This window comes from Cupressus sempervirens, chromosome 5, assembly GCF_028749045.1.
Source record: "Cupressus sempervirens isolate cs-2001-9-10 chromosome 5, ASM2874904v1, whole genome shotgun sequence".
NCBI lineage: Eukaryota > Viridiplantae > Streptophyta > Pinopsida > Cupressales > Cupressaceae > Cupressus > Cupressus sempervirens.
In genome coordinates, this window is record NC_143122.1 from 7,361,701 (window position 1) to 7,650,058 (window position 288,358).

At 34.4% G+C, this 288,358-nt stretch overlaps 2 pseudogenes; one reads left to right on the forward strand and one right to left on the reverse strand.

Moving 5' to 3' along the window:
* Positions 1-476: 476 nt before the first annotated feature.
* LOC149554334 (wall-associated receptor kinase 17-like) lies at positions 477-226,087 on the reverse strand (annotated as a pseudogene).
* On the forward strand, positions 190,831-196,143 carry LOC149554335 (protein CTR9 homolog pseudogene; annotated as a pseudogene).
* Positions 226,088-288,358: the final 62,271 nt, after the last annotated feature.

Here is a 288,358-nt window from a genome sequence, read left to right on the forward strand (position 1 = left end):
CTACGATATTAGTCACAATTTGCTATTCGACCATGCCCATGTATGTAATAATTTGGAATATCTAAGTAGTTGACATTGAGCCCCATGTGAAACTCAACATACAACTAATATGTAAAATAAAGAGGTATCTAATCATTATTAGGATAATGAACATGTGCGGCTAAAAAATGAGAATAGATCATACTAGCAACAACATGATCTATGCAACGTGTCACTTGATAGCCCCTCACCTTGCCCTGGGTACCTTCATATCATGGAAACAAATCTTGTTTGATGACATCTTTGGGAACCACCCTCTTGATGTCATCAAAAGATGCATCTCCTGAAATCTCATCTTTAAGTTCCCTAGATATGGTAGCTAATACATCAGGAGTAAATGAATGATGTGCTATATATCTAGCAGTCAGATCCTATAAGCTCATACATATGGTCGCACATATGTCTCTATATGAACCATCATCAGAGAATAGTATAGACTACTCTAATCTAATAATCTCCTTCTCTGTAAATACAAATAATGCATCAATATCAATGCATGGAGGTTTCACAATAGGATTTGCACTAGGACCTCCAGCAAGAGCTACACCAGGAGCCATACCAGGATCTACTGTAGGAGCTGCACCAGAAGCCACACCAAGGCATGCAATAGGAGCCACACCATGAGCCCCACCGCAAACTGCACCACCAGCCCAACCACGAGTGCCACCACGAGCAACACCATGAACTACACCATGAGCCACACTAGTAGGAGTCACAACATCAGCCTCATCACCCTCAAGCTAATCTTGTGAAGTCATATCTGTAATGATTGAGCCAATATATATTGTAAATACACATATACATACATGTATTCTAGTACACAAATCTATATTTAAAAGATAGAAATTGTACATCATCTAATCTACACATCAATATATCATACATGAGAAAGAGAGCTCGTTAGGGTTACAGTTTGGCTTGGGGTTAGGGTTAGGGTTAAGAATTAGAATTATAGTTCTAGGGTTAACAATAGGGGTATACTTAAAGTTTGGTTTAGTTTAGGGTTAGGGTTACAATTATTTTATATAATTAGGGTTCAAGTTAGAGTTAGAGCTAGCTAAGGTTCAAGCTATCTAGTTAGAGTTAGAGAACTATAAAATTAAGATTAGGGTTTGAGTTAGGGTTAGGGATTAGAGATAGAGTTAGGGTTAGGGTTAGATTAGTGTTAGGTTTGGGTTAGATTAGGGTTAGAGTTAGGTTTTGAGCTTGAGTTTCAATTAGTTAGAGTTAGGGTTACGATTAGAGTTATGATTACAGATAGAGTTAGGACTAGGCTATAAGAGTATAGTTAAAGTCTGGGTTAGCAAATTAGGGTTATTATTATGTAATTAAAACTTTATAATTAGGGAACTAAAGAACTACCTAGGTTATTTATATGGTGAACTAGGGTTAGGGTTAGGGTTAGAATTAAAGGGTTATCTAGTTAGGGTTTGAGTTTGAGTCATAATTAGAGTTAGGGTTAGGGTTAGAATTAGAGTTAGCATTAGGGCTAGATTAGGGTTTGAGTTTGAGTTAGGGGTAGCTTAGGGTTTGAGTTAGGGTTAGATTAGGGTTTGAGCTAGGGTTTGAGTCAGGGTTTAAGTTAGAGTTAGAGTTAGGGTTTGACTTAGGGTTAGGGTTAAGAATTAGAATTAGAGTTATAGGGTTAACAATAGGGGTATAGTTAAAGTTTGAGTTAGCAAATTAGGGTTAATGTTTTATAGTCACAACTTTATAATTAGGGAACTACAGAACTACCTAGGTTATATATAGGGTGAACTAGGGTTAGGGTTGGGAGTGGAATTAGAGATAGGATTATGATTAGGGTTATGATTAGAGATAAAGTTAGTACTAGGGTTAGAATTAAAGGGTTATCTAGTTAGGGTTTGAGTTAGAGCTAGAATGAGTTAGGGTTAGGATTAGAATTAGGGTTAGGGTTAGGGTTAGATTAGGGTTTGAGTTTGAGTTAGGGTTAGATTAGGGTTTGAGTTTGAGTTAAGGTTAGAGTTAGGGTTATGGTTAGAGTTAGAGTTAGAGTTAGGGTTAGGGTTAGGATTAGGGTTAAGAATTAGAATTAGAGCTCTAGGGTTAACAATAAGCTTATAATTAAAGTTTGGGTTTGCAAATTAGGGTTATTGTTATGTAATTACAACTTTATAATTAGGGTTACAAAACTACCTAGGTTAAATTTATAGGGTGAACTAGGGTTAGGGTTAGGCGTGGAATTAGAGATAGGATTATGTGATTAGGGTTACAATTAGAGATAGAGTTAAGATTAGGGTTAGGGTTAGGATTAGAATTAAAGGGTTATCTTGTTAGGGTTTGAGATTGAGTTAGAATTATAGTTAGGGTTAGGGTTAGATTAGCATTTGAGTTTGAGTTAGGGTTAGATTAGGGTTTGAATTTGAGCTGGAGTTAAATAAGGGTTTGAGTTAGAGTTAGAGTTAGGGTTTGGCTTAGGGTTAGGGTCAAGATTAGAACAAAGGTTATATATATATGGTTAGGGTTAGGGTTAGATTTTTTAACTTATTATTATGTGTTTTCTAATGTTAAATACTATTTTTCTTTTCTAAATTTGTTTCCTAATCTTAAATTAATAATTTTCTAATATTTTGAAATAATATTTTTTTAATATTTTCTAATATTCTAGACTAGTGTTTTTAATATTTTCTAATGTTTTTCTAATATTTTCTAATGTTTTTTCTAATGCTTTTCTAATAACACTAATATTTTCTAAATTTGTTTTGTAGTATTATACTAATATTTTTCTAATATTAGTGATAAATGTTTTTAATTTTTTTTCAATATTTTTCTAATATTTTCTAATATTCTATAATAATTTTTAAAAATATTTTAAAATATTTTTCTAATAAGACTAATATTTTTCTTAAAAAAATTTGTAATATTATAGTAATATTTTTCTAATATTCTAGATTAAATTTTTTTTAATATTTCCTAATTTTTTTATAATATTCTAGACTATTATTTTTTTAGTATTTTGTACAATGTTTTCCTAATATTTTGTAATGATTTTATAATATTTAGTAATATTCTATAATAATATTTTTAAAATATTTTCTAATTTTATAGACTAATATTTTTTTAATAATTTCCAATTTTTTTCTTATGTTTTTCTAATAAGACTAATATTTTTCTAAATTTGTTTCATAATGTTATGCTAATATTTTCTAACATTCTAAATTAACAAATTTTTAATATTTTCTAATGTCTTTATAATATTCTAGACTATTGTTTTTAGAGTATTTTGTAGAATTTTTTCCTAATATTTTGTAATGATTTTTTAATATTTTGTAATATTCTATAATAAATTTTTTTTAATATTTTCTAATTTTCTAGACTAATGTTTTTTTAATATCTTCTAATTATTTTTCTTATATTTTTCTAATAAGACTAATATTTTTCTACTTTTGTTTCATAATATTATACTAATATTTTTCTAATATTCTAGATTAATGTTTTTTTAATATTTTCTAATGTTTTTCTAATATTCTAGACTATCATTTTTTTAATATTTTGTAATGTTTTTGTAATATTTTATAATACTTTTCTAATATTTATCTAATTTATCACTAATTTTTTTCTAAATTTGTTTCCTAATGTTAAATTAATATTTTTTTAATGTTCTAGACTAATTTTTTAAAATAATTTTTAGCATTTTTCTAGTATTTTCTAATGTATTTTTTAATAACAATAATATATAATTAACAAATACAAAAAAATTATAAACAAAAAATTAATATAATTAAAATTAACACTAATAAGCAAAAAAAATATTAAATTAACATGAAAATATTCTTTGAAAACATAAACAACATTCAAATAATCACATATAAACTTACACAAAATAGCACAATGACCAAAATATGGAGGAAAATGATGCAACTCACTCAACCTTCTGACACATTCACTCCAACATCTTAAACAAATTTACCACACCATAAAAACAAATAGTAAAAATGGAAAATAGGGGTTTTAAACCATAAATCACTGTAAAAATATGTTCACATGAACATATATTGTGATTATGTTTACTCAAACATAACCTATTTTACACATGTATGTTCACACGAACATATCATCTTATTATGTTCATGCAAACATTATAGATATGTTTGCACAAACATACATTTATAATGTAAATTGCATTTTTTTCAATGTTTGCCAAATTTCTTCGTGCCACAAAAGTGGCACCCACTATTGTGGGATCACCCAGGTGTCGGTACCTTAGTGAGATGGTCGATCCTTGCTAAGACACTTGATCACTAATTTTCTCTCCTCAAAAATATGTTCACAAGGGTATTTATTCTCTCCTGGATCATCCTCATATTTTTAATATTAACGTGTATGAATGAACATAACTAGGTTGGGGTTTGGATAGGGAGGTTTGATGAACCAATCAAAGGTTCATGCTCTTAGTCTTCTCGGAAGACTTCTAGGGTTTCTTCACCACATCACTTGTCACCTATATGACATTTATTGTCTACGGATCTGTTGTTCTCTAGCCAACCCAACTACCAAGAAAGATTCACCAATCAAGGAAAAACTTGATGTATTCTTGCTCCAATCACCATAGCCCTTAAACCTCCATAATGACTCTTAACATCCAAATCTTGTACATATCCTTGTAGAGGTGTGAAGGTATTCCCAAGCACTTCAAATCAACCAACTTGGGGTGTTAGGTTTCTCACTTGATTCAACTTCTCATTTGATTTCATCAATTCTTCACAAATATGCCTAAAAGTCTACTAGCCCCAATTAAGTCTCCTATTCCAAGAAAATAGGGGTTTTATCCTAATATTTCCAAAGAAACCCTATAAATGTTCTTAGGATTCTTGGATCATAAGCCAACCTCTCAATGATTTTTTGGTTCTTGGGATCACCACCTTCTATACAATACCCTAACTCAATGTAAGTGAATTTAAGGGCTTTTAGGCTCTAACTCGTTGCTCTACAAGTTGGAAAGTCTATGGCTGTCAAATGTCCTAGTAAGACCACACTTTCTTGACCATACCTTGGCAATAATACTATCTTCAATTTCCAAAAGGAATTATGGCCCTAGCTATCCACCTTTGCAAGTTATATTGTTTCCACTATGGTCTTCCCTAGTTGGACTCACCACAAGTTCACCTAGGGAAAGCCTCTAAAAATAGTGTCCCTTCATTTGACGGCCCAAGCTCTTGTACAATTAATATAGATGGAGTTTAGTCACTATTCCCTAGAGGTCATTTAGAATGGATGGTGGAAAAGTGAGTTAGAACCACATCTTTGTCAACTACCTAGATATAACCACCAATAGTGCAAAAACAAGAATATTTTTCAAAAGAAAGAAAATGTAAGCAAAATGCCTATCTAATCCCACAAAGAATTAATAAAACATCTAAACTACTCACACTATGTATTACAATATCAACTTCAATTATCTAACTATCCAGTATTATGAAAAGAACACAAAATATGCTAATAATCACCTCAATACTCTAATGTTTAGAACTTCTCTCTGTGCAATGGGTGTCCAACCTTGCATCTTCGTCAGGGCATGCCTTATGTAGGGTGTCTAGGTATTTATTTCCAGTTGGGTCACCTTTTCATCTATTTGTAATATTTTGACAATGTTGTCTAAGCAACTTTTCAAAGTTGCAAAGTTGCACAATGCAACTTTTACATCTTTTTGGTAAATTTTGCACAACTTAGCCAAATGAGTTCCAACACTCCCCAAATTTGACAAAAGGCCTTAAATATGGTAAAAATAATATCCTAAACCATCCTAGATGCTACTGATATCATGCTAACATCATCATCAACTTTGTACAAATTAGGGGCTTTTACATCTTTTTGATCCCTAAGTGCACTTACAAGTGTTCTAAGAATCTTCAATTCAAACCCTATTATACTCCTACCATGGTCCACATGACCTTATGAAAAACACTTACAAGATAACCTAAAGGCGCACACACAAAGAAAAAACTTGGAACATGAGGAGAAATCATAGACAAAACAATGCCTAGTTTCTTGTAGTTAGCTTCCTCTATCCATTTAGCTTCAAGTTCCAATTTCCCCTTCCATTGTATTAGATGCTACATATATAGCTCATTTCTAGTTGATTTCTTCACCCTAGATTCCAAGATTCTCTCTTCTTGTAGATAAACCTTGAAAGGAAAATCTTTAGCACTCGCATCCCCTAATATCTCCTAGCTAACTCACATCCCCTAATATCTCCTAGCTAGGCTAATTCACATATGTCAATGGTCCTTTTTATTTTATGAAGTCATCCACAATGAACACTAGTGACATACTTAACTCTTTTGGAAGCTCCACCTAATATGGATTATGCCCATATTTTGTTGATAGCTTGCATGGTCTTACTCTCTTCATTTTTAATTTAGTTGGCATTCCATTCTAGAACTTGAACTTATTTAGGTGGACCATAAAAACATCTCCCACTTCAAACTGTACATCTCTCTTTGACATATCCACTTTAGTCTTCAACTTGTGGATAGCCTATGTTATAGTCTTCTTCACCTGCTCTTGTATCTCCTTCATTTTCTATGAGAAGTCTTTTGCATGTCCACTTCTATACTCCATGGCTCCTAGATCTCTAAGTTCACACACTCCCCTTGGGTGCATCCCATAGACTATCTCAAAATTATTCCTTCATGTGGTCATATTCACATTTTCATTATCCCTTATGGGATGATCAAGTCCCATGTTTATCCATATTCCCCGTGTTAGGCATCTGAGGGGGTTATCTAACACTCTATTGATCACCTTAGTTTGACCATCTATTTGAGGATGGTAATCTGAACCAAAATAGAAATTAGTAACCAATCTTCTCCATAGAGTCTTCCAAAAATGATTCATAAACTTCACATCTCTGTTAGATACTATACTTAGGGGTAGCGCATGTATCCTTACAATCTCTTTGAAGAAGATATTACAAATATAACTAGCATCATGGGTGGTCTTGCAAGGGATAAAATGACTTATTTTACTATATCTATCTACCACCACACAGACACTATCCATCCATTTCTCGGTCTTAGGAAGACCTACCACAAAATCCATGATGATACACTCCCACGGTCTATTGGGAATAGGCAATGCTTGGTACAAACCTGCATTAATAGCTCCTCCTTTGGATTTCATACATACCACACATTGTTCTACATATCTCCTAACATCTTTTGGAAACTTTGGCCAATAATTAAACCTCTATACCAACTCTATTGTATTATTGATACCAAAATGGTCACTAAGACTCCCATTATGTTTCTCTTGAATGAGGTTATCTCTCATGGATCCTTGAGGAACACACAACTAGTTCCCTTTAAACAAAAGTCCACTTTGTAGTGTATATTCTGAGAATTAACTATGAAAATGGTTTTGGAAATCAGAATATACCTTATATGCCTTAGAGAAGTATTCATCATCTCTATAGATGTCTTTAAAACTCTCTATACTAATGCTTTGAAGTTGTATTTCTTGGACCATCAACATTCTCCTACTTAGTGCATTTGCCAATTTGTTCATCTATTGTTTCTTGTGCTTGATAGTAAATGTTTAAAAATTGCAAATATTTCATTCATTTAGGTTTCTATTACTCAACTTTTCTTCTGTGTTGATATACCTAAGTGCTTGGTTATCCGCAGACACCAAAAAATTCTTGGGTAGGAGATAATGTATCCACCTCCTAAGTGACTGCACTGGAGCATATAAATCCAAGTCATAAGTAGAGTAATTTTTCTTGGCTTCATTAAGCTTTACACTAAAGAAAGCTATAGGTCTACCTTCTTGTCTCAGTACTCCTCCTATTGTAATCTGACATGCATCACACTCTACTATGAACAATTTATCTTGAAACTAGGCAACAAGAGGATAGGTTGGGTAGCCACTTCTTGTTTCAATTTCTCAAAATATCTCCTTGCTTCAAGTGTCCATTTGAACTTGGTCTTTAATCCACCCTTGATGGTGTCTAATACTAGTGCATAAATACCACTAAAGTTCCTTACAAAATTTCTATAGAACTGAGCTAACCCATGGGAACACCTTACCTTTGTCCCTATTATTGGTGTTGGCCTATACAAGATAGCCTCCACCTTTCTTTAGTCCATCTATAATGAACCTTGGGATAATATATATCCCAGATACACAAGTTCTTGTTTGAGGAATTTACACTTTTCTAGATTGATAGAGAATTTATCTTCCTACAATCTTTTAAGCACAATCTCTAAGTGTTTCATATGTTCCTCCTTGGTTTTGCTAAAGATGAGTATATCATCTAAGTATACTACAAGAAACCTGCCAGTGTAATCCTTAAGGACTTCATTCATTAGCCTCATGGATGTGCTAGGGGCATTTTTAAGCCCAAATGGCATAACTCTCCACTCATATAACCCTTCAGTGGTCTTGAATTTTGTCTTCCATACATTATCTTCCATGATCCTAATCTGATGGTAGCCACTCTTTAGGTCCAACATGGTGAAATACCTAGATCATCTTATATAATCCATAAAATCCTCAACCTTAGGTATAGGAAACATGTATTTAATTGTAATCCTATTTATAGCCCTAGAATCAATACAAAGCCTCCACTTACCACCTTTTTTGGATGCCAATACCACTGGTACTACACAAGGGTTGATGCTCTTCTTGATCAAGCCTTGGTCTCACAACTCCTGCACTTTCCTAGACACTTCTCGGTTCTACTCTAGAGTGAGCTTGTAGGCTGCCTTGTTTAGTAAAGAAGACCCTAGAATATAGTCTATCTGATGAGTAATAGAACTTTTAGGAGGTAAATTTTCAGGTGTCCCATCACTGATTATGTCCTTGAACTTCCCAAGTAAGTCTTGTAATTCTTTATGTATTGGTACCTACATAGTCTTTTCTCCTTCTTTAGGTTGCACCATTATAGCATATCCTTCACCTCCTTGTTGAAGAGTATTAACAAAATTCTTGGCACTACTTAATAAGACACTAGGGTTCTTTAACTCTATTTCCTCTTCTTCTATTAATGGTTGTATTATGAAGGTCCTTCCATCCTTCTTGAAAGAAATGGTGTTCTCCTTCCCATCATAGATGGTTCCTCTATCATATTTCCATGGTCTTCCCAATAGGAAATAGAATGCATCCATAGGCATCACATCAGAAATCAACTTGTCCTTATATCATCCAATGGATAACTCTACCCATGTCTACTCATTCACTTGAACACTTTACCCCTTAGTCAACCATGTCACCATGTATGGATTAGTGTGGGGTATCTTCTCCAACTTAAGATTCTTTATTTCTTCCTTTGAGATTATGTTATCTGTGGAACCTGAATCCACAATAACCTTACATACCTTATCAAGTATTTTACATATTATCCTAAATAAGGCTCTTTTCCTCTTTGGCTTCTCTTTGACTAGTTGCCTTATTAGAACTCTTCTAAACATTAAGTTCTATCCAATATCTGATTCAATATGGCTAATATTTGGTGAATTGACCCTTGATGTGTCCTATTGGACATATGCTAATCTCTTCTCATTGTTTGAAGAATATGTCTTCTTAGGGAGCCTATAGATAGGGTGACTCATCTGTCCACACCTATAGAACTTCATGTTGGAAAATAATGAGTTTCTTCTACCTGCACATATTCCTCTATTAGAACCCCCTTGAGTTTCTCTACCTCTTCCATGGCCTCCTCTAAAAGTAGTTTCATTCCCATGCTCTCCAGGTTTAGACTCTCCTTGATTTCTTGATTCAGTCCCTCTACCTTGGTATCCACCTCTATAACCTCTTTGGTCTCTTCCTCTTCCTCTTCCCTTGTAAGTATGATCATGTTTCCTATTGCTATTGTGTTCAATATTGATAGGAAATTGATAGAATTGATGTACCATTTTTGGACTAAAAAGAATCACCTCTTCTATATACTCCATTTCAACCCATTTAGGTATCTAGCCACCTTAAGACTTTCATCTTCAACTACATTTGACCTCATGCAAATATTTTGGAATTCCTTAGTATAGGAATTCACATCAAGATCCCTCAATCTAAGACTTTATCTTTTCTAATGTAATTAGATTCCATAATCCTTTGGCACATATGCCTCTCTCATTTTGTGAACCATTTCCTTCCAACTGAAAATTGGTTTCTTACCTTCCTTGTCTCTCTCTTCTTGGATAAACTTCCACCATGTCAATATAGAGCCTCTCAGCCTTGACTTTCCTACCCTCACCTTCTGTGTCTCTATGATTCCATCACACTCAAAATGGTTTTTAATTCCTATTATCAATTCCATGACTAGATCTACCCCCATCTTCCTACTAGTGGTATTCCCTCCAGTGCCTTCCTACTCATGGCTTTCAATGCATTTAGGAATGGTTCCTCTCTAAGGATAGGATCAGGTATAGGTTCTTCATCCTTTATAGCCACATTTTTCTGTTAGCATGAATTATGATCGTATTCCTTTGGGGGAGCATCCTATTCATTGGAGAGCATGTGACAATATTGACATGTTGCACGCATGACTATGTTTGTCATTGGTGTTAGTATAGTAGTAATTCTTTGAAGACTGGTAGAGTAGCAAACATAGATCGTGGTCATATGGAAAATGTCTTCATGATCAAGTGATGGGAAGTTAAGGACATGTTTCACACTATATCCTAATGACAAGGTTAAGTTCATGTAACCTAAGTCGAAGATATAAAAAAGTTTTAAGTAATTTATAGAGAGCAGTACACAAATAAAGTACCTAAGAAGTAGTTTCTGATGATTACGACTTATCTCTTTACAAAGATATAATCAAGATACACAAAGTTACACAAAGGAAGAAGATAGTATGATGATGATGTATATAAGTGCACAAGCCCTAAATTTTAACGTGTGAAGAGTTACATAGACTTTGAGCCGATGATTCTATTGTAATTGTGAAATAATTAATTATCTTATTGTGATCCTATTATACTTAATTGGTAAAGCCTCAAATCCGACTCAAGGAATTGTTTTGAGGACTTGGTATAAAGGAAAGTATTTTACTTGATTGTATCAAGGGTGTGACATCTGAAACATTTAAGGAAGTGCAAAAAAGGGCAAATTATTTGGTAAATGCGAGTAAGAAATCAAAGGGATTATTGGATGTGAATTTTGTGATCTATTATCAAGATTAGAAGGAGCATAAGTTTGGTTGATATGATAGAAAATGATGGAGTAGTATAATTCAATTCTATTATTCCACAAGGAATAATACAAATATCATTTGGATAGTGGGTTCATTGGTCTTGCTCCTAAACTTGTTTAGACAGTGGGTTCAACTGTCTTCTACAACTCCTAACAAGTATTCAAAGTCTCCCAACAGGAACTTATATGTACTGAATATTTTTACAGACTCCTAACAAGGTATATCCTCTAACAAGGAATATTTATATTATAACATAATCTTGTAGGTACCATGTTGGAAATGTAGAGTAGGCTAGGTGACTAATAGGGGAGGAGTGAATCAGTAACCAATAAGACTTTTACTTTAATTAACCAATTAATCCTTTATAAACTTGTTACTCCACTTTTCATCCTGTACCCATTTTGGAAAGTGGAAAAGTTTTTGTGTTTTAGTTTGGTCTAGGTATGTCTTAGTCTAGTCTTTTCTCCTCAAGTGAAAAGTTTCTCCATCAGATTTCCCACCTTTTCCTTCTCCTGCATTATATAACCAAGTGGGTTTTCCTTGATGTCATGAGTTTATGGGTAGTCTAGAACCTGATTTGATGGAGATCCTTGTATTTCATAAAGATTTTCACAAAGTTATTTTTGAGGATGGACTTGTTCATGGCCTATCATGATTTACACATAAAAAAATGAAGATTGCAAACAATCAAAGATTGTCTTCTCCTTAGCAGGTTTTTGACTCGTTAAGGTGATTTTTTGCAGAGGTTAATAAATGTGGTTTGTGGATTAAAACAAGAAGAGAATGAGTTGTTCTCTGGATAAGCCTTACTTTCATCTTAGTATTCTAACTTGGACAGCATCCAAGATTCATCATCGTGATCAGAATCACCTTAAGCAAAAAACTCTAAAATGACTTCTCCTCGATGGGCTTCAAACCCATGAAGTCAATTTTTTGCTAAAGGCATTTACAAAGGGAAAACATAAAGAAGTGGGTCCTCTTTTGACACCCACAGTCCTTTGGTCATTTTTTAAAGTTAGAGAAAAGGCTAACCCAAAAGTTAGAAGGTGAATAAATCATCCACATCTTAGTATTCTAACTTGGACAACATCCAGGATTCATCATGGTGCTTAGAATAACCTTAAGCAAAAAACTCTAAAATGACTTCTCCTCAGCAAGCTTTGTTAGGATAAACCACGGACAAAAATAAAAACTACATGCAAATATAACCAATAACAGAAAATAATAGAACACACAGAAATGAACACAAGGCACCAAGATTTAACGTGGTTCACCCAATCCCTGGGCTACGTCCACCAAACAGCAAGTTCAATCTTATTACAATCCAGTGATTACAACCTGATTACAATCCGTAATCCCTTACAGCTCAATACCGCCGCAAGAACCAATTTCGTATCACCACACACAAAAAAAATACCCAACCGTAAGCCCTTTTTATACAAGTATTAAACCGCTTTAGGGTTATAACATGTCAGCCATATGTCGGCCATAATATGTCGGCTACCATGTCGGCTACCATGTCGGCTACTTCCAAAAAAAAAAAAATTCAGGGCAATGCCCCGAACCCCACTATTTATGAAGTATGTACAGTACTTTCCTGATCAGTCACCACAATCTAACAATCTCCCACTTGGGGACTGATCAGGCTCCACACTAAACAACAATCTCCCACTTGGAGACTGATCCTGTAGCAATAAAACTACCGCATGGGGCTCCCACTGGATCAAACCACCCTAGACGCTGTTGTTCTTTTATTCACATTTAGTCTAAAAGACCAACTGAAGCTGAAGAGGAGTTCAGCTTCTCCCTTGTGACAACCTTTGTCAACATATCTGCTGGATTTTCATTGGTATGTATCTTCTCCAGCTTTAACTGTCCATCCTCCAAAACTAACCGAATGAAATGGTACCACAACTGTATGTGTTTGGTCTTAGAATGCAGAGCTGAATTCTTAGCAAGATGAATGGCACTCTGACTATCTGTGAACAAATAATTATCCTTCTGAGGATGTCCCAATTCTTCCAAGAAGAACTGAAGCCATATCATCTCTTTGGCTGCCTCTGTAGCAGCAACATACTCTACCTCTGTAGTGGAGAGAGCATTAATCTTCTGTAGCCTAGAAACCCAGCTCACGGCTGCCCCACCAATAGTAAAGACATAACCTGTAGTACTCCGCCTGGTATCAATATCCCCAGCCAAATCTGAGTCAACATAGCCTTGTAAATCAGTAGTAGAGCCCCCAAAGTGTAAACACTTATTGCATGTTCCTCTCAAATATCTAAGAATCCACTTGACAGCATTCCAATGCTCAAAACCTGGATGACTCATATACCTGCTAACGACTCCCACTGCATGTGCAATATCTGGCCTAGTGCATACCATAGCATACATCAAACTTCCTACAGCTGAAGCATAGGGTACCTTGGACATCTTATCCTCCTCTTCCTGTGTCTTGGGACACATCTCCTTAGTCAATTTCAAATGACCAGGTAAAGGTGTGCTGACAGCTTTAGCATTCTCCATAGAGAAACGTTGCAACACCTTCTCAACATAATCAGCTTGAGATAGCGTCAATGTTCTGTTCTTCCTATCTCTGCAAATCTTCATACCAAGGATTTGTTTTGCTGCCCCCAAATCCTTCATAGCAAATGCATGTGCTAACTGGCATTTTAGCCCCTTAATATGATGCATGTTAGACCCAGTTATAAGCATATCATCAACATATAGACATAAAATAATGTAGCTATCATCATCCAACCTCTTAAAATAAACACAGTAATCTGAATGACACCTGTTATATCCATGCTCATGCATAAAACTATCAAATTTCAGATACCATTGCCGAGGTGCTTGCTTCAGGCCATATAAACTTTTCTTCAATTTGCACACTAATTTCTCCTTACCTTTGACCTCAAAACCCTGTGGCTGAGCCATATATATTTCTTCATCCAAATCACCATGAAGAAAAGCTGTTTTAACATCCATCTGCTCTAAATGCAAATCTTCAGTAGCCACAAGACTTAAAACAGTACGAATAGAAGTCATTTTAACAACAAGAGAAAATATCTCATCAAAATCAATTCCCTTTTTCTGTGAAAATCCTTTTACAACTAACCTAGCCTTAAATCTTTTCTTACCTCCTTCCTCTTCTTTCAACCTGTAAACCCATTTATTCTGTAAAGCCTTTTTACCTGCAGGAAACTTGCACAAATCCCATGTCTTATTTTTCAGCAAAGAGTCCATTTCATCTTTCATTGTAGACTCCCACTGAATCTTAGTATCCACCTGCACAGCTTCATCATAACTTTCAGGTTCACCAGCATCAGTAAGTAATATATAATACAAAGAGGGAGAAAACCTTTGTGGAGGTCTAATTTGCCTTGTTGACCGTCTAACATTCACTGGTGTGTGTGGTATTTTTTGTTGCAGGTGTTGCACATCATGAGGAATGGCTGGAACATCAACTTTTGGAGTATCATCCAGCACTACATAATCATCTTCTTTCTTCTCATGTTGCTGCAACAGATCTTTGTACAACACTTTTTCATTGAATATGACATCCCGGCTTCTTATAATTTTATGATTTTCAAAATCCCAAAGCCTATAGCCAAATTCATTAATGCCATATCCAACAAAGACACATTTCTTTGATTTAGCTTCTAGCTTGGTTCTATTTTCAGAGTCTATATGACTAAAGCTTCACAACCGAAGGTTTTGAGAAAAGAATAACTCACCTTCTTACCAGTCCATGCTTGCTCTGGAATACCACAACCCAAAGGAGTAGAGGGACCTCTATTAATCAAATATACTGCAGTATTGACAGCCTCCGTCCACATGTGTAAGGGCAACCCAGCATGCAACCTCATGCTCCTTGCACGCTCCATTATAGTCTTGTTCATGCGTTCAGCTACTCCATTTTCCTGTGGAGTCCTTGGAACAGTTTTTGTATACGAATACCATTAGTGGAGCAATAATATTCAAATTCATGACTGCAATACTCACCACCATTATCAGATCTGAGACATTTTAATTTCTTACCAGTCTCATTTTCAACCAAGCATTTCCATTTCTTAAAAGTTTGAAATACATCAGATTTCTGTCTAAGGAAATAAACCCATACTTTTCTAGTTGCATCATCAATAAATGTAACATAATAATGAGAGCCACCAAGGGAAGATACCTGAGCTGGTCCCCATACATCTGTATGCACAAGCTCTAATTTCTCCTTTTTGTTTTCCTTCCCAGTCTTTACAAAACTCACTCTCTTTTGTTTTCCATACACACAACTTTCACAGAAATCCATATTCACACATTTTAGACCTGGTAAAACTTTCCTTGAATGAAGTACTTTCATACCTTTCTCACTCATGTGCCCAAGTCTATTGTGCCACAACGCTGTATCAGAATCTACAGCAGCTATTTGTTCTCCCTGCTCAACTGCAGTAACTGTTCCTGAATATTCATTTTTCTCTGAAACAATCAAAGTAGAAGGAACAATATGACCTGTACAAAGATATAAGGTGCCTACTTTCACACCTTTTGCTACTACAAGAGAACCTTTTGAAACCTTCCAATTTTTATCATTAAAAGTAACTACACAACCTTCATCACCGAGTTGCCCTGCTGAAATTAAATTCCTACTCAGCTTTGGAACATGTCTTACCTCATGTAGTAGCCAATGATTCCCATTCTGCAACTTAATCTTAATTTTTCCCTTTCCAACAATTTGACAGGGTTCATTATCCCCCAAATAAACAAGCCCAAAATCCCCTTGGACATAATCAATGAAATAACCTCTATGAGGTGTAGCATGAAAAGAAGCACCAGAATCTAAAACCCATGAATCATCAACACTCTCTAAAGACAGAAGCAAAGCATCCTCTTTAGATTTGTTACTTACCACATTTGCCTCTTTGTCTCCATCTGATTTATCTCCTTCATTTTTCTTTCGAGTCCAGCAATCTTTCTTTTTGTGCCCTGGTTTCCCACAGTACCAGCAATTATTTGGTCCTCTTGATTGAGACCTCCTCCCCTTTGACTTTCCTCTTGATTTCCCATGATTTCCAGAGTTACTTCCTCTTTCAGTCATTCTGCCCCTGCTTTGTGCATTTAAAGCACTTCCTGATGTAGATCCACCTAAGGATTTTCTACGAGTTTCCTCACTTAAAACAACACCGATCACATCATCATATTTAAGGGTACTAGATCCAGGAACAGAATTACTCACCGCCATTACCAAGCCATTCCAGCTTTCAAGCAAAGAACACAAAATCAAGAGAGCCCTAATTTCTTCATCAAAATTGATACCCACAGAAGATAATTGACTAGTAATAGTATCAAACTCATTTAAATGATCTTCAACAGATCCACCTTCTGTCATTTTCATATTAAATAAACGCTTCATGAGAAATACCTTATTTGAAGCGGAGGGCTTTTCATACAGTGTCGCTAGGGTTTTCATCAAATCTTCTGTCGTCTTTGCTTTTCTAATATTAAATGCCACCGATGGTGCCAAGCATAATTGAATGCTCCCAAGTGCCTTTCTGTCCAAAAGATCCCATTCAGCCTCTGACATAGTTCCCTGATTCTTGGCTTTTCCTTCCAACGGCTTCCATAAATCCTTCTGATATAAGTAGTCTTCCATTGGCATCTTCCATAACTGGAAGTTCTGCCCATTAAACCTATCAACCCTCAGCTTACCATCATCTGCCATTGCTCCCACTCAACCGTGAGACTCCCACTTAACCGTGAGACTTTCCTGCAGAGGATAACTGAGAAACAACTAGGCTTTGATACCACTTGTTAGGATAAACCACGGACAAAAATAAAAACTACATGCAAATATAACCAATAACAGAAAATAATAGAACACACAGAAATGAACACAAGGCACCAAGATTTAACGTGGTTCACCCAATCCCTGGGCTACGTCCACCAAACAACAAGTCCGATCTTATTACAATCCAGTGATTACAACCTGATTACAATCCGTAATCCCTTACAGCTCAATACCGCGGAAATAACAAATTTCGTATCACCACACACAAAAAAAATACCCAACCCTAAGCCCTTTTTATACAAGTATTAAACCGCTTTAGGGTTATAACATGTCGGCCATATGTCGGCCATAATATGTCGGCTACCATGTCGGCTACTTCCAAAAAAAAAAATTTTGCCCCACTATTTATGAATTATGTACAGTACTTTCCTGATCAGTCACCACAATCTAACAAGCTTCAGGCCCATGAAGTCAATTTTTTGCTAAAGACATTTATAAAGGGAAAAAATAAAGAAGTGGGCCCTCTTTTGACACCCGCAATTCTTTGGTCATTTTTCAAACTCAAAGAAAAGGCTAACCCAAAAGTTAGAATGTAAATAAATCATCCACATCTTAGTATTCTAACTTGGAAAACATCTAGGATTCATCATGGTGCTCAAAATCACCTTAAGCGAAAAACTCTAAAATGACTTCTCGTCGGTAGGCTTCAAACCCATGAAGTCAATTTTTTGCTAAAGGCATTAATAAAGGGAAAAAATAAAGAAGTGGGCCCTCTTTTGACACCCACGGTCCTTTGGTCATTTTTCAAACTCAGAGAAAAGGCTAACCCAAAAGTTAGAAGGTAAATAAAGCTTGAGCGAAAAAATGAAGATCGCCTTCGCCTTGGCGGGTTTTTAACCCATGAGGGCAATTTTTTGCATTCACAAATAAATCAACTTTAAGTAGATTGGGTTCATAGATTGCACATAAGGCACCTTAAGATGATAATGGAAACAAGTCAATCATAGTTGGAAAAGTGTAATGAGTAGAATCTAGCTAGGCGGATATTTCCTTACAGAGTACTACATTCTTAATTCTCCAGAGCTAGGTGAAAAATGGGAAGGTAAGTATGTAATAAAGGAAAAGTTACCATTGGGCCAACGAAAATAGTGAAAAGACATGGAAAAGTCCATTAGAAATTCTTGCATTTACAAATCCAATGGATTTATCCTTTTGTTTCGTTTATGCAGTGCGAATCTTGAAGATTAATAGGTGGATTTGGATTTCTATATAGAGAGACACATAAAAAAATTTCAAATTACCACTTTTTCTTGAGCTATTATGCTATTGAATTGAAAAACATTTTCAAATCTCTTATACCTGTGAATTATATCCTTTGTAGTTCCTTTAATTTCAAGGTTTTGATTCACTTTAACCTCAGATAAAATGGCAACCAGATTTGTTGGGTTTGACACACTTAATGGGATCAAATCCACATTGCAGAGTTTCACAAATACCTTGCTTCATTTCTATGACATGTAAGATTTTGAAAGGAGGCTGAGGTCAGAGCCAATTCACCCCATAACCAAGAAGCTCTGAGGAAGTGGGCTACTAGAGGTAGCTGGATTTCTAGTGGTAGTTCAAGTTCCTAAGTTTATTGTTGAATGCATAAACCAATATAACCTAGATACCATACAAATTTTCCTGCCTAATCATACAATTTTAATCTCTATTGATAGGCAAACTATGGTAAATTGCCTATGAGTTCCAGAACAAGAAAAGTTCTTTGAGTTGATTGTAGGAGGGACAATGTTTGGGTTCACCTTAAAGAAAATGGTGTAGAGAAAAGAAATTATGAGGTCCTAGTTCCAAAAGTCACAAGGTGCTAAGAGTAAGGTTCCTAAGACTCTATTTGGCACTGATCTCAAACCCAAGATCGTAGATATTCTCGTTCTCTTGCACAAATTGAAAGGTCAAGTAGAAGCACTTAATTTTGTTGAATAGTATCTTTCTGGTACAAATTATCATTTTAGATACACATTATGTTGATTGGGCCTATGAGGTAAGTGAGCATCTATCTATAGCCCTTAGCGCTACAAAGTTTTACAACACCTTTTACATGTCTTCTTTCCTAACTTATATGTTAGCTTCTCTACAATTGTGGCCAAGCCTTCCCAAAATAGAGAATTTCCCTAATGATGTGAAAAGCTATGAATTCTATCCATGCTTACAATTGCAGAATAGCTATGCAAAATATGTCAAAGTTAATGATGCATTTACAATGAGAATTTGTATGGAACTCCAAGGATGCCTAGAGAGGATGTTCAGCCCAAAGGCAATGGAAGCCATCAGTAAGTTTGGTAGCTATTTTATCAAGTTCTCATCCTTTTCATATTTGCATCTTGTAGCTAGAGAGTCTAAAGTTGTCTAAGACTAAGATGAAGGCTCAGATAGAAGGATTAAATAAATTCATTAGATAGCTAGTCACTCCATTAGTAGCCATCTCTGGAGTATCAGTGACTGAAAATCCTATTGCTACTAAAGTTTAGGCCCTCATCTCTCAACTCCAAGAAGATAGACATTTTGGTTATATTAGTAAGGAATGGATTGAGAAGCTCAAATTAGAAGGAGTTTCTATTTTTGAGTATATTGGTAGTGTTATCTTAAGGTTGGAAACAAAACATGATAACATTATATCAAATAAAAATACTCTGGGTAGAGAAAGGGTGAAGTGTGATGATTGCATCTCCCTCCTAAAGATGATCATCCAAATGAAGGCCAAGGAAGTGGTTAAAGCAAATATCTTTCCAAAGGGAGATGAACCCCTATTCGAGTGGCTTCAAAGCTTGCAGTTTAAGAATGAGATGATCCAGTCTGCAAAGAAAGGGCTTAGAGAATTATAGGATAAAGTAGAGAAGACACAAGACAAAGTATTTGAACTTATGAGGGGATTACATACAAACTCTTAGACTAGAAACTAGGAAAAAGCACTTATTGGAATCAATGTCATGAAGGAGAACTTTTCTAGATTTCTCGATAGTTTGTTTGATGTCTCTTCCCATAGTCAAGATAGGGTTGTTGAACTACAAGCACTTAGCAGATGCATACACGTCGCCAAAGAAGAACTTCCAAATCAATTAAATGTTGTGAAGGAGTTGTCTAGAGAGCATTCTAAATGGCTCTTAAGTACACCATTATCCACATGCCTAGACATGACGAGATCATCCTTATCATAGCTTCCACCAAGGCCTACAGAGAAAAATCCAAAAATGGGAAGAACTCAAAGTGATTCACATTTTGTCTTTTCTTTTGTTTTCTTTTGTAATTATTGAAATGTGGCAAATTGGTGCCTTGCCATTTGTCAATCTTGATAAGATGAACCGATTGAACTTCCATTTTAATAGTCATAAATTATATATGTATAAGATTGAAAGATTAATGAAAGGTTTACAAATTTTTGGTGTGAAGTACTTTTTGTTGCAGAGACAATTTAATTGTATTTGATATCAATTATTTTTTGTTCTAGTTTCTATTAGTTTCAGTCTTATGTTTTCCCTTTTATTCAGTTGAAATGACAAAAGACCAGAGTTCCACTTCCCTATTTTAAAGCAACGAATGAATGTGATAGGTAGTGTCATTGTTCATTCAAAAAGAAATCCCTTCAGCATTTTTTGTTTATTAATCACAGTTCTAATTCAAATTTACTTAGTTCAATACTAGCTATTATTTGGTTAAGCTTTATGAATTCATAGGTTGTGTGGATTCATAAACTTGTTTTGATTTTTAGAAATTTTTATTTTCCTAACTTAGATTCTATTTAGGTCTAGCTTGATTTTACCTCTTCTGTTCTCAAGTTAAGAACATACCCTAAATTAGTTTAAAAGAAAAACATAATTCATCGCAAACCTATTTTAGGGAGTTGTACCAACTAATTCAGAGAAAATCCAATTCATTCATAAGTGGTTTTGCAACTGTTTGTAACTAGATATTCTTCCAAGTTTGGGCATTTTGGAGTTATAATTAAAAAGAACAAATCTGTTCACCAAAAAAAATTTGGTGACTCTACTAGGGAAATGAATATTCGCTTGACCAAAAAGCCTATGTCATGAGGAAAAATGGTACCACCTCATGAAAAAATTATTCTAGTGCTCCAACCTAACCTTGGTTTTCAAGATGATCAAGAAGACATAATTTCATCCTTTAATACATTTGTTTGGAGACATAAGAGGAATGTTGAACATTATAGGAATGCTAGTCAAATATTGGAAGAAGAAGAAAGAAGAGTTGAAGCTTTGGAAAGAGTTGTTCAAAGGAGGGACATCCAAAGAGTAGAAAGATAGTTGAGACAATCAGCTCAAATACAAAACTTACCACCCTAGAACAAACAAGGTTCCTCAGAAGTACCAAGGAATAGGATGGGCAAGAACCTATTTTTGATAAACCTACAAAGCTTGGTTTTTCCATCTTAGATGTTCCAAAGTAGAAAGGTGAAAAGAAAAGTCAAAGTAGACCACCTTCCCCTATTAGGAATCAAGACACTAGTACTTTGCATACTACCTGTCAGGTATTGGCCCTACATGAAATTACTCCTTCTCTAGTTGTTAATTTCCATCCATACACTGCTAGAAAAATCATGGCTACTCCATGGGGTGCAACAATAGGACCATTAGCACTAATGGCCTATCATCCCCTCCTAGTTGGTTCAAGGATGAATTTCCACAAATTCTTAGGAGATGGGAAGGTTACTACAAATGAACATATTAAAGCCTTCTTCACATCTACTCACATCTTAGGTGTTGGCACGAGGATGTTGTTGTAAGATTATTCGTGGAAACCTTGGTAAATAGTGTAGAAGACTGGTTCTATCATTTAGATGATGGCTCAATTACTAATAGGGATACAATGAGAATAGGATTTGAGATAAGGTTTAAAACTATGGAAGATGAACATGCCTTGTTAACATAGTTGACTTCAATTAAAAAGAGATCCACCATGAGTATGATAGATTTTGTTGCCAAGTTCAATAAGATCACTAGTAGAATTCCAATTGCTAATAGACCTACAGCTAATAATTTGAAAACCTTCTTTATAAGTATGATGCCCCTAGACATCAATTATGACTTTAGAAGAGCACATCCCACAGATTTAGCAGATGCACAAAAGAAGGAAATTGAATTTGAAGATGATTTGATTTTAGTAGGAACATGGAAGTGAGAGCTTCAAACTAAAGGAAGTTCTAATAATACCACATCATTTCATGGAATGATCCAGAAATTATCAAATGAATTGATAGCAGTAAAAAGATAATTACCCAGATTCAATAATTCCTATCAGTAGAATTATCAAAACTTGCCAAGAAGGAATAATGATGGAAAATATCTACAGCTTACAGGCTCACAACCTAGGTTACAGATTGAGGTAGCACCAAAGGAAGCAAATATGTGCATCTTTCATTTGACAATAGATCATGATAGTGGGAGCTATCCAGAAATAGCCCGTATGATGCAATTATTATCCACTAATGAGCTAAACATTGCGACCCCTAGCCTAGAATCAGATTCATACTCAAATGGTGACTCTGGAAGTTTATTTTTAGAATATTAGTCAAATTCTAAATCAAAAGGTGAATGCTATGTGACTATTGATGGGACTTCTTACACAGTGTTGAATCGAGGTCAAAGGCAAAAGAATCAATCCCCCACTCATGCTTACAAGAATGATCCTAGCAATTTAGCAAGTAATGTTTTTTTTTTTTATCAAGGAATATTCACCTCACAAATGGGTAAGGACAAAATGTCTTTTGATTTCATCCAATTCTGTGAAGAATCAAAGATTCAAATTTCTCCTATAGACTATTTGAAGTCTCATCACTCTGAATTAAAAAGATTAGTAGATAGATGTAAAGGGAATACCTTAGATTTGAATCATAATGTACCTATTGAAAAAGAGGATGAAACCTTGATAGCTAATCTATTTAGCCAAGAGGATTCTACTATTTAGCAACCGCTCTTGGTAGAAACCTGACCCATTTTATATTTCACTATATATCGATGGGTCCAAATTAAGAAATTGCATAATAGATTTGGGTGCATCAAATAATGTTATGCCATATTCCGTAGCTAAAGCCCTGGGTCTCAATATTACTAAAGTGCATGGGAGGTGTTATTCTATGGATGCCAAACAAGTCCCTTTGCTTGGGAAAATCAAAGATGCTCAAGTAGCCTTGGCCTCACATCCAGAGAAGAAACTCTTATTGACTATCCTAGTAGCAGATATTTCGGCGAGTTATGGACTTCTTTTAAGCAAGATTTTCTAGTGAGACTTAGGAGGAGAAATAATGTTGGATTGGTCCCAAGAAATTATACCTATCAAGAATATGAAATTTAAGTTAGAACTTAAAGAAAAGGAAAAATTCATGGTTCTAAAATCGGATGATCCTAAAGCCCAGATCCTCTATCAAGAGCTAGAATTTGGCAACTACATGTTATTTACTGAAGAGGTTCTAGATGAACAAAGAGACAAAGATCAAAGAAAAGGAATTCTGAATGGGGAAAAAGATGTAATAGGCATATGGACACTTGAATTTGATGGAAGTTGTGCCTCCTCAAGGTCTGGCATAGGTGTAGTGTTGATACCCCCTAAGGGAGAACCTGAGCCCTTGGCTTTCAAATTAGAATTCAAAAATACAAATAATACTACAGAATATGAGGCTTTGTTATTGCTCATAATATCAGCAAAAGAAAGAGGAGTAAAGATTTTGAGAGCTCGAGGTGATGCAAAACTCATTGAAAGGAAAATTAAAGGACAATATTCTATGAAAATTCACAATTTAAAGAATTATAGAAACAGAGTTTGGGATGAAATAAAAGGTCTAGATGCCTTTTCTATTGAAGCAGTGCCAAGAGAGATGAACACCAAAGCCGATTCTCTAGTAGTTTCCACTTCTTTGCTATTTTCACAACCAAAATTCAAGGATAAGAAATACCAGATTGAAATTGTGTATCGAGATTTTGTTCTAGACAATGTGGAATCCTAGCAAGTTTTTGAAGATGACAAGAATTTACAACTATTCCTAGAAAATGACAAATCTAGTTTTGCACACGAATCCAAAAATGATAATCATTAAAGTTTTGATGTCAAGAAGAATCAAAACAATAAGTTCAATTGCAAGGTAATATCATTCCCCCATAATTTGTAGCCTTAGGAAAAAATTTTAATAGACATGATGCCTACATAAAGTAGAAGAGTGCAGAAAAGGGACCTACCACCAGAGAGTATAAGGGGGTAAATATCAAAGACACCCATTATCCTAAAATGATCAACATTAGAAAACGTTATTTGCCTAAAGAAAAGGAAGTTGTGAAACAACTCTTCATGGAATATAGGTATGTTTTTTCTTGGATTTATGAAGACCTAACAAGCTATCGAGGTGGGGAGGTAAAACACCAAATTCCACACAAACATGATGCAATTCCTTTTTGGCAAAAAGAAATGAATGATAATCCTAAGGTTGTAGATGCCATTTTTTGAGAGGTAGATAAAATGTTGAAAGCAAGAATCATCTACCCCATCCATCATTCCACTTGGGTAGCTAACATAGTACCAGTCATAAAGAAGAATAGAGAAATAATGATCTGTGTCAATTTTTGCAATTTCAACCAGGCATCCCTAAAGGATAATTTTCTCTCCCCAATATGGATTAATTACTACAAATAGTGGCTAGATCAAAAATGATGTCTATGCGCAATGGATTTTCAGGTTACAATCAAGTAGAGGTGGAAGAAAAAGACCAACACAAGAAAACATTTACTGCCCCTTGGGGGACATTTGCATATCGAAGAATTCCCTTTGGGCTCATCAATACCGGTGCCACATTCCAGAGATGTATGAGCAAAACATTTACTGATCTAAAGGACTCAATTATAGTTATATATTTGGATGACCTCATCGTCTTTTCAAAAAAGAGCAGATCACCTAGAAGATTTAAGGAAAGTCTTATAAAGATGTTGAGAGTATGGAATCTCACTCAATCCAAAGAAATCAATTTTTTGTGTGACAGAGAGAAAACTCTTTGGTCATACAGTGTCTCAAGAGAGCATCAGAATTGACCCTGAACATGTAAAGGTCATTCAAAGGTTAAGCTTTCCCTCAAATAAAATAGGGGTTAAGTCATTCTTTGGGCAAGTTAATTTCCTTAGAAACCACTAAGCATATTGTGGATATGAGGAAGGGAAATTCAAACTTCAAATCGAATGAGGTGGGAAAGAAGGCCTTTTAGAATATAAAATAGCTATTGCTAATGCCCCAGTTTTGAGTCACCCAAATTATAAGAAAGATTTCTTCATTTACTATTATGTTTCTGAAGATACTTTATCAGCAATTCTTATGCAAGACAATGATGAAGGGGTACAAGCCCCAATAGCTTTCATGAGCATACACCTAAAAAATCACAAATTGAAATACTCACAGATTGAGAAGCATGCTTTTGTAGTAGTCAAAGCACTTTAAAAAATTTGGTTCTATATTTTGCATTTGCATTCTATTTTTTTGTTCTAGATGTAGTAGTGAAAAGTATGTTGACACAACAGGATGTAGGTTGTAATGCTAGAGGAGCATGGATAGCAAAGATACAAGAATATGATATAGAAATCAAGCCTACCAATATAGTTAGGGTAAATCTTTGTGTAAAACAATTGCGGAAAAAAAGATCATTGGAGAGTCAGAAGAATAAAGTGGAAAGTAGCTAGTATTAGCGGTAGGTCTTCATGATTCTTGGTTTGAAATATTTCTTACATGTTAACATATGGAGAATGTTCAGAGGGCCTAAATGAAAAAAAAAGAAGGGTTCTTAAATTGAAAGTAGCTAAGTATGTAATTTGGGATGGAAAATTGTGAAAAATGCAAGATGTTCGTAGGGTTTCCTCAATTAGCTTCTCTACCATTAAGGCTCGTCATCATTGAAGGATATTTTCAACAATGGGGTCTTGGTTTTATTGGTCCGATTAGTCCAACATCCAGTGCTGGTCATCAGTACATGATAACTAAAATTGAATATTTCACTAAGTGGGTGGAAGCCAAAGCAACCAAGAAAACTACTTCTGAAGTAGTATGTGAATTCATTAAGGAGAACATACTAGTCAAGTTTGGTGTTCCTATCAAATTAGTAATGGATAATGCAACCTACTTTTCTTCAATTAAGATTACTAATTTTTTCTTTGAGCATGAAACTACTATTAGCCACTCATCTAATTATTTCCCACAAGGAAATGGTCAAGCTGAGTCTAGTAGCAAGAATTTGGTAAATATTATTAAGAAGTTGGTCTCGAATAATCAAAATATTTGGCACAAGAAAATTCATGAGGCACCGTGGGAAGATAGGGTGACACCTAAAAGATCAATCGACATATCTCCATTTGAATTAGTGTATGGGGTTGAAGCTAATCTACCATTACTTTTAGAATTTACTGTGAACAAACTCAAAATTGTGATCGAAGATGATATCTACAAAGATGGTCTAGAGAAGATAATTTTGTATCTAAGAAAACTTGAAGAGGAAAAAAAAGAAATGGTGGATCACGTCACAAAAAATCATATGCGTGTGAAGGACCTAATTGATAAGAAGGCTAGACCACTAAAATTTATGGTAGGAGATAGTGTGTTACTCTGGGATAAGCGAAGTGCTACAAAAGGTATGCATAAGAAGTTTGACACCTTGTGAAAAGATCCATTCAGAATTCATCAAGAATTTGAAAATAATTCTTTCAAATTGTCTTATGAAGATGGTGAAGTACTACCCCTGACCTATAATGGTTAGAATCTGATGCTTTATCAAATTGCAAATTGAGAATAGGTAACCCTTATATTGTATAATACTTAGGATTAGTTTCTTTCTGTGTTTCCTAGTTACTTTCCTTTCCTTGCTTTTGTTTTCTTGTTATTTTCCTCATTTTTTTTTGTTGTGTTGACACCTTTTATCTTCTTTGTGAAACCAGAGATTTTGAGTTCCTTGCTTGGCTATGCTCTACCCAAGTCCCCAGTCAGAGCCATCTATTGCCCCACTTTTCATCATGTACCCATTTTGTAAAGTGGAAAAGATTTTGTATTTTAGTTTGGTCTGGGTATGTCTTATTTTAGTCTTTCCTCCTCAAGTGAAAAGTTTCTCCATCAAATTTCCCAGCTTTTCCTTCTCCTACATTGCATAACTAGGTGGGTTTTCGTTGATGTGGTGAGTTTGTGGGTAGTCTAGAACCTAGTTCGATGGAGACCCTTGTGTTTCATAAAGATTTTCACAAATTTATTTTTGAGGATGGACTTGTTTGCAGCCTATCATGATTTACACATTAAAAAAATGAAGATTGCAGAGAATCAAAGATTTCCTTCTCCTCAGTGGTTTTTTGACCCATAAAGTTGATTTTCCCCAGAGGTTAATAAATGTGGTTTGCAGATTAAAACAAGAAGAGAATGAGTTGTTCTAAGGATAAGCCTTACTTTCATCTCAATATTTTGCCGTCAACAACATCTGGGATTCAACATGGTGCTCAAAATCACCTTAAGTGGAAAAATCTAAAATGACTTCTCCTCAATGGGCTTCCAACCCATGAAGTCAATTTTCCACTAAAGGCATCTTTAAAGGGAAAAAATGAAGATGTGGGCCCTCTTTTGACCCCTGTAGTGCTTTGGTGGTTTTTCAAACTTAAAGAAAAGTCTAACCCAAAAGTAAGAAGATAAATAAAGCTTGAGCGGAAAACTGAAGATCACCTTCTCCTCGGTGAGTTTTCAACCCATGAGGGTGATTTTCTACATTCATAGATAAATCAACTTTTAAATAGATTGGGTTCACAAATTGCACATAAGGCACCTTAAGATGATAATGGAAACAAGTTAATCGTAGTTGGAAAAGAGTAATGAGAAAAATCTGGCTAGGCAGATATTTCCTTATAGAGTACTCTATTCTTAATTCTCTAGAGCTAGGTGAAAAATGAGAAGATAAGTATGCAATAAAGGAAAAGTTACCATTAGGCCAATGAAAATAGTGAGAACACATGGAAAAGTCCATTAGAAATTCTTGCATTTACTAATCCAATGAATTTATCCTTTATTTCATTCATGTGGCATGGATCTTGAAGATTAACAAGTGGATTAGGATTTCTATATAGAGAGAAACATAACCATTTTTCAAATTACTACTTTTTCTTGAATTGTTATGTTGTTGAATTGTACAATATTTTCAAATTGCTTCCTATAATTTCAAGGTTTTGATTCACTTCTACCTCAGAGAAAATGGCAACCAGATTTGTTGGGTTTGAGGGACTTAATGGGATCAAATCCACATTGTAGAGTTTCACACATACCTCGCTTCATTTCTATGACATGCAAGATTTTCAAAGGAGGTTGAGGCTAGAGCCAATGCACTGCATAAATGAGAAGCTTTGAGGAAGTGGGCTAGTGGAGGCAACTTGATTTCTAGTGGTGGTTCAAGGTCCTAAGTTGATTTTTGAATGCATAAACCACTACAACCTAGATACTAGACAAATTTTGTTCCCTGATCATAAAGTTTTAATCTCTATTGATAGGCAAACAATGGTAAATTGCCTCTGAGTTCTAGAATGGGAAGAGTTCTCTGAGTTGACAGTAAGAAGGGCAATTTTTAAGGTCTCCTTAAAGAAAATAATGTGGACAAAATAAATTATGAGGTCCTAGTTCCAAAAGCCTCGAGGTGCTAAGAGTACTGTTCCTAAGACTTTATTTGACACTGATGTCAAGCCCGAGATCATAGATATTTTGGTTCCCTTGCACAGATTGAAAGGCAAAGTAGAAGCACTTAATTTTGTTGAATAATATTTATTTCTAGTACAAATTATCTATTCAAATACACATTCTGTTGATTGGGCCTATGAGGTAAGTTAGCATCTATCTAGAGCCCTTAGCGCCACAAAGTTTTACAATAGATTTTACATGTCTTCTTTCCTGATTTATATGTTATCTTCTCTACAATTGTGGCTAGGCCTTCCTAGATTAGAGAACTTCCCTGATGATGTGAACAGCTATGAATTCTATCCATGCTTACAATTGTAGAATAGCTATGTAGAATATGTCAAAGTTAATGACACATTTACAATGAGAATTTGCAAGGAACTCCAAGGATGCCCAGAGAGGAGGTTTAGCCCAAAGGTAGTGGTGGCCACCAGTCATTTTCGTAGCTATTTTATCCAGTTCTCATCCTTTTCATATTTGCATCTTGCAACTTTCAATGGATTTCATTTGAAGTTGCCCAGGTATCCAAGTGATATGATCATGCTGATAGAGATCATGAGGAAGGCAATCCAAGTGAATGTGCTAAGTAAAAGCCTAAAGGAGAAAGGGTATGAATTCCCTATAAAGGTTGGGGCTTATAGTTGTGAGTCTCACTTTGATGCAAAAAATATGCTCAAAGCATTCGAGACTAAATATCAATTAGAAGCATATGAGGTCGTAAGACCTATGTTCGATTCAAATGGGTATGCAAGAGAGGTGTTGCAGATTGGGAGCATGATCAAACATGTTACTACTATCAATGATTATTGTGCAAACTATAGAGATGAGCTTGAAAATAGAGATTGTGCTTATGCTAGGATCATATTGGAGCAAATCAAAACATATGTTATCAAATTTGATGTAGAAGGCTTGGAGGATGATAGCCAAAATATGTATAGCAATACATATTTGACTAAGTTAAGGGGGATTCCTATCAGTTTCAAGCCATATGTAGATGTTGAGGAGAAGTTTGATATCATGATAGCTAGGATTATCAAGAAAATGGGGAAATGGGTTGAATGGACAACCAAAAGAAGCTGAAGTAAAGGTGCAGCCACTCGAGCTTCTCCAGTAGCTACAATGCCTACTTCATCTCAGAGTGCTACACTAGGCATAACCTTAGCTTCCACTCAAAGGCTAGCTCAACCTTTAGGTGGAGGTGATCAACCTCCAGATAAGAATGTCCCCATAGCCAAGACCTATCATGATGGTTGCCTCCCAGTCCTTGGAACCCAGACTAGTGTTAAGGAAAAGAAGATGGAGGAACCAAAGGATAGCATGGCCGCCTCAATTCCATCCCCCCATATCACACCAATTCCATCTCCTCATGTTTCTCCAACTCCTTCTCCCCATACTACTCTAGTTCCCTCTCCTCATCATAGTCATGTTCCACCAGCAAGTGCTACACTTTTGTAGCCAAGTGGCTCTTTAATACAAATAGTAGACTCAGGAGATGGAAAGAGTAGCATTAGTGAGTCTACTAAGTCAAAGTAGTACATAAAACTCCAGAAGTGGATAAAGGTCAGAGTTCATCTAAGCTCATCTCTCGAGATCCAAACAATCCTTTCTCTTTGGCTACAATGACAATCACCCCAACTAAGAGGAAGATGTTCAATATAGAATCACTCAAGATGGCCTCCAAGCTGATAGGTACTGACTCCTAGTTGGAGGAAACTCTAGAGAGAAAAAGGAAAAGATAAGATGAGAGAAATTTTGTTAAGGATATTATATTTCTTTCTATCCACTATGGGTCTACATTGACAAGAGTTAAGAAGTAGAAAAACTTTTCCATACTTGGGCAAGATCCAGAAATAGGTCACCTGAAAATGGAGATCACCAAGCCCAACAAAGGATGGCAGATTGAGGACATGAAAGATGAAGATTTTACTCTACACTCTATCGACCTTGGAGAAGCAAGGCATGACACCAAGGTTGGCTTATGGAAGTCAACCAATGAGGTGGTCAAGAGGCAGCTAGAAAGTCTAAAGTTGTCTAAGATTAAGATGAAGGTTGATATAGAAGAATTAAATAAATTCATTTGATAGCTAGTCACTCCATTAGTAGCCATCTCTAGAGTATCAGTGACTAAAAATCCTACTATTGTTGAAGTTCAGGCCCTCATCATTCAACTCCAAGAAGATAGACATTTTGGTTAGACTGGTAAGGAATGGATTGAGAAGCTCCAAAAAGAAGGAGTTGCTATTGTTGAGCAGATTGGTAATGTTTTCTTAAGGTTGGAAACAGAAAAAGATGACATTATATCAAAAACAAATACTCTAGCTCGAGAAAGGGTGAAGTGTGATGATTGCATCTCCCTCCTAAAGATGATGATCCAAATGAAGGCTAAGGAATTAGTTGAAGAAAAGATCTTGCCAAAGCAAGATGAACCCCTATTCAAGTGGCTTCAAAGCATGAAATTTAAGACTGAGATGATCTAGTCTATAGAGAAAGGGCTTAGAGAAATAGAGGATAGGGTAAAGAAGACACAAGAAAAAGGATTTGAACTTATGAGGGGATTACATAGAGACTCTCAGACTAGTGTCTAGGGAAAAAAACTTATTGGAATCAATGTCATGAATGAGAATTTTTCCAAATTTCTACATAGTTTTTCTGATGTATCTTCCCATAGTCAAGACATAGTTGCTAAACTACAGTCACTTAGCAGATGCATACACATGGCCAAAGAGGAACTTCCAAATCAATTAGATGTTGTGAAAGAGTTGGCTAGAGAGCATTGTAAATGGCTCTTAAGGTATACCAATATCCATGTGCCTAGACATGAAGAGCTCATCGTGATCATAGTTGCCACCAAGGCCTACAGAGAAAAAGAAAAAAAGGGGAAGAAGTCAAAGTGATTCGCATTCTATCTTTTCTTATGTTTTCTTTTGTAATTATTGAAATGTGTCAAATTGGTTCCTTATGATTTGTCAATCCTAAGAAGATGAACTGATTGAACTTCCATTGTAATGGTCATCTCAAAATTGTATATGTATGAGATTGAAAGATTAATGAAAGGCTAACAAATTTTTGGCTTGAAGTACTTTTTTTTGTAGAGACAATTAAATGGTATTTGATATCAATTATTTTTTATTCTAGTTTCTATTAGTTTCAGTCTTATGTTTTCTCTTTTATTGAGTTGAAATGAGGAAAGAATAGAGTTCCACTTCCCTATTTTGAAGCAATGAATGAATGTGCTAGGTAGTGTCATTGTTCATTCAATGAGAAATCCTTTCAACATTTTTAGTTTATTAATCATAGTTCAAATTCAAATGTACTTAGTTAGTACTAGCTACTATTCGGTTAAGATTTATGAATTCATAGGATGTGTGGATTCATAAAAAAACAATTGATATTCAAAAAAAATTATTTGCCTGAGTTAGATTCTATTTAGGTCTAGCTTGGTGTTACCTCTTATATTCTTAGGTTAAGAACATACCCTAAATTAGTTTAGGATAAAAACATAATTCATCGCAAACCTATTTTAGGGAGTTGTACCTACCAATTCAGAGAAAAGCCAATTCATTCATAAGTGGTTTTTCAACTATTTGTAACCAAATATTGTTCCAAATTTGGGCATTTGAGAGTTATAATTAAAAGGAACAAATCTATTTACCAAAAAAAACTTATCTGATCTAATTGCATGCATGAAAGACTAAAATTGCAATAAAACATTTGTAACACTTAACACAATACTTGGTAACCCAGAAACCTTCCAAATAGAAAGTAAAACTAGGGTGGGGATGATACCTACAAGCTTTAGTACTATAATATAAAGTTGGCCTGTTAAGGCTTACAATTGATCACTTTTGATGATCTGACATGTTAGGAGCAATAAGGATTGTTAGGTCTACCTTGCAAAATGATTTATATAATGCAATGAAGTATGTACTTAGTTAAGCGATTCTGCATAGGATTGTTAAGTCCACCTTGTTAGAGGATTTGATTGATGCACCTATTAGGATGAACGAGTAGTTGATCACTTCTCTGCAACTCATTTTGCTGATTGAGATTCCTTTGATGTATAATGATCACCTTAATATGATGGATGAGACTCTTCTTTTCCTTATACTTCTTGTAGCCTTTTGTCTTCTAATTCGCATTCATACTTATGGTTTGTACTTATTACTTTCTCATATGGATATGAAAAGATATATTACATTTATACCAATCCAAATAATTACAATCTAGAGTCGGCTACAATACTATATTAAACAATCTTCACCTAGTCAGCTCAGTGATGACAATCGAGTTCTAAAGACCACTTAGGTGATATACTAATAGTCGGTAACATAGTGACCATGGAAAACTCTGTCACTCAGTTGAAACTGGTGCTCAGTTCACATTGATCACTGGGGATTAGGTGTGGAACTTAGTTAACACTGATGACTCAGAAAACATTGTAGATCTTGGTTGACATTGCAATAATTCAGTCACTATTGCAGCTTGGTCAACACTACTTTCTACTCATCTTAGTTAACATTACTTTTTGCTTGGTTTAAACTGTCTATAAGGTTAACTTTGTGGTGCTCAACAACAATGCAACCAACCAAATGACTAAATTTTTTGGCATTAATTGAAAACTAGTCTAGCCATGAGGTCAACAATCTGTCCCTTTGGCATTAGTGACAAAAACACTTATCATACCAAAAAAATTTGAATGCTTAAAATGATGAGTCTAAACTCCCTCTATCAATGTACCTGTGTCTATAGCTTGGTTTTGACTAATGTGTTGATACTCGGCTTACACTAACTTTATTTTTTATTTTTCAAAAATAAAATTGTAGCTTTGTTGTACATAAATTTCTTCTTCTTTATACAAAAGTCTCCTCATATGTTGTATAACTATGTTCCCCCTTTTGACTTCTCACAAGATGTATTATATTTCCTCCCCTTTTTGACACAAATGCCAAAAATGTATATTTACAAGGTAACACCAAAATGTGAGAGGAAATCACTATGTACCTTCGAAATTAGGGACATAGTTTGTCCCAATTTTCTTGCAAAAATTTAGAAGTATGCAAAGCTATCTAAACTTTAGCTGATAACTCCATCATGTGGTCGACAATTGAGAAGTTTTTATCATGGATTAATGTATTTGCATGAACAATATGTTTCTACATTACATCCATGTTTGGAATTATCATAATTTGAATATTTGATAGTGTAGCTCTGATGAACTTTCTTCTTCTCTCAATAACTCTTCCTGCAAGTCAGTTAGATACCTAATCTTGACAAAATGTTTTGAGCCAGTACTAGGATCAAGTGACAATTGGTTTGCACTTTCTTTCATATTAGTATCAATTTTTGACAGCTTTTCCTTGGTAAAATTTGTGGTATCACTTAATTTTACAAACAAGGAAAAAACACTATTAACAATGCTTTCAAATGAAATAAGAATAGTGGATAGTTCCACTTGATCTATGGAAATTTTCTATGCCACATTTTCCAAAACCTTTTTATCAAGTTTTCTCCCTGTCGTCTGTAGTACCTTCTCTTGACCATTTGTATCTTCATTGAACTTGTGGACTACATTAACAACTTGGTCCAAAATATATTTATTTTCATCAATTTCAATACTAAGTGCATCAAGAAATATACCTTTGATGTCTTCCACCACTTGATTTCTTTTCTTCTTCTCTACTTTCAGCTTCTGTTTTTTGGCTCTTTTCTTCCAAAATTCTCCAAGCATGTCCATTTGATCAGGCATGAGATTGGAAAGGTCCCAATATGGAATTACTACCATCTAGATCAATCTTATCATTAGATATTTCTATCTCTTTTCCCTTATCCTTTGGAATAGGTGAAGGAATGGTTTCCTTAGCTTGACTCATATCTTTAGTGCTCAATTGAGGCTTTACTTCAACTATCATTGCACTTTTTGTGGAGTCACTTGCAATAATAAAAACATGATTGATTGGAGAAACATCAACAGCTCTAGGAGTACTTACAGTGCCTTGTTGTAACTCGATCTGACTTGATGTTGTGATGAGTAGAGCTTGTTGCTCACTAAATGGAGTAGTAATAATAGTGCCCATCTCTATACTCAGTAAGACAACTCCAATAGCCAATTGAGTGCTCGATTGAACTATGTTTAACCCAATAGTCTGAGACTCAGTTGCAATCTTCTCTAAGCTTTGATGTCACTAAGGTTTTTCTTAGAGAGTTAGGGAGGGAGGCCATTACCTCTACTGCAATCTTTTCTAGATTAGAATCTTCAATGTTTCTAATTAAATGTAGATCCTCACTGTCTATTTGATTTTCCTTGTCCTCTTCATTCTCATTCACATCTTCTACTTGCACTACTTCCTCGTTGGCTTTTATAGAATTCAAGCCATGAATGTTTTTCCATGTATTTGTATTGGATTGCACAATAGATTCAATATCATTTGACATAATTAAGAATGTGTTAAACTTAGGGTTTAATTATTGTTCATTTTTTTTAATGCCTCCTTCACTTCTTTGTCTAATAGGTTTGGCAGTAGCTTCCTCGAGGTTTGATCATGTATATCCTTTGTAGTCATTTATGCATTATCCCAACAATGTGAAATTGCCTTAAGTAGAATATCAAGGACTTGTCCTTTTAATTTACTCAAAGAGTATTTCCATTTTTCCATCTTTTCTACTAAGGTTTCTTCTCCACCTTATTTCTTTTTTCATACTTAAGAAACTTAGAATCTTCCATACCTCCACCTTATTTGAGTCAATTTAGTCTTTCTTCAAAGATATATGTTTCTCTTCTTCCTCATCTTCTTCTTCATCTTCAATTCTTGGCTTCTTCCTTAACTTGCTATGTTTTGTGGTCGTAAAGGCAGGTGAGGACCTTGTAGCTTTCCTTGTTATTGATTTCCCCTTTTTCTTCGATGGTTCTTCTTAAGTTTCTTCTTCTTCTTCTTCATGTTCCTCTTCTTCTTCTTCCTCTTTAATTTCATCACCCTTACCTTCTATGAGAAGAAGAGGGGAACCAAATTCCTTCTTAATCTTTTCTACCTTCTTCCTTCCTCTCTTCAAAATTACAGGAATCTTGATTTCAAGTGAAATCCTAGTTTTAGCTTCTTCATAGATTCTAAAATAAGTTTATTTTGGGTCCATAGGCTCTTTGACAAGAGCCTCCATGATGTCCTTAGTATCATCAATATTTACCTCATAGGCAAGAAGTCTTACCCATGCAGCTCTAGGTATGTTTTCTTGAATATATACCTTATCATAGTCAATACGGAAACATATATATGTCACATCTATAGTCCTCTATTAGTTTCTTAGGAATTTTGATTCTACTTTGCATCCTTTCCTTGAAATTTTCAAAATATGCATCCAAAAATCTACATACGACTTCAGAAGCTCTTGCTATGAATCCATTTGACATGGATCTCTAGATTAGGCTTGCCAATCTTCAACACCAGAAGTAAGTTGCAAAAAACTATGCTACTAGAGGAGCTCAGATCAAGACCCATCTCCATTGGTTACAGGTTGGTGATTAGGCTTCTAAGGATTTTTTAATGTTGTGTGGGCTTGTCATTATGTAGCTGGAATCAAGTGCATTCACGAAGACCATTAGGTCTTTACTGGTCTGCAAAATATTCTTCAAGCTTTTGCACACCATTATGAGAAAGTTTTCACAGCTCAAGGGCCTTCTGTTGTGCATCACCAAGATCTTCAAGAATGCCTTACAGTTACTCCCAATTAGTTTGCTCCTAAGCAATATGCCTTTTGTGAGAAAAAATTAACACTTGTAGACTTCAAGGAAGATGTTATTTACATGGTTGCTGACAAGGCCCCTAGTTATGATGGGTTCCTTTGTGAATTCTACAAAATCCTATGGGATAATATTGGTCTTGAATTGCTTCAGGCTTACTGTAAAGCTTAAAATTATAATTCCCTAGGTAGCATTATCAATAAGGGCAATATTAAATTCATACCTAAAGCTAGTGATCCAGAGAAAAGTTTCAATTGGTGACCCATCACCTTGTTGAATGTCTCCTACATGATCATTGTCAAAGCCCTCTCTCTCAAAATTTGGCATTTGCTTCCTTAGATTGTTCGGCCTAAACAAACTAGTTTCATCAAATCCCACTATATTTTGGACAACATAATTTTTGTTTGGGAAGGCATGGAATGGGCTAGGCAATCTAAACAACATGCCCTATTTGTCAAAATTGACTTTGCCAAAGCCTATGAATGGATTGAGTGGCCCTTCATTTTAACTATATTGCAAGCTCTAGGGTTTGGGCCAGTTTTTCTTTAGTCTGTACAAATGCTTTTTGGGGGTTCCTCTACTTGCATCACCATTAATAGGAGGCAATTTGAAGATTTTGGGCTTTCCAAGTCTATCTATCAAGGTTTTCCTCTTGCGCCTTCGCTCTATGTGCTAGCAACTGAAGGCTTTAGTTATCTTCTTGCCAACTCCATTTCTTAGGGTATGGTTCATGGTATTTCTCTTATGGAGTCCTCTAGGCAGCTTGTGAATGGCTATTTTTTCTAAAGAATCCTTCCTTCCTTACAATCCTTCTTGACAAGCCCTTAGTGGCTTCAGTAATATTGGTGGAAATGGGTCCAACATGGGGAAATCTTTAAATTCTTAGGCATTCTTTTCACCTTTCAAGCCTCTCCTATGGAGTTGAGGAATGTTATCCTTGCTAGGATTGAGAAGAAGCTGGAATATTAGATCACTAAACCACTTTCCCTTGTAGGAAAGTTTCAAATTTGTTCTAAAGTGCTTGTTACCACCCATGTGTACTATTCTTCCTACTGGGCTCTTTCTAATGCTTCTTATCTTAAGCTAGAGTGTTTCCTTTGTCACTTCCTCTGGGCCACTGATGCTATCCATCATGGCTTTCATAGAGTTTCCTGGGATTATTGTCATTTTCCAAAAGCCCTAGGAGGGCTTGGGTTGCTCTCCACTCAAAAATATGGGATTTCTCTTTCTGCCAAGTGGGTCATTCTATCTCTTAATGGAGATGAGGCATTGAAATTTTTATTAAGACACTAGATTTCTTTAGGCCTCCTAGTTAACAAACTGCCTAAAAGGGGATTGGTTTTTAGACCCTTCTTGTGACTCCTAAACCTATTCAAATTTAGGGAACTTTTTTTGTAAAGAGTATTTGAAAAGCCTAGGAAGCCCTCAAACCATGGCTTCACTGGGCTAGAAATGGGTTCAGAGATGAGCTCTCAATGAACCAGCAAAACCTTTGGTGGTTTCCTTTGTTTTCCACTCAAGGTGTTCCTTTAGATAAGATTTAGGGAGCCAATGCTTTGTGTTTATTCTTTAGGGGTATTAAAACTCTCAAGGACTTATTTTCTAGAGTTACTATGAGCCTTTGCTCTTGGAAGGATCTACAGGTTCAGTTCAAGATCATCTATGCAGATCGGTAGATATTTGATCTTCAACTTTCTACAATGCCTCCCAATCTATTACACGAGCTTGATATTTACTCATCTTGCCCATGCTGGAAGGATTGGAAGTCATAGCCTACCACTCTTATGGCTAACTACAAGCCCAAGCTGGGGTATCGGTGGCTGCTACCCCATCTTCGAATGGTCGATACCCTCAATCAGCATTGGCATTTGCATTTTTCTCGTAAGACTTGGAGTCTTAGATTTATTACTTTCTAGAATGTCATTACAGAGCCAAAGATTTCTCACTTTTCCTAGTGCCTCCTCTTCTAGGGCTTGCCTTTGGGCCCTCAGTTCTGACATTTGGGAGTGCCAGATCTTGGATGCCCCTTTTGTGGCTAGCCCAAAAGCTTCTTGCATATTTTTTGGTTTTGCAGGCAAGCCCAAAGATATTGACTCTAGATTAAAGAAATTTTCAAGCCTTTCCATCTAGAGGAGTTCATCTACGATATGATGGTGCTGGGAGATCCACCTAGACTTCCTTTTAGATATGCCTAGATTTTGCATGCTTTCAAGATGGAAATTTTGTTTACTATTTGGAAGAACCAAATGTTTTTTTATTCTTTCACAACTTTCTTGATATCCATGTTGCTATGTACTCTAAAGCACATATTTGTAGTAATTTTATGATGCAGATTCAAGTACAGACTAAAAAAGCCATGTAGGAGGTATCTCAACTGTAGGATCTACTTTTGGTGACCACACTCCTCCTCATGGTCGTAGATGAGGTCAAAGAAAATTTACATGTGGCTTACACACTCCTTGGTCATAGCCACAGCATTGCTCTCCCAGTGGTGGCTTTGATGGTCATCGTCAATCAGCCTCACCTCCATAGAGGTTGGGCTCAAGCTAGTCCCTTGTGGCTCCCCTTGTTGCCCCTACTGTAGGTTGGTCATCTATGCAACGTGATCCCAAGTGGACATTCCTTAGGCTTGACTTAGCTATCTCCCTATCCAAGCCTATGGAAGATAAAGATGATGATGCCTGAGCCAACCACTAATCCCAAGGACTTATCGGGTTCTAATGATAAAGATCCTCCTTAGGATGGCACTTCTCTTACTGCCTAAGGCTTTATGCTTCTCTTTAAATAGTTCTTTTATGAATAGTTATTGATCTGGTTTGAACTCACAGGGTGATCTTGTATCCCCCAACCCCTTTTTTGTGAATATGTATCATTAAATTATAAATTAATTGAAAATTCTATTCATCAAAAAAAAAAAATTGTCTACTATTTCAGCTACGTACTCATTAATTTGATGTAGAATGGGTCTGTCCTTCTTCTATACTACATTACCCATGGAAGGAAAAATATTTTGAACATAAAAGAATAAGCAAACTAAAAGTGACCCAAACTTACATGGATTTATCTTTGATGCCTAAACACTTTAATATTTTTTCTCAACTGGTTTAGTTGCAACTTAGCAAGTTCAAAAGAAAGATTGTTCCTTACTACCTTGAAAGCCAAGTCCACAGCTTCACATGAAACATTGTTTGGTCGGCTGGAACTATATATCTTATCTACAAACACATGAATAGTAAACTCAATTTCCATCTCATTAACACCATTTAGTTTCATTCCTCTTCCATCCCTTTCGGCAAGCATCTTCTTTTCCAGTTCAACTCAACCTAGGGTTTTGGTTGTCTTGGGTCTATCAAGCATGGGAAATTGAGTAACCCTATGAATCATTTTCTTCATAATCTAGATGGGGTTGAGCCAGAATTGCATGTTGTGAACACACCTCAGAATGAACCTAATCCATTTTATTTGAAAATTCTATGGCATATGCAAAATATGGGTTAAGCCCTTCACTTCTAGGTGTCTTTGTTTGGATTTAAGGTTTCCATCCACACACAATGCCTCATATTCTTGATTTAGTTCTAGTGTTTCCAATTCTTAAATTGAACTATGATAAAAAGATCTGATGCCATAAATTAATAGTACGTTTAGTGGAATTTGAGAGTGCACACCGATAGGGTCCAATTCCTCTGCAATTGCAGAACAAAGTTTGAACTCTTACAAGATAGAGTTATCATTGAACCAAAATATCAACACGTTAATGCCTAATACAACTACTAAACTTATAGAACACATGAGGTAGTTAAGCCATTTCATGAATCCTAAAGGGGAAGGCTCCGACAATTAGTCCAACAACAATTCCCCCCTCAGTGTTACCTGAGGAGATTTTAACCTGTAACCAATCTCTGATACCACTTGTTAGAGGATGGACCTTGTTAGGAGTCTTACAATATTTAGTATATAGGAGTCCATATTAGGAGACTTTGAATCCCTTTTAGGTGTTGTAGAAAGTAGAAGGACCCACTATCCAAACAACTTCTGGGGCAAGACCATTGAACTCACTGTCCAACTAATCTTTCAACTATTCCTTGTAGAATAACTATCTATACTATACTTTAACTTCTTTTCTTTTTCCTGTCAGCTAGACCAATCATTGTCAGACCTTGTAGAATAGGTCATGACCCTCAAATCCAAATATCAAACTTTGGATCTCACAATAAAACATCGGTAATGAAGTTTTCTTCACCTTTTCTCTACTCTACTTATCTTCACATTCTTCTCTTTGTTCTTCTTACAACCATTTATCCATTCCATACATGATAAATGAAAATATTCTTCCTTTATTCCAAATCCATAAAACAATTTCCTGAGTCAGCTCTTACATCTTCTCAATTAATTATTATAGGACCTCATTGAGAAAATGTTACACTTAGCGATAATATTAATCTTTTGCCTTGTAACTTGAATAAATTTACGTACATGTAACATTATGATGAGAGAGTTTAGCTATGTAATCTCCAAAACATCTTCTTCACATCTTTAACTTTAGCTTCTCAGAATAATAACTCTGCTAAGAGATATAACAAGTTTACTAGAACATGCTTCTATAAACTCTATCTTAGAACAGTCTTCACTAAACTCGTATAACTTATTCCAGACTTAATATAGTATGCTTTCAATATTATCTTCATATACTAGACACTTGGTATTATCTCCCTTTAACCTTTCTTAGTGAAAATGCTCAACTATTTGTTTGTACCAACTTGATCTTTACCGCTATTCTTCTATCAGATAACATAGAAAATTGCTATGTTGACATTAATGAAAAACATAATCATGAATGTAACATATCATCGTGATAATGATCTAAACATGTTTCTACAATACTCCCTCATAGAAGTATCATCAACCTTCATGCTTCCAATAATCTCCCCCTTTGGCATTAATGGAAACATAGATCAAAAACATCTAATTTCAAAAATACCAACTATAAAAGAGTGTTAACCTTTCTTTTCAAATCCTCTCCATTAATCATTCTCCCCCATTGATATACCTCAATGTGCTCTATGTCACCTGTAATATCTCCCTTCAATGTACTCTATATCAAACTATTTTTCCTGGTGTATGTTCTCCCACATTTACATCAATGTCAAAGGTTTCAACAACCATCAATCTCTGCAACAACTATCTCTGACTTGCTTAAGTGTCCAAAGACACTATTAAAAATAACATTCAACAAGAGTCCTAGATGACTTTGTCCATCACAAATACTGCTCCATACAGGAAGCATCAACATCTTGTCTAGACAAATAATAGTTCTCTATTACATTGGACTAATTGCCACCCTTCCCCTTTGGCATCTGTGACATGGCTTAACCATTGTTCTTCTATCAAATACCATAGAAAAATGCTATGTTGATATCAAAGACAAACATAGTCATGAATGTAAAATATCATCATGATAATGATCTAAACATGTTTATACAATACTCTCTCATAGAAGTATCATTAGCATTCATGCTTCCAACATGATCTTTGAGGATTCACAAACAATGCTCCTTACTAAAATCTTGGATCCCTTATGAATCTTGCTGATAGATGAGGATGCCATAATGCTCAGTGATGGAAGGATAATTCTTAACAAATTTTCTCTAAATTGCTCGAGGGTTCAAGGTTGCTCTACTCTGTTCCCTCTAAAATTCACTATGAAAAGAAAAAACTTGCAATTCTTCATTCTAATCAAAATTTGTCTTTAAGTCACCATAAATGCATTGTATGATGGACAGCTTGGTGATAGCCTATTTAACTCAAGGGCCATGAAATGCTTGGCTAAGTCTTCAACTTGACAAATATGAGATGCTTAGCTAATACCTTCAATTTTCAATTTGGTAAGAACAAGTTCGGTTAGGTCTCTAAAATTGATTAGGTCATGCACCCCAAATTTTGGGCCATTATGTCTAAGTTACTCAGCTCAAACTATCATTCAACTTGGTGATTTCAATACATCTAAAATGCTAATTTGGATCTTCTTGCTTGCTTGACTGGAACTGATATAAGATGTTTCCTTAAAATCATAGTGGTGCAGGAGCACCTAACCCTCCATTCTCCATAAAATCTATCATTTTAACTCTTTATGAGTTATACTCAGAGTAATTTGTGCCTAAGAGACATTTTTAATAAGGTATTAACAATTATTCAATAAAATGGGCCTAATTGTAAGACCCAGTCCCCATTTGGTACTTTACAAACCATGGGTTTTGACTATGGTCAAAGGAAATTTATTAAACCTAGCATAGGTTAGGAGTGTATTTAGATTTATAATCATGTTATAGGCCCCTAGGACACAAGGAAAAGGTCCTAGATAGGCCAAATTGCGGAATTTTCAAAAATTGCCTAAAGTTTCTAAATGCAACAAAAGTTGCTTGACAACTTTTGCAAAAAGTTGTCAACATTTGTTAAAACACTCCCCAATGGTCACAACATTTGAATATTGGTTGGGATGGTTGGGGAAGGACTTCAAATATCCCTTTTAGGTGAGTGGAATTTAGAGAATATAATTTTAACTTTTAAATCAAATAAAGATCCCATTTTTCCTCGTAAAATGCTACAATTTCATAGTGTACAGATAGGTACAGATTGGAATATATGAATAATAATTTTTTTTGGAATCCTAGACATCATATTTGATCAATTCAATTTATTTGAGGGTTTTAAGTTCTTTTTAACTCAAGATATTCAAAGTTCTTCATCAAGTGCACCAAAACCCTCCATTTGGTGACTAGTTTTAGAAATGAGGCCCTAACTTGCATTCCCACAGTGGAAATTTAAAACCACTTGGTAAAATGAAAGTTAGGAAGTTTTATCATAAGATTCTTGAAGGATGGGAAATGGAAGTTAAGGATTCTATTTTTGCTGGCAAGCCCTAGGCCAAACATCTCTATGTGTTTGGTGCAGGACAACATGTATTAGAGTGTTGTAGGCACTTGGGGGATGGATGAAGCCAATATAATGGTGGATAATGAATCCTGGTAGTTCCATAATTTTTCGTAATTGATATTTTTGTCTAGTCCAACACCTACTTAGCATTTCCTTCACAAACCCTAACAAGTAGGCTTAATAAAGGGATTTGTTGCATTTTTTGTTAGGGAGTCATCTAACTAGTCTGGAGTCTGAAAGTTTTGAATCCTACACTTCTTCAAAAAGGCTATCCATATATGTAATTTTTTTTCTAGTTAATTTGGAGGAATTTCAAACTAAGTCCTAATTAGCTTGTTGATAGGGCTAAAAGGGGCTCTTAGGCCTAAAAGACAATATAGCTATTTGTGATCCTTGGGAACAAAATGGGCTAACCAAACTCACCAATTTGAGATTGATAATCATTAAGGAACCTTTCCACTCCCCCATAAATTCATAGGTTCCATATCCAAGCATCAACCTATATTGTGAAGATTTTGTGCTTAGAAGTCTAGTTGTGCAACTTTGGTGCCTAGGCTATGTTTTGGAGTAAAGTTGTGTCAAACATGTACAACCCTCTCTTGACTCTATTATGGAGTGATTGTAAGTGTTATAAAGCCACACCACATCAATTTTTCTATTTAAGGGAGAGCTTTGCATCAAGTGGTATCAAAGCGACCATAGATCCCTTAGGGAAAGGAATTTGACAACACCATGAAAGGAGAAGATGAAGGAGGCTTATTTTCAAGGATGACCAATGTAGAGATTGTTAAATACTTGAGAGATCAGAGATTAAGGCAAGATTAACAAAGAGATAGAGAGATGCAGTTTATGAGGCAAGAAATGGACAAGCTTAAAGAGGAACTTCATAACAAGAGTAGTGAAAACCAAATAAGGAAGTGATGAAGAACCCCTTGAGAAAGAGGAAAAAGAATATCATGCTGACTAGAGGCTACTTATGCCAGTTAAGCCGCTCAGGTAGGGACTTCCTTTTAGTCCAAAATAATCTATCTTTTACAGAGTTACCACTGGATATTAAAGCTAAACTTACACTTAAAATTTCTTGGGAGAAGATATAGAGTCTCCATTAGTTTTGTACAACATTGAATAGTTGAGGTACTCAAGGGTCATTGAGAGAGAGATCATGAATAATTTCCACATGGTGGCCCCATTCATTGGTGAAATTGTAATAAGTACCACTCATCTATTGAATGTGTCACAAAACTCAAGCAGACTCTTTTGTGGTGTAACACCAATTTTAACTTTTAATCTTCCATGGCAACTGCGTATAAGTGTCACGACCCATCTTGTGACTTTCATTGCTTTTGCCTATGTGGAAATTATGTGGTAACGTTGTCAATTTTGAGCTGGTCAAATCTTGATTTAACTAGGATTAAATAATGATTAAGTTGACTATTATTTATTGATGTGTTTATTTGTTTGGTTAAATGGATAAATAATGCATCAGAAGTTTTTGGTTACATCCCTTTAATGATAAAAATGATTATGTTATCAATTTGTTTATAATAGATGATGATGTATTGTAGATATTGAGGCATGTGATCTATTATTATGAAATTAGGATGATTTCGATGGCGATTAGCTCAATCTTGCTGTAAGTGTTTGAGTGGATGTAAAATTCATCGTGATGAGAGTGTGGTTGAGGTAGAGAGAGCTAGCCTCTTGGAAGGGGATGGGTAGATCATCCAAAATAACCTACACACACATACTAGTTAAACATGATCTAATTAAATGCAACTTGTTACTTCATTCCATTTTCTATCCTTATGATAAATGAATAAGGAGTATCACTAGATTATAAATGTGAGTATAGAAAGGAAATCATTTTTTTTTAAATAAATGGATGACAATATTGTTTATTTAATGTATGGATGTACTCAATTAATTTTTGTTTTAATATATATTTCTTGTGCATTGTATAGTTTAATTTATACATTTATGTCACTTAGTGGGGAGTAAAAGAGAGGAGAAATGTTAAGTAATGGAAGGGGATAATACCTAAAATTTTGGGGGTTAGTTACAGGGAAGTAGGGTTAAAGGATGTAGTGATGGAATTGCAGGAGATAGTGGCAGGAGAAGGAGAACATAATCATCGAAGGAAAAGAAGAGACAATGGTATATACACTAGGTTCTATTTCGAGCATTGAGTTGTTTTCCATTAGCATAACTTTTACCCTATTGTGTGTTATTATATTGGGCAATGTATAAGTTCATTTTTTTGTTCTGTGGAGTGTATGTTAACTAGGGTTGAAAGCGTAATAGGGTATGTGTAATGAATTTTACTGTCTTTGATTTATGCACCCATGGCATGCATAACACTTGGAAACTCATCAGTGAGGTAAACTCTTGCCAAATTCATGTGGAAACCATTGGGAATGAGGTAGGTTGTGTGTGGTGTTGAGATTTGATAGCATCCATGCCTTGTAGGGTTATATGCACAAAATTTGTTATGATATCACACTACTCCCTTGTAAGAACCTTAGTGTGGTGTCAAGAAAATCTCCTATGAACTGTAAGGGTTTTAATTCATAGTTCTTTCTATGAATTTTTTATTTTTTATTTTTTAAATTTATGAAGTGAGTTGATATTTCTATGATCAATCCTTGTTTTGAATTACCATATGTTGTTTGATAGAAATCACACAATGATCTTGAAAAGGTATAAAACACCTTGAGTCCCAAATTCAAAAAAAAGGGCATTTGACCATTAACATAATAGAATACCAAGAACACCTTGTTGTATCTATTCCTTAGACACATATGGTGTTGAGGTTAATCTAGACTACAAATTCGTGTTCTTATGCTGATTTGAAACCATGTTTCAGAATAGATAAGAGTATTAGGATTTATATGTGGAAATATTTCATGTGTAGTTTCTTGTGAGCAATCTTCTTCTTCTTCTTTTTTGACAACTAAACTTTGAATGGGAAATAAGAAATTCACTAGAAGCTTGTTCTATGATAACTCCAGATTTATTTTTGGGCTCAAAGTTTTAATTGCTTAGAAATTTAGCTCGGTGTTTGTTCATAAGGAAGTAAACTTAATTGACTATAAAAATTCTCTATATGCATTTATGTTAGATAGTTGATACTAAAACATAAATATTCTATACATTTACACTTGGGAAAAACTCTGATAAAACACCTTATTTAAATGGTACATTGATGTTCAAGATACATGCAAAAATTAAAAGAGTTAGTATGATTGCAAACATATAACCTTTCTCTTGCAATTGAACTAATAATAGAAGGATGCTCTTAAAACACCATTCAACCCCATGTCAACATATGCTTGATAAGTTTTAATTTTAGACAGATGTTGCAATTCATTTTGATATACAATTTTGGTTTTCCTAATCCACCACAAGAGCATTATAACATTAATCATGGTTCCTAATTACATGCATGTGGAAATGGATATTTAATAACTCTGATCTTTGGCTACTATATATTTAGACCTATTGTATTTTCTTCAACAAGAATTTCTTTTACTAAAATACTTCCTTGTTGATTACCCTTAGTCTTGAAATAGGATAGTAATTGAATTTCTTGGAGTTTAACTTTGTATATAATGATTGTGCATTATTTATGTTTATTGGAAGTTGAATGAGATCTCTCAGAGTATCAGACATGTGTAAAGTTCTTATGCAGCATTTACTACATTTATGTTGATGGTTGAATGCTTTCAATTTCATGTTAATCTTAACAAGTTTTTCAAAAATTCTAGAAATAGTAGAATTAGTATTAGATAGATGATACTGGCTGGTAGACCGAGAGATGCATTAATTCATTGGTGGTGGGGTGTAATATGGAAAATGGGAGGGTGGGGATGGATGGATTATGTTGCTTTGCTCAACTTGTCTAATTCTAATAACTATGATTCAATAGTCTTTTGTCTCTTCTTTCCAGAACTCTGACAAATTTAGTGGTTGGCCAAGCCATTTATTCAATGCATTTAAGTATGTTGTTTACTGACATGTAGCATATGTGTGTAACTATGCTTACTTTTATTTTACATATGTGTAGATATGCATTAGTTAAAAGAAATGTACATGTGGGTAGATAGGTTACAAGTTTTATTTCATTGCATATGGGTAGATGTGTATTGTACTTTATTTTCCTTGCCACATTTTGTGAATAGGCTACTAGGCACATGGTTGTATGTAATAGGTTTCATGACTACACTGGATTCATTTGATCCATCTTGTTCTGGGAAGCTAGGCTTCTTGTGCGAGGGTCAAGGTATTCTTCATGTTAGAAAGAATATCGAGGGAGTAAACACTCTATTATTGGCAAGGTAAAAGTGTCTGGGCCACACTCTCATCTCAGTTAGTAGATAGATGATGTTTGAAGGCTTTTGAGACCTGATACACTTCAAAGAAACTGTCAAGTTTCAGAACTTTTCATATGCCCTTGTAACTTCATCTTAGCAATGATGTGCGATATCATTTTATTGATGTAATGCTAGTTATTAGATATTGTAACTTATAAGCTGGTTAAGAACTGTTATTCATGTATGTGATGGACAAGTGATGTATATACACTTATTTCACCCATAGTTCACATAATGTAATATTTATGCAAACAAATTAGCAATTTAATAATATGTTGAATTACTCATTGACTTAATGTATATTCATGATTATGAACAGCATTGTGTTATGAGTTAACAATTTGTTAACCTTGATTAATTATTTTGTATATACTAGATGCTTGACTTATTTGATTTTGGCATTTAATGATGTGATGTTGTTTTTTTGCATTTTTAGCATTTTTGTATGATTTGGAAATCTTTCTATAGGGTTGGTTCTTACATATGGTATCAGATATATGTTTTAACCCTAGGCCCTTGGGCTACTATGCTAACTTGTGTCGATGTGTGCCAAGTGTTTGAGTTATCATCATGGCCACAAGAGCTAATCATAGAGGTGGGTCCAAGAGTGGTGCACAAACTGAGGAACCTAATGAGAGGTTAGATTAGATTATGGCACTATTGACCTAAAAAGGGGCTTTGTTGCAACAAGAAGGTCAAAGGATGGATAACCTTGGGCATGGGACTCAAGGTAGACAAGCTAAAGAAGAGGCAAGGAAGAGTAAAGAAAATCAGTGCCTTGAAGCCTTACATAATTTCAAGAGGAGGAACTGAGAAAGAAATGTGTGGATGAGTAGTTGGCTAAGGCTCTTAGGAAATCTAAGGTATAGCATAAAGTAGAAGCTGACCATCATATTGCTCTCATTAATACTAATAGGGTACAGATAGTAGTTGATTTAAGCAAAGATCTCAAGAAAGATACACCACCAACATTTAATGGTAGAGCTTCTGGGGAAGATGTTGAGGCATGAATTACCAGTATGGAGAAGTATTTCATAGTTTGGAAATATACAAGGAAATCTAGAGTAGTTTGGGCAACATTTCAGCTACTTGGTGGGAAAATGTGATATCTAAAAAGAAATTTCAGCATGGAGAGGTAATCTGGGAAGAATTTTTGTATCTTTTCCGTAAATGATGATTACCACAATTATTCTATGACAAAAAATCATCAAATTTCTACAAGCTAGTTCAAGGGAACATGAACATTACACAATATCATGAGCATTTTTTTTCACTTGGTGAAGTATGTTCTGCAGTATCAACATGATGAGCTATTTAGAATCCAAAAGTTTTTTATGGGTTTGAAACTTGAGATTTTCAGTGAGGTTGAAATGCAAGAGCTTGAGACAATAGAATTTTCATTGTGTAAGGCCCTTAAGTAGGAACAGAGGTTGAAGGATGTTACCTCATCTAAATCCTCCAACCAGAACTATAAAAGAAAGTTCCAGTATAATAGGTCTTATCAAGATAATAGGGGATATTAGGATGACAGACAAAAGGAAAATGGAAATAAACAAATCAGGAACATGAAGAATAAGGATAAGGAAAATCCTAAGAGAAGAAAGAACAAGGGAAATTGGAACAACAACAAGAATCAAAATAATAGAAATAGAAATGGAAGGAATGGAAAAAATGGGGGTAATCATAACAGAAATGATGATAGGAAAGGCCCTAAGATAGGATGCTTTGTATGTGATGGTAACCATTTTGCAGCTAAGTGTCCACAGTGATCTGAGAGGAAGGAATTTCCATCTCAGCACCACATTCATGTTGTATTTGATCATAGACAGGCAGATTATCAAGCCACTCCTATATAGATGATTGGTACACTTTTTGGATACCTTGTTTCTATTCTTATAGATACTGGTGCTACTAATTTCTTTTCAGATCCTAAGATAGTAGCTAAGATACTTGTTAGAGCTGGTTTTATGGTTGAACCTTGGACTATAGAATTTGGTACTAGGGTTGAACATAGGGTAGAGCAATGCTTATTTTCCAATGAGTTGGAACTCCCTAGTTTTTGGGTAGAGGTCGACCTGTATGTAGCATCTTTGGGCTTATACGATGTCATCCTAAGAATTGATTGGTTAAGTGAGGACAAAGCCTTAGTAAACTATCAGGATAAGGTGATTGAATACCTTGATGACATAGTTCACTCAATGTTTCTTTATGGTGTTAAATGACCCATGGAATTAAGACAAATTTCAGCAATGCAATTAATGAAAGCCAAGAGGAAGGGTTGTCAATTATATGTTGCCCATGTCAAGAATTTGGAAGAGGTTCCACCTCAATTTGAGGATCATCCTATTTTGTAGGAATTTAGAGATGTGTTTCTGGATGAATTGCCCTAACTACCCACTAAGAGGGAGTTCAACTTTTCCATAGACCTTGTGCTAGGAGTAGAACCACAATCTAAAGTTCGCTACTACATGATTTCCATAGAGATGTATGAGTTGAACACTCAACTACAAGAACTTTTGGATAAAGGTTTCATTCGACCTAGTGTATCACCGTGGGGAGCTTTTTTAATCTTCGTTAAGAAGAAGAATGGTACCTTAACATTGTGCATTGATTATCGCATGCTAAATAAGGTAACCATAAAGAATTGGTACCCTCTCCCAAGAATTGATGAACTGTTTGATTAGATGAAAGGAGCAACCATATTTTGTAAAATTGATTTGAGATCCAGATATCACCAACTTCATATTCGGGAAGAAGACATACCTAAGACAACATTTAGATCAAGGTATGGGCATTATGAGTTTGTAGTCTTACCTTTTAGACTGACAAACGCACCTGTCGCTTTCATGAACCTAATGAATTGTGTGTTCATAGACTATCTTGATAAATTCATGGGGATATTTATTGATGATATTTTAATATACTCCAAGAATTTAGAAGAGCATGAAGAGCATTTGCGCTTAGTTCTATAGTGTTTAAGAGAGAGGAAGTTGTATGGGAAACTCTCTAAGTGCTCATTTTATCAAAAGGAGATCCACTACCTAGGGCATATTTTATCATTAGATGGCATAGCAGTGGACCCTACAAAGATTAAAGCCATCCTTGAATGGCCAACTCCACAGAATGTAAGTGAAGTTAGTAGTTTTATGGGTCTTGTTGGGTATTACAAGAAATTTTTTGAGGGATTTTCTAGCAGAGCAACACTAATCACATCTCTTCAGTGCAAGGGTAAATGATTTGAGTGGATAGAAACATGTGAGAAAGCTTTTCACTTTCTTAAGAAACTATCGCTCCTATCTTGATTATACTAGATCCTAATGGATATTTTGTTGTTACAACGGATGCTTCTGGAGATGAGCTTGGGGGTGCATTAATGTAGGATGGTAAGGTTGTTTCCTATGAGTCCAGGAAACTCAAATCACATGAAGTGAATTATGCTCCTCATGATTTAGAATTAGTTGTGATAGTACATGCTTTGCAGATGTGGTGGCATTACTTATTGGGAAATCTATTTGATCTTAAGACTAATCATATGGGGTTGAGATATATTTTCACTCAACCTAATATAAATGCTAGATAGAGGTGATGACTTGAATTCCTTAGTGAGTATGATTTTGGCATAAAGTATACTAAAGGAAAAGAGAACAAATTAGTCGATGCACTTAGCCGTAGGAGGCATATCACCTCTATCACTACATCTCAAACTCATATGAAAGAGTACATTCTTTAGTACCTTCCTGGAGATAACCATTATGAATGGGTGAAGTCAATTTTGGAGACTGATGCCTCTAATTCATGATTTGATGATTATTCTTTTGATGATGATGGTGTGCTTAAGTACTAGAATAGAATTTATGTTCCAAATTGTGAAGAGTTGGAGAAAGTTGTTCTTGAGGAGTTGCATTGCACTCCATTTTCAAGGCACCTAGGGGTAAATAAGATGATGGCTGATTTGAGACCTTTATAATTTTATCCAAGACTCAAACGGGATGTGACAGAGTATGTTGTCCAGTGTTTAGAATGTCAGCATGTCAAGGCTAAGCATGTCCATCCAACAGGTCTTCTATACTCACATGAGATTTTACAGTATAAATGGTAGGTTATTAGCATGAATTTTGTTCAGGGTTTACCCATGACTCAACACAAGCATGATGTCATCTTGTTCATAGTTGAAAAGTTAGCCAAAATTTCCCACTTCATTCCTGGTAGTCTGAAGGATGGATCTCCAGTTTTGGCAAGAAAGTTTGTCCAAGAGATATTTTGACTAATTGTATTCCGGAAACCATCATTTCTAATAGGGATAACTGAATAACTTCAAGGTTTTGGACAACCTTGAACTCTACTTTGGGTACATGCTTGAACTTCAGCACAACTTACCACCTTGAGATTGATGGGTAGATTGAGAGGGCGAATCAGGTGCTTGAAGATTTGTTATGCATGTACTGCATGGATTAGTAGTACAAATGGGAGGAATATCTTCCATTGGTGGAGCTTTCCAATAACAATTCCTATCATTCTTCCTTGGGTATGGCCCCATTTGATGTTCTTTACAAATGGAAGTGTCGGACTCCTATTAGCTAAGGTAGGGTAGAGGACAAGGTTATTGTGGTTCCTGAGATGCTAAAAGAGATGGAAGAGTAGGTGATCTTAATCTATAATTGGTTGAAAGAGGCAGCAGATCATCAGAAGAGTCACACTGAAAAGAAACACACATTCTAATAGTTTCAGACTAGGGATAAGGTGTTTCTGAGGGTTAGACTACATAAGAGTTCAATCTCGTTTGACAAGAGCTCAAAGCTTGCACCGAGATTTGTTGGCCCATTTGAGGTTTTAGAAGTTATCAACCCAGTTGCTTATTGGCTTGCTCTACCACCTGCTATAGCCCGCATTCATAATGTCTTCCATATTTGTTTACTTAAGCTATATCATTTTGAGATATATCATGTTCTTGACTGGCATGTGTTGTAGGTACAGGATCCAAGGGTGATGGTAGTTCATCCCTCTCGACTCATCGAGCGATGTAGTATCAGGGTACGAGACAAGGATATTCTCTAGTACAAGGTCCAGTGGGATCAATTTGGCATAGATAGTGCCACATGAGAGGATGTAGAGGATTTACAGCAATCCTTTCCCCGTCTTTCTTTTTAGCCTACTTTATTTCAGTTATATCTCAGTTTGTGATTTGCGTATCTATTTTTGTTGTGATTTCCAATAGGATGATGCCTCTTCCTAGAGGGGAGGGATGTCACAACCTGTCTTGTGACTTTCATTATTGTTGCCTATGTGGTGATTTTGTGGCAACCTTGTCAATTTTGACCTGGTCGAATCTTGATTTAACTAGGATTAAATAATGATTAAATTGACTAAAATTTAATGATGTTTTTAGTTGTTTGGTTAAATGGATAAATAATGCATCAGAAGTTTTTGGTTACACCCTTTTAATGTTAAAAATGATTATGTTATAAAATTCTTTATAATAGATGATGATGTAATGCGTTAAGTTACATGATGATGATGTATTGTAGATATTGAGGCATGTGATATCATTTTCAAATTAGGATGATTTCGATGGTGATTTAGTTATTATTTGATGGATACTAACTCAATCTTGTTGTGAGTGTTTGAATGGATGCAGGATTCATGGCGACAAGAGTGTGGTTGAGCTAGAGAGGGCTAGCCTCTTGGAAGGGGATGGATGGATCATCCAAAATAGCATACACACACACTAGGTAAACATGATATGATTATATGAGACTTTTAACTTCATTCCATTTTCTTTCCTTATGATAAATGAATAAGAAGTATGACTAGGTTGTAAATTTGAGTATAGCAAGGAAGTCTTTTTTTTTTAAATGAATGGATGACAATACTGTTTATTTAATGTATGAATGTACTCAATAAATGTTTGTTTTAATATATATTTCTTGTGCATTATAGAGATTACTTTATACATTTATTTCATTTAGGAGGGAGTAAAAGAGAGAAGAAACGTTAAGTAATGGAAGGGGATAATACGCGACAATTTGGGGGTTAGTTACGGGGAAGCAAGGTTAAAGGAAGTAGTGATGGAATTGTAGGAGACATTGGCAAAATAAGGAGAATAGAAGCATCAAAGGAAAAGAAGAGACAATGACATATACACCAGGTTCCATTTTGGGCGTTGAGTTGTTTTCCATTAGCATAACTTTTACCCTAATTTTTGTTATTATATTGGGCAATGTATACATTTATTTTTTTGTTCTATGGAGTGTATATTAACTAGGGTTGAGTGTGTAATAGGGTCTATGTAATGATTTTTACTGTCTTTGATTTATGCACTCACGGCTTGCATAACACTTTAAAACTCATTAGTGAGGTAAACTCTTGCCCAAATTCATGTGGAAACCTCTGGAAATGAGTTAGGTCCCATGTGGTTTTGAGATTTGATAGAATCCATGCCTTGTAGGGTTATATGGGCAAAATTTGTTATGATATCACACTACTCCCTTGTATGAACCTTAGTGTGGTGTCAGGCAAATCTCCTACGAACTATGAGGGTTTTAATTCATAGTTCTTTCTATGAATTTAAATGTTTTTTTTTCAAATTTCTGAAGTGAGTTGATATTTTTATGATCAATTCTTGTTTTGAATGACCTTATGTTGTTTGATAGAAACCGCACAATGAACTTGAGAAGGTATAAAAAACCTTGAGTCCCAAAATCTAAAAAATGGGCATTTGACCATTAACACAACAAAATACCAAGAACACCTAGTTGTATCTATTCCTCAAACACATATGTTGTTGAGGTTAACCTAGACTACAAATTTGTGTTCTTATGCTGATTTGAACCCATGCTTTAAAATAGATAAGAGTATTAGTAGTTATAGTGTGGAAATCTTTCACGTGTAGTTCCTTGTGAGCAATCTTTTATTTTTGACAACTAAACTTTGAATGGGAAATCAGAAATTCACTAGAAGATTTTTGTATCATAACTCTAGATTTCATTTTCGGCTCAAAGTTTTAATTTCTCAAAAATTTAGCTTGGTGTTTGTTCATTAGGAAGTACTATTAATTGACTACAAAAATTCTCTATATGCATTTGAGTTAGATAGTAGATGTTAAAACATGAATATTCTATACATTTACACCTGAGAGAAACTATGATAAAACACATTATCTGAATAGTACATTGTTGTTCAAGATACATGCAAAAATTACAAGAGTTAGTATGATTGCAAACATATTACCTTTCTCTTGCTGTTGAACTATTAATAGAAGGATGCTCTTAAAATACCATTCAACCTCATACCAACTTATGCTTGATAAGTTTTACTTTTAGACGGATGTTGCAATTCATTTTGATACACAAGTTTGGTTTTCCTAATCCACCACAAGAGCATTGTAACATGAAGTTCGGTTCTTAATTCTTGCATGTGGGAATGGATATTTAATAACTCTGATCTTTGGCTACTATATATTCAGACCTGTTGTATTTTCTTGAATGAGAATGTCTTTTACTAAAATACTTCCTTGTTGATTACTCTAAGTCTTGAAGTAGGACACCAACTAAATTTCTTGGAGTTTAACTTTGTATATTTAATGATTGTGCATTCTTTACATTTATTGGAAGTTGAATCAGATCTCTCAGAGTATCAGACATGTGCAAAGTTCTTATGCATCATTTACTGCATTTATGTTGATGGTTGAATGCTTTCAATTTCATGTTAATCTTAACAAGTTTTTTAGCAATTCTAGAAACAGTGGAACTAGTATTAGATAGATGATACTGGTTGATAGACTGAGAGATGTTTTAATTCCTTAGTGGTGGGGTGTAATTTGGCAAGTGGGAGGGTGGGGATGGATGTATTGTATTGCTTCTCTCAACCTGTCTGATTCTAATAAGTAGGATTCAATATACTTTTGTCTCTCCTTTCCAGAACTCTGACAATTTAGTGCTTGGCCAAGCCATTTATTCAATGCATTTAAGTATATTGTTTACTGACATGTAGCATATGTGTGTGACTATGCTTACTCTTATTTTGCATATGTGTAGATATACATTAGTTAAAAGAAATGTACATGTGGGTAGATATGTTACAAGTTTTCTTTCACTGCATATGGGTAGATGTGTAGTGTTCTTTCTTTTCCTTGCCACATTTCGTGAATAAGCTGCTAGGCACATGCTTATATGTAGTAGGTTTCACTGCTGCACCGAATCCATCTTGTTCCAGGAAGCTAGGCTTCTCGTGCTAGGGTCGGGGTATTCTTCATGTCAGAAAGAATCTCGAGGGAGTAAACACTCCGGGGTTGGCGAGGTAAAAGAGCCTAGGCCACACTCTAGTCTTAGTTAGCAAATGGACAACGTCTGAAGGCTTTGGAGACTAAATACACTTCAAAGAACCTGTCAAGTTAAAAAACTTTTCATATGGCCTTGTAACTTCATGTTAGCGATGATGTATGGTATCATTTTATTGATGTAATGCTGGTTATCAGATATTGTAACTTATAAGTTGTTTAAGAACTATTATTCATATACGTCATGGACAAGTGATGTATACACATTTATTTTACCCATAGTTCACATAATGTAATATTTACACAAACAAATTAACAATTTAATAATATGTTGAATTGCTCATTGACTTAATGTATATTCATGATGACAAACAACATTGTGTTATGAGTTAACAACTTGTTAACCTTAATTAATTATTTTGTCTCTACTAGATGCTTGACTTGTCTAATTTCTATATTTAATAATGTAACATTGTTTTTCCGCATTTTTAGTATTTTTATATGATTTGGCAATCTTGTTGTAGGATTGGTTCTTACAATAGGAGAGATATTTTTTTCTTGAAAGCGTGTGGAAATTTACACGAGTCTTTTCATTGAGTTGGAGTATAGACCCCAACCATCAAACGAATAATGAGAAACGATGAGACGTGTTACAGGATTTAAAATGACAATATAAACACTGTTCAGAGGAAATGCGTAGAATTTATTATTACTGAAAACATGGTCAAAAATTCACACAGAAAAGTCAAAACAAAATTTATGGACAATATTTCTAGATGCTACGTGCCACCTCTTCAAGCATCAATTATAGTGATAATAAGGTTTGAAGAAGAAAAGTAATGGCATACGTAGGAGGAAAGAGAGCAGCGGCCACTAGTTCGTAGAATAGTCGTCAGTCTAGCCAGAAATTATAGCTGCTTTGTTCAACGTTTCATGGTTTTAATGAACTATTGGTTCTCTTGGTCGAGTGCCAATCCGTAATGCTATTATCTACACAATTCTTAACTAATTGATATTATCTTTTATCTTTCTTTTAAGTATCCAGTATGTCATGCCATTTTTTTTAAGTCATTATTTTGTTTGTATGTTACATGCTATCGTATCTTATACATGATATCTCATGGTAAAGTATGGTAGATCACTTCTCCATCTACCTCATTTTCTCACTTTATATATCATAGCCATCTCAGGCATCTATAATTTTTAAGGCCTTGATAGATGTCATATGTAATTAGTTCTTTATTATGAGATTTATTGGTATTATTTAAGTTGGTATCTTATCTTTGAGGTTATTAGTTAAGTCATTTTTTTAGATAAGAAAGTTCTACAAGTAGATTTGAAGGAATCCAATATTAAAGGGTTGAACTAATTAATCGAGAGAATAGAACTAATAAAGAATAATAAAAATGTAATTCTAAAATTTGTATGCAGATGATACTTTTCTAGAAATAAGAAAGGAAGGAAAAATAAATTATCAAATAAACTATTTGAACACTCTCAAACCAAACTTCCCTATAATTCTTTATATCAAAGAAAAATAAATAATAAATAAATAAATAATGAAAAAAATTATAGAATAAATAAAGCTTCCCTCTTGACGTTAGAACAATAATTATTTTTATTGATGAAAAGAAAAGAAAATAAAACTATTAGACCATCTTACAAACTATTTTCTTTCAAATATGATAAAGATAATAAGTATACCAATATTTTTAAAAACATAATGAATAGCTTAAAAATATAATATATTTGTAGAAAATAAGAAAAACATCAGTTTATATATATCTAATTTTCTTTAGATTAAATATAAGTTATGTTTTAATTTTCAAATAATAGATAAGAATAGGGCATGCCATCGTGTAGAACAATGTTCATCTATAGTTATAGGTATGCAAGTGTAAACATCTATGAAAAGAGAAGCCCTAGTCCCAATACGCTTCCCATGTTTAATGAGAGTTTCACACATTTATATAATGCATAACTTTGTTATATTGATCCTCATCAATATGAGCACATTGTTGTACACCCATTTTATAGGTATCAACAACAACATGACTTAAACGCTGAGCATTGTTTTTTTCTACATATTCATCATGGATTCTATCATGTATAAATGTTCAAGGTTCAACATAGAGGCTCTAGTCCTAGTTGCAAATTAGAGACAAATGGTTCTACTACGTATTAAATAAAAGAACAAAATTGAACAGAGAACACAAAAAAGAGTTGATAATATTGAAATGATACACCAACTGAACTTCATTCCTTGAATACTTTGATTTTAAAGCTCTATCCACATCTTCCACAACACCTTCAACAACATGGCTAATGAAAACCCCAAATGTAGGGTCAATTGTTTGAAACATTTTTCTAGAGGTTGCATCTTCAAACTGGCCATTGATTTGAAGTTGTGCGTACTTCAATTCTTTTATTCCACATCGATTCTTCTTTGGGTATAAGAATAACTATAAATTCAATTGTTTTACTAGATTTGCTACTTGGTTTGTTTGTACAAATGAGAGTCCATGCTATTTTACTTAGCTTAACAGAACATCAAGTGGTAGTAATCATCATAATGATCTGCATTATACCAATTTTCCCCTTGGTAATCCAGACATTCGTTATTAGTATATAGAGCAAGGAGAGATTCCATTAAATACTATAAAACTGATGCAATTAAAATGCATGGTAAATCTTCTGATTGTCCCTACTAGCTTATAGATTTCGGTTTGATTGTTTGAGGCTTATAGAGGTTGTTTGAAATAATTCTATCCAAAGATGGGCTAGTCTTGTAAGGTCCAATAGCTCAGTGATAGAACATCAACAAATAAAGCTTGCATTCCTTTATAATCTAAAATATGTTGCCACATAGATTGAATTTTGAAGTTTTTACTTTATTTTATTTTAAATGTGGTATTCAATATGAACTAATCTTTCTGGGTATTGAAATCACCTTTTTATCTGTTTGTCACGCAGTTTACAGGTCTTCCATTCTGAAGGCAAGAGGCAGAGGAAACAGAGTAAAAACAATAGAACAGTGATCAAAAGAATACAGATAAAATAAAATAAACTCTACCCAAAATGTTGTGCATTTATACATTTATATTTACATATAAAACCCATATGAAATTTATTATCATTAGACATGACTGCCGCTCTTTGTCATACTCGAGAAATCAATAAACAAAAATCCCATGTTCTTTGCATGCTTCAAACTACTGCACAGCAAGACTGACATCTGCTCTTATTTTTAGAGTCCCTTTGGATTGTAGATAATATGAGCATAGTTGACATAAAATCTATTAAAAGCTAGATGAGCAGCAGAGGCTGTGGTAACCATGTTTTCCCATAGGCATAGAAATATGTATTACATCTAAAATAACAAAAGCATTTCATTTTTAACCTGTCTCTTATCTATTAAAAAATTATAGACTATGGTAGCTTCAACTTATTCATCTAATTGTGATATTGCTAGTAGGATTAAACTGTGTGATTTTTTGAGTCAAACTCATTGACCCATGTTTCATGAGTAGTGATTCAACAAGAATCCATCTCTCATGAGAATAAATGGAACACTTAGCACTCATTGGATCTAGGTGATGCTCACAGGGGTGAAGCACCGGGACTTCCCGGGAGGTCACCCATCCCAGTACTACTCCAGCCTGAGCGCACTTAACTACAAAGTTTCCTCCATGGTTAAACCCAAAGCTTGCAATCCCATTTGCAAAACCTTCACCAAGTATTGTGCCTTATGAACCATTTATTAGAAAGCCCCTTAAGCTCATCAATTAATAAGTAGGAGATAATTTCCACAGCCAGTCAAATTGTGATATTGCTAGTAGGATTAAACTGTGTGATTTTTTGAGTCAAACTCATTGACCCATGTTTCATGAGTAGTGATTCAACAAGAATCCATCTCTCATGAGAATAAATGGAACACTTAGCACTCATTGGATCTAGGTGATGCTCACAGGGGTGAAGCACCGGGACCTAGATCCAATGAGTGCTAAGTGTTCCATTTATTCTCATGAGAGATGGATTCTTGTTGAATCACTACTCATGAAACATGGGTCAATGAGTTTGACTCAAAAAATCACACAGTTTAATCCTACTAGCAATATCACAATTTGACTGGCTGTGGAAATTATCTCCTACTTATTATTCATCTAAGTTACAAAATATAAATAGGAAAAACAACTGATAACAGTTAAATTTGTTTGTAAAATCTATCCAACAGAAACTCTAAGAAACATTCTTTTATTTTACATAACCCAGTATAATCACTATAAAATTTAACCATCACGCGAAAGTATGGTAAAGTATGCTTTCTAATTGAATGGTTTCATTTAATCTATTGCAAGCCCTATTATATTTATTCTAACCTAGCAGACTGCAGTGTGTTAAATAGACTAGAAATACTCTCTTTTGAACTCACTTGTTCGGACCTGGTTGACATCTCAATCAGTGCAGTGAATGTTTCCTCTCATGTACTCTCAACTGAAGATGGAAAAGTGTGACTCCTGAATTTGTATGATGTTTGGGATGCTTCTACAGAAATGCCTGTCTGCTCAACTACTACATCATCACACTCCACACTCTCACGGACTCTTTTCTTTCTTGCACCGCCTCTTACCCTCAAAAGTTCCTCCACGACTTCTTTCATCGACGGCCTTCTCCTCCTTTCCAAGTGAAGACATTCTCGTGCTAACATTCCAACATCTTCCATCTGTTGCTGGTTATCCTCCTCCAATACCTTGCTATCTAAGATTTCTCTGAGGCGATTGTTGTTGACTCTAGAGAGAAAAATATTAGATAAGCTCCAATCCTCGCTAGTCCTTTCTGCACTCAGTGGTTCAAGACCTGTTATAAGCTCAAGCAGGACAACACCAAAACTGTACGCATCAATTTTGTCCGTGAGTTGATATGTTTGGAAGTACTCTGGATCTATGTATCCCCTTGTGCCCATTATATTTGTTGTGAGATGTGTGTCATTGGAAGTAGAGATGAGACGAGAAATTCCAAAGTCTGCAAATTTGGGAGAAAATGTCTCACTCAAAGGAATATTAGACGATTTAACATCCCGATGAAAAATGGGTTGAGATGCTCCAGAATGTAGATATGCCAAAGCCTCTGCGGTCTCGATTGCAATATGCAGACGTGACACCCAAGGCAAACACCCTCCCTTTGACTGTAAATGTTCAGACAGTGTTCCGTTTGGAACAAATTCAGATACCAACAATGGAAATTTAGTTTGGATGCAGCAACCCAGTAATTTCACTATATTTCTATGATTGATTTGAGATAGAATTGTAACTTCATTAAGAAAGTCGTCGGCATCTTCTACATTGAAAGCTTGCTTGTACTTTTTAATGGCCACAGAAGTACCATCCAGTAGAATGCCTTTGAATACAGTTCCAAAGCCACCACTTCCCAATATCATTTCATCTGAATAATTATTAGACGCTTTCGCCAATTCCTTGGCAGAAAACATCCTTAGGGTTTCTCTCCCCACTGTGGAAGATATGTATTGTTGCAGCTGTTGAAAATACTTGGCCTCCACAAGTTTCAAGTGGTGTTTCTTTAACCACCAAACCAAGACAGACGCTGCTAACGAGACAGCCACAAATGAAGAGACGGATCCTGTGCATTTCAACACAGCATACGTCTAAATAAAATTTAATGCTATTTTCGACCTCCTATTTTTTTAAATATTAAATTGAAATCGGTGGAATTTATTATCAGAGAACCCGCGTAGCTCAGATCTAGGATCTCAAGATTGGTCTTTGTCAAATTTACGTAAGTGGCAAGAAATAGACTCGAATTGCCATTCTCCTTCTGCGGGCATTTGATCTGAAATCCGGGCAGCCCACAACTTGAATCGTATATCCAAAATCGAAAGCTGACATTTTTGGATCCACGCCATTCAGGATTGCATTGTGTGACTGCAGGGGTGGCCAAACAGCAACAAATAAGAATCAGGGCAACGACCTTCCACTGCATCTGTTTACAAATGGACATAATTGTCTCTGAAGCCATCCAAATTAATGGTAAGCAACCGACTCTTATGGTACTTAAGGAGAGCACAGCATGCTCGCGGGTTAAGAAGTCTGCTAGGCAGTGCCTACTGGGCCTTACTTGAGATACAAGTCCTAAGTTTGCAATCCGACGGTTCAGAACTTAGCACAGGCTTGCAAGTCGCTGGCCGTAGATTGAAAGTTGATATGCGAGCCCGTCACATCTGACAAGCGACCAGTTCTGTTCTACTTGATTTCACATGTCCTTTTCCTATATTTTGTTTATAATTTATTATTATTCTCTATATTCCTATTTTCTCCTATTTCTATCTCTATCTCTTTATATATTTTCCTTTGCTCGTCTATGTAAACCCTACATATCTCCCTCTCTCTATACCATCTTCTCCCTATATCTCCTCTTATTCTCTCCTTATCTCTCCCATCCTTCATCTCCATCTCCATCTTCATTTATTCCATCTTTAATTATATTCCCATTCTCTATCTCATACCCACTTTTCTCTCTCTATTTTTCTTCCTCCCCTTTTATATTTCAAACATAATACTAGCCTATTAGTAATGGAGTTCAATTATTTGCTTGATTGAGAGATTTAATCTCATTCATCTTTGGATACTTATAAGTAGATTCAAAGTTCATTAAATTTAAGCTTTCGTAGTTCAATTGTGAGTTATAAAACTAATACTAGCTTTTTGTCCCCTTCTCAACATAAAGTGTCAAAGGCAACTAGAAAATATGACCACTAAAAAATATGACATTAGAAAGAAGATAATCAGAAATAACAAATAAAATTGACTAAGGAAGCCACTAATCTACCCATTTGCACTAATGTGTAGAGTAAATGGAGGACCCATACTTAATCCTCAATTAGTAGCAAAAAAAAAATGACAACACGAAATCGAGAAACAAAAAGACAATGTTTAGGAGCTATCCAACCACCCATTGTTTATGAAAACAAAGACCAAGTTTCAGCCCAAAAGATGTTCTTTGTAACATCATTATGTCTTTCATTTAGATGTACAAAAATGAACATCACTTTAAAGTTAAATGATAATAATATTATTACTTTTTGTCAAGGCACAATATTAGGGAAGTGTATGTAGTAGTTGAGCATGATATTATAACAACTATTAAAAATGTTTAATTGTTCAATTCTTTCCCTATTGTTGAAATGTGTTTAACTAATGTGTTCGCCTAATGGTGGAGAAATTGGACTCTTGAAAGTGAGAATACAAGTTAAAATCCTATAAGGCGGTGGAGTAAGTACATCTCATTTGTAGTGCAATTAGGTGCTTCCCAAAAGAAATGCAAAGGTAGGCTGATATTGTTGTCACTAAATGCCGCCTCTAAATCAAATGACTAGAGGAAAAGCCCCAGTAGCTACCTAAGCTAACTTCGTAAACCTAGAGCTCCTAAACTACAAGACAAATTTTGTTGATTTTCGGTATACCTCCGCAAGTGAGTGAAGAGCTTTAAGCTAAACCTTTTTCTATTGGGTATTCATGGATCTCTTCATAGAGATTGTCAAACACAAAGTGGTCCAAAAGTGTCATTTTAAAATGTTCACCCATAACCCACTATGTTCATGCACCAATAGTCGCTCACTCAAAAACACCAGTACTTGTGGTTAAATGTCTTAGTAGTCTTTATGAAATGTCCCAATAGTGGTACACAAATTGGTCAATCACCAACTATAAAAGCTATATAATGATTATCTATTAGTACATGTGTTTTCATTTTTTGGAGCTCTTTTAAGAGCAATGATTAAGGGATATCTACTCTATATGTAAAATACATTGAGATGCATTGAGGCGTTAACTTTTTTTAATGTATATCAAAAGTGAATGATGAAAAAATTTAGTGCCTCAATGCATCTCAACGTATTTTACATATAGACTATATATTAGCTAGTAGCAGTTACAACGTGCCTATCACATTGAATAACTAATTGTATTATGGATACAATTCTAGTAGTGATGATTTGTATTACACATTGAATTGATTAATATGATAAGTGTTAGAATTTAGGGTTTTAATTTATATCATGGTTAGAGTTACCATTGGGGTATAGGTTATATAATGGTTAAGGTCATCTTTAGGGTTAAAAGCCAATCATTGAGTAAACTATATCTTTCTCGTTTGGTTTGGAATTATTATAATGATCATGATAATGGTTTAGGGTTAAGGTTAGGTTAATAGTAATGGTTAGAGTAGATTTATAGTTAGGGTGTAGTGTTAAGGTTGGATTAATAGTCATGGTCAAGAGTACAAGTATGCTTAGGGAAAGTTTTATAATACCATTAGGTTTAAAATTTATATCATGGTCAAATTTACCATTGTATGGTATAGGTTTTATCGTGCTAAGGGTGAGCATGAGGGTTAGAGTTAACTATAGATTTATTATTACAATCAAGGTTAGGGTTTGGTGTTAAGATTGGGTTAACAATCATGGTTTGGAGTAGAACTATAGATATATTTTAGTGAGGATGGATTAACTATAGTAGTTTTGTCAATGCAACAACATTAGGGAAGAGCATCTAGTAGTTGAGCATGATATTATAAAAACTATTAAAATATGTTCAACTCTTGAATTTTTGCTCTATTATTAAAATACGTTCAACTAAGGTGTTGACATAGTGGTAGAGAAATTACACTCTTGAAAGAGAGGATACAAGTTAGAATCCTATAAGGGGTAGGGTAAGTGATGCAGGACCATCCTAGGGTAGTTAGTAATCCTATGTGTTGGAGGGATTTTTGGCTTTGGAGTTGAGGACTCGGTCACCAAAGGACTGGTGTTCGGTCGTTACTGGGTGTAGTGTTATCTAAGTTGCTCGGTCACTGAAGGGACTCGATCGCTAACGAAGCTCAACATATACTATTACTCGACATATAGTGTTGCTTGGCATGTACTATGTTATTCGACAATGCTTGAGGGAGTTCAACAATGCTTGGATGGTGGTTACTAATGCTCATTAGTACAACTTGTAGGATGGAATTACTATGGATTTACTTGGTTAACTTGGTGCATTTATTACATGAGGATTGAGATCATGATGTGGATTGATCATGGGATTTTGTATGGACCTCTTTGGTTCTTGGTTATTTGTTTTAGGTGTATTTAATGAATGGTGTAAGCCTTCTATGGTATTTGGTATTAAATATTTGTTCTAGGTTGAGTTGTGGCCCAACATGTATTTAGTGTAATGGTTTATTTAATTTGTAACTTGCTAGGCTAACTTGTGGCTTAGTTGGGTATAACTAGATGGTCTTTTGGAGTCTTAAGTCATAATGATCCAGGTTGGAGAAGACGATGTGTAAGAGGAGCAAAGTTTGAGAAGAACTAGTAGCTCCAACTTGGGAAACAAGAAGATTGCTTGGTGGCTTGTGAGTATAAGTTTAGATTCTTCTTGGAGTTTCCAATAGTGTGTGGATCTGTACTAGCTAGGAGATTAGATCTTGTGAGGTCTTGGAGAATTACTCTTGTATTTGCTTATTTATTTGGCTATAACCCGGAAGGCCTTATAGTCAGGCATGTAAGATGTAAATCTTGTGATTCTATTATGAGAATTTACATTTGTGTTTATCTATATATCTATGTTATTGTGTATATTTTGATGTGTGGTTATTTGCTAGGGGCTAGGACATCTCATTTGGGGATTCACCTACCTTGCAACGCATCAAGTGGAAACCCTACATCATGTGGTATTAGAGCATGTAGATAGATCATCAAAGTTGAGGCAGTTTGCACTAGGAACTTGGGTGAAGATCATCATGATGAGGATCTAGTTAGTCTTGTGGATTTTTTGCAAATGGTTTACAAAGATCTTAGAAGATGCATCTAAGAAGATTGGACCCTATGGCGATTGAAGACCTTTGCGATTTTGTGGAAGTGAGGATCTCAGAGAAGGTTTTAAAAAAATCAGATTTGAGATGGAGTCATTGAAGAATATGATCATGGGGGCTATTGCTAGTGTACCTTAGCATGGTACTGAAGACAATTATAAGGAAGTCGTTGAAGAATTCAAGGTTGCTAGAGAAAGTGGTGAGGATAGAACTAATCATGTGGAGAGACCTATGGAAGATAGGGTTGTTCAATTTACTTGATCTAGATCTCAGTTGAAGTTGGAGCATTAAATGGAGGTTTCTAATTTCTTAGGTACTTTGAATCCTGAAGACTTGATTGATTGGATTATTGAATTGGAAGACTACTTTACATTAGACAATATTGGAGATCCTCTTAGAGTGAGGTTGGCACAGACTAAGCTGAAAGGGCATGTTGCTCTTTTATGGAAAGAATTGCAAAGCGATAGAGAAGAGGAAGGTGAAATGAAGATCACTCATTGGAGATTGATGGTGACAAAACTGAAGTCTAAGTTCATTCCTGTTGATTATGAACTTGAGTTGATTAAGAGGTTGCAAAATCTGAATGAGAAGGATATTTATTAGAGAGGATATTTATGTGAAGGATTATATGTAGGAATTATATAAGGTAACTATCTGGTTTGGATATAGAGAATTGCCTAAGGAGAAGGTAGCTTTGTACATTAATGGTTTGAGATTCAATATTCAAGATGAGGCTAATATGTTGAAGATGTATTTAGTTGAGGATGCTTATCATCAGGCTCTCAAGGTAGAAGACAAGTTAAAGATGAGAAATCAAGGAAGTTCCCAAGGAAAAGAGAAGTAAGATCACTCAAAAAAGGATAAACCGATTGCAAAAGATGAACCAAAAACTGTTGAGTTGAGGAAGAGGATGGGTAAGGTTTCCTTTAAAGGTAATAGGAGTGTTCACTTAAGGCTACTAACATGAGAGCTTTGTGGTGAATGAAGTTGAAGCCCATGTCAATGAACCTAAGGAAGGAGAGAACTTGCTAGCTCAACGAGTACTATTTGGTAAGAAGGCATTGGAACCTTATCAAAGGAGTAATTTGTTTAGGACTAATTGTAAGTCTAGTGGTAAAATTTGTAATGTGATTGTGGATGGTGGTAGTACTGATAAACTTTTTGTTGAGGAGATGGTATAGGGACAAGTGGTTTGAAGAGAATGAGACATCCTTGTCCTTATAGAATTGGTTGGTTACAAGATGATCATGCTTTGGAAGTGAGGGAGCAGTGCCTTGTTGATTTTCAAATTGGGTAGTATAAGCCTCAAGTGTTGTGTGATATTATGGGCATGAGTAGTTGTTACATATTGCTTAGTAGACCTTAGCAATATTATTCAAGGGCTATGCATGAATGTGTCAAGAATGTGATTACTATTGAGAAAGGTGGCAGGAAGCATTCCTTGATTCCTTTCTAGAATGAAGAACTTGGTAGAAGGAACCTGGGTATTGGTAGCCAAGTTGAGTTGAAGGATTTTGAGAGGGTTAGAGATCAATGTAGAAAGAAAATTTGTGGCACACCAAGGATGGATGTGATGAAGCAAAAGTGGAACAAGGGAAAGAGTGACCAAGTTGAAGACTTTGAGGACATGTGTAAGAAGAACCAGTTTGGAATTTATGTGTTGAATCCTAGAAGATGTTCTTCTAGCTACTAAGAACATATTTTTACACCTAGGGTGTTTAATGTAGAAGCATCCTAGGGTAGTTAGTAATGCTACATGTTGGAGGGATTTTGGCTTTGGAGTTGAGGACTCGATCACCAAAGGAGTGGTGCTCGATCGTTACTAGGTGTAGTGTTGGTTGAGGTGCTTGGTCACTGAAGCAGATTAGTCACTAAAGGAGCTCGACATATATTATTTCTTGACATATAGTGTTTCTCAACATGTACTATTTTTATCTACAATTCTTGAAGGAGTTCGACAGTGCTTGGTTGGTGGTTGTTGACGCTCATCAGTGTGGCTTGTGGGATGGAGTTCTCATGGATTTTCTTGGTTGACTTGGTGTATTTATTGCATGAGGATTGAGATCATGACATGGATTGATTGTCAGAGTTTGTATGGATCGATTTGGGTCTTGGTTATTTTTTCTACATGTGTATTTGATGAATGTTGTAAGCCTTCTATGGCATTTGGTATTGAATATCTATTGTAGGCTAACTTGTGGCTCAATGTGTATTTAATGTAAGAGTTTATTTCATTTGTAACTTTCTAGGATGACTTGTGGATTAGTTGGGTATAACTAGGGGGTCTTTTGGAATCTTAAGTTATAATGATCCATCTTGGAGAAGAGGATGTGAAGAGGAGAGAAGTTTGAGAAGAGCTAGTAGTCGCAGCTTGCGAAACAAGAAGGTTGCTTGGTGGCTTAGGAGCACAAGTTTAGATTTTTGTTGAATTTTCTACTAGTGTGGATCTAGACTAGTTAGGAGATTAGATCTTGTGAGGTCTTGCATAAGTACTATTGTATTTGCTTATGTATTTGGCCATAACCCAGAAGGTCTTACAGCGAGGCATGTTGGATGTAAATATTATGATTCTATTATGAGAATTGGCATTTGTGTGGATCTAAATATCTATGTTATTATTTATATTTTTCTCTCTGATTATTTTTTGGGGGCTAGGACATCTCCTTTGGAGATTCTCCTGCCTTGCACTATGTCAAGTGGAAACCCTACATCAGTAAGTACACCTCATTTGTAGTACAATTAGGTTCTTCCCACAAGAATGTGAGGTAGACCAATATTATTGTCCCATGTGCAGATTCAAAATCAAATAACTAGGAAAAGATCCCATGTAGTCACTCAGGCTAACTTTATGCACCTTGAACTCCTAAACCTTAAGGCATATTTTACTAAATTTTTCAGTGTACCTCCACAGGTGAGTGAAGAGATTAAATTTAAGGATTTGACTTTTGGGTATTCACAGATCACTCTATAGGGATTTTGGAGTGTAAAGTGGTCCAAAAGTGCCTTTTCAAAAAGTTCACCCAGAACCCAGTGTGTTCATACACCAATAGTCACTCACAAAAAATAGCAGTACTTATAGTTAAATTTCTTAGTAGCCTTTATCTAATGTCCCAATAGTGGTTAACAAATTGGTCAATCACCAAACAAACAAGTTGAACAAAGCTAAAAAATGTTTGACTACTAGTACATGTGTAATCGGCTATTACTACATGTGTTTTTACTTTTTGGATCTCTTTTAAAAACAATAATTAGAGGATCTATGACAAATCTATGAAGATTATCAAACATCTATTAGTAAGGAGATCCCTTCTCTAATATTATGAACTATTTAGAAAAAATGTTATTTCTTTGTTTTAATACAATTCTATTTTCAAATAATTTAATTCATTATTAGGAATATTTTTTATTATAAAAAAGTTATAATTTATTAGTTCCTGCCTTTGGGGGGATACTAATGGAATTGTTGAGTTCCAATCAAAACGAAACATTAAATTTTAAAATATGAATGTATAATAGTTAAATATTATTCTTTATTTTTAATAATTTTAAAACATGATTATCTTTAATTCTCATTGGTTACAACAATGAGAAAAAAAAAAATTTGCTCATTAAATATGCAACTTTTATTTCTCAAAGCTTCCATTCTTTCTAGAGAAGAAAAAAATAATTTCTAGAAAAATCTTCACTTGAAAATTTATGTTTATCATGTTAATACAAGAATATAATAATAACAAGAGCTCTGGTTGAGCTTGAGTCCCTACTTTATGTGATGGTTAGAAAGTAGATAAAATAGACAAAGGTTCTTTGGTGCTTATGACCATTTTGTCAAATGTATAATCAGTGTAGCTAAATAGTTGTAGTAGCTTAGTGTCAAGATGTTCAGATCTTTGGCAGGCATGACTTGCCTAAAAATACTAAATCTTCATTCTAGTTAATAAAATATAAAAATTACCTAGGAAAAAATAGAAAAAAAATAGATGGAAGTTTTATTTGTAAAATATATTAAAAATTACAAACCAATCAATTTTAAATAATTGACCTTCTTTATGTTGTCTTATTTTATTAAAAAATATTATTAAAATATTAAATACTTTTAAAATATCACTACAAATCATATTTACATTATATATAATAAAATCATTTATTTATATATTACATGTGATATGATATAATAATCATTTTACATATAAAAATAATTTATTAACCATTAATATGTTATATTGCATATCTTAAGTTTTGTATTGATTAATTTATTATAAACTTTTAAAATATTAAAAAAATAAAATTAAAGAAAAAATAAAATTAGAAATATAAATTGGTGACAATTGATTTGGGATTAATGTTGATAATTAATATTGATTAGACATTTATTTGTGAGGTGGAAGATAAAATGATTATTTTTTTAAAGCTAGTCCACTTGTCACAAATGTTGAAAAGATATAGTTGTAATTAATGCATTCATTAATTAATATTAGAGATTATTTGAATTTTTGTTAGAGAGAATTGAATATTACCCCTACAAAAATAGAGATTGGCCAATCACAAATAAGAAATTAATCTTTAAAAATTCATTTAAAAATAAATCATTGTAAAACTTTAGCAATATGTAGGCTTTGCTTATAAAATATATTAAAAATTACAAAATAAACAATTTTAAATATTTGATCTTCTTTATGTTGTCTTATTGTATTAAATTTTTTTAATTAAAATATTAAATACTTTTAAAATATCATTACAAATCATATTTAATTATATACAATAAAATCATTTATTTATATATTACATGTGATATGATATAATAATCATTTTATACATATAAATAAGTTATTAACCATTAATATGTTATATTGCATATCTTAAGTTTTGTATTGATTAATTTATTATAAACTTTTAAAATATTAAAAAGAAAAAATTAAATTAAAAATATAAATTGGTGACAAATGTAATTGATTTGGAATTAATGTTGATAATTAATATTGATTAGACATTTATTTGTGAGGTGGAAGATAAAATGATTTTATTTTATTTTTTAAGTTAATCCACTTGTCACAAATATTGAAAAGATAAAGTTGTAATTAATGCATTTTTAAATTAATGTTACGAAAATATTTGAATTTTTGTTGGAGAAAATTGAATATTACCCTTGAAAAAAGAGATTAGCCAATCACAAATAAGAAATTAATGTTTAAAAATTTATTTAAAAATAAATCATTGTAAAACTTTAGCAATATGTAGACTTTGCTTATAAAACTTAATTGGTTACCACAACCAAAAACATTAGTACCTTGCTTATAAGGCACGGACTAACAATGAAAAACATTAGTACACTAATAATAAGCCATATTTGATCTCTGCATAACAGGGAAGCAACACCTGACAAATTGGGTGAGTGACTTATCATTTGGCCATTTTGATCTGATTGCTCATATATTTTTCTTGCACTGTCAAAGGGTGCGTGCTAGTGCAGGAATATATGTATGTCCTTTCTTCAGTATTGGATTCAACCATACCCATGTCGTTCTTGATAAAAGCCCTGCTGAAGCATAAGGGGTTACAGACAGACGGAGAGACTACAGATGGACAACCGCACTAAATTTATTTTCATGACTAAGAACAAGGTGTAGCTTTGAGTTACCTTTGAGTTTGTTTCAGAAGATATAAATGGAGTTTGGAGAGACCATTCCTATAAAATTTGTGATTGTTCTTTCTAATTTTTGCAACAGGGTAAATGATTCCTTATAAATGCAAACTTCAACACGCTCGTACCCATTTTTCGAGGGAGTCAGTTCCAGGAGCCTTATAATGAAATGCCCAAATTATCTGGACCATCTTTTGGTAAGCATCAATATTTCTTTTGACGTTAGTAGCAATTAGATCATACAATTTATTAATTTACTACAAGGTTACATACAGTTGAGTAGTTTGCTACAGGGTTCATACAGTTTCAACAGAAAATTTTCCACAATTTGTTTTAAAATTAATTTTATATCCACCGCCACATCTCCTTTTTGGAATTTTCCTTCTCTGGTAGGTACCCGGTGGTCTGTGAAGGTTTTACTCAAAGTTTTAATTTTAGAGATAATTTTCTCTTTCAAGTTGTAAGTTGTTTGCTCTTTCAGACCGTCTTCACTTATCCAAAAGTTTAGAAACCTCCCAAAAATATTTGCTCCATTTTTAAATGTCTTCAGCTATTGTATAAGTCTTCTAGTTCTGATAGTTGCACTTTGATCTATTGCCTATGGAAACAAAAAGAAATTCTTAATTCTTTTGGAGATTATCTTTTAGATTCTGGAGCTCGAGTAGAGTAAATCAGAATGTGTTAAATGGGAATGTTTTAGGTAAGGTAAAATTTAGTGCTAATACTCCAAATCACTGCTATCTCGCTTCCCATGTTTATTGCCATTTCCTTCAACTGGTCCAACGCCTTACTCAATTCTGAAAAAACGGAACTAAACGTAATGACCTAATACTCCTAATCACTGCTTCCACGTACTTGCCAAGATTTTCATTCTCTTTTCAAATTGTTCATACATATCTTTCATGTCTTCTTAAACAAAAACATTTGTCAACTTTATCATGGTTTCAGAAGGTACCTGAATTCCACTGTTAATTGATTCTTTGCATTACTTCCGTGCTTCTGATAACTTTTTTTAAATAAAAAAGCCCACTAATTATTACAGAGGGATAGTCTTCTTTAGGAGCAACACTCTTTTGTAACATCTGCCTTGACATGGTCACATCAACATACCATTGAAGACCGTCTCATTCATCATACGATGAGCAAAATCAAATTCATTAGCACTGCAAAACACATCAATCATTTTATTATAAGTTCATGTGTTAAGGACAATACCACCCTGCCGCATCAAATCCCACAAGCCATAGGAATTCCTTGTATCCTTGTCCTCCCAGAGGTTTGGCAATGGGAACACAAGCAGAATAGACATATGTAAATTCTTAAAATTTTGGATACACTAAATCGGAATTGGAATACAAAGTAAAATAGGAATACATATTCCAATTTTGGCTCACAAATGGGGTTTTGCAATTTCACTCAAGTAGGTGTTATTGGAATACGTATTCCTATTCCACTTTTATTTATTTTAGAAAACATAAATTTTGGGGTCTGCAAATTCCCCATCAAATATTGGCTGAACCAAACAGAGAACAAGAATATGTAGCCCCATTTTCTATTCCAAAATAGCTTATCCTATTCTCGCAGCCAAATGGGCCCTAAGGGTCAACTCTGCCTCTTGACCATTCATAATGGTGTCGAGGAAAGCATTATAAGCCAAGGTGTTGGAGGGAGCCTATCTTTCTTCATATTCTGTTTGTTCTCCCGCCCCTCCAAGAGAGACATCATGACACTTGATCTTCTCTTTGTACTGATCAAAGAACTCTTGCATCTCCTCTGTTTAAAGTTGTAGCTACACATGGCACTCAAAAGATAGTTGAGAGTAATAACATCTTGAATGCACCCATACTTTTCTAATACCTCAAATGTCATGATGGTCTCATCAATTTGAACCCGACCTTCACATAGCTCCCAAATATAGAGGGAAAGGTTTCCGTGAATAAAGTCCCCTCCGCCTTCATGATCTTAATGTAGTACCACATTATATCAAAAAATGTATCCTCCCCCAACAAATCCACCACCAAATCCATGCATAAAGGGTGTTCTTTTTGCCCTTAAGCTTCCAACTTGCCTGCTTGAAAAACTTGAGAGCATCCATACTAGCGCAAAACAAAAATGAATGGTTTTCCACTTAATTGCTTCCACCTTTTGCATACATGACTATCAGGGCATTTATAACCACAACCTTGAAGAAGCCCCATCCACACCCATATTGTAAATATCCTCTAGAGCCTTCAGTCTATACTTTTCCACATGAAAGTCATTTTCCCATACCTCTTCTATAGACTATATTTGTTTCTCCTCTCTGCCTTAACTAATAGGCAGTATCCATGTTGGAAAATAATTAACTTGCCACGTTTAAAACACTCTCCAAGATGTGTAGCATGGATAACACATGCACTTTTGACAAGTTGTCACAAGTTCTTCTAAACTAAACTATAGAATGGGAGATGGTAACTATGGGTAAATAATTGAATTTTAAAAATATATGCATTTCATAGCTCTGATAAAAAGATAAAAAAAGCAAATCTCAAAGAAATTTGATTCATATATTTGGAGTGTAACACTGCCTCAAAAGAAAGTCATTTCATCGGTCTTGAGCACAACAGATGCATGAGACCCTAGAGCTGACATTTTGTAAACAAGCAAAACATCATAGAAAAATAAAAATAAATAAATAATATGAAATGCATTTATTATATTACAAAAATCAAAGGTCACTAAGTTAAAAATATCCAATCCAAAGTCAATTTATATGAAAATAAAAATATCATATATAAACTCTCAAAATATAACCTTAAATAAACTGATATAAAAAATTTACATGATACAATTAATAGTATTTTTAGGTCTACAAATAGACTTAAGACTAGAAATTTATACTCATGCCTACATGATAAAATCACCATGATCGTGAAAATTATCAAACTCAATTGAACCTTAATTGTAGCCTATTAAAATTGGTGCATATTGTATGTACACCTTAATTTAACATATATTGAATGTAAACAAAAATTTAAATCCATTTGACCATATATTGATTAATGTTGACATGGATTCTACTTCTCCCTCTTCCTAACTTCATCTATACCTCGTGTCATCTCCCCACCAAATCTCTCTTCCTCCTCTTTTTCTCACACACAAACTATCTTTTTTTATTCTTTTTCCTTCACCCCTCCAACTTCTTCCCTACTTTTACCTTCTCTAAATCATCCAAACATTAGGCAAGAACTAGGACGCTTTGCAACCCTTGTTTGAAAATGACATTGGTTTTCTTCTATTGAACTAGCACAAATTTATCCTGTAGTGTTTACAAATATATACTCCCCCTACTGTTTCTTTCCCTCATCCTTCGACACACTTGTAATTGCTCATAAGGCCGAGACCTACACCATTTACTATTTTTCTTCTCTTCCCACTGCATATATGTGTTTAGACCCCTTTTTACTACATATTGTCATGTCATCAAATAAGTCATATAATAATAAAAGTTAACAAGAGTCAAGTCAAAAGAATTATATTCCCTTAAACTAAGCATCATAACAACTCAATCAAGATTAGCCTTCTTAAATAGTACATTGTCTTTCAAGTTTTCCAAAGTACACATTTAGATCATTATATCAGAAGAACATATTTCAGTACATGAACATTAGTTAAGTCAACCATCAGTTGAGTGTTAATACTTCAATAGTAAGTCATAATGATCTATGTAAATTTCATTATTTCATACCCTCAAATACCATCATGGTGATGGAAGAATCATGGTACCACACTGTTTGCATCCCTGTCTCCTAAGCCATGAGACTACATGTCCAACTATAAATCTAGAGACGAGAGTGTGGCCCAGGGGCTTTTACCGCCCAACCTATGGAGTGGTTAGCTCCCCCGAGGCTCTTCCTGAAATGAAAAATGCACTGACCCTGCTCGAGAAGCCTAGCAACTCAATGTTGATGGATCAGATGAAAGAGGTACAACTATGAATCTAATTTTATTAACAGTCTATTGTAAGTAGAAAATCATAGACACGAGGTGGTAGAGAAAATGAAAACAACTAACCAAGCATATTAATGAAATATATGCAAACAAAGCTTTGACCAAAGCATCTTTTAGGTAGGTAATAAGTTACCCCTCTCTTGCTGTCACATTATGCACCAATTCCTTTTTCCCAAAAACATAATTTTGTCTATTTTTATTTATATTCTTCTTTATTAAATGTAGATAGAAAAACCTCATTTCATAAATGAATTCTTTTTCTTTGGTTTTAATCTTTGTAACATTCCACTATATAAATTACTCTTTCATTCCTAAATTAATGAGATTCATACTTAATTTATGGATTAATGAACCTTTCTCTTGTATCAAATTAAATTGTGAATTGCAACAACATAGGTTGATATTGTCATAACTTTTAAATAACTTAAGACAAACTCATTTATACTTCATTTCCTTAATTGATAATTTAAAGAATGAAATAATAGGATCAACAAATTTTATGTATAATAATCCCATTTTATTTTAAGTCTTTCTTGTTATTTTGATTTGAAAGTACCATGCCAAACTATAATCAATGATAAGTAGGAGATAATTTCCATAGCTAGTCAAATTGTGATATTGCTATTAGGATTTAACTGTGTAATTTTTGAGTCAAACTCATTGACCATAGAAAATAATATTTTATTTTAAACTCTACTTAATAAATTAATTATGGTTTGTTTATGTTAATATAACCATTGCTACTTTCGAGGTGGGGGCCCTAGCTCGGTTGGCTAAATCTTCCCTATTGCAGGGGGTTGGTCATGGGTTCTAGTCTCCCCCATCCTCGTGGTACCGATGGGCGTGTCGCGCCAACGTTACCAGTCACGTTAAAATTTTTACCAAGCGCACCGTAGTTTATAGGGGGGCTGTGTTGCACTGATTCCTGCAATCTAAAAAATAAAAAATAAAAATAAAAAATAAAAAATAACCATTGCTACTTTCTAGAATTATACTTGGCAACAAGATTATCATTTATTCTTTAATGTTACGAAGGATGTTCATAAATATTCTTAAATCTAAAAATAATAATAATATTTTTAATTTAATTGAACTTCTCCAATTAATTATATTTCAATATCATTTAGGAAAAATCTAACATTTAAGTATAAATATTTACTTAAATAAAATGATATATAGTTTATAAACATAATTTACAAGTAACTCATTTCTCTACTTAATCCATATCTTAAATAATTTTTACATTCCTACCTTGAGATAATATATTAGTTTAAATTAAAGAAAACATACATGGTTTGAGAAAAATGAAACATAAATGACATCAAAAATTTCTAATCTCCAACTTATTAAAATCTAGTCAATAAATATGAGCTTAAACGAAATCCTTATTTATCATCATTTATTAAGTATGAAATATAGATCCACATTAAATCTAATGTAATCATAAATGCATAAGAAGGAAATATAAATCTACTTATGAGTAAACATTATATCCATAACATTTAAATCTTAAAACATTTAATCTTAACCTCTAAACTAATACATTTAATCTTACTACATCAACTATTATTCTTTAGAAATGTAATTGCCAAAATAAAAGATATTTAAAAAGAAACACAGGGGAAAACCTCTTGGAGATGCTAAGTTTTAGGTTTTTCCCTTCCCAAGCTTTAATCTCTCTCCAACCTTTAATGTTTTTCTCCTCCTAATTCTCTGTGTCGTTCCGTATGAGCTTCCTCCTATTTATAATGGTTTGGACATATTCTTTTATTTGTTTTAGTGCTTTGGATTCCATAAACTTAGTGGCATGTCTCTTTGTAGTCCACTATGACTAATTAACTTATAGAAAGGTGAGAGATATCAAGATTTTAATTTTTAAATGTGAAATAGTACATAAAATTCTTTATATATATATATATATATATATATATATATATATATATATATATATATATATATATATATATATATATATATATATATATATATATATATATATATATATATATATATATATATATATATATGGATGAGTCTCAAGAATTAAATTTATAATTCATCCACTATATAATATGATTTTATTTTATTAAATAGTATCAATCTCTATAAATTAAAATTTACTTTCATTTTATGATAAGATTCGGTTTATGGTTAGGGCGTAAAAAGAAATTTCAAAAGTTTTATTTGATGTGATGGTTAGGTTTAGATTATAGTTTGTCTTGATATTTGATTAGAAAAATGGTGGACTGCATTTACATTTTCATGTTCATATTTTGATAAGATTTGGTTTACCATTTTGGTACAATGTGGTATTTTTGTAATGTTATATTTGGGTTGATGGATAGGTTTTTAAGGTTATGTAATAACCCCAATAGGTTATAACTTCTTCAAACACCAAAAATCTTTATATTTTAGTTGTTTGACATTTCGTCAAAGACTTTGCAAGCAAGCTCTGATACCACTATAATGGGCACCTCTGAATATCCCAAAAACGAAACCAAGTTGTTGAAAGGAATTATGTTAAACAATTTCCATTCAACCTCTTGTTTCTTCGTTTAATGTTTTAAACCCCTTATAACTCTGGAAATCAAAAGTTTATTTGTTTGTTGTGTTTTGTGCATGGAATTGGTATCATACAACATAAAAAAGAAAGAAACTACAATAATATGCAAAGTGGAAATGAACTGCTGCCAATAAAATGTTATTTTCAGAATTCATAAAACCAAATACATGACAGATTTACCAACTCACTAATTGCTTCAGCATTATTGACATAATACTCCAGTCTATGCTTTCGAACTTGCTGCTATAGTACTTTGTCCTTCAATCAGTCTGCTACCTTCGTAATATCATTCCCTCAAAGCGGCATAAGTGTCAGACAAGTAGTGAAGAAGATATGAGCAAATTACCAAATCTGCCTGTAGCTGGAAATGCAACTAAACTGCCTGATAATGAAGCCGATAACAAACAATTCCAAAGGCCAAACCCCAAGGGAATGACGTCTAGAATGTTACAAGAGAGGATAAACGTCCTCAAATGCCAAGAACGGAGCTGCAACTCACACACCAATTTCTTCTAATATTCAATCTGGCTAATGAAGCCACAAATGCTTCCTTTTATTCTATTTCCAAGGGTCTGCTCAACTCATATGGGCAATGTGGGATAAAAGATGTGTAGTATAAAAAACATATATTAAAATACCCCTTATGTCTCCCTTGGTTACACATCCCCATAAAATAAATATTAAAGTAACACTTTAATATTTTACAATTAAATTAGACGTTACTTTAATAAAACTTTAGGCATTAAAATGTATTAGCAATCGGACTCCAAATAATGCGAGTGATAGTTCATCGGAAAGCTCTCACCGAGGAGTATCAAATCCAATCACCAAAATTGACTTGCACTGTATCCTGTCGACTTGCTAAAAATAGTAAGTATGCCTGAAACTGAGTAAATCAACTTCGTTTTGGCCCAAACTGAAAATGACTAGGCCAAAACACTCCAGGATCCCATTAAACCCTTCATTAGCCCTCGGGACCATGTAGAACAAGGCTAACGCACACACACTTGGTCAACTGCTAAAATGGGGATATTACATTTAAATTGAATGACTTTATAAGAAATTAATTTAATTTCTTCTTATCTTCCACTTAGACTTTGGAGAACGTGAAGGCCAAAAGATGGGATCATTACAAATCTGCCCTCCTTGAAATTGCTTGTCCTCAAGCAATTAAGTAACATAATGGACTCCAACCTCCACCTGGATCTCAATATGTGATATCCATATGGAAGTTATACCAACCGCAAACCTGCATCATCAGGACCAACCCCTATAGCCTAGCATTCAAAACTTGTGCTGATGAAGTCAGAATGTCACCATAAGGCAACTCCATAGAAGATCTATGAAATGTCTTCTTCCCTATATCCATCCACATAGTATATATTGGATTGGAATGCATATTATCACTATCATGCATTGAAAAAGATGTAGCTACAGGTGAACCATATGTACTCATGCTAACTATATCAACAATAGGTGTTGCCACATAGAAATATATAGACATAGGAACAACATTAACTGTTGCAACAAAAAACTGAACCGAATTTGTAGTTGATGAAAACTCATAATCAAAAAATTGTGTGGCTTCATTAGAAAATACATCAACCATTACATTTATATCATTAAACTCCTCATTGGATGGTTCAACTGACATAGAAGTGGCTGCTGATATGATAGTATCCTTATGTTCTCCTAATCCCACTATTACTACAACACCATCTCCTGACAGAGCTTCATATGTGGTCTCTTGACTTTGCACACATGTTTCTACTAATTCCGATGAAGTACCCATATCACCAACATCATAGATGGGTGGCTCTATACATGTCTCGATCCCACCTGAGGAATCAACTACCTTCCGCTCTGGAGCAACATACAAATTGTCGATGTTGATGCCCATCTTTCTAGCCATAAGTTGCAACATCATATCCATTCGCCTATTCTGCTCCTATTGCATCATATCCATTCGCCTATTATGCTCCTCTAATGAACTCAGTAACCTAAGAATTGCATTTTCTTGATCTGGACTGGTATACATTTTGTCAAACTCTTTCCCTTAATCTTGCTGTTCCAAATTCCCTAGAAGACCTCCATAGGATGGTAGGACTTATAGCTCTGATACCACTATAATAACCCCAATAGGTTATAACTTCTTCAAACACAAAAAATCTTTATATTTTAGTTGTTTGACATTTTGTCAAACACTTTGCAAGCAAGCTCTAATACCACTGTAATGGGCACCCCTGAATGTCCCAAAAATAAAACCAAATTGCTGAAAGGAATTATGTCAAACAGTTTGCATTCAACCTCTTGTTTCTCTGTTTAATGTTTTAAACCCCTTATAACTCTGAAAATCAAAAGTTTATTTGTTTGTTGTGTTTTGTGCATGGAATTGGTATCATACAACATAAACAAGAAAGAAACTACAATAATATGCAAAGTGGAAATGAACTGCTACCAATAAAATGTTATTTTCAGAATTCATAAAACCAAATACATGACAGATTTATCAACTCACTAATTACTTCAGCATTATTTACATAATACTGTAGCCTATGCTTTCAAACTGGCTGCTACAGTACTTTGTCCTTCAATTAGTCCGCTACCTTCGTAATATCATTCCCTCAAAGCGGCATAAGTGTTGGACAAGTAGTGAAGAAGATATGAGCAAATTACCAAATCTGCCTGTAGCTGAAAATGCAACTAAACTGCCTAATAATGAAGCCAATAACACAAAATTCCAAAGGCCAAACCCCAAGGGAATGACGTCTAGAATGTTACAAGAGAGGATAAACGTCCTCAAATACCAAGAACAGAGCTGCAACTCACACACTAATTTCTTCTCATATTCAACCTGGCTAATGAAGCCACAAATGCTTCCTTTTATTCTATTTCCAAGGGTCTGCTCAACTCATATGGGCAATGTGGGATAAAAGATGTGTAGTATAAAAAACATATATTAAAATACCCCTTATGTCTCCCTTGGTTACACATCCCCATAAAATAAATATTAAAGTAACACTTTAATATTTTACAATTAAATTAGACGTTACTTTAATAAAACTTCAAGCATTAAAATGTATTAGCAATCGGACTCTGAATAATGCGAGTGATAGTTCATCCAAAAGCTCTCACCGAGTATCAAATCCAATCACCAAAATTGACCTGCACTATGTCTTGTTGACTTACTAAAAATAGTAAGTATGCTTGAAACTGAGTAAATCAACTTCGTTTTGGCCCAAACTGGAAATGACTAGGCCAAAACACTCCAGGATCCCATTGAACCCTTTGTTAGCCCTCGGGACCATGTAGAACAAGGCTAACGCACACACACTTGGTCAACTGCTAAAATGGGGATATTACATTTAAATTGAAAGGCTTTATAAGAAATTAGTTTAACTTCTTCTTATCTTCCACTTAGACTTTGGAGAACGTGAAGGCCAAAAGATGGGATCATTATAGGTTATAATTTGGCTTATTAGTCAATTATGAAAAGAAATATAATTTATTTTCATTTATAATTATATAATTTAAAGTTAAAATTTATATGTACGACTACGTTGAATTAAGTTCAAATTTAGGGAATGATAGGGTTTATGTCTAGATTTGGTATTTATTTAATATTAGGGAGTCTTGTTACCCTTTATTTGCCTTTTGACTCAAGGTCATGTATCTCCCTTTCTCCTCCTTTTCCCACTATTTCATAGATGTCCCTTGCTCTCTCTCTCTCTCTCTCTCTCTCTCTCTCTCTCTCTCTCTCTCTCTGACACACACACACACACACACACACACACACACACACACACGAGCGCACGCACGTACACACACACACACACACACACACACACAAGTGCATGCACATACACACACACACACACACGATTTTGCGCGCGTACACACACACATAGCCTCCTTCACTATTACTTCATCTCTCTTCACATTCCCTTCTAATTTAGGGTTTGGTTCCCTCCTTAAACAAACATCTAGTGAAGGTTCTTGGTCATGATCAACGATCAAGATTCATCCCTTTTATCATTTAGTCCTTCCATTTTTTTGATTGGTTACATTGCCTTCCTAGGGATTGATATCCACTGACAAAATGCATAATTACCTCCTTAGTTGTCTCTACAATCCATAAATTAAATGTAGAAGTTGGCCAAAATGGTTTACATAACTGTTTGTGGCATCACAAATACATATGCCAATACTAGTTTACTTGACACCTTAATATTGTGACAATCGGTTCATACTTATATTCATATTGTCCCTCGACATCTGAATTTTGGACACATACTATGTAACTCGACATGAACTTATCTTGATTTAGCTCAACATCCATTGTCTCACTCGGCATACATTGTCACTCAATCCAAACTGGAATGCTCGACAACCTAAGACTTGCTCAACTCGTGCTTGAATTTAAATAAGTCCATAATCATTCGACCTTCATTGTGTGGCTCAGTTGACGTGACAACGGACTAACTATGACTAGGAAATGACTAAGTGTTTAACACTAATAGGAAACGTGGCTTAGAGATCAACAAAAATAACTAATAATTTATTCCCATGTTTTAATCCCAAAACCATATTAAATCACAAATAATTTATTCCCATGTTTTAATGCTATAGTATAACTTGAAATTCACCATTATTGAATCACAAAATTGCAAGATTATCAAAGCACAAGTTTTTTTAGAGCTAGGGCATGAAATTCTTTAGGGTTTTCAGCAATTTGCAGAGAAATTCACTGAGAGAAATTAGCAAGAAAGAGCGGGTAAGTGGTCTAAAACTTTTGAAAATTTAGCAATTGCAATTGTACTAGGTTAAAATTGAGAAAATGCCTCCTCATAAGGATTTTTCTGGCGAAAAGGATTACTTAAAAGATCAATTCATGATGATTTCCTTGAACAAATGCCTCCATCTAAGAATGAATCGACAAAGGCTATAGAGTTCATCCCTAAAAACCCTAGGTTGTTGGTCAAGGAGGGTTTTTACGACAAGGCTAATTATTTGAGGGATGCAAAAGTTTTAGTGGAGGGTTTAGGGCTTTTCAAGAAATGGTTTGTAGAGCGAAATTTGGATACTCCTATAAGCAATGTTTAGGAATTTGATATAGGGAAGCTGATTGTCCTTGGGGTCTTCTTTGACAGTGACCTGTTAGCAGACATGGCTAAAAAATATGATCCAATTACTAGAATTGTAAAAAACCATGTAGTAGATAATCTATTTAGGGTTTCTCTCGATTTAATCAGAGAAGTTTTCAAGCTAAACCCTAACCATTCTCTGCATGAAAAAATTGATACAGAAGAATTTCAAGCTAGGTATGATGCATAGAGCGTATACCTAATGGGAGGACCATTACAACAACTTATTGTCAAAATTGGGTCACTATCTTTAGTCACACCAAACACCACAAAGCCTTACTAAAGAAGTATTTTAATCCCAGGGCACATGCCTTATATTTTTTTTCTTTGTAAAATATTTGGAATGGATGAGAAAGATTATATTCAAGGCTCTATTGTACTCATCATAGCTCAAAATTTGCAGTTTGGAATGTGCTCAATTCTTGACTTTGCTACTTACTTGGCCGAGCAAATTCACAATGGTCTAATTGGAATAGCACAAGGTAAGGTTAATAAGCCTTCTGGCTGGTATTCTTTGTTAATGTATATATGTTTGTATAAAGGAGTCACCTTTTTCTCCAAAGAGATGAAATTGGAACTAGAGAGAGATGGAGAGAAACTCCTAGTTCAGTTGTGGAGCGTTGACATGACATGTGAGGTCATAGATGCCAACTTTGTTAGGTTTGACAGATATTTTGCATCAAGGCTTCGGTTGTTGTTGAGAGGGGACAACCCTAGAATAACCCAACCCTTGCTAGAATTGATAAGACCCAAGGATCATGCCAAAGGATTTTTGGTTAGTCACAATTGGGGGGATATCATCCCATATCCTATTTCTACTATTTTCAAAAAAATGGGTTTCTTGGGAAAACCCCATGTGCTACCCTATCAAGTGCTTTTAAAGGTAGGAATTTCAAAATTGCTATGACAAGTTAGTACACTTGATGAAAGGGATTTATTAGGGAAATCTAAAGGAACATTCTTCCTAGTTGTTACAGTTGTGCATGAGTTTGTATTTGTCAAGAAGGGATGGAGAAATTTGGGAAACTTTCTAGATAGATAGCAAATGGCCTAATCCCATGCCCATTATATTGATCCAAAGCAATTTTATGACCTCCTTAGGGAAAGAACTAAGGCTAAGACTCACATACAAACTATATATATCCCTAAGGATATAATCAAAAATATGTTTTCATTGCAAGAGCAAGAGGTCAAGAAAGAAAAGTGGATAGTCTATAGCAAGGTTTTGGATTTCATAAATGCTTTTAAGCCTAAGTATGACCCTTTGGTAGACAAGAAATATTGGGGGGCCAAAATGGACATGTTAATGAATAACTTTCCTAGAATAATACGAACTTTGAATGAGAAGAAAAATATTTTAGCAAAGGCACATCTAGATAGAGCTGCTGAGGTGGAAAGGAGAATAAATAGTAGAATGATTGTGAATCCAGGACTATATACACTGCAAAGAAGGGCTGGATATGTTGTAGCTCAGAATATGCACCATGTCCCTCGTTACAAGAGACCAAGATCAGAAAGCCCATTTGACACAAGTGACCCCAAGAAACAAAGGTTAGAACAAGGATCATCCTCTCAAGTAGGAGAGTACTCACCATCCCAAACTCCACTTAGAATTGATGATGAGGCATCTCTAAGAGAACAGGTGAGGAAAATTGGAGGGGAAGGAGATATAATTGTTACAACTACTAATATTGAAGGAGGAGTGACTGAGGAGCCTCCCATGCCATCCTTTGACCTTATTGATACTGATTATAGAGGTAGGGAGATAGATCCAATAATTGTACAAGAATCTCAAAAGGTTATTGATGATGAAAATTTTGTAAAGTCTAAGGTGTTTGCACAATTCTTATGAGGAAAAACATTGGCAATTTTGAGGCAAATGCAAATCAATAAAAGCAGAGCAACCAAATAAGTTGGACTTTGAGGTTGAGGAGGAGATTAAAGCCAAAATTTTGGAGGACTTTGCCTAATTAATCCCTAGAGCTAGAAGACAGCTACTAAAAGAGTCAGGTGTTTTGATTTTACCTGAATGGGACATAGCTAATGCTATGATTTTTTATTCTATTAGAAAGGAAAAAGATGTGTAGTATAAGAATGAAGAAGAAATTTTGTAGGCTCGTAGAGGAGTGAAGTATAGCAATGACCACCAAATATTGGTAATTTGGTCCATTGAAAAAAGAGATAAAACTAGGATACAAGAAATCTCTAATGTAGGCCATACTAGTACTCTTATAGTATACAGAGTTGATGAAGTGGACAGTGAGGAAGTCACCAAGATGACTAAAGAAGTGGTGGATTTCAGCTTAGTGGTTGTTGGAAAAGAAAAGTGTCAGTTTGAAGAAGTATTAAAAGCATATGAGGAAAAAGGAAATAGGATACAGCTACTAGAGAATCAAATATCCTAGATGGATAAGCAACTAGGAAAGAGGAATGTGGGGGAATCAAGAAGGCCTCGAGTTACATACCCTCACCCCCTTGTTGAGCCATTCAAGTCTACTCTGATTGTAGAACTACCTAATACCCCACAAAGGCCAGAATTTTATACTGTAGAGGAGTTTGAAGAAGAAAAGACTAAGTTATGGGAATTGTAGATTGAACTAAATAATCAATATGAAGAAAAAATTAGAAAAAAAAATATTATACTTAGTAGATAAGATTTACTGGGCAACATTCCATGACCAATTGGTGGTAACCCTAGATATGTGCAATGAGATAAGAAGTGCTGAAGACACCCTGGATATGTGGAATGGAATTTGTAACATTTAAAAATGTAATAGAAAATAGGCCCATCAAAAAGAATATTATGATGTAAATTGTTTTTGTTTCATAAAGTTTTGTTTTTTATGACAATAACAATTGTAAATATCTCTTTTCTAAAGGACAGATATCAATTCTGTATGCCTAAAACTTGTTGCATCTCAAACTATATAAGTGAGATTCCAGGGCTACAAAAAGGGTCTAAGTTATTGCATAATTTTAATTTTTACTAAATTTGTTCAGTCCAATTTCTTGGTGTAAACTTTATGATGTCTTTCTCTGCAAATATCTAAGAATACATTGATCTTGTAGGATCTTGAGGCCTTATCTTGAGTCATTCTGAGTTTTGTTTCAATTTGTATACAATTTTCAAAGAAAATTAATACAAAGATGAACTGTCCCCATATCTGTTCTTGTTGAATCTTGTCTCCATTTTTATTACCTGGTCATTTTGAAGTTGTATGAGCAAAGCTTGTTCAATTGAATGCAATTAAATCAAATTGTATGTTAATTTACTATTGCTTTTAATTCAATGAGTTAAGTAAATACTTCAGTTAGATTGATAGGATTTCCATGGTAATAGGAAGGATGTCTGTAAGAATGATTTTCAGTGAGAATTGCCGATAGTATTTATTGTAATGCAGTCAATTAGATCTAGAAATTGAATGGACTCTAAATCCCAATGGATGAGGCATTGATCTATTGATTTAGTCTGCAGATGGAAATATCATGAACAATCATCAAGCTTAAATTCAAAATCAATTTAACTTTACTATTTGAAGAACGTCAATGCTGGTTAGCACTTGTTTACATTCAATCCCTATATTTTAGTTAGCTGCTATTGCCCACGATTATTTTTAAAGCTAAGATTGTGACCAAATCTATTATAAGGGATGTGTATTATTATGAATTGTCATGGAATGAATAAAATATGTGTGAAATATCAGTTTGAAAATCTTTCATCCCTGAGCTGCACCCACCTTGGTTTTGCAGTGCCTAAAGAGTAGAATATCTCTTATGTTTTTGTTCAAGTTGGGTCTAGGAAGAACAATTAACTGTTTATGGGAAGTAGTTGATCCTTAGGTTATTGTAATCTTGATTATCCTGGTATTAAGTATTTTTTTGCTTAATAGTTGAAAAACACCAACAATGTTAAAGTATTATAAATGAGTTCATATTAATTAACTATAAAAGATGATAAATTATAATCATGTAATAGTATATACATGTAAAAAAATTAGTGTTCAAAGTGATTCATTTATATAAATGTAATGAACTAAAATTAATCTTAAAATATATTTTAAATAAACAAGATATAATGAATACATATATTTTCATTGAATCGTATATTTTATTATATATTGATATAAAATATTAAAAACTTTAATTGTTCATAGTGAATGGATAAACCTAATATAAATCAACAATGAAAAGATTATTTAAGTAAGAAAATATAAAATGAATTTTTTTTTTTTTAAATTACTATTATAAAAATTATTAAATATTAAATATGTTTATATTCATTTTCATAAATTTAATTCAATTTATTGGTAAATAAAATCTATTTTTTCAAAAGATGAAAATTTTAACTATAAGTAGACATTATAATTTAAAATGAATAAACAATTTGAATTTATTATTTAACACAATTAATCATTATTGTTGAATAAAAATATTTATTAATTATTTCAAATAATATTTTAAATATTGTTTGTTTGGTAACAAGTTTTCCTTTTTACATATGAGACATTTTGACAATGAGAAAAACCATCACATGACAAATGAGTTCTCCATAAATAACTCTTTATGTTCTAAGGCACAACTACCTCCCAAAATAATAGATAGTAATTCCTTTGTTTTAAAAGAATAAAATGAAATGTGATCTTTTAACCCAAAAGAACTAGAGGCACTCAAAATACTTTACAATAAACATGTTAATGCATCTTCCAATAAGATTGATTACTAAATAAACCTTAAGACTTATTGAATAAAAATCATATATACCGATCAAATCAACTGAACATAATGATTCAGATGCTATTTGTTGGCTAAAATAAATAAACTATTACAATAAAGATTCAATTACACATGAAATTAACCCAAATCATCAAAGAAACCATAGGATTTCACGCATATAATATCATAGTATGAAGAACAAACCAATCCATCATTATTTCTATTAACCAAAATGTCACATTCAAAAGAAGTAACAAAACTAATTATTTTGCGAATATGTTCACAGAGTCAACCCCAAAAATGTTGATCAAAGTAGCATATATAACCATGTAGGGCTGAAAGTGGTTTTTAAAACTAACTCCTTATAGAGTAACTAGAAAATACCAAATGATATCTTTAATGTTAAGTAGTCCAAAGACAAAATTATCCCATAAACTATTGGTCGAGGTGCCCTATAGCTAATCTAACTGCCAGTTGCACCTGTTGGATCAACCTGATGCTCCTGGTTCATGGGAACATTTCCACCATCTTCCTTCCATTCTTTGTGTCTTGCCTAGAACTCGGTAATTTCCTTTTGTTGAGGAATGCCTAGTTGTTTAGTCCTCAATTTCCAAATAGTGATGACCTTACGAGCCTACTTTAACTTTGTGTCTTGCACCATCAAGTAATCATCACTGATGACCATCATGGCATCTGCTTGGGCTATGATAGATAAATTTGTAACTACAAAGGAAACTTTTAATAGTTTAAAAGAGAAGAGCAGTTGGGAACAAGTAGGGAAGGTACTAATTTGACACAAAAGTTAGTCATTACTAAGTGTCGCTAAACTTTGCACAAACTAAATTTAACATCACCACCTTTTGCACTAATTAGCATTCAATGCATGTCCTTTTCTACTTTTTGGGAAAGATTTAGTGATCTCCATACTACTATGTGTCATCTATTCAAGAATATTTGAAACTCGTGAAACTTGAACTCATGAACTATGGAAAATTATTCAAGTTCGACAGCCTTAGAATGTCAGCATATGGTGCTTATGTACCATCTTGACATGACTAGAAGATTTCTATTCTAAAACAATGAGCTTAAACCTTAATAGTTCAATTTTGAAATTCAACAAGAGTAATGAAATCCACTTACTACCATGAGGACTAATGGGGTTTACCTATACAGATGAGAATTGAACTCTTGAACTATGAACCTTGAACCATCATGTTTAAGAGTTCAAGTTCAAGGTTTAGACTCAGTCTTGATTTTCATGAAAGACTCAAAGGTGTCTATTAGACCTAAGATTAAAATATGGTTAACAAATGACTCTAACTGGAGATTCAGACTGCAAGGGACTAAAAAGGAGCCTAGATTCTTTGGCTTTGCAAAAGATAAACATGAACTAAAATGAACAAGAATAAAGCAAGACAAAAGGAAACCCAAACCTAAAGAACACACTCCATACAACTATATACATTATGTACAAAGGGAAATAAGAAGAAGCATTATAGTTGATAAGGCTTTAGATCTTGCCTATTATATGACAAATGCAATTGTGTTCCATCCAAATACTTGAGCTTCAAGGAGTTCGGTCCAACCACTTGGTTGATTTCAAAAGGTCCTTTCCAAAGTGACTAAAACTTTCCTTGTGCACCTTTAGGCTCTTTCTTTTTGTCTCACAATAATACTTTGTCATTTTTCATGAATTTCCTCGGCCTAGTTCTACGATCAAAGATCTCCTTAACCTGCACTTGATGCTTTGTGATATGATCTACCACTTTTTCTCATTCCTCCTCTATCTTCATTAGGTAGTGAATCCTCTTTTTCAAGGAATTTTAAAAGTTGCATCCTCTAGTGTCTTTTCAGGTTTGGTTGCAGCTAGTTCAAGGGGAAAACATAACTATGCTTCTTGTAGTGCCTACCTATAGTTTGTTTTTCTATTATATTTACCAAACTCTTTTTATGCCTATTTCATGGATGTGTTAGCTTCAAAGATATTATTTCATAACTTGGACTACAGATATATCAATGATGATTACTTAGTTGGTCCTATATTTCATGTGTTGTTTAATGATTATGGTTACTAGTGCACTAAGATGCTTTAATAGTTTGTAGTTAATAAATGTGATTCTTTTCATAGAAATGTCAAATGATGCTTTAATAATGATTACTTCATATTCGTAACAATGCATTATTTTATCAGAGCATTTGATGTTTGACTTATAATTATTATGGTACTTACCCCATACTTGCATGTGTATGGTGTGTGTGTTTGTTTTATTTGTTTGTTTGTCATGTTTGATGTGGTTAAGGGAGGGATTTGTAGTCACCTGTTAGTCGGGATCTACACGATGTACCACTCCCTGCCATTGCTTGTTTAGTTTAGATATATTTATATACATGTACATGTTCATCTTTTATGTAGAATGTAGGTACCGGGCATCAACTTCCCTGAATTGCCAAGATGAGCATGCCCTATCACCATAACTCAATGGTAAGAACAAGGAGATAATGTTAAGGTCCAATCCTAGCCATAGCCTAAATACTTGTCTTGCAAGGACTCGTAACTGACTTTCCACCCTAATTAAAAATCATGAGTTTATCTTTGTCTGTGTTGTTTAATTTTGAGTTTTGATCTGTTTTGGTAATGTTGCTTTTATGTAGATTTTGCCATGTGATTTATTTGGTAAATAATTTAATTATAATATTTGGGTTAATCATATAATTAAATATTATTTGATTAAAAATATATATATTAAAGCATGAGAATATTTAATTTATTAAAAAAAGTAATTAAACATGTGCTTTAATTTAAAAGTGTTAAATTAGAAGTCTAAATTTAGAAATTTGGTTAAAGAGAAATTAGACTATGACGATATTTAATTAATTAAATATGTACTTCAGTTTAAAAGATTTAATTTAAAAGTCTAATTTAAGAAGTTGGACAAAAAAAGAATTAAAATATTAAAGATTTAATATTGTTGTATTATAATTATTTATTTAATAATAATCAAACTAGAGTTGCATTTAAACAATGAGCTTTGATTAATATTATTAATTTAAATAATAAACTATGTGTTAATTAGTGCTCGCACTAATTAATAAACTCGAGGAAAATAAAATATAAAAGAATAAAATTTAAAGATAAAGTTATAGTTCTAATTGTGTAGTTATATTTGTTTAATTTAATGATAATTATTTAAGAATTTTATTATAATAATAAACTCTAAAATAATGTTATTAATTTAATTAATAAATGTATTATTAAAAACACTACGAAAATTAATTAAAGAGAGAAAGTTAATTATTTAAATTCAGATATTTTGTAATTAAATATCTAAAAGAGTTGTGCATGAAAAGGTAAAAGGGTAATAAAGTAATAAATAGTAATTGAAAATTTTCTCTCGTGATTGCACAATCAAAGACCTAATTTAGGGGAGAACTCTTTATTAAAGATCTAGAGCTCATTTTGCAATTACATCGGTTTTGGGGAGCAAAATTTGGAATTGTATAAAAAGGAATTGTTGAAAGTTTCGAAGGGTTTGGATTTGCATGCATTCATAGATTGTCTCAAATTTTAGCTATGGTTTTGAGGTAGAGTTTGAAAACCCATTGTAGAATTTTATTGAAAGATTTGTCTACTTCTTGTCTTCCTAGATGTTTCCATATTGCTTATTACTTTACTGTATTGATTGTTGAATAAGAAATTATGTTGTAGATTTTGAAAAGGAAAACTTTTTAATCAAGAAAACTTGACTGAAGAAAATTATAGAAAAATTGTAGAAAATTATTGTGACTGTATTCGTACAAATCTCTTTCTAGTATGATGAAAATTTGATTATTGAAAATTGAAAAAAAATAATAAATTGAACAGTTAGGGTTTCAACTTTAAATTTTTCATTAGAACTATGTGATTATCATGAATTTTCTAAATATAGATGAATATTCTTCTTACATCTAAAATAATTTAATTGCAATATTTATTTGGAGAGCAAAAGATTAATTAAGAGGAGAGCATGTTGTAACTAAACGTATACATGCATGTGGAAAAAATGCTAAAAATAGAAAATTAAGTATAGTATGGTTACACGCATGTGAAAACAAATATACTAAAAATAGAAAACTAAGTATAGTGTGGTTACATGCATGTGAAAATAAGTATGCTAAAAATAGAAATTAAGTATAGTATGGTTACATACATGTGAAAGAAATATGCTAAAAATAGAAAGCTAAGTATAGTAAGGTTACATTCAAGTGAAAACAAATATGCTAAAAATAGAAAACTAAATATTGTATGTTTGCATGATTTGAGAGATCAAAGACATGCGAAAATACTAATTGCATGTTTATTTTTATTTTATAAAAATATAGTATAATTTTCATATTTATTTATTTAAAAATAATAAAAATAATAAAAATTTATTAATTTCTAAATGAAATAAATATTATCCATTTAGTTATAAAGTGAATGTTAGTATTAGTGATTATTTAAGTTTAATTAAACTCTTAGTTGCATATAAATGATTTTATAATTATTAGTGCAATAGGGAAGTTAATAAATAAATATTTAGAATTTTATTATATTTTAAGAGAATTTGTGGGAGAGTTCACTTTGTAATCATTTAGTTAATAACTATTTGACTTTATGAGAGAAATTATAAATAATTAAATTAAATTTATAATTTTATCTCTAGTTGCATTATGAATTAAAGGAAAAGTAAATATTAATAGTAAAATTAAATAGAATTCATATTAATATTTTAAAAATTAAAATTAATATCGATATTTAAATATAATAATATACATTTATATTATTAATTAAATCATTTATGATTTAAAACTAATTAAATTAATAACATGATAATATTGCATGATATTTTATATGCACAAAAAGATTGGATATTTAAGTTGTTTTAAATAAGTTTATTATCATAACAATTTATATTAACATGTATATTCTTACCTTATTTCTAAACACCTCCTTATGACCCAAACTAAACAAGAGAAATTAGTGGAATTAAATCTTGTGGCTGAAAATTATGTGTTTTCTAATATTCTATTTATAGTCTTGTGATGTTTATTTTCATAAAAAAAAATTTATGGGTTGTTTAGTTAGCTTAGTTAGGATGGACACTAGAGGTGTTTTTGAGATTTCTTTTATGATTATTTGACTGGATGTCATGATGAACTTTAAGATTTGAATTGAGATTTACGTTTGATGAACTTTATACTATTAAGCATTTATGATAACTTCGGTTTCGAGAACCAATGTTATTTTTTTGGGTTGCCTATTAATGAACCAAATTTGATCAATATTACTCTTGTGGTATGGGACACTATTGTGGTTTATGATTTTTGGGAAGGTAGTCTAGGTGCATGTCAATTGGAGTGGCTTGCAGTAGCGCCAAGGCCCAAAGTGGTTGTCAAGGTAACTCATTGTAAGTTGTGTAACAAGTGATAACATAGTAATTAAAGTATCTTGCCTAGCCCTTTTTCTTGAGATATGTTAAAAAGATAAGTTAGAGATTTTTCCTCATCTATGTCTTGAGTGCTTGTATAGACTAAGGATGAGATGAAGATGATACCTTGAGAGGTATGACTATTTTTCTCGTCTTCACAAGAGGGTATTTTGGTTTTGCATAGAGTCGTTGAGGGCCCAGGGTCTTGAGAGACTACTAAGGTAACCTTAAAGTTGGCTCATGTGATGACACTCCATAGTATGTAGCCTGAGTCTCCTTCATGGTTTCTTTTTTATATATGTATTTTTTTAGTGGTGTAGTTGTTCGATATTACTTTTAATGGTGTATTTATTGTGAGTTCTTACTCATTGATTCGATACCATTTATTGTTGACAATTGACTTTTATTACTGAATGATATGTTATTCATTGGTGGTGCTTTTATTGTTGGAGTTAGCAATTGGTGGTTTACTTTTATTGACGATAGTTGTTATCTGTTGGTTATTGTGCTTGTGACACTTGACATTGGTTTGGAGGTGGTTGTATCTTTTTGGGTTTTGATACTTGATTTATGTGGTATTTGTATGTTAACTTGGTATGAGATGTTAGTATTAGAATAAGTTTTCTTTCATTTTTTTTAATCTCTTCTTCTTGAGTAGTTTGTGTTACCCTTGAGGCAGTTTTGGCTATCAAGGTGACTTTAGAGTTGGCTCATGTGATGACACTCCATAGTATGTAGCCAGAGTCTCCTTAATTGTTTTTTTAATATATTTGCCTCTAGTGGTATACTTGTTGGATATTACTTTTGATGGTGTATTTATTGTGAGTTGTTACTCATTGATTGAATTTCATTTATTGTTGACAATTGACTTTTATTAATGAATGATTCATTATTCATTCGTGGTGTTTTTATTGTTAGAGTTAGTGATTGGTGGTTTACTTTTATTGATTATAGTTCTTATCTATTGGTTATGTGCTTGTGACACTTGACATTGGTTTGAAGGTGCTTGTATATTTTTGGGTTTTGTTACTTGATTTATATGTGGTATTTGTATGTTGACTTGGTATGAGATGCTAGTATTGGAATGAGTGTCCTTTCATTTTTTTATTTTCTCTTCTTTTTGAGTAGTTTGTGTTACCCTTGAGGTAGTTTTGGCTATCAGGATTATTTGCCTAACATTATTTTATGATTTCATTATGTATGTGTGGATCATACATTATCTTGCCTACATAGTGGGAGTGGGAGCCTGATTAGGTGACCACATAGTTGGTAGGTAGTGTATTCTTACCATTTGGGTCCTCCCCAGATTGACAAATGTTAGATTCTCTTTGATACAGTGATACCATTATCATTCTTCCTCTTATCTTGAAGACTTCTATTCATCTGATGTATCTATGTATCATGTGTTTTGAGAGCCTACAGGATATTGTATTGTATATTGATGTACTTGTATCTATTTTCACATACCCTGTGACATGTGCAACAGATGTTATTCATTAGATGTGCTTTCATATTATTAGTTGTACTTATGCATTTGCTTATATGACTATGTATGTGTTTATTCATTTTATGATTATGGACATTGTAATTGAGACTTAAACTTATTAATAAAACTTTCTTAAATGTGACTCAACATGAAGCAACCCTTGAGGAATTGAAATTGTATTTGTAACTGATTATGTGTTCTTGATGTGTATATATATATTTCTTCCACATTATTATTACTTTGCTATTGTTTAAAATTTTTTCAAAAAAATTAGTTCAATAAACTTTGAACATATTAGGTTTATTTCTTTTGGTTTCCCGAGTGGGGCGTTACACTTCTACACCTTACACCAGCTCAAAGGGTATCATCTTGATTGTCTCTTAGGAATAGTGCAATCCACCCACAAGACTTTGTACAATCTCTAGTGCGAGTTAATTTTCACTGAGAAACTTCTTCATGATAGAAATAAGATTCTTATGAGAAGATTCAACTTGACCATTTCCTTGTGGAAAATAATCAGATGTATGTGAAATTTGTATCCCATTTTCATAATAGAAAAGACATAATTCACTTGAATTTTTTTTCTAAGCATTATTGGTTACCACCTTTTCTAGCACCCCAAACTTGACTAAGACTTCCTCCTTCAGGAAGTTGCACACAACTTCAGATGTGGTTTTCTTGACTCATATTTCTTCCACCCATTTGGTGAAGTAATCAGTGACAGTCAAAATATGGGTCTATCCAACACTATAAATAGGGTTGAGTGGTTTGATGAAGTCAAGGCTCCATTGTTTGAAAGGCTCTTCCATTACCATGGGTCTCAACATGAGAAAATCTCACTTAGGCTTTCTAGAAAAAAAATTACATTTTTCACACCTCCCAACCAACTTATATGTGTTAGCAAACATGCGAGGCCAATAGTATCCATTTCAAAGTATTTTGAAAATAGTGATTGTGGATAAGTAGTTCCCTCCACATGCTTGATTGTGAAATGTAAGAAGCAATCTCTCTTGTTGATCTTTATCAACACATTGCAAAAATATGTCATCTACTTGCCTTCTTTTGTATTGAACATCATCTGCAATTACATACTTAGCAGACCTCAACTTCAAAGTTCTTTTAGCCTTACCTCTAAAGTGTTCAAGACATTAACCACAATTTGGATAATAAGCAATATCAGAAAACCAATTATCTTTTAGACCTACCGACAACATCTATTATTTTTCCTTAGTTACTTCTCGTTGATCTTTAGCTATTAACTTTCACATGCCCTGACCTCTTACAAGATTGGTTGGTTTGATTTCTAAATACAATCCTTGGACTTTGGATTCCTAAGTTTCCACGTTATTTACTACTACCTCATGTTGTATGAGAATACTTTTAATAACCGCACATGGGACAAACACTATGTAATGAGAATAAAGAATGTTATAACAAAATTGCTTAGCTACCTTCACCACTAAGAAAGCCTAATTTTAAGTAAGAGAATGTCATAATTCAAGGTTCTTCAAAGGTATTCTCATGAAATAAATAGGAGCATCTTCACCTTCATCGTTTCTTCGCAATAAGACTACATACATGGTGTGTTCCTTGGCATAACAATAAATTATGAAATCCTTTTTGTAATCTGGATGAGCTAAGATAGGTGCTTGTGTGATAGCTACTTTTAATTCTTTGAAGGCTTTCATAGCTTCTTCACTCCATTTGAAATTTAAATTTTCATTGAGAAGGTTAGCAATAGGCCTGGTAGTCTTTGAATATACAAGTCTAAAACTCTTCAAAAAGTTTATCTAGCCAAAAAAGGATCTCACCCCATTATAATTGGAAGGTAGGGAGAGCTATTGAATAGCCCAAACTCTTTCTAGGTTGATCCAGGTTCCCTCTTTTAATACTAAATGCCCTAGGAGTTTTCCTTCTATGACACAAAAAATGGAGTTCTTTCCATTAAGCAAAATAATATGATCTTTACATCTCTGAAGGACTAATCTTAAGTCTTGTAAGTATTTCTTCCTTCTTCTAGAGAAAACAATCATATCATCATGGTATATAAAATTTACCTTGTTCAATAAGTGCCCAAAGGATGATTTCATTTCTCTTTGAAAGGCCACGCTAGCATTTATTAACCTAAAAGTCATATGGCTATAAGAAAAAGTCTCCTAGGGAGTGGTAAAACAAGTCTTATGTTGATTTACAAGTGCTACACGAATTTGATTATATCTAGAAAATTCATCTAGAATAGACATCATCTTGGATCCTACTACCATTTGTAGGATATGATCCATATTGGGCAAAGAAAAGTTGTCTTTCAAGCTTGCCTCGTTTAAATTTATGAAGTCTACACATATTCTAATTTCTCCACTCTTTTTATGGACTAGTACTATATTAGCCACTCAGGTAGAATGGTAAATAGTATAAATCATGTGGACTTTGAGCATTTTATCAACTTCCTTAAAAATTACATCTGCTACCCTTGGGCTATAATTTTTTAATTTCTACCAGAAAGGAGTAGCTTCAGGATTCACTGGGATTTTGCATTTGAACTGCCCTTGTCTGAAGTCTTTCAAGTCTTCATAAGACCAGGCAAATACATCTCCAAACTCTTTCAATAGCTTAGTGAATCTCAAATTCTCAATTTTTGTGCAGCTCTTACCCAAATTGACCAATTTTGGGTTGTCTTAGATGCTAATGTTTATTTTTTCACACTCCCCATGCTATTTTTTCTTATTTTTTACACTTTCATTATGATGACAATCCCTTCTATCAAATAGGGCTTCTAGACCCACCAACCCTTTTAGAATCCTATTTCCTTTTAGTTGGATGACTTCATTATCAATCTCCTCTCTAACATCTAGGCATAATTCATGGCATTCTAAAGTGGATCCTTTCAAAAGTGAAAGGCTGCAAAGATTTGAGTTCAATATTAGAAAGGATTGATGGCACCTAGGTCTTCTAAAGATTCCACTCTTAATGGGTTGCAATTGTTGAAAATATTCATTTTATATCTAGATGTTTTTTACTTAGAAAGATGCAATTTGATGAATTAAGAGGTTTTCGAAAAAGTATCAAGTATTAGCTAGTTTTTTAATATAATGAGGTTAACACATTTCTAAATTTATATATCACCTCGAAATCTATAAATCTACCCAATTGTTAGAAGCTCCTATAAATTCTCAAAACATCCCTGATAGTTTTGTGGTAACTCACATCCTTAGCTTCAAGTGTGGGAAGCTTCATAACCTAGTTTTTTTATTGTAAGCTGAGCAAAGGTGTGGATGTTTTTAGGGAGAAGAATATATTTTCTTGATAATTGAATTGATATGTAATGGAATTATTTTAGGTCACTAATTTCATTGGCTAAGTACTATGCCAAATTACTACCATATACTTCCTTTGTAGTGGTTATTGATCATAGAAAGGTGGCCTTTAAGAAGGATGGCATGCTACCAATCTCAAGTTTTTCATTCTATTTTTATTACCTTTCAGATCACATTGAACACTAAAATTAAGGATAAATAAACATGTATCCTCATATTGTTATACTTAAAATAATGACGTTCTATTAATATTCCTCTATAATTTTTGTGATGCATAGGATGGACAAGAAGAGAATCTCAAGTTGGTGCTTCAGAGAATCTTCTTTCTTCACCTGATTCAATCGTGATGGTTGAATCTCACCTTTAGTTTAATGTGGTTGAATCGAATGTTTCTACCAAAAACTTCTTGGGAGGAGAAGATAAAATAAGATCTTGAATTACTTGAAAAAAGTATTGCTTGAATCAAATTCAACTACAAACCTTATTTCTTGGGTGAGACCTTCTTTTAGATCTTCTCTCTTGTGCATTGAATCTTCTGTTGAATGCCCACTCATGAGAAGTTTTTTTTTTAAAGGATAAGATAATTTTTCCTTGTAGAAATGCTCGAGATATGTTTGTGGTTAGATGGGTAAAGAAGCTATAGCCTAAGGGGCCATTAATGAATGTGGTGAAGGTGAGAGTTCAGATGATTTAACCTCAAAAGATACACTCCAAAAGGACTAGATTGAGCCTAGGATGGAAAAAATCTCACTAACAAAGAAGTTAAAGCTTCTTTGCAGATGTAAGAGTTGCAATGAGTTTGCATATAAGGTCTTGCATTCTACAACCTCGAACTTTTCCTCACGTTAAATGTGGATCCCCAACTTCATTTTAGAAGCTGATTTGTGTGTTTTTCTACGTCTTTTTGATGTTTAGATGCTCAATTGCACACACACAAAAACACATACATGTTTATGCTTGATTGATATGTTTGAGAGGCACCCATTTCAAGGATATACATTTGGTTAAATTCCTTTCTTTACTTATTATCTTTTTCTCTATGATGTATTATAGTTAAGTTTGAATTTTCTTGCAGGGGCTTACCTAGGAAGTAATTTCCTACTTACCGAATGTTAGTTTTGAATATGTTTGTTGTCCAAATAATTTATAATTTTTTTTTTTCATACTTTCTTTATAGAGGACCCAATTAGAAATGAAGGGTGTAGTAGAGTATACAAAGTTGATCTTCTTAATGGAAAACTAGTGGTAGTAAAATTTCTAAAACCAAGTTAAAGTGATACATAACATAGTTTGATGAGTTTAATTTATATGACCTGTAAAAGTGTATTGAATGTTTTGTATTTTTTGGTAAAGTTTCTGCTTCATTGTACTTTTTTTTAGCATATGAATTTGACAATTTTAGAGAAATCTAGGTTTAAAGAGTTGTTTTTGAAGGGTTTAGAAATACAGTACATTAAACCTAGTATGAAAAAATAGTATATTACAAGTCTTAGACTTATATCTATCGGCTATACACTTACACCTTGTCCCGGTGCAAGCACTAGTTTAATTTGTAACCATGGATGAAAAAGGATACATGGAAGGGACTAGGCATATCAATAGAAGATAAATTGTGCAAAGCTTTTATATGGTTAGATGTATCTTCTATTGAGAGTTCACCTCTGGGTTCAATAGATGGTTTAGGATTGAATATTGTATTGATTTGTTGGGTTGGACTAGAAGAACTATAACTATTCACAAATTTAATCAACTTGTCTAATTCAATACAATTAGATCTCAAATAATCAGTTCGAGAAATCTAAATTCTAGAAGATTTACAAAATTCAATAGTATCAAAAGTGGGTTCAAGATCATTATTTTTTAAGATCTTTACCTCAGGTACAGGGGTCTTTGGGATGTTCAGATTTTTTTTGGCTGGTTAATTGGGCCCTTCAATTTTCCAATTGGCATAGAAGTTGAAGGATCAGTAGAGAATTTTCCTCCTTGTTGGTTCCTCGTGAGCATTGAAGATGAGGGGTCTTCAAGGGTGATCATGGTGTCACCCTCATGTTCAGGTCAAACTCATATTTGAGGTAAAATCTTAAAAAGTTTCCAGGGCATCTCAAGTTTCCATCACTTGTTACCTCCTCTATTATCACCTTGCTTGCATTTAACTCCCTGCAATGAATCATTTTTGGATAGGAAGTGCCATCGTGATCATCTGTGGAATTAAAAATATACATGCTTACCTTATTAGTGGAAGGACCTTCAATTGATAGCTTTTGTCAACTTGGTAACATATTAGGCTTCCTTCCCATTTCCCATGACTAGGATATTTTATAGAAATATCCTAATAAGGTACATTACCTTTAAGCATCTTTCTTTTCTTTGTCACTACATCATTCATCAACCTTTGAACTAGATAACTAGTTGAACCTTAAGTAGCTACTTGTGAGGTAGAATTTTGCATTTCTTTCTTCCATTTCCCTGCAACAAGGAGGTCCTCTTTCAATTCTACAGCTAGCCTTTGCACTACATCTACATTAGCTACTTTGTCTCTTCTCAAATGAAAGTTGATGTTGGCAGCCATTACATTTACAAGGAATTCTTTCATGTTTTCAGCATTGTGTCTCTTGGCAACATGTACCTTATGTAAAATTTTATTAAACTTTGCTATGAAATCATGCATAGGTTCCTGTACCTCCTTTTAAAACTATGTTAATCACAGTCTGAGGGTATGCTTATCATCAACTACCTTGAACCTTTCTTAAAATGTATTTCACATAGAAGCCTAGTCAATGAGTGTCCCAATGGGAAGTTAGTGAAACTAATTAGTAGCGACATTTGTTAAGGTTTGTAAAAATAATCTCACTACCATGTTTTATGTTGGGACCACAAGGACCCCACATACAATATTGAAATAATTCAAATGTTTATCTATTAACTTCTTCTTGTCATTTCTGAACTTTGGTAGGATATATTTTTCTCCCTTTAGGAGAGGATTCAGATTAGGTCCTAAGTTGATGGATCCAACTTGGGAACCCCACTGATTCATAGACATGTGAGGCAATATAAAATTTTGGGGTTGAGCATTCAAATGCATTGAGATTAGGGTCTTAGGTAAGACTAGGGTATGTAGACTTTTAGAAATAGGTACGTGTTGATTTATCAGGGGAAGGTTGTCTACTTCTACACTTATTTAACTTTTTCCTTCTTTGAGTGAGGCTAGTAGAAAAGTTTTGTCTTTTTGTTAATTGAAATGATTTATCTGTAGGAAACATACAATTGGAACCATTTTTGTTTTGTCATTGATGTCAAATATATTGATAAGACATGTTTCTATCTGATCTAAATTTCATATCTATTTGATTGATGAAGAGGATTTGAGAGATTGCTCGTAACAATAGTACATAAGAGGAAAGGTTGAGTTATGAAAAGGAAGATACAATGAGCATTTGATTAGTTAGACTTTGATAAGACAAAGTGATTGTTTATATGAGGAATTTAGATCTTAACTAAGCAAAAGAGTAAAATATTAAGGAATGTTGAGTAATGATAGTGTTAACCGAGTTCTAGTGCAAGCCAAGAAAATCTAGTGTTGACCGAGCGTCAAAATCAACCAAGCAATTTAGTTGATATCGAGCAAGAAGTTCTATAGTGACTAAGTGATTAAGCGATGACTAGGTGTTAGAACTAAGGGATTGTCAATTGACAATATTTTGAATGTACATGAGGAGTCATGATTTCCTGCCAAATGAGTTGATATCTGGGGATATGTAAACCATGTTGAAGATACGATTCATGAGTTGGATCATTAAATTCAAGGAGAGGATTGGGTAAAGACCTAATATAAAAATTCTAGAGAAGTTTCTAGAGGATGATAAAGAAGGTGGGCAAATTCACTAAACATGTTGAACTAGATCAAAAACACTAAAATCTATAGTGATAATAGAAAATAACAAAGCGAGAATTTACTATATAAGGAGGCATAGAGTTGAAGGAAAATATAGTAAGAGGAAAGCAAGAGAGCAAAATTTCTTGCACAGTGTTAGTTGTGTGTAGAGTCGCCTTCTCTTTTTCTGAGGATCTCCTTCAAATCCTTACCTATCTTTGTTCGAAGCCTTCTCCTCACCACTTATGTGTTCATCATCCCTTGAAGTAGTTGGTCAAAGTTTCAAGCTTCCACGGTTGTGATCCCTTCTTTTGAACCACTTTGAACCTTGGTTCAAAGTAGTTCAAAGTAGTTCAATCTAAGATTTTCATACTAATGCTTTTTCTTTGGCAGGAAATATTCTTCATGCGGCGGCTTTCTTTGAAGCACTTTGAACCACTTTGAATCTCTGTTCAAAGCAGTTCAAAGTAGTTATTGATTGGAATAATTGGTGGTAATTTATTTTTGAAGTACGGTGCGACACCTTTTCACAATCAATTGATGGTCTTGTTAAAATATCAAGAATCAAAAGATTTTGCCCTTTTTTCAAAAAGAAAGTCATCATCATTAGAAGTGGGAGAATAGATCTTCAATTTGAGGAATGATCAGATATTGTACAAAATCAATCATTGTCAATTCATGTGAGAAGAGAAATCATTAAATGAAAAGCTCATGCAGCGATGCCTTGAACATGCCAAGCTTGAGGTGAGGTGATGTGTCATTATGCCTATTAATTATCCAGTACTTCTGCATGTAAACCTCTCCTTTAATAAAACACATTCAGTAGCTTTGTAAATTACTTTGCAAAAAGCTGATTTTGAAGAGAAGGAGCTGTTAAGGAAGATAGAAGAAGTTATTTGGTTTTCAGCAAAAAGCAGGTGAGAGTTTAGAAATCTTTGTTTTGTTCTACAAATCTTCTATTTTCAAAGGATTGTTTGTCAGAGGTTTTGCTTGTTTTGTTGAGAATGAAATCAATCTTGCACTTTTTCGGCAATGCTTCTAGCCTTGAATGTGAGAGACCAGTCATTTGTGATACAAACTTAGAAGGGGTGAATGTAGAGAATCTGCAAACGAATTTTCTTGAGAATAGTGAGGAGATTAAAGGATGCATGGAAGTGTTAACAAGTGGGTTAATTGAAGCCATTGCCTTTCCTCCTACCTTCGTAAAGCCTGAGCTTTTGCAACTTTGCATTGACCATTATGATGTAACGAGTAAAAGAATAGTAAGTGAGAATGGTAACACCATACTTTCCATCTCAAGAGAAACAATTTCATCTATTTTACAACTAACAGCAAATACCTTTGCCGCATTCTCACCCACTCAGGCTTTAGCCGAATACCAAAAAACCCCTAACATATTCCGAAACACCCTTGCCAGGAAATGGACCGAAGTTAACTTTGGAGGTGGGTCTAGGCTGCCCAAGGTCATTACTAAGGATCACATGAATCCCCATATACATGACCTGGTTGTATTGTTGCACAGAGTGAAGGGTTCAGCTCATGTATACTTGTTTGAAGAGTGGATGTATAGGTACATTGAGATTATCTTAAAGGGTGATCAATGGATGGATTGGGCAGAGATCATTGCCAATTCCTTGAGGAATCAACTCAAACGCGCCAAAGAATCTCATGAGGATTTCTATATGGCCTCATATTTAACTTATTGTATTGCCTATACATGTGATCTCACTACCCTTCCACATGAGATATGGAATGAAGAGATAACCGTCTTCCAATATTGTCCTTTGTTACAGAAAGATAGAGTTTTAGAGGATTTTCATAAGGTGCATGATGTATTGTATGGAAGTATTTATTTGGCTCTGAAAAGCGTTCAGATGTCGTGACTTTCCCCTGAATCACGGAGGCTAGTTCAACAGTATGGGAGTCACTTCATTCAATTTCCTAGGTTCACATATTTGAGAGTCTGAGGGTTTGAAGATGAACCTCTGGAGTTACCCCGATATGCCCTTGATTGTTTCATTTTAGCTGAGTTATGCAAACAGCTTTTCTCTATCATCAAAGATAATCTTCCTCAAGAGAATTGGGAAATGGATTTCCCCATCAAATTGGGCTCCTTAGTATGTACTAATATGAATAATGCTTCCATCATCAGAAGCAATTTGTTGGGATACAATCTTGGTTTCTATCACAGCAGGATAAACTTTGATAGTAAGGGATATGCAGCTCTAACAATTGGCCTTGAAATCAACCCTTCAGCTGCTCCTCATCTAGAAGATCTATGGAGAGATTGTGGAAATGAGGAAGATGTCTTGAAGAAAGACCCTTCTAGATTAACCTTATAGCAAATTAGTTCCTTCAGATTGAAGTTCAAAACACAAGGAATTATTGAAGATGGTTCATACCTAATTGAACCCGGTTGGGAGGAGTCAAATGAGGCAAATTTTCTAGCAATAGACTGGAGCAAAGAGGAAGAAGATGATATTAATTTGAGGGCTACATCTATATTAACCTATATAGATGGTTGGTTACAGAGGAAAATAAGAGGAAATATCAATGAGTCTTCTCCTAACGTGATTTCTTCCCCAAGGCCACTTTAATCTGACATTCCATTTTCTCATATTGCAGGTGATGCATTGATTCCAGATAAGAAAGTGAGATCCCCTCCCCATTCACAAGCTACGGCTCCTAGGAAGAGATCCTTGTCCAACTCCAAAGCCTCAAAGCAACCTAGTATCCAAAAGTAGAAAATGAAATCTCAAGGGCAGGATTCAGATGATAAATTTATTTACCCTGATGGGGCAGATGATGAGGTTCAATTCATTGGAGCCCCAAAAGTAGATCAACCCAAGTCCTTAACTCCAACTAGAGACACTCAGGTGATGTCAACTACTCCTAATTTTCCTTTGTGGTTGTCAAATTCAATCAACAAGAAGTGGAGTCTACAGCCAGTATCCACACCGGTAAAGGACATAGTCACTATATATGGGGCCAGAGGTTCTAAAACAAAGAAAGTGAAAATGGATGCTTGTCTCACAAAAGACCCGATAATAGGAAAAATCATAGTAGAGGTGGCTACTTATAAACAAAAGAAAGAGTCTGGGGAGATTGATGATGAAGGGTTCAAAGTTACTTCTATTGAACTAGGTGCTATTAATAGGAACACTAGCAACAATTTCTTTAAGTTTTCTATTGACCACGTGCTCACACAATCAGAGAAAGATTCTAGAGAAAAGAAAGAATTGAAAGAAATGGTGGTGAAAATGGTTGCATACATCGATTCGCTGATCAACCTAGGGGTTTCTCCCATAATCCAAATTCCACAGCCTTTCGACCCAAACTCTGTTGAGAGCCAGCAGCTGATGAAATAGATGTAGAGGGGAGAATTGCTAACTTATGCCATGACAAACTGGGTGAATAACATAGTAGACCAGGGAAATAAATTTATTCCTGAAGTTACTAGTGTTTACTCCGAAGGTGAAGCACTACTAGGAGAGATCCAAACCTTGATCCCAGTGTGGGAAACAGAACTAGCATGTTGCCAAGTTGTGGTTTTCCAAGTATCAGAGGTTGAAAAATTTGGGGTTCTCAAATTCCTGAATGAAAATCCTATGAAGACCATGGACCCTTGCATGCTTTTTATTTTGAAAGATAATATGAACTGGAAGGAGTCCATCTACAAAGAAACCATCAAAGAGATACAAGGCATCAAAAATAAGATCACAAAAATGTACGAGGAACTGGTAAAGGACATGAAGACTGTCAATCCTATAGGCATCTTACAACTTGATGAAGGGAATATGGACACTAAAGTATTAACTAGGAGTTTCACCGGAGCAGTAGAACATATCAGAGACAAAGAATCGCCGAAGGCCGACGATTTCACCTCATTAGCAAGCATCAAATCCATGTTGTGCCTTAATGAGAACCTGATGCCATGTCAAAATCTGAAAGTGAAGGAGTATAGGTGGCAGAAAGATGCATGTAGTGCCCGGTTGATGAGCTTGAAAAACCCATACTCCCATGCCATGCAAGAATTCATGTCCATGTTTCAGAGTTGGAAGCTAGTGTGCCAAACTATTGGAGAGGAGGAGAAAATCGACGAAGATACCGAAAATTGAACCGTCACCTGTTGGTGCTCTTTCTTTTTGATAACTACTTTCTAGTTTAATAACAGTTTCTTGTATTAATTTGATAGGGCTGGGTTTTTATGGAGGCCCTTCGGATTTGAAAAACTACAAAAGTTGGGCATTGAACTATTTTTGTTTTGGCAAATAGGGGATAGAAGATAGAAGTTAGATAGTAGCATTTCAATATAGATTTTTCTGGATAACAGTGATTAGTGATAGTATATGAATGTTTTGGCTTTCAAAGACTTGGTGCATTGAAATTTGAATATACATATATGAAGAATTTTGAATTATGCTTTGAAACTTTGTGTTCAGAGTGTTGAATCATTATTACTTTGTGGATGTGGTTTGGCGATTCGAAAGTTCCAGATTGTTGTTACTTGGTTGTAAGTTCTTTTAGTTTCTTTTTTTTTTGTGTTAGTGATGCATGTTGAGATTTTAGCAAAAATTGATTCTTTGAAGTGGGTTTTCTTTTTATATCAGTTGAACCTGTCCATCTTTAAGTAGTCCTTTGATAATTACTTCAGTACCCAGGAGTAGTTGAAAGACCCTTATGCACTTTCGAGAAAAAGCATGAAAGTAAATTTCAATTTATTGTAAATTTGGTAAGGGAGCTGTACCTTCAAAAAATTCAGAGAGGAAGTGTAAAGTAAAAATAATGCTTTCTTAACTGCAGTGAGTGATTCTGTTCTTTTATAATATTGGGTATAGAGTAAATTTGATAAACTATTTAAAAGGACAATCTGTTCACTAACAGATTTTTGGCAACTCTACTGGGGAGAGTCCCTTTTGAAAGAACCTTAACCCTTAGATGTAATGTATAACAATGGTTCTTCCACATAACGAGGTCTTCCTTGTACTACAACCTAACCTTCAATTTGAAGATTCTCAAGAAGACATAATCTTAGACTTAGCTATAATTGCTTGGCGAGTAAGTAGGAGTGGTCAACAATACCAACAAGTATTAGCGGTTCTTGAAAGAGAAGAAGAAAGAGCTGAGTTGTTGAGAGGAATACCGGAAGTTCAAGAGGCAACTGTTGCAGATAGATTGGCCCAGGCAACTGCAAGGCCTTGAACTTATAAGTAAGCTAGAACTGGCTACATGTAGATACACAAGAGGAGAAAGAGAAAAAAGAATTCTTGATGAAAACTTTGAGCCATTGAAGAACTTAAAATTCTTGCCAAACTTTAGCGATCCTAAAAAGAAGAACGTCAGATCTCAAAGTAGGCCTAGCTCACCACCCAAACCATCTCCTTTTTCACCTTTAGTATAGTCTTTGCTTCCATTGAATACTCTTGTTCCAGCCTACATATCAATCCAACCCTTGCAAGTTGTACCACCTAACATGGCTGCTAATCAACCTTGGGGGCAGAACATAGGTCCATTAAATTTGGGTGTGAATCCCGCAACACTTCCTAAAGGAGCTACTGAGGTTTTACCCAAGTTTAGTGGAGATGGAAAGGTTTCAATAGATGATCATTTGAGTTCTTTTCATTCTACTTGTGTTGTTATAAGTGTCCCCATGCAGGAAGTTGCTATAAGATTATTTCTGTGGACCTTGATTGATACCACTACTGACTGGTTCAATCATTTTCCTCATCATTCCATTACTAGTTGGGATTATATGAAAAATGCATTTGAAAGTAGATTCAAAACCCCTGAAAATGAATGTTCTCTATTCTCTCAACTCAATCAAATGAAGAAAGATATGCATGAACCCATGAGAGTTTTTGTGGCTAAATTTAATAGATTGGTCCAAAGAATTCCTACAACATCTAGGCCCAGTTTAGAAAATTATAAATCATTCTTTATTAATGTTGTTCCAATGGATATAAGTTTTCATCTCATTAAAGATGCTTGTGCTGGTTTAGACACCACTCAGAGGTTAGCTATTCAATTGGAAGATGCATTCATTAATGTTGGTAAGTGGAAAAGAGATGCACATACCCCCGGGACTGCTTCATCTTCTGCTCCCACAAACCCAGTTTTGCAGAAGTTGATGAATGATATATCAATGATGAAGAGACAGCAAAAAAAAATCCATAACCTGTATCAGACCCCTTACTAGGACATTCACAGATAGCAACAACCTCAAAATTTTGGTAAAACACCCCTATTAACTACTCCTCAAACAAGAATACAAATTGAAGAAGTTTCTAAGGAAACAATGTGTTATTTTCACATGACTCCAGACCATGATGAACGAGAATGTCCTGATTGGCTAAATTTTATTCAACTATCAAAAAATGCCATTGCAGTAGAGCAAATGAACAAAAATGAAAATGTAGAAAGGGGAGTGTTTGGTACTTATTTCCTTGAATATGAGTCTGATTCAAAAAGAGGGGGCGATATTTATACAACACTTCAAGACCCTACTTGCACAATAATGACTAGAGGCCAACGGAATCAAAAACCCTACCCAAGAATTATCCCAAATGTATCAAATTCTAAAGGTAAAGAACATATACATGCTGATACAACAAAAACTATAGAACCAAGGATCTTGTCCAGGACAAAAATGAAAGCTAGTACCTCAGCTTTTGATATTGTTGAATTTTGCAAAACTTCTTCCATATCAATTTCTCCAGCTGAATATCTAAATCTTAATCCAAAGAAATTGGACAAGTTGGTTCAATATGTGAAGGGAGGTTCTGCCACTAATGCACATATTATAGATGAGGTTTTTGAGAATTCAAAAGTTGTCGATGAACCCATCTTCGTATCTGAGAGATACACAAAAAGCACTGAAGCCACTACTAATTCTATTCAGAAGGAAATAGAGGAGAAAAATCCCAATCCATTTTATATATCATTGTTATTAATGGTCAGAAGCTTAATAATTGCATCATTGATTCTGGAGCATTAGATAATATTATGCCCCAACCTGTCGCAAAAGCCCCTTGTTTGGAGCTCACAAAAACCTTTGGACGTTGCTATGCTATGGACAGGAAGCCAATACCCCTGGTTGGTCAGGTGAAAGATGTGCAGGTTGATCTTTATGCTTGTCCTGAAAAAAGAGTAAAGCTTACTATTCTAGTAGCTGATATCCCAGCTAGCTATGGAATGTTTCTCAGCAGAACTTTCTGCAAAGATATGGGTGGGGAAATTAAAATGGATTGGTCAAAAGCATATATTCCTGTGGGAAAGAAGAAAATAAAGCTAGAACCTGAGCCCAAGCATAAATATACTGTAGTATCTTCTGATAAACCCAAAGCACAGATATTGTATGAAGAGTGTCAGTTTGGGAATTATATTATTTTTCCTCGGGAGCCATGCAGAGAAGAGGTGATAAGTTCTGAAGAAGCTTTATGGACCCTAGAATTCGATGGAAGTTGTTCGAATTCAGGCTCAGGTGTAGGTGTATTTCTCATTTCACCTTCCGGGGAAGTTTTTCCTTTTTCTTTTAAACTAGACTTCCATAATACCAATAACACCGCAGAATATGAAGCGTTGCTTCTAGGTTTGCATGAAGCCAAAGCTAAAGGAACAAAGTGGCTAAAAGTGAAGGGTGATGCTGAACTCGTTGTGAAGCAGGTGAGAAAGCAATTTTCAATAAAAAATGATAGATTGAGGCATTATAATAATTTAGTGTGGGATGAAATCGAGTCATTTGAAGCATTTTCTATTGAATTCATTCCTCGTGCTCAAAATACAAAAGTGACTCTTTAGCTGTCTCAACATCATTATTGCTACCACATCCTGAATTCAAAAATGATACTTATAGGATTGAGATGATTTATAGACCCAGGGTTCCAGACAATGTTAATCATTGGCGATTTTTTAATGATGATGCACAATTAAAAGAATTTATAGAATGCGCTGGTGATTTTGCTGAAATCTTCTTTGAAGGATCTAAACATTGTGGTAAACCAATTGGGGAGGAATCAATGGAAATAGGGGAAGTGATCCAACTCCTAGGAAATAGGTTTCCTAAAGGTTTGGTTTCCTTAGAACATCTTTTTGGTAGGAAGGATTATAGCACTCTAAAGAAACATGTTGGTTCTAATGAAAAAGAGGAAGAACATGACAAGATCAACATTGGAAGTGTAGGAAACCCTAAATTGATTTCTATAGGACAAACTTGTTCTGCAAGGGAGAAGGAGAAATTTTGTGAGCTTTTAATTCGATATCAAGATGTTTTTGCATGGGGTTATAGTGATTTGAAAAAATTTAGAAACGGTGAATTGTACATCATATATCGTTGAAACTAGGGGCTACCACCTTTAGACAGAAGCTCGGGAATTACAACCCCAAAGTTTCGAAAGCTATTTTGAGAGAAGTGGAAAAGATGTCAAAGGATTGTATAATTTATCCGATACATCATTCAACATGGGTGGCAAATATCATTCCTATAAGGAAAAAGAACGGAGAGACAAGCATTTGCGTGGATTTTAGGAATCTGAACCAAGCAAGCCTTAAAGATAACTATGCCCTTCCTACTATGGACCATGTCTTGTAGTCAATTGCCAGATCTGAAGTAATATATATGCGCTATGGCTATTCAGGATATAATCAAATTAGTGTCGCATCAGAGGATCAACACAAGATAGCCTTTGTTACTCCTTGGGTCACATTCACTTATAGCTAAATGCCTTTTGGTTTGATTAATGTTGGGGCCACATTTTAGCGGGCTATGAACTCCTCTTTCAAGGACTTGCGAGATAGGATAATTGTTATATATCTTGATGATTTGACTATCTATTCTAAAAGAAGGAAACATCATTTGAGGGATTTGGAAAAGGTGTTGGGAAGATGTAGATAGCATGGTATATCTTTGAATCCTAAAAAGTCTATGTTCTTCGTGGAAGAAGGTAAATTGCTTGGGCATATTGTTTCCAAAGAGGGTATAAAAATTGATCTAGAGAGGGTGAGAGCAATATAGAAGCTGGTTCTGCCTACCAATAGAAGTGATTTGAAATCTTTCTTCAGTCAGATCAATTTCTTAAGAAGTTTTGTACCCGAATTCTCTGAGAAAGTGAGATACATGCTAGATATAATGAGTGATAAACGTCCTTTCAGATGGCAAGAGGAGGGTAAAAGGGATTTCAAAGATATCAAAACAGCCATTGCAAGTGCCCCAATGCTGGTGAGTCCTAACTTTGAAAAAGATTTCATTATTTATTGTTATGCTTCTGAACACTCTCTATCCAGTATTCTAACTCAGCAGAATGATGAAGGAAGTGAGGCTCCAATTGCCTTTATGAGTGTTCCTCTGAAGAAACATGAGTTAAATTATACTCCAATGGAAAAACATGCATTCGCTATAGTAAAGGCATTGAAACAATTTAGGTATTATATACTACATTCTCATTCTATCATGTATGTACCTAAAACCGCAGTCAAAAGTATTTTAACTCAACAAGAAGAAGGAATGAATAAACAAGCAGTCTGGGTGACTATAGTCCAAGAATATGATCTGACTATCAAAACTACTTCTTTGGTAAGAGGGTGTGATTTGTGCAAAATGATAGCTGAAAGTAAAGATGCATCCCTTGATAAATCTGAGGAAGCCCCTACAATCTTATTGGTTAGCCTAAAAAATTCTTGGTTCTCAGACATTGCATATTTTCTATTATATGGTGAATGTCCACCGAATATGAACCATAAAGAAAGATGGAATTTGAGGTTGAAAGCAGCAAAGTATGTAATTTCAAATGATTTTCTATATAAGAGAGGAATCGATGGGACCTTTTTAAGATGTGTGGGCACAGAATAGCAAGGAAAATTGTTAAAAGAATATCATTCAGAGGCTTGTGGAGGACACTTTTCATCCACTGTTACTACTTTTAAAATTCTCAGGAATTGTTTCTACTAGCTGGGCATGTTCAAAGATGCTTATGAATTCATGAAAAGCTATGAAAAATGTCAGCTTTTTATTGGACACCCTCAATTAATAACATTGCCGCTCAGGCCTATGGTAATTGATGAACCTTTTGAACAATGGGGTATCAATTTTATTGGACCTATAAATCCTCAATCAAGTACCAGACATACCTACATTTTAACAGTGACAGATTATTTCACTAAATGGGTGGAGGCGATACCAACGAAGAAATCTGATTCTCAAGTGGTGTGTGAGTTCCTGGTGGAGCAAATTTTTGTCAGATTTGGTGTACCTCAAAAAGTAGTTTTGGATAATGCCACTTATTTTTCATCAGAAGAGATAACCCTTTTCTGTTATGAGCATGGTGTATCATTGGCTCATTCATCGGATTACTTCCCATAGGGGAATGGGTAGGTAGAGTCCAGCAATAAAAATCTAGTAGCCATCATCAAAAAATTGGTGTCTGATAATTCTCGAGATTGGCACAAAAGACTCTATGAAGCATTATGGGCAGACCAAATTACACCAAAAAGAGCTACCAGGATGGCTCCCTTTGAATTAGTATATGGGATTGGGGCTCAAGTATCTTTACCTTTGGAGTTATCAGCTGCAAAATTGCAATCGGTCATTAAGGATCAATTCTTTAAGAATTCATTGGAAAAAAAGAGTAATGTATCTACACAAATTGGAAGATGAGAGATGCAAACTGGTTGATCATATCACAGAACACCAGATGAATGTGAAATGTATCTTTGACAGAAGAGCTCGACCAAGAAATTTCCTCAAAAATGATGAAGTACTCCTGTGGGATAAGAGGAAAGAACCAAAAGGGGCACATGGAAAATTTGAGTCTCTTTGGAAAGGTCCATTCTTTATTTCAAAAATTGTTGGTCCTAACACTTTCCAATTGAGATATCCAGATGGAGCAAATCTGCCTTTTACATATAATGGGCAGGATTTGAAGTTGGTCAAGTTCTGAGTTTTGATGTCCCCTGCCATGTACATAACAATTTTTTCGTGTTTAGCCTTTCTTGTTCTTGTCGTTTTCCTTCCTATTTGCTTAGTTTAGTTTTTGTCCCCTTTTTCTGAGTTCTTTGTGTATTCTGCATACACAGTCCCTAGTCAAAGCCCCTGTTAGTTGTGTGTAGAGTTGCCTTCTCTTTTCCTGAGCACCTCCTTCAAATCCTTACCTATCTTTGTTCGAAGCCTTCTTCTCACCACTTATGTGTTCACCATCCCTTAAAGTAGTTGGCCAAAGTCGCAAGCTTCCACGGTTGTGATCCCTTCTTTTGAACCGCTTTGAACCAATTTGAACCTTGGTTCAAAGTAGTTCAATCTAAGATTTTCATAATAACGCTTTTTCTTTGGCAAGAAATATTCTTCATGCAGCGGCTTTCTTTGAAGCACTTTGAATAACAGTTCAAATTAGTTCAAAGTAGTTCTTGATTGGAATGATTGATGGTAATTATTTCTGAAGTACGGTGCATCGCCTTTTCACAATCAATTGATGGTCTTGTCAGAATATCAAGAACCAAAAGATTTTTCCCTTTTTCCAAGGAGAAAGTCATCATCATTAGAAGTGGGAGAATAGATCTTTGATTTGAGGAATGATCAGATATTGTACGAAATCAATCATTGTCAATTCATGTGAGAAGAGAAATCATTAAATGAAAAGCTCATGCAGCAAGGCCTTGAACATGCCAAGCTTAAGGTGAGGTGATGTGTCATTATGCCTATTAATTATCCAGTACTTCTGCATGTAAACCTCTCCTTTAATAAAACCCATTCAGTAGCTTTGTAAATTACTTTGCAAAAAGCTGATTTCAAAGAGGAGTTGTTAAGGAAGATAGAAGAAGTTATTTGGTTTTTAGCGGAAAGCAGGTGAGAGCTTAGAAATCTTTGTTTTGTTCTGAAAATCTATTATTTTCAAAGGATTATCTGTCAGAGGTTTTGCTTGTTTTGTTGAGAATGAAGTTAGTCTTGCACTTTTTCAGCAATGCTTCTAGCCTTGAATATAAGAGACCAGTGATCTGTGATATAAACTTAGAAGGGGTGAATGTAGAGAAGCTGCAAATGAATTTTCTTAAGAATATTGAAGAGATTAAAGGATGCACGGAAGTGTTAATAAGTGGGTTAATTGAAGCCGCTTCCTCTCCTCCTACCTTAGTAAACCCTGAGCTTCTGCAAGTTTGCATTGACCATTATGATGTAAGGAGTAAAAGCATAATAAGTAAGAATGGTAACACCACACTTTCCATCTCAAGAAAAACAATTTCATCTATTTTACAACTAATAGCAAATACCTTTGGCACATTCTCACCCACTCAGGCTTTAGCCAAATACCAAAAAACCCCTAACATATTCTGAAACACTCTTGCTAGGAAATGGACCAAAGTTAACTATGGAGGTGGGTCTAGGTTGCCCAAGGTCATTACTAAGGATCACATAAAACCCCATATACATGACCTGGTTGTATTGTTGCATAGAGTGAAGGGTTCAGCTGATGTATACTTTTTTGAAGAGTGGATGTATAGGTACATTGAGATTATCTTAAAGGGCAAGCAATGCATGGATTGGGCAGAGCTCATTGCCAATTCCTTGAGGAATCAACTCAAATGCGCCAAAGAATATCATGAGGATTTCTATATGGCCTCATATTTAACTTATTGTATTGCTTGTACATGTGATCTCACTACCCTTCCACATGGGGTATGGAATGAAGAGATAACCATCTTCCAATATTGTCCTTTGTTGCAGAAAGAGAGAGTTTTAGAGGATTTCCATAAGGTACATGATGTATTGTATGGAAGTATTTATTTGGCTCTGAAAAGCGTTCAGATGTCGTGACTTTCTCCTGAATCACAGAGGCTAGTTCAACAGTATGGGAGTCACTTCATTCAATTTCCTAGGTTCACATATTTGAGAGTCAGAGGGTTTGAAGATGAACCTGTGAAGTTACCTCGATATGCCCTTGATTGTTTCATTTTAGCCGAGTTATGTAGACAACTTTTCTCTTTCATCAAAGATAATCTTCCTAAGGAGAATTGAGAATTGGCTTTCCCTATCAAATTGGGCTCCTTAGTTTGTACTAATATGAATAATGCTTCCACCATCGGAAGCAATTTTTTGGGATTTAATCTTAGTTTCTATCACAGTAGGAGAAACTTTGATAGTAAGGGATATGTAGCTCTAACCCTTGGCCTTAAAATCAACCCTTCAGCTACTCCTCATCTAGAAGATCTATGGAGAGATTTTGGAAATGAGGAAGAAGTCTTGAAGAAAGACCATTCTAGATTAACCTTACAGCAAATTAGTTCCTTCAGATTGAAGTTCAAAACACAAGGAATTATTGAAGACGGTTCATAACTAATTGAACCCAGTTGGGAGGAGTCAAACGAGGCAAAGTTTCTAGCAGTAGACTAGAGCAAAGAGGAAGAAGATGATATTAATTAGAGGGATAGATCTATATTAACCTATATAGATGATTGGTTACAAAGGAAAAGAAGAGGAAATATCAATGAGTCTTCTCCTAAGGTGATTTCTTCCCCAGGGCCACTTCAATCTAACATTTCATTTTCTCATATTGCAGGTGATGCACTAATTCTAGATAAGAAAGTGAGATCCCCTCCCCATTCGCAAGCTACGGCTCCTAGGATGAGATCCTAGTCCAAGTCCAAATCCTCGAAGCAACCTAGTATCCAAAAGTAGAAAATGACATCTCAGTGGAAGGATTTAGATGATAAATTTGTTTTCCCTGATGCGACAGACAGTGAGGTTCAATTCATTGAAGCCCCAAAAGTAGATCAACCCAAGTCCTTAACTCCAACTATAGACACTCAAGTGATGTCAACTACTCCTAATGTTCCTTTGTAGTTGTCAAATTCAATCAATAAGAAGTGGAGTCTATAGCCAGTATCCACACCAGTAAAGGACATAGTCACTAGATATGTGGCCAGACGTTCTAAAACAAAGAAAGTGAAAATGGATGCTTGTCTCACCAAAGACCCAATAATAGGAAAAATCATAGAAGATGTGGCTACTTATAAACAAAGGAAAGAGTTTGGGGAGATTGATGATGAAGGGTTCAAAGTTACTTCTATTGAACTAGGTGCTATTCATAGGAATGTTGGCAACAATTTCTTTAAGTTTTTTGCTGACCACATGCTCACACAATCAAAGAAAGATTCCAGAGAAAAGAAAGGATTGAAAGTAATGGTGGTGAAAATGGCTACATACATCGATTTGCTGATCAACCTAGGGGCTTCTCCCATAATCCAAATTCCACAGCCTTTCGACTCAAACTCTGTTGAGAGCCAGCAGCTGATGAAATAGATGCAGAGGGGAAAACTGCTAACTGATGCCATGACAAACTAGGTGAATAACATAGTAGACTAGGGAACTAAATTTATTTCTGAAGTTACTAGTGTCTACTCCAAAGGTGAATCACTACTGGGAGAGATCCAAACCTTGATCCTTGCGTGGGAAACAAAACTAGCACATTGCCAAGTTGTGGTTTTCCAAGTATCAGAGTTTGAAAAATTTGGGGTTCTCAAATTCTTGAATGAAAATCCTATGAAGACCGCAGACCCCTGCATGCTTTTCATTTTGAAAGATAATATGAACTGGAAGGAGTCCATCTACAAAGAAACCCTCAAAGAGATACAAGGCATCAAAAATAAGATCACAGAAATGCATGAGGAACTGGTAAAGGACATGAAGATTGTCAATCCTATAGGCATCTTATAACTTGATGAAGGGAATATAGACACTGAAGTATTAACTAGGAGTTTCACCGGAGCAGTAGACCATATCAGAGACAAAGAATCATCGAAGGCCGGCAATTTCACCTCATTGGCAAGCATCAAATCAATGTTGCACATTAATGAGAACCTGATGCCACATCAAAATCTGAAAGTGAAGGAGTATAGGTGGCAGAAAGATGCATGCAGAGCCCCATTGATGAGCTTGAAAAACCCATACTCCCATGCCACATTGAAATTCATGTCCACGTTTCAGAGTTGGAAGCTAGTGTTCCAAACTATCAGAGAGGAGGAGAAAACTGACGAAAATACTGAAAACTGAACCATCACCTGTTGGCACTCTTTCTTTTTTATAATTGCTTTCTAGTTTAATAATGGTTTCTTGTATTAATCTGATAGGGCTGGGTTTTGATGGAGGCCCTTCGGATTTGAGAAACTATAAATGTAGGGGCATTGAACTATTTTTTTTTTGGCAAATAGTGGATAGAAGATAGAAGTTAGATAGTAGCATTTCGATATAGATTTTTCTGGATAACAGTGATTAGTGATAGTATATGAATGTTTTGGCTTTCAAAGACTTGGTGCATTGAAATTTGAATATACATATATGAAGAATTTTGAATTATGCTTTGAAACTTAGTGTTCAAAGTGTTGAATTATTATTACTTTGTGGATGTGATTTGGCAATTCGAAAGTTCCAGATTGTTGTTACTTGGTTGTAAGTTCTTTTAGTGTCTATTTTTTTTGTGTTAGTGATGCATGTTGAGATTTTAGCAAAAATTGATTCTTTGAAGTGGGTTTTCTTTTTATATCAGTTGAACCTGTCCATCTTTAAGTAGTCCTTTGATAATTACCTCACTACCCAGGAGTAGTTGAAAGACCCTTATGCACTTTCAGGAAAAAGTGTGAAAGTAATTTTCAATTTATTGTAAATTTGGTAAGGGAGCTATACCTTCAAAAAATTCAAAGAGGAAGTGTAAAGTAAAAATAATGCTTTCTCAACTATAATGAGTGATTTTGTTCTTTTATAATATTGGGTATTGACTAAATTTGATAAACTATTTAAAAGGACAATCTATTCACTAACACATAGACGCTACTAAAGTTGATAAGTAAATATGAGTAGAAGGCTTAAGTCTGAATGGAGAAGATTAACTGCTTGAAAGGGTTCCAAAGTGAATCAAGAACATAGATGACAATGGGGAACTTATGAGTAAATCAACACATGAATCGAACAGTGATCTGAACCTACAAAAGTGAGTTGTAATCATACATAACAAAACCCTTTTTTTTTTCTAATAATTGTGAACAGTTTGTATTGAAATCCTTTTAAGCAAAGGTTGACCTAACAACCATTAAAGGACTTAATAGTCCATGTAAATCCTTTAGCAAGGTGACATTCTAAATAGAATGATCAATGTCCTTTGACAAGGCCACTCCTAACAAGGTGATTAAATCCTCTAACTAGGTCACATTCAATACTATGTATTGTAACTACTATCAAAAAAGTTTGCACCCTTGTCCAAAGTTTTTACCTAAGGACAACCTTGTGAAACATGGAAACAACCTCCAAGCTATGGGACTTGAACTGTGAGGTTGAGTCTCCAAAGAAGGCCATCTTCCTTTACTATTAGGGTGCACCTAACTACTCTTAGAGAAGAAAAGGGAGAAGGAATGCATAGAAGAAAATCTACCTATTCTAGCCTAAGGGGGGTGATGCACCAAAAAATAGAGTGTTCAAACCAATCTCTACCCATACATCGAAACTTTCTTTAATCTAACAATCACATGCAGATCAAAAAAAACCCAAATGAATGACACAAGGAAAGAGAGGATTCACTTATATACCATTCATAGGCCAAAAGAGATATAGTCATGCAAGATTGCAAATATCTACAATACACCAATGAGAGACAAATAGTTCTCACACTTCACATCAATGGCTGATGGAGATAAGAATGTCATACAATTCAAAGGCAAAGGGGATTTACAGTGAAATTGCATAACAATATTAGAGAAAATAGAGAAGAGTTGACCTCAACAAAATCTATGAAAATTGTTGTTATAGCTTAGGCATAACTGAGATGTTCTCTGACTAAAGTTACTCCACAACCACTACCATTAAGTCTCTTCAGAGATCTGGAGAAAATATGATCTAGGCATAGACTCAAATACAATGAAATTTGATATTTTGTTGAAACAGGGCCCTGATAGAAATGATGCCATTAAACCATTTTGACCAAGTAGATGGATAAACTAGGTTGGTGGAGTGTTCTCCTACTATTTACTGGGTTCAACATTCATTTGAGAGTACTTGGAACTGATCATGAGGATCAAATCATGTAAGAAAACTCAATTTTCTTCATTTTTGGCTCATGAGTTAGCAAAGTCAAAAGCTCAACTGAATCCTGCAACCAAAATGGGCCACACAGACCAATAATTTCATTTCATTTTGCCACCCTATAAAGTCTCCACGTGGTTAACCACAGCTTCTCAATTAACTGAGCCACCCTCCCAACTTAATCGTGATGTCACATAACTGTCAGCCTTAACTGTTAATGCCTTAGCTAGGCCCATAAGTACATGTGTCCTTCAGGTGCTTTCCCGCATTGTTCAATTACCTTGCATCTTCATAATGTGGGAAAGCACTAATCGTTGATCTTACAGAGATCAACGATCATGAAAGATCTTCATTATACTATGCCTGCCCTTAATACTTCTCGGCCCATGAACCATTCAGCATACACCACAACATGACCTGGCCCCACCTAGCATCACCCTATAGATTATGAAATCAATGTGACCCCACATAGACACATGGCAGGAAGGTGCTTTCCTACATTCCTTAACATCCTTGCATCTTCATACTGTGGGGAAGCACCCATTGTAGATCTATTTGCATCGGATGGTGGATCTTGCTACATAAATAGAGTATCACCTTTTCAAACCCATGTGCTCTGACAAGTTCCACGAAAAAGAATTCATTTATTACCTTTAAGAAGAATGGATGCATGATGTCATTATCAGCTACATGTCATGAAGAGGCTTCCCTGCATTACTTAAAACTCATGTACTTTCATATTGTGGGCAAGCGCCAGCCCTTGATCTTTGCTAAATCAATTATCACAATGTCTGAACTGTAAAGTATTAATATCATTAAAAGACCAACCAATGAAATCGTAGAAAATTCAAAACATGCACAAGGAACACTGACAACTCTACAATAGATCTGACTACTTCTGACAACCAAGAACTTTCACAGCGCACTGAGGTTTGAACGTCAACAGGGGCTACGTGGTGTAAAGGCACTTGCCCACATTAGGTAAAGGTAGTGCATTTTGAGAAAGCGGGAAAGTGCCCACCATAGATCATGAAAGATCTAATGGTGAGGGAATTGTGGGCAAGCAAAAACATTAAGTTGCATAGTCACTTAGAAACAAGAAAATAAATTAAGGTTTTATTTCATTTATTTTTGTATTTCCATGGCATTTTAAATACTTAAATATGGAAGGTGACTGTTGGGTGGGCTCAAGTATTTGAATTCAAATTTTTGGTGAGAGGCAAATATGGTCAACATTTCAAGTGACTCAGAGGGGACACAAGCAAGCTATGCATATGACTAGTGACCTTATGCATCCTTTGGGCCATGGAGTCATAAAAAAGGTGGATCTCATGCATTATGAAACCCTAACCCTACCTCTGCGGTAGTAAAACACTAAAAGCTTTGTCTTTGCTCCTCTGCAACTCAGCAAAACACATGTACTCATGCACTTCTTGGAAAGTTGGAAACCAACAAGAAGAAAACTAAGATACCTATGTACATAAGACCTCAACACCTATTATAAACATGGTTTGAGATAAATCACATTGATTGGGATAGGAAAAATTTCAACACCGGGCTTGCTTAATTGAAAAGCATTAGCCTGCTTGCAACTAACAATCACATAGGGACCACTCCATAGTGCATCAAATTTTGAGTGTCTCCCTAGTTTTTCCCTGTCTTCATCCCATTTCAAAACCAAATCACCTTCTCTAAAGATTTTGACCCTAGCCTTCTTGTCAAAGCTCCCTTTCACCTATTGTTGATGTGTTTCTAGTGTCTACATGGCCTGACTTCTTTTCTCTTCTAGCTCCATCAGCTCTACCATTCTCACTATCATGGCATCATCCTCAATTAGCTCCAGCTGATGAGCTAGTTCTAGGGATGGGGATTCTAATGAAATTGAAAGCCTTACTTCTCTACCATATACCAAAATAAATGGTGAATTTCTTATTGACCTCTTAGGTGTTATTTTTTCAGCCCATAGTGCAGTCCTCAACTTTTGATGCCAACACCTCTGGTTATCCTCTATAGTTCCTTTCATAATCCTAATTAGGTTTTTGTTGGTTGACTCAGCCAAACCATTGCCTTGAGGATAGTAGTTTGAGGATGTGCTCAAGTAGATATTATGGTCAACCGTCGATGCACAAATCTGAGCTCCTACAAAAGATTTTGCATTATCTGAAATAATGGTTGAAGGGGCACCAAACCTGGTCACAATTCTATCAAGGAACTCAACAACTGAAGATTTTGTGGCATCCTTCAATGCAACTACCCCTATCCATCCAGTGAAGTAATCTTTAGTAGCTAAAATCCATTTGTGACTAGAACTAGAAGAAGGATTGATAGGGCCTATGAAATCCAATCCCCATTGAGCAAAAGGTTGGTCCACCTAAATGGGATGAAGAGGAAAAGCTGCAAGCTTTTTCTTACCAAAGAAGAAGGCATATTTTTGACACTTCCTCACATACCTATAAAAATCATAGAATAGGGATGGCCAATAGTAACCAGCCCTCATGATCTTCATTGCAGTTTTCCTTGCTAAGAAGTGACCACCATCAGGACCATCATAAAGCTCTTTGATAATTCTTTCAACTTGGTCTATGTCAATGCATCTTAATAGGGATCCATTAAAATCTTTCCTAAAAAGGATAGCATCAACTATGACATACGGAATTGACTGTAATCTATACTGTCTCCTTTTATTTCTATCTAATCTTTAAGGATATTTGTTGCCGAATAAGAAATTCTTCATATCATCCATCCAATTCCTTGGGTCATCATTTCTTGTCTCTTGTTGTTCTATTAGTCTCATAGAAACTTCCTCATCTGATTCATGATATGATATCATCTGTTTACACAACCCCCTCCCTCTTACCAGCTTCATGATTTGGATGTCAACATCATAGTCCATTACTTTAGTAATCCAACAAGCTCTCTTCTCAGTAATATCTTTGCTCAAAAGGAAATCCTTCACACTCGCATGGGGTACTAACAAATGAATTTTATTATGAGATAGGAGGTGTCTACATTTCTTTAAAGCTCTAATGATTGCAAGGGATTTCTTCTCTACATAGTTGTATTTGTCTTCATACTCTTTAAGCCCTTCACTAAAGAAGGCTATGGGATGCTCTTAATCTTTATCATTTGTTTGAGTCAAGACAACAGAAATGCTTGACTCACCACTGAGGGCATAAAGGATGAAATCCTTTTCAAAATTTGGATTAATGAGAGTAGGGATTGAGGCTATGGCTACCTTGATCTCTTCAAAACTTTCCTTCCCTTCCTTGGTCCATGCAAAGACCATACTTTTCTTGAGCATAGTCATAAGGGGTTTTAGCATGGTATCAAGATTAGGGATAAATCTTCTCAAAAAATTTATCCTACCAGGGAAACTTTGCAACCTTTTCTTATGTTTAGGAAGAGGGAGATCAAGTATTGCTTTTGTTCTTTTTGGATCAATGGTTAAATCATCCTCAGATACAATGTGTCCTAATAATTTTCCTTGATTGGTAGCAAAGAAACACTTGCTTGGGTTAACGGATACCCCAAACTCTCTACACCTTAAGAACACTTGTCTCAAATGATCAAAATGATCTTCTACATTCTTTGAATACACGGTGATATCATCAAGGTAAACTAATATAAACTTTTCAATCACGTCTTTGAAGGCCATCTCCATTGCCTTCTGAAATGTAGCACTTGCATTGGTTAGTCCAAATGGCATCTTACAATAAGCATAGGTACCCCATTTAGTGGTAAATGTATTCTTGTACCTATCAAACTCTTTGACCAGCACTTGATTGTAGCCAAAAAATCCATTAAGAAATGAGAACCTCTTTGAACCACGGACCTTGGACAAAATTTGCTCCATGGAAGGGAGAGGATGGTGATCTTTAAGGAAAGCTTGGTTAAGGTCCCTAAAGTCCACACACAATCTAATTTATCCATTCTTGTTCCTAATAGGGACAAGGTTTGCTACCCATGATGAGTGTTTGATGGGGAAAATTATATTGGCCTCAATCAATTTGGATAGCTCTTTTCTCATTAAGGATTCAAACTTGGGATTCATTGGCCTTTGTTTTTGTCTTACTGGTTTGACATTATCAATCAAATCTATGGTATTATGAAACAACCTTGGGTCAAAACCCTTTAAATCATCAGACGTCCAAGAAAATACATCATTAAATTCTTGACATAGATGAATAAAACTTTCTTTCTCAATCTCATAACATACCTTCCCCATGTTTAAGGATTTTCCATTAGTAACCATGACTGGGGTGTGATCATCTTCGTTAGCAGCTAGGTTGATGAATCTGCCTCTTGCTTGGTCATCAGGATTGAAAACACTCTATAAGGTAATGACACCCTTAGGAAATTTGTTGGAACTAAGATTAATGATTTGATCACCATACTAATCTTGCAGTCTCGACTAGTTTCTATCTAAAAATTCTGCTTCATTCTGCAAGAAGCTTACAATTTTTTCATCAGATTCAAACACTTGCCAATGGATGTTGTTGTCAAGGATGGTAGGCCTTATTACTATTTTTATTTTTTGCTTCTTCTTCTCCTTAAGATTCCCTAGCACATCATGAGATGCACCTATTACTAAAAGTCTATCAGCATATCTATTTTCTTTTCTAGGGATGCTTTGAATATTAAATGCATTGAAACCCTCAAGAAAATCCCATACCCTATCTTTATAAGACTTGAGAAAACTATTCTTGGTGATATTCTGATTTCTCACTTGATTAGCCACCAACTCACTATCACTATTTACACTTAAGGCTTGAATTACTCTTTTCTGAGCAAGTAGGAGACCCTGAATCAAGGATTCATACTTGGCCACATTATTAGTTCAACTAAATTGGAGCCTAAAGGAGAAGTAGTACCTTACTTGTGCAAGAGAAATGAACATCACACCAGCCCCTGATCCATTCTTATTCCTTGATCCATCAAAGTACATACTCCATATCTCACTCACATCTTCTTTAGTCTCAACAAGATTGGGAACTAGAGCATCCTTCTCTAATATACAATATGTAATGAGGCATGTCTCAAGGTTTTTTGACATAGGATCAAATTGATATGCATTATCCCATTCATCTAAGAGAAAATTAGGTATCTCTACTAGGGAAGTAGTAGACTCATTCACTATGTCATTCTCATCCATTTCTAGGATAGTGCAATTCATGTTGATGAGATTAGGGGTGTGGGGTTCAGTATGATGGAGGGCTAGAGGCTCTACTTTGATTGAATCTTTGGTCCCATATCTTGTTCTAAAAGACATGTATGACCAATCAAAATATATGTAACCACCTATTTGGGTAGCGAAGTCTCTTGATAGACAAATGGCAAAATGTGGCTTGACTTCATCAACGGATCTATCTTGAGTTACAGTACAAGCAGGGCATGCATGTGGGGCCATTTCCACATTCCTAAGGATCCCTATAGTCTTGATAGTACTACCATCCAACTATAATACATCTCTAACAATGGGCTCATATTTCATTTCCAAAGCATCAACAACACACCTAGGCATCACTGAACTACTAGCCCCTGAATCAATCATGCAATTGTGGACTAGTTTACCCCCTATAATTAGAGAAACATAAAATGGAGGGGGTCTAACCTTTTTACTTGTTTCTACCTCCTTTCATGGCTATACTAGGCTTGTGGCACTTTCCATGTTGGGTGGCTAATCCTTTGGTTCAATACTTTCCAATTCTTGCTGCAGCAACCTCTTTTGCATGGGTATAGTAGCAATAGAATCCTACATGGAAATATTCACATATGTCCTCTTCATTTGTTCTACCACACTAAATGGCATAGTAGGTACTTTGGTAGAAGCCTTGGGAGCTGCATTTGTAGGAGGTTGAGATGGAACAACTTGAGGATCACTTACATCCTTTCTACCATTATTTCGCCTTTGCTGCTGAAAGGTATTTCATTGATCATTTACTACTTGTTCATGAGATATTGCATTTGAATTTGAGGCATTATTGGGAGGGGGAGGGGTAGCATCTTCAATATCTCTTCTTTTGCTCCTAGTGTTGTGAGAAATGGAATCCTTGTTTACATTACAATGTTCCTCCACCTAATGATTCATAAAGGAGAAATCACCTTGTCCTTGCATATACAAGGCATCCTTAAATTAGTCCTCCTTGTATGATTTTCCTATTGCAAGCTCTTGGATGGTCAAAGCCAAATAAGATTCAGCCTTCTAAAACATGCAATGGGCATAGGAGTAGTTACAGGAGGGACAATAATCCTAATCTTGGGCCATGTTGTTTTGAGGAACTATTGTCCTACTTTGGTTTACATTTGAGGTTGAAGCATGACTATTCTGTCTATTTTGATCAGAAGAATTGTTCCCATGATTATGATTTGGAGGCCTACAAGTGTTCAAAGTTTGATATTGCAATTGATGAGCCTTACTACCTTGAGCTTGCTATCTCTCTAAAGTCACCACCTTGTTGCTCACTTTCTGCATCATAGAGAAGCTATCCTCCAACTTCTTCTCTTGGCCCTACAATCTTTTATCTATGTTCTCTATGTTTAGCATCATAGATTGCATCATCTCCTTGATTTCATCTATTCCATTTGAAGATGTGGAAGCTTGAGTGACTAGAGCAAGGGATTGTGATGTGGAAGTTGTGGGAAGAGGAGGCATCATTGGTTGGTGATATGGAACATCAGGGAGGAAAGGCATAGGAGGCCTTGGATCTAGCTTACCTCCTTGTATTAGGATGTTTTTTGACTTTATTGGTATGTGATAAGCATTAGGCAAGGCATCTTCTCCCATAGTTTGGATTATAGTGGCAATGTCACTGTTAAAAGTTCTAAGGTAATGCAAGAAGGCATTACTAGGGGTAGGCTTTACTAAAGTAGGTATTCTATCCCATGTCTTTTGAAATCTATAGTTGAGATCAGTTATACATTCATGGGGGGCTCTTTTTATAGTAGTCAACTATTCTAAAAGTGACAAATGGTCACTTTTGTCCTCAAAGTGTTTGCACAGTCCTACTCCTAATCCATCCCAATCCGCTATAGAACCATAAGCCAAACCTCTATAGCATTGTAGTGCTTTTCCTTTCAAGGATGAGGCTAGAAGCCTAATTGCAACATCATCTTCTGTAATACCATGGATATTGCAGATATTTACAACTTCTTGAATGTGTTCTAAGGGAGAGATAAAAGTTTCACTAGTAAATTCTGGTATACTTTTGAGTGCAACTATTGGTATGTCATGTCTTTGGGCTAATAAAAGAGGACTTCCACCATTAAAGGTGGCAAAAGCATGAGCTCTAGGCTGTGCCATATAGACAAGTGATCTATTGATATGTGTTGATGGCAATCTAGGCTGAGATCTAACAGCAAGAGTAGAGATGGATCTTGCAGGTGTATTTGTTACTATTGCACTCCTAACTGGTGATAAAGATACTTTAGTCTTCCTTCTTCTAGTATTTGAAAATGAAAGATCTTGGTACTGAAATTTACCTCTAGAAGATGTCGTTGTTTCAGCTTTGGGCATAAATTACTGGAACTTTGGTCTAGAACTAGATGTATTTGAAGCTAAGAGTCACTAAGTACTTGAAGAATGAATCCCTTGAAGGCTTGAACACTGAACCTAGTACTATCTCCTTGGTATTAACCTTGAAATATTCCTTTTGACACCAATAGACTTGAAATTTTTTGAATACAGTCCCACCAGGCATGCCAAAAACTGTTGTCACAAAAGTTTGCACACTTGTCCAAAGTTTTTACCTAAGGACAACGTTGTGAAACATGGAAACAACCTCCAAGCTATGGGACTTGAATTGTGAGGTTGAGTCTCCAAAGAAGGTCAGCTTCCTTTACTATCAAGGTGCACCTAACTACCCTTGAATAGGAAAAGGGAGAAGGAATGCATAGAAGCAAATCTACCTATTCTAACCTAAGGGGGCTGATGCACCAAAAATAGAGTCTTCAAACCAATCTTTTCCCATACATGCACTATTAAACCATCATGACACCAAAAGATATACATATCCAGACTTGTTTTAATCTAACAATCACATGTAGATAAGAAAAAACCCAAATGAATGACACAAGGAAAGAGAGGATTCACTTATATACCATTCATAGGCCAAAAGAGATACAGTCATGCAAGATTGCAGATATCTACAATACACCAATGAGAGGAAAATAGTCCTTGCACTTCACATCAATGGCTGATGGAGATAAGAATGTCATACAATTCAAAGGCAAAGGGGATTTATAGTGAAATTGCATAACAATATTAGAGAAAATAGAGAAGATTCGACCTCAACAAAATCTATGAAAATTGCTGTTATAGCTTAGGCATAACTGAGATGTTCTCTGACTGAAGTTACTCCATAGCCACTTCCATTAAGTCTCTTTAGAGATTTGGAGAAAATTTGATCTAGGCACATATTCAGATATAGTGAAATCTGATATTTTGTTGAAATAGGGGCTTGACAGAAATGATGCCATTAAACCATTCTGACCAAGTAGATGGATAAACTAGGGTGCTAGAGTGTTCTCCTACTATTTAGTGGGTTCAAAATTCATTTGAGAGTAGTTGGAATTGATCATGAGGATCAAATCATGCAAGAAAACTCAATTTCCTTCGTTTTTGGCTCATCAGTCAGCAAAGTCAAAAAGTCAACTAAATCTTGCAATCAAAATGCGCCACATGGCCCAATAATTTCATTTCATTTTGCCACCCCATAAAGTCTCCATCCAGTTGACCACATCTTCTCAATTAACTGAGCCACCCTCCCAACTTAATCACGATTTCACATAACCATCAACCTTAATTGTTAATGCCTTAGCCAGGGCCATAAGGACACATGTTCTTCGAACGCTTTCCCACATTGTTTAATTACCTTGCATCTTCATAATGCGGGAAAGTGTTGATCATTGATCTTTTTAAGATCAATGATCATGAAAGAACTTCATTATACTGCACTTGCCCTTATTACTTCTGGGCTCACGAACCATTCAACATACACCTCAGCATGACCTGGCCCAACCTAGCATCACCCTATGGCTTATGAAATCAACCTGGCCCCATAAATACATGTGGTAGCGAGGCGCTTGCCCACTTTCCTTAACATCCTTACATCTTCATAAGGTGGGGAAGTGCCCACCGTAGATCTGTTTGCATTAGACGATGGATCTTGCTACACAAATAGAGTTTCACCTTTTCAAACCCACGTGCTTTGACAAGTGCCATTACAGAGAATTCATTTATTACCTTTGAGAAGAATGGATGCATGATGTCATTATCAACTATGTTTCATGAAGGGGCTTGCCCACATTATTTGAAACTCATGCACTTTCATATTATGGGCAAGCACCAGCCCTTGATCTTTGCTAAATCAATGATCACAATGTCTGAATTGTAAAGTATTAATATCATTAGAAGACCAACCAATGACATCACAAGAAATTCAAAATGTGCACGAGGAACACTAACAACTCTGCAACAGGTCTGACTACTTTTGACAACCAAGAACTTTCATGGCGCACTGAGGTTTGAGCGTCAGTAGGGGCTACGTGGCATAAAGGCACTTGCTCGCATTAGGTAAAGGTAGTACATTTTGAGAAAGCAGGAAAACACCCACCATAGATCATGAAAGATCTAACAGTGAGGGAATTGCAGGAAAGAAAAAACATTAAAGTGCACAGCCACTTAGAAACAAGGAAATACATTAAGGTTTTATTTCATTTATTTTTGTATTTCCATGGAATTTTAAATACTTAAATATGGAAAGTGACTGTTGGGTGGGCTCAAGTATTTGAATTCAAATTTTTGGTGAGAGGAAAATATGGTCAATAGTAACCTCTAATAGGGTTGGATCCTAACAAAGATCACTTAGAAAGAGTGAAAAAGTGGTGACACGTTGTTGGTGGTTTTTCCCAAATTGGGTTTCCATGTCAAATCGTAGTGTCAAAATTGTGATGAATGTTTTATGATGTTTTATATTTGATAAAGTTTACATTCAGAAAGTATGTTATGTTTGGGACAGTAATTTGTTTATTAGTACAATAGAGACCAAGCAATATCAGGATATGTATAACAATGAATATTTAAATGTTTAAATGTTCAAATGGTACTTATTGACCTTGAGTAATTGATTCACCCTTGCCCTCCCACTCCAGCCCACCCCATCCCTCTACCCCCTCTCTCAGTTATTGTAAACATTTCTAACAATTGGTATCAAAGCACAAGTTCTTAGAAAGGGAAGTTTGAAGGTGCTTGAAGCTAAAAATCATGACTCACAAAAGAGAGGTACCAAAGATGAACAAGGAGAACTTTCCTACATAGAAAACCTTGATGAGGTTGCATATATCTAATATAAGCAATGTTGATATAAACTTTGTGGATAATGGGTATGTGAAGATAATGACTACTCCTCTAACAAATGAACAAATGAAACAAAAATAAGAACATAATCAAGCTATGTTGGATATTGCCTCAACCCTAAACTATGTCGAGTTTGATGACATAAAAGAATGTGACAGTGTGAAGAAGATGTGGAACAAGTTGAAGACCATATATGGTTTTGATGACAATGTCTTGAGAGACAAATCAAAAAGCCTAAGAGGTAAATTTGATGTCTTGAGAATGATGGAAGATGAGAATATTGCACAAGAATCAAGGAGGTTGTCAATGTTATTCAAGGTGAAAATGGAACAATTGAGGATGAAATAGTGATAAGAAAGGTATTGAGGACCCTGCTCCCTTTCTATGCAATTAGATTTTTTGCAATTCAAGAATTGAGATGTGCTCCAAGTAATACTTTGACTTTAGAAGGTGTAATTGGTCAACTTACTACTTTTGAGATGTCTAAATTTGATAACTACACACCTACTATTATTGAATCTTCTTTGAAGTCATAACTGGTTCTTAGAAAAAAGAAATGAAAACATGTGAAGAGTGACAGTGACAATTTTGATGATGAGCTTGATGAACTTGAAACCCTTATTGCAAAAATGTTTGGAAGAGGTAGAGATAAATGCAAAGGTGAATTACCTTTTTTTTTCATGCAACAAGGTTGATCATATTGCTGTTAGGTGTCCTAACAGAGAAGACAAGGATGAGACAAAAGAAAGAAAGTACAAAGGGAGAAGAGATGACTAAGACTTCAAAGAAAAACAAGGATAAAAAAGGTAAGAAATCATGTTATATTTCTGAAGAAAAAATTGAAACTAAATTAGAAAGTAATGATGATGAAGTTGTCTATGTTTCTATGAAAGAAGATTCCAATGAAGATGAGAAAGCTACATTAATCTCATATGTGAACAAGAGTGACAGATGGATAGTTGACAGTGGTTGTTCTAATCATATGACTAGTGATAGAGATAAATTTGAGGATATTGGTCCATACAAAGGTGTATGTGTTAAATTTGGTCATGACATTCCATGTGTTGTAAAAGCTATTTAGGTTCAATTTAGTTGACTAACAATATCAAGTGTGATAATGTTTATTGGGTTGATGGACTTAACTATACTCCATTGAGGGTTTCATAGCTAAACAAATCAAGTTCAAGAGTTGAATTCCATCACAGGAAGGCCAGGATATATGATGTTGATGGTAAACTAATTAGAAGTGGTGATCAGACAATAGGTAACTTGTTCTACCTAGATTTATCTAATGAAACATGTTTTTTTGCACAACAAGAAGATGTTTGGTTATGGCACAAAAGGTTATGTCATGTGAATTTTGACAATTTGATAAAAATTAGTAAAATTAAGAAATTAAGAGGGTTTCTTACATTGAAGAAGCTTGACAATGCTACGTGTAAACACTATTAATTGAGAAAAATGACCAAGTCTAGTTTCAAGGGAAAAACATACCCTTCTAGTGATATTTTGGAATTGGTTCATACTGACCTATGTGGACCTATTGATGTTCAAAGCTATTGTGGAAATAAGTATTTCATTCTCTTTGTTGATGACTATTCTAGGATGATGAATGTAATATTCCTTAAAGTTAAATCTAATGCTTTAAAGTTATTCAAGTGGTATTTAGCTAGAGTTGAAAAAGAAACATGGAAGAGTACGAAGTATTTGAGATCTAACAGAGATGATGAATTCATTTCCAATGAGTTCAATACATTCTACAATGATAAGGGAATTAAAATATAGATATTAGCACCAAGGACCCCTCCTCATAATGGAATATTTGAAAGAAGCAACAGATCAATAATGGATTGTGCAATAACATTGATGATAGAGAAGAATGTATTAATTAAGTACTAGAGAGAAGCTTTTAGTAGTGTTGTCTATACTCTAAATAGAGTACAATGCAAAAAAATGTACAAGTGCTACACCTTTTCAACTATGATCTAGATATACTCTTAATGTGAAATATTTCAAAATCTTTGGAAGTAAATATTATATAGTCAAAGATAATAGGAATGGAAAACTTGATGCAAAGAGTAATGAAGGTGTATTCCTAGGGTATTCCACCAAGAGTAAAGCTTACAAGTGTTTAAATTCTAACATTAATAAAGTTGTGGAAAGTGAAAATGTGAAAGTTGGTGAGTTTACAAAAAGAAGTCAGCTTACATGTAATGAGAACCTAAAGTTTATAGTACATACATCTATGTTGAAGTTGGTGCTCCTAGCAATCCAAATGAACAAGAAAACTAAGCTACAATTTTCTAGTAGACAAGAAATGATGAAATGCAACAACAAGTTGCCAAATAGCATATAGTAGGTGCTGAGCAATAGATTGAGGATGCTAAGTCATAGATAGGCACTGTTGATCATCAGAGGGAGAATGTTGGGCATGCAAAATCTAGACAAGAACATATACAAGAAAGAGGAAATGAACTTGAGATTATTTTTCAAGATGAACCTATTGAAGAACAGAGAAGGAAACCACATGTGCTAGCCAGGTTTGTAAGAAGACATCAAAAACCTGAACAAATCATTGGGGATGCTAAATCAAGTATTATGACTAGAAAAACACTCAAAGATGATACGTGCTTACTTTGTGAATTTGATCCCAAAATAGTAAATGATTCTCTCGACAATGAAGCTTGGATTCAGGCAATGAATGAAGAAATTGAATAGATTGAGAAGAAAAATACTTGGACCCTAGTGCCATGACCTAAAGACAAAAAAATTATTGGGACAAAATGGGTTTTTAAAAAAAAACTCAATAAAAATGGTGAAGTTACAAGGAACAAGGAAAGACTAGTATGAAAAGGATATGCTTAAGAAGAAGGAGTTGACTATGGAGAAAATTTTTCTCTTGTGGTAAGACTTGAAGGAGTTAGAACCCTGCTCACATATTTAGCCTACAAAAATTTCAAGGTATATTAGATGGATGCCAAATATGCATTCTGAATGGTATACTTGAGGAAGAACTGTACATTGAGCAACCTGAAGGATTTATGGATCTAGAAAAGAATAATATAGTATATAAACTGAACAAAGCTTTTTATGGATTGAAACAAGCCCCAAGAAGATTGTATGAAAGATTGCATAATTATTTTATGAAGATTGTTTTTGAAAGGACAAATGATAACACTAATCTATATTTGAAGAATGGAATATGAAATATTTGTTAATAACATTATATTTGGAGGAAAATAAGTGCTATGCAAATCATTTGTTGGTGAAATGAAGAAGGAATTTGAAAAGTCTATGTTTGGTGCAGTTAAATTCTTTATTGGATTGCAAGTATATCAAATAAAGTTTGGTATTTTCATTACTTAGTCCAAATATATCAAGGAAATACTAAAACCTTTTGGAATGGAAGAATCAAGACCAGTGAACACACCTATGTCTATATGACATAATTTATCTAAAAATGATGAATATGCTAATGTGAATCAGACATTATATAGATCAATAATTGGAAAATTACAATATGTTGTTCTTAGTCGACCTAGTATTACATTAGTATTTGGGATAGTTGCTAGATTTTTAGAAAATCCTAAAGAGAATCACATTATGGTACTGAGAAGGATATTGAGACATCTGAAAGGTACAAAATATTATGGATTGTATTACAGGAGAAGTGATAGGTTTGAGCTCAAGTTATTCACTAACTCAAATTGGGCAAGAAATATTGATGATAGAAAAAACATTAATAGAGGTGCACTCTTTTTAGGAAATAGATTAGTTTCATTGACAAGCAAGAAACAAAATTGTATTTCCCAATCAACAACTGAAGCCGAGTATGTGGCAGCTATAGTGAACTATTAAAACATTATGTGGATCAAGCAATTACAGAAAGGAATGAAACAAGAGATTACATATCGAATAGTTATCTATTGTGATAAAACAAGTGCTATCAACATTTCAAAGAATCTAGTGATGCACACTAAGAAAAAGCACATTTCTATCAAGTATCAAGTACTTGAGAGAACTAGTTCAAGACAAAGAAGTGAAGTTAGAATATGTGCACACCAAAGAACAAATTGTTGACACATTCACTAAAGCCTTACCTAAAGATGCTCATGAATATCTCAGAGGTAAACTAGGGATGATTCCCCTAAACAAAGCAACTTAAAGAGATAAGGTGCACTGCGTCAAGTGTGCTAATCAAAATATCATACACATTGATGCAAATAGTTCTAGTTTAGGAGATGTCTAAGTTAGTGAAGTTTAGAAGAAGACTAGTGATGAGAGTTATTCATGTCTCATTCTACACCATATTTTATCCTATTTTATTATTCTTTATACCCATTCTATCATTCTATTTTAACTTAGATATTGTATCATGTTGCATATGATTCTATATTTATAAGAGAAAATTAATTTAGTTCTAAGATTAAATTATGAAAATTACCAGTTGGTGTTATTTAAAATATTCACAAATATATCTCATAACATTTTGATTTTCTATTTTTTTGGTTTCACAACTCATGCCCCATTTTTCCTAGAAATGGGGACCCCCTACTTTATTTTTTGGCTTTTCAGATCCCTAGTCTGGGGTCTGAGTCTTTTTTAGGGTTTTATCTAGTGTTTCTGTCAGATCCAAGTCCCAGTTTAGAAACCCAAATTCTGAAAATCATCATTAGAGTGAATAAGTCATGTTTTTTCAAGAAAATAGTGCACCAACACACCTCACTAGGTGCACTAGTGCACCAAAGATCAAGGCATCACCCCTTGGAGATGTGCAACAGCGCAACACCAAGGGGTGCACTAGGTCCCCAGGTCTATAAAACTCAGGACCCCCTTACCCTCCTTACTTCATTTCTTTTGTCGAGCTTCGGTCTACTGCACCTATGCATCTGTCCAAGTGCAGTGTTGCACCACCTCCCCACCTTAACCTACACACTAACAACAAGCAACATTTAAACACCAATAAAGGTGCATAGCTGCGCACCTCTTTTTTTAGTGTAAAACTTTAAAAACCTTAAAAAATAAAATTTTAAGAAAACTTTAAAAACATAAACCACCAATTTAAAGTGCACAGTAGCACGCCTAATTAGGTACACTACTGCACACCCTTAAATGAAAAAAACCCTATTTTTTGTATTAAGTGTATAATAGGGTGCGCATTAATGCACCCCATGAGGTGTGTTGTTGTGCACCCCATATATTAAAGCCTAACAAGGATAAAGACACACTAGGTGCACCTCAGAGGTCTTCCAGGTGTGCCCTTTTTTTGCATATAAGGGTTACAAATTGGATTTTTAGATGTTTTTGAAAAAATATATATTTTTTTTTTTCCACATCATTATTAGGGTTTGATTTAATTGATAACAGACATTATTTTTGTGCAGATTCAATGGCTTCTTCATCATCCTCCCTTGCTGCAAAGATGGTCTAAAAACCCGTGGTGTTCAAGTTTCAAGGTGTTCTGACGAAGTCACACTTTCAAGATGACTATTCAGAGATCTAGGACACCGAACTTGGTCACACAAACTTGAGCACATTCTTGGCATTGTGCAACAAACCCACTGAAAGATTCTTGATGATATCTGCTCTGATCTTATCAGGACTTGTTAGTGCAACATCACATCCAATGTTAGTGTAATCTTTAGAATTGATCATGACACTAGTAGAAAACTATGTTTTTGAAGAAAGGGTTGTGAAGAGTATAACTGGAGACATCGTCCTAGATCTTCAATGCAAGAATATAGAGAAGGTGTTCCATCTTCCAAGGGTAGATCAATTCATCAGATTAACCTATCACCAAGTGGAGAGATGGTACAAGGAACATGTAGAGGAAGCTTCTAAGATCATCTAGTCCTCATACCTCATTAAGAGGACTCCTCTAGGGAATAAAGCTTGAAAAGTGTACATGAGGAGAGGATATATGAAAGAAGATATTGGATATTCTATCATACTCTTAAGTAGAGTCATGGGGTTGCCAGCAATGGGACACCTGAACATCTGGATGGTATATTTCATTAAGACTATCAAAACAACAGAGATGCCAATTGATTGGGCTTCCATTTCTAGTGATAAATAGGATGAGCAACTGGTGGTGGTTAAGAATAAATGAAAGTTTTATATGACATCATATTTAGTATACTTTGTTGGTGTAATTAAGTATTTACTAATTACACTTTACTTAAGTTTACTTAGGTTAATTCATTAGCATATTATTTGTCATGTAGACACCTAGGAGTTTGTATATTCATATGATTTGTCATGTAGACAACATAGTAGTTTCCACTCCAATTGAGCACATGTTGTCTACTACATCTCATTATGAGATACACCCTTGTATTCTTATCCTCTCATCATTGCATGTACATTCATACACAATGGAGGATAATCCACTCTTGGTGGACATGTGCTTTGTTGTTATGCTTATCTCTTTGATGACTCCTAGTCATATCAGTTGCCTTTATATACAAGGAACTTCTATAATGTATTTATCCAAATACTTGATATCCATTCTCATTTTATCATCATTTGTCTCTCTTGGGTTATCTACTGAGCTGCTTGATCTTGGCATTGAATTGTTGACTTAGGAAAATTCTTACATGGTATAAGAGCTATACCAAATTCTTATATGGTATCATGGTATTAGAGCCATAGGAGCTTCATTGCATAGCCATTGGAGAGAGATTTTTTGCAAGTCAAGATTGGAGCTTGGTGGATGTTGGTATCACATTCAGAAGATCAAAAAAAACCCCAAATCAACTTTTGTTGCATCAAAATTGGACATCTGAGGTGAAATCTAGAGTCATTTGATTTTTGGAGGTGCGACGGTGGCGATTCAAGAAAAATAATTACAGAGGTTGTTTGAGATCTTTCTTCCTTATTTTTTTTGAAAATTGTCAATCTCAATTTTCACAACTTCATAGGCTTCATTCGAGCTCATATGGACACATATTTAGGTGTTATTTTTTTGAAAGTGCATAATTTTATGTCGACTTTTCAAATCTGATATCAATTTGGAGTAATTTTGGGTAGACATAGTACTTTCAAAATTTGGTCATTTTTGACCTTTTTTTGTACTTGTAATTAATTTAGATCCTTGGGAGATCTGGTGTCTTATGTACTTGATTACACTATAGCTTCATCTTTCTTGTTGTAACCATCAAATCTCTAGAAGTCTACTTTGGTCTATTTTGACAAGTGGCCAATTGTACATGCACTATATATAAAGTGCCAAAAGCATCACCTTTGGGGGGATTCTTTGATTGAGTGAAGAGGAGGGATGTGTCTTGTGTTCTTGTGTCTCTCTTTCTGTCTTTTGATTTTTTAATTTTTGCATCATGGGTTTGCCTAAAACTCCACTTTTAACTTCACACAATTGTACTAAATGGAAAGATATTGTATGAAGTAGATTAATGGAAAAAGGTTTAAATCTATATGTTGATGGTACAATAGTAAAACCTACTAATGTTGATGCAAACATTAATAGGAAAATTAAACAAAATCAAGCTTTAGGAATTATTAGGAGTTGTGTTCACAGAGATCTTTTCTTCCACATTTACAACTTTAAGGATGCCAAGGGTGCTTGGGACAAACTTGAAGGGTTGTATGGTAAGGTGGATGAGGAAAAGGGATTCCAAATTGAGGATGATCTACTTCTATTGGATCCTAAGAATTTTGACCCAATTCAAGACTATGTCAACAAAGCCAATGAATTAAGAGCACTGCTTAAGGATTGTGGTAATCCCGTTAAGGATGATAGATTGATTCATCACATCTTGAAGAGGCTACCTTCAGAGTATGCATCTTTTTTTTTGAGTTACAACACTCACAAGTTGACCATGGGAAGTGCCTTCACTAAGCCTTCATTTGATGCATTTGCCAAAAAATTTGATGCTAGAACAATCCAAATTGATAGATATGGGAATTCTTAACTCATAAAAGTCTAAGGCATTGGTGGCTAGTAATGAGAACCAAACAAAGCAAGGTGGAAAAATTTTCACCAACAACAAGAAAAAGAAGTGGAAGCCAAAATCACAATCAGAGACACAACAATATTCCTCCTCACAAGAAGGAAATTCTCCTTCCAAAAAGAAGGGAAACAACAACAAGACGGATAAACTATTTTTTGCATATTGTAGGAAACCAAATCATGATGCTCATCATTGCAAAACTAAGAGAACAGATGAGTTGGAAAACTTACTTAGGAAGAACAAAATCAATGTGCCAAATGCTTCCAAGGATTCAAATCCATCCACCTCAAAGGGAAAAGGGCAGGCACTTATGGCAAGTTCAATTCTTTAGGGGAATGGATTCTTGAATTAGGTGCTTCACGTCATATGGGTTCTTCAAAAGGACACTTTTCTTCATTGGAGCAATCTAAGGTACCTCACATCTTTTTAGGGAAGGATACACAAGTGGAAGTTGAAGGGAAAGGACAAATTGAGATGGAAAATGGAGAGTTCAAAGATGTTCTCTATGTTCCTAACCTTAGCACTAATCTCCTTTCAATTTACCAAATCACTCACTGTAGAGGTGGAAATAAAGTTTAATTCCTTCCTAATTTAGTAATGGTGCAAAATCTTAAGGATGATTCATTGGTTGCAGTGGGTAAAGTTAATCATGCCACAAGGCTTTATTATTTCTCCCACTTTGTTCCGAAGCTTCCTTCACATGTCTTGTTGACACATTCACAATCACAAAGTAAATTATGGCATGAGCGATATGGAAATCTTTCCTTCTGCTATCTTCATCAACTTAGCTCAAAAAATATTGTCAAAGGTCTTCCTACAATCAACTTTTCTAAGGGTGAATGTTCAAATTGTTCAATGGATATGCATCTAGAAGAGAAGTTTGAAAAATTGAAGTCTTGGAGAGCATCAGTTTTACTTGAGTTGGTTCACACAGTTCTAGCATACCATTTTTTAGTGACATCAATTAGTAAGGGTCTTTAAGTCCTCAATTTCATTGATGACTTTTCATGCTACTCATGCATCTACTTTCTTGATTACAAGAATGAAGTGTTTGATAAGTTTCTAGCCTTCAAGAGTCATGTTGAGAAGCAATCAAGTAAATCCATCAAGGTTCTTTTTCTGGGCAATGAAAGTAGATATGTGAACTCAAGACTTATAGACTTTTGTGAACCCGAGGATATTGATCTTCATCATCTTGTAGCATTTAGCCCACAAAAGACAAGTGTTGCAGCAATGAGGATTAGACCTCTTAAGTCGATGTTAAGTTTTATGATTCAAGCTACATCTCTTGATCCATCACTTGAGGTAGAAGCTATAAGTAGTGCCAATCACATACTTAATAGGTCTCCTCATAATGTCTTAGATGGAATGACTCCTTTTGAGGCATGGTGCAGAAGAAAATCAGTTGTGAAACACTTTAGAGTTTTTGGTTGTCTAGAATGGGCACACATACCTTCAAGGGAATAGAAGGCATTACCACCAAGGCCTTGTACTTTCATTAGATATGAAGAAAGTGTTAAGGCATATAGACTTATGGATCCTAAGACTCATGAGATATTCATAGAGAGGAAAGTTCACTTTGAAGAAAGTTCACCTAACTTATCCTCTAATCCTCTCCATACTTCATACATTGTGGAAAATGATAGTGACAATAGTGATAGTGATTCACTAGGTTCACTTGTGGGGGATCCTTCTGATAGATGTAGGATGAGGTCACAACATCAGAAAATTCCACATGCATACATTGCTATAGTGATAGGTCCATGTAATTTAGTACAGTTGGGTACATCTTATCTTCCAATTCCAACATTAGGGGATGACTACATGATAGATATTTTAGGTTTGTTTGCGGAGTCCTACATAATAGATCTGGAAGACATTATTGATGATATACATCTTCTCTTTGATGAAGAAGATCCTTCCTCAATTGTTGTGAGGGAACACTCTGACCCTCTTGTCCATTATCTACATGATCAGTCTTACAAGGTTGATATGATTGTGAATCCTTATGTACAATAGTTTTAGGAGGTCTCTTTATCATTTAAGGAGATAGTTGGGTCTTTGGAATATGTTCTACATCCATCCTTGCTAGATCCAAACTTGTTCTTTACAATACTGTTGGAAGCGGTGACCATCAGTATTGACATAGGGACAATTGAGTAGTTTTTAGAGACACCATTCATCTTGAGGATTCTTTCTACACATTGGGGAAGCATCTAATATGTACCTATGACATTTTTTCTTTCTAAGAGGAAGAATATTATTCATTATTCATGAATCAGCTTCTACATTCATCTTGAAGCAGCTATCATTGATGGGAATTCTGTATTGGGGGGGACTATTTTGTCTCCTTTCTTCTTCTTCTCTCTTATGGAGGGACATTTTTCTCTTTTGGGATTGTGTTCTTCTCATACTTCTCTATTGTATATATATGATGTGTGTTGTAAGGGGGGGGGGGGTCTTAATTACTATATCCATCCATGCATCTTGTTCTTTCATCTCTCTTTTTGGGGGAGGTTTTTCCCCATGAGGTTTTCTCTCTTTCTCCACTTTATGAGAGCTTGCATGCTTTTGTATTTTGCACATGGGTACCTAACATGGCCTAGTAGTCGAGACCCATATTGCATTATCATCTAACTTTTGTGAGCTTAAGTGCATTCTCCTATGTTGCACTTAATGGGGGTGTTGGTGTAATTAAGTATTTACTAATTATACTTTACTTAAGTTTACTTAGGTTAATGCATTAGCATATTAGTTTTCATGTAAATACCTAGGAGTTTTCATATTTATATGAGTCGTAATATAGAAAACACAATGGTTTGTACTCCAATTGACCACATGTTGTCTACTAGATCTCTTTACGAGATACACCTTTGTATTATTATCCTCTCATCATTGCACATACATTCATGCACGATGGAGGATAATCCACTCTTGCTGGACATGTGCTTTGTGGTTATACTTATCTCTTTGCTAACTCCTAGTCATATCAGTTGCCTTTAAATACAAGGCACTTCTATAATGTATTCATCCAATTATTTGATATCCAATCATCTAATATTCATTCTCATTTATCTCTCTTGTGCTATCTACTGAGCTTCTTGATCTTGGCATTGAATTATTGCCTTAAAAAAATTATTACATGGTATTAGATCTATACCAAATTCTTACATACTTTTTAGCTAAAAGGGTGAAGGATTATTTAGGATTGTTCAAGAAGGGAAATATGCAAGATGCAAATGCTTTGCCATATATAGTATATCCTCAACTGGTGAAGAAAAAGCTTCTAGAACATAGCAAGGAATACATGATACTGAATGATGGAATTATATTCACAATAATCTAGTTTATTGAAAGGGATTATGCTAAGAGGATGTCAGAAGAGGCAGCTGGAAAGATATTAGAAGTTGGAGCCTACTACATCCAGTATCGAACATTCACCTATTTGAGGGAAGCAAGTACCACTATCAACCCCAAGAAGCTCCCTAGGTATCCATGTGATAGACTTATACTACTGGAGATAGCTTGACAACTCTTGATTGCATACAACAGAGTCAAAAAGTAGCATAAAATAACTTGGGTGTGGCCCATTACTGTAGGACTGTTCAGTGTGGATCAGAGATGGGATATTCCATCTTTTGAGTTTGAGTGGGATCAATATCCTTTGGATGCATATAATTCTCCTCAGCCCTATTTTGATAATATTGGAAGAGTGTAGTACTTAGCTGACAAGACATTTCAACATGGAGATGCAATTAAGGACCATTGGATTAATGTAGTAGATGACTACAATATCTGAATAAGGGATTATTGTCGGATAAGTCTCTATCTGGCAACCAATGTTGTGGAAATAAAAGTTCCTTTAAAGGTTGTGCAACAAGATACTGAGGATTTTTGGATCCATTGTTAATAGGGATAAGATTGGTGATTGACCAATTATGAATGCTGAGATTGATAAGGAGGAAAACTCATACATTAATTGTTGGGCTAGACATGTCATCACATTGACAAAAGATTAGACCAAAAGACCTTTCAAGTTGGATCCAATTTCTCAAGTGGCAGTCTTTCACACTCAAGCCTTCCCAACAAGAGGTTGAGGAGCTAAGGTTACAGTGCCTACATTTACAACTTAGTCCCTAGTGAGGCCACAAATAGTGCACCAACTTGATAGAGAAGTTGGGTATTATAGGTCTCAAAAGGGTAAAGAGTAAGAGGACTTCTCCCAAAAAAATTGAGCCACAAGAGGAAGCCACTCAAGGACCACCAGAGCTTGAGGTAGAAAATGTACAAGGGTCAAAGAATGTTGAAGTTACATAGACCCAAGACAATACTCAAGTGTCACCAACTGAAAAAGGGTAAGGAGAAGTGAAAATATAAGTACAATAAATACCTGCACTGCAACAAGAGGTACAAGCCTCCCCATCCACTCCTAAGAAAAGAAAGATCAAGTCTCTGGTCAAGAGGAGACAAAAGGTGATTAGGAGATTGATTCCTTTCCCATCAGTTCTAGAAGTTATCCCCGAAGGAGAGGAAGAAGAGGATGATGAGGACAAAGATGATAACATTCCTTTAAATCAAAGGACTTGTCTTTCCAGAGCCACAGAGATGGAATAGGGAAGAAGCTCCACAATTATGCCACCATACATTCCTAAGAATCCTATTTATTCCATTACATCAGAAGATGAAATGCAAAAATGGATTGATGAACAAGAGGGTGAAGGTACTAATGTCTTTCAAATGTTAGATTTTGATTTTATGCCTATTGGTACTAAATTGGTGGGAGACAAAATAAGAGACACTCCAACTAATCAACCTCAACAAGAGGATTGGAGTCATTTGCCACCTCAGATGCAGGGACTTGAAATAGCTCCATTGTCACCAAATTAGGTTACATTTTGTGTAGATAAAGGTTCAGTTACTCCCCTTCCTCCAAAAAATGAAGATGAATAGGTTCAAGAAGAACAAGAGGAAGAGCCACAAAAAGTAGCCACCAATGAAGTGTCAGAGGAGGGACAAATACATGAGGAACCTCATTGAACTTCCCAAGACAAAAAGGTGAGAACTGTGGATTCCACAGATACAAAGACTCTCGGTGTGGATCTCTCACAAAAGTAGAAGACTCTAGAGAGGGGAGATAAGGGGAAGAGCATAGTAGAGCAAACTCTTTCATCATCAAAAGGAAAATATCCTTTGGAGCATATCCCAAGATGGTTGAGGAAAGAAGTCATTAGAAACAAAAGACATCAATTCACTATGGAGGACGATGATAGGATGGAATTCATTGAAGTTCTTAGGAAACCTAAGTCACCACCAAAGGATGCACGGGCATTAGCCTTCATTATGAGTGATTAGAACCAGGACTTATTTTCTTACGTGGCTATCGCTCCTCCACATATAGATGTTGAAGAATTGACTTCAAGAGATTATCAAGTTAGAAAGATTGTGCTTGGGAAGCCCACTTTGGATATTACCAAGTTAAGGGCAACAACAAGAATGAAAGAAGTTTTTAAACACTTAGAACATGATGAGGTAGAATTGATAACACTTCTAAAGTAGAATGAGATCTTAAAAGGATTCTGAATGAAGTTGTTGGTCCTTTAGATCCTAAACATCCTGAGGAAGCCTTGAGCACATCACTAGAGAGAAGGGATAAGGGTATGTAGTACATCTAGACACATTTTTGAAAGCTTGTCAGCAATGGTGAGAAATTTTTGAAGAGAAAGGTGTATAGATTATATAGGGAAATCTGAAGCTATTACATCATATGCAGAATAATGAAAATAAGCTTGTGGCCATTTTGAATTAGGATTTTGGTTTGATGGACAAGTACATACTTGGGGCAAGGACTTGCAATCACTATAATCAATTAAGAGTCAAAGATATTAGATGTTAATGGAGGTATATAAAGCAGAGGAATTAGATAAAATTTATTATTGGATAGAGAAGATTGTGGATGGAAATAAAATAATGGAAACATTGCATGAAAAGATTCATATGCTCAAGGATCAAGCCCAAGAGCAAATTTTGGAGGTAGAGAAACATTATAGTGATGCATGCGTAGATATTTTTGAAGATGATGCAAGGGAGAAATCAATAGCTATGGAGGTAGTGGTTGATAAATTTTGAAATAATTTTGAAGAAGCCTCTAATGATAATGATATTAGGCAAGCATTCAGAACGAAAGAAGCATTATTAGATTGGATGTGAAACTCGAAGATTTTATAGAGACTCGTATCAAGCTGGGAAATTATAAACAAAAGGTGAAGGATAAGTATAAAGCCTTACATTTTCCAAATGTAGTTCAAGTCACCAAGATCATTGAGAAATTCAAGGAAAAATACTTAGACATAGCTCTGGTATAAAGGGGAACGAAACCCAAAAGCTAGAATTTCAATTTTGACACTTAGTGGAATTTTCTATTTTTTGAACCTACTTTTGAGGTGCATAGGTGCGCCAAGTGTGCTTTTTGAAAGTGTTCTAGAATTTTTTGAAGAATTCATAGGTGTACCAATAGTTAATTGCCAGTTCTAAATTTAGAGCTTTCCATGCATAAAAAATGCATTTTGACAACAATTTAACTCCTAAAGACACCTAGTGAACATGGAGCTTCTATTTTTGGCACTTCCAAACACTCTTACATCATCTAAAAGCTTTTTTTTCTTATTTTCTCATGCTTTATTTGTTTTAAGACATGTAAAGGCTGATGCATCCATTTAATGATATACATATGGATGGAGTCCTATTAAGCATCAGTTAGAGAGTTATTTTGTACATAAATAGATTTGTTTTATTAGTTTAGAAGGATATGTTTGCATAAAGAGATCTCTCACCCTCAACACAAATTGAGGAGATAATTTCTTATAAATTCAAGAATGTAACATGTATTCTAGGCCGTCATTATTTTGATGCAATAATATATTCTTTTGGTGCTCGCATTTGGAGTGTAGTGATTCTTGCCTAAATGTGTTATATTTTGTGAATGTATGTTCGTAAAGTGTAATTGAGCCAACAGTTTTATTGCGTTATTTTGATTGTGTGATCTTTTAATTCTAGTGTTTGCTATGGGTCTACAAATTTTGTTGACGTACTTAGTTCAACAAGAGATCGTCATATTTTTCCTGCATAGCTTTTTGTCTTGCATGAGCGCACTTTCTATGGCCTTGTGATCTGATGAAAAGTGAAACATCTTATAATTACTAAATTCCCATTGATGATTGCATCCATGGAATTAAGAAAGTGTTGTTCCTATTTTCAATGGTTATCCACTGATCTTTTCAAATCCTTAACTTGCAGACGTGTTGTTTCTGTAGTTTATGTCTATTAGGAATTTACTTTTCATGTTATTTGCTTATATAATTGTTACCCTATCTTCGTTATTTTAATTAACAAATACTTGGTTAATTTAGAAATTCATATAGTTGCATTGTTAGATTGCATTCATTAAAAAATAGAAAAATAGAAAATATTTTTTTCATGTGTTTTACTCTTTTGAAATAGTAAGCAGATTCTACATCTTATCCAATTTTTTTAGAACTAGCAAAGGCCTCTTCGTGAACATTCACATTTATCCTCAACTGAATGGATTCCAGTAGGTCGCAAGATCACTTGAAACTTTGGAGTTGATCACTGAATTAACTTTTCAAGAGAGGAGTTCGAAAGGATTCCTGATGTTAAACATCATGCCAAATGACAGCTCAACATATATCATGGGAAGTTCCTATCATTTTCTTATCATAAATTGCTATCTATTATTTTGTGGCCAACAAATATTATTTGTCATCCCTTTTCAAGGTTGTAATGTTGTTGCATATATTCTTGATCTAAAGTAATAATGCTGCTATAGCAAAGTTGTTTTGACACCTTCTTAGACCACGTGATCTTCTCCCAAAAACTTGGCTAATATTTTAATACTCACCATAGCATTTGAATTCCTTAATATTATCTTCCATCTACTTATGTAATTTATGTATATAATATTATGCACAAATTATAGCTACCATGTAATTCTTGGGAAAGTTTGTGGGTTAGTTGGAAGCCACTTAATAAAGGTGAATCTACATGGGAGCTATTTTAAAACTATTTTCTCATGCAAATTTAATTGCAGCCAAGGGATTATGAGAATACTTCTTTCTATGTGAACACATTATGTGGAGGAGAATAAACAATATAATAGTCTCCTACTTGTTGTTGTAACAATACAATTTTTAATATGTGGTGAAACAACCATGATTGTATTTGTTTCATGGCAAAACTAAAAGCTATGTTTTTAGCTATTTGCTATTATGATATTAAACTATATATTTCACCTCTTTAGTAGCTTTGGAGAGTGGATTAATTTTATCTCAAAATTCTATAGCAAACCTTCCTATAGTAGAATTCTAGATAGTAGATCTTCGTGTAGCAGAATTTGGTATAAGTTCTACATTGTTTATGGATGAATAAAATATCACTATTCTAATCATGAAAGAGTAGAAAGTTGTTTGTGTTTCATCACTAGGCATGCTAAGAAGATAGGATCCACTTCTTGGTTGACTAGTGATTTAGTTTAGATTGTTTGTGTATTTTTATTTTCATTTGATTAATTGTGTGATTCTATTTGTGTTTATGCAATTTATATGTCATTGATATGTTTTATTAGATTAATCCTTATTGTAAAATAAGAAAATCTATAAGTGCATAAATGATGAAATATTTTATTTACATATTAATGCTTGTGATAGGGGGAATATAATTTGTATAATCCATATCATATTTAAATTTCTAATCATTTAGTCTTGTTCAAAGAATTATTCGTTCTCTAAATTATTGAACTAATCTTATCTCACTTTCATCCATTTTACTCCTTTGTTCATTTCCCATATTTTGCACGCAGTAAACCTTAACTTCTTGTCACACTTCCTTCCATCACTTGCCAACAAAAGTTCCTATCACATTCTTTTCTTAGTCTTGTATATTTCAAACTTCCTATAGCAGATGAACCTCTTGTCACAGATTGTGCCCTATGTCGTTTGCATTATTATTAAATATTTTAGAACATTAAGGGTATGATTCTCATTTCATAATAGTGTGCTTTTAAAATTATTGAAGTGAAATTAATTGGGTGTGATTAGAATTGTGGGTTGTGAGATCTAATCAAAATCTTGTGTCTATTTTCTATTATTAATTGGAGAGTAATTTTATCATCATTATTGAGTGTGCAATTTTCTATTTCTTAGAATAGTTTTTCTTTAAGAGTTTCAATTTAGCTCCTGTTGCTAGGAAGTGACAGTTCTTATTGCTAGTTTTGTTTTGGTTTGTTGTAGGTTTCCTCATGCATGTTCTAGTTGCAACCATCCCCACTTGGCATTCTATCTTCATCCCTTTATCAAAAAACCACTATACCTTTCATCAATTTATGACCTCAAATTGAGATTTAAATGTGAGATGAACTGGCTCTTAATCTTATTAGTTATCCTTAATATTTGAGCCACAATTTGTCCCAACATTTTTGAAGCCTATTATCATACCCTTGCTAATAAATATCTATGTTCTATACTATTTCATCCATCCCAAATCATCTTATTCTTAGTGCATAGATACCATCTATATATAAGGATTTGAAACATCATGATATGAAAAAATAAAAGAAAAAAGAAAAAAGAAAAACTATGGTTGTATATGAGCTATAATAGTTAAGCATGAAAAAGCAAGCCAACGACATACATTCCAAAGGGGCTACTAATTTAAATACATCTTGATCATAATGATTGCACGAGGATGTGCAATATGCTAAGTTGAGGGGAATGATTAGAGTTATTCATGTCTCATTTTACACCATATGTTATCCTATTTTATTAGCCTTCATACCCATTCCATTATTCTATTTTAACTCAGATATCATACCATATTGCATATGATTATATATTTATAAGAGAAAATTAATTTACTTCTAAGATTAAATTCTAAAAATTACCAATTGTTGTTATTAAGCCGATAGGCTTCACTCCTTGGAAAACAATGACCGGTTTGTTTGGATTTTCCAACTGTCTTACATTGGGAAAAATGGATGGGAAGTATGCACAAAAACATAGTGAAATGGAGCATTTTAGAGTTTCAGTCCCCTCGCCGATTAGGTGCCAGCTAAGAAGATCAGACAAAAAAAAGACTTACCATCACCTAGATTAGGTCTGTGGTTAATATCATTTTGAAGCAGAGAAACAATATGCATGCAACAATAAATCGAGGAATAACAATTTGTTTAGAGAGATCTTTCATTAGGGAAAAATCCAATGCGGCTCAGTAGCATGTGGCTGCCCTTGGGAATGTGATAACCTGCCACCATGTAGTACTCCATTGACATGTGAGGAATTTTGAAGGGGGACACCAGATGCATCCTTATCGACTCCTGTATGCATGCCCTCACGTATTGCAGCTTCCCAAGATCTGATTCCTCCATTAAATGATCCTTCTCCACAATTCTATCAATCTCCTCCACTACTTTGTGTATTATCTCCGATTGCAACAACATCTTTGCTAATGGCCATTCTACAGCATTTGACGGGATGTCAACTGATGCTAATGGTAGATCCTGCATGTTGGATTAGATTAGGGTTAATTTTTAAAAAACAATGTCTTAGATTCTATTGATTATCATACATATACGTTTTTAAATAAAGGGAGGAGGACATGGCTACATGTAACATAAAATGTTAGTAGTAAACAACGTAGATATGATACATACTTTTTTTTATATATAAGGTTGAGTAGGATTAACTTTGATTAAATAAATAGATGAACAGATAGAAGTAAACAAATCAAACAACATGGACATATTTCTTTCATACTGGATCCTGCATGTTGAATTAGCTGAATTAGCTAGACACACAGATGATCCTAGTTTAAATTTATGTAAGATAAAGGATACATATTTTATTCAAACAAATAGATAAACAAAAGATAATAGTAAACAAAGTACTTGATTTTGTATATGTTATATTAGATGATATAATTGAAATGTACATCTAACACAAATCTTGTATATCTGATTTGATTTTCTAAAATAAAACAATGTGATGAGCATGTTTCTTTTCTATCATTTATCTTTGTAGAGCTTTCATCTTGAATTAGTTAAACAAATAGATCATCATTTTCAAATATTGACCTATTACTATAATAATAACAATGGCATAAGTGTATCTTACAATACCAACCAATATAGAAAGATAGTGTTAGCAACTTTCTATTCAATGGTAAAGAAAAAACTAAAAGAAAAGATAGACATGTTTTGAGTTATTTTTAATCAACAAACCTTTCTACTTTTATTATTCTACTTATAAACATGGTTTTATTAAATGTAACTTTAATGTATACATTAATTTGAAAATAAATAATAATAATAATTTAATTTCTATAATATTAAATTTTTGTAAAAAGTTAAATAAGAAAATAAAAATATAATTTAAATATAATAAGTAATTATATTAGAATAAAAATTAATATTAGTTATAATACCAAAAAGAATAAAGTTGAGATTGATATGATTGATAAAAAAATCTATAATAGACACATGATCATAGTATATAATCTACCCAATCCAAATAAAAGAATTGTTCAATTCCTCTAATCTTTAGAAAAATAAATTGCTAATGAATTCTTTGATAGAATAAACATGCTAATTACCATCACTAGAGACTTGATCTCTTTGAGACTTAGCAAGGGAGATTCATGAGAGCCCTTTAGAGAATATGAGTTATAATAAGATATTTTTTAAAAGAAGAATAACGAACAAGCAAAATGAAGTTGGGATTAATATAATTGATTAAAATTTTCTCGAATAGACACATGATCATAAGATATAATCTATAACTAAATTCCTCCAAAAAGAAATTTTTAAATAATATTTTTTATAGTAAAGTAAATATGCTAATTACCACTACTAGAGACTTGATATCTTTGAAACTAAGCAAGGGGCATCCATCAGAGTCCTTTAGAGAAATGAAGACATCCAACAAGTCCTTTGGTTCATTTGTGCATCTCTGCCTTAAACAAAATCTTTCTTTTCTTCCTTAGGACAATGGGATGCAATACAAACTTGATTGTGAGGGAGCCTTACTAACCCAAAAATTGATTGATGCAATGTTAAAATGTTGAAGTGAAGAAGGAAGATGTCTTTCTTTAAAAAAGATGATTAATACAAAAGCAGTGGAAATCCTCTCTCATCAGGGCTTCCCCTCCTTCATGATAACTTAGCCTTGATCCTAAATTGTAATTGAAGATTAAAAGAGTCGAAAGTGGATGAGAAAAATATTAGAGGGATGCAAAAGAATAAATTTTCTCTAAGTCTATATTTTCAGCAAGGTCATGATTGAAATCTTTTAAGTATAGGATTTACAACACATTTTCCCTCTCAAATATTAATTTCCACCACCTTCTAAAGGTCAATCATAGAGTTAGTGGTGACCTTCTTAGCATATTTCATACTAAGGACTAAGGGTTTAAAAAAATCACAATTAAAGGAGAACTCTAAAATGCAAGTATAGGCATTGCATTTGGTAAACTATCGTGATAAGGGCATGAATCCGAAAATGTCTTAGTTTACCGTACATGCATGTGGCATTCTCTTCACACTATGTCAAGACATATAAGTGGTTTCCATATAGAAGATATATTAGTACTAGATTCTCGCATCTTACCAAAGATGTATTAGCCTTGCCTTTAGCTCTCCCATCACTTCTATTTGCAACTATTTGTCTCCTACACCTTAAGAAGTACTATCCTGTGTTCATGTTCATAAACTTGAATTCATTTAATTTGTATTATTTAGGGTTGAATTTTTATAGATTCTACAATTGGTCATCTTCATATTTTCTAGGATCACACATGAATACATTTTATAATTTAGGAAAATGTTGAGACCAATAGAAAATAGTTGAATATAGCATTATTCTCTTTTGCAATAAAATGCTTAAGACTTATATGTAAGGTTGAATTATACATTACATTATCAATTTGAATTATATGTTAAGGAAATATTTAACTAGAACTATCTCTTTCTCATTCATACATGACCATCAAAGAAGACAAATAATCTCAATTAAGCACCATTTTGGATGAAGTGGAAAGTGAGGAGGAGAGTCAAGAATAAATAAAGACTCAACATAATGGATTCTAGATAAAAGTGGTGCAAATGATACCAGATGGAAATTATTTTTTTAGAACCCTATCAAATGAACTTGAAGGTGACCAAGAGAAACACTTGAAAAGTATCAAAGTATGGTAGTGGAATACATTATGGAGAATCATTTAGACTTTGAGCCTTTCTATTCTCATAAAGATGACATGAATTTTGAAGAATACTATGAAAAAATGGTAGAAGATGGAACTTGGGAAGACCACTGTGAGATTTATGTAGTCTCCATGGTGACTCAAACTAACATTCATGTGTACTATTTGAATGGCCAAGTATCTCGAATATACAATATTGATAGCTCATAAACACCCACACTTCATTTCTCATATCATGATGGAAACCGTTACAATAGTTTGTATTTTATTAATAATGATGCCAATGCTCATGTAGAACCCATTCTTTTGGAGGAGGATAATCAAAGTACATGGCATAATGACCAAGATCCTATAGAGTTCATTACATATAAAAAAGGGTGCAAAGATAGCAACACAAGTTGCGTAGAAGATAAATTGTTGAAAAGAAAGGACAAAGCTCGATGAAAGAAAGGTTTAATCAGGTGTATTCCATGGTTAGCAAGGAAGACATAAAAATAAATATTTTAAACTTATCTTTCCAATATTCTAAGATGTATAGAAAATATTATTAGAAAACTTTCTATGTCAATATTCAGTGACATTATTTTATATATATATAACTATTGGCCTAACCCTTGCACCTTTCAAAGGTGCAAATGCTAGTTTAAAATATCCACAAATATATCTCATAGCATGTTGATTTTCTATCATGGGAAGTTCTTATCATTTTTCTGATATGAAATTGCTATCTATTATTTGGTGGCTAGAAAATATTATTTGTCATCCTTTCTCAAGGTGGTAATGTTGTTTCATTTATTCTAGATCTAAAGTAATAATGTTGTTATAACAAAGTTGTTTTGACTCCTTCTTAGACCACGTGATCTTCTTCCAAAATCTTGGCTAATATTTTAATACTCACCATAGTATTTGGAATTTCTTAATCTTATCTTCTAGCTGGTCATGTAATTGTTGCATACAATATTATGCACAAATTGCAGCTACTACATAATTATTGGGAAAGTTTGTGGGTTAGTTGGAAGCCACTTAATAAAGGTGAATCTACATGAGAGCTATTTTAAAACTATTTTCTCATGCAGATCTAATTGCAAACAAGGGATTATGAGAATACTTCTTTCTATGTGGACACATTACATGGAGGAGAATAAACATTATAACAGTCTCCTATTTGATGTTGTAATAATACAAATTTTAATATTTGGTCAAACAACCATGATTGTATTTGTGCCATTATTTTGTTAGATGGAAAAACCAAAAGCTATATTTTTAGCTATCTATTGTTATGATATATCAGATTTTATCTCAAAATTATGTAGCAGAGCTTCTTGTAGTAGAATTCTGAGCAGATCTTCTTGCCAAAAATATAGCAAGAAAGCTCTTTAGTAGCTTTGGAGAGTAGATTTTATATCAGATTTTATCTCAAAATTCTATAGCAGAGCTTCTTATAGTAGAATTCTGTAGTAGAGTTTAGTATAATCTCTACATTGTTTATGGATGAATAAAATATCACTATTCTACATTATTTTTGTTTCATCACCAAGCATGCTTAGAAGGCAGGATCCACTTCTTGGGTTGACTGGAGAATTAGTTTAGATTTCTTGTGTGTTTTTATTCTCATTTGATTAATTGTGTGATTCTATTTTTTTTTATGCAATTTATATTTCATTGATATGCTTTATTATATTAATCCTTGATTGTAAAAGAAGAGCATCTGCAACTACAGGAATGCTGAAATATTTTATTTACATATTAATGTCTATGATAGGTGGAATAGAATTTTTATAATCCTTATCATATTTAAAATTCTAATCATTTAATCTTGTTCAAATAATTATTTATTCTCCAAATTATTGAACTAGTCTTATCTTACTTTCATCCATTTCACTCCATTTTTCATTTCCCATATTTTGCAGTTAGTAAACCTAAACTTTCTGACACACTTCCTTCCATCACCTGCCATATTATTTTCTCAATTTTGTTTTTCTCAAACTTCCCGTAGTAGAGCAACCTCATGTCAAAAAAATTTCCCTGTGTTGTTGACATTATTATTAAATATTTTAGAACATTAAGGGTATGATTCTCATTTCATAGTAGTGTGCTTTTAAAAGTATTGAAGTGAAATAAATTAGGTGTGATTATAATTGTGGGTTGTGTAATCTAATCAAAATATTGTGTGTATTTCCTATTATTAATTACATAGTGATTTTATCATCATTACCTAGTGTGCAATTTTATATTTCTTAAAATTCTTTCTTTAAGAGTTTAAGTTTAGCTCCTACTGCTAGTAAGTGACAGTTCCTATTGCCAATTTTGTTTTGGTTTGTTGTAGGTTTCCTCTTGTGTGTTCTAGCTGCATCCATCCCCACTTAGCATGCTATCTTCATCCCTTGAGAAAACAACCACTATACCTTTTATCAATTTATGACCCCGAATTTAGATTTAAATTTGAGATGAATTGGCTCTTAATCTTATCAATTATCCTTAATATTTGAACCATTATTTGTCCCAATAACCAATATTATAGATTAGTCATAGACATATGATAGAGAATTCAACCAAACATGCAAGTATCTACATAATCTAGATGTATGAAGTGATTGAAGTCGAGAATGTTAAGTATCTTTGCCATTGTTGTCAAAGAGGGAGAGATACACAAAAGAGGGAGAGATATACCATAGAGGGAGAGAATCATTGAAGAAGAAGAGAGATCTACCCAAGAGGAAGAGAATTATAGAGGAAGTTTTTGAACTTACAAAGATGAGAATCAGAAGAATGAAACTAAGGATATTTATCACTCATGGAAGTGAAATCTTTTGGATTGCATGGTAACAAAGAGGGAGATTGAATTCCTACAATGGTATGTATTGTAAGATGTATTGAGATGTTTCCATCAATACCTAAGAGGGAGATTGTTGGAAACTTACAATTGGAACAATTGTTGTTTTGTCATTGATGTCCAATCTAATGATAAGACATGTTGATATCTGATCTAAATATCATATCTAGTGATGATCGAGCAAATCTAATGTTAATTGAACATCAATATTGATCGAGCAAGTTAGTTAATGCTAAGCTAGAAGTTCTATAGTGACGGAGTGATTATGTGATGACCAAGTGTCAGAACTTAGTGATTGTCGAGTGATAGTATTTTGAATGTATATGAAGAATCCTAATTTCTAGTTGACTTAGTTGATTTCTTGAGATATGTAAACCATGTTGAAGAAAATATTGATGAGTTGGATTAGTAAATTCAAGTTGAGGATTAGCTAAAGACCTAATCGACGGATTCTAGAGAAGTTTCTAGAGTATGATCAATAAGGTGGATAGATTCATTGAATATGTTGAACTAGATCATAAACCCTAAGATCTATAGTGATCATGGAAAATGACAAAGCAAGAATTACCTACTTAAGGACGCATAGAGTTGAAGGAAAATATAGTGAGAGAAAAGAAAGAGAAAGGAATTGCTTGCACATATGTTGTTGAAGTTGACGAGTAAATCTAAGAAGAAGGCTTAAGTTTTAAAGGAGAAGATTGATTGCTTTACAATGTTGCAAAGTGAATCAAGAATAGAGATGACAATGGGGAACTTATCACTAAATCAACACACGAACCAAATAGTGCTATGAACCTGCAAAAGTGAGTTGTAATCATATAGATCAAAAACCTACTATTTTCTTTCTAATAATTGTGAATAATTTGTATTGAAATCATTTTAATTAAAGGTTGACCTAGCAGTCATTCAAGGACTTAACAGTCTATGTAAATCCTTTACCAATGTGACATTCTAAAAATCATCTCATAATGAATGAGTTCTCCATGAATAACTCTTTGTGTTCAAAGACACAACACCCTCCCAAAACAATAGACATTGTTTCTTTTATTTTAAAGAATAAAATTAAAAGTGATCTTTTAACCTAAAAGAAGTAAAGGCATTTACAATACTTTCCCATAAATATGTTAAAGCATCTTGTATTAAGATTGATTGATAAATAAGCCTTAAGACTTTCATAATAGAAATCATATATATTGATCAAATCAACTGAACATAAAGATTTAGATGTTATTTGCAGGCTAAAATAAATCATCTATTATAATCAAGATTCAATTCCACGTGAAATTAACCTAGATTACCAGAAAGCATAAGGTTTAAGGCATATAATAGCACAGTATGAAGAACCAACCAATCCATTACCATTTCTACTAACGATATGAAAAATATCACATTCAAAATAAGTAACAAAAATAACTATTTTGCAAATATGTTCTAAGAGTCAACCCCAAAAAAGTCAATCAAAGTAGCATATATAGCCACACAGGGATGAAAGCAATTTTTAAAAATAACTCCTCATAGAGTTACTGGAAAATACTAACTATTATAGTTAAACCTAAAGCAATCCAAAAGAAAAATTATCCAATAAAATTTTGGCCGAGGCACCCTATAGCTAATCTAAGTGCCAATTGTACTTGCTAGATCAACTTGATGATCTTGGTTCATGGGGGATATTTCCACTAGCTTTCCTCTATTCTTTGTTTTTTGTCTAGAACTCATTAATTTCCTTTTGTTGAGGAACCCCTACCTATTAAGTCCTTAGTTTCCAAATAATTATTACCTTACGAGCATACTCCAACTTTTTGTCTAACACCATCAAGTGGTTGTCATAGATGACCATCATGGCATTTTCTCAGGCTATGATAATGGCATTGGCAACTGAGACTTCCTTTATCTCTTTCATAGCATTTAATTTATTTTGGCAAGCATCTCCTATATCTTTTAAGTCTTTTTTAGGTAGGTCCTCATCGCCCATAATTTTGACCTCAATGCAATTGATGTCATTATCGTTGGATCTATTTCAGGCATTCCAATTCTTTTATGATTTTGGAATACTCATCTAGGCATTTCTCGATCACCATGTTTCTCCATTCTATATTGGTCCTGGATACGCATAGAAAATTAACACTTATATTTGTGTTTGACTTCTCTGATAAAAACTTGTCAACTTGATATTCTTCAATCTCGGTGATATCGGTAATAATTTCATCACATTTTTTTCTTCCTCTTGGGTACTCAAGTTAGACTCTAGGTCAGCCATTAACTGATCGGTTATGACCTTTGTCTCAAAAAGATGGGTAATGTTATTAGACTCACGAGAAACAATAAATTCTATCCATTCATCAAATGCTTTGACAACTAACTTATCTCCTTTTACCTAATTGAAGAAGTGTTGGTTTTTTGGGGAAGTAGCATCGACTATGAAGAGTGCACTTGGCTGAGACCCAATCTCATTATTTTGAATTACATGAATCTATTTTGCCATTAGCCAAATGGACTACTTAAGCTTCTTTTTCTCCTTCCATTTCTTCCAAATTCTAATAGTGACTCTCGTGTGCCCTACATCCAAATTTTTATATATGTGGCTCTGCTCACAGGTCCGAGAATAATATTTTCCATGGTATAATCCTGGGGCATGATGTATTCTAGGATCTTATCTATGGAAGGTTTATACTAATGAGCCACCCAATTCCCTATTTTCTCATTAAAATCTAGCAAAGCCTCTATTTTGGGATTCTTTCTCTTAGGGGTCTTGTCCATACATTTCCCAACCATATCTTTGATCAAGACATTCATAGGAACTATGCTCATTTTCTTACTGATGGACAGGTCAATCCAGTTTAATGTGGAAGGATTTCTCTTAGATAGAGGCATTTGAAAAATATGGGAGGTTGCAGTAGACATTAAGCCTAAAGTGTTAGCTCCACCTAAGGCTTGTTGGTTTCTTAGATCCATATCTTCAATTGAGTTTTTGATAGAAGAATTAGCCATGACTTCATTATCTATGGGTTCTTCACCAACACCTATTATAATGGTTCATTGAGCATTTCTCCTTCAAGTATGTGAACATGTCCACCTTGTTGTAGGTGTCTCTTAAACTATACCTTGAACCAAAGGTTCCACTTTAATTTTTGAGATGGGTGAACCTACAGAAGAACATGTGCCAATTTTGTTAGGATGACAGATAGGAAGTGAGGCTTCAAAACTAATGGGACCTCTCAAGGAGATTGAACTTGTTTGCCCCAACTTCAACATTCTTTTGTCTACCAACCATTTATCTATTCTTTCAATAATAGGACGTATTCTATGCTGCAGATCATCTTCTTCAGATGAATCTTAATCTAGTATAGGTATAGGAAAAGCTTCCACTTGTTGGGCATAAAAAGGGTCTACCTCCTCTTTATTCTCATGTGTTGGAAATATAGATGAAGTAACTGAGAGGGGAGGGGTGAATCAGTTACCACAAAATTAAAAAAATAAATCTCTTAGATGTCTTTACTTACTGCTGATATTAGGTAAACAGTGCAGGAATACTGTAACTCAGTAGATTAACTAATTACTGATTATCTAGCATTCATAGTCATTAATATGCTTGCAAAGATCAAAATAAATGAGCACAAGAGACACCAGATTTAACATGGAAACCCAATATGGAAAAAACCACCAAGTAACTAGTCACCGATTTTATCTCTTCTGAAGTGAGCCCTGTTAGGAGCCAACCCTGTTAAAGGTTACAATACACACTGTTAGGTGTGATCTTGTTAGAGGATTTAATCACCCTATTAGGAGTGGCCTGATTAGAGGTCTTTAGAATAATCTAACTGAACTGTCACCTTGTTAGAGGATTTACAAAATGGATGATAAACCAACTCTGTTAAGAGATTTGAAGTCATTGCTACAATGGTTAGAAATCAACAATAATTGACCTGAATGATATGCAACTTATCTTTTGCTAAGTATAGATCTTTGTTCTACTTTACTGGTTCCTTGCTGATCGAATACAACTTTGCAGCTCCTCCAAGATATCTAATCCTTCATCAAAATTTGCTCAATTCGCTTATTCCAACCTTATCCATATATTCACATTCTCACACACGCTCTAATTCACAACTTGAACATCTATATATATACCTTTCAGATTATCAAGTCAGCTTAAATATAGGTTCCAATAACTAAAAAATCATTACATCAGTGGGCCGCATGAAGCAATTAAACTTAATATCAAAACAGTAATATCCTTTGCTGGTCGACCAAGCTCGATAATCACTGCTTCAGAATGGTTTTCTAGTGTTAACCAAGTGAAGCTCGGTAAACACTATGGAATCTTGCAAAAGTCCTTTGGAGACCGAGTGAACTCGATGAGCACTGACTTTCCTTTGTTGTCCTAGTGAACTCGGTGGAAGTTAACTTCCTGCCATATTTCCTTCGATGATCAAGTGAGGTCAGTAGACACTAGCTTTCCTTTGTTGACCGAGTGAACTTGGTAGAAGCTAACTTTTCTTTATTGACCAAGTGAGCTCAGTAGAAGCTAACTTTCCTTTGCTAGCCTTGTGAGCTTGGTAGAAGCTAACTTATGACTAATATGACATTTGTGTAACATCAAAGACAACATTCAATTAACAATTGTATCCAACATCATGCTCTTCAACATTAGAGATGTCGATACATAACTTGAACTCTTCTACCTATTTCACAGTGAACCTATACCACCATATTTTTATTACTTCATAATCTTCTTCATAATGAGCCCAAAAATCCTCCATTTGTGGTTCGTGAATGAAAGCAGGGTGTAGTTCAAACTAAAACTGCGTAAAGCTCTTACTATCAAATCTTGAGTGAGTAGAGGAGGTAGGTAAGTTCAATGTCTTCGATTCTACTTGCAGGCCTAAAGTGTCTTGAATGCTTTTGCACATGTAACATGACCAAGCTCAATTGGGAAGACATAATGAAAGTCCTTTTTGGATTTATATTTTATTATCTACTTACTACAAATTTCAATCAAAATATAACAATCTAGGTAGTACCAGGGTAATTTTAGAGTTTTCCCTTCATAACTGCCAACTCTTACATACGTAAACTTAGGAAACTGAATGAAAAAGCTTCCATAAATGGTAATAAGTTGAGCCACCTTGTCTGTCAATCTTTGATGCTCTTTACCTTGAAGTTCACAAACAAGCTTGGAGAGGAAAGTGTCTTGTACTCTTTTAAAACCCTTGGGATTTTCCTCTTTTTGCAACAAAGGAGAATATTGATATATAGGCATATATATACCCAAACTTGATGTGGCAATCCTTCTCATTCCCGAGAACATGCCAAAATGTAAAACATGTAAGAAGACATGTAGAAGCCATAAATATTAGATGCTTGTGATAATCCTTCATGCAGTTTGTTTGCTATAATGTCTGCCCAATCAATGTACTTAATCTTGCTTAGGATTCTCTGGACAAATAAATACATCCAATTTTCCCAATAGAAGGTGTTCTTGTTGCCTTTAACTCTATTAGCAAGGGTTATCATGTATATGACTTGAGAATCATATGATCATGCATTAGAGGATGAGGGTGTTGGATACAAATAATTAATTGTGTGTTGTCTTTGATGTGACACAAATGTCATATCAGTTGATAGTCAATCCATGTCGTGCTCACTTGGTCAATGAAGATAGGTTTCCTAGTCTACCGAGCATTCTTGAGTTTACTCTATACAAAAAGTAGTATCTATCGAGCTCATTTGGGCGTTGAAGGAAGTTAAACAGAAAAGAGTGTTAACCAAAATCACTTAGTTAATGAAGGGGAAAGTTGAATAGAGTCAGTATTAACTGAGTTCCCTCGGTTATCAAAAGGATTTTGTAAGTTCACAGTGTTAATCGAGCTTCTGTTGGTTAACACAGGAAATCGCTTCGAAATCAGTTTCTACCAAGCTAGGTCAGCTACCAAAGAGTTTTCTTATTTTGACATGCATAGCTTAATTATTTTACCTATTGATTCTAGCCGAATATGGTTATGAATATTGGTTATTTTAATTCGTATTTGAGCTGACTTGACAATCTAAAAGGTATAAGTAAATGGTCAAGTTGTGATTTCAAAGTGTGTGATATGCAAGTCGAATGAGTTAAAAGAGATAAGAAGAGAGGAAGAGAACTTGAAGGATAAGAAAGTATCCTTGTGGAGCAAAAAATTATTATTTGATCAGGAAGGATCAAGTATGAACCAGAATAGAGATATATAATCAGCAATTTAGTTGCATCAAAATTAGGTCATTTTATTTTTACTCTCTAACTATTGTAGTAGTGATCTAAAATATCTTAACAAAGTTGGTTTAACAACCATTTGTAAATCCTCTAACAAAGTGGCAATTCCATTGAATTGTTTCAAGACCTTTTTCAAGGCTACTCCTAATAGGGTGATTAAATCCTTTAACAGGGTCACACCTAACAGTGTGTTTTTGTAACCTTTAATAGGGTTGGCTCCTAATAGGGCTCACTTTAGAAGAGTGAAAAACATTAACTAGTTACATTTGGTGGTTTTTCCCAAATTGGGTTTCCATGTTAAATCTAGGTGTCTTATGTGCTTATGTTATTTCTTTCATGCTTGCAAGTAATTACTAATAACATCTTAAGATCTACATTTACCAAATTACAACAAATTATCTATGCATACCAAGTATCAACAGCAATTAGTTTTATCAGTCTAAATTTTATTTGACATTCAAGGGATTTGGGATTTATTTTAGTAGCAATTGATTCACCCCTCTCCTCTGAGTTACTCCTCTTATATTTCCAACAATTGGTATCAGAGCTTTTGGTGCTTGCAGACAAGGTTTCAAGGACCTAAGCTAAAGATCAGGATGTCTTACAAGAGAGAGATTCCAAAGTTGAACAAAAACAACTTTGCAGCATGACAAGAACTTTTGAGGCTTCATCTGGCTACTATCAGTGATTTGGGATGCATATATCTTGATGAAGAATATAAAACTCTCACTGGAACATTATCAATTGAAGATATTTCTGAGAAGAAGAACCATAGCATCATGATGATTGACATTGCATCTACTCTCAGTTATGCTGAATTTGATGAGGTCAAAGATTGTAAAATTGCTTTTGATATGTGGAACAAACTAAAAGAAATCTATGGAGGAGATGATAATGCACGAAGAGCCAAAGAAGAAAGCCTTAGAGGAAAATTTGATCAAATGAGAATGAGAGAAGATGAAAATGTTGCAAAATATGTGGAAAGAATCAAGGCCAGTGTTAGCGCAATCAAAGCATCTGAACGAGAAATCAAAGAAGAAACTATTGTAAGTAAAATACTCAAAACTTTGGTTCCCATCTATGCAATTAGAGTATCTGCTATTCAAGAAAAGAGATGTGATCCAAATAACAAGATAGGCTTGGATACCCTAATAGGAAGATTGACAAGTTTTGAACTAGATAACTTTGACAACTATGTTCTTGCTTCCAAGAATATTGAGTCTGCATTTGAAGCTAAACTCTCACTCAAAGAAAAAGGCAAGAAAAAAAAAATCAATCAAAAATTGAGGAAAAAATTGAAAAAAGTTCTGATAGTGATCTTGAAATTGTTGAAGCTCTACTTGCAAAGAAATATTCTAGGAGCAAAGGAAAGTACAAAGGTAAAATCCCTCTAATATGTTTCTCTTGTGAAGAAATTGATCATATTGCTACTAGGTGTCCAAACAAAGAGAGCAAGGAAGAAAAGAAAAGCCACAAGTACAAAGGCAAGAAGGAATTCAAAGGTCACAAATCCTACAAAGAAAAAGGTAAGAAAATTTGTTTTATGGCTAAATATTTTGTTAACAGTGAAGATGAAATAGTGTATATTACTGTAAAAGATGAATCTGATGATGAAGGAGACAAGATAGCACTGGTCTCTCATGTTAGTAAAAATGACACATGGATCATAGATAGTGGATGTTCTCACCATATGATTGGAGACAAAACCAAGTTTGAACATTTTGAACACTATGATGGAGGTAGTGTAAGGTTTGGAAACAATGAAGCTTGTTGCATAAAAGGAAAAGGCCGTATCTCATTAACCAATGAACTTGTATGTGACCATGCCTATTGGGTTGAAAGACTAAAACATAATTTACTAAGTGTAACACAACTAAACAACATTGAATTCAAGGTAGAATTCATGAATGGCAAAGCAAGATTATTGGATAACAAAGAAAATCTGATTGGATCAGGTAGGAAAACAAAATGTAACCTATTTTATCTTGATCTTGGTGACTGTTCATGTTTTATTGCTCAAGTAGAAGAAAGCTGGCTATGGGATAGAAGACTATGTCATGTAAGCTTTGATAATATAGTCAAAATAAGAAAACTCAAAAGAGTAAGAGGTCTAGTTTGAGAAAACCTGATGTTGGATTATGCAAGAATTTCCAAATTGGTAAAATGGGAAAGACTAGTTTTAAAAGCAAAAACTATTAGTCAGAAGATCTCTTGGAAATTATGCATACTGATTTATGTGGACCCATTGGAATAGAAACTTATAGTAAAGAAAACATTTTCATTCTTTTTGTTGATGATTAGTCTAGAATAATGACTATTATGTATCTGAAAGAAAAATCAAAAGCTTTTGACAAATTCAAATAGTATCTAGCTAGAGTGGAAAAAGAAACTAGAAAAAGATTGAAATGCTTAAGATCAGATAGAGGTGGTGAATTCATCTCAAATGAATTCAACAATGTCTGCATTGAAAGAGGAATCAAAAGACAAGTATTAGCCCCTGATACTCTTGAGTAGAATGGAATAGCTAAAAAAAGAAATAGATCCATCATGGATTGTCCAAGGATACTAATGATTGAGAAGAATGTTGCTATCAAATACTAGAAGGAAGCTATTAGTTCATACTTTGAACCGATTTTAGATGAAGGACTCAAACAAAACTCCCTATGAACTATGGTATGGCTACAAACCCAATGTAAGTTACTTAAAAGTATTTGGCAGCAAATGTTATATCTTGAAAGAATCTAGAAAAGGCAAATTTGATGTAAAAGGTGATGAAGGTATATTCCTAGGATATTCCTACAGAAGTAGAACATACAAATGTCTGAATTTGTCCACTCACAAGATCATAGAAAGTTAACATGTGAGAATTGATGAGTTTGTAGAAAAGACTGAAGAAGAAATAAAAAAGGAGCCAGAAGATTACTAAAGATTTGTCTACTATGAACCTGATACATTCTCAAACACATTTGACAAAAATAAGACTTCATCTCTCGAGCTCTCCAAGTCTCCATCAGTTACCGAATAGCACGAAGTGCAAATTGAGTCACAGGGACTCGAGTCACATTCAAAGGCTACCGAGTTATTGCATACCGAGTCAAAAGAACCTAAGCCATAGATAGAAGGACTTGAGCCTGAAATTGAGATTCAAAACACTAGTAAATTTAGGCCTAGTTTGCAACATGAAAAGGTCTCAATTTCAACACAAGTTGGTCACTAAAGCCACCAAAGTCGTCGTCGGATAAATTTGGTCAATTTTCTGCCACATTCATTGCGCATCAAAATTTTGACTACATAAACGTCGATTTACCGACACAAATTTTGTCCATTTCTCTATCCAGCCTAAACTGTTATTTTCCCAATTTCGATGTAAACTTGCCCAATTTTGAGTTGGAATTCTAACGATAAACCCTTAGCTTTCGACGTCGGAGCCATAATCGCGACGTAAATGGTGCCAGTTTGGTGTCTTAATTGCAACGAAGATTGGTCGCAATTGAGACCAACATATGTCGCAATTGAGATGCGCTGTCCCATTTTTTTTAAAGCTTTTCTCTCATAGGAGCGTTCAAAACTTCACAAAACTTGATTATAAAGCATAATTTCTTGATGCATGAGAGTCAAGGTATCATACACATTTCTTCCTCCACACCATTGTTTCATTTGTCAAATGATTTATTTTATACAAAACAATGGGAAGGAGGAAGAAATGTGCACGATATCCTATTTCCACTGAGCAATTATGCTTTACAACTCAAATTTTGTGGAATTTAGAAGGCTCCTATGAGAGCAAAGGCTTTGCAATAATTGGCACAGCGCGTCTGAATTTTGGTTCCTACAGGGAAGAATAAAATTAGGAAATAATTATTTATCAGGAATGAAAGCCAATAATTTCATCTATTTTTCAAACAGATGAACGTGACAAAAAAACTTACAGTCCTAATCACATCATCATAAGAGCACATATATAACTATAACTATAACTGTCTAAAACCAACATAATTTACAAATATCCACAATTCAAATATTATCCCTTGATGTTTTCTTTAATAATGCTCCAATGACTTAGGGCATTCAGTTAGAAACTTCAAAATTAATGTTATCAAGTTAGATGTCATTTCATAGCCACCAAGGATAAGGTCCATAATAAGATTCAATATATCTTCATCCATAATGTATATTAATGCTATCAAGTTAGTTTTTTATATTAATAAGATTCAATAACTCTTCATCAATATACCTCTGGTTCTTGATGGAGACGTGCTCCAATCAATAGGAAATGTCATCATGAAGCAGGAGGTGAGGTTGAAGGATTTTATGGAGGCATTCGAAAGTTAATTACAGAGGAAGAGATTTTAGCCTGGAAGAAGTTGTGGCCAAAAGAATCGCTAGAATGATTGATTGTTACATTAGAATTATCTTCATTTAACATTAAAGCTGCATGCATATTGGAATGGCTGACATCATCGTTAAGTGCATTTGATGATAGCACATTGTTTAGGATCTACATAGAGAATGTCAAGAGTGTTGTTGACAACTTTTGTATTTCTTTTGGCTTTAACATTGATGACTGTGTTCCAACTATTTTGGGCTAATATTTGCTTCACAAATGGCCGATGCATATGAATCTTGTGCCAATAGAATGACTTTTGTTGAAGTTAACCATAATGTATACATATATTTGTAATCATTATAGTCAGGATGACAATTGTTGCAGTTCACTTGCCCATTGAAGAGTTGATTTTTTTATGATGGCACAACAAAATGTTTTGAACCATAGATTGCTTATCCTAAAAATCTTTCATCATCCTCCAAAACTGATCAATAATAATGCAATATATTGTAGTATTAACTATTTAAATTATTCCTGCAAATGAGGAACTTAATATAATTTGATTGAGCAACCTTATATTTTGTACGTCGCCATTTTGTATTATACCTCAAACAAAAAAATGATGGTGCCATGTGATCAAGACAGCAAAAATCTCTATGGAATGTACAAACCTTGGCACTAGACTTCTTCTCCATCTACGAGGCATTCAATGTTGGAGATAGAACCTTGTATCTACTCCACAAATAATGTTCTTACTAAAGTTGTTGCGGCAGAAAGTTCTCATAGGTTAGTTCTAATCAGGTCTGGTGAATAATATGTGAAAACATCAATACAACCAAGGCACTAATTTTGTCCCATTTTCCTCATGTATGAGAGCCTTGAAGAGAAGCTTGGATAAAAAGAAATTAGTCGTATGGATTAACTTAATAGTAGCAAAATTGAAGACAAAAATTGTTGGCGGTGAACTACTTAGGCTAAAAATACAAGAAAAAGACTGGTTGCAATGTATGGGCTATCCTAAGTGGTAGAAATGGTCATAGTACAATGAAGTTCACAGTTTCAATTAATCTAATTTTTAATTGAAAATAAATTTCATTGTATGGAAATATGAGGGCTTCTTTTACAAACTTTTGTTCATTTATAAGAATTTTAAGAAACTTTTTTTGTCAAATTTTAAACCAAAAGGATTGCATTGAGCTAATGTTTGAAACTCTACCAAGAGGAAATTGAACTAAGGCATCAAAATCTTAACACACTATATTATAACAATTTCATAGTTAAGAGTTGTGCTTGTAGACAACATCCAAATCTTATCTGGTGGGTGCCTCTCATATTAAATTTTAAAATTATTTTTTTCTAGTTCAACATGGAATGACCTTTCATGTTGGTTAGTCTACTAACCCTAACTCATCTCATCTAGGTCATATCAGATCTTGATAAAGGCTAGTTTGCAACAATTTAACTTCTAATAGCTAGTTTGTAAAAGTAGTTAAAATAACTTGTTAGGAATACAATTATCTTCATAAGGAGGTCTAATTTGCATTCTCAGTACAACACTCACCCAAATATGCTTTCAAAAGGTATTTAAACAAAAATTAGATCTTGACAAAATTAGATATGAAAGTGGAAATGCTAATTAGGTGATGTACCTCTTCTTCATCTCGTTTGCGCTTGTTTTCCTTAACCTTTTCGTGAAGATTTGCAATGTACTTATCAAATATCTCCTGACAGAAGCTTTCATCACTAATTGCCCTAAATATTCATATCCAATATATTTATAGCTACTACTAGTAACTACCTTTAATTACTCACAATAAGATTAATTCCTGATAGTAGCTCTTTTACCTGTATGCTTCCGCATCTTTGAGAAAAGGTATGCAATCCTCCCATTCTAAGGAAGCAACAATTTCCTAAAATGGAAAAACAATATATAACTAATTTAACGTTACATAGATAGAAATTCGTTTATGATAAGAATAGAAATTCATTCATATTTAGGATTTTTAATGTACAAAACTCTGTGAAATTTTACTCCAGGTGTAAAAGTAGTAGAGGAAAAAGAGACTGCATTAGAAGGAATTTTTCCAAAATGAATAATGTAAACCTTTAGAGAATAAAGCAAAGCCATGAAATCATCTGCCAGCGTTTCCCTCCTTTTTGCTTCTTTCTCTTCCTTTTCCTTTACTTGTTCAATCACTTCTTCAAACACAAGCTGCAAGCAATACACAGGATGTCAGTAAGACCTAACAAAATCATATATCCCAAAACAACTTGCATTACTTTCAAAATTTGCAATTGTTTCAGTTTAACCTAATAAAAATCCATTATCCATTAATGAGAACAGACTAATGCATTTGTGATAGCGATTCACTTCCAGCAACTACTTACCAGTGCAAATGAGTCAAAACATAATATAGTTGATGCAATGATCGAATCAGTTAGGAACCAGAGTCATATGGAACATAAGGATAAGATCCTTGTTTGTATAAATAGTAGTTACTAGGAACATAACAATATGTGACAACATTGTTCAAAGGCAAATACCAAATACTTTTATTGTGAAGTCTTCTATAGCTGAGACAAAAAATCTAGAAATGTAACCAGAACAAACCTTAAGATTTGTTTCAGATGCAGCAGCCAAATCATATAGTTCCCCAATGGAGGCTTTGAACTTGTCAAGAGTCCATGTTGATGTTACTGCGAGCTGCAATCATTACATCAAAAACATTACAATATATTTTACATCCAATGGAAAATCTTAAAGCACAAAAGGCACACATTTCTTGACTCCATAGCATCTTTTATGTTTGATTTGTCCTCCTGGTACTGCCAAAGATACATATTCAAAAAATGGTTACATCAAAGGAGTCAAACATACATTGCATTGAGTAATAATGATTGCAAGCTTGATTATGAAAGTGCAATTAAATCTTGCAATCAAATCATTAAAATATATGCAACTGTCTTACCTGCTTTTTCATCCCTTCTGCAACATCTTCAAACAAATCCTTGGGTGGTGAACCAGATGTATTTGAAGCAGGCTCTTTGCTTTATGATCCTCCAGTTCTTTGCTTTATCAAAGAACTAGAGGATCATAAAGCAAAGAGCCTGCTTCAAATGAAGTGTGTCTTTGCTGTAAGCAGGCCAGTTGCTTTATGATCCTCTAGCAATCTTTGAAATTCATCCTGATTTTTACGTTCTTTTTGGCACAGTTCTTCCTGCATATAAAAATATTCAAGTCATTCCAATATACAAAAATAAGGCAGATGAAAACTATGGAAGCACACTACTCTCTCATTCTAGACAACCTTTTGAATCGTTTGTACTTCTTCCTCCTTCAAATCAGATATAACACGTCAAAATTTTAGGATGTTCTCAGGTCATTAGGTATGACAGCTTTTGGAAAGATAAGATGCCTGTAACCAAAGCCATTATCCACATAATGACAGCAAACTATTCATCAATCAAGGTAAAAACCAAACAGCTTTCCAAACATAGGCATTTCACAGCTATGCCATCTCCAGTGTGCCTTCCAAATTCGAGCACAACAATATGGGTTCTTAGATTACACCAAAAGCAGGTCCAAAGAGAAAGTTAGATAAATTTCGTAGGTTAACATGTGTATTCAACACAAAATCACAATTTCCTACAGGCAAGACTTTAAGATAGAAAAAAAAGAATGTGAATTTGAGATTTGTTGGGATACCTTGCAAAGTCATTACAATTTTAGAGATTCCTGACTTCAGAATTCATAAAAGAAATGGAATAATGTTTTAAGGAAGCTCAATTGGGGTTATAAAACCCAAGCATGAAATTGAGGAATAGGACAAAGAATGAAATGCCATTAGTTTATCAATCTAATTTCGTGTTCATGTTTTCTGCTCACCATAACCTTCCTACCCATCTCAAATATTATAATGTGAGAAAATGCCGAAAACTCACCTTGGTTGAGCGGCTTGTCCACCCTTTTGATTCCCTCCACTGTTGAAAGAACTAAAATATATCAAAAAATTAAGTGTTAGTGAAACTACTTGAACAAATGAAAGGGAAAAGTTAACAAATTTTGTAGAATCTAAGGGACTTATTGTGAATTAAGTAGACTTCGAGATCATTTGATTTCTAACATATGATAATAGATCACACTATTGAAAAACTGATATAACAAGCATACAATATATTGAAAAATAACAACAATAAGCATTACATATTGTAAAAACAATAATATGTACCAGAGATGCAAGGGGTGAGGACGGCATCTCCTATAACCATACAAGTCCCCACAAGGGCTAGTATTAACAAACATCTCTTGGCAAAGTTACTTTGTTCAAGAGCTTCCTTTATCCTAATGGCTCTATTGGGTTGTCTACCTGCAACTTCAAGTGTATATGAGGAGAGTTTCTTGTCTTCTTCTTGGTGATTGGGTATCATGCTGACATTTTCATGGCGGAAAATCAAAGAATAAAGAGAAAATGTTCCACCTGCAAAAGAAACCATCCCTTTAAACTTAGAACACATGTTTTCACATCAAAAAGATCAAACTTTGACCTAAAAACAAAGTGAAACTAGAGCTATTATAATCTTACCATCTCCATTATCATTGGCCCACAATACAATGAAGACGTATTTGATGAGGGGCAAAAGAGTGAGAGAATATATGATCAAAGACAAAGCCCCAAGAATGTCATCAAGATGTTTGATGCCATCAAGAAAAGTACTCACATACACATAAAGTGGTGATGTTCCTATGTCCCCATAAACCACACCAATACTTTGAAACGCCAATTGCACAGCTGCAACCATGCTCAACATCTGAGAAATAGGATTTGTCATAAAGCGATGTTAGAATAGTTACTAAAATGGTCATAAATTATGTTGTTATAGTAAAAGAATACTTTAACTTAAGAGAAAAAAACTATACAATATTAAAACATGATATCGTGCTTTAAAAACTAAAAAGGTACCTATAATGAAAAACTTCATTTTGACTTGCTAATTGGTTGTCACTATTAACTATAAGCTTATCTTTAAAGTTTGAGCTTCACTTGGTTTTAAGAATAGTTAAATATTCTCTACTTAACAGGGCCAACCATGTGAAGGTAGAAGCTCATTTGGCCCTTCCCCCCCCCTAACATCACTCTAAATTCCCCATTAACATTTAATAACATTCAATTCATCCATTTTTGAAATATAAAATTCAATCATTATAATCACATGATAACATTCATTAACACATAAAATTCATAAACACACAACATTCACGAATAATTCATTAACACACAACATTCAAGAGTAAGTCATTCATGAATAATCATCTCTTTTTTGCTTTCTTGCCATTTCTTTTTTTCATAAAATTTCTAAGAGGAATATCAATGTCCTCATTAGGATCCCCCTCCTCTACTGGTTCTAACACGTCTCCTCCTCATCCGTTCAAGAACACCATGAGGCCACTGCACCAAAGGGGGGCCCGCTGCAATAACAAGTACTTCATGAGGTTAAATTCCCACCATTTTATATTAGTGAATTATGAGTTTTTATTTAAGTAAAAGAACTATAAATCAAAAAATTAATTTAAAAGAACAAAACATAGATTTTCTTTACCTGAATGTGCCACATGATCTACCTACTGATCAATCTAAACATCCTCTAGCACTCGTTCAGCACGACATGATTCTATATCCTCAACACAAAAAGGTTACACCAAGTTCAATTAAAGATGTTAAATTGTATTAATAATTACATAATTAGTTTTAAATAACAAATGAGCACCTCCATTGACGGTACGATGCACATCAGGGGCTTCATGATGCTGTGTATGATCTGTGTCAGGATTAACAGGCTGCATTGCAATGTCATGCACATTATTATCAAATAAATTGTTGCTCAAGTATTCAATTTCTAATTTTTTTTGGCATATTTACCTGTGCACATGATGTAGGAGACTATTCGGTTGGGGCAATGGAAGCTTACCGTAGGCGTTCAGCCACCGCTGCATAGCCTTGCTTGAAGGCAATTTTTTTGTGTTCTTCTGTGGCCTCCAGATTAAAATCAATGCCCTACATTTTTTATTAATTAACAAAATTATTTGCATTTTATAAATAATTTTTCTTTGCAATTCATTTATTGCTACTTACAATGCGTGCTTTGATTTTCAAATATCCCCCAGAGCCAAGTTTGTGCTACCCAACCTTTTCCAGCCTCGCCTTTGTTGCCTTTGATGTGTCCTGCAACCTATGAAAAGTTTGAAATATGTTGGATGATATAAAGAGAATACTAGAATCATTGTGGAAACATTTACTTCACTTGGGTTTGATGTCTTTGGAGGAAAAAATGTGCCATATGTATGGGTTCAATTTCCTGGTCAAAATTCATGGGATATTTTTACTGAGATCCTTGAGAAAGCACATATAGTTACAACTCCAGGAAGTGGGTTTGGACCCACAGGTGAAGGTTTTATAAGGGTGAGTGCCTTTGGTCACAGAGAGAACATATTAGAAGCTTCATTTGTCAATATATCTTATGTAGGATTTATGCCCAGATTGAGATTGAGATTTATAAGCAATTGTGTTAGCATATGAATTACATACCTTTCATATTTACAATAACAAAATTTAAATACCAAAATTGAGGATTATGCGTGGTAGTATGTTGGAGAAATAACTCCTATTTTAGGGATTTTGACAAAACAGCATAGCGAGAAATATTGAATTCAAAAGGATGAGAATCTGAAGGAACAAGAGGTGCAGGTGAAGGTTCAAATCACATGAAAATTCATTTGTACACACTATGAATTTTTTTGTACATTATGTTGTATTTTAAGAGTGCTCCCCGAAGGTAGATGTGTTAGGCTTGGTACTTTGTCCCTTTACTTCACTGATATATGTGTTTGAATTAGTCTACACACAAATAATTAACATGTTACCAAAGCTGATATGCCTTTGTGAGCTTGCAAAGAGCTAAGGAATGGAAGAGAAAGATTGGAAGCAAGGTGATATCAGGAAAAATCTCTTAATGAGTTTCCATCTTTACAGTTTCCACAAGAGAAAAAGCAAGGATTCCCTAAAAAGGATAATCTATTGGTTGGGTATAGACACATAATCCATGTGATCAAAGCTTCAGCAGCAACGAAAAATACTAAAAAAGAAGAATGGATTTTAGATGTGGTGGAAATGCTCAACTTTAAATTCTTTAGGATTCTCAGACTACATTGTTATCTGAAGATAGAGATTAGATTTTGTGATGCTTCACACTTAAATCTGATGTATAGTGTATATGCACTTCTTTTTTGATATGCAACAAAGCACAAAATGGAATTGATGACAGTATAAAATAACAATCACTAATGGCAACATTATATATTGTTATCATAGTTAACAGAATACTACAAAATATGGGATTTGATATCTTCAATGATGGATTTCATCAAGATTTACATGCAAATTAAGTGCATATTTGATGCACACATGACCCAAAAGAAAACAAGGGATAGGAAACTCAAGATAATCAGCAATTATTGTAAAAGAAAGGGAAAGTCAACAAGTATAGTGGTCAAGGCGTTGCCTATTTTTATGACTCAAAATCTAACATGGTACATTGTATCACAAGATTCGGTTGTCACAATTTTGAGTAGGAATTTCTTAGTTGAATTAGAGTTTGAGTTCAGCGAAGATAAAATTTGAGAAAAGAACCCATAGGAGACATAGGCTCTAAAATTTGTCACTACATATGAATAAAGGGCTTCATTTCGTCAATATATCTTATGTAGGATTTATGCCTAGATTGAGATTGAGATTTATAAGCAATTGTGTCAGCATATGACTTACATACCTTTCATCAATAGATAGATTAAATTGAGCTAGTTGAAATTGTTGATACTGAAGTTGAACCCTAAATTTTCTCATTAATATACTAGTAGTTAATACTATTGCATACCTTTTTGGATTTTCTGGTGCACTTTCTTTTGGCGGACGTTGCCCTTTCTCCTTTGCATCCAAAATGAACTCATTTCAGTCCCTCACTGAAACAAAGGGAGGATGCTCTTACTTCGGGTTGTGGACAAGGCTCTTTCTATATGTGTCCCTCACAACCTTAAGATGTCTGGCAGCTTTTTGTAACAATTTCTTATGATCAAAAATATTACTACCAAACTCATGCTCTATATCTTTGATGAGCTCATCTTTTAATTTTTGAGATTGGTAGTTCCACCTTTTAAGAAAAAACACAAAATTGTTAGATATAGCTAGTATAAGAAAAGACTCGAATGAAAGGAAAAATGTTGCACCAATTAATGATATGAAAAAAAATAGTGGGATAAAATTAGTTCAGTTATGATGTACAGCAACCTAGTATGTATGGCGGGCCCGAATCTTCACAGTGTGAGGTTATAAAGCCTCCTATAAAATGTATCATTTCTTGCAAAAAATGTCATGGGATAATTAATAGTAAAAACCATTAAAATGAATCATATGAAAGAAGACTCCCACTTTTGGTTCTCTGTAGAAAAATTAGGTAGTATCTTCTACTCAAAGCATGAAATTGCAATGTACCAAATTACTAAACTAGAGAATTACTGGTATAGACAAAAGGTCATTGATAATTCAGATGATCCTACCAAACCCCTAATAAAAAAGAATCCCAGAATAATTAAACAACTTGCACAATATGACACACTAAAGGTCATGAGGCATCACTCCACATCAAAAGCCCTTGCATTCACCACTTCCTATCATTTTTACATCTTGCAAGAAAATCCTTATTACAATATAAAAAATAATTATTTAAAGTACCTCGAAGCTTAGGACATTTCAAAGGCATTAATTCATTATGGTCAACAACGATGTCTCCATAGATCTTGTGCTAGAAACACGGGTAGCTCCAAGAAATGACGGTGAATTATCACCAATAGATATACTATGATCCGCATTTGGCCTCATACAAGACGGTGCATCTCCTACCACAAAAAAAACAATACACTATGTGATGCATCCCAAGATTAAAGTACATATTATCAACTCATAATTAAAACAAAACCAAATATAGAAAAACAAGGATTTACCAGTTGGATGTCCCTTTGTTGCCGACATTACAGTCGGCAATCTCGTACAGGCATCTGTCAACCTCGTAGGAGTCTCCTGCACTGGATGACTTGAAAAATACATTGTTAGCAAAGACATTCTGAAATAATAAAGTAAGAGTTAAGAAGTTTTGAATGTTCGAAATAAAAAATTCCTTCTAACTTGTCAACTAAAATATTATTTTACCAGTGGCAGTTGGAACTCTGCTACTACCGCCCTCACCGCGTTGTCCTTGACCATGTTCTGGATCAATTCCCAAAAATTCCTGTATAACAAGAATTTAGTAGTTAAATTTTCTTACAACTCTTTAAAAAAATTGCATAAATAAAGTATTTTTGCACATATTACATATTTTACTTCACAACATAAAAGATTATAAAATATAAATCTTTATGAACTTTTGTTATAACTAAATATTCATTGGAGCTTACTTCATAATGCTGAGCTTGCGCTTTCAATTTTGATAGCCTCTTCCTCATCTCCTCGGGTTCCTCATCAATAGAAATTCACCATCAAATGTCATTTCATTCAACTAGATACAAAATCAAAAATCCATTCAAGAATCAATTTATGAAATCATTACACACCAATATATCAAATCAACATTCATTCAATCATCACTATCAACATTTGTAAAATCATCAATCCTGAATCCATCAAAGCAAACCATTCAATTGTCCACCTATCATCAATTGGGAATCAAATATCAAAATAACCAAACAATCAGACTAGTAAGCAAACAATCAGTCACTTATACAAGCAAATATCAACTATTCGAGTATCAACCATTCTAGCATCCAATCATTTAAATATTTATAATTAATACATCAATTGGTCAAGCGTCCACCCATCAATCCTTCAAGAAATGATAATAAAGAGAAATCAGACAATTGACAATGATCTATCAAATACATCAAGATATCGATTTTGAATTCTAGTTAGTACTTGCAAACTAGATAGGTTCTGGGCCCATAGGGTGGGCTAAGGATTGGAGGAATGGGGTTTATTATTACCACTAACAAACTAGGGACAGGGTACTTGGTTTTGTCACTGTTTCAGGGATGGGACCTTTTAACTCAGCAGATTTTCAAGGTATTTACGAAAAGTTCACACTTAATCAATTGAGTATTGTGCTATGATGTATTCATTCAAGTATTATTGATCTTTAGCAAGACAATTTTAAGGAGAATTATTGCATAAAATCAAGAGAAGTTCTTGTTATCACTTAGGTTTACACCCTTGACCAAGGCCAATGCGTGAGGACAACCTAGTGAAACAATGGAAACAACCTCCAAGCTGTGGGACTTGAACTATGAGGTTGAGTCTCCAGAGAGGGTCGGATTCCTCTTACTATCAGCGTGCACCTAAGTACTCTCAGAAGGAAAAGGGGAAGAAGGAGATGCAGAAAAGTACTCTACCCTACCTAAACTATGAAGGTGATGCACCAAAATAGAGTGTTCAGACTCATTTCTACCCATGTATTGTAATGTCCCTTTACTGATTTTTTATGATATTTCCAGCCTCAAATCAGAACTTTAAAATCAAACAACCAATATTACAAAGATTGAAAACCCAAACTCAAACCAAAAACAACCCCGAAAACACCCAAATCGGCACTATTCAGCACAAAGGCAAACTCTGTATGAGCATGCACATGGAATGGCTTCAAACTCTCATCCTTAGCCTTCTTGGAAACCTACAAACTCCCGTTCTTGGGTCTCCTTCTCCACAGGTTTGGCAGCCTCTGAAGAACAACAAGAAAATTAGCAAGAATCAAGATGTAGAATGAGCCCAAAATGCCTCCAAACCCCTTTTAAAGAGGGCATAACCCTAACTCACGTCCAAGAGGGGTTAATAAAATATAATTTAATAATAATTTTTATTTATTAGTCCATTGGTTTCCAAAGATTAGCCCCTTTTTCTGAAATTTCACCTTTTTGGAGCCTGCCTGCCTTAACAAAGTTTATTTTATTTTTAATTATTTGAATAGGGGACATGACAAGTCCTCCCCTCCCAAATATTGCTTGTCCTCAAGCAATGAAGGTTGGAATTCTCAAGAATATGTGCTCCTTCCCAAGTTGCATCCTCTAGTGGTAATCCTTTCCATTTGACCAAATGCTCTATGATGCTCCTATTTCTCAACCTTTTCTCTATTGTATCCAAAATCTCTTCTGGTATCAAAACTAATTTCCCTTCATCATCAAGAGGTGGTAATTCTGTAGATACTATGGTTTGCTGGCCTAGAACCTTCTTTAAGAAAGATACATGAAAAATATTATGTATTTTGCTGTTTGGTGGGAGCTCCAATTCATAAGCTACCTCTCCTACCTTCTTGATGATTTTATAAGGCCCATAGAACCTTGGCTTGAGTTTCTCTGCCCCACTTCTCTTCAAGGTGCTTTGCTTATATGGCTGCAACCTAACAAATACCAAATCTCCCACCTCAAAAGATCTTTCAATCCTTTTCCTGTCAGCATATATCTTTTGTTGGTTTTGTGCATGTTGTAGATTATCCTTGAGGGACCTTATTATGTCTTGGCTTTGCTTGATGAAATCACTTGCTGCGGGTACTCTACTATCGAAAAGTATTAGATCAACAAAGGAAAGGGCATCATAACCATAAAGAGCACGAAAAGGAGGCATACCAATAGACATGTGATGAGATGTATTGTAACAATACTCCCCTAGGTGTAACCATTTCACCCAAGCATGTTGTTGATTTGAAACATAGTTCCTCAAATATCCTTCTATCCATTTATTAACTATCTCTGTTTGTCCATCTATTTGAGGGTGATAGCTAGTACTAGGAGTGAGTTTAGTTCCTACCAAATGAAAGAGCTCCTTCCAAAAAGAGCTGAGAAATCTACTGTCCCGGTCACTAACAATGTTTCTAGGCAAACCATGTAATCTAAAAATTTCCTTGAAGAACAATTCGGCCACTTGTGATGCCTTGAAATCAGATGTGGTAGGAAAGAAATGTGCATACTTAGTTAGTCTATCTACCACCACATATATGCAATCCTTACCTTGAACCTTGGGCAACCCAGTGATGAAATCCATCGAAATACTTTCCCATTTTTGTTCGGGAATAGGAAGTGGCTGCAACAACCCTGTAGGAAAATTTTGCTCACTCTTGCTTTGTTGGCATACCATACATTCCTTAATGTGTTTAAGGACATCCTCCTTCATACCCTTCCATGAAAACCGCTCTTGAATTTGCCTGTATGTCTTGAAGTATCCCTGGTGACCAGCCAAAGGTGTGTCATGAAAGGCCCTCAATATCCTCTCCTTAGTTTTTGACCCTAGCACTAAGAAGATTATGTTCTTGTAATAAATCAATTCATCAAAAACCTTGTACCTGTTATCATCCACTAACTTATCCAAAATCTTGGTGGCAAATGAATCTTTAGCATACTCTAAAATTATGGAGACTTTCCAATCAGCAGAGATAGATGATAAGGAACACAAAGTGGGATTTCTTGAGAGAGCATCAGCAACCACATTATTCTTTCCTTTCATGTATTCAATATCAAAATCATAATCTTGCAATTTGCTTACCCATTTTTGTTGACGATCATTCAAATCCCTTTGGTTCAAGAAGAACCTAAGGCTATTATGGTCTGTCTTTACAATGAATCTCCCACATACCAAATATTGTCTAAACTTATGAAGTGCATGCATGATTGCCAACATTTCCTTATCATAGATGGAGTACCCTTTCTATGATTGATTTAATTTTTGACTCTCAAATGCTATTGGATGTCCCCTTTGAGTTAGGACAGCCCCTATACCTTCTCCTGAAGCATCACATTCAACAACAAAAGGTAAAGAGAAATCTGGAATTGCAAGCACAGGGCATGAACTCATTACCTCCTTAAGCTTATCAAATGTTATTTGTGCCTCTTCTGTCCAAACAAAAGCTCCTTTCTTTGTCAAATCAGTCAAGGGGGCAGCAAGCTGAGAAAATCCCTTGGCAAATCTCCTATAGTAGCTACACAACCTAAAGAAACCTCTCAACTATGTAAGATTGGTGGGTGGAGGCCAATCCAAAATTGCTTGGATTTTTTGTTGATCAACCTGTACTCCTTTAGAGCTTATAATATGTCCCAAATATAGGATCTCTTATTCATACAAGATTGAAATGTTGCAGGTGCATTAGTGAGTCCAAATGGCATAACAAGAAATTCAAAGTGCCCATAGTGACATCTGAAAGCAGTTTTTTCCACATCTTCACTCCTCATTCGGATTTGATGGTAGCCTGATCTTAAGTCAATTTTTGAGAAGTATACAGCACCATGTAACTCATCAATAAGTTCATCTATGCATGGTATGGGATACCTATTTTTTATGGTCTTCTTGTTTAGAGCCCTATAGTCTATACACATTCTCATTGTACAATCCTTTTTCTTGACAAGTACCACAGATGATGCAAATGGACTAGAGCTAGGCCTTATGAATCCCATGTCCAGGAGTTCTTTAATAGTTTTTTCAATTTCTTCCTTATAACCTCTTGGATGGTGGTGTGGGGTTGTTATAACTGGTTTGGCACCCTGTTCTAACTCTATAACATGCTCAAAACCTCTATCTGGTGGTAATTCTGGAGGCAAATCATTGAAAACTATACTATTCTTATCAAGAATATTTTGAATTTCAAAATGGAAATTACCTTGATTCTTTGGAGAGCTTGTTGGTTGGATTATGACTCCTGCTGCCCATGTTACTTGTCCTCTTCGAAAAGTCCTCTCCATCCTCTTTGCAGAGACCGCCTTAGGTGATCCATTCGATAACCCTCTCAATATGACTTCTTTCCCATTGGAATGAAATTTAAACTCCATAGTTTGATGGTTCATGTAATAGCCTCCGATAGAGTGCAACAATTGAACACCCAATACAAGATCTGTCTCCCCAATACCAACCACATAGAAGTCATCACATAACTCATAATCTCCTAAGGTCATCTTGAGTTGTTTCACCACCCGTGTGCAAGACATAGTGAATCCATCAGCTACAGTAACATTGAATCCCTCAAAATCTTTTGCTTTAAGCCCTCTTTTCATGACAAATCCCTCATCAATAAAATTGTGAGTTGCCCCACTATCAAGAAGAACAGTCAACCTTTGCCCTGCTAGTACCCCTCGAATTCGGAAGGGATGGTATCTTGGGACTCCTGATAATGCTGCTAAAGTGCCATCCTTGCTGATTTCTTTTACTTTCTCTTCTTCTACCTCCTCCCTGGTATCATGAAATTCCTCATGCTCATCTGAATCAAATTCTGAAGCAACTTCAATATAGTGCACTTGACCTTTCCCCAAACATCTGTGTCCTGGACCCCATGGTTCTCTACAAGTAAAACAAAGCTTTTTCCTTCGTAATTCACTCCTAGTCTCTTCATCTACCTTCTTTTTTGCCACATTTGTCACATCTTTTGGTGGTAGTGTTGGGAAAGTCTTTTTCTGAAAATTTCCCTTATGTTTCCAAAGATTTGGGGGTTTTTGATTAGTGATTGATTTCATAGGCACGCAAGTTTCAAGTTGCAAGCTTCTTTTGATAGCTTCCTATAAGGTTGAGGGTGAGAAAGCCTTAACCAAACCCTTAACAGAATCTTCTAAACCATCAAGAAAAAGATAAACGATCCTCTTTTCACTCATATCAGGTACCATAACAGCCACTTTTTGAAATTCTTCTATATACTCATTAACTGATTTGCTTTGCTTCAACTTTGACAATTCTTTAAAGTACTCTTCATCATCCTTGAGGTCAAATCTATCTATCACCCTTTGACTGAAATCTTCAAATGTAGTTACCTGATCGTGACCTTGAGTAGTCATTCCATGATACCACCAATCATAGGTTGCATCTTCCAAGTGTAGACTTGCAAATTGAATAGCATCACTCTCTTTCATGGGGTTAAGTGTGAAGAAAGTTTGTAATTTTTGTAGCCATGCTCTAGCTGAAATTTTATTTGTTCCATCAAAAGTAGATGCTATAAACTTGCTTATTTTATTTTTGAGCTCTCTTCCACTTGTGTCATGCTCCCTCCTGTTCTCTTTCTTGGGCATCAAAGCGTTCATCATATCCACATATTCTCTAAAAGGAACTGAACTACAAAAGTCATCATCTAAGCCATTGTAAGTAGCTCTTAATTTAATCAAATTACTTGTAACCTCTTCCACTAGATTAATGGCTGGATTTGGTACTGGTGGCTCATCTGCAGGCAAGAAAATAGATTTGGTTGATTTAGATGGTGTGGATCTCCCATTTCTTGGCTCCTCTGAAGTGCTCCCTTTCTCATTAATAGATGCAATTCCTTGTAATTTTTCTGTCAATATTCGCAAAGCCTCTCTAGTTTCCGCCAACCCATCCACTGTTTTCTTCTGAGTATTTTGGATGTCTTGGAAGAATTTTTTTGCCATCTCATCTGGATCAGCCATACTTTTTTCTTCCTTGGATTTTGTACTTTTGCTTTCAACTGGGGGTTTGATCAAAATTTCTTTATTCTTTTCTCGCTGCAAATATCTTTTTTCTCTTTCACTTAGTTGCATGCAATCATAAAATATGACATGCAAGATCTGGGTAGTTATCAAAACTTGACATGCAAGATCTAGGTAGTTGTTAAAACTGACATGCAACTTCTACAAACCCTCAGGCTGGCAAGATCACGGCTCTGATACCACTGTAATGTCCCTTTACTAATTTTTTATGATATTTCTAGCCTCAAATTAGAACTTTAAAATCAAACAACCAATATTACAAAGATTGAAAACCCAAACTCAAACCAAAAACAACCCCGAAAACACCCAAATCGGCACTATTCAGCACAAAGGAAAACTCTGTATGAGCATGCACATGGAATGGCTTCAAACTCCCATCCTTAGCCTTCTTGGAAACCTGCAAACTCCCATTCTTGGGTCTCCTTCTCCACAGGTTTGGCAGCCTCTAAAGAACAACAAGAAAATTAGCAAGAATCAAGATGTAGAATGAGCCCAAAATGCCTCCAAACCCCTTTTAAAGAGGGAATAACCCTAACTCACGTCCAAGAGGGGTTAATAAAATATAATTTAATAATAATTTTTATTTATTAGTCCATTGGTTTCCAAATATTAGCCCCTTTTTCCGAAATTTCACCTTTTTGGAGCCTGCCTGCCTTAACAAAGTTTATTTTATTTTTAATTATTTGAATAGGGGACATGACATGTATGCACTACAAAACCAAGATAACATTCAAAAGACATACACACCCAGACTTATGTCAATCAACAACCACATACAGATCAGGAAACCAAACTGAATAACACAAGGAAAAGGATTTCACTTATATATTATCCAGTAGGCCAAAAATAGATACAGTATGCGAGCCACATATCTCAACAATACACCAACGAGAGGCAAGATGGATGCACATACACATTGATGGCTGAAGGAGATGATACAGAATGTTATACAGCTCAGAGACAAAGAGAATTTTACACTGCAGATCTGCGAGCAGTAGCAGAGAAATTAGAAAGAGTCGACCTGAGAAAAAGATCACAAAATTGCCTTTATAGTTCAGGCATAACTAAGGATTTTTGCATTACATTTACTTCTCACCTATTGGCATTAACTTCTCACCCTAAAAATCCAATCAAAGATCTAATTTGAACATGGTTTTGAGTACCAAAAATTTGATATTCCTCTGAGAAAGAGCCTGGAGAAGACAGAAATGGCGCCAAAAACATCCCCTGACATAGTAGATAGATCTGTAATGGTGGTAGAATGTCCTTGCACTTTGCATTCACTCTTGAGTCGGTGGCATTAATCACAGGATTGAAATCTCGCAGAAAAAAACCTGATTCATTATTTCTAGCTCATGAATCTGTGAGGTCAAAGCAAGTCAAATAGTTCCTTATGTGCCAACTAGGCCACGCGGGCCAATCGCATTTCTTCCTTTTGCCATCCTGGACACCTTTTCCACATTTGACCACCTTTTATTGAACTAACAACACCACCTTTTCAAATTTTAATATTAACTGCAACGATTACACTAACTGCCAGCCGTCGACTGTCAACCTTGGCTAGGCTAGTAAGACACGTGTCGACAAAACGCTATTTCGCCATGGTATAGATCACACAACTTCACCATGGCGAGATGCCGGCTTCCGTCGATCTCTTCCAATCTAACGGTCACAAAAGACTCACCTTTTACTGCACTGGTTACATAAAATATGGTCCCACTAGGACATGTGGCGCCTAGGCGCTATGTCGTTATTGATATCTCTCGAGCAGTTCCTCATAGAGCGATGGCGCCCACCGTAGATCAATCTCAATCTAACGATCAAAACCACACCATACTCTACACATCCTTCCCCCTAAAAATCACTGGGCTCGTGAACCACATATGCTCTGACTTGTACACTTGGCACCTCCCTATCGGCCTTTGAAGCACCAACCTGGCAGATTTTGGTATTGTTTGATCCTGACCACACCATGTGTCAACCAAGCGCTATGTCTTTATGGGAAAATCGAGGCCAAATCCCCATAGTGCCATAGTGCCCAACGATAATACTCCTTTCCTTCGCAGACGTGTCTCCATCTGATTAGCCGTCGTAGCATTGGACTTTCCTATTGTGCATGCGAAGTACTAATTGGGACCCACCGTGCCTGATTGTTCTTGCCATGGTAGACTTTTTCGCTTTGGACGCTATGTCACCATCAGAAAACTCATGATTTTTTTTATGGCGCCATGGCACCCCACCGACTTTTTTGACTTTTCAGCCCGTGAAACTGGCCGCTCGCCATGAACATTTCTCGTTGCCATGAACTTTCCCGCCGAACACTGGGACTCACGGTAGAAACACCTCCAACCGGTGAGGCGCTATGTCGCTAACAAAAAACTTGTGAGTTTCTCGTTGGTGCCATGGCGCCTTGCCACCTTTTGAACTTTTTGACCCGTGAAACATGCTTGCCCGCCCTGCCATGAAACTCTTCCGACTGGTCAAAAAGCCTTTTCCTTGCAAGCTGGACCCACCGAACATGTGTCATCAGGGCGCCATCTCGCTATCGTAAATTTCGTGCAGCTTCTTCATAGCGCGATGGAGCCAACCGTCGATGTTCCTTGATCTGACGACAGAGAACTAATGAGGCATACCCTAAGGTTTGACACTTGATTTTTTTCATATTTCCTAGGCGGATTAAAATATTAATAATTTGGGGAGGTGACCGTTGGGCGGGGCAACATTCGAATTTTGAAATTTGGCGGGGACAAAAAAAGTGGTAACATTCTAGTGACTCACAAGGGATGCAAGCCTACTATGCATCAAACCAGTGGCCTTATGCATCCATTGGGCTATGGAGTCAAAAATGGGTCTGTTCATACTGTGAAACCCTAACCCTACCCGTGAGAGGCCAAACATGAAAACTTGCGACTGGGACTAGAAACAAAAACTACTCTGCAACCTCAAAACTATCAAAACTTCGGAAGCTGGAAACTTAAAGAGAGAACCATGTGCACGCGCACTTCTTGAAAAAATAGGAACAAACAGAAAGAAACTAGACTAACTATGTACATAGATTCTCAAATTTTCAAAACCAGGGCTTCAAATAGATCCCATTGACTGGAATGGGAAAAATCTCTCCATTGGGCCGGCTTAGCTGGAATGCATTAGCTTGCTTGCAACTGGAAATTAGATAGGGGCCACTCCATAATGCACCAAATTTGTAATGTCTTCCTGGTTTTGCCCTATCTGCATCCCACTTTAGAACTAAATCTCCTTCTCTAAAGGTTCTGACCCTAGCCCTCTTATCAAAACTCCTTTTCATCTGTTGCTGATGCATCTCTAGGGTCTGCATAGCTTTATCTCTTTTCTGTTCTAGTTCAATTAGCTCTTCCATTCTTACTATCATGGCACTATCTTCAATCAATTCCAGCTGATGAGCCAACTCTAAGGATGGGAATTCCAATGAGATTGGGAGTCTGGCTTCCCTGCCATATACCAGCACAAAAGGTGAATTCCCAACAGACCTCTTGGGTGTTATCCTATCAGCCCACAGAGCAGTTCTTAACTTCTTATGCCAGGCCCTCTGATTGTCTTCTATTGTCCTCTTTATGATTCTGATCAGATTCTTGTTGGAAGACTCAACCAAACCATTACCCTAGGGATAGTAATTTGATGATGTGCTCAGGTAGATGTTGTGGTTCATTGCCCATGCACAAATCTGGGTTCCAACAAAAGACTTAGCATTGTCCGAGATGATAGTAGAAGGAGCACCAAACCTAGATACAATCACATCAAGGAATTCAACAACTGATGGTTCTGTGGCATCCTTCAAGGCAACTACCTCTATCCATCTAGTGAAATAATCAGTAGCAGCCAAAATCCATTTATGACCTGCACTAGATGGGGGATTAATAGGGCCTATAAAATCCAACCCCACTGGGTAAAGGGCTGATCTACCTGAATAGGACGAAGGGGGAGAGTTGCAAGCCTCTGTTTGCCTGAGAAGAAAGCACACTTCTCACATTTCCTCACATATCCATAACAATCATGGAGCAGAGATGGCCAATAATAACTAGCCCTCATGATCTTCATGGAAGTTGTTCTCAACAGGGTCCCATTAAAATCCCTCCTAAATAGGATACCATCAATTACAACATAGGGAATGGACTGCAGTCTATATTGTCTCCTTTTAGTTTTGTCCAATCCCTGAGGGTATCCATTCCCTGATAAGAAGTTCTTCATATCATTTATCCAGCTCCTTGGACCATTAACATTTCTTAACTCTTGCTGCACTATTGTTACCATAGTAGCCTCTTCATCAGAAGTCTGGCCTGATAACATTTCTTTGCACAATCCTCTCCCTCTTACCAGCTTGGTAATCTGAATATCTACATCATACTCCATTACCTTAGTGATCCATCCAGCTCTCTTTTCACTGATATCCTTGCTTAACAGGAAGTCTTTTACACTGGCATGGGGCACCAACAAATGGATTTTATTGTGGGATAAGAGGTGCTTGAATTTCTTCAAGGCTCTGATGACTGTAAGGGCTTGCTTGTCAAAAAAGTTGTACTTATCTTCATATTCCTTGAGCCCTTCACTGAAGAAGGCTATGGGCTACTCCTCATTCTTGTCATTTGTTTGAGTCAAGATAGTAGAGATACTTGACTCACCACCTAAAGTGTAGAGGATGAAATCTTTCTCAAAATTTGGGTTCATGAGAGTAGGGGCCGAGGCTATGGCTGCCTTGATCTCTTCAAAACTCTCCTTCCCTTCCTTGGTCCATGAGAAGATCATACCTTTCTTAAGCATGGATGTAAGAGGTTTCACCATGGTAGCAAGATTAGGAATAAACCTTCTTACAAAATTTATTCTACCAAGGAAACTTTGCAGCCCCTTCTTGTGTTTAGGAAGAGGAAGGGCAAGTATTGTCTTTGTTCTCTCTGGATCAATCGTCATCCCATCCTTCGATACAATGTGTCCCAATAATTTTCCTTGGCTTGTAGCAAAGACACATTTGGCTGGGTTAAGGGAAACCCCAAACTCTCTACATCTTAGAAATACCTGTCTCAAATGATTAAAATGATCTTCTACATTTTTTGAATATACAGTTATATCATCAAGGTATACTAAGACAAACTTATCAATTAATTTTTTAAAGGCCATCTCCATTGCCTTTTGAAATGTGGCACTTGCATTGGTTAGTCCAAATGGCATCTTGCAATAAGCATAGGTGCCCCATTTAGTAGTAAATGCTATCTTATGTCTGTCAGATTCTTTAACCAACACTTGGTTATAACCAAAAAACCCATCAAGAAAAGAGAATCTCCTTGACCCACTGACTCTAGAAAAAATTTGCTCCATGGAAGGGAGAGGATGGTGATCTTTAAGGGAAGCCTGATTAAGATCCCTAAAGTCCACACACAATCTAATTTCTCCATTCTTCTTCCTCACAGGGACAAGGTTAGCTACCCATGATGAGTGTTTGATAGGAAATATTATATTAGCCTCTATCAACTTGGATAGTTCTTTTCTCATTAGAGGCTCAATCTTAGGATTCACTGGCCTCTATTTTTGCCTTACCGGTTTGGCCTTATCAACTAAATCTATAGCATGCTGAAAAAAACTAGGGTCAAACCCTTTTAAGTCATCATATGTCCAAGAAAATACATCATTAATATCTTGACATAGGTGAATGAAGTTTTCTTGCTCAGTTTCAGAACATACCTTCCTCATATTCAGAGATTTTCCATCAGCAATTGTAACTGAGGCATAATCATCCTTTTCTGCAACTAGATTCATTCCTTTGCCTCTTGTTTGATCATTAGGATCAAAGACACTCTCTAAAGTAATGAGACCTTTGGGCAGCTTGTTAGAACTGAGGTGAATAATCTGATCACCATACTGATCTTGCAGTCTTGACTGGTTTCTATTTGAGAATTCTGCCTCATTCTGCAAGAAACTCATAATTTGCTCATCAGAATCAAACACCTGCCAATGAGTGTTGTTGTCAGGGATGGCAGGCCTCACTACCACCCTTATTCGTTGCTTCTTCTCCTCCTCAAGATTCCCTGGTACATCATAAGATGCACCTATTTTTGCAAGTCTATCAGCATGTTTGTTTTCTTTCCTAGGAATACTCTGAATATTAAATGCGTTGAAGCCCTCAAGAAAATCCCAGACTCTATGTTTGTAAGACTTGAGCAGGCCATTTTTGGTGATGTTCTAATTTCTCACTTGGTTCACTACCAACTCACTGTCTCCATATACTCTCAAGGCTTGAATTCCTCTCTTTTGGGCAAGTAGGAGGCCTTGAATCAAAGATTCATACTCGGCCACATTATTGGTGCAACTGAATTGGAGCCTAAAGGAGAAGTAGTATCTTGTCTGTGCAGGAGAGATCAACATAACACCAGCCCCTGATCCATTTCTATTCCTTGAGACATCAAAGTACATACTCCATATCCCACTTACATCATCATTGGTCCCAATTAGATCAGGAACTTGAGCATCTTTCTCTATTATGCAATATGTACTAAGGTCTATCTCAAGAGTTTCTGACATAGGTTCAAACTGACATGTACTAGCCCATTCATCCAAGAAGAAATCAGGAATCTCTGCTATGGAAGTGGCAAGCTCATCTACTATGTCATTTTCATCCATCTCTAGAATAGGACAATTTATATTGATGAAGTTGGGGGTGTAAGATTCATTGTGATGAAGGGCTTGAGGTTCTATTCTAATTGAGGCATTGGCTCCATATCTAGTCTTGAATGACATATATGACCAATCAGCAGATATGAATCCACCTATTTGGGCGGTGAAGTCTCTTGATAGACAGATAGCAAAGTATGGCTTGACCTCAGCAATAGATATGTCTTGAATCACAGTGCAACCAGGCCATGCATGTAGGGCCATCTCCACATTCCTAAGGATACCTACAGTTTTGACGGTACTACCATCTAATTGTAACACATCCCTAACAATGGGCTCATATTTCATTCCTAAAGTATTAGCAACACACCTAGGCATTACTAAGCTACTAGCCCCTGAATCTATCATGTAATTGTGGACTAATTTGCCCCCTATAATTAGAGAAACATAGAATGGAGGGGGTCTAACCTTTTTATTTGTCTCCACATCCCCTGCTAGTTGTACTAGACTTGTGGCACTCTCCATGGTAGATGGCTGATCCTTGGGTTCAATCTTCTCCAATTCTTGCTACACCATCCTCTTCTGCATTGGTATGGTAGCAACAGCATCCCACATAGAAATATTCACATTGGTCTTCTTCATTTTCTCTACCACACTGCATGGTGCATTAGGGACTTTAGTAGAAACTTTGGGAGCTGCACTTATAAGAGGTTGAGATGGGGCAACATAAGGATCACTTGCATCTTTCTCTCTAGAATCTTGCCTTTGCTGTTGCGAAGTACTTTCTTGTTCATTTTCTGTTTGTATATGAGGTGTAGCACTTGAAGTTGAGGCCTGCTTAGGAGAAGGAGGGGCAGCATGTTCCATAGCTCTCTTTTTACTTCTTGTGTTATGAGCAATGGAATCTTGGTTTACATCACAATGCTCTCCAATTTGATGATTCATGAAAGAGCAATCATCATGTCCTTGAATATATGAGGCCTCCTTGTATGATTTCTTTGCTACAAGTTCTTGGTCAGTTAGGGCCAAATAAGATTCTACCTTCTGGCACATGAAATAGGCATAAGAATAGTTGCAGGAAGGATAGAAATTTTGATCTTGGGACAAGTTTTTTTGAGGGACTATAGCTCTATTCTGATTTGAGCTTGAAGCAGAAGCATGACTATTTTGTCTACCCTGATCAAAAGAGCTATTCTACTGATTAGGAGGCCTACCACCATTTGGAGCTTGATATTGCAATTGGGGAGGCTTGCTACCTTGAGCTTGCTGCCTTTCTAAGGCCACCACCTTGTTACTCATTTTTTGTATCATAGAAAAACTATCCTCTAATCTCTTTCCTTGGTCCTTCAACTCCCTCCCCTGCTCTTGCAATTTTTTATCCAGGGTCCTCTCTCTCTTATCTGTATTCAGCACTAGACCTTGGAGCATTTGTTTGAGTTCATCTATTCCATTTGAGGATGTGGAAGCTTGGGGAGCTGGAGTAAGGGCTTGTGAAGTAGGAGTTGTAGGAAGAGGGGCCATTACCAGTTGATGATTTGGGATATCAGGGAAGAAGGGTATGGGAGGCCTTGGAGCCAACTTTCCTCCTTGTATCAGGATGTTCTCAGCTTTTATGGCTATCTCATAAGCATTAGGCAAGCTATCTCCTCCCATAGTTTGGATTGTAGTGGCAATATCACTGTTAAAAGCTCTAAGGTAATGCAAGAAGGCAATACCAGGGGTAGGTTTCACTGAAGTAGGTATTCTATCCCATGTCTTTTGAAATCTATAATTAAAATTAGTCATGTACATTCATGGGGGGCTCTTTTTATAGTAGTCAGCTGCTCTAAAAGTGACAAATGGTCACTTTTATCCTCAAAATGTTTGCATAATCCTGCTCCTAGTCCATCCCAATCAGTTATAGAACCATGAGCTAAGCCTCTATACCACTGTAATGCTTTTCCTTTTAAAGATGAGGCTAGAAGTCTGACAGCAACATCATCCTCTGTAATACCATGAATATTACAGACATTTGCTACTTCTTGGATATGCTCTAAAGGGGAGATGAAAGTTTCACCAATAAAATTAGGTATACTTTTTAGTGCAAATACTGTTATATCATGTCTTTGGGCTAACAATAGAGGACTTCCACCATTAAAGGTGGCAAAAGCATGAACTCTTGGTTGTGCCATGTAAACAAGTGTTCTATTGATGAGTGTTGATGGCAATCTAGGCTGAGTTTTAACAGTAGGGGGAGTAGAGACAGATCTTATAGGTATATCAACTGTTATTACACCCCTAGCTAGTGATAATGAAATTCTAGTCCTCCTTCTTCTAGGATTTGAAAGAGAAAGCTCCTGATATTGAAATTTACCTCTAAAAGATGCCCTTGTTTCGGGTCTGGGCATGAATCACTACAACTTTGGCTTGGAACCAAATTTGTTGATGTTCAGAGTCGCCAAGTACTTTGAAGAATCAGCCTCTTAAAGGCTTGAATACTGAAGCCAGCACTACCTCTTCAGCATTAATCTCTGAACTCTTTCTTCTTGACACCAGTAGACTTTAAATCTTCAATGGATGTAGTCCCACCGGGCGTGCCAAAAATTGTTGTCACTTAGGTTTGCACCCTTGTCCAAGGCCTATGCGTGAGGACAACCTAGTGAAACAATGGAAACAACCTCCAAGCTATGGGACTTGAATTGTGAGGTTGAGTCTCTGGAGAAGGTTGGCTTCCTCTTACTATCAGGGTGCACCTAACTACTCTCGGAAGGAAAAGGGGAAGAAGGAGATGTAGAAAACAACTCTACCCTACCTAAACTATGGAGGTGATGTACCAAAATAGAGTGTTCAGACTCATTTCTGCCCATGTATACACTACAAAACCAAGATAACATTCAAAAGACATACACACCCAGACTTATGTCAATCAACAACCACATACAGATTAGGAAACCAAACTGAATAACACAAGGAAAAGGACTTCACTTATATATTATTCAGTAGGCCAAAAATAGATACAGTATGCGAGCCACAGATCTCAACAATACACCAACAAGAGGAAAGATGGATGCACATACACATTGATGGCTGAAGGAGATGATACAGAATGTTATACAGCTCAAAGACAAAGGGAATTTTACACTGCAAATCTGCTAGCAGTAGCAAAGAAATCAAAAAGAGTCAACTTGAGAAAAAGATCACAAAATTGCCTTTATAGTTCAGGCATAACTAAGGATTTTTGCATTACATTTACTTCTCACCTACTGGCATTAACTTCTCACCCTGAAAATCCAATCAAAGATCTAATTTGAACATGGTTTTGAGTACCAAAAATCTAATATTCCTCTGAGAAAGAGCTTGGAGAAGATAGAAATGGCGCCAAAAACATCCCCTGACATAGTAGATAGATCTATAATGGTGGTAGAATGTCCTTGCACTTTGCATTCACTTTTGAGTCGGTGGCATTGATCACAGGATCGAAATCTCGCGACAAAAAACTTGATTCATTGTTTCTGGCTCATGAATTCATGAGGTCAAAGCAAGTCGAACAGTTCCTTAAGTGCCAACTACGCCACGCAGGCCAATCACATTTCTTCCTTTTGCCATCCTACACACCTTTTCCATGTTTGACCACCTTTTATTGAACTAACAATGCCACCTTTTCAAATGATAATATTAACTGCGACAGTTACACTAACTACCAGCTGTCGACCGTCAACCTTGACTGGGCCAGTAAGACACGTGTCAACAAAACGTTATGTCACCATGGTAAAGATCGCACAACTTCACCATGGCAAGATGGTGCCTTCCGTCGATCTCTTCCAATCTAACGGTCACAAAAGACTCACCTTTTACTGCACTGGTTACATGAAAATATGGTCCCACTAGGACACGTGGCACCTAGGCGCTATGTCGCTGTTGATATCTCTTGAGCAGTTCCTCATAGCATGATGGTGCCCATCGAAAATCAATCTCAATCTGATGATCAGAACCACACCGTACTCTGCACATCCTTCCCCCTGAAAATCGTTGGGCCTGTGAACCACATATGCTCTGACTTGTACACTTGGCACCTCCCTATTGGCCTTCGAAGCACCAAGATGGCATATTCTGGTATTGTTTGATCCTGACCATGCCACGTGTCAACCAGGCACTACGTTTCTATGGGGAAATTGAGGCCAAATCTCCATAGCGCCCAATGATAATACTCCCTTCCTTCGCAGATGTGTCTCCATCTGATTGGTCGCCATAGCATTGGACTTTCCTACTGTGCATGCGAAGTACTAATTGGGACCCACTGTGCCTGATTGTTCTTGCCATGGTAGACTTTTCCGCTTTGGGCGCTATGTCGCCATCGAAAAACTCATGAGTTTTCTGATGGCGCCATGGCGCCCCACCGACTTTTTCGGCTTTCCGACCCGTGAAACTGGCCGCTTGCCATGAACATTTCCCATTGCCGCGAACTTTGCCCGCTGAACACTGGGACTCACCGTAGAAACACCTCCAGCCGACCGAGTGCTATGTCGCTAACAAAAAACTCTTGAGTTTTCTGTTGGCGCCATGGCGCCTTGCTGCCTTTTGAACTTTCTGACCCATGAAAACATGCTTGCCCGGCCTGCCATGAAATTCTTTCGACCGGTCAAAAAACCTTTACCTTGCAAGCTGGACCCACTAGACACATGTCATCAAGGCGCCATCTCACTATCGTAAATTTTGTGCAGCTTCTTCATAGCGTGATGGCGCCAACCATCGATGTTCCTTGATCTGACGGCAGAGAACTAATGAGGCATACCCTAAGGTTTGACACGATTTTTTTCATATTTCCTAGGTGGATTAAAATATTAATAATTTGGGGAGGTGACCATTGGGCGAGGCAACATTCAAATTTTGAAATTTGGTGAGGGCAAAAAATGTGGTAATAGTTCTATCTTCTGAATTATTCATAGAATTATAAGTTGAATATTATAACTTTAAAAAAAAAAACTCTTGATAAAATTAAGTTGTGATTCTCATCTTAGTTGGTTTTATTGTTTTAGGGCAAAAATATCCCAAAAGGGAGAACATCACCATTGGTATCAGAGCATTGATTTGCTTGCCTACAGGGTAAAGAAAAAAATATGATCACATTATTCAGGAACATCACCACCAAGCATTGGAAGCTTGACCTTTATCAATGAGAAGAGCTTCACAACTGCAAGTGATCACATCGAGCCTTAGACAATAAGTAGTGATTGTGCATCATTGTTACATGTGTGGATATACTTGTGCACACCTAAATCATAAACATGATTTAAACCACAACTCCACCCATCAACAAAAAAGTTAACACTGCAAGATCCTTTAAGTAAAGAATCAAGCTCTTCAAATTATCCCTTTGTTTCAAGCTTATTTTGGCATCTTCTTGCCTTGAATTCACTGCTAAAATCAGACTGATATCACTTTACCTCTTCTCCTATTTACTTGAATAGTCTTTGTATGCATCCTTTGTATGCATTTCAACCATGGACGGTATGTTGAATCATTGGAGTTGTATAAGAAGGCTTTATGAGCTTATCCCGGCTGCCCTACAATAGTAAGACTTGGTCTAGGCTTATGCCACTACAAACTTGGTCAGCTAAAGAAAGCAAAACAAGCATTTGAACGTGTTTTACAGCTGGACCCTAAAAATGTTGAAGCTTGGGTTACACTTGGAATAATGGAGTTGCAAGTTAATGAAAAAGGTAGTGTTCATGAAGGAATGGAAAAGATGCAGAGAGCCTTTGAAATATACTCATACTGTGCAATGGCATTGAATCATTTCAATTTGTTTAAATTGTTTTGTCCAATGTAGGTTGATGCTTTTTGGTTTCAACGTTGAAACCAAAAGTATCATATTTGGTAGGCATGTTTGTTCTTATAGCCTTAAATTCATTGACTGTGATTTTAAGAAAAATCTACGGTGAGACTTATTTTTCAGATGCATGATCAGAAACAATTTCCACATTGAAAAGTTTTATGAGAATTTCTAGGTTCAACAGCTATGTCTTTTCTAGGGCTTATATCATCTCTTTTTTTGAGCTTATGCAAGTGACAAAGTATGAGAAGGGTAGACTTTAGCAATGGCTATTGCTTTTGTTATTATTCCATTGTTTATTATTTTTCTTATCTCATATCTATGTTTATTTTACATTTTTTCATTTTCGAGTAAATTGTTGCCTGAGGGGCCACACCTTTTTATATTGATTTAAGAAAAAAGATCACACATAAGGGTGCATCTATAGCTAACTACTTAACATCTAGAATCATATTAACAAAAAGGTTCATATTCATTCTCAAACATATTAAATTGTACATCAGCATAGCCACCAGGGCTAGCCTCCAAGAGCAATCTAGAAAATTTCCACTATTCATAAGGGTGACAAGAATCATATTCCATCTTGCAAAAATCATTTTCCAGACCGATACACAGGCTTTCTCAAGAGTATAGAGAATAGCCCAAGCTTCCATCTAATTTTTAGAATGAGTACTTAAGGAAGTAGAAAAGAAAAACTAAACAAGGCTTAAAGTTCCACTACTAGTACCACCCATTCCTGTTGGACATGGATTACTCCTTCAAAACCCATCTATATTGATTTTGAGGAAATCATTTGGGAGGGGAGACACTAACCTAAATGGTTCACTTTCTTGACTTGCTGAACTCTGGGACCAAACCTATTTTGTGAAGAAAGAGAAAAGCATTGATCCAAGTGATTAGCAATGTGGAGATCCAAATGAATAGTTGACTGAGATAGCTCTTGTTTTGATAGACCACCCTCTCATGAAATATCATTCATATTATAATCTTGCACGATCTTATCATAGCAAAGGTGATTATGAAATTGCTGGCCGCTACTACTATTTGGCACCCTCAAATTACATGCTATGCTTTGATGTTGGTGTTGTCATTCAGAAGTTTTCAACTTCAACACTTCAAAAGCAAAAACGTACTGCTGATGAGGTTATGAAAATGTCACCTGTGCAAATAAATGTTACTTATACAAATGTCGGTTATGACATCTTGTACATATGTTACTTATTCTAGTGTCACTTAATCAATATCGCTTTTAAAATTTGTAAAACTAATATTGTTCTTCAAACTTACTCTTTTGTTGGTTTAGAGTCAACAATTTATTTTTTTTAATTAAATATTTAAATTTATATTGGAAAAGGTAGAAACGAATACTTATTGATTTAACTCTGAAATTTATAATTGTTATTTAAATATTTCTTAAAATAACATAATCCTTAATCTTTTTTTTTTTAATTCTCTTCCAACTATCTCTATTTAGTGCCTACCATGTTTATGTGCATGTTTTTTATGTGTTTTGGATAATAAGTCTAATTTAATTTGTCTATGGACTAAGACCTTAAATTATTGAGCTTCTCTTTGTTTTGTGAAAACTATAGCATTCTCTACTTAACAGGGCCAACCACGTGAAGGTGGAAGCTCATCATGGCCCCTCCTAGGAGTCTCTTATGACCCTTTACGACATTTTAAGAGCTCTAAGATTTATTCTTAGGGATCGTAAACGGTCGTAAAGGGTCATAAGAGATCTTAGGACACAACAACTAAGAAATATAATTGTAAGAATCATGGTCATAGTTTTTTGGAATCAATGTAATTGAGTTCTATACCCAAGTGACGAAGTGCATCTAGAAAATGAAACTACAACCTATTGGGATTGAGACAAACCTTATAAAACAAAAGCAGCTAGGAATGATCATTTTCCAATATCTGTTAAATAGATTTGTGGGAGGACCTTGTATTCATGAGCTAGGAATGATCGCTTTCCAACAATTGTTGAATACATTTGTTGGAGGACCTTGTATTCATGAGCTACAGATGTATTCAGCAACTATTGGCAAGCGATCATTCTTACAGATGAATTAGACTTGGAATCAAAGGTGTGGAAGTTGCTTTGCATTGCTTGGGTACACAACCCAATTACGTTTCCAAAAAAATGTGACCATGATGCCTACAATTATGTTTCTTAGCTATTGTGAAATCTACATATTTGGTAGGAGAAGCATTTGAAGTTTATGTTGTGAATCCACTAAATAGGGTCAAGATTTGATTTGGGAATGTTGGTCAGATGATCTGAGAGAAAGAATGGACAGACAGATGGAGAGAGAGATAATACAAGTGGTAGAAAGAGCCATGCCATTTGCAGGACGCCACCATCCTTTTGGTAGATCAAAGGAAAACATGGTAAGGACTATAATACACATTGTCCTCAAGAATATTATCTAGGAGTCTTTCTATCACTTGTATTATCTCTCTCTCCATCTGTCTCTCAACTCTTTCTCTCAAATCATTAGACCATACTATTTAATCTTGCCAGGCTATTTGAATAGCTGCATGACATTGAAAAAGCAAATCTTTTGTACAGGCTAATATTGTTCAAGTTTCCTGATTATGTGGATGCATATCTATGACTTGCAGCCATGGCCCAAGCTCGAAATGAGATCTAACTAAGCCTAGAATTGATTGGGGAGGCACTTAAGGTGGATAAAACCTCAGTAAATGTGATTACCATGCTTGGCAACTTGGAACTAAAAATAGATGATTGGCTTAAAGCAAAAGAAACAATTAAAGTTGCACAAAATGTATCAGATGGTAAGGATGCTTATGCTGACATTAATTCTCTTGGAAATTGGAATTATTTTGCAGCTTCACGCAATGAGAAGAAGGATCCAGATGCAGAGCGAATACATCTTGATAAGGCTAGGGAGCTGTATTGTAAAGTGTTGGCTCAGAGACCTAGAAATGTCTATGCTACAAATGGGGCAGGCATTGTGCTAGCCGAAAGGGGTCATTTTGATATTGCAAAGGAAATTTTCACACAGGTTCAAGAAGCTACAGCAGGAAACATCTTTGTTCAGATGCCTGATGTGTGGGTAAATCTAGCACATGTTTACTTTGCACAAGGACAGTTTGGGCTCGCAGTGAAAATGTATCAAAATTGTTTGAGGAAATTCTATTTTGGCACTGACACCCAAATTTTATTATATTTAGCTCGATCACATTACGAAGCAGAACAGTGGCAAGATTGTAAAAGAACATTATTAAGAGTAGTACATTTGGCACCCTCAAATTACATGTTACACTTTGATGTTGGTGTTGCCATGCAGAAGTTTTCAACTTCAACACTTCAAAAGCAAAAATGTACTGCTGATGAGGTTCGTCAAGCAGTGTCTGAATTAAAGAATGCGCTTTGTGTGTTTAGAAAACTGTCAGTAGTGCCAAGCCCTCATACACATGGCTTTGATGAGAAGAAGATAGAGTTGCATGTGGACTACTGTAAACACTTGCTTGATGCTGCCAAAGTTCACAGAGAAGCTGCAGAATGCGAAGAACAGCAAAGCCGTCAAAAGCTAGAAGTAGCATGCCAACTTGTCCTAGTTGATGAGGCAAAACAGAAAGCTGAGGAACAACGAAGGATTATGATGGAAAGGAGAAAGCAAGAAGAAGAATTACGGTGGGTGATGCAACAAGAGGAGCAATTTGAACGTGTGAAAGAATTATGGAAGAGTATGTGTAAGGACAGGGATGATGATGATGATGAGGTTGGTCAGTCTGAAAAGAAAAGAAAGAAGGAAAAGAAGAAAAAGAAGAAGGATAAGGATCACAAGGCTTATGATTCTAATATGGAGGAACCTGATATTGCCATGGAAAATGAGGAAAATTATATGAGTGATAAGGTAGAAGCTGATATGGAAAATGCCCAAGATCTTCTTGTAGCTGCAGGTCTAGAAGACTTTGATGATGGCGAGACAAATTCTCCAGTTTCAGAAAAATCACGAAGGAGACGTGCATACACTGATTCTGAAGATGAAGAACCCTTACAAAAATAGAGTCTGAGAGAAGACAATACTTTTGATGATGATGTCTAGGCTTCCTGAGGATTAACTAAACAGATTCCAAGAGAAGATGATGCATAGAGTGATGATGGATAAGCTACCTAAACATTTAGTCAATCAAATATGCCTTGTCCCTTCCAAATCTGTTTGACATTGTTCCAAGTCAAAAACATCAATTGAATCATCTGTATGGAATCTTTTCTTTTTTTCCATTTATTGTTTTATATGGGCAACCTATTCTTGTCCTTATTCTAGAACATTTTCTGTGTTCTTCAATGTATATGCTTTATCTTCCTATCAGATTCTAGATTAGAAGAACACACAATTGAAAATAGATTATCTATTTTCTTGAGGTTTAACCTAACAGATTCCAAGATAAGATGATGCATACGATGACGATGGATAAGATACCTCAAAGTTTAGTCAATCAAATATGCTTTGTCCCCTCCAAATCTATTTGACGTAATTAAATGAGATCTATTCAAAAAGCCTCAAACAAATCGTCTGTAGGGTATCTTTACATTTTTTTTGTTTATTGTTTTTATGGCAGCCTATACTTGTCCTTTTTTTATATCATTTTTTGCGTACTTCAATGTATATGCTTTATCTTCCTATCAGAGTAACAAGTAGTTGGTGTTGTTGTTTCTATTAGTGTGAATTATGCAAAGTAGCCAATTGTGTTTGATAAGAAACTCAGTGTCAATTCAAACAACATCCATTTCAAAGGAAGAAGACCGTAATCTATTTTTTCAAGCACTTCTTCTTGATGTGATAAATCGGTAGATATAAATAGAAACTAAACTTTGATCAAATTAGTACATACAGTTTGAACCTAGAAGACTTTTATCTAATTCATCAATTATAGCAATATTAATCATACCATAATAGAATAATACTAAAAAAATAAATTACAAATTACAATTTTCATACTAGCACTTTTCATGGTGATCCACGAGAATCACCAAATGCATTGCAGAATAAAAATGTAAACATATTCATATTCTTCAAAAGTTTTCAATTGCTTCCATCTAATTAGTTTCACAATAAAAATTCTATGAATCCAAAGTTCTGAATCAGCAAGACAAAAGATTTTTAATAAAATTTATGAGTTAAAGCTTCAACCAAAGATTTAATTCTAACAATTAAGCAACATATATACATTTAGGTTTTATACAACAGAAAGAAGGCAAGATTAGAAGGGGTTTAAGCTTCTATGTGCACGATCGTAGCAAGAATGAAAGAAATTTTGTTCATGTAGATTTCATTTTTTTTTGTCACTCACAGAGATAAGTCGGAGTCTTGTTTCAAAGCGTAATCATGCAAGAAGGGGGTCTAAAACATAGGAGAAGAAGTAAAAGAGAACCACATATTGGAGATATTACATGCATAACTAAAAAGAAAAAAGTGTATGAGTTTTCAAACACTTGCAGACATACATGATAGTAACCAGACCCAAATAGCTATACTCATGAAATGCCAACAAAAATATCTAGTGAGAAGTCTCTAAGAAAATGAAACTTGATTTCTAACATTTGAGATGCTTGCATGTGAGTTACAAATTGAAATCTTCTATAGGAAAAAAAGTTGGGTTCAACAATAATAACAGATTTTCAGAACCCCATGATTTTCTTCCAACTCCTACAATGAAGATGGAAGAATTATATGTAGAGAATAGAAAGGAAAAACATAACTTTTTCTATGGAGGAAACAACCCACTATAGACCTTTAAAATGGTGAAGAATGCCTAAATGTTTAGTAGGAAAAGCCACAGATTCTACTCCAAACATAAAAATCAAATGCTACAGGAAGACGATAAGGGGGTTTTTATTATAAAGGTCTAAAAGCAACATGATACCATATTCTCATTACTCAAACATAGTTACCTTCATATAAAAATTATGGAGAATATGGCGAAAAGCTCTAAACAATAGTGGCAAAATCATCCCAAAAAAATTCCAGGAAACCGCATGAAGGCTCAGTATAAGAATCAGTGATTATGTTCAAACCCTAAGGAGAGGCTCTTTGTATTTGAAGTTTTCATATTCCAAAATATTGAATGGTGAAAATGATTCGTTTAGGGTTGAAAAAACACAACATATATGCTCCTCAATTCCTTTTTCATAAATTTAGGAGTCCGAGTGCGTTGATGGGATTTTATTTTTTCCAAGTCCATGTTAATAACACAAACCGTGGGTGTTTAGTGGGGTCTTAATTTTATGTCCATAGAAAATGCCTCAATTGCTAAGTGCACCCAGCTACACTCAAAGTTGATTAAAGGAGCAGACGAGCAGCTGAATACAAGAAAAATGCGATGAAAGCTGCCCATACAACAAACAGAGAGGAAGTTTATTGAAGAGGTTCCCATCTCACGCATAGATTAAAGACAGAGAGTAGGCCAATGAAGAAATTCACGCAAGTGATAGAAAGTTGTGGCCATTGCAGGAGATTTCAAGGCACCAACAAAGAGAAGCCACGTTAAGAATGTAGCAGGCATTAAAAGGGAGAAACAAGCCAGCTAGGGGAGGCATTTCCACAGCAAAGAGTAGCCGGCAGAAAGTTTAAACACCTTTGCTAAATGGGAAGTCAAAAAGAAGAGCAAAAATGCCTATAACATGAATGATCAATACATAGCAATAAGTCGCAACAAAGTTTAACGCACCTATGCCCTTGTGCCCTTTTTGCACAAATGTTGACGTAGACGTGCCCTTGTACCCTTTTTCATGCAAATGTTGATGCAGACTCGTAGACTCGTAGCGCAAATGAAAAGTGAATTACATTTTTGCCTTTTTTTTAGTTTTATGCTGTCGTGTTGGTCGCAATTCTGACCAAAGTAATTCATCGCAGCTGCAACCAACACGGGCTAGTTATTAAAAAAAAAACAAAATTTTTCTTTATAACGCGACCAACCAAACCATTTTAAAAACTTGGTCCAAATTTTGTTCGCCATTTAGGGTTAAATCCACTAGTGAAATGAAGACAATACAAATCATTTAAAAATCAAAGAACCTATATTGGCTAAATATGTTAGACGACATCATGCACCTGATCAGATCATTGGAGACAAATAAGATTGAACGATGACAAGAAGCAAACTAAAAGGTACATGTTTACTTGTTGAATTTGAACCTATAAGTGTTAAAGATGCACTAGAAAATGAAGGTTGGATTGAGGCTACGAATGAAGAAATAGAACAAATAGAAAAGAATAAAACTTGGACTCTTGTACTTAGGCCCAAAGATAAAAATGTGATTGGTACAAAATGAGTATTTAGAAATAAGTTGAATGAAGATGGAAAAGTGTCAAGAAATAAAGCAAGATTGGTATGTAAAGGTTATTCTCAAGAAGGTGGTATTGATCACAATGAAACTTTTACCCCTGTTGCAAGATTAGAAGGTGTTAGGACTTTATTGGCTTATGTAGGTCACAAAGGATTCAAAGTATATTAGATGGATGCTAAATCTACATTCTTGAATGAAATTCTTTGAAGAAGTCTACATTGAACAACCAGAAGGTTTTGTTGATCCAAATAAAAGGGATATGGTCTGCAAATTACACAAAGCCTTATATGGTCTAAAACAAGCTCCTAGAGCCTGGTATAAAAGACTACATAACTATTTGATACAGATTGGTTTTCAAAGAACAAATGATAACAATAGTCTATATATCAAGGAAGGACGAGATAAGGAGATTATGTTGGCAGAAATATTTGTGGATCATACTCTATTCACAGGAAATTATGACTTATGCAAAGCATTTTCAGAACAAATGAATAAAGAATTTGAAATGTCCATGTTTGGTGAAATAAGATTCTTGGTTGGATTGCAGATACATCAGAACAAAAATGGTATCTATATCACTCAATCTAAGTATATCAAAGAGATACTCAAGAAATTTGGAATGGAAGATTCAAAACCAGTTGGAACTCCCGTGTGTACTGGACTTAAGCTTACCAAAGATGATGATTCCAAAGAAGTAGATCATACCTTATACAGATCAATGATTGAGAAATTACAGTATATGGTACATATAAGGCCTGATATTGCCTTAGTAGTTGGGATAATGGCAAGATTCTCAGCTAAACCCAGAGAAAACCACATGATGGCAATAAAAATAATCTTGAGATAGCTTAAAGGTACTGAAGACTATGGCTTATGGTACAAACTTAGAGGCAACCTTGACCTAAAAGTATTTATTATTGCTGATTGGGCAATAAATCTTGATGATAGAAAAAACACTAGTGGTGGAGCATTCTTTCTTGGTAAAAGGCTGGTATCTTATACAAGCAAGAAGCAAAACTGCACATCTCAATCCACAACAGAAGCAGAATATGTAGCAGCAACAGTGAATTGCTCTAACATTGTTTGGTTCAAACAATTGTTGGAAGGAATGAAGGTTGAAATCAAAAAGCCAATAGTCATGTATTGTGATAGTGCAATCAGCATATCAAAGAATCTAGAGACACATTCCAAAACAAAGCACATTGACATAAAATATCTATTAATGTCTTAATTGGCGAGGAATGTGTCTTTTAGCTTAGGCAAGAAATAGATTAGGGTCGAGACTTCTTTTTCTTCGAGTGGTTTGGGGAAATAAGCGACCATGGGAATGTTATAGGTTGTAATTTTACCCAAGGAGAAGGCAAAAATAAAATAGAACTAACATAGCAATTTAACTGTAATGTAGGACAAGAACTAGCAGGGGACAGCTAAGACTCACTAGAAGGGATGTGTTAAAAATCTCCCACTGGACAAGACAAGTTGCAGACAGTCCAATCTCTAAGAAGCTAGAATGCTTATCTCATACAATTATAGCATGATAATAAAAAAGGAAACTTTTAATAGTTTAAAAGAGAAGAATAATTGTAGGCAGGTAGGGAAAGTATTGATTTGACACATAACTTAATCATTACTAAGTATCGCTAAGCTTCACACATACTAAATTTAACCTCACCACCTTTTGCACTAATTAGCATTCAATGCGTGTCCATTTTTTCTTTTTCAGGAAGATTTAGTGATATATGTACTACTATGTTTCATCTATTCAAGAAGTTTTCAGACTAATGAAACTCAAAGTCTTAAACTATAGAAATTTGTTTAAAGTTCAAGTTCAACAGTCTTGAAATGTCGAGATGTGGTGCTTATGTACCATCTTGACATGACTGAAAATTTTCTATTCTAAAACTGAAGTTTGAACTTGAACCTTACTGGTTCAATGTTCAAATTCAAAAGGAGCATTGAAATCCACTTGGTACCTTGAGGACTATTGGGGTTTATCTATACCGACACGAACCAAACTCTTGAATTATGAGCCTTGAACCATCAGGTTTCAAGGTTCAAACTCAACCTTGGTTTTCATGAAAGACTCAAAGGTGTCTACAAGACTATGATTAAAATATGGGTAACATTATTATAATAGATTAATTAATCATTGTTACCATTAAATCTTTAACATATTTTATTATTACTATTTTGTATATTTTTGAAAAAAATACTTATATTCAAAAAAAAAGTCTTAAAACAAGCAGTTTTAAAAAATTCACATAATAATTTCTTCCTTTACATAAATTTATTACTATATAAAATAGCAGCACATGAAGGTAGTGGACCATTTTGCTTACACTGCATTTCACAACTTAAAAAAATAAATTAAGTGTTTTCCCTTCATAATATTGACATTTTTCGTGCCCCAATAGCCGCTAACGCACATTAAAATCCAGCTAAATAGTAAGTGCCGGCTTTCCCATCCCACACGAAATAAATTGTCAGAATATTATATTTGAAGAACACTGAAAGTTTAAGTACGCTCATTGTAAGTCTTTACAGAAATTGAATTTAATAGGAAGGTACGAAGAAAATGTCCTTTGCACGGATCTAAAAATTTATTTCGATTCGTAGAATGTTGGCTTTATTAATGAACATTAAATTCCGGTAATATCTATAAACATTACAAAAGATCTTTTTGCACGGGTCTGAGGAAATCTATTTAGCTTCTTACATTGTTGGCCTGATTCATTTACTTCCTCTCTGACTCCAGACAGGATAGCTGTCGAACATTAAACTTACAGTAATATCTATGAGCATTACAAAAATTCTTTTCGCACGGCTTTGGAAATCTGTTTTCCACCCAAAATATATGCGAGTCACGTCGAAATGTCAATACAGTGGACTAAAAAGCATGGCTAAACAAAGGCACAGTTAGCTGTTTTTATATTGTCTTTATATATCATGAGGCTTACCTGGCTGGATAGGCACGGGTTCCTAATAACTATCAGCCATATGTTCATAAAGATATGACAGTGAAATTGAAGCTACGTTTGCAGAGGAAAAGTAATTAACCTCTAGTTCATGGAATAGTCAGCCAGACTCAGCTATTCAATTGTTCTTGCTTTTATAATGAAGTATTGGTGAGTTATGTGGAGTATCAGTCCATCAACTAATATGTACGATTCATAAATTAATTTGATATTATATTTCTATTTAAAAGTGTCTAATATGTCACGGTATTATTAGTTCCTGTCATGGCAGGATACTATTGCATCCACTAGATGCCATAGGATGCAATAGTCACTTTTTTTTTTATTATTATTGAAATAATGCAAATTACAACGGTAAGAAGAGCAGATCACATAAAACTGCTTGAAAGAATGAAGACAACATTACAGTGGAGAAACAAGAGGCAAAACAATCCACAGGGGTACATAGAGAAGAGAGCACAATTTCAAATACAATTTATCAGAATTCGAATAAGAGGCTGTAGACTATGAAGCACACCATTTTGCTGATTCTTGATTAGCTGAATTACTTGGTGCTGGATACATTGGACCTGATATGTTATCATGGTACTCTACCTGGAATCCGCCTGCAATTGAGAGAAAATAAAAGCAAGACAATAAAATATGTCTGAATAAAGTTTTAGAAAAGCAAATTCTTGATGATCATAGGAGTTATCAAAAGCCGCTTTACAACGGACTCTCCAGATGTGTAATAAGATGGTTTGTCGAACACTTTCAGCAATGACATTGTTTCGAAGCCCAACTCCAAGTAAAGCCTCCTTCCAGTTAAGGTAATGCCAAAAGATAGCAGGAAGACAATGAAAAACAGAGTTCCATAACTTCTTCACAAAAGAACAACCCCAAAAGATGTGATGCATGTCTTCAATTTCTTGCAAAAAGGACAATTAATGGGATTAACCATGACATATTTTAGCCTGCAACCAACTGGTAACTTGTGATGTAATATCTTCCAAGCCATTAATTGTGCCTTAGTGTTAATCTTTGACTTCCAAATTTTAGCTGAGAGTTTTGCCCAAAACTTTTCACTAAATTAACACGGTGGGATTGGCTGCCATGGGATGTCATTAGAGCCCAATTTAATCATTTTTTATCTTGTCTATGAAATTGTGTACCCTATTCAATGCAAGACTGGCTATGGCTTTCGGCATTTCCTTTCTTGTCTTTTTCTTTTGAAGAATATATTTACAGTAATAGTCACTTTTAAATAGTCAATCAGAGTCAAAAATTTTTAACACATATGTCTATCCACTATAATTTGAAAATTTCCATCTATTTAAGTGATTTAAACAAAATAATTTATCTTTTATTTGATTGGCTTAGAGCAAAAATAATAGGGAGTAAAATTAATTTTCTTTGTAGAAAATTAAGATATTTTGTACACTCTACTTTTAATACATTAATTATAGCTTATATCATCTTTGCATTAATTATAGCTTATGTCATCTTTCATACAAATCTTCTTTCACCATATAAAATCATTTTTAGAACTATTTTAAATTATATCAATGACATGACATGTTGGCTATTTGTTTTATATAAGAAATAAAACTTAAATCTTAATTTTTTCAACATGGTTTTATTTTATTTATGCTATTTATATTATTATGTTCAATTTTCTATTTTACTTTTTCAATTATTGATTGTGAACTAGAATATTTATATAAATATTTAATCACAATAATTTAATATAAATATATTAGATTTTATTTTATTCATAATTATTTATTTATGAAAGTTTATTTAAGAACATTATAAAAACTTTAGGAATTAAGCTTTTACATTCTAAAAAACCAAAGAAATTACCATAAAAAATTAGTAATTTTTTACATTTTAAATTATATTTGCAAATTTTAAACAATATAAAGACCAACAATTCAAATATTTTGTTATCAATATTTTTTTCTATTCTTGCATTATTTTCTTTTAACTTATTTATCTTTTATATTTCTTATATTATAAGGTGAATTTGGTACTAATATACTAGGGCACCATCTTATTTGAAGCTAGATTTCCTATCTAATGCAAATAAGCTACTTTCAAGATTCAATATAGACCGTCTCATGTAATTATCAATGTTTGAATGGGAACATTGCTACTTCTATTTTTTTTAAACTAAAAATTCAAATGGCAGGAACTATGACGCTTGCGTCACTTGTTTTGAAGCCTCTCTGTTAAGTGGCCAATGGTCACTAGTGATTTGTACTAGGTTGTGAACTTTAGCATCAAGGCTTCATGTTGTCTTAAAAACTTTATAGTTAGGGTTCTTTCTCTTTCAATTGTTGGCATGCTTTGTAACCTTGATTTAAATGTGGATGGAGCTTACATTTGGGGGCTATTGGTATTTTGAATTGGATTTGAAATTATCATTGAATAATGAGTGAGAAGGTTTAGGAATGTGTAAAAGTAATTATTGCTTAAATTATGGATCTATAAGTAGTTTATATTGGTTTAGAAATTATTATTAATTGTTAATGACAAAAAATAAGTATAAATGAAGTATAAATATAAGAATGTGAATTTTTTAAAAATATTTTAGACTTCATAGACTTCAATCATCTTAATTTTTTAAAAGTAAGAAGGTATTAAATAAGGTGTATTACATACTTCCTTATCACACACACTACATTTCATGTCAAAATGTGATATATGGTTTCACATGTTTCAACTTAATATTTCAACTCGTCTTAGGCATGAGCAATTCTAATACCTTGTTAGATTTATTTTGTAGTGCTTAATTGTATAAGGCAGTAGTATTGTTGTATAATTTTTCTGGGATCGATAGTGTAAATATTTTTTAGCACCAATGTTTCAGTTCATACTACATGATCCATCATTAGGATGCATAAGAGAAAAAGAACATGAAAATGGATCATGTAGTGTGATCTGAAACTTTGGTGCTAACAAAATTTACACAATTGATTCCAAAAAATAAATTATATACAATATTTTCTATGTAATTATTTTAGCCTTCATGGTTAATAGTTTGTAAGCTTAATTTCCCTGGGCATGAAAGGTCTACAAATAGATTTTAAGGAATCTAATATTAAAGATTTATACTTTAAATAGGGTAATGCAACTAATAAAGAATGTGATTATTTTTGTAGTGCATAGTCCATTCATTATTATATATAGTGATTTAGATAAATATGTAATTATATTAATATGGTCTCTCGTGTCATATATTTATGTGTCACTATAATTAGGTATATGTAGGATCATGGTATGTCAAATCAGGCTCTTAAATGACAATGAAGATTTTAGAAAATTAGGGTTAGAAAGTTGACATAATTTTTTTAAAACAAGTTATCAATATTGTGTCAAAAAAATGTAAGAAGAAAATATGCAGAAAATTCAAATTTATTTTCTAAACTACTAACCCTTTGAAAAAAAATTCTATATGATGAAATTTTTTAATTTCAATGTAGTAGTACAAAAATGTCAAGAAAAATATAAGAAATAGGTGGATGCATGACCACATTCAACATAATGAAATAATATATTTTTAAAAAAGATTGTAGATATAAGTGACTCATTCATAGATGTGACACATTTTTTTTGAAATTTTTATATAAGTAAATAACTAATTATGATTGTTCTTCTACATTTTTTTTAAGATTACAAAAACTCCCATGTCTGACCACCATAATATAGTCTAAACATCATCAAATGTATTTTTTTCTTATGATTTGGTAAGAATAGAAATGTTAGAAAGGCTAGGGTTGTCGTTGCACCAAAATATCGACCTGTCAATCCCAGATACAACTAATAGTCTTATAATACCATAGAAGGTAGTTAAGCCATGTTGCAAATCCTATGAGGGATGCTAGCCCATTGCCAACAATCCCCCTCCTAGCATCACTCATCGTGGCCTAGGATATTTGAACCTATGACCAAGCTCTGATACCAATTGTTAGAAAGGTTAGTGTTGTCGTTACACCAAACGATTGACCTGTCAATTCCTGATACAACCAATAGTCTTATAGAACCACAAGAGGCGGTTAAGCTATGTCACAAATTTTGCGAACGACGCTGGCCCATTGTCAACAAAAATATAATGCACATTTTGGATTTTAAAAATGTTACACTATTTGAACGTTATAACATTTTTTTAACTAGTTAGTCAATCGAGACTAAAAAGATAAGAAGTAGTGTATGTCTAACCAGCTTAAACATAATCAAATGACAATATTATTTACGAGATTCTAGATATAAGTAGTAGACTCATGTTTGGATGTGACATATATTTTTAGTAATTTTATTCAATGTAAATAATTAATTTTGAATTTTCTACAAATTTCAAAAACCATAAATGCTTACATTTCTGACCACATTAACTTAGTCTAAACTTCATCAAATTAATTTTAATTTTAATTTTTCTTGCAACAATTCTCTAATTTGCTAACTTTCTTTCTAAGTTTCCCTATCTCCTTGAGAGGAAAAAACAACTCTCCTTCAAGATGAATATGATCTTTTAGATCACTGTTAGTCTTACGATTATCTTTTGATTCTTCATTAACTTAACCAAGAAGATAGGTTTCATCACATTTCTTTTTATTTATGATATATTTTAAATTGTACATGCTAAGAAGATTGTGAGTGAGACATTCAACATAATATATGTCATTCACAATAGTAACACTATTTGAAAATATTGCCTCTTTCTACATTTTCCAAAAGATTTTTAGGTTGGAATAAGTCAAGGAGATGGATATACTGATGGATATGGGTGGTGATAGGGATTGAACTAAACCCTATCAGATTGAAGATGAGTTGTACAAGTATGCTTGTGCTTGGATGACAATTTCTAAGGGAAGGCTCCTTCCTTTAGTGGGGAACATGGAAGGGTTCAATGAGATGGTTTCAATGTAGTTGGTGAACACTTGTAATGACCCCAGTATCACAATTAATGATATCTCTCACTATAACATTTGGGGTCAAATTGCAATGGTAGTGTAAATTATATGTAATTTTTTTTTTCAAGTGTCTCTGACGCCATCGTAATACCAATGTTGCTGTCATAATCACAATGACTGCATGATTATAAACAAAAAAGAAGAAGAATATTTGTCATTTTTCCCAAATGCAACTGTGCCCGTAGAGAGGAAACAAGGCGAAGTGTAGAACTTGAGACATGAGGTTGTGTTTATGCTAGAACTTGAGCCAAGATGTTGCATTTGTGAGGATCTAGAAAAGACTGGTGCCACAAATTGTGCTGCTCAAATCTACCCTGCATTACAGTTTGCTTACTGTATAATTGACCATATCTTTTCTTTACATTTCAACTTTCTTATTTCAGTATTTTAATACTTTGGAATGTGAGATGAGATTTATGAGCTCATTTGATTCTTGAAAAAATTTATCAATGACTTTCTTTGTCTATATTTTATCTAGACTATTTTCTATAATATATGGTTGTTGTTTAGACAAGAACTAACGCAGGCAAAGGGAGTGAATAACTAGGGCCAAAGGCTCACCCAACTATCCAAGCCACCCTGCAAGAGTTAACACAATGAAAGCAAACACAAGGAACAACAACCAAAAGAGGAAAAAGAGAGAATACTTCTATTGATTCATCAAAAGATCTTCATACATGCCTAGTTGTAAGGCCTTCTAGGTTACGACCAGTTACAATACTTTCAGATACAAGATCCAATAGCAAATTTGCACCTTCAGTTCTACTCTAAAATATTCTCCTCTAAAACTTACCTCACTCTAAGCCCAAACACTCTATATATACTTGGCAATATGGCTTACAGATCATTCTAGAACATTACATAAGAGGAAGGTTGACCCAACAATGGTCTGGACTCATCCCAAGAAAATATTTTAACATAAATGTCACAAACAAAATAAATTTCACAAGTCGGCTTGCAAAAATCACATCCAAATACTAGCACTTGGTATACACTGGATAACTCAACATATGAAGGAATGCTACAATAACTTGCCACATGAAGAGTGCTATAGCAATTGGGCACATGAAGGAATGCTATAGTAACTCAACACATGAAGAATGCTACAGTAACTCAACACATGAAGAGTACTACGATAACTGGGCACATGAAGAGTTCTGTAGTAACTCGGCACATGAAGAGTGCTACAATAACTCGACACATGAAGGATGCTATAGTAACTCGGCATATGAAGAATGAATAGAATGAGAAGGATAACAAAGCAAACTAGGATGCTCCTACATTAGACAACTAGGGTTAAAAGAAATGATTCTCCTGAATCATTGAGATGTCCCAACTTGAGCTGAATCCAACTGAAATTGAGAAATCCATGAAGCATCTTCAATAGATCTATTCTTCCACTTCACCAAATATTGATAGTAATCTTTTCCTCTTGTACTCTTGCCAACTCTCTGATCCAATATTTGTTCAACTTCCTCAATCTGCTTCTTAGGATAATCATCTGATACAACAACTTCATCCTCTAACTCATGATACTTATACAAATAAGCAATACTGAATATAGGAGATATATCCATGTCATCAAATAACTCAACTTCATAAGCATTACCACTGTCAAACTTCTTCAAGATATTACAAAGTCCAAATTTCTTCATCTTTAGCTTACTGTATGTTCCAACTGGGAATCTTCCTTTCTTTAGATGAACCATCACCTCATCGCTAACTTAAAAATCATGGTGTCTTCTAGATTGATCAACATTCTCCTTATACTTCTGATTACTTTGTTCCAACCTCAACTTCACTTCCCTATGCAAAGACTCCATGAAATTAGCAAATTCTTCTCCTGCAGCGCTTCTCTTTTCTTCACTAGCAACATCTCTCAAATCTGATATACCTCTAGAATGCATTCTAGTAACAATCTCAAAAGGTGTCTTCCCTGTACTCCTATTCATAGAATTATTATATGCAAATTCAGCTTGTGACAATACCATCTCTCAATTACTTGGCTTATTTCCAACTAAACATCTCAGAAAATTTCCTAAGCTTCTATTCACAACCTCTGTCTATCCATCTTTTTGTGGATGGAATGTAGAACTAAACTTCAATTCAATACCCATCTTCTTCCACAAAGTCTTCCAAAAATAACCAACAAACTTACTGTCTCCATCTAAAATAATGCTTCTTGGTAATCTATGAAATCTCACAATCTCTTTAAAGAAAAGTTCAGCAACATGCTCAGCATCTGATGTCTTCTTACATGGTATGAAATGAGCTATTTTAGAAAATCTGTCCACTACAACAAATATGGAATCATACCCTTTCACTGTCTTAGGGAATCCAAGAACAAAACCCATACTAATATGAGTCCAAGGTTTCTCAAGAATAGTAATAGGTGTATACAAACCAATATTTTGACTCACTCCTTTTGCAACTTGAAAAACTCTACAACTCTTTACATATTTTTGAACATCCTTATACATTTGTGGCCAATAATACTTCTCTTTTAGCAAACTCAATGTCTTATCAATTCCAAAATGTCTAGCTAATCCACCACTATGCTTTTCCTTAATCAGATTCAACCTCATAGAACTTCTAAGAATACACAACTGAATACTTTTGAACAACATACCTTCTTGAATGAAGTATTCATCATGCTTACTTATGTGATATGTCAGATTTGGTGCTTTGCACTCTCTCCATGCCTCGGAAAAATCAGAATCAGCATTATATGACTCTTTTGTCTCATCAAAACCAAGAACTTCAACCTTCATTTCAGTCAACAAAGAACGTCTTCTACTCAATGCATCATCAAATTTTTTAGGGACTCCACTCTTATGCTTGATCACAAATGTAAAACTTTGCAAGTACTCAACCCACTTCATATGTCCTTGATTCAATTTATGTTGACTTCCCAAGTATTGTAAAGCTTTATGATCAGTATACAACACAAACTCCTTAGGCATCAAATAATGTCTCCATTTCTCCAATGCTTGAAGAATAGCATAAAACTCTTGATCATACACAAAATATTTCATTTTAGCATCATTCAATTTTTTACTAAAGAAAGCAATAGGCTCACCTTCTTGACTTAATACAGCTCCTATTGCATTACCACTTGCATCACATTCAACTTGAAATACTTTGTTGAAATTGGGTAAAGCCAATACCGATAATTCAGTAACCTTTTGTTTCAAAGTCTCAAAACTATTATCAGCTTCATGTGTCCACTTGAATTCCTTTTTATCTCCCCTCATTGTCTCAGTCATAACATTACAAACAACACTGAAATTCTTTATAAAATTTCTGTAAAAACTAGCTAAACCATGAAATGATCTTACCTCACTCACATTCTTAGGCCTAGGCCATTCCAAAATTGCTTTAACCTTCTCAGGATTTATCTTCAAACCATCAGCTGAAATCGCAAATCTCAGGTACACAATCTCCTCTTGCATAAAAGAACACTTTTTCAAATTAATCAACAACTTTTCTTCTTTCAACCTCTGCAATACTTGTCTAATATGCTCAAGATGTTATTCTTTAGTCTTACTGAATATTAGAATATCATCCAAATAAACAATCACAAACTTACCCAAAAATCTTTTCAGAACTTCATTTATCAACCTTATGAAAGTACTAGGTGCATTAGTCAAACCAAAAGGCATAACCAACCATTCATACAAACCATCTTTTGTCTTGAAAGCAGTCTTCCATTCATCACCTTCTCTGATTCTGATATGATGATAGCCACTCTTCAAATCAATCTTAGTAAAATACTTTGCTCCACTCAAACAATCCATTATGTCATCCATCCTTGCAATAGGAAACTTATATTTCACTGTTATCTTGTTAATGGCTCTAGAATCAGTACACATTCTCCATTCTCCATTCTTTTTAGGTGCTAATACAGTAGGTACATCACATAGACTCAAACTTTCTTTGATCAAACCTTTCTGCAACTACTCATGCACTTGTCTATTAAGTTCTTCATTCTCTATAGGTGTCAATCTATATGGTTCTTTGTTTGGAAAACAAGCTCCAAGAATCAGATCCATACAATGACTTAATATCTTTATACTCATTCAGAAACTCAGCAACTCTACAATTTTCCCTGGCACCCGATCAATACTACCATCTGTCACTCAGTCACCACTAACTGGTACTCAGTCTCCATTGACAATACTCAATTTTCTTGAAATTATAGCAAAGCAAACCTGATTCTTCTTCACTTCCTTTTCAAATTGTTTCCCATTAACCATGCAAACTTTTATTGCAGTACAATTGACCTCATCTGGAACTTCAATGAAAGGCAGTAATGTTTGTTTCTTCCCATTTACCCAAAGAGTATATTGATTCAATCTTCCATCATGTATAACATGTCTATCATATTGCTAAGGTCTACCCAAAAAAATATGACAACAATCCATGGGCATAATATCACACAAAACTTCTTCAACTTAATGTCCAATTTTGAATTTCACAAGGTATTTCTCACTTACCAATATCTTATGCTCATCTTTGATCCATGAAACATGATAAGGTTTGGGATGTTTCAGCCTCTCCAACTGCAACTTGGTAACCAACTCTTCTGATGCTAGATTTGTAGAACTTCCACTATCAATGATCACTTTGCAACATTTTCTAGCCATCTTACATCTTGTCTTGAAAAGACTTCTCCTTAAGATAGGTTCCTCATCACTTCCCTTATTACATAAGGTTCTTCTCATTATCAAGTTTTCTCCAACCTCAGGTCCACTTGGTGAATTCTCAATGTCTTCTTGAATCACAACATTTCTATTATTATGTCCACTTTCAAAGGATCTACATTCAAAAGATCTATGCCCTTCTTTTCCATATCTAAAACAATTACCATGAAATCCACCTCTAGAATAAGAATTACCTCTTCCTTGGTAAAAATTACCACCTTTCCATTCGGTCTTGCCTTTGTCATCACCCTTTCATTCAGATTTGTCTTTATCCAGCATAGAATTGTTAGATCTGCCACTTTCTCCATAAGATCTACCTCTACCTCTCTGGAATCTACCACCTCTACCTCTTTGTCTTTGTTCATGCTTCTTTGTTAAGATCTCCTCAGCTTTCAAGGCATATTGATATGCTTCTTCTACACTTTCCAACTTCACAAAACTTATTTCATCTTGAATTCCATATCTTAATCGATTAATGTACCTTGCAATTTTCTCAACATCATCATCTACATGGCAAGATCTAATGTCCAATCTATAGAATTCCTCGATATATTCTTTCATAGTCATGTCCTTTTGTTTCAAAATTTGCATCTTTCTCAACAAGCTAACTTGGTAATCAGTAGGAAGGAATTTGTTCTTTACCTTATTCACTATCTTTGGCCAGGTTCTGATCTTCTCCTTTCCTCTCCTTTGTCTATCAGTTTGCAAGTGCTCCAACCTTAGTGATGCATGACCTTTCAACCTAGTGACTGCAATCTTCACCTTTCTGTTATCATGATTATTTTCATATTCAAAGAACTTTTCCATATCAGAGATCCAATCCAACACAACATTGGTATCCAATTTTCCATCATAAAGAATAACTTCTACAATAGGCTTTGAATTTTCTTAGACAACACTCACAAAAATCTTTCCTCATCTTGATCTTCTTTAGGTTCTGGATTATGGTTTGGTGTTGCTACTTCATCATCACTCACATCTTCAAGATGCGCTCCTCTCCTCTAGGCTGTCTCCATAGCATCTAATCTGGTACAATTCATCTCAACTAATCCAATATAGCATTATCAACATTATTTCTTCTACCACAAACCATCTTTATAAATTAGGTTCCTACAAGATCGTAACCCTAAGCCTCTGCAAGTTATGGGTCAGATCCACATATCTACCACCCTACAACCAAATCCAAATTAGGGTTCTACATGATCCAATCTCCACAATGATGAACCTCAAGCTCTGATACCAACTGATGCAACCAAAGGGAGTGAATAACTAGGGCCAAAGGTTCACCCAACTATCCAAGCCACCTTGCAAGAGTTAACACAATTTAACCAAGCATAAAGAACAACAACCAAAAGAGGAAGAAGAGAGAATACTTCTATTGATTCATCAAAATATCTTCATACATGCCCAGTTGTAAGGCCTTTTGGGTTACGACTAGTTACAATACTTTCAGATACAAGATCCAATAGCAAATTTGCACCTTCAGCTCTGCTCTAAAATATTCTCCTCTAAAACTTACCTCACTCTAAGCCTAAACACTATATATATACTTGCCAAAACAACTTATAGATCATTCTAGAACATTACATAAGAGGAAGGCTAACCCAAAAATGGTCTGGACTCATCCCAAGAAAAGATCTTAATATAAATGTCACAGACAAAATAAATCCTGCAAGTTAGCTCGCAAAAATCACGTCCAAATACTGGCACTCAGCATATGAAGGAATGCTAAAGAAACTCGGCACATAAAGGGTGCTACAGTAACTCGGCACATGAAGGGTGCTACAGTAACTCAGCACATGAAGAATGAACAAAATGAGCAGGATAACAAGGCAACCCAAGATGCTCCTACATCAAGAACACATCTAGTTCTTGAACAAAATCATCAAAAATGTTGTTTGTATGGCATCCATCTATAGCTCCACTCTAGATCCTCCCCAATATTTTCTCCATTTTATTTTTCTCCATATAATAGTTCATCTACACCTTCTATGATCGGTGACTGGCATCACATGAACAAATCTTAGATTCTTCTCTCCTCTAAATCTTCTTTTCTTCTTTCCTTTACTATGGTTCCACTCTTCTTGTTTTGGACACCATTTTTTATCCATTCTAGATGTGGCTTCCTATAGAAAGATTTCTCTAGTTTTTGGTTAGTTTGTAAATCTTATGTAAAGAAAATAGTATAGATATGTGTTGAGTTCTTTTGGTTTTTGTAGTTGCAAGATATTGTCATGCCCTAAATTTCACACTTTTTTCTATTTATTATTATTATGTGAATTGTTTACTCAACTAAAGCATCCATTCTTATAGTATAGAAATGTTATTGAAGTCTGATGTAGGACATTTTAGTGGCTTTCTAAGTAGGAACTTTTTGGTAATTACCAAAAAGCTCATGCTTAGAAAACCACTAAAATCTCCTGCATCAAAGTCTCTAGTCAATGCATACACACATAGACAAACACGTGCATGCGTGTGTATATGTATATATTCCTACACACATACACATACACACACATATGTATATATATACACATACATACATATACATATATACATGTGTGTGTGTGTAGACACACACACACACACACACACACACACACACACACACATGTTTCAAACATACACTGTATCCAATCTTAGAATTCTATCTCAAATACAATGTGGAATTTGTGAATAGTACAATCTTTTTTTGCATAGATGTTGAAATTTAAAATAGAGAGTTCTTAGAGACTTCTATATTTTCTCATAGTTGATTTGAACTTAAACCAATGTCCTTTTAGCTTTGTAGCTCAACCCAATATCACAAAACTTGTAATAATTGCACTGATTCTTACTTATATAAAAACAACATAAATTTTTTTTTAATCTAGCTTTTATTTCACCTTTCCTTTATCAACATCATTTAAAGATATAACACTTTCATTTTGAATAAGTGTAGTATCCATTTCCGATTCTTAACAAAAACTATCAAAAGCTTTTAGACTTCAAAGTTTAAATATGAAAAGTAGTATCCATGTAATACTTAACAACAACATAATCTTTTATAAAAGTTACTTTGGAAATACTATATTTTCTTTCCATCCATTAACATGCATTAGAAAATACATTCAGTTGGGAGACTCTCCCTCTGGTATAACAAGGAAAATTATTACAACTAAAGGGAAAATAATAACAACTAAAATCTTCACTCCCAAGCTTTAAAATGACTCCTTAGGAAAAACCTACAATATAATACATAAAGACTATATCATGGAATGTTCTAGTCTAGGATATAGAGTCAAATTCTAGATTGTGAAAAAATCATCATAAGAAAATGAGAAAGAACAATATGGATTCATAATCTAATTTAATTTATGGAATTAACATATCCTCTTCATTCTTAGTTTTTAATTTAATTATAAGAGATTAAAATTCTAATTTTAAATGGTCTATAATCAAATTAAACTAAACTATAAAAAAAAAACATTCTATCATTCATTCATAAATTTTAAAAATTAACTAAATTTATTATTTATTATAAAATACAACTGTTTCTATTAGTACCTTTCTTTATTTCAATCATGTATGGAGATGTACAAAAGAATCTCAAAACACAATTTTATATACCAACTACATAATAAACTATATAAATATCATTTGATTATAGAAACCATATCATATAAATTACATTAAAATTTGCATAATTACGAGTAGGAGATATTTTTTCACAACAATTCAAATTGTGATATTGCTATGAGGATTTAACTTCATAGTTTTTGAGTCAAATTCATTGACCCACATTTCATGAGTAGTGATTCACACAAATCAATCTCTCATGAGAATAAATAAAAACACTTTGGGCCCATTTGGTTGCAGGCATAGGAATGAAGAATTAGAAGAGAAAATTTGAATGAGAATGGAAATGGGGAATGAGAATAGGAAATTACAATCCAATTCCATTATCTCTTGTTTGGTTGCACAAACTTGAATTGAAGATTGAAGGTTTGAACCCCATCAAATTTTATGAATGAAAAAGAAAAACATAATTTAAATTTTAGCATCAACAGTGCAGATTGCCAGAAACAACATCGACCACCATTCATGTCATTGCTACTATTGAATTTTGTTGGTTTCCATTAGTTAAATAGTTGGCAGCGACATTTACTATAGAAATTAAAAATATTGCAGTTTGACATACATTAAAAATCTACTATATAGCCTTCTAAACTCAACCCCATCTAAATACATTTTTCTTGTGTTGCATAGATGGGACCCCTATTTTTCAGATCTGGTAGTTGCAGCAATCAAATTTTATAGTATTCAGAATGTTTGATTTTTGAATAGTAGAGCAAGAATGGGTGGAATACAAGCAAGATGGAATATATATATATATATATATTCAGTATCATCAGTTTGAAAATGGCCATGATTTTTCATTTTGGAGAGCTCCAATAGGAAGTTATAATGAAGCGAATCTGAAAACATTTTCAAATAAGAAAAATTCAGAACGGGAATGAGAATAGCAATTCCAATTACAAGTATTTTGGAGAATGGAGAAATGCTCATTTTGGGGCAAAATGGGAATATGCATTCCTATTTCCAATTCCGATTTGGTGCACCAAATAGAGAATTAAAAATGAATTCTAATTTTCTATTCCTATTCTAATTGTATTCCAACAACCAAACAGGCCCTTAGCACTCATTGGATCTAACTGATTCACATGAATCCATCTCTTATTAGAATAAACAAAACACTTAGCACTCATTGGTTCCAACATCATCTCTCATGAGAATAAAACACTTAGCACTCACTGAATCTAGAATCAGCTAGATCCAATGAGTGATAAGCATTCTATTTATTCTCATAAGAAATAGATTCATGTGAATCACCACTCATGAGATGTGGATCAATGAATTTGACTAAAAACATCCAGAATTAAATACTATAGTAATAACATGATAACTACATCTTATTTTGGACAAGAAACTAAATAAAATATTTAATACTTAGATAGGAGACTTCAAAGTGCATGCAACTGTAGCTCCACACTAAATATATGACAAAGCTGCAGTAGCTACTGTTCGCAAAGTACCTGCACATATATACAGAATGAAAACAAGAATACGCAAGTGTAAACTATGGTTACTGAAATAAAATCATGAGTAAAGATAATTAAATATCTGCCAGTAATTTCATTTCATCTCGTGCGATAGAAGAGGGTCATTTTCCACTTGTTAAAAGAAAGACGTGACGAGTACAATACCTGCGTGCTTCTTCGGTGTTCCGTGGACTTGATCATCGTCCATATGTTTCTGACATCTCAATCTGTATCAACGAGGTGGAGGGACCCTCTGAAGAAGTCGCTGTAATTGATGGAGAACTATAGTAATAATCCTCACTTTTATCCTTGGTTGTCGGCACAGATTGATAATTTAGCCCAGTTTGCACCTTTAATGGATTACCCCTATGCTCCACAAGGCTGACATCTGTATAAAGCTCACATTGTTTTGTGGGAAGTTTCAGTGTTTCACTCCTTTGAGTATCACCTAAATCCAATGAGTGATAAGTGTTTCATTTATTCTCATGAGAGATGGATTCATGTCGAATCACTACTCATGAAACATGGGTCAATGAGTTTGACTCAAAATCACACAGTTAAATTCTGATATTAATATCACAATTCTAGAGATTTTTATATATTTTTAAATTTACATATTGCTCAAAGAAAGAAGGTTCACGAGGTAAGTAGAAAGTTCAAGAGTATGCATTAAATGCATTCTTACCACTGAATAAATAAACATTATTCCAACAACCTCCCTTAATTTCTACTACTAATGGATCTATATGTGAAAGAATTCAATCAAATAGGACATGGGTCCCAACATTAAGCTCAGGTACCTATTTACAACATAAGATTTTGGTTCCCCTTATCACTATCATTTTGTTCCTCTTGTCATTATATTTTGAGTTTTTTACGAGTTCACCCAATACCATTAGGTATTTTTTAACTAATATAATTTCCTTTTGCTTTAAGTTTTTCACCCAAACAAGTGGTTTTGGATTACCACAAACCCTTCAAAGACTTGGCACAAATATCATCTCAATGATGGGGAAATCATCTCTGAGTTTTTCTCCTTTATGAAATCTCATTCTTTGACAATGATACTGATTTGCTTAAATCACTTGTACTTCTCCTTGAGAATTCATGCTTTGAAGGATTTTTTTTATTGCTCACAATTGAACATTTGCACTTAAACAAACCTTTGATCATACTTACAATCTTTTCCTAACTTGATCCATAGCTCCATCCAAAGTCCATTTTTAAGCACTTGTCCATACAAATATTTTTATACTTTCTATCTGAACACATCTTTTCACTATGACTCTTTAAGCCACAAATATTACATGGATGTAGATCCCAACACTTGTCTTTCGTGTGTCCTTTCCTATTACAATCTTAATATTGCATATATTGTTTACTTTGAACAATTTTTCTTGAACCGATAACATTATTTCTTTCATCTGTCGCATATCCTAGTCCTTCATATTTTGGTCTCTTTGTTGGTAGAATAGGTTCTATGATTCCTTGTTTATGTTTTCCCAATTCTTTACCTTTGTAACCCATTTTCTTCATGATATTGCAACCAACATTCTTATTATCACAACTAGTATTATTTGTTAACACATTGTCTTTTTCTTTCTTACATTCGTTATCATCTTTAAAAACACATTTATTAAGTGATGATTCCAAATCTTCCAAATCTTTTATACTACACAAAATATCACATATTGATTTTGTCTCCAAGCATACATTCCTCAAAGTATGTAATTGATTTAATTTATCTTTTAACAAGCCATTCTCTTCTTCTAATTTCTTCATTTCTCTCTCCAATTCTTCATTTCTTTTTTAACAATATCAAATGACTTTGATTGTTGTTCTAGCTCTCCATTTGCTTCTATATAAACATTAATCTGATCTAGAAAGTTACATCTTTCTACAGTTAGTTTATTTCTTAGCTTTGTCAATTCTCTTTGCAAAACATCATTTCACATATGACTCTTGCATTTTCTTTCTTTACCTTCATTAATTCTTCTTCTAAATTATTGGTTTTCTCCTTTTTAAGTCTTCCAACTTTTCTCATACTCTCTCTCTTTTGTCAAATTATTTACAATATCTCAAATCTTTAAAAAAATTAAAAATTTACCAATTAACCGTAACCTTTCAATCCAAACCAATCCTTAAACTACACACTTGTATTTCTGATTTTTATGATTGTGAAATATGCAATTCTTAATAGCCTTTGTTAACATCAACAATTGCCATCAAATTTCATGCTTACCATGATTTATTTTTTAATGACACTCCTAACAGAGATTTACAAACTTTGATCTTTGTCAACCTTGGTCAGGAGCTGAAGACTTCAATCTCCTATAGAAGACACATAACCCTTTTTTTTAATACACTTCAATGTGCTATGTAAATATAGTGCTTCCCTTTTTCTTCTTCAGAGCTGTAGTTTCTTTCATAAGACAATATGAATCTTTATGAACTAGTTGTTGTAAAACAATGCTTGCTCTTTCTTCCAATTGGGCCAATCATTTTATTAAATCAGACTTCTGCTGATTTTTTATTGCAGCATTTCTCTTCTTCTAATTTCTTCATTTTGTCCTCTAATTCAACATTTTTTTTCTTAATATCATCAAACATCTTTAATTTTTATTCTAATAACTAATTTAGGACTAATGCACCACTTCTTGGGTATGCAAGTATGACAAGAAGGAAGGATCATGCTTTCTCAAACTAAGTATGCTCTTGATGTACTTAAAAAAATCAATATGAGTGATTGTAAACTATGTAAAACACCATTTGCAGTAGGATTAAAGTTGAGTGCTAACTCTACTCAAAGGAAGGTAGATGGAAAATTGTATAGGTAACTTGTTGGAAATCTTTTGTATCTTACGATAACTAGACCAAATATTGCATATGCAGTTGGTATTGTATTTAGGTACATGGTAGATCAACACATTGAACATTAGAAAGCACTCAAAAGAATATTAAGATACATTAAGGGTACTTACTAGCTTGGCATCAAATACAAATATGGAGGAGAGCCTACCTTAGTTGGATATATAGATTCTAATCATTTAGGTGACATTGATGATAGAAAATCAACTTTAGGATATATCTTCCATCTTGGATCGAGACCAATCTCATGGAGTAACAAGAAGTAATAAACAGTGTCACTATCATCTATAGAAGTTGAATATATCGTTCATCAAAGGCATCTCAATAAGCATTGTGGCTTAGGAGGTTACTTGAAGAATTGCATCATCCACAAGACTCTCCAACAACAATATTTTATGATAATCAAAGTGCTATCAAGCTAGCAAAAAATCCAATGTATCATGCAAGGACCAAACATATAGAAGTGCATCATCATTTCATTCAAGATTTAATTGAAAGTCAAGTGGTGGAGCTACAATTTTGTGAAACAGAAGATCAAGTTGCTGATGTATTTACAAAAGCATTATCCATAGCCAAATTTACAAAATTTAGAGATCTATTGCAACTCAAAGATGTTTCTACTCTCTCCAAATAAACATTATTGGGGGGTGGGTGGGGCGGGGGAGGGGGCCAGGGCAGGGGATGTGTTGGAATAATGTTTATTTATTCAATGGTAAGAATGTGTTTAATGCATACTCCAAAACTTTCTACTTGCTTCATGAAGCTTCTTTCTTTGAGCAATATGTAAATTTAAAAATACATAGAAATCTCTAGAATGCTTCATTTCTTGAAGCTTCTTAAGAAGTCTCTAGCAATATGTATAAGCTCTATAAATGGAGCATTCCTTTCAACTCTAAATGCATAAAGAAAGATTATAGTGCTTTGATAATAAAGTGTATATCTTTGATATATTCAATCTTGTTTTGCTACTCTATTTTTAAAATTTATTTTTATTTTTTGTGATGTTGTTTTATTTAGTTCATCATGGTATCGAAGCATATTATGATTCATTGGCTGTTGCTATTTTTGTTGTTATGTGAAACTCTGATTTGTTTGCAGATCTAAAGTTTTGAAATGACTAGATTGCTAGTTGTAAAGAAATTTGCATGGAGAAGAGAAATGCTGAAAGAGCAAGCATTGTTTTTGAGCAGCCAATTCTTAAGGATTCCTATTGTCTTATGAAAGAAATTGCAGCTCTGAAGAAGAAGAAAAGCACCACTATGTTTACAGAGCACAATAAAGTGTATTAAAAAATGACTATGTGTCTTTAGTAGGAGATTGAAGTCTTCAACTCCTAAGCAAGGTTGAAAGAGGTCAAAGTTTGCAAATTGTTGCAAAGAGTGTCATAAAAATATGAATCAAGGTAAGCATGAAATTTGATGGAAATTGTTGATGTTAACAAAGGCTGTTAAGAATTGCATAGTTCACAATAATCACAATTGGAAATAGAAGAGTGTAGTTTATGGGTTAGTTTGGATTGAAAGGTTATGGTTACGTATGTATATGAGCAATGTTAGTATGCTAATAGAAACCAAATTTAAATAAAGCTTCTACAAACTAAACAAAATTCATAAACTTCAAGATAGACTAAGATGAGCTCTCAATTGAGAATATGAGCCATTAATGGACTCTCTCAATAAGAAGCTCTCTTGTTGAGTAGCTTTATCTAAATGGATAGGATGTATGCTCAATATGCTTCCAAAGGCTTCAATGGATGATTGTGGATTTTTGGTGTGGATAGATGGCTTTAGTATGGATTTGGCTCTCAAAATAGCATTATAACTTTACTTCATGGATTGTGTTATTTTGCAAAGGGGAAGGATCCAATTTATAGGCAAGAGGCTTGAGGGATTGAGGGCTAAGATGCAAGGATGGGAAAAAGCTTATGGAGGGCTCAGATTGCATGAGAGGAGAGCACATGGATTGTGCTTCCTTATAGCCAATCAAGGAGTGACACATGTCACATGGTGAGAGGATGGAGGAAAGGGGAAGGATGAGTCAACAAAGGAGGCTCAAGGGATAAAATCTTCATAAAGACCCTCATAATGACTTGTAAGAGCCATAAAAGGGCTTGTAAGAGTCATTTATGACCTAGTGGACTTCATAAAGTTTTATGGTTGAGATATTTTGAGGGTGATGAGAGCAATTTCGACTTGAACTTGATTAGGAAGGTTTTAAGCTTGCTTAGGCTTGTGCAAATGATTAGAGGATGGATTAGGATGGTTTAGGATTAGCTTAGGGATAGGCAAGTGGATGGCATTTAATGAAGGTGGGTGAAGGAGGAGATATTTGTTAACTTTGGCTTGGGTTAGTAAGTTTTAACCCATGTTTAGAGAATGTGACAAGGTTAGGAGGGGATTAGGATTAGGTTTACTTCTAGAAGAGTCTAGACTTTGGATGAGGATAAAGACTTTCTAGAATAGTCTAGAATTTCCTAGGATAAGGATGAAGACTTTCTAGAAGAGTCTAGAACTTCTTAGGATGAGGATAAATTAGATTTTTAAGAAATAAATAAAGTTTTATTTATTTCAAGGGTTTGGGTTGATGAGATATTTATTAAAACTTTTTTAATAAACATGAGGATTAATATTTAATCTTAATTAAATATTTTGAGTTGGGATTAGGGGTAGGAAATGATGGGATTAGCCTTTAATCGAAATTAAAGAAGGATTAGAAGATTTTGGAAGAGGTTATTGGTCATAAGGAAATTGGCCAAGTTTTGGGCAAAAATAAATTTTTTATTTATTTTAGGATTTTTGGTCAATTTATTAATTAAATAATTAATAAATAAGGAAATAATGTTTAAATAAGATTTAAACATTTTTGGGAGGGATTCCTTAATTAAATATTTTTAATTAAGATAAAAGGATTTAATGGCATAAAAATTAATTAATTAATTAATTAAATAATTAATTAATTAATTAATTAAATAATTAATTAATTAATAAATGATGATGTCATCAGGAATTTTTCAAAAAATAAAAATACTTTATTTTCTAAAGGATTTTTAGGTGTCTACAACGTAAAACAATAAGTGTTTGGTAAATGTGTCTTTAAGATTTGAGATACTGTAAAGAAATTGAAGAGAGAGAGAGAGAGAGGGAGTTTAATCTCAATGGGAAAAGCTAGAAGAGTTAAAAAGGAGAAGATAAATAATTTAGAAGAAGAGTTAATGAAGGTGAAAAAAGAAAATACAAGAGTTATATGTGAATATGATGTTTTGCAAAGAGAATTGACAAATCTAAGAAATGAACTAAGTGTAGAAATACATAACTTTCCATACCAGATCAGTGTTTATATAGATCCAAATGAAGATCTAGAACAAAAACTAAAGTTGTTTGATGACGATAAGAAAAGAAATGAAGAATTGGAGAGAGAAATGATGAAATTAGAAGAAGATAATAGATTGTTAAAAGATGAATTAAATCAATCACTAACTTTGAGGAATAAATGCTTGAAGACAAAATCAATATGTGATATTTTGTGTAGTACAGAAGATTTGGAATCATCACTTGATAAATGTTCTTTTAAAGATGATAACGGATGTAAAAAAGAAAAGGACAATGTGTTCACAAATAATACTAGTTGTGATAATAAGAATGTTGGTTGGAATATCATGAAGAAAATGGGTTACAAAGGTAAAGGATTGAGAAAAAATGAACAAGGAATCATAGAACATATCTTACCAACAATGAGACCAAAATATGAAGGACTAGGATATGCGACAGATGAAAGAAATTATGTCATTAGTTTAAGAAAATTTGTTCAAAGTAAAAAATATATGCAATTCAAATTGTAATAGGAAAGGACACACAAAAGACAAGTGTTGGGATATTCATCCATGTAATGTTTGTGGCTTAAAGAGTCATAGTGAAAATATGTTTTGGAATAGAAAGTGTAAAAATATTTGTATGGACAAGTGCTTTAAAATGGACTTTGGATGGAGCTATGGATCAAGTTGGCAAAAGATCATTGATATGATCAAAGGTTTGTTTAAGTACAAATGTTCAACTGTGAGCAATAATAAAAATCCATCAAAGTGTGGATTCTCAAGGAGTAGAAATGGATTGAGCAAATCAGAATCATTGTCCAGCAAGACATCCACGAAGAATGAGATTTTATAAAGGAGAAAATCCTAAAGATAGTTTCCCCACTATTGAGATGATATTTGTGCTAAGTCTTTGAAGGGTTTGTGGTAATCCAAAACCACTTTCTTGGGTGAAAAACCTAAAGCAAAAAGAAATTTTATTAGTTAGAAAATCCTAAATAGTTATGGGTGAACCAGTTAAAAACCCAAAGTATAATGATATAGGAACAAAGTGATAGTGATGAGGGAAACTAAAATTTTATGTTGTAAGTGGGTACTTAAGAAGGCTTAATTCCGGAACCCATCCTATTTGAATTTTTATTAATTTCTCCCACATATAGATCCAGTAGTGGCAAGAATTAATGGAGGGTGTTAGAATAATGTTTATTTTATGGTGTACTAGCTAGGCATTTATTGCAATATCTAAAATCATCCATTTGTGAAGACTCTAGAAGTTTATTGCCTTCCACCGTAAGCTTCTTCACATCTCTAGAAAGGTCTATAGAGCCTATAAATATGAATGTATCTACTAAAGTTGGGTGTAACAAAATTCATTGTGCTTATTGAATAAATTTTTTGTTTTAGTTGTTTCTCTGTCATATTTTTGTTTCTTATACCTCTATTTTTTTGCCTCTATTTTTACTCTTTCTAGTGCTATTTTTAATTAGCACTAATGCACTAATGCACTACTTCTTGGGTATGCAAAGGAGTGGCATGACAAATAGAATATGGTAAGCAAAGTGTGCATCTTTGATATATTCAGTCTTGTTTTGCCACTCTGTTTTTATTCTTTGTGTTGCTGTTTTATCTAGTTCAACATGGTATTAGAGCATATTGATTCATGGGTTGTGCTATTTTTGTTGTTATGTGAAACTCTGATTCGTTTGTAGATCTAAAGTTTTGTAATGACTAGATTGCTGGTTGTAAAGAAATTTTCTCGGAGAAGAGAAATGCTACTGTATTATTTAGTTCAACAACTACATTCCTGTGGCTAATATGAGATAGAATTATAATTTCGTTGATGAACTCATCTCAAATCGAGTTGGGCTTTTTAATAGCAACATGCACGCCGTCCACAAGAACTCCTTTGTACATAGTTGCAAAACCACCTAGTCTTCCCAGTTATGTAGAAAAATTGTCAAAAGCTATTTCCAGCTCTCTCTTAGAAAAGATTCTAAGGCTTTTTCTTCCTCCCATGGAAGCAATGCATTCTTGTAGTTGCATCCCACCATTCTAATGGAGGTTCTTTTCTCTCGCATGTTTTAGACAATGCACACTCAACCAGCAAAATAGTCCAGTAGCTACTAGAGAAACTCCAAAAAATAAAGAAATAGAACATACAATTTCACCAACCAGAAATTTTTTTTTAACTATAATGTTGATTTATTTTTTTTAAATTGAAAACATACAAATACAAAACATTTACTCTCACCTATGATTGCAAGTTTGAGGTAGTTGGATCTTTTTGATACACATCTTGTGCCATTCTGAAAGCCATCTCCCAAATATCCCTTTGCACATGAACAATTGTAGGAACCTACAAAATTATGGCATATTCCTCCTTCCTCTCCTTTAGCGCACAAACCTACCCTTTTAACATTGCATTCATCTATGTCTGAACATTCATCACTATTATCATTAGAAGCCTTAATTTGATATTTGAAAGATGCATTTTAATAAATAAGAACACAATACTAATAATGTTTCTCTATAAGTATATAATACCTTTGCAATTTGTGACATTAGAAGTAACTATTTCCTTCATACCTAGGAAGATATTTGCATAAGTGGCCTTATTCAGAAGGAGAGTCAATGCATTCTAGTTTGGAAGAGCAAGAATAATTGGTAGTTGATTTGGCCATGGAGCAACTCTAAAGGCCAATGCCCCAATTAAGCGAGAGACCGTAATTAGCACTCAAACAATCTCCCCAAAAGGGATTTGTTTTATTGTGCATCACTCTGAAAGTGGAAGGGTCCAATATGTTGGAGAAGCCACAAGTGTCATCATATTTGTTGGTAGTCTTATTGCACATACCAAACATGCCTCCACCCATCAAATTTATCCAAGACCAATTATTTGGAAGGGTAATTTCACAACAACCATTTTAGAAATATGGTGGATCAGTTTGAGAGTCACATGTGTATATACATCTTGCCTCTCCTAAATCATCAAATCTATACACACTGAATGTGTTGAAGCCAATAGCTATGAACTTATTAGACATAGAAATAGTGAAAGGCCCGCTATTAGGTGGCTGAAAGTAAGCTTAATTCCTTCTATTTGCATACAGGACTGGGCTCTAATAATAGAAGAATTTATGATGAGAGAACTGGCATAATCAATCTCCATAATTTTATAATAATAGCCTTGAATATATTCATCTGTAGAATTACCTTGGTAGGCAATAAAGAATTTGCCAAGTATACCAGTATAAGGGTCCTTTCTACATGTGATATTAAAACCAGGGTATCCACACTCAAGATTGCCAATCCAAAATAGGTAGCTCACGTTCATAGAATGACACTTTTCAGGAACACATTTTGTAGCACAAGTACTAATGCCCATCAAACACACACAAATTACAAAGCGAACCATAACTCCATGATCCATTTTCATTTCCAACAACATTTCCTAGCTGCAAAAAAACTACTTAATGATTAAGGCTAGAATGAAATAATCTTGTCTCTTATAACTTGTGGAAATCTATTTGAAAAAGCGAATGTTCAAAGTATGAAATGCTGTAGAAATTAATAGCAGACTATAGGGTTGACTGGGTAGGAGCAATACTTTGGTAAGTATCTATTGGACAAGAAAGTAGTTGAGGAAAGTAGATGTGAGGGCTAAATTCGTCAACATGTAGTTGCTACACTTGATGTGATTTTTTAATACCTTCATTTTTTTAAGAAATGTAAAATGGACATTGAACTACCTACAAATAAGGTTTGAAGGTGTTACTCATCACGTAACTCATTAAAATAGTGCACCTAGTGAAATGTCCCAAAAAAATGAATTTTTAAACGTTTGACCAAAGCTTAATCTAAAAACCTCTAATTATTCAATTTAAAATTATCATTTGTTGAATGTCTCTTACAAGATTATTGCCAAGGGTTTCTCTCTTAAAATTCAACATTTGCTCCCTCAGATTGTTCGTCCTAAGCAAACTAGTCTCATTAAATCTAGATAAATTTTGGACAATATTATTGCTCTTTGGGAAGGTATGGAGTGGGCTCGACATTCCAAATGACAACCTTTATTTTATAAGATTGATTTTGCTAAAGCTTATGATCAGATTGAATGGCCACTCATTTTGGCCATGCTCCAAACGTTGGGGTTTTGGCCTTGTCGTTCTACAATAAGTTTGAATGCTCATTGGTGATGCCTCTACTTGTATTACCATAAATGGTCGGCAATCTGAAGCCTTTTGACTCTACAAATCTATTCGTGAAGGCTACCCTTTAGCGCCTTCTCTTTTTGTGTTGGCAAGTGAAGGATTTGGCTATCTTCTTACCAATGCTATCTCTCGGGATTTGGTGCATGGCATTGCTCTTCCAGATTTCGTTACACAGTTTGTGAATGGAAATTTTGTTGATGACTCCTTTCTTACCCTTCTAGAGGATGAAGATAATATTATCAATGCCTTACAATGTTTGGATACATTTTTCCTTGCATCTGGGTCTATTGTTTAATGGCACAAGACATTTTTTTATAGACAATCCTTCTTGCCAGGCCCTTAATGGCTGCAACGTTATGGGTGGAAATGGGTTCAACATGGAAAAATATTTAAGTTTTTGGGTATTCAATTTTCTTTTCAAGCTTCCCCCGTGGAATTGTGGAATGTTGTCCTCACATAGATGGAGAAGAAATTGGACTATTGGATCACCAAGTCTCTCTCCCTTGCAAGAAAAATTAAGATTTTTTCTAAAGTGTTGGTTTCTACACATGTCTACTACTACTCATATTGGGCCTCATTCAAAGCATCATACCTCAAGCTTGAATGCATCCTAAGGGATTTCCTCTAGACCTTTGATGTTGTGCATCACAGCTTTCATAGAATTGCTTAGGACTTTTTTTGTTTGCCCAAAGACTCTGGTGGTCTTGAAATGCTTTCCACTTGCAAACATGGGATTGTCCTCTATGTTAAGCAGGCCATTCAGGCTTTCACTGGTGATGAGGCCTAGAAAATCTTGTTCCAACATTTCATTTCTTTAGGCTTTTTGGCTAACCGGCCTGCTTGGAAGGGCATTGGCTTTCAAACCCTTCTCATGACCACTGAAATTGTGCAGATTGAAGGAGCTTTTGTTGCTAAAAGAATTTGGAAAGCCTAGGAAGCCATCAAGTTGTGGCTTTGTTAGGCTGGAAATGGGTTTAGAGATGGGTTCTCTATAAACCAAAAAAACTCTTAATGGTCTCACTAGCTAATATTTAAGGAGCTAGCATGATGTTCTTATTTCAAAGGGGAATCAAGACACCCAAAGATTTATTTTCCAGGGTTATAATGAGCCTTCACTCATGGGAGGACCTGTAGGTGCATTTCAAGCTTATTCATCTAGATCAATAGAGAGTTGATCTTCTAGTTTCTGTAGTGCCGCCCCCTCTATTACAAAATCTTGGTATTCAATCAACTTGTCAATGGTGGAAAGATTCGAAGTGGTATCCTATCACTCCTATGACCAGTTACAAACCCAAGTTGGGCTTTTGGTGACTGGTTCCCCACCTTCTAATGGTTGATACTCTCAATCAGCATTGACATTTGTAATCCTCTCACAAGACTTTGAGTCTTAGTGTCCAACGGGAAATTTTCTTGCATATTTTTTGGTTTTGCAGGCAAGCCCAAAACTATTAGCTCTAGACCCATGATTTCTTTAAGCCTTTCCACCTACAAGCTTTCACATAGCATATGGTTGTGCTTGGAGATTTTCCCAAGCTTTCTTTTAAGTACTCATAGATATGGAATTCTTTTCGAATGGAGAATTTATTTACTTTTTGGAAGGACCACAATGTTGTTTCTCTTACAACTTTCTTGATATGCATGTTGCTATGTACTCTGAAACACATATTTTTAATAATGTCATGATGTAGATTCAAGTACAGAAAGATAAGGTCATGCTGGAGGTTTCTTACCCATAGGAGCTTTTAGTACATTGGGGAAATGTCCCTGGTAAAATTTTCTAGTGAGACCAGATGCCTTATTCGATTATCATACTCCTCCACATGGTCGTCGAAGAGGCTAGAGTAGTTCCATGTGTCACTTGCATACTCCCAAGTCATAGCCTCATTGTCACTCTCCTAGTGGCAGTTTTGGTGGTTTCCACTGCTTGGCCTCACCTTGATGAAGGTTGGGTTTAGGTTGGTCCCCTATGGCTCCTCTTGCTTCCCGTAATGCAAGTTGGCCTTCTGCACATAGAGACCCCAAATGGGCTTTCCTTCAGTTGTACTTAGCCATCTCTCTACCTAGACCAAAGGGAGATAAAGAACCTAATGATGCTATTGCTACCTCTATTGATGGTTGGACTCCCCCTAGGCCAACTACCAAACCCAAGGACTTCTGGGCTACTGATGATAAAGACCCTCCCTCGACCAACACTGCTCTTGTAGCATGAGGGATTTATTTATTTTGTTAATATTTTTTTATGAATAGTTGTCTTATTTGGCTTCGTGCTAAGTGAACTTGTGGGGTGATCTTGTATCCCCTGACCCCTTTTTGTGTGGATATGTATCTTTAATATTTAATTAATAGGAAAGGTCTAATCGTCAAAAATAAAATTGTTGTTAATAGAATATTGTATAACTATACGAAATGTAACATATATACAGCTTGAATAGAACAAATAGTTATTATTAATCATAAACTATTTGTTATATATAGCTTTTATATTAAACACAAAAGGTCTAATACTTTAACACACGCAAATTATTTGTTGTTATAAAAGTAACACATTCTTATATAAAATACAACCTATATCCGACACAAAGGGATCATTAGTTGAACACTAAAAGTTTTTGACAATCTCACACATTTCATGAGAAATACAAGACATTTATTGGGTAAAAGTACAAACCTGTGTCACCCTTTTACAAAGAAAAAGGCTAACAAAAGTATAACTATTCAACTTCAATGAGATAAATCTTGTATTATTATTTAGAGTTTGAAAATGAAGTAAACTAATGAAATGTGTAGAAATGGATGAAGTTTAGGATTATAATTTTTAATAATTATTTGCAAAAAGGAATGATAGATTTTCCTATTTTTTAAAGATAACTTTTTAGTTCCTGAAAAATGCTGAAAATTAAGAGTCTAGTTCCCACCACAAAATTACAAGGAAATAAACTTATTTCCTTTTGATCTCATATTATGCTATAGATAATATATGTAGCTAGAACAATCAAAAACAAAAATCGACTTTAGACCTATATTTTCTCTTTTATAATGATTCAAATTTCAACTTATTCAAATTGATAGTTTTCATCTCCCACCACATTTTTCAAAAAAAATCTATTCGAACTAGAAGAAAAATTATAGATTCTTGAAGAGGACTCTCTCCTCTAGAACATCATATTATTTTTAAATTTTTTTGATATGATTCTCAAAATTGAGATCTGTTATAATTCTTTAGAATAATTGAGAGGGGGGGGGGGGGGGGGGGGCGGTGGGGGTGAATCAGTTATTCAAGGTCCAATGCAACTTTTTCTACAAATCCTTAATGGCGCATAACTGAAATTATCATGCATGCAATTGAACATTAAACAACTATGAAAAGTAAACATGCATCACACCATAACACTGAGAATTTGATAACCCAAAAACCCTCCAGGAATAAGAAGGTAAAATTGGAGTGGGGATGATACCCACAAAATAACTGCGTAATTGATTTCAACCACTTCTAATGGTCTTCCCTGTTAAAGGCTCAAACACATTGTTAAATGTGACCTTGTTAGAGGATTTCACCATACTGTTAGGAATGGGCTTGGTTAAAGGATTTTGGAACATTCACTTGGAATGTCACCCTGTTAAAGGATTTACAACATGGCTATTAAACCAACCTAAGTCCATAGGATTTATTCTAACTGTTACAATTGCTAGAGAGTAATAATAATGGATTTTAATCTGATACAACTTACAACATATCTTGCAGATTATAGATCATAGTTCAATTCAATCCTTTGCTTGGCTTTAATCACTTCAGCTCTGTAAGCTTGTCATCTCAAGCTTTGTCACCTTCAATCTTCCTACTCATCATACCAATGCAATCATATCTATGGTCACCTATCAAAGCAGAGTATCTGTGCTCTCTTCCACCTTAGCACCTTCTTCAGCACTTCATATTTTCATGCTTGACCATCTCTATGCTTCGTGACCTTATGACTCCTTAAATAGAAATCTGGGATACCTTTCCTACTCGATTTTTCCCTCTCCAACTTTAGGGTTTCAATAGATTAGGTAGGATACAATGTATCTATCCCATATCTTGCTCTTATCTAGAAACTTTGTCTAGAATCCAATTGTATTTGCCAAAAATATTTTACATGGTGTTCTGTGCCACCAGCTCATCATTCTTATCTTCTATCTGATTCATAGAATTCTAGATAACTACCGTGTCGACTCAGATCTGGCGAATCTTCAATTTTCAAAATAATGTAGCAACTTGACATTATTAATTTACTAATGCTCAACACCTAAAGAAATTCTATGAAACTCAGCTCTTGAAATTCACTCGGTACTTCAATATCACTTGGCACTTATATCTTGCTCGGCACTTGAAAACTTACTCGACACCTAATCTTCACTCGGCACCTAAAGATCACTCGGCACACACTAAGTTGAACTTTTCTCAACTTCAACTAATAATCTGTTCGGCACTCACTAGCTTGCTCAGCTCTCTCTAATGAACTTAGTTACGCTTTACAAATGACACAGCTAAACCTTACATCTTTGATGTGTTTTAGTATGCCCATTCTCTGTGTTTGACATCAATGCACTATTTCATGAATGACTTAGCTGATCCTTATACTTCATTATAACATCATAACTTCAACCTTTCTCTAGGCGCTCTAGTTACATCTTATTGATTGCCTCCTCCTTGTCAATCAACCAATTTATAGTATCTGGATCACTAAAGCAATTGTCATTCCTGCAAGTAGCAAGTTTGACATCAATGACAAAACAATGATTGAAAACATTCTTTACCAGTTCCATTACTCTTCATTCATTAGCTTTTCAATCATTTCCAACAAGATCTTCTCGAGTGTTAAAATATGTACTCGTAGAATTTTTCAATTAGAATAGAATATATCTAATTAAAACACTATGAACTATATATGAGAATATTATTGACTATGAGCCCTATAAAATGGTGTTTATATGTTATTAAAAAAAATCATAAAAAATAGTAATAGTTATTGAAACACCCTTTTTTTGAAATAATTTAATTTCTTTGGTAATTTGATACTATCTACTATAAAAAAATTGTATTAAATAGACATTTCCAATTGGAAACGTGTGAGACCATATATAACTTAGCTAGAATAAATTTACCAAGATCATATGTTTGAAAAAAATTGATTTTTAGATAGAAATACTCAAATTTAGTTGTTCTGATTAGTTAGCCTAAAAGGTGAAACAACTTTTCACTTTTACCCTATTAGTATTCACCTTTTATATTTGTGATGCCACATATTATTGATATGACTTACTTTACGCATAACATTCCTACCCCAATAGTTGTACACATAAGAATAGTATTTGTACACTAAGATATCAATGTTTATTTAAGTGAGCATATTATGTTTTTAGTGACAAACATATATTAGATAGCTATGATATTTTGTTTGAGACAAAAAGTAATTTATTTCACTCATTAATGAATTCATTTATTCAGTTTTTGTATAACATTTATAAGTTTTCATGTGTTCAAGTATTGGTATATTTTTAATCAACATTTGGGATTTTTTATATTTAAAAGTAGATCAATTAATTACAATATATAGTACAAATATGTCAGAAGATTGGATAATATGTTCACGATAGGGTGATCAATTATTGGATTGCACTCAACTATTGGTTTCTCTCCCCTATCATAGAACATTTTCGAATCTCTCGACGATTGTAATTTTATCTGTGGCGACAAAATTGGTAGGTGTCAAGATGGGAGAGACAACATTCATTTTATACCTATTTGAGCCATTTCAAGCATTAAGGAACCCTTTGGGAGTGGGAATTAGACTGGAATATGTATCTAAAATTTCAAAATATATCAAATCTTCCATTTGGGTGCACCAAATCAGAATTGAGAATAGAAATATGTATTCCTTTTTTAATCTAAAAATGAGCATTTTCTACTCCGCCTAAATACGTGGAATTAGAATACCAATTCCTAGTCAATTTTTGACTTTTTCATATTTGATGAATTTTTCGAATCTACCTCAAATTGAGCATCAGACTTACCATCATCACTGCAAAAATGTCAAGAATAGAAAAAAATGATGGGGTGGAAAATAAGTACCTTCTATTGTTGATATTCTCCTGCCTTGATTGGTTGAGCCTCCTAAGCCTACATAGCTTGATAGGACGTGTCACTCCTATAAGATATGTGTCAAAATTCTACAAGAAAAAGTGGCCTTCCTTGGATTCGAACATGAGATCATGTGTTGTAAAGAAAGCAGGTGACTATATGTGGTTGTTTGCTTGGTGGTTTTCGGCTCACATCTGTAATCACCTAAAAATGGTTGTCTAGACTATTAGCCCCCTTCTCAGCATTTTGGCTAATTTAATTAATCATTTACCCAGACCAAATTGCTAATAATCAATTAATTTGATTATAACCTATAGTTTGACTATGCTATCCTAAGCTCATTATTTGACTAAAATAACATGTCCCCTTTTAATTAAATAAAATACCCCATTTTTCTAACCCACTTAAAGTGCACACATAAAGTCCTTTTTCTATTTTTCAAATTAAAAGAAAATGCTTTGTGACTTTTGTCTTATATGAGAAGTCAACTTATATTCTATTGGTTCACTTGTGTGTGCACATGGATCACTCCTCTTTTTGAACTTCGTCATTGATCATCCATCATCTTGACCTTGATCTTTACCATCCGTATGACTTTAAAAGAGAGAGCTCTCTCCTTGTCAAAGATCCATCCACCATTTGAATATTGTTATACTGCAGGTTTTCTAACAGGTTCCTTTGGAACTTTGAGGAGAACTTCCATTTCCTTATCTCATTCTCTCATCCATCACACTTAGTATAATCTATCATATGGAATTTTTAGCATAGTTTCATGTTCATGTAGTTTCTTTGCAATAGCTTAAATCACATAGTATAATAGTGGGATTTATACCACTTTCATATTGCTTAATATAGATTGTATTTTGCATTCTCATTCTAACTTAAGCCTCCATTTTTGTATTGCATCTTTGAGGCATCCTTGGTAGATATTTGCACTCATGCATATCATCTCTAAGAAAACCTCCCATTGCATGGTTTACTAGCAAGAAGAGCATTCCTAAGGCTTAGGTGAGAGCCCTCGTATTCAAATCGTACTCTCTTGCACTCCATGGATAGGGAGCTCTAAGCTGACATCCAAGCATTCCAAACTCATGGAATCACTTGGATAGAATGGTTTAGAGTGTGATGCTTTCTTAGTGTACATTTTTGGCACCCACCATGGGGCAGAACATTTGGTTTTGTACTCTTTTTTTGCTATTTTCATTGCCTTTTTCACTTGCTGTCTACAAATTTTCTTTTTTTATAGTCCCAACATTTGGGCGACATTTTTCCAGTTTCATACAAAAATTCTTATAATTGTATGGCGATACATTTTGGAAATAGTGTCACATGATAGTACTAAGCTCTGTAGCTCTTCAATAGTATGTCCTGTTGCCTAGCTTAGATAAAAGTATCACCTAGAAGGAAACTATGGCACACATATATTGAGAAAAATTGCACGATATACTTCTAGGAAAAATTATCACCTGGTTTGAACTTTTTTGTTGATTGAGTGATTAGAATAGTTTCTCAGTTATACTTGCTATTTCCTGGATTTTTACAGGTTTAAAGTGGTTTTACAAAGGTTTATTTACAGATTACATGTTGTTTTGAAGCTAACTTCTGGGGCTAATAGTTGTAATTGTAGGGTGTTACCTTGGAATTTTTGCCTAATTTTCTTATTAGAAAAGGAACACATGTCAAAGCTTCAAATGCAAAAGGCCTACTAACGATTGTTTGTAGGGCTGCCCAACACATAAAAACCCAAATTTGCTTGTTTTTTTTATTTTCATGTGTGACATCTACTAGTTGTTTCATAGTTGTAGGAACATGAAACTTGTGATTGGGGTTTCTTGGTGATAGGAGAGTGTGTTCTTCACCCTTGTGGTGAATTATAAATCTTGACTTGTGTCATGCCAACATTTTACATGGAAAAACACAACAAATTTTTTTTGAAGAGAATGAAGGTAAGGTCTCAAATTGATGTTTGAACTAGGAAGAATGTTAGTGGTATAGAGTTGTGCACCACAATTATATTTTCGAGTTCCTCTTGTGGAGGATACCTATTTTCTAAAACTAAAAGCAAAATTATGCAAGGTGTAATGGTTGAGAGCTCCTAACCTTTCTTGCACTCTATATGATTTTTTCCTGATTATATAAGTGGTATTCAATTTGTTTTATTACAATAATGAAGGTTCTAAAGTTGTGACGAGAAGATGCTATATCAATTTTATTTTTATTTTTATTTCTATTAATATTAGATCTCTCTCTCTCTCTCTATATATATTTTAAAATTTTATTTTAATTTAATTATTTAATTATTTATTTATTTATTATAATAATTATTTTTATTTTACTATAATCTAAAAGATAACTATTCATTTATATCTAATATGACTCCCAAATATCTACAATTTAAAAGTAACTATATCAATGTCTCAAACTGAAACATATATATTCTCCTTAATTTCCTTTAATCAAGATACCATCAAATTAGACCACAATCTTAATTGTACAACCTTAAATTCAAATTTGACATAACTAAATTAAGCCAAATTTTATCCTTATATATATATATATATTTCATATACATCAAAATAAAACAATCTACTCTAAACTTTCTATCTACATATTAGATTCATCTAAATTTTATGCACCAAGCTCCTTGCTGCCCACGTGAATACCACTTCTACCTAGGCATGAGTGGGAGGAGGATTTCAGCTATTATTAATCCCCATGCTTAGGGCTAGGCACCTAGGAGGGAAAAAGGGGCATGTTATTGTAATGATGGAAGTGTGTTGAATTATTATTTTTTGAATATTATAACTTTCACCTACCCTCTTACATGGTCTCCTGTCCTCTTTCTTGCTGCCCATGTTTTTGCATAGGCATGGTGCTATAAGGGAGGAAGGAGGGTGGATGACATGACAGCCCCCTTTACCACATTTAATGGGATTTTCCTTCTGTAAGGCGGCTAGGACAAGGAGGAGTCCTTACTAGGACTTAAGGATGATTTCACATAGTTGACTTTATGCAATCTAATGTTTCTTTTCACCATTTGACATAGGGGACTGGGTGGGGATGTGACCATCCCAACTTAGATTTTGTTAATTTCCTTTCTTTTTTTAAAACTATAATCTACCAACTCTTAAATGCCCTAGTCACCCTTAAGAAAAGAGGTACTTAATTAATATATTTATATTTCTTTCTTGTCACTACTTAATGTGACTAATGCTTTATAAATTATATTTGGTGACATAATGTTATCTGGTACTAATTTTATTTATTTATTATTTTAATGTCTGTAATTTGGGGAAAAATTTTGTTTGTTGTTCATACATTTTCTAGAGAGTTTTATGCTCCTACAGGTCTTCTTTAAGCTTAAATAATTGGACTAGTTCTTTCCATAGAATTTCTATGATCATTTAAAATGCATTAGAGATGATCTACTATTCCATTATGTGTTAAAATTTCATTTTCTAATAAGCAACTATAACATTAAACAACTATCAATTCACTAACCAATTCTAATTGAAAGAAACACTAATATGAAACTCAATGGAATCCTTACAACTAAAATTTCATAACTTCACTATTCAATAAATTCCAGTGACATCCAATTTCATATTTTAAGCTATCTTCCAAATCCATTGTTATTAATTGCATATCTTACAACAATTTTAAATTCAATACTAATCATCAAACAATTGAATAATTTCCCTAGAATTTGAGAAGATAGAGGTATCAAATGTTTATGTTCAGTCCTTTCTTTCAAGGCATAACAAGATAGAGAAACATACAAACAAGATATCACACAATCACACTTTTTGGCAATTACATGAGACCGATAGCAAAACACTACATTATGATGAATTCTCATAATAAGGTGGAGTTCATTTCTCCATTTCAACACAAACAATAAGGATCTTCTTCTATGCAAAGAATAAATTTCATGAACATCAAGCTTCCAAACTCTTCAAGTGAATACCTGCAAAAAAAAGAGAGACAAAATGGAATCATGAATGCTCACCTCCCAACCTAGGCCTCAAGGAGGCCACCCACCGAGCTTGGGGAAACAAGGCATAAATGGTTGCATTCTACACATTCACATGCCATCCATAATCACAACAAAATGACAAGATTTAACACAATGCAAATACAACACATCCCATCCCAAGGATTTGCACAAAGATTCAACAAATGAATCTAATGTAGTGTGAAGGTGGGCTCTCACCATGAGGAGGATTTCCAAAGCTAATATTCACAATATATACACATCTTCTCAATATCAACATGCCCTTTCAGGGCATACAATATCTTCCCTTCCACACTCCTCCTTATACCTCCCAAAATGCAAGTAAGCAAGATGAACACATTCCATTGAGCATATACAATCATCTCCACACATGGGAGTGTTCCTCAACTACATGTGTGAGCCCAACTAACCCCTTCACCCAAGCATCTCTTCCCTCCCAAGGGTAAGTGATGCTTCACACCCATTTCAAAACACACACATAACATGAAACAAGCAAGATCAAAGAAAGATCCACACCAAACTTCTCACATGCAACACACAAAAAAAATCTTTACCCACAAACACAACTGCAATACACCAAAATCTCATCATGAAATGAAGAACACCATATCTATTCTACATGTTAAATGAAGAACTTCATGGCTCATGGGTACCAACCTCCCTCCAAGAAAAGGTAATGACTAGATTTAGTAGAGCTCCCTCCTCTTTCTTCAAACCCTAATTGTCTCTAAAGATAGAGAGTGGCCAAGTGAGTTTCCAATTTTTCCATGCCTCTATATATCCTTCTCATTTTCGGATTCAATAAAGAATATCATTTTCATGGGGTCTCCTAGGTCTACTAGACACCCTAGAGGTCATTATTAGCCTCCTAACTTATAGTATTGACATGGGTAGGGTTTATTTTTGTCACAATTTTACCCTAGAGTTACTTAATGGCCCTCCCAATGCTAGGTAAAATAATTTTCAAATTTTTGCATGGTGATAACTTTGTTCTCTTTACTAATTTTAGGGCAATAATTAGATTCCTCAATTAAGGCATTTAACTCAGAATAAGGATGTCTCATGATCCATCATAAAAAAAAAATGTCATTTCACATAATGAGTACAAGTGTCAAGTGACACACACACAAAATACACTATACATTACACATGACACATTCTGAATCTACACATAAACTACATACCACACACATACATCTCACATTTGTAAAGTAAACACATCACAATGAGGTTTATGAATCTCATAAAGATTCACCTTGGCAAAGTCAATTAAGCCTATGTTTATACCTTGTTTCCCCATTAAATTCCATGGTTCCTCTTCCTACACATCAAACTCGAGCATCAATAGTCCAAGGAGTCAAATAAGCATTTACAACATAAGTGCATAAAATAATAATATCGATATTAACATAATTCAAATTAAATATCCTTTCCTAATCTTTCAATTATTCCACTCGAAATGTTAAGATATCAAAATCTGCATCTCATAAGCATCATAACCAAATTAATATTCATCCATACATTAAAAATCTTCAAAAGCAAATTAACATTTTTCATTGCATCAAAATCTAATAATATCATGTCATAAAGCTGCATCCAAATATGTTTTAACATTTCCTACACAATAACAGGTTCTTTATGCATACAACAATGTAAAACACTACTAAAGTATCAAAATCCATAGGTAAAGCAAATCCACTATCCATCTAAATCTATCAAAATATCAAGGTCTCGAATAACAAAATGTAATTAAAACATCCATGCTATGATGGGTTGGGGTGAGGCCTCACAACTTGCTTTTGGATTTCAAAAACAAGCAGATAATTGAAGCTTCTTGGTGTGTTTGAGTGAAATGATTGGAATAGGAGAGCATGCTCTTCACCCTTATGGTAAATAAAAAATTTTAACTTTAAAAATTTGATCTGCTTCTTGTTTAGTATAGAATCCTTTAGAGGGCCTACTCTTAGAAAACCTAAGAGGAATGACCCATGTGGGGACAAGCTAATACCCAACTCTTCCAAAACTCAAGGCTATCAAGGACACAAAACACTGGTAGACATATTGTTTGTCTTCGCTTAGTGATCGCTTGTGGGATTGTGACCATGAGGAGATCAATAGGCAAGAATGCTTAAGGTTCTCTTGTGACCGCAAGGTCCATTACCCACTACAAGGTGGGGTGTACCTTAATTGGGTACAAGAGGAAAATTATAAATGAAATCCCTTTCTAAACACTCTAAGTTAGTAACTACCCTATTTTGTCACTGAACTTCTTGGTGCAAGGGTCAATCCTAGTGGACTACCTAGATCACCCCAAGATTTTGCACTCACCATATGTGTTTCCTTGGTTGTGATTATGGCACTCCCATGACAAAGCCAATATCTCTTGTGGGCAACCACTTGGTGTGAGGAGAAGGAGCATCAAGTGTGGGCCAAGTTATTGAGTAATGAACTGCGACTCTAAGGTAGATTGCTTGGCTACTATTTTTTAATGTGTTGACCAGTGTTAACATTCTTATAAATCAAACATCTCAATAAAATTGGTAGGAAGGTTGCTCTGATATCACAAATGCATGTTGGCAAGGTTTTTTTTACCCTTGTTCAATTGTTTGAGACATGTTAAAAACCACTACTATTTGTAAACATTGTTGTTACTCAACATGAACTGAAATCTTACATTGATTAATTTGAATACTACCTAATTGTCAAACTGAAACATCACTTTTGGAGTCAAAAACTTGTCATTTTTCACACAAAACTGGGACTATATCACACATACTTTGGAGAAATATTGCGAGACGATCTTTTTCAAAAAATTTGTCACCCTGTTGTTCTATTTTCTATCGCCCTGATACACAACAAACTATTTTCCCACTCTATGTCAATTGTTGCCCAGGAGAAAAGTATCACTTGGTTATTGTAAACTATGTCATGCAACATGTTGTCCTACTATCACCTGACTTCTAAACAAATATTTCCTTAGCCTTTTTTCTGCCAAAATAGAGTTTGTGTTCCTCTTAATTTGATTTAGGGTCATGTTACTTCAATCCTTCCTAGTCCTAGTTGTACATCTGTATGTTAGGAGCTATCCTAAGTTGAAAAGATGGGTTTAGTCCATCAAATGTAAGTCTCAAAAAACCATTGATGAATCATTTGCCAAAATACAATTATCATTTTATAATAGTTACTCGCTATTGAGCTTCTTGCTCACTCATGAGTTTCTTGCTCGTTCACTTAGTTCGAGTCACTAGTGCTATAAGTTCTTGAGCACTATTTGACAAGTCATCTATTATACTTTGACAAGTGACTAATCTTGATTGTAAGAGCTTCAAATCTAACAGAATTTTCTTGTCCTATTAAGAAAAGACAAATCGTTACATGCCGGTTACAGCTAGATTTCAAGTTGGTAATGGTAATCATACCCTATTCATTTTCAAGCAATTGGAGACACCACCTAGGCACCCTCACAGACAACCTTGTGTAGAAGATCCTAATTCTACTCAAACACAAACAACCAACATTTGACATAATTCGCTTTACAGCTTTGAAAATCCGTTCGATACACCCTTTGAGACACCTAAGGGTGAAAACATTGTGATCACTATGGTGCACCGTGATGAAGTCTGATGTTGCTTAGAAGAACAAGCACATGAAAATCAAAAGACCCAAGAAGAAATATACGATAGGGAAAAAGAACATCAAAAAGCTGAAACTAATAACCATGTACGCCATGAAGGGAATAGGGGGACTTGTTCTCAAAATCCTTTTTATTGTGATGATGGCAACAACATGCCTCCAAGGACTCCTAGAGTCACCACGGGAACATGCCCTTCACCACCTAGACAATCCCATCATGAAAGTGATGAAGAAGTAACTAGTGAAGATGTTATAAAACTACTACAAGACAATTTTGCTCAAAAATTGATTTGCTTAGAGCTTTAGAGGAAAATGAAGAGCAATACTTTGGATACATGGCAGCAAGGGGATGGAAACTACCTCAAGGTTTTGATGTTGAATGCATAATCCAAAAACAACAGCCCACCGAAGTTGAAATCCTAAGTGAAGAAATACAAGAACTAAGGAAACAATTTGCACAATTGTAAACATCAAAAGAGCTTCCTAAAACTTCATTTATCAAATCAATATGTTCTCTTCCATTTGATAGGAGTTTATACATCCTACCATTTCCTAAGGATATAGAGGTTCCTAAGTATGAAAAATACATAGAAATGGTGACCCTCACAATCATGTGAGGAATTCTTATGCTATTAGAATGGATATTATGCATGAAGACACCTTTCTTATGCATCTATTTCCTAGGAGTCTAAGAGAGCAAGCTATGAAAGGGTTCACAAAATTGAGTCCCCCTCTTAAAACATTTGAAAAACTTGCACAATTCTTTATCCAACAATACTCCTACAACATTCAACATCCTGTAACTGTGCTAGACTTATGAAACATTAAACAAAAATCAAGAGAACTTTTTTCAACATACCTTCAATGATGGAGATCCTTATACTCTCGATACCCTCGACAAGTTCCCGAGGTTAAAAAAATTGACATTTTTGTCAAAACACTTGTACCTTAATTATACTTTGACTTAAGAAAGAAGTTATTCACATCCTTCAACACCATGGTTGAGAGTGCGTATTGCATTAATGATGTTGTTATCAAAAAGGGTGACATTGTTATAAACAAAGACAAAAATAACAATGGAAATGGTAAGGACAAAGGCAAACCTTGGAATAAAAACAAGTATGTTGTCAATGATGGAGTAGTGGAAACTCCTAAGACCAAGGAACTTTCGTTTAACCTTTCTAATGCTATCTATGCTACAAAACAACAAGAAAGTTCAAAACCACAAACATCTGACAACAACTTTAGATTTACCAAAAAATGATGTATTTATACACCAATGGTTGAACCTTAGAAAGTTATCTTAAAACTTTAATTGCAAACAAGATGGTGACCTTACTAGATAATTCCCGCCCCTTAAACCCACCCATCAAACCCCCGTGGTGGCAAGAGGATCATGTTTGTAGTTAATACATAAGAAAGGGTCACAACACTAAAAATTGTTTCAAGCTCAAAGATGTAATTCAAGATCTCATTGAGGCTAGTAAAGTTGTCACAGATGGCCTCATCAAAATTTTTTATCACAAATCTTTTAAACAACCCTTGCCAAAATACGAGAAAGGTGAAACCTCTAAAGCTACCAACAAGAATCATGAGGCTAAGATGAACTATGCCTATACTGATGCAGACAACCTTATTGGCATGCTTTAGCCTATTGAGTATTTATGTATGGAAAGTTCTAATGAGGATAATCAACCTAAACATGTAAGACCCAAAGTTGTCCTAAAAATGTGAAATTCTCCCCAACACCATAATGACACTAGACCTAAGGTGGTCCTCCGAGTGGCCAAGTCTTCCTCTTCACAGAGTGAACCACTTAATACCATCACTAGGGGGAAATCTAAGGTTGTCCTAAAAGTTGCTCATGATCTTAAGAATGCTTCCTCTTCTAAACAAACAACTACTTCCATGATCTCCAACTATGACCTTTTCATCCAATTGCAACATAGCTCAGCTCAAATTTCCATTTTTGATTTGTTAGAACTATCTCCTTTGCACATGGATATCCTTGAAAAAGCTTTACATTTTGCCAACATCCCCATAGATATTGATGTGAAATGATTCCAAGCTATGGTAAACCATATCTCTTCACCTCACTATCTCACCTTTTCTAAAGAAGATGATCGAGCTCTCAGTCATCCCCACAACCTTGCTCTCCATGTCGAAGTCCAAATCTTCCATACTCGTCTTGATAGAAAATGGTGCAGGGTTGAACATCATTTCATTCAATGTGATTCAACAGTTGGGGCATGTCTGAATTTTCCATCAACCCTAGGTGCAAGATCACTATAAAAACCTATGATGAGGTCGAAAGACCTTCCAAAGGTCTAATTGTGCTTCTGATCAGAGTTGGTCTAGTTGAGAAGGATGTCATTTTTCAAGTCCTAGACATACCATTTGCAATCAATTTTTTGTTGGGATGACCATGGATTCGTGACATGCAAACAATACCCTCTGTATATGCTACTTTAGTATGTTAGAAACACTAAATTAAAACAATCAAAAGTATTTGCATACTAATTTAACATAACTTCATGAGAGACAAAGTGAAGTCCTCAAATGAGGATATGAGCCATGGATAGGCTCTCTCAATGAGGATGATCACTTGATGTAGAGGTGTGTCTAATAGCTAAGATGGCTTGATTATGTATGTATGCTCAAATGCTCAAATGGGCTTCAATGGAGGATTTTTGATAGATTTTGGTGAATGGATTTGATGTAAAAATGGCTTCTCAAAATGGCATTATGGCTTTAGTTTCTAGATTGTGTTGTTTTTGCAAAGGGGAAGGATCCAATTTATAGGCAAGAGGCTTGAGGGATGGAGGGCTAAGATGGAAAGAAAGAAAAAAGCTTATGGAGGGCTCAGATTGAATGAGAGGAGAGCACATGGATTGTGCTTCCTTACAGCCAATCAGGGAGTGACACATGTCATAGGGTGAGAGGATGGAGGAAAGGGCAAGGATGAGTCAAAAAAGGAGGCTCAAGGGAAAATATCTTCATAAAGACCCTTCATAAGTGATTTGTAAGAGCATTGAAGGAGAGTGTAAGAGATATTTGAGGGTCATTTATGTTGGAGGGTGAGGAATTTTGACTTGGGTTGGATTAGGAAGGTTTTAAGCTTGCTTAGTATTGTGCAAATGATTAGAGGATGGATTAGGATGGTTTAGGATTAGCTTAGGGATAGGCAAGTGGATGGCAATAAATGAGGGTGGTTGAAGGAGGAGATATTTGTTAATTTTGGCTTGGGTTAGCAAGTCTTAACCCATGTTTAGGGAATGTGACAAGGTTAGGAGGGGATTAGGATTAGGATTAAAGATAAGGATTGACATCTTCTAGAAGAGTCTAGGCTTTGGATGAGGATGAAGACTTTCTAGAAGAGTCTAGAACTTCCTAGGATGAGGATAAAAAATGTTTTTTAGAAAATAAATAAAGTTTTATTTATTTCAAGGGTTTGGGTTGAGGAGATATTTATTAAAATATTTTTAATAAACATGAGGATTAATATTTAATCTTAATTAAATATTTTGAGTTGGGATTAGGGATAGGAAATGATGGGATTAGCCTTTAATAGAAATTTAAGAAGGATTAGAAGATTTTGGAAGAGGTTAGTAGTCTTAAGGAAATTGGCCAAGTTTTGGGCAAAAAATAAATTATTTATTTATTTTGGGATTTTTGGTCAATTTATTAATTAAATAATTAATAAATAAGGAAATAATGTTTAAATAAGATTTAAACATTTTTGGGAGGGATTCCTTAATTAAATATTTTTAATTAAGATAAAAGGATTTAATGGCATAAAAAATTAATTAATTAATGATGATGTCATCAGGGACTTTTTCAAAAAATAAAAAATACTTTATTTTCTAAAGGATTTTTTAGGTGTCTACACCCTCTACGTACCATTAGTGCATCAAGTTCCCTTTTAATGGTATCAAAATAGTTGTCCCTGATGACAACTCAATGTTTATTAATACATTATTTGCTGCAGAAACACTAGTTCCACAAAATCACTCTTCTCATGAGTTGACATTGTTCTTTACATAGTGTGAACAAAAAATGAAAATGATGGGCCTTGGTATGGATGAATACACTCTAGACTCTATTGCTATTTTTCCTATTTCCCCTTGGTCATATGGGAAACTGTCTACCAAAAAGAAGCCTTCTACTTTTGCAATCACTCTTTTTGGCACTTTTGTGCAGCCCTTAGTTCCCCTAGAAGTAGAGAAAGTAGAACAAGAAATTCCCCATTCACAATCACTACTCCCATTTCTCCTAAATGTTATGGCAAAAGATATAAATTTCTTGCAAACATGGGTTATTAGGGCCACATATCCTTAATTGGTAATAAAAAAGCTCTAGTTGAACCTTTAAGTCATACTCAGGGTTGTGACACTCAAGATAGTACTGGCCTAGGTTTTGGGGTAGAAAATGACATACCAACATTTGATCGAAGAGCACCCATGTCTAGAGAATCTAAGGATGATGATCCTCCCTTTGTTGTTACCACTATGCAAGATGATGACTTTATGCCTCTCACTTTCCTCCTTTGGGGATAAGAAGCATTAACTACCAATAATGATATTGAAGCTTCCACTTCTTGACAACCAAAAAAAGATGAATCCAACCATGAAGACATGCATAGAGGTTGGATTAGACAAAATATTACTCATCTGATTACTAGAGATTAGAGTATAAATTCTCATGACTATGAATGGGAAAGCCTGTCAGGTGCATCTTGTGAACTAAGAGTGGATGTTATTTATGCCTATGCAGCCCCACTAAATGTAGTCAAAGAGTCTAGTATAGGGTCAAATGAGTTTGGCTCACAAAATGATTTAGTGGATCATGCTAGTCCCTCTAGGTCTATTCCTAATCTAGATTTCTTTGCAACATTCACTATAGGCTAAACTTTGCATGTCACCAGAGATGACTCTTTCTGCATTAACAACCTTGAAGCTTCCACCTTACTCTCATTGATTCACTCTGATCTCATAGATTGGTCAATTCAAAATCAAGGACCTGAAATACAGTCTTTTCAAAATGACTATGAGATTGATTGTTACCTAAATGCCATTGAATCCATCCGTTCCTCCCCTAGTGAACCCATGGTTAATGTGGTAGAATCAGATATCAAGTACCTTAGTCATAAAATCAAAAGAAAAAAAGTCAGATGGTAAAAAACACATTGTGGCGGTATCTAAACCTAAAAAAAGTAAAAAAATGGATGTATCTAATGGTTAAAACCTCATTGAGGCACCTGTGGATGAGGTACTTGGTAGTCTTCCTAGCTATTTTCAGGATAGATCTTCGGTTCTCATCGAACCTACATAGCCTATCAACTTGGGGATAGAGGAATCTCGTAAAATTATCCATGTGGCTCAATCATTGTCAACTGAGGAAAAAGAGCATTTTGCCAAATTCTTTCAAGACAAGAAGATAAATTTCCGATGGACATACTCAAATATTCCAAGGCTTGATGCAGATCTTGTCATGTATCATTTATCTATCTCTCTTGGTATAAAACCTGTTAAACAAAAATTGAGAAAGATGCATCTGCATGTAGTCCTATTGGTCAAAGGAGAGTTAGAAAAACTCTTGATTGCAAACTTTATTAGAGCTATTGACTATGTAGAATGGATTTCCAACATTGTACCTCTGTCTAAACATGATAAATCTATCCAAGTTTGTATTGATTTCTGAGACCTTAACAAAGCATGCCCCAAGGATGACTTTCTACTACCAAACATTGATATGATAGTAGACATGACTACGGGTTATGAAATGTACTCCCTCATGGATGGATTTTTTGGGCATAACCAAATTAAGATAGCTCCATTTGTTCAAGAGAAGACAACCTTTACATATGCATGGGGTACTTTCTACTAGAATGCCATGCCCTTTAGGCTAAAAAATGCTAGTGCTACCTATCAAACAGGAATGACCACCATCTTCCACAATATGATGCATAAAAATATGGAATACTATATTGATGACACACTGGCGAAATCTAGAAAATGAGACACACATCTTGAAGACCTTAGTTTGATATTGGACTATATGCAATAGTTTCAACTTAGGCTGAACCCAAAAAAGTGTGCCTTTGGTGTCACATCTGGAAAGTTGTTAGGCTACATTATCTCAACAAAAGGCATTGAGGTTGATCCTGAAAAAATCCAAGCTATCATGGAAATACCTCCTCCAAGAAATATTAGTCAACTTAGAAGTCTACAATTCATAAGAAGATTCATTTCCCAGTTGGCTGATAAAGCTCAATCTTTTAACAAGAATTTGCATAAAGGCTCTACTCATGTCTAGAATGAAGATTGTCATCAAAGCCTAGACCAAATCAAAGGATACTTGGCTAAACCTCTAGTTTTGATGCCACCCATTTTGGGAAAACCTTTGATCTTGTATATCTTAGTGACAACTTCTTCCCTAGGAGCATTATTAGCACAAAGTGACAAAACTGGTAAAGAATGGGCTATGTATTACATCAGTCAAACTTTGGTACCTTATGAAATGAACTACACTAGTATTCAGAAATCCTATCTTGCAGTGGTCTTTTCTTCTCAAAAGCTTTGACATTACATGTTGGCACATATAGTTCACCTAATTGCCAAATTGATCCTCTGAAATACTTGTTAAATAAAGATGCGCTTATCGGTCATCTAGCTAAACAGATGATGATTCTTTCAGAATTTCACATTTAGTATGTTGAACATAAAGCCATCAAATGACTGGCTATAGCTAACCAATTGGCTAATTTTCCACTAAAGGATACAACACCCATACAAATTGAGTTTCTAGATGCCTTAGTTATGTACATCACTGACCAAATAGAATGGGGTTGGAGCAGGTGTCTTGTTTATTTCCCATGATGCTTGGACAATTCCAAAATCCTAAAAACTCTTATTTCCTTGCACAAACAATATTGTCGAATATGAGGCATTAACAAATGGGGTCAAAATGGATCTCAAATGGTGAATAATTGAATTGCACATCTATGGAGATTCTCAACTTGTTATAAACCAAGTGAACAATGAATATCAAATAAAAGATGGTAAGTTGATCCCTTACAAGAAGTTGATAGATGCTCTAAGGAACTATTTCACCATTGTGACATTCTAGCAAATTCCTAAAGCAGAAAATAAGGCTACTAATGCTATGGCCACTATAGCCTCTATCCTCCAACTATAAGAACATGAATCATGATTTGAGTTCTTGGTCAAAGAACTACATCATCCTACCTATGATTCCTCATATAACCAAGTGATCTGCACTATTCTAGGTCAAGATTCTTCCTACTATGTGGCTATCTTCTCTTACTTGCATGATCAGATTATTCCCAACACCTTGACACACAACCAAAAATGCCAACTCCTTTGCAATGCTTCACATTACACCTTGGTCACTGGTGACTTGTATAGATGAAACATTGCTTAGATATTTAGAGCTAGAAGAGTTTGAGAAGGCACTCGCTAAAGTCCAAAACAACATTTGTGGGGCATATTCTAATGGCCTTAGACTTTCTTAGAAACTACTTAGGGTGGGTTATTACTGGCTAACCATGCAAGTTGATGTTGTTTGTTATGCTAAGTCTTGTAAAAAATTTCAACTTCATGGCAACTTAATTCATGCCCTTGGACATGAGTTGATTCCCTCTGTGACATATTGGCCTTTTCAACAATGGGCCTTTACAACAATGGGCCTTTAATTTAGTATGAAAAATTCATCCAAGTTTATTTAGTGGTCACAAGTTCATCATTACAACAATTGAGCATTTCACCAAATGGGTTGAGGTTGTGCCACTATTTGCTGCTATAGGCAAACATGTTGCCTTGTTTATACTGAACCAAATCATTTGTCAGTATGATACTCCTTCCTTCGTTGTTACTGATAATGGAGGAAAATTTAAGAACAAGGACCTCAAAAAAAGTGCAAGAACTTTATCATTAAACAATATTGGTCCTCTATCTACTACCCTCAAGGGAATGACCAAGTTGAGGCCTCCAACAAAACATTGCTTAAAATCTTACACCACGCAGTTCACAAGCCTAGGAAAGATTAGCATTTGCAAATAAATCTGGCACTTTGGGCCTACAAAACTACTATTTGTACTCCTATAGGGGCCACACCCTTTTGTCTAGTCTATGGCTCAGAGGTCATCCTCGCATTAGAAGTTCAGATCCCCTCCTTATGAGTCTCCTTACATGGGTTGATAACTGATGAAGACCATAGAGCTATGTGAGTATAGGAATTAGAGACTCTTGATGAATATCGTAAGACTACTTTTGATCACATGAGGGCTTATTAGAAGTGCATGTCTACTCAGTATAACAATAAAGTTCACCCTCATGAATTTCAAGTTAGTTGACTTGTGCTTAGAGAGAATTCAAAAAATCAATAGCATAAAGAGTAGAAGGGAAAGTTTGAACCTAACTAGATAGGCCCATACATTATTACAATAGTATTTGGGTCTGGTGCTTATCAATTATCTACTCCTAAAGGGGAAAAACTTGTGGAGCCTATCAACGTCCTACATTTGAAGAAGTTCTATGCTTAGAGGCTCACTGCTTAGTTATCTAGTACATATCTATGATCCTGAAAAAATCCTAAAAATCAGAAAATGTCCTAAAAAAATGATCATCCTAGTGAAAACCTAGAAATAGGCACTACTTGAGACCCTCACACCTATGTATATGAGTCTTAATTGCCCATTTCACTACACATTTCCTAGCTTGGTATTTTTTCTTGTCCTTTTCTCAGGGGCATAGCTAGTTAGCCTACTGAGGTGTCCTTGTGCATTAGGGTTTCTTTGACAACTCACATAACAATGTTTCTCAACACTACCCCCAACTTGACATCAAGTATTTCTCAACACTTTTCAGATAGTTTACCTACAATCTCTGATGTTGCAATATTTCTCACTATCAGAATCAAGTCTTGAAGAAATGGCCAAGTGACTTACACACACACACACACACTCAAACACTTAAATGACTAAACTATGTTGATCTTAATTTTCTTTGTGTGTTGTCTATTATGATTTATTTTCTATATGTTCCCTCCCTAATAGTCCCTCAAGGATGTCATTGACTAGATGACTGGGGGCATGGGGCATGTTTTCTTGATTTTTGCTTGTGGGTATACTTCGTTTGTCTAAGGTATTTTCAAGCATTCATGCTTTGCCTACTTAACACTTTGACTTACAATGTCTTTTCCTTGATTGCTTTTGCAAGATCACACTCGGGGGTTATTCTAGCACTTATGCCTTGGTTTTAGGTGTAATCTTTCTATACTAAACTTAGGGAATGTAATCATGTAGCTAGCTTGACTTACATGTCTTTAATGCTTAGATTGGATTTCCACATTCCTATTTGATATCAATCATATTCATATCCTCATAGTTGTACTAGTGATGATTGTATGATCTCATGATTTCCTTAATAAACACTCAATGATGAAATAAGAGTCTAAATGTTATGTGTTTCTTGCTGGTAAACCACTTTGCATTTTATTTTGCATTTTAGGTTCATTCTTGCATCTTTTGCATATGGGGAGAGCTCTCTCTTCATCTTTTTGTGGACGTATCAGCTAACTACTTTCATATCTTTCTTTTCTTTCTTCTTTATCATGTCTTTTTCACCTTCTTGATCTTTTGATTCACCTCTATTTTACTATCTTGTCATCGAAAGGGGTTAATCTAAAAATCACATTCGATCTACCCAAGTGTCACATGTTTTCAAAAAGATAAGTCTATATCATACACATGAGATCTAAAACATTATACATGAGAGAGATACATGAGCATATTCACATAAACATCAAAGTAACAAATACATGAGCAAGAAACATAAACAAAAGCATTACATGTAAACTCAAAATGCTGAAACATCCATCAAAATGAGACAAGTACATAAATCTATCGATCAAATCTAGTATCTCATATATATATATATATCAATGTGTCTCACTACATATACAAATGTGGGATCTAAAATCTAGATATTTGTCTAAAAAATATATGGAGTACAATCAAAATATGCTAATGACTAACTAGCACCCTCTATAGCTGGTGGTCACCCTATTGGTGGAACCTATCTCCTATTTAGTGCTTGTACCACACACTCTGATCTACCTACTCTCTTTGAGTACATAGGCACTTGTCAGTGTGTAGGTACTACGACAACATAAAATCCATGATAATAATTTTCTTTAGTCATCTGCTGCTCCATCTCTCATTGAGCCTCTACTAAATTATCTCTCAAAGCTTGCTCCTACCTATCTGCTTCTGCTTGTGCATCCAATAACTGCTGATCTTGCACTCCAATAGTAACCTAGGCTATTTGTAGCTTCGCCGCTAAGGTGCAGATCCTCACATCATGCTCATCATCTCTCCTAACAAGAGGATTTCCATGTGCCTCTACTCACACCACTTGCCACCGCCTCAATGGCACCTCCTGCTCCTCCTCCCTAGTAGCCCATGCTTGTGTCCACCTCCTCCCAGATTAGGAACCCTCTCTGACCTCCATCTATCTCCCACCTAGCCCTCTACCTGTACCTCCACCTCCTCTATTCCCCCCTACTATAGGTAAGGCATCTGGCTCTATAAACTGAGGGAAAGGATGTCTCTACTTCTCATATAGATAGGCTGGATCTTCTCCTGCATCTAACACATTTGAGCAATAATCCCAAGGAGTCCTCACTAATGTTGTTGTATCTCAAATAATCATATAATAGTCTAGCATCGATAGCCATCCTCGTGCCTCATCTAAGTGGAAATGAGCATTGGTAGTAGTCTCCACTAAGACCACCTAGTGTTTTTCAAACTAATGCAAACTAGTTCTTTCCTACTAGTGGTCTACTATATCTCATATACTCCAACTCCCAAGCATCTAACCATCTATGGCACTCTTGATAGGGCCACCATGTAAACACTATCAACTCATCAAAAATATATTGGTAATAGGTGATGTCCCCACTATGAGTTTGTGGGACAAATCCTATATATCCAAAAATATAAGGCTAGCTCCACTCCAATTGCTGCACTCATGGTCGGATCACAACAATGTGCTCCCACACCCAAATTTGTGCTAATACTGCTCTGCATGCCTAGGAGTTACCCTTGTGGTACACTATCTCATGCAACTCATGATACATATCAGCCAGTATAGCTGGCCCCCATGCCATCCTATTCAACCATGCCATCAAGTTTGCCACTAGTCTACCCCATCCTAGTGGAAGCCCTTCTAGCCCCAGTCAATCACCAACGCCTGAGCAACTAGAGAGCATAATAAACATGGTAGGAGGTAATCACTCCCATATTCATCAATGAGTCACTTCCAACTCAAATGATGATCTAAGATGGTGACATCATGAAATAGTCGTTGCATCATCGCTCGTCCCTTTGTCAAGGTTTAATCATAGTACACCTATGACATATAACCAAAACTAGCATCAATATGCCTCACATCAATATCAGAACTTGCCAAACATGACAAAGCAATCAAACATACAACTCACCAGATCACCATAGCAAAGTTCTCGGAGGATGTGTTATACATCCTCTAATGTGATCAAGGCTTCTCTAGTCGGCAAGTGAAAGGTGTTATGCTCATTATGCCACCACTCAGCCAGTACAATCAACAACCCATGGTTTGCTCAAATATGGGGCATCTGTTTAACCCATCTCAAGCCCATACTAGATATAGAAACAATCTCATCATCCATTAGATACTGAACAACTCGCAACCCCACCACTTTGGGGGCTCTGATGAGAAGCGCAGGAAACACTTCTTGTAACATAAAAAATGCAAACATCAGTAACACATCAAAAACATGATCAAAACACAAAATTCAATGGAAAAATACTTCTAAACAGGCTATGCAACATTTCATTTTATACTCAGGCAACATCAAATGTTGATTCCTTATCATGTGATACTTTTTCATATTCCAATGTGATACATTTTTGTCGTGTGACATTTTGCACCAGAGCTTGTGTGAAAAATGGGTATGTCTGATATAACATATCTTGAGCTATCCATGCAATACAATTTTTTGTGTGAAGTATTGTTCGATATTTTATAAAGTACTTGTGCGATGATTTTTAAAATATTTTATGATATTCCGTATTCTACTTCCCAAATGTGTGAAAAAAGGTCAAACACACTAAAAAATATGGTAAAAACATGCAAACTTATCGACACTCCGTAGTGGTCTGGCCGGTTGTGCAATTGGCTACGCTTGAAATGGTGTTGATTAGTCAGATTACTTGCTAATGCCATTTTCTCTCTTCAAAGCACTCTAAGCTCTCCAAATTCACGAAAGACAAAATGAATTTGAAAATGACACTTGGACCCCTTTTACAGCCTTCAACCTAATTTTCAAGCTCCTCAGAATTTTGCAAAAATTTCACCTCGGCTAATTTCAACATCTCAGATCCATTTTCAGGATTGAAATCAAAATCCAAGTTCATCTTGATGGTCAAAATTGCATTTTAAATTTTTACCTTCTTCTAAGTAGTTAGCTAACCTTTTTAGGTCTAATCTTTGAATCTTCGCTGGGGCATCTTCATTTCTTCACATCTTCATCACTTCTACACTTCACATATTCTTTGATTCATGTTTTCATGTCTAAAATCACTTTTCTACCTGATTTGACCTAATTTTTATGCTTTATCCTTTGTGGTCAACTCTAGTCAAACTAGGGCAATCTGTCATTCCTTAATGGTCACTCTATGGTTCTAATCTTCTATCTATCACTTTTGACATTGCTATATCTCGATTTACTCATATCTAGCTCATTTTGCATCCCCTTACCTCATTTAGATTTTGATCCCGACGGGGTAGAAATACTCTATCATTACTTGGTATAGTTATCTATTTTTTAGGAGCATATGATTGATCTTTTCATTTTTTCTTAATCTATCTGGTTTTCTAGGTGTTAGCATTCTACTTGAATTATGACATTTTGTTTTTTCTAGTGTTCACTATTACTGCTATCAGGCTATACATTTAGGATTTGTTATCTCTTATTGCATTTCATTCTTCAGAATCAGATATCTATATCTATTGCTACCTACTTGGCTTCTATTTTCTTTGATGTAATGTGTTCCTAAATTGATCACGCATTAGTCAAAGAGGGGCAAATGTAATCATTTAAAAATGGTTTTCTAGACTATTAGCCCCCTTCTTAGCATTTTGGATGATTTAATTAATCATTTACCTAGACCAAATTGCTAATAATTAATTAATCTAATTATAACCTATAGTTTGACTATGCTATCTTAAGTTCATTATTTGACTAAAAGAACATGTCCCCTTTTAGTTAAATAAAAGACCCCAATCTTCTAATGCACCTAAAGTGCACAGATAAAGTCCTTGTTTTATTTTTCAAACTAAAAGAAAAGGCTTTGTGACTTTTGTCTTATATGAGAAGTCAACTTATATTCTATTGGTTGACTTGTGTGTGCATGTGGATCACTGCTCTTTCAAACTCCACCGTTGATCATCCATCATCTTGACCTTGATCTTTACCATTCATATGAATTTAAAGAGAGAGATCTCCCCTTGTCAAAGATCTATCCATCATTTGAATATTTTTATGCTGCAGGTTTTTTGATAGGTTTCTTTGGACTTTTGAGGAGAACTTCCATTTCCTTGTCTCATTCTCTCATCCATCACACTTATTATAAGATCATATGGCATTTTTAGCATAGTTGCATGTTCATGTAGTTTCTTTGCAATAGTTTAAATCACATAGTAAAATAGTGGGATTTGTAACACTTTCATATTGCTTAATATAGTTGCATTGTGCATTCTCATTATAGCTTAAGTCTCCATTTTTGCATTGCATCTTTGAGGCATCCTTGGTAGAATTTGTCACTCTTGCATCTCATCTCTAAGAAAACCTCCCATTGCATGGTTTACTAGTGAGAAGAGCATTCCTAAGGCTCAACTGAGAGCCCTTGTATTTGAATTGTACTCTTTTGCACTCCTTAGATAGGGAGCTCTAAGTCAACATCTAATAATTTTGAACTCATGGAATCACTTGGATAGAATGATTTAGAGTGTGACACTTTATTAGTGCACAACATTGTTTAGAGGAAGCAAGAAAAAGCCTTCCCTTTTCTATAAAGCCTGATATTCCTAGTTATGTTACAATGGTGAATGAGGTTATGTGTTCATTTGTACACTATAGTAATGAGCTGAGCAATAGTGAGGTGTACATGTTTTCGATTAGTCTGAGTGATGGGGAAGTCATTGGGAAGGGAAGAGGCATGGAGAAGAAGGAGGTGAGGGAAGTGAAGGTATTATGTGGCCAGTGAAGTAGCGCTACTAGTTTACATATGATATCCTCAATTTGTCTATCATTCTTAGCTCATAAGTTCACTTTGGCTTTTTCTCTTTGACTAGTGACATCATTGATCAATAAAAATGACTTTGATCCAAGCTCACTTATGGAGAAGATCCAAATTTGGGTGAGGCTAAATGGCACTATGAATAAAAAATCTATAATTTGTTTTTCTGAACCAAACAGAGTTAGAATAAAAAATTCAAAATTAGTTTTGTCAAACCAAACAAGTTGGGAATAAAAAATATAGAATAAAAAATTTCATTGAAACAAATACATAATAAAAAATTCCAATGATCAATTGCTATTCTAGCAGCCAAATGGGCCCTAAGAGTTTAAGTAGGGATGACTCTAATTTTAGAATCATACTTAAAATTATGACATTGAATTCCAATTCAAAATTGGGCCAGAGTTAGCATGACAAGGGGAACTTCCAATAGTAGGTTCATAATATTTACAAATTGTTCTACATAGGGCATCCGTGTTGAGGAAACAATGTATCAAATTCTAATTTGGGTCAATATGATGAATAAGGGTTGTTAAAATGGGCACCAAACTAGAATGCCAAAGGGGAAAATATGTGAAATAGGCCATACATTGTAATAGGGTCGATGTGTATAAAAGATAACATTTGAATGAAATAATTAAAGAGGACACACCTATAAATAAGGGAATTAATTGAAGGACTCGAATGTGAAGAAAAATAAAAATATTCTAAAATAGGTGTTGGCTAAGAATAAACTATACACCTCAGCAAGGTTTTTAGGATGCTACCTTTGGGATGTAGGACTTTAGGCTTCTAGTGTTGGTGTATTTCCTTCTCATATACCCCCTTTTATTTTTCAAAAATGAAAAAAAAGGGAATCCTAATAAATAAATGAACAAAATAGTGAATGAAGATATCTAGATTATTTAAGGGCATTTATGGTGTCAACAAGAAGAGATAGAGAGATCAAAATCCTCGTGTACATATTGGTACCAAGAGTCTAGTCTCCTCCATAGTTAGAATCCTAGAAAATGAAGCAATAAATATGAGCAAGGAATCCCACAAGAAAATAAAGACATCCTTGATTGTAAGCAACTTAGGGAGTGATAGGGCAAGGATTTTCTTAGCAATGTCTTCTTGAGACTAGGAATTAATACATAGTGTGCATCTTTGAATGGTCCAAAACTAGCTTCTTAAAATATATATTTTCATATCATGTGTTTTGATAAAGAACATAAAGATACCTCTTCATATCACCCCAGAAAAGGATATTTGAATTCCTTACACATTATCCATACATTTCTATCAAAATATTAAGAGATTTGTAAGAATTGGCTCTAGAAGAATATATGGCAAGAAGGAATGCTTGACCACATTTTGTAACCCCATAGGCTTACAAGAAATAGCTTCCTAGTTAGTTGCAATATTGGAGGTTTTAATGGGGGTCAAAGGATAATTATCATGTCCTTCAATGCCCTCTTCCATTTATCTACTCTATCCTACTTTGAGAACACAAAAAAATGGCCATGGAAGAAACTCAACTCTTTTCACCAACAATTGCATCTTGGAAAGACTTGGATTGGGAATGCAATGTACGTTTGGACCTTTTCTCATTTGCAAGGTTTATGGGAAGGGTTCTAATTTCTTTCATCTAATCACTTGTACCCATCCGAGTAGTGTATGCCTTTGCATAATTGCTAAAGAGAGTCGAGAAACTTAAACAAATAGAAAGCCATAGAACATAGGGAGAAATGAAAGGCAAGAATATGAAAATTACAAATTGTAGAGAAATTCATTCCCTAAAAGACGAACCTATGAAGGAGGATCATCCATCACCATATGTATCTTGGGTATCCCCTTTGAAATGAGCTTCATACCCTAGGGTTTCATATCTTCGATCTTCGTTCCATCTAACACATGATATCTATACATTATTTTCTTCATTATATTCTCAAGTGAAAATTGTTGTATAAATTGAATACACATTTCCATTTATGAAATTTCAACATAATATAAAAAAATATGTTTGCTTTAACATTAATTTATATTGACTTACTTAAATATAGAAAAATTATAATATATCAATTTTTATTTTTGTCAGATCTAAATTTAAAATTAACTAGCATAAACTTTAATCTTGTATTCTCTACCATAAAAAAAAATTATATACCTTTCTTATATTTAAAAACTTCGAGCAATCTGAGAAGATTAATCTAGGGGTATATGTTCCATGGTACTTGACTTACAACACACAACATTGATTTCATTATTTCAAGTCACCTTCTTTGTTATGTAGTTGGAGTTTATTTTCCAAGTCAACTGAAATACTTTTAGCAATGTCAATAGGTGAATAGTAGCACAATGGACACCACACATTAAAACTTAAAAAAACATTACATCAAAGAAGAGTGTGCCTGACTTTTGCACATGATAGTTAAGAGCTCATCTACTCTACACTAAGGAAGGTGTAAGAACTTTTGGCTAAACTCGATAATTACGTGTCTCATCATTTGATATGTGACTTATAAAACTTAATGTGGGTGTAGGTACATTTTGGGTATCTAGAATCTTTGATCACATAAGTTTTAAAATTTATACTATAAGAGAAATATCATTGAAAATCTGTCAATCATCACAGCTAATAACTTACGCCAGTTATTGAGAATTTATATAATACAATATCTAGAATGTGTTCTTGTTTCATTTAACTCTATTCATCAAGGATATCATGTCTTTAACTTAAGGAATCATATCATAATGCATCAGGGGATGAGGGAGGCATGAGCCACCCTTCTTGGCTTTGAGTAACCAATTCTTACCAATGACATTGTTAAATTTACTAGTATGTTTAGGAAACTAAGAGTCTGATAAACCACTTGTCCAATCTTCATATTCCTCATGGGGTGGAATTCTCAAGGCACCCAACACTGTCACTCTATTTAAATATACCAACACTTCACTTGTATGGGTTCTAATGCATCTTTCAGTAGTGTTATACCTATTCCTGCATTCTATCACCAATCTTGGGAAAGAAATTACTTTCGAGAAACTTGTAATTTGTACTAATATTCTTAGATATACCTTTTTGGAAATGGACCCAAATTTAGGTTTCAAGAATCTTGAGACTAGTCTCTTAATCTCTTCAATGGTGAGGAAAGTGTCTTTTATCTCAGGCAAGTAAGAGGTTAGGGTCGATACTTCTCTCTCTTTGGGAAATTTGGGGTGGTAAGAAAACATGGAAATACTATAGGTTACAATTTTACCTAATGAGAAGGAAAAAAAAAATAGAACTAATAGAGAAATTTAATGGTAATGTAAGAAAAAAATAGGAGCTAGAAGGGAGAAGATAAGAATCACTAAAATGGATGATTAAAAAATATCTATCGGACAAGACAAGTTGCAAACATTTGAATCTCCAAGAAGCTAGAATGCTTATCTCATACAATTATATCATGATAACTAGAAAGGAAGATTTTAATGGTTTAAAAGAGACGAATAGTTGTGAACAAGTAGGGAAGGTACTAATTTGACACAAAACTTAATCATTACTAAGTGTTATTGAGCTTTTCACATACTAAATTTAATATCACCACCTTTTGCACTAATTAGCATTCAATGCAGATCCTATTTTTCTTTTTTGGGAAAGATTTATTGATCTCCATACTATTATGTGTCATTTGTTCAAGAATATTTCAAACTCATGAAACTTGAACTCATGAACTATGGAAAACTATTCAAAGTTCAAGTTCAACAATCTTAAAATGTTAGGATATGGTGCTTATGTACCATCTACACATGACTGAAAGATTTTTGTTCTAAAACCAAAATTTGAACTTGAAGCTTAATGGTTCAATGTTCAAATTCAAAAATAGTAATGAAATCAACTTAGTACTATGAGGACTATTTGGGTTTACCTATATCAACACAAACTAAACTCTTGAACTATGACCCTTGAACCATTGGGTTCAACAGTTCAAGTTCAACTCAACCTTGATTTTCAGGATAGACTCAAAGATGTCTACAAGGCCTAATATTTAAATATCGGTAATAGAGGGATTTGATTGGGGATCTAGACTGCAAGGGACTGAAACTGAGCCTAGACTCTTTTATTTTGCAAAAGATAAAAATGAACTAAAATGAACAAGAACAAAGCAAGACAAAAGGAAACCCAAACCTAAAGAACACACTCCATACAACTATATACATTATGTACAAAGGGAAAGAAGAAGAAACCTTATAATTGATAAAGCTTTAGATCTTGCTTATTGTATGACAAATACAATTTTGTTCCATCTAAATACTGAGCTTGAAGGAGTTCAGTCCAAGCACTTGGCTGATTTTAGAAGGTCCTTTCTAGAGTGAGCCAAACTTTCTATGTGCACCTTTAGGCTCTTTCTTTTTGTCCCACAACAACACTTTTTCATTTTCATGAATTTCCCAAGCCTAGCTCTATGATCAAAGATCTCCTCAACCCGCAGTTAATGCTCTATCATATGATCTACTACCTTTTCTCATTCCTCCTCTATCTTCATTAGGTAGTGAATCTTCTTTTCTAGGGCATTTAAAAGTCACATCCTCCAATGTCTTTTAAATTTTGGTTGTAGCTAGCTCGAGGGGAAAATATAATTGTACTTCTACACCACACAACAACTCTTGATTGCTCTCTTAGGAGTAGTGTGGTCCACCCACAAGACTTTGTACAATCTCTAGAGTTAGTTCTTAATATTTTCATTGGCCAACTTATTCATGATAGAAATAAGATTCTTATTAGAAGATTTGACTTAAACGTTTCTATGTGGAAAATAATCAAACGCATGTGAAAGTCATATCTAATTATCATAATAGAAAAGTCATAATTCACTTGAACTTTTTTCTGAGCATTATCTATTACGATCTTTTCCAACACCCCAAACTTGACTAAGATATTTTCCTTTAGAAATTTGCACACAACATTAGAAGTGGTTTTCTTGACTCATATTTCTTCCACCCATTTGGTGAAGTAAACGATGGAATTCAAAATATGGGCGTGTCTAGCATTGGAAATAGGTTGAGTAGTTCAATGAATTCAAGGCCCCATTGTTTGAAAAGCTCTTCTATTACCATGAGTCTCAACACGAGAAACTCTAGCTTAGGCTTTCTAGAAAAGATTTTACATTTTTCACACCTCCCAATCAACTTTTATGCATCAAAAAAAATGTCAGGACAATAGTATTCATTTAAAATTAATTTGAAAGTAGTGACCATGGATGAGTAGTGCCCTCCACAGGCGTCATTGTGAAATGTAAGAAGAAATCTCTCTTGCTAATCTTTATCAACACATCACAAAAACATGTCATCTAAGCCTTTTTTGTATTGAACATCATCTATAATTACATACTTAGCATACCTCAACTTCAAAGTTTTTTTAGCCTTACTTGTGAAGTGTTCAAGGCATTCACCATAAGTTGGATAATAAGCAATATCAGAAAACCAATTATCTTTTAGACCTACTAATAGTGCTAATTATTTTTCCTTAGTTACTTCTCAATGATCTTCAACTATTAACTTTCACAAGCCTTGTCCTCTTACAAGATTGGTAGATTTAATTTCTAAATAAATTCCTTGTACTTCAGATGCCCAAGTTTTCCCATTGTTTACTGCTACCTCATGTTGTATGAGAATAATTTTAATAGCTACATGTAGGATATATATTTTGTAGTGAGAATAAAGAATGTTATAACAAAATTTCTTAATTGCCTTCACCACTAAGAATGCCTAGTTTTCAGTAAGAGAATGTCATAATTCATGGTTCTTCAAAGTTATGATCATGAAAGAAATAGGAGCCTCTTCACCTTCATCATTTCTTTGCAATAAGACTACATACATGGTGTGCTCATTGGCATAACAATAAATTATGAAATCCCTTTTGTAATCTAGATGAGCTAAGATAGGGGCTCATGTGATATCTACTTTTAAATCTTATAAGGATTTCATAGCTTCTTCACTCAATTTTCACTATGAAGGTTAGCAATAGGTCTAGGAGTCTTTGAATATTTAGGTAGAAAACTCCTCAAAAAATTTATCTAGGCAAAAAAAGATCTCACCCCATAATAATTGAAAGGGAGGAAGAGTTGTTGAATATCTCAAACTCTTTCTAGGTTGATTCAAATTCCCTCTTTTAATACTAAATTCTCTAGGAGTTTTCCTTGTATGACACAAAATATGGACTTTTTTCGATTAAGAGAAATAATACGTTCTTTGCATCTCTGGAGAACTAATCTTAAGTCTCATAAGTATTTCTTCCTTCTTCTGGAGAAAATAATCATATCATCTAGGTATATAAAATTTATCTTGTTCACTAAGTGCCCAAAGGATGAGTTCATTTCTCTTTGAAAGGCCACACCAACATTTATTAACCCAAACTTTATATAGCTATAAGAAAATATCCCCTAGGGAGTGGTAAAAGAAGTCTTACATTGATCTACAAGTGCTACGATGATCTAATTATATCTAGAAAATTTATCTAGCATAGACATCATTTTGGAGCCTACTACCATTTGTAGGATATGATCCATATTGGGCAAAGCAAAATTGTCTTTCAAGCTCGTTTGGTTTAAATTTATGAAGTCTACACATATTCAAATTTCTCCACTATTTGCATGGATTGGTACTATATTAGCCACCTAGATAGAATGGTAAATAGTATAAATTATGTGGACTTTGAGCATTTTATCAATTTCCTTAAAAATGACATTTACCCCCCTTGGGTTATAATTCCTCAATTTCTACCAGAAAGGAGTAGCTCCAACCTTCATTGGGATTTGGTGTTTGAACTGACCTTGTCTAAAGTCTTTTAAGTCTTCATAAGACCAAAGGAATATATCTCCAAACTCTTTCAATAGCTTAGTGAAACTCAAATTCTCAATTTTTGTGCAACACTTGCCCAAATTGACCAATTTTGGGTTGCCTTTGATGCAAATGTTTATTTTGTCACACTCCCCAAGCCATTGTGTCTTTTTTTTAACACTTTCATTGTGATGACAATCCCTTCTATCAAATAGGGCTTCTAGGTCTACCAACCATTTTAGAATCCTATTTCCTTTTAGTTGGATGACTTCATTATCAATCTCATCTCCAAGATTTGGGCAGAATTCATTACATTTTGAAGTGGATCCTTCAAAAAATAGGGGACTATATTTTTCAACTCCCCAAAGAAAAGCATTGATATGAGTATCATAATTGAACACCTATCAAGAACATGACTTGTTAGGGACACTAGATCGATGAACCAACTCTATGGTGTACAGAGACCCTCCAAGAAGTCAGGATGTGGTATCATCAAGGATGTTGATCCTACTAAAGAATCTAACCTAGATTTAAGTTCTCTATGTATGGCTTCTATTGAAAAAGCTTAAAATTCTTCAAGTTCATCCCATTCCCTGAACCTGTAAGGCTTTAATATTGTGTTTTTCACAATAAAGACATCTCAAACTTTTTTGACCACCAACTCATCTTCTCCTTTATCATTCAACATCTTTATTTCTCTCCTCTTATCTTCTTTTCTTTCTACAAGTAGAGCTTCATACTCAGTTATATTGGTCATATTATCAATCTCAAGTTTGAAAGCATACTAGGTTATTTTACTAGAGGGTGATATAAGCACAACTCCTTCTCTCAAGTCAATCAAAGCACAACTACCATCAAATTCTATTACCTATGTTGATTTATCCACTAGCTCTTCACACCCTACTACATCATCTTTAGGTAAGAGAACGTAGTTAGAAAAATTAGTTTCATGCTATAAGATTAGACCTAGGATGCTCTAAGGGAAAGACTATATATTTGGCCTTAGTTGCAAGCTTCAAGACTACTTTGTTACTACCAATGGGTATTATTCCCTATGATCAATCTATTTTTATTTCTCCTTCTAAATCTTTACAAAATGTCTGACTTAGTAACATCCCATAACTAGTTGGGATTTCTACAACTAGTATGGTCTATTTAACACAATTGTTAGGAAATTTGACTAGAGAGAATTGTGCATCTTTGATTCGACCTACCAATGGGACTTTTTTGGATTTCATTTCATAATATTTTCTAAAGGTCTTGGTAATAAGGTAATTCAAGGGCTAAAATGACAAAGGATGACATGATGTTATGAAAAGCTCTTGAATCTATAATACAATTATTATGCTATAGGCTTTCTCACCAAGGCCAAAGGCCATCAGAATCATCTCATGTCATTGGAATACGTTGACATTTCTAGCTACTCAACACCAATGTCATTTGATATGATAGGGTTAGCTATACATGACATATTAGAGTCATATGTTTCACATTAAGAAAGATGTTAAATGTTGTAGACAACCTTGGTGTACACCAATGTGGTGAGTCACACTGGAAAATGATGTTGTGAAGATAACTTCTAAGGGTCAGGGGTGAGAGAGTTGCTGAAAAATCACAGCTCCAAAAATTAGTTCCTCTAGATTCTTGTTTGGAGTGAAGTTCTCAAACATGATAAAAATGTTTGTTGTTGTTGCCTATTAATAGCACCATTTCGGTTTGAGTTGTCTTCACTCATGCTTTGGAACTGGATGAAACAATTATGTGATTCTATGTACTTGATATTGTGGGCTTTCAGAAGTGAAAGGCTGCAAAGGTTTTAGTTCAAGATTGTAAAGGATTAAAGGCACCTAGCTCTTCCAAAGGTTCCACTCTTAATGGGTTGCAATTGTTGACAATATGCATTTTATATATGCATTTTTTTTCTTAGAAAGATGCAATTTGATGAACTAAGAGATTTTAAAAAAATCTTCAAGTATTAGTTTTTTAATATGATGGGGTTAACACATTTATGAATTTATATATTTCCTTGAAATCTATAAATCTACCCAATTGTCAAAAGCTCCTATAAACTCACAAAACATCCCTGATAATTTTGTGGTAACTCACATCCTAAGAAGCATAGGAAGCTTCATAACTTGGTTTTTTGATCGTAAGTTGAGCATAGGTGGGGATGTTTTCAGGGACAAGAATACATTTTCTTGATAATTGAATTGATACCTAATGGAATTTTTTTAGGTCACCAATTTCATTGGCTAAGTACCATGCCCTATGATTACCATATACTTCCTCTATAGTGGTTATTGATCATAGAAAAGTGGTCTTCAAAAAGGATGGCACACTACCAATCTCAGGTTTTGCATTCTATTTTTATTACCTTTTAGATCACATTGAACACTAAAATCAAAGATAAATAAACATGTATCCCTATATTGTTATACTTAAAATAATGAGGTTCTATGAATATTCCTCTATATTGTTTGTGATGCACAAGATGGCCAAGGAGGTAATCTCAAGTTGGTGTTCCAAAGAATCTTCTTTCTTCAACTAATTCAATTGTGATGATTGAATCTCACTTTTCTTTCAAGGTGGTTGAATTGAATGTCTCTAACAAAATAGTCTTGGGAGAAGAAGATAAAATAAGGTCTTGAATTACCAAAAAAAATTATTACCTAATTCAAAATCAACTGCAAACCCTATTTTTTGGGCAAGAGTTTCTTTTAGATCTCCTCTCCTATGCATTGAACCTTCTATTAGATTCCCACTCATGAGAAAGTCTTTTTTAAAGGATAAGATACATTTTCCTTGTAGAAATTTTTGAGATATATTTGTGGTTAAATGGGTAAAGAAGCTATAGTAGAAGGGGTTATTATTAAATGTGGTGAAGGTGAGAGTTTAAATGATTTAACCTCAAAAGCTACACTCCAAAAGGACTAGATTGAGCCTAGGATGGAAAAAATCTCACTAACAAAGAAGTTAAAAACTCTTTGCAAAAGTAAGAGTTATAATGAGTTTTCTTATAAGGTCTTCCATTCTATAACTTCCAACTTTTCTTGATGTTAAATTTGGATCCCCAACTTCATTTTAGAAGTTAAATTGTGTGTTTTTCTACTTCTTTTTAATGTTTAGATACTCAAATACACACACAAAAGCACATATATCTCTATTCTTAATTGATATGTCTAAGGGGCACCCATTTCAGGGATATACATTTGGTTAAATTCCTTTCCTTACTTATTATATTTTTCTCTATGATGCATTATAGTTAAGTTTGAATTTTCTTGTAGGGGCTTAGCTAGGAAGTAATGTCCTGCATATCGGGTCTTATTTTTTAATATGTTTATTCTCCAAGTAATTTATTATTTTTTTATTTTCATGCTTTCTTTGTAGAGGATCCTATTGGAAAAGGAGGGTGTGGCAGAGTATACAAACGTGTTCTTCTTGGTGGGAAACTAGTGGTAGTAAAATTTCCAAGCCCAAGTTAAAGTGATACATAACACAGTCTAGTGAGTTTATGTTATATGACCTATAAAAGTGCATTGAATTTTTTGTATTTTCTGGTGCTTCATTGTACTTTATTTTGCACATAGGTATTTTATAATGTTAAAGAAATCTAGTTTTACAGAGTTAGTTTTGATTATTTTAAAAATATAGTACATTAAACAATATGAACAAATAGTATATTACAACTCTTAAACTTATATCTATTGGCTATAGACTTACACCTTGTCCCAGTTCAAGCACTAGTTTAATTTGTGACCATGGATAAAAAAGGATACATAGAAGGGACCATGCTTATCAATAACAGGTGAATTGTGCAAAGCTTCTATATAGTTAGTGTTCTCACAAATGTTTGCACCCTTGATTGAAGTTTGACCTATAGGAAAACTTGTGAAACATGGAAACAATCTCCAAGTTATGGTATTTGAACAATGAGATTGGGCCTCTGGAGAAGGTCAGATTTGACTTTCTCACTATTATGATGCACCTAACTACTTCTTTGAAGGAAAAGGGAGAAAAAAATGCATGAAATCTAACTACCTAGTCTAATCTAGAAGGGTGATACACCAAATAGTATGTTCAGTCTTATCTCTACCTAAAACTACACACTTCATCAATATAATCCCAAAGTACATGGATTCAATCTCTATTTTAACTCAACAATCAAATATAGATAAAAAACCAATGAAATTTTATTAGGAAGGAACTTTTCTCTATATCATTCAAAGGAAAAATAGATACAACATAAAACTTCAAGAATGAAATCAATACATTAACATAAGGCAAGAAGGTTTTGCACATGTATTAATGGAAGAAAGAGGTACAAAAGAGAAATATATTCACTTAGAAGAAAAGGAAATTGTAGTTACAAAGTATACAATACAACTTGTATGGAATTAGAGAAAGATTTACCCTTTCAAAGAGTTACAAAATTTTCCTTTATAGCTTATGCATAACTGAGAAGACTTTAACTAAAACCCTAAAACTCAACCACTATCTTCAAGTTGCAGAAAACAATAACTACTAATCTAAGGAAAATTTGATTAGATGCAAATCCATATGAAGGAAATATGATATTTATGTACAAAATTGGGCCCTGAAGTGACAAGAAAAATGACCATAACTACTCTAACTAGTAGATGGATTACCATGGTTGTGGTACAATGAAATTTGCATTTATTAGGTGTCAGCAACACTGAAAGGTGGTTGTAGGTGATCAAATGATTTTTTCACCTTCCATGAGTTGCTTGATAGTGTTCATAATAGTGTGAGGTTAGTTGTGTCATTGAGTCAATTGAACTCAATCATCAACCTTGCTACATGGCCTTATATCTTTGAAGCATTCTGCTAGATCATCTTGTTTTTCTAACTACCATGTCAAGCCTATGATGATGTGCTTGCTTTGGTTTGCTACTTTGGAACCTAATTTTCCTTTTGACTGCCTAGGCTTGCAAAGTTGCAACTCATTCATTATATGCTTTATCATTGTTTCGTAGTTGTCCATCACTTTAGTTTAGTAGCCATTACAACCTAATGATGACCATGAAACTAACCTTTTTCACAATATCTATGTGGTCTAGGGCTTAACATCTCCACCACCTATGATGTTGCAAGCCTTAGAAATTAACCGTGTCACATCTTTGTAATCGCTAGACATAAATCTTGCTTTAACTGTGCAACATTGCAATCACTATCTTGGATGCCCACTATCTTGTTTCATGGATTCGCAACTCAAACTATCACTTCAAATCGAACTCCTACAATGGTGCGATAACTATTTCCTTTAACTATCAAATGCTCTTCATAGTCTTGCAACTCAGAAACTTTGCTCATGACTTAACCATGTGAAGCTACAATTAGTTGCCTTATACTATTTTGGCCCTTTATTGCTAATTTGCAACCTGAAATGTATTTAATACTTTTTTACCCATGATGTTGTGATAACCATTTAAAATTAACCATTTCCCTTAATCATAACCTCACAACTTGAATCTTTAACTCATAATCAAACCTTGCAAAAGTGTGATCCTAAGTTTTTCGTTACCTCGCTATCCTAACCTCAGGTTAATTTGAACCACATGCAACAATGTGAAAACTATCTAATTTTAACCTTTTTTTTTGTATCACAGCTTTGCAACCTAAAATTCTAACTATAGCCTTAACCCCATCAAGATGCAATGAAATCATTTCACCACTTCACAACTTAGAAATATTTATCTGTGTTGCCACCTATGAAGTTGAGAAGACCAGAAAACTGACTAATCTCTCTATCATTGCTACTTACTGCTTCCTACTATAAACTGTTGTGAAATGATGATAACCAATTTACTGCTTCCATCACACCCTCACAATCTGAAACATTAAATCATCTTGTAAATCTGTGAAAGTGCAATCAATGATCTTTAGTAGCTTTTCCACCTTAACCTTGGGTTGCTCTTAACTCCTTGCGTTGCAGTGATAACCCAAATTTTAACTGCCATTTTAACCTTTTGCACCATGACAACTTAAATTTTCTTAAGCCAAAACTAATCCATTATCATGCGATCTCATGGTTGTACCTTTTGGCGAATAGGATATGTGTCACCTCGTCACTTTCTTGCTTTGGCTATTCTTCATGCATCTTTGAAAAGAGAGAATATGACAAGCATTGATATAACAAGATCTAATGATCACATAAAGGAATCCATTGGGTTAAGAAACTAAAATGAAACAAAGTGCAGCTAACCAAAGGTAAACTTGGGTTGGAGATAGGTTAAGGGCTAAGGCAAACAATTTTCATGAAATTATCTAAAAGGGATGCTTAGAATTAGGAAAATAAAAGGGTTTTAAAAAGATTTTAGGGCTTTATTTAAAAACCTTCCCATGCATATTTAAAAAAAAGTGAACAATGTTAACCAATTTTAAAGACCTAGGGAACAAAAGGAATTAGGACAATACAATTAGGGGGGCTAAAATGGCTAATAGTTAGATGTATCTTCTGTTGAGAGTTCACCTCTAGGTTTAATGAATGGTTGAGAATTGGATATTGTATTGATCTTTTTGGCTAGACTAGGAGAACTAGAACCATTAAAAAATTCAATCAAATTGTCTAATTCATGACAATTAGATCTCAAATGATCAGCTATAGAAATCTAAATTTTAACAAGATTTACAAAATTAAACAATATCAATAGTGGGTTCAAGATCATTCTTTTTTAATATCTTTACCTTAGGTACCTGGGCCCTTGGGGTGTTCAAATCCTTTTTGGGCTAGTTAATTGGGCCCTTCCGCTTTGCAATTAGCATAGAAGTTAAAGGAACAGTAGGGAATGTTCCTCCTTGTTGGTTCCTTGTGAGCACTAAAGATGAGAGGTATTCAAGGGTGATCATGTTGTCACCCCTGCGGTCAAGATCAAACTCATATTTGAGGTAAAAACTTACAGAATCACTAAGGCCTCTTGAGTCTTTATCACTTGTTACCTCCTCTATTATTATGTTTCTTTTAACTCCCTACAATGAATCATGTTTGTGTAGGAAGTGTTATCGTGATCATCTATGAAATGAAAAATACACATGCTTGATTTACTAGTGGAAGGACCTTCAATTGATAACTTTTTTCAACTAGGTAACATATTAGACTTCCATCCCATTGCCCCTGCATTGGGATATTTCTTGGAAATATCCTAATAAGGTACATTAGCTTTAGGCATCTTCCTTTTGATTATCACTAAATCATTCATCAACCTTTGAACCAAAGTTGAATCTTAAGTAGCTACTTGTGAGGTAGAAGTCTACATTTCTCTCTTTTATTTCCCTATAGCAAGGAGGTCATCTTAAAATTCTACAACTAGCCTTTGGACTACATCTACATCAGCTACTTTGTCTCTTCTCAAATGAAAGTTGATGTTGGGAGGCATTACATTCACAAAGAAGTCTTTCACATTTTCACTGTTAGGTCTCTTGCAAGCATGTATCTTATGTAAAATTTTATTAAACTTTTCTACAAAATCACGCATAGATTCCTGCACCTCTTGTTTAAATTGTAATAATTATAGTAACAGGGTATGCTCATCATCAACTACCTTAAACCTTGCTTCAAATGCATTTCACATAGAAGCCTAGTTAGTGAGTGTCCCAATGGGAAGGTGGTGAAACCAATTAGTAGTGAATTTTTTTAAGGTTTTTGGGTAAAAGCACAAACCTGTGTCACCCTTTTACATAGGAAAATGCTAACAAAAGTATAATTGTTCACCTTCAATGACGTAAAATTGGTATTATTATGTAGAATATGAAAATGACGTAAACTAATGAAATGTGTAGAAATGGATGAAGTTTAGGATTATAATTTTTAATAATAATTTGGAATAAGAAATAATATATTTTCCTATTATTTAAAGATAACTTTTTGGTTGCTGAAAAATGTTGGAAATTAGGGGTCTAGTTCCCACCACAAAACTACATGTAAATAAACTTATTTCCATTTGATCTTAGATTATGTTATAGATAAAATATGTAGCTAGAACAATCAAAACTAAAAATTGTCTTTAGACCTATATTTTATCTTCTATAATGATTCAAATTTCAACTCACCTTAAATTGAAAGTTTTCATCTCCCACCACAATTTTCAAACTATATCTATTCCAACCAAAAGAAAAACTATACATTCTAGAAGAGGAATCTCTCCTCTAGAACGTTATATAATTTTTTTAAAAAAAATTACATGATTTATTTTATTTTTCTTTCTCAAAATTGACATCTTCTTGGGTGTTAAAGTACATACTTGTAGAATTTTTTAATTACAATATACTATTTCTAATTAAAACTCTATGAACTATATATGAGGATATTATTAACTTTGAGCTCTATAAAATGGGGTTTATATGTTATTAAAAAAATATCATAAAAAATGGTAAGAGTTATTTAAATGCCAATTTTCTAGAATAATTTTATTTCTTTAGTAATTGGATACTAACTAGTTTAAAACATGCATTTAATAGACATTTCCAATTTGAAAAGTGTGAGACCATATATAACTTAGCTAGAATAAATTTATCATGGTCATACATTTGAAAAAAAAAAGATTTTTAGATAGAAATACTCAAATTTATTCATTCTGATAAGTCAACCTGAAAGGTGACACAATTTTGTACTTTTACCCTTGTACAAATAATCTCACTACCATGTTTTATGTTGGGACCGCAATGACCCCACATACAGTATTAATAGCATTCAAATATTTATCTATTGACTTCTTCTCATCACTATTGAACTTTGGTAGGATATCTTTTTCTCTATTTAGGAGAGGATTGGGATTAGGTCCTAGGTTGATGGGTCCAACTTGGGAACCCGAAGGATTCATAACCATGTGAGGTAATATAAAATTTAGGGGTTGAACATTCAAATGCATTGAGATTAACATCTCAGGTAAGACTAGGGTATGTAGACCTTTAGAAATAGATGTTGATTTATAAGAGGAAGGTGGTCCACTTCTACACTTATTTATCTTTTTCCTTCTTTGAGTGATGCTAGGAGAAAAGTTTTGTCTTTTCATTAATTCAAATGATTGGTTTGTAGGAAACCTATGATTGGAAATTTTTTTTTTCTCATTGATGTCAAATATATTGATAAGACATATGCTATCTGATCTATATTCCATATCTATTTGATTGATGAAGAGAATTTGAGAGATTTCTAATAATAATAGCACCTAAGAGGAAAGGTTGAGTTATAAAAAGGAAGATACAATGGACATTTGATTAGTTAGACTTTGATAAGACAAAGTGATTTTTATATCAGGAATGTAGAGCTTAACCGAGAAAAAGAGTAAAAGATTAAGGAATTTTGAGTGATGCTAGTGTTAACTGAGTTCTACTGCAACTTAAGAAAATATAGTGTTGACTGAGCAAGTTAGTTAATGCCAAGCCAAAAGTTACAAAAACTGAGTGATTAAGTGATAACCAAGTCTTAGAACTTAGTGATTGTCAAGTGATAATATTTTGAATGTATAAGAGGAATCGTGATTTCTAGATGACTTAGTTGATTTCTTGGGATATGTAAACTATGTGTAAGATAAGATTAATGAGTCTGATCCTTAAGTTCAAGTAGAGGATTAGGTAAACACCTAATAGAAAGATTCCAAAGAATTTTCTAGAGGATGATTAAGAAGGTGGGTAGATTCACTAAACATGTTGAACTAGATCATAAACCCTAAAATCTATGGTGATCATGGAAATTGAAAAATGAGAATTATCTATTTAAGAAGGCATCTAGAGTTGAAGGAAAACATAGTGAGAGTGAAGAAAGAGAGAGGAATTTCTTGTACAGATGCTACTCAAGTTGATAAGTAAATATGAGAAGAAGTCTTCAATTTGAAAGGAGAAGATTGACTACTTGAAAGGGTTGCAAAGTGAATCAAGAATAGAGATGACAATGGAAAACTTATCAGTAAATCAGCCCATAAACAAAAGTGAGTTGTAATCATACATATCAAAACCCTATTATTTTCTTTCTAATAATTATGAAAAAATTGTATTGAAATTTAGATATCCTACCTACATATGTTCTTATAGATCCATTTTCCATCATTTTAGCATCTTGAAATGCAAAAATCCAACTTTGTAGCCTTAACTTCTTAGAAACTACATCAAATTCAAAACTAGTTTATGAATATTTCCAAATCAAATGTGAAGTAACATGTGATTTTACCTTATCGTATTCAATTTTAGGAAGTACAGTCAATAGTTCTTCTCTAGCTCTCATGTTGCACACAGAAATATCTCTTTCTTCCTTGGTGCAAGTTTCCAAATCCTTTTCAACAATGATTGTCTTTGTTGATTTTGTCAAGATCGAATATCCCAAACCCATATACGATAGATGTGTCTTCATCTTTTCCTTCTAGCTATCATAATTTGTTCCATCAAACTTAAGACTATCTTTCCTGAACATGCTTGCCATGGATCTCCCAAAGTTGTTAAACTTTATCTTGAAGGAGTTGATGCTCTGATCCCAATTGTTAGAAACAATAGTCCACCAAGATAATTGAGAGGAAGGGGGTGAATTAGTCATCCAATAGTTAAAATATTTATCTTCCTTAAATAAACTTAACCAATCAACTAAAGTAAACAACAACCATAACAAGATGCACATAGACAATTACACCATTTATGTTAACTAGGAAAACCCTTTATCAGAGGGAAAAACCTAATGGGAATGATACCCACAAGATGATGTACTAGTATAAATATTCCTTATTAGAGGATAGACCTTATTAGGAGTCTATTACAACATTTAGTACATATGAGTCCCTATTAGGAGACTTTGAATCCTTGTTAGGAGATTCTGACCCTATTAGGAGATGTAGTACAATGTATGTATGAAGAGCCCACTACCCAAACATTCAATTTCAACTACAAGAAGAGCTCACTGTTCAAACATGCAATTTACTATTATGTTCCTCTTTCCTCTATCCTATCAACCAAACCAATCACTATCAGACCTTGTAGACTAGGTCATGAACCTCAGATCCAAATATCAAACCTTCGATCACACAATAAAACATCATTAATGAGGTTTCCTTCACTTCTTTGCTCTACTCAACTTCACATTCTACTTTCTCTAGTTCTTACAATCACTTCTCATTGAAACAATTCCATCCCACATGATAAATAAAAATGTCCTTCCTTTATATTGAGTCCATAAAATAATTCACTGAGTCAATTTTTAGACCTTCTAAATTAATCATTATAGGACCACATTAAGAATGCATTACACTTAGTGATAACATATATTTTCTACCTTGCAACTTGAATATCTTTCCATACATGTAATATTATGATGAGAAAACTTAGCCACATCATCACCAACATGTATTCTTAACATCCTCAACCCTGATTCTTAGAATAACAATTTTGCTACGAGATATAACAAGTTTACTAGAACATGCCTCCATAAACTCTATCTTAGTATAGACATCACCAAAACTTACATAATTTCTTCTAGACTTAACATTTCTTCATCTAAGATTAACTAAATATACTAGATACATAGTAGTGTCTTCCATAACCTTGCATAGTGAGAATACTTAACTAGACGTCTGTACCAATTTGAGCTTTCCATTGTTCTTCTGTCAGATATAACAAAAAACTGCTATGTTGACATCAATGAAAAACTTAGTCATGAATGTAACATATTAATAGTAACATATCCACAATAATCCCCCATTGGAATATCATCAAAATTTATGCTTCCAATAGGGGTAAGGTTGGAAATTTTTTTTTCTTCTAGGTGGAATAATTTGGATACGGCTTCTCTGTTGACACTCAACAAACTTCTTCCATCTTTCTTCAATATATTCCCTCTAGACACATTATACATATGACTGCATTCTTGAGTCAGTTATGGGAAAGAATAAGGTGGTGGGAAAGTGGAGGCCATGAGGAGATTAGTATCCAACACCTTAGTAGAAAAAGGTTTGACAAGTCTTTCAAACGATCTCTCTGCAACACTTCCCAAATCAACCCCTAAAAGGTTTGCGTCAGCTACTATAGTGGATTTATATTCTAAACTATGATTGTTCCCAAAGAAGTGCAATATAGACTTCATGATTTAGGAGCTTTACTTGTCTTTGAAAGTAAAGAAACAACCAAAAATATGCTTCACTCAACAAGTAGGAAAAAAATAACTAGAAAGTAGAACATTTATTTGAAGAGCGGCGACCATTACAAATATGGAAGAAGGCTTGCTCTCTCTCCATTTTTCTTGTGCTTGATTATTTTAGACAAGAAAAGAAATTTTATGCCCTCTTTTTAAAGTTGAAACCTTTTTTATATTCCTCGCAAAAATGGGAAATTATCATTAATTATGTGGAGGACATAAATAATTTTGTCATGCCGTAAAGGTAAGGTGACAGGACAAATTAGTGACTGACATTAAACTAAGAAGTAAGTAACTTAATTTATTACTGCCCTTTACATATGCCAAATACTTATTTTTGTACTCTTAAATCAAGTCTCAGGCATGATCATTTATGATAACCTTACTTCAATCATTAATTGCTTGCAGCTACCTCTAAATCATGACATCACCCACTATGGTTTCATACATGACAAGGCACCCAACTATTGCATATCCTCCATGCATGTGTATATAAAACATGTGAATTGGGCCCACCAAGGAACATGATCTTTGAAAAAATGACAAAGTGTTGAACTTATGAATTTGCTCAATTTGTACAATGGGTTCAAGGTGGATTAGTGCTGTTCAAACTTGGTATAATGAATGCAAAAGGTTCAAGGGGTACAAAGGATTCTACATTTGATACCAAGAAACTTTCAAACTTATTGTAAGATGGTTTCGAGATAAACCACTCCTGATCAAGCTTTCTAAAAGGAGGACTTGGTCAACAATTAGCTTGAGGGAAAGATGAATTGAAAAGATGAAAATGTTATCATACATCATTTTGCATTTGACTCTTGATAGAACCAATGGCCCAAACTAGAAAAATCTTGAAAATAAGAATGAACCAAAGGTAAAGAATAAAAATGGCGACTCTAAAAAATATGAACTAATATTGACTCTTTCTAGGGACTAGTTTTCACTTGAAAAATAGAGAACTCAGAAACTTGGTTGGTAGACCTAAAGCAAGGAAACAAAAGAATAAACAACCAAGTTCAATTACCTTGAAATGATCTTTGCATAATGTTTCAAACTTTCCATGATTTCCTTTCTTCTCATTTCACTTATCCAACAAAAGAACTTCATCACCAGGCATAAACTTCCTTGGTCTTACATTTTGATCAAAGATATTTTTCACCTTCATCTAATGTTCTATGATCTTATCCACCATTTTATCCCTTTCTTCTTCTAGCCTTTTCAGGTACATAATCCTCTTCTCTAGGGACGATTGAAAGTAGGAATCTTCTATGATTGTTTGTAATTTTGCACAAGCAAGATTCAATGGCAAAGAGATTTGTGCATTAATTCCATACACTAGTTCGAATGGAGACATACCTATAGAACTCTTAGGAGAAGTCTTGTCCACCCATAATGCTTCATATTATTTCTTATGGCAATCCCTACCATTATTGCTTACCAATTTCTTCACGATGGAGATGAAGTTCTTATTTCTTGACTCGACCAAATCATTACCTTGTGGGAAATAATTTGAAGCATGAACTAAGGTCACTTAAATGTTTTCTTTCTTGGTTAGTATAGCATCAAACAAATTAGTGAAATAGTTAGTTGTTGTTAGGATAAACACATGCCCTACACTAGATATTGGACTTATAGGTCCAATGAAATCAATGCCCCATTTCTTAAAAGGTTCATCAATAATTAATGGTCTAAGAGGTAGTGTAGCTAATTAAGGCTTTCTTGTGAAAAGTTTGCATTTTTTGCAACCCTTGACATACAAATAAGCATCTTGTATTATACTAGGCTAGTAAAAATAGTTTCTCAAAATTTTAAAGGCTATGACAAAAGAAGAAAAATGACCTTCGCATGTTTCTTCATGGAATGTCTTCAGTAATTTCTTTTTCTGAACTTCATCAACACATCTTAGATAAGTTCCGTCTATCCTCTTTTTGTACAACACACCTTGAGAAATTACTTACTTTGTGGCATAGGAGTCATTCCTTCAAGATAGTCTCCATATGTTAGGTAATATGCTACTCTGGAAAACCATGAGTTAATGAGACTTACCAACAAAAAAAAAGGTGATTCTTCTTTCTCATCTGTAAGAACAATGTTTTCAACAATCAACTTACATCAACCTTTCCCTCTCACTAAGTTTATTGGCTTTATATCAATATCATATTCCTATAGTTTAACCACCCAAGTAGCCCTTTTATTCAATCCTACATCTTGCTAAATCAAAATACTTTTCATAGCAGTTTAAGGAATGTAAACGATAGAATGAGAATGCAAAATATAGTACCTGAATTTTTTAACATCTTTTACTACCACAAAGGCTTTATTTTCAATGAGTGAAATTTTAATTCATGCTTTTTTGAAGGCACACTCATGAATGCAATAGGAAATTCCTTTCCTTGGCTATTGTTCTATGTTAAGATACCTAACAACATATGCTTAGATGCATAACAATAAATGATGAAATCTTTTTTAAAATCTGGAGTGATCAAAGCCAGATCTAGAGAAATAAATCTCTTAATCTCTTCAAATTCTTTCTTAACTTCTCCATTCCAATTGAAAACTTCTTTCTCACTCGTCATTTTTATCATATCTTTGGTGAGTTTAGCAAAATTTGGCATGAAAGCCCAAAGAAAGTTAACTTGGCCAAAAAAAGATTCAACTCCACCATTATTGACTAGAAGACTTAGTTACTAGATAGGTTTCACTCTTTCAAGATCTATTTGAATTCTCTTCTTTGATGCAATGTGGCCTAACAATTTCCCTTCTTCAACAAAGAAAATTGACTTCTTGGGATCCAAAGATATCCCATGTTCCCTGCACCTCTGGAGTACCATAAATAGATCTTTTAAATGATCCTTCCTTCTCTTAGATAACATTGCTAGATCATCCAGATAAATCAAAATAATTTTATCCCTTAGATCTTTAAAGAAGAATTCATGGCTCATTGGAATATAGTGCCAACATTGATGAGACGAAAAGGCATCCTATTGTATGCAAAAGTACCCCATGGAGTTATAAAGTTTTTTTGTGTTGATTAGCTTCTGCTACACTAATTTGGTTATAACCTAAAAATCATCAAGCATCGACATTATTTCTTCTCCTGCCACCTTTTGCAGTAAATGTTCCATTATGGGGAGTGCATAGTTATCCTTGAGACTAGCTTGATTTAGGTTATGGAAATCCATACAAATCCTACTTCTTCATTTTTTTTCCATACTAGAACAATGTTAGCCACCCAAGTAGAGTGATAAATAAGGTAAATCATTTGAGCTTTGAGAATATTTTCTACCTCTTTGAAGATATCCTTTGAAATTTTAGGTTTTTAACTCCTCAACTTTTGTCTAAAGGGAACAACTTCTGGTTTCAATGGGATAGAATGTTTGTACTCTCCATTCCTAAAGTTTTTTAAATCCTCATAACTCTAAGAAAAAATGTCTTTAAAATTAGTTAATAATGACACGAGTTTATCCTTTTCTTTTGAGGAACATGTTTTCCCAATGGAAATCCATTTTTGATCATCACCATCTCCAATGTTAATCTTATCATACTCTTTGTTCACTTTAGAGTTTGACCCTTTCTTTGGTATAAAATCCTTACTCTTCTATGAGAACATATTTTCAAGGGAAACCAACCCATGAGGAATACTATTACCTTTTAATTGAAATGTCTCTTACTCATTAGAAGAAACCAATTATTGTTCATCTAAAAATTTCAAAGATCCTTCAAAATAGGACTCAGCAAAACATCTTACAAAATTTATGAATTGTTCAATTTTCTTATCATTGTCAAAGACTTGCAATGATTTACATTATCTGGCACACTAGGATGATAGACCATCTTAATCATGTATTTTTTCTACTCAAACTTTGGGTGTGGAAGTAGTAATGAGGCCGACATTGCCAGGGAGTCTACCTTAGAATTATTGCCTCTAGGGATTGCTTTCATATTAAATGCATCAAAAAATTCAATATTGTCCCATACTAGATTTCAATATTGTTTTGTACACTTATTTTTTTATAGCATAGAGACCTCTAACCTATTTTACAATTATTTCAACATCTCCCTTCACCATAAGTGATTTTATTCCCTTTAGCTTTGCTTCATGCAATCCCAAAAGGAGAGCTTCATACTCAGAGGTATTGTTAGTATTGGGAAAATCCAATTTGAAAGAGTGTGCCAATGTGTTTCCTTTAGGGGAAATTAGGACAACACCTAGTCTATGTCTAGAGCTAGAAAAAATTTCATCGAACTCCATATTCCACATTTCTTCTTGCTTCATCTGATTTACCTCCTCTTTATATTGAATAAAGTAATTACCAAATTGACATTCTTGATACAAGATGTGAGTCTTTGGGTCATCTAAAGAGAAAAATATGTATTTATTCTTTTCTTTGGGAGTCAAACTGACTTTCTACTACCACAAGGATAATTTACTTAGACTAATCCATATTTATGTCACCACCCATATCTCTGCAAAAATTTTGAGTGAGTAACATCCCATAACTTGCTGGTGTCTTAGCTACCAAGATAGTCAGTTCCAGTCTCTTATCTAGATATGCTGCCAAGACTACTTGTGCATCCTTCATCTAGCCTATCAAAGGTACTTGTTTACCATCCATAGAGTAGCATTTTCCATAATTCTTGGTAAGAGTCAGACCTAGGGCCTTTGTAATAGAAGAAGGCTTTATATTATTAGATGCACCAGAGTCTATGATGCAATTATGTTTTTTGTCTTGATCATCTATCTCCAATGTCATTGGATTTTCAAGGTTTTTAGCTTGTTCTTGGACATGTTCATTGTTGTAGGTGCCTCAAAAGAATTATAGGTTTCTCCAATGAGTTGTGAATTATAACATGATTTTCCTTTGATAAATTCCACTAGTGTATCTAATTCCTTAGGATTTGTTTTTAAATAGTCAGTAGTAGATATAGTAATAGTAGAAGATTTACAAAACTAAACTATATCAAAGGAAGTAGAAGAACTTGGATCTATGAAATTTTTGTTAGGAGGAACATTTTCCATATCTTTGGGGGAATCTTTGGTAGGTTGAGTTGAATCCTTCACTTTTGTACCTTGTAAACTCGAGCCTATCTTAGGAGAAAATTTGGACGCCCTTTGACCTATAGTCAACATAAAACATGAGGGTTCATTTGTATCTAACATAACATATCCATTTTGATCCAAATCATACTTGTATTCTAGGAAGAATGCATGCACAATAGCCATTTTAGGTGAATATAATTCTACTTTGATAACAATTCCATGTTGACCTTCGGTCTCTTTCATTTGAAAATGCCTCAACCAATCTATACATTTTTTACTATCATGATCCATGGTAAGATGAAAAGAGCACATTACCTCTTTACTGGGAGGGGCTTCAATCTACAGCTTATTATGTGGTCCAAATAACTAATAAGTGCCTCTTCCTCATTGTGTAGGGAAAGTGTTTCATCTAGATTGATTTTGGTATTTGTTTGGATAAATAACAGGTCTACCTTGTTGCCTCTTAAGTGTAATAACATCATTAACTAACCTCTAGACCATGGGATCTATACTTGTGGAAGTTTGAGGACTCCAAGTATACACATCTCTTCTCCATTTTCTTGCTATTATTAAATCATCCTCCAGCTCAATGGCTAATATTTGGGAAAAAGCCAAATCAACCAATACATTTCTTCTCATATGAAAAGAGATGTCAGGAGGTATTTCTCCTATGAAGAAACCTTTTTGATTTTCAGCATTGGGTCTTGAGGCCGTGGGAATCCTTTCTAGGAGTTTGTTATCTTTAGCCAGTCTCTGTCACTAGGGATTTTGAAACATGCTTCAAAAGCACGAGTCATGCTATCCCAATTAGTTATAGAAGCATGTGAGAGGTGGTGAAATCGACCAGTAACAACATTTATAAATGCCTAAACAAAGATTCAGGCAACAACATTGTCAGAAGGGACATCTATGGTTCTGCAGGCAACTTTGAAAGAGCTTAGATGATCTTTGGCTAGAATTTTACCATGTCCACTAAATTTGGGCAAGCAATCTTTAGCACCCTTGGGCATAGCCCCAAGGTTCACTCCAAGTTGGAGAGGTCTATTTCATTAGCCCTAGAAAGCCATAACTGGAAGGATGATATTTAGAGGTTGGATATTTAAAACAGAGTAGGTAATAGTATTAGGAATATCAAGAGCTTGTAGAACCCAAGAAGGTTGAGATGGTGGTGGGAATGTAGATTTGCTAATCGATTGTACTTTATTTTTTCTTTTGTGAGTGTGATGAGGTTTAAAATCAATCAATTTTAAAGCTTCAAAGGCATCATTAGTAAAACCTCTTTCTCTATGTGCTCTAGTGAATCTCTTTTTAGCTAGTTTTTTTGGATTTTCTTATTCAATTCCTCATTGGACCTTCAGCCAATCTATTCATTACTGTGGCTTCTTGAATCATAGGAACTCTTCTCAATTGTTCACCACTCTCCTCCTCTCTTTCTAGGATTTTGGCTACTTGAAGGTATTGTTGATTGTTTGTCCTTTCTCTCCAAGCCACTACATTCAAATCAAATATGATATCTTCATAGGTGTTGTTAAAGCTAAGGTTGGGTTGAAGAATAGGAAAGATAACATAATGTGGGAGTACCATATTAGAGCATAATATCAACTTCTCAAATAGTGAAATACTAGATCTTCGATCGATTCTCCAATAGATTTACCAAAAACCTATTGGTGAATCGATTTTATTTTTAATAAAAAGAAAAGAAAGAGAATACCACACCCAAATTCACAAGAAAAATGCAATTTCCCAATAGTACAAGAATTTCAACTTCTTTAATTCCTCTTTGAATTTTGGTAAGGTTCAACTTCCTTATTAGATTTTTAATCAAACCTACCTTTCAAATGAGAATTACTTTTAACTAGAAAGTACTAAGGCTTCTCGTCCATTCTAGATAGGGGGATAATCTAATAAACAACACTTAAATAAACAAGAATATGTACAAAGGAGAGAACACATAGTTTCTTTATCAATTACTTTTTGAAAATTAATCAAAATCGATACTCATCTAACATAAAGACAAATATCAAGAATCAAAGGAATTTCAATGATTCAATATCAATTCAATACTAAATTAATAAAGAACAAATTGAAAGCATAACATATTTGAACATTCAAACGTTTTCCTTTTTAAAAGAACAATACTATTCAGATACAATAGTAGAAACTTAAAACATTTGCATAGCTATAAACTTAGATAAAAATGGTCACAGTATGATAACCATAAAAAATTTCCAACCCTTAACACTACTAAGTTTTAAAGTTAAATAAGAAAAAATCCAAGAATCTCCTTGAAAACCCAATTTTTCGATAATTAAAAGTAGTTATAGAAACCAACATAAGGGTATGTAGACCCAAAGTTTAACTTTTTAAAATAGGAACTAAAAGTTTTAAAAGCATTTTAAAAGATAACACTAATCATCTATTGATCTGTCAAGCAGTTCTTCTTCCTCCTCATCTTCAACATCACCCTATCCATGTTCCAGCTTCCACATCCTAAAGGCATTCATGAATTTGGTCATAGCAATTGTATTTGGGCTCTTGATGCTATGTAATCAATTTTTCCAAATGTCTTTTTCTAGCTTTATCTTATTCATGGTATCCAGGTAACTAGGGAGTCATAGAGTGTACATACCTGACATTGCTTTTCTTTTGGCCACCTTGGAGAAGTCAAATGATTTGAGATCATGCATTCTTCTTGTTGTTTTATCATCATCTCCACATCAAAATCTCCTTCTTCAAGAGGGCTCAAAAAAGTCAAGCTGATGGATTGAAAGTCCTTTCTTACATGCTCAAGCAATGTTTTGAATTCTTTTTCACATGATTGCATCTTAGAGATAGCAAAAGTGTAATTATATACCATCGAAGCTATATTGTTTCTTAGAACTTGAATCAATCCTACATCCACATGTTGTAGCAGATTCTCCTTGAGAACTTTTCTAGTTCAAAATCTTCCACTTCTACCAATTGGATCACTATCGCTATGAATTTCTCAACTTCTCCTTTCCAAGCTGTGGACTGAATACAAGATTCATCAAGTGTGATTTCAGCCAGAGAAACAATCTCATGCAAATTTTGCATGAGTTTATTGACTTGTTTTTTTACTAGGCTGATCCAACTAGACACTGCAAACATCATGATTTTCCCTTTCTTTAAATCCTCTAATAGTTGTTGATTTTTAGGAGCATTGGAATCAAAGTCAAGTTGTGATTGATTAGTGCAGACTAAACTCTGAACTTTTAGTGAATTTATATATTTGGCCATTGTATTATTCTCAGCTTTTAGCTTCTTCTTTTCAATCCCATCTTTCTATGACTATAGCATAATTTTCTTGGTAGATGTTTCAACCCAATGTTCTTTTGTTTCATGGTTCATTACCCCCAAATCGATGCGTGTGATTTCAAAGTTTCTTAGGTCCAACTTATTAGTTCCCTCTTTTTTGATTATAGGTGATTACCTCAACTATACTCCTCCCTATTGAACTATTAAAGGTTATTCTAACCATACTTTTAGTCCTTTTAGACTTGGGGGCCTTTTTTGTATATTTTCTCACAATGTCATCAATAGGGAAAGAAACTCAAACTAGACTCCTCTTCTTATTTATTGAATCTACAATCTAGTTACGAGTGGTAACATCCTATTATAACTCACTACCCATTTCAAGAGTGTTCATGACTTGCATCCTTGGGGACATGAACCCATAGTCATTTGGACTCTCTGGTAGTTATCAATAAGATCACCACCTAAGTCTTTATTTGACTCGCCATCTACTTGAATCACCTAATGGTACTTTACCAATACTAAAATTTTATTTTTCTTGCTAGAATGAGCCTTTTTCACAAGAGGGGGATTATGGATCTTATTCTCAGAGATCCTTGATGACCTTTTTTTACTTGCAATTGTGAGAGAAACATTAGAAATAGGGTGAATCTGGTCACTAATACATGTGTTCTTTTTCATTCTCAACCAAGACTTTGTCTTTTTAATCACATTTTCCATTCTTTCAAGGATATTATCCTTTTCTTTGAAATTCCAATCTAGAGTAACTGTGTTATAATTTGTAGGTTCAATTTCTTGGGTAGATGGGATATTGGTTCTGTCTTCTTCTATGTTTGTGATATCTACACCTAGTTTCAATTGAAAAAGATGGAGTTGTGTAATAGTGAACCTAGATAATTCCCTTTTTTTCACCTCCAACTCATCTATGGAATCCTCCCAAAAAAATTCCATGTTAGGGATATGCACGATCCTTGCATGAGTGTCAAATAGGCTATGGATAATTCTTTTGCTATCAAAATCTAGTCTAGCCTGATAGGAGCCAAAACCAAATTTAACCAAGTCAGAGCTTATAAACATTGCATCTTCCATGCTTTTGCATGTCAATTTTCCTTGGTTAAGTGGAAAAATAATATCACAAGCTTCTTTGGCTAAGAATTTTTTTATTACAACAACTAATTACCAAGCTACTTCTGCAAGGATAAAGCAATCAAGGGAAAACTTTTGAAAGCATATAGGTTCTTCATCGAAATGTCCCACTCTTAGATAAGTAAATCTCAAGAATTGGATATATAGGCTACCGAAAGATTGAATTATCTTTTGAGACTTAGGGGGCAATCTATGGTTCAAGGGGCTTTTCATATCAAAATAGAACTTTCTAGAAAAGGTGTCATGGACCCTTCTAAAATCTTATAAAACTTTATCTTTGTGCAACAAGCGACAATAGTTATACATAGTAATGTTCTCAGTCCAAGGTTCATGAGGCAAATATTGTAAATCCTGAGTGGTAGCTAGCATGTACATCAAATAGGATCACATGAAAATGTTCCTTTTCAAATTGAGAGCCCCTTTTAATTGATCTTTGAGAGAGCTAGCTATTAATTCTACCTAGTCTAGAAATTGTGAGCCCTTTAACACAATTTTAATATAAAAATACATCCATTCTTTAAAAAAAGAGACATAAGAAGACTCACAAATTTTATGTAGTAGCACCATTATTTCCTAGACCTAAGTAGTCATTTTTATTTTCTTTAAGGTTAACGGTAGCCTAGAATCACCTTTGTAGAAAGATTCAGTCCAAATCTTTGCTATGGTGTTCCTATAGACATTTTCTTGTTCTAAAAATCTACCTATGGACAAGATAGGGATTTTTAGAAACAATAGTCCACCAAGATAACTAGGAAGGTGAGGGGTGAATCAGTTACCCAACAATTAAAACATTTATCTTTCTTAAATAAACTTAACCAATCAACCAAAGTAAATAGCAACCATAAAAAGATGCACATAGATAATTACACCATATATGTTAATTAGGGAAACTCTTGGTTAGAGGGAAAACCCCAACAGGAATTATGCCCATAAGATGATGAACTAATATAAATATTCCTTGTTAGAGGATGGACCACATCAGGAGTCTATTACAATATTTAGTACATATGAGTCCCTATTAGGAGACTTTGAATCCCTATTAGGAATTATGCCAGCCATGTTAAGAGCTGTAGTACAATGTATGCAAGAAGAGCCCACTACCCAAGCATGAAATTTCAACTACAAGAAGAGCTCATTGCTCAAACATGCAATTTACTGTTATGCTCCTCTCTCTTCTATCTTTTCAACTAGAACAATCACTATCAGACCTTGTAGACTAGGTCACAAACCTAGGATCTAAATATCAAACATCTAATCACACAATAAAACATTGGCAATGATGTTTCTTTCACTTTTGCTCTGCTCTGCTCAACTTTGCATTCCACTCTCTCTGTTGCTTACAATCACTTCTCATCGATATAGTTCCATCTCACATGATAAAGGAAAATGTCCTTGCTTTATGCTAAGTCCATAAAAAAATTCCTTGAGTTGACTATTAGACCTTCTCAATTAATCATTATAGGATCACATTAAGAACACGTTACACTTAGCGATAACATTAATCTTCTACCTTGCAACTTGAATATCTTTCTATACACATAATATTATGATGAGTGAACTTAGCCATGTCATCACCAAAATGTCTTCTTTAGATCCTTAACCTTGATTATTAGAATAAAAATTTTGCTAAGAGATATAACAATTTTACCAGAACATGCCTCTGTAAACTCTATCTCAGAGAAGACATCACCTAAAATTACATAACTTCTTCTAGACTTAACATTTCTTCATCCAACATTAACTGCATCTACTAGATACTTAGAAGTATCTCCCATAACCTTGGAGAGTGAGAATACTCAACTAGTCCAACTAGTCCTCCATACCAATTTGATCTTTCCATTGTTCTTCTATCAAATACAACAAAAAACTTCTATGTTGACATCAATAACAAAATCAGTCATGAATGTAACATATCATCATAGTAACATATCCACAATACTCCCCCATAGGAATATCATCAACATTCATGCTTTCAACAATCTCCCCCTTTGGCATTGATGGCAACATAGATGAAAAATATCTAGTTCTAAGAATAACAACTGTAAAAGACTATTAACATTTCTTTTCAAATCCTCTTCATCAATCATTCTCCCCAACTATTTTCATCTCCCAAATTTTTTGTACTCATTCTTTCTTCTCCCTTATGATGTTTTTCATCATGATTTTTTTTCTTCTCCCCCATGTTGTTTCTCATGTCAAACTTCTCCCCCATTGACATCGATGTCAAAGGTTTCAGCAACCATCAAACTCTGCATCAATTGATTCTTACTAGCTCAAGTGTCCAAATAAACTATTCAAACCAACATCCAACAAGAGTTCTAGATGACTCTATCTATCATAGATACTCCCCCATACAGGAACCATCAACATTTAGTCCAAAAAAAAATGGTGCTCTGTTACACTCTTGCATCATCTACTCTGATGTAGGAAGCGGCATAACCCCTACCATACCTCACAAACACTCAAAAGTCTCTTTGGGAAGATTCTTAGTGAATATATATACAATCTTCTCTTTAGTGCTCACATACTTCAATCTAGTTTTCTTTTCTGTAACTTTCTCTCTCAACATGTGATACTTGATAGAAATGTGTTTGGTCCTCAAATGCAACACTAGATTCTTAGACATACTTATTGTGCTTGTGTTGTCACAATGTATGACAACAGGTTCACTGATTTCTATCCTTATATCCTTCAACATCTGCTTCATCCAAACAACTTGATTGTAATTGTTTTCTATTGCAACATTTAATGATTTTTCTATACTTTGTAAGGTATAATCCTACTTCTTGCTTAGCCAAGAAACCAATATTCCTCAAAGAAAGAAGGCTCCACCACTATTGCTCTTTCTTGCATCCATACTGCCTACCCAATTAGCATCAGTATAAGCACATAGAGTAAAAACATTAGATCTATCATATCACAATCTAAACTCTGGTGTTCCTTTGAAATATGTAAATATCCTTTTGATTGCTGCATAATGTGCTTCTTTGGGATTAGCTTGGAATCTTGCAACAATTGCAACTGCATTTGCTATATCCGACCTTGTGTGCATCAAATATTACAAACCTTCAATCATATATCTATACTTCTTCTACTCAACAATAGGTGTGTCATCATTTATAGATAATTTATGTCCAATTACCATAGGTGTTCTAACAAGTTTACATGTTTCCAAACCAACCTTTTCAATAAATCCTTCAAATAATTAGTTTAAGAAATAAATATTATTTCTTTATTCTGTACAATTTATAATCCTAGAAAATATTTCATTTCTCCTATCATACTCATTTCAAATTCCTTCTCCATTTCTTCTACAAACTTTTCACTTTCCTCATCATTTCCTCCAAATATGATATCATCAACAAATATTAACAAAATCATTAATCCATCATCAAGTTATTTCCAATAGAGATTATTATCTGCCATATCTTTACTATATCCAAGCTTTGTCAAATGCTTGTCCAACCTTGCATACGAGGTCCTGGGTGCTTGCTTCAAGCCATACGATGGTTTCTTCAGTTTGCATACTATGTCCTTTCCATCTATCAAAGGATAATCTTTAGGCTACTCTATGTACACCTCTTTTTCAAGTTCTCCATTCAAAAATGTTGACTTGACATCCATATGATATACTTTGAATTTATTTTATGCTGCATATGCTAAGAATAATCTTACTACTTCTATTCTAGCCACTTGACCATAGGTCTCATCATATTCTATTCCTTCTTGCTATGAGTAACCTTTACATACCAATCTTTCCTTGTTCCTTACAACTTTTCCTTGCTCATTCATCTTGTTTCTGAATACCCATTTGGTACTTATCACTTTCTTGTCTACTAGTTTATGGACCGATTCCCATATCTCATTCTTTACTATCTCATCCAATTCCTCTTTCCCAGCTTGTTTCCAATGATCATCTTTATATGCTTCACCTACATTCTTAGGTTTAACTTGACATATCAAACATAGTTCTTCATTGAATCTACTTCTTTTCATCACACCTTTATCTCTACTTTCAATGATCTACTTGGATGGGTGATTCTTTATAATATTCTTTCTCGAAGTAAGAGATGCTATCTCAACTCTTGGCTCTACCAGAGGTTCTGAGCTTTGTTCCTATCTTGGATCTTCTTCATTCTACAAATAGTTGTTAGTCTTGAGAAATACTTCATCATTCTTTGGCTTAGTAACAAAAACATCATCTAAATTGTAATCAACTATTCTCTCTTTTATTCTAAATTTATCATCTATTCTCTCATTTTCACTTTCCATAATAGTCTTAGTTCTCAAATTATAACATATATAAGCCTTT